General features: G+C 43.9%; 4 protein-coding genes and 1 pseudogene across 7 annotated transcripts; 1 reads left to right on the forward strand and 4 right to left on the reverse strand.

Moving 5' to 3' along the window:
• Window positions 1-26132: 26132 nt before the first annotated feature.
• Window positions 26133-87342, reverse strand: TMF1 (TATA element modulatory factor 1). Its single transcript, XM_073592209.1, has 17 exons — window positions 87072-87342; window positions 80320-81506; window positions 65512-65615; window positions 62641-62767; window positions 53675-53780; window positions 52681-52823; window positions 47310-47476; window positions 43585-43741; window positions 42115-42207; window positions 39222-39378; window positions 38702-38894; window positions 36539-36608; window positions 36362-36454; window positions 33814-33933; window positions 30353-30505; window positions 29112-29237; window positions 26133-27646 (listed from the first exon to the last, which is right to left on the reverse strand). The coding sequence occupies exons 1-17, from the start codon at window positions 87211-87213 to the stop codon at window positions 27503-27505; spliced, it is 3282 nt and encodes a 1093-aa protein (XP_073448310.1). The 5' UTR covers window positions 87214-87342; the 3' UTR covers window positions 26133-27502.
• Window positions 87343-90785: 3443 nt separating this feature from the next.
• On the reverse strand, window positions 90786-90904 carry LOC141104118 (5S ribosomal RNA; annotated as a pseudogene).
• A 15239-nt stretch (window positions 90905-106143) lies between these two features.
• On the reverse strand, window positions 106144-157372 carry UBA3 (ubiquitin like modifier activating enzyme 3). Of its 2 annotated transcripts, XM_073592210.1 has the most exons (18): window positions 157261-157372; window positions 157127-157165; window positions 146992-147112; window positions 131873-131953; window positions 127383-127465; window positions 126987-127067; window positions 125214-125257; window positions 125055-125119; window positions 123667-123822; window positions 121082-121184; window positions 120047-120160; window positions 119069-119122; window positions 118769-118805; window positions 118601-118682; window positions 115004-115104; window positions 114012-114075; window positions 111370-111424; window positions 106144-106872 (listed from the first exon to the last, which is right to left on the reverse strand). In XM_073592210.1, exons 1-18 carry the CDS (start codon window positions 157278-157280, stop codon window positions 106784-106786), a joined length of 1389 nt encoding a protein of 462 aa, XP_073448311.1. In that variant the 5' UTR covers window positions 157281-157372; the 3' UTR covers window positions 106144-106783. The 2 variants fall into 2 exon arrangements, with proteins under 2 accessions (XP_073448311.1, XP_073448312.1); XM_073592211.1 differs by lacking the exon at window positions 157127-157165.
• A 5393-nt stretch (window positions 157373-162765) lies between these two features.
• ARL6IP5 (ARF like GTPase 6 interacting protein 5) lies at window positions 162766-182544 on the forward strand. The gene is made up of 3 exons (XM_073592213.1): window positions 162766-163010; window positions 179973-180190; window positions 181842-182544. Exons 1-3 carry the CDS (start codon window positions 162796-162798, stop codon window positions 182012-182014), a joined length of 606 nt encoding a protein of 201 aa, XP_073448314.1. The 5' UTR covers window positions 162766-162795; the 3' UTR covers window positions 182015-182544.
• Window positions 182545-205705: 23161 nt separating this feature from the next.
• On the reverse strand, window positions 205706-269874 carry LMOD3 (leiomodin 3). 3 transcript variants are annotated; one of them, XM_073592216.1, is made up of 4 exons: window positions 269686-269874; window positions 229272-230714; window positions 223418-223512; window positions 205706-207623 (listed from the first exon to the last, which is right to left on the reverse strand). In XM_073592216.1, exons 1-3 carry the CDS (start codon window positions 269806-269808, stop codon window positions 223462-223464), a joined length of 1617 nt encoding a protein of 538 aa, XP_073448317.1. In that variant the 5' UTR covers window positions 269809-269874; the 3' UTR covers window positions 205706-207623; window positions 223418-223461. The 3 variants fall into 3 exon arrangements, with proteins under 3 accessions (XP_073448317.1, XP_073448315.1, XP_073448316.1); XM_073592214.1 differs by lacking the exon at window positions 269686-269874 and adding an exon at window positions 242076-242720; XM_073592215.1 differs by lacking the exons at window positions 223418-223512; window positions 269686-269874 and adding an exon at window positions 242076-242720.
• Between the last annotated feature and the right edge of the window lie 18484 nt (window positions 269875-288358).

The raw sequence follows: 288358 nt of genomic DNA on the forward strand, positions 1-288358 counted from the left end.
CACCACCCTCCACCTTTTGTTGCTAGGTGGATATATTTTGTTGCTGGGGGATCTATTGTTGCTGGGTGGATCTGTTATTGCTGGGGGGATCTAGTATGGCTGGGATGGGGTCTATTGTTGCTGGCTACAGGGGATCTATTTTACTGCTTTTTTTTAAACTGCATACAAATTACTTAACACCACAAAAAAATACTTGGTTCTATATTCCCTAAAAGGGGTGGTACTGGAAGGTGGCTAGAAGGGTGGAACCAAGAGATGGTACTCGGAGGTTGGTAGGGGGCAGAGACAAGAGGTGACTCAAAAGGGGGGGGGGGGGGTTCCCTGCACCTATTCTCTAAAAAAAAAAAAAAACCCCTGGTCAAAAGTGTCAGTTATGCCGCGTACACACGGTCGGACTTTCCGGCATACTTGGTCCGGCGGACCAGAGTGTGCCGGACAATCCGCCCGTGTGTGGGCGGCGGCGGACTTTTCCGGCGGACTTCTTCCCAAAAGCCCGCCGGACCTAGATTTTAAACATGTTTGAAATCTTTCCGTCGGACTCAGTTTCGGGCGGAAAGTCCGCTCGTGTGTGTGCTGGTCCGACGGAAAGCCCGCTCGTGTGTAGGCTGGTCCGACAGACCAAATACGACACGAGGGGATGGTATTGCATCTCGCGCTCGCTGCAATAGGAAAAACAAATCTTCCTATTGCGGCGAGCGCGGGGCATACCAGGCCCTTAGGTCTGGTATGGATTATAAAGGGGAACCCCGCTACGCCGAAAAAACGGCGTGGGGTCCCCCTAAAATCCATACCAGACCCCGATCCGAGCACGCAGCCTGGCCGGTCAGGAAAGGGGGTGGGGACGAGCGAGCGCCCCCCCCCCCTCCTGAACCGTACCAGGCCGCATGCCCTCAACATGGGGGGTGGGTGCTTTGGGGGAGGGGGGCGCCCTGCGCCCCCCCCCCCAAAGCACCTTGTCCCCATGTTGATGAGGACAAGGGCCTCTTCCCGACAACCCTGGCCGTTGGTTGTCGGGGTCTGCGGGCGGGGGCTTATCGGAATCTGGGAGCCCCCTTTAATAAGGGGGCCCCCAGATCCCGGCCCCCCACCCTATGTAAATGAGTATGGGGTACATGGTACCCCTACCCATTTACCTAGGAAAAAAGTGTAAGTAATAAAACACACTACACAGGTTTTTAAAATATTTTATTAAACAGCTCCGGGGGGGGGGATCTTCCTCCGGCTTCGGGGGTCTTCTTCCGGCTTCGGGGGTCCCTCCGCTTCATCTTCTCCCGGCGTCCGGTTGGTTCTTCTCCGCTCTCCGGCCTCTTCTCCCGGTGTCGCAGGTCTTCGGCCGGCCCCTCCGCTCTCTTCATGTAGCTCTATTGCGAGCGGAGGTCCGGACTTCTGGGCTTCTGGGCTTCTTGGCTTCTTGGCTTCTTGGCTTCTCTTCTCTTCCCCCAGATGTTGACACGACGCTCTCTCCGGCTGGACTGGTCTCTGAGGGCTGCGTTGTGACTTATATAGGCGGAGACCCCGCCCCCATATGATGTCACAGTCCCTGGGCATGCTGGGACTGTGACGTTTTAGGGGGCGTGGTCGACCACGCCCCCTAAAACGTCACAGTCCCAGCATGCCCAAGGACTGTGACATCATATGGGGGCGGGGTCTCCGCCTATATAAGTCACAACGCAGCCCTCAGAGACCAGTCCAGCCGGAGAGAGCGTCGTGTCAACATCTGGGGGAAGAGAAGAGAAGCCAAGAAGCCAAGAAGCCAAGAAGCCCAGAAGCCCAGAAGTCCGGACCTCCGCTCGCAATAGAGCTACATGAAGAGAGCGGAGGGGCCGGCCGAAGACCTGCGACACCGGGAGAAGAGGCCTGAGAGCGGAGAAGAACCAACCGGACGCCGGGAGAAGATGAAGCGGAGGGACCCCCGAAGCCGGAAGAAGACCCCCGAAGCCGGAGGAAGATCCCCCCCCCCGGAGCTGTTTAATAAAATATTTTAAAAACCTGTGTAGTGTGTTTTATTACTTACACTTTTTTCCTAGGTAAATGGGTAGGGGTACCATGTACCCCATACTCATTTACATAGGGTGGGGGGCCGGGATCTGGGGGCCCCCTTATTAAAGGGGGCTCCCAGATTCCGATAAGCCCCCGCCCGCAGACCCCGACAACCAACGGCCAGGGTTGTCGGGAAGAGGCCCTTGTCCTCATCAACATGGGGACAAGGTGCTTTGGGGGGGGGGGGGCCGCAGGGCGCCCCCCTCCCCCAAAGCACCCACCCCCCATGTTGAGGGCATGCGGCCTGGTACGGTTCAGGAGGGGGGGGGGCGCTCGCTCGTCCCCACCCCCTTTCCTGACCGGCCAGGCTGCGTGCTCGGATCGGGGTCTGGTATGGATTTTAGGGGGACCCCACGCCGTTTTTTCGGCGTAGCGGGGTTCCCCTTTATAATCCATACCAGACCTAAGGGCCTGGTATGCCCCGCGACGGGGCTAGCAAGGTGTCAATCTCGCCGATAAAAGCGGCAAGATTGACATCCTTTTCTAGTCCCGTCGCACCTGAGTCACGTTCAAAATGAACGGACTTGTCCGTGTGTGGGCAAGTCCGTTCATTCTGAAAGTCCGCCGGAACTCCGGCGAAAGTCCGTCGGAAAGACGGGCGGACTTAGCCCGCCGGAAAGTCCCGGCGTGTGTGGGCAAGTCCGTCCGTTTTAAAGTCCGGCGCACCTGGCGGACAAAGTCCGTCGGAAAGTGTGCCGGACCAAGTAGGATAGAAAGTCCGCTCGTGTGTACGCGGCATTAGTGTCAGAATGTCCGCTGCAATATCGCAGACCCAATATACAGTTGTGCTCATAAGTTTACATATCCTGGCAGAATTTATGATTTCTTGGCCATTTTTCAGAGAATATGAATGGTAACACAAAAACTTTTCTTTCACTCATGGTTAGTGTTTGGCTGAAGCCATTTATTATCAATCAACTGTGTTTACTCTTTTTAAATCATAATCACAAAAAAAACTAGCCAAATGACCCTGATCAAAAGTTTACATACCCTGGTGATTTTGGCCTGATAACATGCACACAAGTTGACACAAAGGGGTTTGAATGGCTTTTAAAGATAACCATCCTCACCTGTAATCTGTTTGCTTGTAATTAGTGTGTGTGTGTATAAAAGGTCAATGAGTTTCTGGACTCCTGACAGACCCTTGCATTGTTCATCCAGTACTGCACTGGCGTTTCTGGATTCTGAGTCCTGGGGAAAGAAAAATAATTGTCAAAGGATCTGTGGGAAAAGGCAGTTGAACTGTAAAAAACAGGAAAGGGATATAAAAAGATATCCAAGGAATTGAGAATGCCAATCAGCAGTGTTCAAACTCTAATCAAGAAGTGGAAAATGAGGGGTTCTGTTGAAACCAAACCACGTTCAGGTAGACCAACTAAAATTTCAGCCACAACTGCCAGGAAACATGTTTGGGATGCAAAGAAAAACCCACAAATAACTTCAGGTGAAATACAGGACTCTCTGAAAACATGTGGTGTGGCTGATTCAAGATGCACAATAAGGAGGCACTTGGAGAAAGACAAAGTATCCCGCTTACAATACGCCAAACAGCACGGAGACAAGCCTCAAACCTTCTGGTACAAAGTCATTTGGAGTAATGAGACCAAAATTGAGCTTTTTTGGCCACAACCATAACAGCGACATTTGGAGAGAAGTCAACAAGGCCTATAATGAAAAGTACACCATTCCTACTGTGAAATACGGAGGGGGAACGCTGATTTTTTGGGGATGTGTGAGCTACAAAGGCACAGGAAATTTGGTCAAAATTGATGGCAAGATGAATGCAGTATGTTATCAAAAAATACTGGAGGAACATTTGCATTCATCAGCCAGGAAGCTGCGCATGGGACATACTTGGACATTTCAACATGACAAGGATCCAAAACACAAGGCCAAGTCGACCTGTCATTGGCTACAGCAGAATAAAGTGAAGGTTCTGGAGTGGCCATCTCAGTCTCCTGACCTCAACATCATTGAGCCACTCTGGGGAGATTTCAAACGTGAAGTTTATGGAAGACAGCCCAAAAATTTACAAGAACTGGAGGCTTTTTGCCCAGAGGAATGGGCAGCTTTACCATCTGAGAAGATAAAGAGCCTCATCCACAAATACCACAAAAGACTTCAAGCTGTTATTAATGTTAAAGGGTATACACGGTATTAAAAACTGGGGTATGTAAACTTTAGATAAAGGTAATTTGGGTAGTTTCTGTAGTCATTACGATTTAAAAAGAGTAAACAAAGTTGATTGATAATAAATAGCTTCAGCCAAACACTAACCATGAGTGAAAAAAATGTTTGTTATCATTCATATTCTCTGAAAAATGGCCAAGAAATCATACATTCTGCCAGGGTATGTAAACTTATGAGCAAAACTGTAAGTTGCTGATCGCCGCCATTACTAGTAAAAAAAAATAAAAATAAAATAAATAAAAAGATCCCATAGTATATACGCTATACCTTTTGCGAAAACCGATTGATATACGCTTATTGGGATTTTTTACCAAAAATATGTAGCAGAATACATATTGACCTAAATTGATGAAGACATTTGTTTTTTTTTTTAAGTTTTTTTTATTGGATGTTTTATAGAAAAAAGTTAAAAAATGTCAGTTTAATAAAGTGACATTAATTAAACTGACAATCATTTTCACATATATTGTGATATAGTACCTGCTGCTGATCCAAACTAATTAGATAACATAGCCGTGGCAGGAATTTATTATACATTCAGAAAGTAAAAAATGTTTTTTTTTCAAAATTGTCTATAAAATATATAAATGATAAAAAATGAAGAAGTAATCAAATACCACCAAAATAAAGCTCTATTTGTGGAAAAAACAGACAAACATTTTATTTGTGTCGCACAACCGCGCAATTGTCAGTTAAAGTAACTCAGTGCCGTATCGCAAAAAAACGCCTGGTCAGGAAGGGGGGGTAAACCTTACAGTGGTTAAGTGGTTAAAAATATTTTTATTACTATTATTCAGGATTTATATAGAGGCAACAGTTTACACAGTGCTTTGCAAAATAAGGGCTAACAGTACAGTTACAATGCAATTGAATAAAGTAGGAATCAGGGGGCCCTGCTCATCGGAGCTTAAAATCTAAGAGAGAAATTTTAAACATCTACATGTTACTGCTAAATATTTCCCCCTGGTGCTGGCAGCTGTAGGTGGGTACTGGGGACTTCCCATGCCACACTAGGGGTGAGATGACATATCACATTCCAGTACTGCAGCAGATGTATGTACCATGGGGCTATCCAGCTGCTGGGGATTTGTAACGGAGCTAAACAACAGATGATGTGCCATCCGCCCCTACTGTTATGTATAAGCTGCTGTTTTAGGTTTAGATCCTGCTCTGTTTAGTGAGGCGCACTACTGACCGCGTATTTAGGGTGACCACATTTCCAAACTACCATTCAGGGACCACCCCCCCAACCCCCCCCCCCCCCCCCCCCCCCCCCCCCGCGCGCGCGCCCGCCCCAAAAAAATATTTTTTGGTTTTTGATACTTTTTTTTGCCAATTTTGGGGGAAAAAAATGCTATAAATCTATCCCCTATTTTGTATATGCTATAGCTTTTGTGCAAACCAATCAATATATGCTTATTGCGATTTTTTTTTCCAAAAATATGTGATTTTGTATAATCCTATCTGAAACTGTGCAAAAAAAAAAGTGCAGTTATTTTTTGATGTATTGTAGAGGATGTAACAGATGTAATTACAGAAGTGGAGCGTCTGCAGATTTTAATAATTTAATAGTGATTAAAGAATGAAGGGAAGTTGTAAGCAAGTTGCTGTATCACATTTTAGAGCTGGTCTGGTCATGATACTTGCTGCCACAACAGAACAAACACAAACCTGGAAGTTTTGCTGTCGGCTCGGAGTTGGGTCGCAGCGCAGGCGGTCCTCGTGGGCCGGAGGAGGTTTAGGAGGAGAACTGGAGAAGTTGGGCCACTCAGCTGGCTGCTGGCAATGTGCTGCTGCAGGCAGCGGCTGCGGGAGTAGTCGGCGGCGGCTCCGGGGGGTCGGTAATGGCACTGGGCACAGTGACAGGCTGGATCCTGTCAGGAGACTCAGGAGGAGATACAAAATGAAGACGCTCTAGTGTGGCAGCTCTCTTTCTCTCTCTCTCTCTCTGCTGCGGCCAGAGGCGGATTCGAAGAAGGAGAGGAGGTGGGTGGAGTGAGGTGCGCTGCTCAGCTGTAAGGTACCCACGTGTCAGCCGACGTCACTGGTTGCTAGACACGAGGCGGGGCGGCCCTAGCAACCAGAGTTCGGCAAATTATTTATCAGGGTGGCGGACTGGCGGTGTGTTCTTTTTTTCATTCCGGGACATTGTATAGTCCCGGAATGAAGGTGCCCGGGACACGGGACAAAAACACGCATTAAGGGACAATCCCGGGCAATCCGGGACACGTAGGCACCCTACGTGTATTAGCAAAATATGGAAATCACTGTGTCAAAAAAATAAAATAAAAAATAGACTATAGGGCACACACACACACATATATATATATATATATATATCAGAGAGTGTAACTTACACAAAACATTCACTGATGGTGAATCAATCACTTTCATTGGCCTCTTGCACATGGGCACCTGGGGTCATATGGTGTCAAACTTGGGTGCATCTCCTTGCCTGGACACCACAGCTGCCTATAGAAGTCAATTACAGGATGCAGCAGTACATGGCATACATCAGTAGTGTCAGCATCCAGGGTCGTACATCTATACACATTTACAAGTTTATGCAACTACCAGCTTATACAGTGCCTTGAAAATTCAAGTTAGACTTACCAGTAACTTGTTTTCCAGGAGTCTTTCAGGACAGCACCTGAGAGAGTGGTTCCACCCACTAGGAAACAGGAAACACCAACTCCACCAAATTTTAAAAAGGAGGCTCCTCCCCACAGCTCATGAGTTGTAGCTGAGTACCTCTGGCCCAAGCTGGAACACATAATCAGAATATGGTTAGTCACAGCAAATATATAAACAAGAAAAGGGCGGGTCGTTGCTGTCTTGAAAGACTCCTGGAAAACAAGTTACTGGTAAGTCTAACTTGAATTTTACCTAATTTTCATCTTTCAAGACAGCACCTGAGAGGATAATCAATACTTACCAACTAGGGAGGGACAATAGCCTGCAGGACCTTTCTGCCAAATGCCTGATCACCGGCTGACAGAAGATCCAGTCTCTAATGACGGACAAACGTTAGATAACTTGACCACGTAGCCACCTTACAAATTTGGTCTGGGGTGACACCAGCTTTTTCTGCCCATGTAGTGGCCAGAGCTCTCGTAGAGTGTGCTCGAATTCCCGGCGGGGGAGACAAACCCATCTGGGAATAAGCTTCTGAAATAGCTGATTGATGCTTGGTGGCCCTTTCTGTTTCCAGAAAAAAGAACAAATAAAGAGTCAGAAGACCTAAAGTCCCTTATTAGTTCCAAGTAATGTAATACAGTTCTTCTTACATCTAAGTTATGGAATAAATTCTCCTTTTTTCCAGAAGCATTTGAACAAAAAGTTGGCAGGATGATTTCCTGCGACCTATTATGAACTGACACTACTTTTGGCAAAAACCCTTGATCTGTTTTAAGTACAATCCTGTCTAGGTAAATTAACAAGAAAGGTTCCTTTACTAATAGAGCGTGCAGTTCACTGATTCTTCTTGCGGACGTAACTGCAATTAAGAATACCATTTTAAGAGTTAAATTCATTAACGAGATTGTCTTTAACCGTTCAAAAGGATCTTTCGTGAAGGCTTGCAAATCTACTGACAGGTCCCATTTAGGAAAATGTTTAGTAGGAGCTGGTCTGGACCTAGTAAGTGCCTTAAAGAATCTTGTAACCAAAGGAACTGAAGAAATTGGCCTTTCTAGGTATACTCCCAAGGCAGCCACTTGCACTTTAAGAGTGCTAATTGCAAGACCTTTGTCCAAGCCATTTTGTAGAAATTCCAAAACTGACACAATGTCTTCTATGGTTCGGTTTGATGAACGACACCAAAAGTTGTAGACTCTCCAAACTTTAGCGTAAATATCTCTAGTTACTTTCTTTCTACCGGCGAGTAAAGTGGATACTAGAGGCTCTGACAATCCTTTGTTCCTTAACAGCTGTTCCTCAGATACCAGGCGGTAAGGCTCAATCTGGCTATATCCGGGTGGTATACTGGGCCTTGAAGTAGTAAGTCCTGTCAGAGGAAGCTGCCAGAATGGTTTGACTGTCATTTGTAGAATGGAGGAAAATCAGGCTCTTTTTGGCCAGAACGGGGGATCAGAATTACTGACACTTTTTCCTTTTGTATTTTCCTTAATACCAGTGGAATTAGCTGAAAAGGGGGAAGGCATAGCCCAGATGAAAGTTCCAGGGATGTGCTAAGGCATCTATCCCTAGTGAGCCGCTGTCTCGGTGCAGAGAAAAGAACTGAGGGAGCTGAGCATTTTCTTTTGATGCAAACAAGTCCGCTTGTGGGCGCCCCCACATCCGGGTGATCAAATAAAATATTTCTGGATTCAAGCTCCATTCTGCTTGCTGAATTTTTCGTCGTCTCAAGAAGTCTGCTACTTCGTTGTTTAGCGTGCCTTTGAGATGCACTGCTGACAGGGAGAGTAAATAAATCTCTGCCCACTCCAGGATTTCCGTTGACAGCAATAGAAGAGCCTTGCTCCTTGTGCCCCCCCCCCCCCCCCCGTTTGTTCAGGTATGCCACGGTAGTGGCATTGTCTGATAGGATCTGCACATGGGACCCCTGTAGGTTTAGAGAGAAGGCAGCCAATGCTAGGACGACTGTTTTGAACTCTCTCCAATTCCCTGTGCCATATTTTGATCCCAGTGGGCCCCCCATCCCCCCATCCCCAACAACTGGAGCTATGTTGGAAAAGACCATAGTGAGCCCTTTGACAAAACCGACTGACTTCTCCACCACCAAAGGGTCCTCTTGACCCTGGTGGGGAGTTTTACTTTTGTGTCTAAGGTTTCTGGGATGTGATCCCAAACCTTTAAGAGAAAACTCTGGAGGAGCCTGAAATGGAGCCTCGCCCATTGAATGGCCGGCATTATTGAAGTTAAGGTTCCCAGGGCTGACATAATCTTTCTGATTGCTATCTCCTGGTTTGTTTGTAGCCTGGCTACTACACTCATGACTTTGTTTTTCTTTTCTTCTGGAAGAAAAAAACCTTTGTTCTACAGAATCTATTTGCTAACCTAGAAACTGAACTTTCTGAGCTGGATTGAAATTTGATTTCTGAAGGTTCACAATCCAGCCCAAGGCTTCCAAATGATTGCGGGCCTTGGCCAGGTCTACCTGCAATTTTTCTCTGGAAGGGGCAAAGAAGAGGAGGTAGTCCAGATAAGGGATTACTGCAATTCTTTGCAGATGGAGAGGAGCAAGAGTTTCCACCGTTATTTTGGTAAATATTCGTGGGTTGGATGAAAGACCAAAAGGGAGGGTATGGAATTGTAGATGCAGCACCCCCTTCCCCATATTTATTGCCAGCCTGAAGTACTTTTGAGACTGAGAGGCTATAGGCACATGCAGGTACGCATCTCTTAAGTCGATTGATGCCATTAGCATCCCTTGACTAAGACATTTCTGACTGAAAAAATGGAGTCCATGTGGAATCTCCTGTATCGAACTGACCTGTTTAAAAGTTTTAAGTTGAGAATGAGACGAAAGCTTCCCAACGGTTTCTTTATTAGGAAAATATGGGAATAGAAACCCTGATAACATTCTTCTGGAGATACCTGAATCACAACTCCCTGTTGCACCAGATCCCCTAACAGGTTCTTCATGGCTAGGGCCTTTGTTGTGTCCTTTGGCAGGTTTGTTACAAAGTATCTTTCTGGAGGAAGGTCCGAAAGCTATTTTGTATCCCTGGGCCAGCATGTCTATAATAAATGAGTTTTCTGTCATGTTTGCCCAGTGAAGAAGGAATTCCTGAAGCCTTCCTCCCACTGGCAATGACGAGTCATTGCGATTTATTGGTTGGCGCAGGAGGATGGAAAATGACATTCCCTGTGCCTTTGCCCCTTTGTGCCGACCAATTCCTTCTCTTCTCTTGGGGCCTCTTGCCCTATTCCTGAGTTTTTTTAGGTCAAAAAATCCGCTTAACTGGCTGCTTTTTCTTTTTAACAGGACATGATTTCTTTTTATCAGCTGTCCTATCAAAAACTGAATCTAGATCAGGACCGAATAAAAGATCTCCTATAATTGGGATTCCACACAATTTACTTTTAGACGCTGCGTCTCCTGGCCAGGTCTTCAGCCATAGGGCTCTCCTGGCTGAATTAGTTAAGGCCGCGGATCTAGCTGACATCCTTATTGATTCTGCATCAAAAATGTAAGCCACAGCTGCTGCTAGGGTTGAAATAGAATCCAGAATCTCCTGCTTGGGTGAATCTGCTGTAATGTGGGCTTTTAACTGATTTAGCACAAACTCCATGTTTCTAGAAACGCATGTAGTAGCCATAGCGGGTTTGAGGTTGCCCATGACGGATTGCCAAGCCTTTTTAAGCTGTTGATCCATCCTTTTGTCCATGGGATCTTTTAATATTCCCATGTCTTAGAATGCCAAGTCGGTCGATCTGGAAACTTGGGAAAATGCTTCGTCCAATTTAGGAACTTTGTTCCAAAGCGCCTCTGGGTCTTCATTGAATGGGAAGCGTCTTTTATGCGCTCTTGGGATAAAAAGTTTTTTTCTCTGGATCTGCCCATTCCTTTTTAAAGGCTTCAGAAATTACTGAATGCACAGGGAAAGTGCGACTTTTTGTTTCACTAAGCCCTGCGTACATTCGGTCATGCAGCGATAATTCTTTCTTTTCTTAATCCTATACACAATGTTGCATAGACTGCTTTCAACAGACTGTCTACTTGGTCTAAGGACAGTTTGTATCTTGAATGTGCATCTTCTGCCCCTTCCTCCTCCTCTTCCCTGGAGTGAGAGGGGGAATGCTCCCCTTGGGTAGGAGGACCAGCTTCAGCCGCCACTGCTGGGACTAATTGTGAGTCCTGAGAGGATCCTGAGGTGGTTGGCTGACTCAGGGATGGTGTTGTAAGAGAATAGCAAAAAGATTGGATAGTAGCATCTAGCTCTTTCTTAACTGATGCAATTAAATCACTGCATATAGAAGAAGTGTCTTCCTTAACTAAGAAGTCAATTCAAATTTGACACAAGGTCTTCTTTCAAACCTTTGGTAACTTCGTTTTACATGAGGGACATCTCTTTTTGATCGTTGGATCAGAGCTCTTAGCCTGCCAAAAAAAAGACAAAAAAGAACACCAGAGCACCCCAGTGAGTCAAACCTGCCTCCTAACAGGCTCACCACAGGTGCACGGGTAGTACAACAGCCAACTCCCTGTGCCCAGACAGGCCCCAGCCACCAAGGGGAAAAAAATGGAAAGAGAGAGGCACTACAGTATACAGGGTAGACCCCCCATACCCCCTTACCTGGGCCTTGCTGGTGCCTGTCCCAGTTGCTGCTGCCACATCGTGGTGCTGCTTGTTAGTAGCTTAGAACGCTGGTTCTGGAGTCCATCAGCCCCACTGCCCTGGACCAGAACCGGAATATAGGCACCAGGACCGCTCTTCCCCTCTCCCCCTGCGCAATTTCCTGCAGAAATGCTTCGCCTGTTCCTCGGTGCCGCCCCTTGCCAGATACCTAATTTCTGGCCGGCCGAGTCTCTACTCTGCCACCAAAAAGATGGCGGCGGCCTGTAACGCGGACATGCTGGGGAACCCCATGAACGGCCGCCTCCGCCTAGGAGCGGCCCCAGAAACATTCAAGCTCTCTCTGAGCTGAAGAGGAAGAAGAAACCCACTTACCAGCTACCCTTGGTGTGGCGTGGGAGGGGCGGACTCTCTCTGGAGGCAAAAAGGTATGGTGGGGTAGGCAGTCTGGCCTCTCAGGACAGCACCTAAGAGACCCTGACTCCCACTAGGTGTTCCCTTGCCAGAGGAAACGCAAAAATTGACGAGCTGTGGGGAGAAGCCTCCTTTTTAAAATTTGGTGTTTCCTAGTGGGTAGAGCCACTCTCTCAGGTGCTGTCCTGAAAGACGTTTAGGGAAAAAGTATTTATACCCTTTGAAACTTTCCACATTTTGGCACATTACAACCAAAAACGTAAATGTACAGTGGGGACGGAAAGTATTCAGACCCCCTTAAATTTTTCACTCTTTGTTATATTGCAGCCATTTGCTAAAATCAGTTTATTTGTTTTCTTCATTAATGTACACACAGCACCCCATATTGACAGAAAAACACAAAATTGTTGACATTTTTGCAGATTTATTAAAAAAGAAAAACTGAAATATCACTTGGTCCTAAGTATTCAGACCCTTAGCTGTGACACTCATATATTTAACTCAGGTGCTGTCCATTTCTTCTAATCATCCTTGAGATGGTTCTACACCTTCATTTGAGTCCAGCTGTGTTTGATTATACTGATTGGCCTTGCTTAGGAAAGCCACACACCTGTCTATATAAGACCTTACAGGTCACAGTGCATGTCAGAGCAAATGAGAATCATGAGGTCAAAGGAACTGCCTGAAGAGCTCAGAGACAGAATTGTGGCAAGGCACAAACTGAGCTATCGGGGGAAAAGAGCCTTGGTGAGAGAGGTAAAGAAGAACCCAAAGTTTACTGTGGCTGAGCTCCAGAGATGCAGTCGGGAAATGGAAGAAAGTTGTAGAAAGTCAACCATCACTGCAGCCCTCCACCAGTCGGGGCTTTATGGCAGAGTGGCCCGACGCATGTGCAAGACACATGAAAGCGCGCATGGAGTTTGCTAAAAAACACCTGAAGGACTCCAAGATGGTGAGAAATAAGATTCTCTGGTCTGATGAGACCAAGATAGAACTTTTTGGCCTTAATTCTAATGTGTGGAGAAAACCAGGCACTGCTCACCACCTGTCCAATACAGTCCCAACAGTGAAGCATGGTGGTGGCAGCATCATGCTGTGGGGGTGTTTTTCAGCTGCAGGGACAGGACGACTGGTTGCAATCGAGGGAAAGATGAATGCGGCCAAGTACAGGGATATCCTGGACGAAAACCTTCTCCAGAGTGCTCAGGACCTCAGACTGGGCCGAAGGTTTACCTTCCAACAAGACCAACAAGACAATGACCCTAAGCACACAGTTAAAAAAACGAAGGAGTGGCTTCACAACTCCGTGACTGTTCTTGAATGGCCCAGCCAGAGCCCTGACTTAAACCCAATTGAGCATCTCTGGAGAGACCTAAAAATGGATGTCCACCAACGTTTACCATCCAACCTGACAGAACTGGAGAGGATCTGCAAGGAGGAATGGCAGAGGATCCACAAATCCAGGTGTGAAAAACTTGTTGCATCTTTCCCAAAAAGACTCATGGCTGTATTCGATCAAAAGGGTGCTTCTACTAAATACTGAGCAAAGGGTCTGAATACTTAGGACCATGTGATATTTCAGTTTTTCTTTAATAAATCTGCAAAAATGTCAACAATTTTGTGTTTTTCTGTCAATATGGGGTGCTGTGTGTACATTAATGAGGAAAAAAATGAACTTAAATGATTTTAGCAAATGGCTGCAATATAACAAAGAGTGAAAAATTTAAGGGGGTCTGAATACTTTCCGTCCCCACTGTATTTTATTGGGATTTTATGTGATAGACCAACACAAAGTGGCACATAATTGTGAAGTGAAAAGGAAAATGATAAATGCTTTTCAATTTTTTTTACAACTAAATCTCTGAAAAGTGTGGCATGCATTTGTATTTAGCCCTCTTTACTCTAATTAGAAACCAATTGCCTTCAGAAGTCACCTCATTAGTAAATAGAGTCCACCTGTGTATAATTTAATCTCAGCATCAATACAGCTGTTGTGTGAAGCCCTCAGAGGTTTGTTAGAGAACCTTTGTAAACAAACAGCATCATGGAAGCCAAGGAACTCACCAGACAGGTCAGGGATAAAGTTGTGGAGAAGTTTAAAGCAGGGTTAGGTTATAAAAAAATAACCCATCATCTGAGAATGGAAAGAGTATGGCGAACCTACCAAGACATGGCCCTCCACCTAAACTGACAGGCCGGGCAAGGTGAGCATTAATCAGAGAAGCAGCCAAGAGGCCCATGGTAACTCTGGAGGAGCTGCAGAGATCCACAGCTCAGGTGGGAGAATCTGTCCACAGGAAAACTATTCGTCAGGCACTCCACAAATCTGGCCTTTATGGAAAATTGCCAAGAAGAAGGCCATAGTTGAAAGAAAGCCATAAGAAGTCCCGTTTGCAGTTTGCGAGAAGCCATGTGGGGGACACAGCAAACGTGGAAACATGTGCTCTGGTCAGATGAGACCAAAATTGAGCTGTCTGGCCTAAAAGCAAAACGCTATGTGTGGCGGAAAACTAACACTGCACATCACCCTAAACACACCATCATCAGGATCGTCTGGTGGGGATGCTTTTCTTCAACAGGGACAGGGAAGCTGGTCAGAGTTGATGGGAAGATGGATGGAGCCAAATACAGGGCAATCTTAGAAGAAAACCTGTTAGAGCCTGCAAAAGACTTGAGACTGGGGCAGAGGTTCACCTTCCAGCAGGACAACGACCCTAAACATACAGCCAGAGCTACAATGGATTGGTTTCGATCAAAGCATATTCATGTGTTAGAATGGCTCAGTCAAGGTCCAGACCTAAATCCAATTGAGAATTTGTGGCAAGACTTGAAAATTGCTGTTCACATGCATTGGGAAGATTTACCTAAAGGGAATGTTCTGTAAACAGTAGATTCACATCTAATCTATATATATTACTATACATGATCTATATAATGCTATCTATACAGTTTGTGCAGCACTTTACAACATGAGGGTAAACAGTACAGTTACAATACAATTCAATTCAATTCAATACAGGAGGAATCAGAGGGCCCTGCTTGTTAGCACTTACAATCTAAAAGGGAGGGTCAAGTGATACAAAGGATAATAACTGTGGGGAATGATCATGCAAATTATTTCTGAATTTTCACAAACCTGAATATTTAATTAGCAAGGACAACAACTCTGACATATACGTATTTAGAAAGAATACCTAGAAGTAAGTTTTTTAAAACAATAAGATCATGTATTGATAGGGTTTTTTATAATAAAGAGGTACTATAGCCTTTTTAATGTCTGGATAAAGATCAGTGAAATGGAAATAATCTTATGCCCCGTACACACAGTCAGATTTTCCGACGGAAAATGTGTGATAGGACCTTGTTGTCGGAAATTCCGACCGTGTGTAGGCTCCATCACACATTTTCCATCGGATTTTCCGACACACAAAGTTTGAGAGCAGGATATAAAATTTTCCGACAACAAAATCCGTTGTCGGAAATTCCGATCGTGTGTACACAAATCCGACGCACAAAGTGCCACACATGCTCAGAATAAATAAAGAGATGAAAGCTATTGGCCACTGCCCCGTTTATAGTCCCGACGTACGTGTTTTACATCACCGCATTCAGAACGATCGGATTTTCCGACAACTTTGTGTGACCGTGTGTATGCAAGACAAGTTTGAGCCAACATCTGTCGGAAAAAATCCTAGGATTTTGTTGTCCGAATGTCCGAACAAAGTCCGACCGTGTGTACGGGGCATAAGTGTGTGTGTACAGCTGTTTGCAGGCTTCCGATGATGAATGTATGATAATCTTCTAAATTATGTTTTACCCGAGGAATTATACTATAAACATGCACTGAAGCATTACAGCAGAGCTCAGAACAGGGAAGGGAGAAGCACAAAGAGTAAGCTAATAAGAGCAGAGAGCAGAGAGGTGAGCTCATCAGTGTGCTGCTTCTCCTTTCACTGTTCAATCACAGGCTGGGGGTGAGGAGGGGACCCATAAGTAAAAGTGAAATTGCAGCAGAGAAAGATTAGGTCCCTTCGCCTCCAAGGTATAGCTGTGCTGTGTGTCAGATTGTCGTAAATATCAGAACTGGATGTAGAGAAATATAATCCCAAATTTTAGGTCTTCACCAGAACAGGAATTAAGGGGAAATCTTCCAATGGCAACACTAGTTCTTGTGACCCTGGTGACAACTTTGGAGGGATTTCCTCTCACTTCCAGTTTGGCTATGGGACAGGAAGAGAAGGCAAATCTCCCCAATGAGACACAGATGGGAAAAGAAACTGATAGGGGAATAAACTGCCCTTGCTCTATCCAAAGCAATAATAAAAAAATAGTTTTGCCTTTAGTTCTACTTTAAAGTGGAACTAAAGTTTTGCTGTAAGAAAACAGCGAGCAGGCAGGCTTTTATTGCAGAAGAGAAATGCAATGAAATGCCCCACCTGCTTGCTCGTTGTCTTCTCCAGCACTGCAAATTGAGCTGTACGTGCGCAGCTCATCTTGCAGTACCATGCCGGTCTCCAAGTGCTGGGATGACTGGCTCCTGCACATGCGCAGGTGTGACTTCATCCCGCACTGATCAATGGAGAGTCCCAAAGACCGGCACTGGTGAGGGACCTTTGTATAGGTGAGTATTCAACTTTTAGTTACACTTTAAAGATTTGTTTTTTTCTTTTTTTAATCTGTTGAATGTGTGCATAGACCATCATTGGGGCAATCTTAACCACTTCAGCCCCGGAAGAATTTACCCCCTTCCTGAACAGAGCACTTTTTGCGAATCGGCACTGCGTTGCTTAAAATGACAATTGCGCGGTCATGCGACGTGGCTCCCAAACAAATTTGACGTCCTTTTTTTCCCACAAATAGAGCTTTCTTTTGGTGGTATTTGATCACTCCTGCGGTTTTTATTTTTTGCGCTATAAACAAAAAAAAAAGCAACAATTTATTAAAACGCATTATTGTTTACTTTTTGCTATAATAAATATCCCCCAAAAATATATAAAAGAAAAATTTTTTTCCTCAGTTTAGGCCGATATTTTTGGTAAAAAAAACCCGCAATAAGCGATTATTGATCGTTTTGCGCAAAAGTTATAGCATTTTCAAAATAGGGGATAGTTTTATGGCATTTTTATTAATAATTTTTTTTTTAAATGGCGGCGATCAGCAATTTTTATTGTGATAGCGAAATTATGGCGGACACATCGGACATTTTTGGGACCATTGTCATTTATACAGCAACCAATGCTATACAAATGCACTGATTCCTGTGTAAATGACACTGGCAGTTAAGGGGTTAACCAGTAGGTGGCAGTGTAGGGGTTAAGTGTGTCCTAGGGGCATGTTTCTAACTGTGGGGGGCGTGGCTGTGTGTGACACATCACTGATCTCTCCTCCGATGACAGGGAGCAGAGATCGGTGAAAGTGTCATTAGGCAGAACGAGGGAGATGCTTGTTTACATTAGCATCTCCCAGTTCTTCCTCCCCGTGGCGATCAAGTCCGCGGGACCAGCGACCCGACTCACGGAGCTTGCCGGCGGCGCGAGCGAGCCCGCCTCTTAAAGGGGAACGTACAGGTACGTGATTCTGCCTGTACGAGTCCTTCTGCCGCAGTATATCTGCGTGAGGCGGTTGGCAAGCGCATAATGGTCGTTTATTGGTGAGACTCTACAAATCTCTCCTGCTTAGCCTTTTCAAAACAGACTCTTTAGATGTGTGCTAATACTGCTCCAGATGGGTTTTCCTCCGACATCCTCAAATGTGTTAGAAGTTTGCTCCTGATGTCTATAATTGAACAAATGAGAAAATGTCTTCAATCCTGTATGCCCTATTCCTCAAACTGGAAATTATAACAGACCCTGTGTATCTAATAACATGGAATAACCACAATGCTCTTGGTAACTGCGAAACATGAGATCTTAGCCAAGATTCATAAGTAAAAGTTTAATTTATAGCAATAAAAATTGTCCCTTTTTAACTCAACATAATGGGATTTGGCTATGCTGATGTGTAATCCACTGTGCCTGCTATACAGTAGGGAAAATAACTATTTGATCCCCTGCAGCATTAATTCGACTCACTGTGTTTGGAGGAAGAAAAATGCTGACTACGACCCCAAGAACACCATCCCTACAGTCAAGCATGGAGGTGGAAACATTAGGCTTTGGGGCTATTTCTCTGCTAAAGGGATGGGCCATATATTGTAAAATTTTGAGAACCTTCTTCCCTCAGCCAGAACACTGAAGATGGGTCATGGATGGGTCTTCCAGCATGACAATGACTCAAAACATAGCGCCATTGGCCTAGCCAGTCTCCAGCCCTAAATCCTATAGAACATTTATGGAGGGAGCTGAAATTTTGAGTTGCCAAGCGACAGCCAAGAAACCTTAAATCAGAGTTCCACCCAAAAGTGGAACTTTCTCTTTAAGCACTCCTTGCCCCTTTAAATGTCACATTTGGCCATTTTTTGGGGGGGGGGGGAATGGGTGCCTAGTTTTGAGAGGGACTTCCTGTCCCACTTCCGACTTCAGGCTGCCTAGGCAACTCCTCCTCTCCCCTTAGGTGGCCCCTCCCTCTCGGCAATCTTCTGGGTCACGAGACAGGTCCCAGAAGATTGCCTGTCCACTCATAGAGCGCAGCGCGACTTGCGCAGTGCACGCCCGGCCGTGAAGCCACAAGCTGTCATAGCTGGGTGCCCACAGTTTCTAAGGCGGCACCGCAGAGAGGAGGGAGAGAGGAGCGAGGCTTCGGGTGGCTGCATCGCTGGATCGTAGGACAGGAGAGTGTCTGTTTATTAAAAGTCAGCAGCTATACTGTAGCTGCTGACTTTTAACAGACATCTCAAGTCTCCCGCGACTCATGGGATACTCCCGGATTTGACGGCAGGCTCACGGACACCCGTGTGTGTGGCACAATCTCCCAGCTGAGCCTGCACTGCCACTCAGCCTGGAGTAATCACAAACAGCGGGTGTCTTCCGCTGTGTCATGCAGTTGCAGTCATAACTGTTCAGCGGCCATCCACTGTAACAAAGCCCCGCCTCCTCATCCATGATAGACGAAACACTGATTAAATTTCCCTGCATTGTATCAGTGTTTAGTTGACAGTCTATCCTGGATGAGGAGGCCTGGCTTTGTGACAGTGGACGGCCACTGAACAGTTAAGACTGCAGCTGCATGACACAGCGGGAGACACCCGCTGTGTGTAATCAAGGTACTGGTGCGGCTGCAGATGGGCACTGATGAGGATACAGATGGGCACAGTGAGGCTGCATTGTTGGCACAGTGAGGCTGCAGATGGGCACTGATGAGGATACAGATGGGCACAGTGAGGCTGCATTGTTGACACTGAGGCTGCATTGATGGGCACTGACGAGGCTGCAGTGTTTGCACTGATGAGGCTGCAAATGGGCACAATGAGGCTGCATTGTTGGTACTGATGAAGCTGCAGATGAGCAAAGTGAGGCTGCATTGATGGGCACAGTGAGGCTGCAAATAGGCACAGTGAGGGTGCATTGTTGGTGAGTGTGACACAACAATATCTTTTAAAGTATTATTTTATTATGAATGGGGGGAGGGGGGGGGGTTGTCGGCACGGAGCGTGACCTCCCTGAAATGAGCTTGCCACCTCCCTGAAATGAGTTTTGGGATGTCTGTTTAAATAAACTGAAAAAAGCCTGGAACTCCACTTTAAGGATTTAGAGAAGATCTGTAGAGAGGAGTGGACTAAAATTCCTCCTGAGATGTGTGCAAACCTGGTCACCAACTACAAGCAATGTCTTACCTCTGTGCTTGCCATCAAGGGTTACTCCACCAAGTACTAAGTCATGTTTTGCTTGGAGATGAAATACTTATTTTACTCACTGAACTGCAACTCAATTTATAACATTTCTATGTTTTTTCTGGATTTTAGTTGATATTCGGTCTCTACCAATTTAGATACACCTATGATAAAAATTATAGACCCTTTATTTCTTTGTAAGTGGGCAAACATACTAAATCTGCAGAGGATCAAATAATTATTTTCTCCATTGTAGTGTACGGATTACACTGACTATGGGAAATGAAGAAGATGCTTATTACAAAAATAACAAATCCCTTTGGAAAACATTTGCATAAGAGGCCAAGATTCCCTGCTGATTAGAAGGTCCCCTTTTCACTATAAAGGGCATTTTTATGTGATCGCATGTTACCAGTCAGCCACCACCCAGTACTATCTGATACCTTCATATCTGTTATCTTCCATGCAAGGGGTGGTAAAATTAGATCATACGTTGATACATTGCCCCTAAGGGTGAAGAGAGCTCACTCTGGAAACTATCAAGTTTGTGACTAATACTCGGTATTTGCATTGCATCACTTTCAGAGCATCACCAACCAAAATGACTATAGAATTGCAAGGGATAAAAGGAATATTCTCAGATCTGCAAAGCTATCTTGGCTTCTATACTCACTTTCTCTATGTTCTACCAGGGGCTTGAGATGATTGTAGCTATAGTATTGCCCTTTCAACAGAAGCGGTTGGGTACTGTCTGTTGTGGCCTTTTTGTTTGCACTGATAACTGAGTTTAGGGGTCAGGCTTTTAGGGCGTGCCTCCTTGAAGTAGGGGATTCTCCCCAGGGGCTTGTCCTGGGGATTTGGATATTGGTGTGGATGGGGCTCAATTGTTTTTCTTTCTACCAAGTGGACATTCAACCTCATCTGAAGCCAGCTTCTGGCATAAGAATCCTTGGGCAGGCTCTTTGAGCTGTTGTAGCTGTATCAAGGTGCGGCTATCACAAAGTACGATCAATTTGACCAGCCTTCGGTTAAAAAGAGAAGAGAAAATCATACTTGCCTAGCAGCTGATCGCTCAGTTCCCCCCACCGGCTCTATCGCTCCAATGAGCTGTGGAGGAGGCAGGAGGGGCTGGCAAAGGCTCTCAGCGATATGCTGAGAGGCTGAGCCAGCTGCCGGTCTATGCATCTGGGTGGATCCTGATTGTAGAGTTGGGTTCTTTCCCGAGCCTGGACTGGCTGAGTGACAGGTCACAGGAATGCAGAACGAATGCACTCCTGTGATCCATAGGAGAGGTAAACCCAAAAAAGCTTTGGCTAGTACTCCCTCATAACATCCAGATCAAAGATAGCACACCTGCAATCAACAGTCATTAAGGTAGTATACCTAGTTCCTTAAAAAACCAACAAGGCTAGTACACTCACCTTGTAATTCCTAACATTTAGCCCCTGTTGCAGGACAGGTCACACCCCATTGTTGGCAATGTAACTGTCCAAACTGCCAGGACTCAGAAAAATGTTCATGCACTGCTTTTTGCAGATTTCATTGTGACTTGCATGCATAGACTTCTGTTAAATGAAGTCGCAATGAAATCGGAGGTGCAAATCACACTGGTCTACCGGTTTGAAATCACGCTGAAATAGCTTGATTTCAAAGCAGCACCTGTGTGAACCAGGGCTGGCTGCAGCCACCAGAAGTAATTGCTGCACACTTGATCAGCAGCATCTGAACATTGTGGACACCTTACACAGAGACATCTTTTATGGCTTCAATACTACTGATGGGCTCAGTTGTCATTACTACAGCAAACTTTAGCAGGAAGGCGGTACCTTAGTCACTTTTGTTTGTTCCTAGTGATGTACAGGAAAGGGCTGCTGTGTGGGCATTAAAGTGTTACTAAACCCACAACAGTAAAATCAGTTTGCAGTAAAGCATGCATGTTATACTCAGGGGTTAATCCTCCACATTGTGTAAAATGGATGTTTGAGCCTGTCTTACCTGATCTTTCCTTCCACAGTCCCCAATCCATCTGCTGAAAGTACAGAGCCTTGGGGGCACTCTGCAAATGTTCAGTTTGGTGAGTATTGCTAGAGTTTTTCTTTTTTCTTGGGAGAGTGTATGTGATCAGCACGGGGCCAATCAGCATGGTCCAGACAGAGGGTCAGGGGTCCTGTGGCCTCATAGGACAGTCAGAGGAGAATGAAAACTCCTCCTACAATCTTTAACCAGTTACTCATAGAAGTTATAAGACTGCTATATATATATACACTGCTGATGAGAAAAGGTATTTAGCAGTTTATATTTACTAAAATAATTGCATTTCCATTTTCTGTGTACTGTGGGAGACCAGATATAGTGAATGCAGCGTCCTGGGTTTAGGAACACTAACTCTTTATAGCTGTGCACTGGTCGTGTGGGCGGCAGTAGGGCTACTACCACATGTGTGCTGCCATAAATTGATGACAGGAAACGAAAATTACGATATTTGATAAAATTTTCAGTTTTTATGTACATAAATCACAAACTCCTTGTCTTGTAATCCTTTGACAAGAAATCTTTAACCTTTGAGTTATACTGCCACCTACAGTAGGACCAGACACTGGAAAACAAAAAAAACATAGGCCAACACAAAGCACAACCCCTCTGACTCTGTGCTCTATAAAAAAGCAGTACCAGTGGCATGTCAACCAGAGGGTGGGAGTACAAAAGTTCTTATTTCTGATCTATCAAGGGATACTGGAAGAATGTGCAAAAGCATTCCAACTGCAACAGCAAACAATTGACAATAGGCTCAATGCTGCAACAAGAATTGGGGAATGCTTGCAGCATTCACCTAAAGAACCTTACAACAGAAGCTGGCATCTGATGAGGTAGAATTGCCCACCATGTAGAACATGAAAAATGTGTGAATAGCCGAATGCAGAGAAGTCCAAGAGGTGCTCAAAGCCCTAATAAATAAAGTGAGCCTTAGCAGGAAAACCACAAGCCTGAACCATAAGCCACGGTCTGTCCACGTCAATTTTAAATGGTGGAGGAAGAAGCTTGGACACCCTTCCTGGACCCATCTGGAATAGCAAAAAGGTAATCAGTCTTTCCTCAGCCCAAAACACATCCAATGGATGAAAATATCCTTTTGATAACCCAGAGCCGGACAATGGCCTGGGTAAGGTAAAAGTCAAGAAAAGTTAGATATGAGGTGCTGAATTCCGATCTGTCATCCGTCAAAATAACTGTAATGGTGGCATTTGGTGAAATAACCCTGGCAACTCAACAAAGCAAGGGGTCCTCTAAAGCAAGGATATGCAATTAGCGGACCTCCAGCTGTTGCAGAACTACAAGTCCCATGAGGCATAGCAAGATTCTGACAGCCACAAGCATGACACCCAGAGGCAGAGGCATGATGGGACTTGTAGTTTTGCAACAGCTGGAGGTCCGCTAATTGCATATCCCTGCTCTAAAGGAACAGGGCCACCCGGATTGAGTAATCTACATGAAAACTAAGAACAGATCGCCAAAATGTTTATCTTAGGAGTCCATAACATTTTACACCAATAATAATTTGATGCAGGAAGACAAGCGTTAGTCAATGCGTTTCAGGGGCCAAAAAACCCTTTTCATCAGGGCTGAAACAAAGTTCAACAAAAACCATGAATTAAAACATATATGTATGATAACCCAATGATAGGCAGAATGATAGCTGAAGAATGATTGTGGTAATCTTTAAACCAGTGTGGTATAATATTTGCTAGAAAATTTCTCTAATAAATAATTAAAAATACAATATATACAACATATTTAATATTTATATTAATTTATAATTATTTATATTAAAATGTACTTATCATAAAAATTTTCTAGCAAATATTATACCAGAACTACCTTTACTTCAGCCCCTCTCCTTCCCCACAGCCTTCTGGGACACTTCACAGGTCCTAGAAGACTGTGGCCCATTCACAAAGCACAGCACACTTGGCAAAATGCGCAGTAGGAAACCAGCTGTGAAGCCACAAAGCTTCACTGCCGGTCTCTCTTAGTCAAGAGGGCGGTGCAAGCACATGATTGCCGATTGAAGAATCGGCTCGGGTGAGGACACCTCTGCCCTGACAGGTAAGTGCTCTAATATTAAAGAAGTCAACAGCTACAGTGTTTATAGCTGCTGACTTTGAATTTTTTTGGGGGGGAGCCTGGAGCTCCTCTTTAACCAGAACTACATCTAAAAATTGCCCCAGATGGAACCTTGTGCCTGAAGGTCCCTTTCAGGCCAACCCCACAATGTCAATTCCAGCAGGATCCAGATGCCATTCTGAGGATGACTGCGCCTGATAGAGGAATTAAAAAAAAAAAAAGAAGGTAAAAATAGCTGTAAAATTATAGATTAGGTTTTAAAACAGCAGAGCTGGAAAAAATAAAAAGGAGACGCATCATCCGAGGATGGTAGCAAAAAACTGAGGCATGCTGGTAGTAGGTTATATCCTGGGCTGGACTAATTTTTTTTTTTTTTTTGGCCTGTCTCCAATTCTCCTATAAATGGCAGTATAATCCAAAGCTTTAAGACTTCCTGTGTCCCTCAGTGGAGAAAACAGAAATAATTTTTTAACCACTTGCCAACCAGCCGCCGCAGTTGCACTGCGGCAGAATGGCACGGCTGGGCGAAACAACGTTATGCAACGTTGCTTCTCCCTGTGGCCACTAGGGGTGTGCGCACCGCTCCTTGACCCCGCAGTCGATGCGAGTGCCCGGCGGTCGCGATCACCGCCAGGCTCCCGCGATCGCGGCTGACACAAGGAGAACCGGGGATCTCTTTGTGTAAACACACAGTTTCCGGTTCTCTGAGGGGAGAAGAGACAGATAGTCTGTTAATACAGAGTATGAGCAGCGATCTGTCATCTCCCCTACACAATCCCCACGTCCTTCAGTTAGAATCTCCTCCCAGGGAACACAATTAACCCCTTGATCGCCCCCTAGTGTTAACCCCTTCCCTGCCAGTGACATTTTTACAGTAATCAATGCATTTTTATAGCACTGCTGTATAAAATGCCAACGGTCCCAAAAATGTGTCAAAATTGTCCGATGGGTCCGCCATAATGTCGCAGTCCCGATAAAAACCGCAGATCGCCGTTATTACTAGTAAAAAAAAAAAAAAAAAATAATAAAAATGCCATAAAACTCTCCCCTATTTTGTAGACACTATAACTTTTGCGCAAACCAATCAATATACGCTTATTGCGATTTTTTTTACCAAAAATATGTAGAAGAATACATATCGGCCTAAACTGAGGAAAAAAAATGGTCTTTTTTATATATTTTTGGGGAACATTGATTATAGTAAAAAATATTGCGTTTTTTTTTTTTCTAAAATTGTCGCTCTTTTTTTGTTTATTGCACAAAAAATAAAAAAACTGCAGAGGTGATCAAATACCACCAAAAGAAAGCTCTATTTCTGGGAAAAAAAGGACAACAATTTTGTTTGGGTGCAACGTCAGATGACCGCGCAATTGTCTGTTAAAGCGGCGCAGTGCCAAATCGCAAAAAGTGCTCTGGTCAGGGCTGGGGCTGAAGCGGTTAAATGTGGCATCTGTTTACCTCCTGTTTCTAGGGAAATCTGGTGAAACGATTTTTGCAAGCATTTTCCACTAGGAGAATTTCTGGCAAAGGAGCTGGCAATGGGCAATAATACAAGGAAATTTAAACTGGATGTTTTTCTTACTAGAAATGGTAGGTAGGAATTAATCTAGCTGCCATTGGTAGAGTTTAAATTCCCATTTAAATGGTTTAGGACCTTCAGAAGATCAGCAATAGTAGTCTCCATATTTCCGCAGTACAAGTGGAACCCCATCTATCTGAGTGGGGATGGTCTTGTTCACATGTTCGGCATTTAAAGTTGTCTGTATCACTGTTGAGGAAACTTCTTTCTTTTAACTCTGTGTCTCACTGTTGGTATCACTTCCTGCCCAGGTGACTACGCAGGAAATGAGAAGAAATCAAAACAGAGACACACACAGCATTCAACATATGTAACAGGAACAAAACTGTCCCTACTCTATCCAACACTAACAAAAAGGTTATACTGGAGTTTTAGGCTGGAAGTACACGGCTGGAATTTTGGTTGATTCAGGCACGGATAGCCCTGCTGTCACCACTTGGTTTGGAAAAAGTCAATTTCAAAATCAAAGGAAGCAGTTGGAAAACTGATGGCCAAACAGTGATTAAATCCTGTATCAAAATGCAGCTGCTGTTCTGATATTCTGGCTGTCGCAAGTGCTGCCGCCTCTTGAGTACAACAGCCAGCAGTGGAGATTCCTGTTTAGTATGGATGGGGGAAATCAATTGATTTCTCTTATTTAGCCCAGTGTGTAAGCATGCATGTCCAGCCTTATAGTATATCACATCTATATACAACGAAAAATAAACTACTGATTCAGTGTGATGCAAATAGAGTAAACAGTCACAATACGCAATGATTCTTATTTTCAAATCTTTTTTTTTATTTCTCTTGAGAGATATTTTACCATGTTTGTGGTTTCAGCTTTACACCAGTTTGTAAGTTTCAACAGAAAATAAATGCTCTTTTGCTTTGATTTCTCATAAATAAGTTACCAATTCAACACTAAGATGACTGTGGTCTTTGGAAATAAGGGCTCATGCACACTGGGCTTTGGCAGAGAAAAATCGCTCACATAGAGCATTTTTGTACATGCATTTAGGAGTGTTTAGCGTTTTTTCTGCCAGAAAACTCCTCTCAAAAACGCAAACCAATAGGAGTTTTTTTTCTGCCTCTAAATGCTGAGCTTAAAATATGACTGTAAATATCCTAATGTGCATGGACAAAGAGTAACACTAAGCTGCTTCTACAGGCAAAACACAAAAACCTCCTGTAGTAGCAGCATTTTTTTTTTAAGCCCAGTGTGCATGGACCCTCAGAGTGCAAGTGATGCGGATAGAAAATAAAAAATAAAATAAAAGTAATATTAAATCGGCCTGGTCTATACATTTACAAGGGAACTGTAGATACTTTCGCCAAGCAAAAACATTATTTATGGTCAATAAAATATAAGCAATTAGTTTAACCAATCTTTTTTATAAAAAAAATATCTTGCTGGACCCAAAGTAAATTTAAATATTACACAAATAATTTAACTGAAAGAGCAACCCCCTCCTCGATAAACCAAATTTCTCTATTTTGGGTGGTATGGAGCAAACTCTGGCCCCAACGGGTTTTTAGTTCTGGTCTAGGTCCCTGCCTCAGCATTTGGAAGGCCAAGTCCGCCCCCTAGTGGGTGCTCTATAGGAATATATGGCGACAGGCCAGTAACACAAATAGCTCGGCTACTAAGCTGTACTCGCATACTGTCAAGGCGATGCCAGGTGTGAGGGGAATTTCCCTGCTGACCAACAAAGAAGATCTGGGTGGAGATCACACCCCACCCCACTGCACCCAAAGCAGAGAAATCCGTTCTACAGGGAGCTGCTCTCTAAGCTAGTGTTTCTCAACTCCATTCCACAAGGCACCCCAACAGGTCATGTTTTCAGGCTTACCATTATTTTGCACAGGTGATTCGATCAGTTTGACTTCCTTAGTAATTACCATAGCCGTTTCATTTGAGGGAAATCCTGAAAACATGACCTGTTGGGGCACCTTGAGGACCGCATTTGAGAAAACACTGCTCTAAGCAATAGCTACAAGGCAGAAGGTCAATATAAACATGCGGAGAATAAAACTTTCCTAATGTACACTAATTATTTTTACAAGGTAATTACATATTAAACATATTCCCAGTTAGATTTGTCAGCCTACTAACGTGGATTTTTGTTAGTTTTAATTTCAGAAAAATCAATTCATCCTTTGCTGTAAAAGTTCATCGATTTGAGTCTTATACATATTTTTTACATCTTCTAAATCCAGACGCAGTTCTTCTGCCTCCTCGGCCTTCTCACCGTACATCTGCAGTATGGTGTTGTATCTCTGGTCCAAGTCCTGTAACAAGAGACATAAGATTACTGTGCTGGCACTTGAAGTATTATTCCAAGATATACCAGCTAATCCTATAACTGCTCCCACCCAACACCTATACTACCTAACCTGTGGAAGAAAGATCAGTATAGATCTGTAGGTTTCTGTAAAGATCCGTATACCGATTTTCAGGCCGCTCTGGTCCAGTCACGTGATCCGGCTCCCCTGTGTCAGCTTGTGGCAGCTTCAGGGGAGAGGAGATTGCCAACAAAGGATGGGCCATAGTAAGCTTATGGGTGACATCACCGCTCCTAAGCATTCCAGCCATTGTCGAAAGCTCTCTCTGGCAGCCTGTACACAGGGTATATCATGTGACCAGACCGGAGTGGCCTGAAAACATGAAAGTACACAGATGGTCAGTTAAAGTGGTTGTAAACCCTTTATATATATATATATAGGGCAGCGAGCTGAAATTGGTTTGAAGAGCTCTGAGGGCTGATTGGAGGGAAGGGACACACCCCCTTCACACAACACACATATACAGAGCTGAGGCTGTCAATCACAGGCTGTGCTCTTCCCGTCACCATTTTTTTCTTGGTGTCAGAAAAACTTGTCAGAAGTGACTCTATGCTGATATCAGGGGAATGAAGCAGCAGACAGAAACTACACTTAGGCCGGGCATACACGGAGCAAATTTCTTTCCTGTAACCACGGGTTGCAGGAAGTTACAAGAATATCTAGCATGAACAGTTATTTTCTGTACTTGCACAAAATGTAATGAAAACACAGCCACTGCATCTAAGGCTGCATTCACACTACAATGTTTTGAATCGCGGGCAGATTTGCCGCAAATCTGCCCGCGATGAGGTGTGAATGAAAACGAGATGCCATTCATTTGAATAACACCTCAAATTGCGGTGCGGGACTGGTGTGATAAAATCGCACTGCAATCGTGCCAACCCACATCGCTGGACGCAAATGAATGGCATCTCGAATCCCAGTCCTACGTTTTGTCATTCACACCTCAGCGCTGTCAAATCGTGGGCAGATTCGTGGCAAATCTGCCCATGATTCAAAACGCTGTAGTGTGAATGCAGCCTAAGGACTGGTGACCTGAAAAATCCTTTAACCCTCTCGCTTCATGTCACACGTTGGCAGCACTGTTTACACATCAGCTGAGGTGTGTTAATGCCACCAGGTGGCAATAAAGAGGGAGAAAGAGCCTAAAATAGAAGTAAACAAATGCATCCATTACATCTAGGGACTGGTAACCTGCTTGTGAAAAATACTTAGAATTCACACCAGACATACAGGGAGTGTGGTACTAAAATGTAAGGTAAGGGTTTATGCCCAAGCGAAAATGAAGACGTGGGATAAGAGATCCTTGCTACATAATACAGCAACAACTCAGCTGCAGGTCAGAATGGACTATCCCTCAGTCAGAAATCAGAGCACTTAATATGTTACTCACAAATCCATGTCTACCTACCTTCATCTGAGCCCGCAGTTTTGGAATCTCTTTCACCTTTTCTTCCAGCTCCTCATTTAAATTGTTCAACTTAACAACTTCTTCAGCAAGTATTGAGCGAGTTTTTTCTAAGTTTCCGATTTCAAGCTGGAAGTGAAAACATTACAGTAAGCCACTATTGTTGTTGAACTACAGTAAGTCACATGTACTGAAAAATATCTTGAAGGAGATTTATCAAGTAAATTAGCAGCAGAACTAGCTGCATATCAGAGCAGGGCTGCTTCTCATTCAGAAAAATATTTGATTCAGGAAATCACAGTGAGGCCAGGCAGATGTCTTAGCATCTCATTTAAGTTTTAGCTGTATGGAGACAATCTTGCAGTTCTATAAAAAAAATTGCAAATCAAAATCAAAAAACAGAAGTTTTACAAATAAAGCCAGGTACACAATACAGTTTTTTTCCATGCAATCCTATGGGTTGCACGAAAAAAAAAAAAAAAAAAAAAAAAAAAGGAAAGCTCCGGTCGGAGCCGCACTACTAACCATGCAAGGTTAGTTCAGCGATCTCTCCCCCCCACTGAGCTGTTGTGTTCTGCCAGGGGGATGGACACTCCGATCAGCGCACTCTGCCATTGGCTGAGACCGCTTATCAGGAGTCGGTCGGCTGCTAGTTTTCCAACACGCACATCTGACAGAAGACAGACCGACATACACACGGGCCATATGTCGGCAGTTTTTTTTTTTTTTAACCGGTCCTTGTCTCCCTACATTTGGCCCATGTATATGGGGCTTTAGGCCTGGTTCACACCTATGCAGGCTGCAGTTTGCATATTCCAGGTGCATGTTTCAATACACGTTTTTGATCCATTGAAGTCTATCGAACCAAAAAACATTAAAAAGTCCCTGGCCCTTTCCATAAAATGCACAGATGTGAATGTGACCCATAGGAAACCATGTTAAATGGACTGTAGTGTGTTTCTGCAAAACTGAAAAACGCACAAAAAAATGCATAGCTGTGAACCAGGACTTGAAGGGAAAGCCTAGCTATACCAAGGGATGACTAAATTCCATTCCACAAAATATTTTCACTAGTATCTGTGAGCGATAAAATACTAAGGGTAATTCAGACCTAGGCAGAGTTTTTAAGTCCAGCATGCTGACAACACTTGTTGGAAGCTCAGTGCAGCAGAGGCACTGTGTTTTCAGTCCAAACACAGATATATTTTCCTAAAGTCTGCTTATAGTCCTGGAAAATCTGTTACCTGAAGCTGGACAAGCTCCCCTTCCCGCAGTTTTAGTTGAGACTGTAAATTTTCAATGACGCTGGAGCCGGCGCCCATCCTCACAGCTTCATAGAGGTTTGTACCACTGATGGACATTGTCATTGATCCATAGAGGTGATCATGAGCCTCATCCTGGGTTTATGCAAAAAAGAAAACATGAACAGAGATTAAAGCATCAAGATAGCAAAAGCGATAAAGACAAGCAGAGATAAATATAGAGGATTGTCCTAAGTGTACATAAGGAAAAGCTCAAACTATGTATGAAGCCAAACACTATCAGTGAAATGACATCAGGCCTTAGACATGTGGATGAATACAGTGCCTTGAAAAAGTATTCATACCCCTTGAGATTTTCCACATTTTGTCATGTTACAACCAATAACAAATGTATTTTATTGTGATTTTATGTGACAGACCAACACACAGCGGCACATAATTGTGAAGTGGAAGGAAAATGATAAATGGTTTTCAAATTTTTTTACAAATAAATATGTGAAAAGTGTGGCGTGATTTTGTATTTAGCCCCCTTTACTCTGATATACCTAACTGAAATCAAGTGGAACAAACTTTCTTCAGAAGTCACCTAATTAGTAAATAGAGTCCACCTGTGTGTAATTTAATCTCAGTATAAATACAGCTGTTCTGTGAAGCCCTCAGAGGTTTGTTAGAGAACCGTAGTGAACAAACAGCATCATGAAGGCCAAGGAACACACCAGACAGGTCAGGGATAAAGTTGTGGAGAAGTTTAAAGCAGGGTTACATTATAAAAAAAATATCCCAAGCTTTGAATATCTCACGGAGCACTGTTCAATCCATCATCTGAAAATGGAAAGAGTATGGCACAACTGCAAACCTACCAAGACATGGCCGTCCACCTAAAAACTGACAGGCCAGGCAAGGAGGGCATTAATCATAGAAGCAGCCAAGAGGCCCATGGTAACTCTGGAGGAGCTGCAGAGATCCACAGCTCAGGTGGGAGAATCTGTTCACAGGACAACTATTAGTTGTGCACTCCACAAATCTGGTCTTTATAGAAGAGTGGCAAGAAGAAAGCCATTGCTAAAAGAAATAAATACAATCAAAGTAACCTCGCTCCTATAAATCGTACATTAAACATCACCACAGTGGTGTTTACAAATACAATATAAGTGTCTCCTATTATATTAAGTGAATTATTGTGAATTCCATAATATATCGCAAATCCCAAGTGCAAAGAATGTCCTTTGTGTGTATAGGAAAGTTTCCTATTCCACCAGCATGCAGACACACTACGCACTCAAGACTTATTTGATCCCTATTACAGGAAGTCAAAAGGCACATAGAAGGAAGAAAACCCAGGACATCACAGAAAAAGAATCCAAGTCGCCGCTGACATCCATTCAATATGCAGATAAATACTCTGTCCAAAACTCCAATGATGCCAGATAGAGATAGAGATCGAGAAGGAGAGGGAAGAACGCTCTCATAGTGTACTATTAAAAATCATTTATTTAAAAAAGGTTATATTGCACTTACATCTAGGAAGCAAAAGATCAGCATATATATAGCATAAAGAACGCCGGTTTGAGCTCCACCTGCGTTCCAGCTGACCGGAAATTACACATCTCAAAAACACCACTCAACGCCGCTTTGTCAGGCCACTGTCTGACGTCATCAGGGGATCCCTGATGACATCAGACGTGGGCTGACGAAACAGCGTTGGGTGGTGTTCTCGAGATATGCAATTTCCAGTCAGCTGGAAAGCAGGTGAAACATAAACCAAAAAAAGACTTGCAGCTGTAATTGCAGCGAAAGGTGATTCTAAAAAGTATTGACTCAGGGAAGCCGAATACAAATGCACGCTACACTTTTCACATATTTATTTGTAAAAATTAAACCATTTATCAATATATATTTGAAAACAATTTATCATTTTCCTTCAACTTCACAATTATGTGCCACTTTGTGTTGGTCTATCACATAAAATCCCAATAAATTACATTTACGTTTTTGGTTGTAACATGACAAATTGTGGAAAATTTCAAGGGGTATGATTACTTTTTTCAAGGCACTGTAGGTAATCCGTGCAGTCCAACAAGCATCAAAGTTAAAGTGGTTCGAAAGAATTATATGCATGAAGGTAAAAAACCTTCAGGTGTGCAGCTCCCCTCTCAGCCCCACCTTATACTTACCTGAGCCCGAGCTTGATCCAGCAATGTGCAAGACAGATGAAGCTCTCCCTAGTCTCTGCCTCCTCATTGCCCCCTGGTGCTGTCAATCACAGCCAGTGAGGAGGGAGCGGTGGGCGTACCAAACCATGAGTGTATTTTAAAAGCTATTAATAAATCTTTTGCTAGTTTTTTTGGTTGTTTTGTGGGATGATGGTTCCTTTCATGTTCCTTTGAGCACATGTACCTAACCTTTAAGGAATGGATTTATATACACCAGCTGACCTTCCGAGCCTCATCCTAGTGAAGTACTCAGTGGCGGAATTTCAGGATATAATTTGGTCCCAACTCAAAAAAGGGCGATGTGCATTAGACCTTTATTTATTAAATCCAATCTTTGAGGTGAGCTACAATCTTTATTGGTGAAGGATTCACGGGGTGTTTTAAACAGCATCCAGTCACTGCATGTGTTTTAAAGGAGAAGTGCACTCATCAAGCACACACTTTATATATGTGAACAGTTGCACAGATTTACAGGATATATGTATGGACATTTATTAAAATTTATTTTGAGTTTTGCTAACCACCAGAAAGGTGTCACTTATGTTATACAACTTTTGCAATAGCAACGTATGTGTAAGTATTTAGGAGGTTTTCCCTCATAATACTGTAATACTTGTATGCGTTTGGTTTGCATTCATTTCATTGCATTTTATGGTTAATTTCAATATTTTGCAGAGGGCAACACCATTATTGTTATTATTGCATTTTTTGTGCACACTGCTGTTTTTTTTTTTTTTGGAGTTTTTGCTTTACATTTAGGCTTTATATCTCTGTAGTATCCATAGGGATGACAAAATTATTGCACATATCACATACACTGGTTTACAGCATATTTAACCTGTGTGGGGGGGGGATTTATAATTTTTTAAATATTTGTGTGGTCTCACGGGACAGTTTTTGTGTTGTGTTTTTTTTTTTTTTTACACATTGTATTCACACGGATACTATTTTTGAGGTTTTTTGCCACCTTATGTAATCATTTTGTATAGGGTGTTTTGCACTAATACTTTATTGGTGCGGAGTAGCACCGTATTGCCTTTATTTTTGTTAAAATAAGGGTTTGTAAGAGAAAGGGTTTTAAAAGCATTTCCATGCAAAAAATCAGTCACAAACATTAACATGTGGGATGCGGGACTATAAAAAGAAAGGTCTTAGACTTTAATTCGGATATATACAGAACAGATTAGGCAGAACAAAAAAACAAAAAAAGCATGATGCAGCTCTGCTTACCTGTGCCAGAAGAGATGTCTGCAGACCAGTCAGATCCGCCCCACTAACAGAGCTGGATCTGGACAGTGTAGGAGTGGAAGTGCCCGGTTCTGCTGAAGACAATCCATAGGATTTACGTTCCTTTAAAAAAAAAAAAAAAAAAAAAAAACACAACATGTTGGTTAAATAAAAATTTATTTTTTATCAAACACATATAGTAGAAGATACTGGCCCTAATTCATCATGCACATTTAGGGTGTGCTGCTAAAGTGGCATCTTGAGCGCTATTATCACTGAAGATGTAATTATAGGGGAAGAACACTAGCCATTTGTCAGTCTTTGGCTTCAGTACTTTCTGAGTTGCAGTTTTGGAGCATGCCGACTAGAAAGTCACAGTAAAATTCAGAACTCCTGACTGGCATGCTTGCTCTGGGTCTGTGCCTGGAAGTACTGAGGCCATTGGATTAGCATTAGATCCACACAATTAGCATTAGTAGAAGGTAGGTTAGCAACAGACACCTCCATATTCTCCCAGTAAGGTGTCCCTTTGAGAAATAGGTTAGTCAGTCAGTGCATGTTGGGTAACACTTTTTTTCCAGTGCCAAAGCCCTGTGCTAAGAACTGCTGCATACTAGTGACCCACATTGGTATTTGGCATCGCAATGAGTTTAATATACCTTGTTCAATACTCGTGAAATGTGTTGCCACCCTGTTAGTGCTATTTGTCTAGCAAGGTTAGGTGGATCACAAGATTGTAATATGCATATGTTTTTAATATCTAAACAGTACCTGTTTATTTTATATGTACTTAGATGAAGGGCTAGAGCAGTGATGGTGAACCTTGGCACCCCAGATGTTTTGGAACTACATTTCCCATGATGCGCATGCACTCTGAGCATCATGGGAAAAGTAGTTCCAAAACATCTGGGGTGCCAAGGTTCGCCATCACTGGTCTAGAGTGTGTGTGATTATGTACCAACTGCTGTCGTTTTATACCTCAAAAGCATTATTGACCTGTACTTCTATATGGGTCCACTTACAAGGTGAGCAACCAAGGTAGCTGGTGGAGGAACGTTTTGATTTTTGCGGTGGAGCACAAAGTTTATGGAGGGTGAAGAGCCTTAGTAGAGCCCGTTAGCGAAATTTGGCTGCACACAGCCAAATCTCCTGTTTCTAATCATAATAACAATTTTGTCTAATGATACAAATGCCATCTCACCTTTTGATCATATGTCTCTCCTCTGGTGCTCATCCTCTGGTGTGTGTGTGTGCCTCATGCTCACAAATAGACAAAACACATCCTTCTTACATTCTCATCTCAGCAAGACTGGCCTTACAGCTCTGTCTGCCTCCTTCATTCAAAAGACCACAAAAACAATCACAAACAGGAAGCCCTGGCCCCAACAGCCAATCGCTCCCTTCGCAGGATATGACCTCAGCCTCACCGGATATGACCTCACAGGATGTGAGTGACCATATAAGGATTTAACAACAGAACACAAAACAACCAATGAACAATGACTACAGGACATGATACTATATACTAAATGACGATGACTAAAGTTCCTTGTGCATGGGAGATTATCTGCAGGTGTACGTCATGGCACCCCAAACATGTTGATCAGGCACACCAGGGGTGACAAGAGCAAAACACCTCTAAACCGATAATGTCTTTGCAGAGTGAACGCATCCCCACCAGACGATCGTTCTGTGCATTGCACAGGGGCCCTTTTGCTGGTGGACATGCCCTCTCTCCGCAAATACCTCTCTCCAAACACCAGGAAGTTTTCCACTACCTAACAGGTCTCAGCCAGCGTCGATCTGCCCCAGTCAGCTATTAGAGCGGGCTCTGATTGAACACACACTGGGAGACTTATGACAATATATTAATATAAAATTTTCCACAACAAGCCTTAATACAGACACCTACTGAATCACTTGGATTTGGACTTTTGGGGACTATTATTTTCTTTTGGTGGATTTGTTGTCCTTTTGGTACATTTATTATTGTTGTCTTGAGTTTAACACGTCTCTAATCATTAAATTCTCTATCGCTATATTTTATTAATATTTATATCTTTAGTACAATTGTTATTGCATGTAGGGTTTTTGTTAGAAGGATCACGGTTATGCATTTCCATGTTATGATTTTAAACACTGAATCTTGTTTGTATATTTATAGGAATTATTTTTTATGCTTATTTTTATTCTTAGCAGCGCAAACAAACTTTTTTTTGTTGACTGATCCGGTACAGTGATCAGTCATTGGCTGCGTCTGGTGGACACAGTCGGTGACTGATCGCGCCACGTGGGGGGGGTGAATCCCAGAACAACAGGGCTCCCGCTCAGCCGTCATTGTACTATACGCCGGGTGGGGAGGTGTTAAACAGTATACTAAATAAAAGCCTTATAAAATAAAATTTATTTAGGTGTGCAATTTAGTTATAGAGTTATTGTAAAATTACTGGACGCGACTCAATTTTGCCTGGGCATCTAAGCATCAATGACCTCTGGGGACAAAATTGTTATTGGACGTTTATTTTGTGACACACACACACGTGCACACTACCTTCTCTTTCACAGCTTCCTGGGCCAACAAGACCTTCTTCTTCTCCTGCTCCACCCTCATTTTCTCCATCTCCAACTGACTGGCCAGCAGATTCTGAAAGGCAACCTCCTCAGTATGAAATACATGACAGGAAAGAAGCAGAGGATGAAACAAGACCTAAATAAATTACAATCAAACCTTTTCTTTTCTGGCTTCTTCAACCATCTTCTTGTACTCCATCTTTAGATTTTCAAGCTCCACTTGGTTTCTGTAGATGAAATAACAGTTTATGGTAGGAGGTGATGTGCATTCTTGCAGTCCCTATAGAGGTTTCTGGTGTGCAAGTATTGACCAAAAGTAAGAATATAAGCATACAGTCCATGGGAGTAGCTGTGCTAAACGTGTTCTATGACTGCCATCTAGTGTTTGATACAAGGAAGTGTCTTGCAAGTGTCTTGATCTCTAAGCAAAAGCAATAGCGACATTAATGGAATTGTTTGTTTACTTTTACTCTAAGAGCCCCTGCACACAGGGGCCGCCGAGCATTGGCGGTAAAGCGCCGCTCGTTTTAGCGACGCTTTATCGCTGTTTAAGCTGCGCTATTTGGCTGCTAGCGGGGCACCTTTAACCCCCCCGCTAGCGGCCGAGGAAGGGATTAAAAACACCCAATTTGCGGCACTACCGAGCGCTTTGGAAGAGCTGCCCATTCATTTCAATGGGCAGGGCGTTTTGGGAGCGCTGTATACAGCGCTTCCAAACCACCCCAAAGATGCTGCTTGCAGGACTTTTCCTAACTTCCCTCAAGCACACCGCCCCAGTGTGAAAAGTTACACTGAAATGAATGGGAGGCGGCTTTCAGGCGCTAAAAACGCCTTAAAACTGACTCAGTGTGAAAGGGGTGTAAGGCCTCATGCACACTGGACGTTTTTGCAGCTGCTTCTAGGGGCCTCTGGCGTTTTTTTTTTTCTTGCTTCTAAACTCCCCTGCATGTTAGCCTATGTGTTCGTGCACACATAGGCTTTTAGTGATAGAGGAAGGAAAAAAAAAAAAAAAAAAGAAGAACACACTGCCAGTGCATCCAGGAGCAGCAGAGTTTTGGCAGAAAAAAAACAATTGATGCTGCTATACACCCATTAACGCTAGACGTGTTTAGCGCTTGAGCGTTAATTCATATTAATGGCCAAAATAGATTATGCAAAAGCAAAGAAATTTCCAAGCTCAACTTACCGACCAGCCTGCCACCAACTGAATTATCCTGTCTAACAATATGCGTTAAAAACGGGTTTAGTCTGCACACAATTGCAAATACATGCGTTAGCCCCGTCAAGGCACCCAGTTTTCTATAGTCCCAACTCTAAATTTTGAGAGCCTCCACAGTGGAAGCACAAGCATTATAATGGATAAGCAGAGGGCAGGTGAGCCTGAAGGGAGCCCACCCCTCCGTAACCACTTCAATACCAGGCACTTTCGGCCATTCCTGCCCAGGACAATTTTCAGCGCCGTCACATTTTGAATGACAATTGCGCGGTCATGCTACACCGTACCTAAACTAAATTTTTATCATTTTCTTCCCACAAATAGAGCTTTCTTTTGGTGATATTTGATCACCTCGGGGGTTTTTAATTCCTTTCTAAACAAACTAAAAAAGACTTTTTTTTTCAAAAATTGTAAAGGGTTTCTCTTAGTTTCTGTCATAAAATTTTGTTTTCCCCTTCACTGATGGGCACTGATGAGTTGACACTGATAGGCAATGGTATGTAGAATTGATGGGCACTGATAGGCGCCACTGATATGCAGCACTGATGGGCACCGATAGGTGGCACTGATGGACAGCACTGATGATGAGGTACTGATAGATTGTATGTGTGTATGTGTGCAAAAGTAACATCATTTGTGACCACTCAATGGCTGAAAGGAAGCAACAGGAACTTGGAGAAAGACCCGAAGAAGAGGGCGATGGACGAAGCAACGAGGGACAGTGAGGAACAGCTGTGACCTGTCATTTCTGGAAGAGGCAAACAAGCAGGTGAGTCTGTCAAAGAGTGCAACTATGCTATGAAAATGTGCCCATCATGGCAAAAGCAGCACACTTAAAGTTCACCTTTGAAAAAGACACAGTGGCCTGCTTTACAAGTAAAAGTGGTATATCCGCCCTCCTTCAACTTCCAGGTTCAGGTCAGTAACTTAAAAAGCTAAAAAGTCAAAGGATGGGAACAAGCAATTGCCACCTACATATTCCTCATAACAGTCACTTTCCGCTTTCGTTCATTAACCTGCACTATAGAAACGAAGCATGAAATCTTACTGGTTCCTTTTGGCAGCAGCTAACATCAAACTTTAGAAACAGGTCTCTGTACTTACCTACTGTGCTCTTCCTCCATCTTTGATAGCCTGGACTTCTCCACTTCTAGTTGAGCCTGCAAGCGGCCCTTTTCCTGTCGCAGAAGACTGTTCTGAGATTCCATAGCAGATATTTGTGTCTTTATGGACAGGAGCTCCTCAATAGACGCTCTTTCCTTCTCCACTGCTGATGCTAACCAAGTCTGGGATTCAGCTATGGCAAAGAGAGGTGTCTTAGAATTAAAAATGGTCTAAGGGGTTAAGGGATAAATAAGAGACGGGTATTGTTTTAATGTAATCCAGCATAAATCCTCCTTCAATTTTCCTATGTGCTGGAGCTTATTGTAATACAAACCGGTCATCACTGCCCTCTCTCTATAAACAGGGTGGCTGGTTTTGTAACCTGCCCCCTGTATTTTTAGTGAGCCAGCCTGTAGCGGGTGGACCTGCTGGGTCTCATCCACAGTTCTGCTCTCTTTACAGGTTATGTGAGCACTGTCACAATGTAATCACTCTTTTACAGGGTTATATCTGTTCTTACCAAGTCGATCAGAGAGATTCTTTTCCAGTTTCTCCCAGGATACTGTCTGAGCTGCCAAGGTCGCTTGCAGATTCTCGATTTGTCGCAGCAAAGGTCTGGTGGCTGAAGTGACACTCTGACTCAGTTCCTGGTTCCGAGCTTCACCTTCCTGGAGTCTCTGTCATATTGACAGCAACGATGTCATTTAATTTTTTTTAAATATACTTGCAGGAAAACTATCAAATTTCTTTGGGCAATCAGAAGTTTTTTGAAAGTTTAAGTCTGTAAATTTATGTTGTATAATTTCTTTAATTATATACATGAAATTTCAATTTGGTATAATTTGCATGTACAGCAGCTTGTTAGCCATCTCCTACTGATCTAATCCAAGAAGTTAGTACTGAAAAAAACATGTTGGCTGCCATTGCTGCCCTCCTAAAGATACTACTTTCCTTCTGTAGGCTTATGGGGAGTCAGAGACTCAGAAAAGAGTGAACCATTAAAACAGAATGATAATCAGGCAGCTAGTATTTGCAAAATAAGAAAAAAAGGCAGAAATGGCAACCATCACACAGTGGGGAAAATAATGATTTCCACACTGCAGATTTCGTAGGTTTGCTCACTTACAAAGAAAGGAAGGGTCTATCATTTTTTATCATAGGTGTATTTTAAATGATAGAGACAGAACGTCAACCAAAAATTCAGAAAAAACACATAATACAAAAGTTATAAAATCGAGTTGCAGTTCAGTGAGTAAAATAAGTATTTGATCCCCTACCAACCAACAATAATTCTGGCTCCCAAAGACTGGCTACAGTATGTGCTCATGTGGTCCTGTCAATTTAAGAAGGTGCTACTAATAAAACTCGTTATGTATATAAAAAAAAAAAAAAAGACACCTGTCTACAGAATCCCCTTTTTCCATCCATACCTCACCAACATGGGCAAGACCCAAAGAGCTGTCAAAGAATGTCAGGGACAGGATCGTGGACCTGCACAAGGCTGGAATGGGCTACAAGACCATCAGCAAGAAGCTTGGCGAGAAGGAGACAACTGTTGGAGCCTATTTTTCACAAATGGAAGAAATACAAAATAACCATCAATCGCCCTTGATCTGGAGCTCCATGCAAGGTTTTTGCCTCATGGGGTGAGGATGATCATGAGAAAAGTGAGGGATCAGCCCAGAACTACACGGGAGGAGCTTGTGAATGATCTAAAGGCAGTTGGGTCCACAGTCACAAAAAAACAAATTGGTAACAATACGCTGCCATGGACTGAAATCCTGCAGCACCTGCAAGGTCCTCCTCCTCAAGAAGGCACATGTATAGGCCCGTCTGAAGTTTGCCAATGAACATCTAAATGATTCAGAGAGAGATTGGATGAAAGTGCTGTGGTCAGACGAGACCAAAATTCAGCTCTTTGCCATTAACTTGATTCGCCATGTTTATAGGAAGAAAAATGCTATGACCCTAAGAACACCATCCCTATAGTCAAGCACGGAGGTGGATACATTATGCTTTGGGACTATTTCTCTGCTAAAGGTACAGACCGACTTTGCCGCATTGAGGGGCCAATGGACAGAGCCTCATATTCTAAAATCTTGGATGAGAACCTTCTTCCCTCAGCCAGAACACTGAAGATGGGTGGTGGATGGGTCCTTCCAGCATGGCAATGACTCAAAATATACCACCAAGGCAACAAAGGAGGGGCTCAAGAAGAAGCCCGTTAAGGTTATGGAGTGACCCAGCCAGTCTCCAGACCTTAATCCTATAGAAAATTTATGGAGGGAGCTGAAACAGAGTTGCCAAGCGACAGCCATGAAACCTTAAGGATTTAGAGAAGATCTGTAAAGAAGACTGGATCAAAGCGCCTCGAGAGATGTGTGCAAACCTGGTCACCAACTACAAGAAACGTTTTACCTCTAAGCTTGCCAACAAGGGTTTTTCCACCAAGTACTAAGTCATGTTTTGCTTGGGGGATCAAATACTTATTTTACTCACTGAACTGCAACTCAATTTATAACAATTGTATCGTGTTTTATCTAATTTTTGGTTGATATCCTGTTTCTATCATTTAAAATATACCTATAATAGAAATTATAGACCCTTCATTTTTTTGTAAGTGTGTAAACTTACAAAATCTGCAGGGGATCAAATAATTATTTGCCCTATTGTGTTATATTTATAAAGTACATATGTTGTGAAAACACTGGAAATCAGTTCATTGCAGGTAAAGGTAACTCTTATATAGTCTGTCTGCATACAAGAACATCTTCTGACTGGATGGAACCATTTTTTTTACTGGCTGCCAATAGAAAAAAAATTCCAGTCAATGGGGAAAGAAGGGAAGCTAAAGTAAGTCAAGTGGATTTTTATACAGAGTTTCATAGCTGCTATCTAGGGATTGCTAGAAAGCTGGGGAATGAGAGAGGTATCAAAGAGTATAAAACAGCCTCTATATACAGGTAGATGAGATAAGCAAGAGGGATGACATGCTCTACTTTAAAAGGGGTTCTCCACTTTTAAACTGACCTAGTTACTTATATAAAAAAACTTCTCCGGGGTCATCCCTCATATAAAAGAATAGTTGTATACTAACCAGTCTGATGCTCAACAAGTGAATTCTTAACCCTGGGTGCTGCTGCTATTAAACACTTCTGGGTGTGTTGAATAGTGTGCCCTCCACTGGGCACTGTGGTTCCTTTTGCTGACACCTAAGCCAATATAGAGCAAAACAACCCACATTGCCCAGCGGTGACATGCTTATCGACACGCCTGAAGGTATTTAATACCAGCAGTGCCCAGAGCAAAGAATTTACTAGTTAACCGCCAGTCTGGTTAGTATACAACTTATTCTTTTACAGAAAGCAGACGCTGGAGATTTTTGCATATTTTATAAGTATACTGCAGATCACCTGTTGCAGTTCTGCAATTTCTTGCCGCAGATAATCCTCCTTTCTCGCGGCCTGTTGCTCCGCTCTTTGAAGTGCAATTCTCAGATCAGTCACCTAACAACATATGACAAATACGATTTCAGGCTAAAAGATGAAGAAAAAGGAAAAAATACCAACTAGAACATGCATACACAATGGCTAAAAGTATTGACCAACGTTAGCTGATGGCTACTGTTTACTGTTTTTCCTCTGACATAAGCCAAGCTTGTTCTTTCCATCTGGGCAAAATCCAGAACACAAATGATCCAAGCATACATGTTTTTGAAAAGATGTTTCACAAGAAATATCTTTCAATTTCCAGATTGTGTCTGCAAATCCATCTGCCATCTGACGTTTATAAGTGGGTTAACTGACATCTCAGGGATATGCAATTAGCAGACCTCCAGCTGTTGCAAAACTACAAGTCCCATCATGCCCCTGCCTCTGGTGTCAAGCTTGTGGCTGTCAGAATCTTGCTATGCCTCATGGGACTTGTAGTTCTGCAACAGCTGGAAGTCCGCTAATCGCATATCCCTGCCCTACCCTAACATTCCATAGCACAATGCTCATGCTGAGGATAGCCTAATAAAATAGTGATCATGAACCAATCAGTATTGGTCACATTATGTGATCACAATGATATCCTAGGGCCATTTAACACTGGCAATCCCTCTACTGGTAATACTTGTCAGCAGCAGGATTACCTTGAAGAACCCAGCAAGTGAGCAAAAACACACACACCTGCTTGCATGTGTCGCTCCTTCACCAGCTGAAGAAGCAAGGCTGCACCCTCATCAGCTATGCAAGTTATGCAGTATTTTCGGCAACAAGGGAGTGACACCTCACTGAAGAAGCCAGAGAGGGAACAATACATACAAAGCGAGTATGTGTCCATCATGATATTTCTAGTGATCTTGTTGCTGGGGGTTTGTGACTAGTGACAGGATTGCTAATGTGACATGTGCCTTAGTGCTCACACTGCATGGTTAACAAACAAGTTGGCTTCACTCAGTTGAAATAACATAGTGCCTCATAAAGAGAGGGGCACGCTAACAGGAGCAATCAAAAAAATCTGGCTTTTAAAGTAAATAACAACCTGTTAAAGAAAAAAAAAAAAAAAAAAAAAAAGGAAGAAGAGGAGCAAAAGTTTGAATTGTAGTTGTAGTTTTGACTTTATTGGCTGCTAAACTTGGCCTGGGCATCTAGGCATGGATGACCCCCAGGCATGAAAGGATTAAATGTTAACCGTGCGTTTGCAGAAACTTTGGTTTTGCATATCAGAATTTAACCCCCCCCCCCCCCCCCTCATTGTCAGCAAAGAACAGGCAACATGGATATTGGCTCAAATTTTATTATTAAGTCAATCAATTATGGGAAAACCGAGCATAATGGAAAAGAAATGTGTCCAAAAAAAGATTAAAAAACAAATAATGTGACGATTAAATTACTCGCCTGCATGGACAATGCCTCCTGATGTTTCTGCGACTCCTCCTTGGCTCTCTCTAGTGCAAAACACATTTCTTCTTTTGCTTTAATCTCGCAGCTTAACGCCACTTCCTGAGCCGCGCTGGCTTTAGTAGCGTTGGCCTTGTGTAACTCAGCAAGCTCTCTGGAAGAGTAAAAAGAGGTACACTTTTGAGATCAATATAGTCAGCAGACAAGCACGACTATGAAGCACCCGTCTGTTTGAAGCTGAAAAGAAATCCATCCCCGACTCTCAGCTGTGCAAAGTCCATAAAGACCTGGATGAGCAAGTTTGGGGTGGAGGAACTTGACTGGCCTGCACAGAGTCCTGACCTCATCCTGATAGAACACCTTTGGGATGAATTAGGGCGGAGACTGAGTCAGGCCTTCTCATCCACATCAGTGCCTGACCTCACAAATGCACTTCGGGAAGAATGGTCAAACATTCCCATAGACACACTCCTAAACCTTGTGGACAACCTTCCCACAAAAGTTGAAGCCTTTATAGCTGCAAAGGGTGGGCCAACTCAGTATTGAACCCTACGCACCAAGAAGACTGGGATGCCATTAAAGTTCATGTGCGTGTAAAGGCAGGCGTCCCAATACGTCCCAATCAGATTTTGCACTCTCCAGTTTTAGTAAATCAACCCCTGTGTGTGGCTACTTGACTGAATGTCAGCAACTGTACAGCAAGGATACAGATTATACACCTTGATATAAAGAGAGCCAGAAGGAGAATCTACAAATCTGTTGTCCCAACTGGAAGAATTCTCCTCTGTTTTTGTTTTGTTGACCAAGCAAAATTTGGACTTCCCCCCAGCTTCTTCCTGTTAATAATGGTCACGAGGACAAATAAACCTCACGCACATGGCAGCTGAGACCATATGACGTAAAATTTGTATTTTCTCACCCAGAATCCACCACTGCATACAGCCACCAATAGAAATTAGAGGATGAGGCTTTGCACGGCTATAAGCTGGTAAATGCGTTATCAAGCCCACAGGTACACAGTTTTACACAAGTACTAGGGTATATACAGCTGTATGCAACAGTTGTGGATCTTGGACATGGAAGTATGCCACAATATAAGTCATATGCCCCCAGTCACCCTTTGTGTATGCAGCCGTAGAGTTTCCCACTCAATCCAAAAAACAACACAAACATTCTGGCTTTAAATAAACTTTAAAACATCCATGATTTTGTAGGACAGCATATCAAAATAAAATACAATAAAAACGCAGCAAATTAAAATAAATACTAATACAATACTAGTTTCCCTCTAATAGCAATATATAAAAAAAAAAAGACCCAATAGAGGATCTAGAATGGAGAACCCCCACCCCCAGGAGTGGGACTTTAAAGGCACTCAATAGTAGTACAATGGAGTATTTGATAAAACACAATTTATTGATAGAAAATTAAAAATCAAAACATGGAATAAACATGCCCTAGACAACTGGAAGTACATAGGAATAGAAATACAGATACAATGATATCTTTCATCCAACACGCTTCAGAGCGGATTGTCGTCCCTTTCATCAGGGGTTAAACAGGATATCAGTAATATCTATTCCAGTCATGTACATGTAATGATTCCATGTCATATTTGAAACAAAACACTGTCACATAGAGTGACTGGAAACCCTGCCCGCTTTGCGGCTGCTTCGAGATGGAGTATTGGGAGTGAAAAAAAATAAAACAAAATAGGGTGAAAGAGGGGGCCCTAGGATAAAGGTGCCCCTGCAGGGAAAGACCAAGAACACTGAGGCCAGACAGACAGAGTTATGTAAGGCAACACCAAGCCCATGGAGCTCCAACCTGGACTGGCCGGGCACCAAAGTGAACTAATTGAAGGCTTTTGTCCCAGATAAAAGTGACTACCTCATGGCCTCTGTGTGCCTCAGAGGCGATGAGATGGTCACTTCTATCTGGGACAGAAGCCTTCAATTAGTTCACTTTGGTGCCCGGCCAGTCCAGCTTGGAGCTCCATGGGCTTGGTGTTACCTTACATAACTCAGTCTGTCTGACCTATCGAGATATATAATCCGTATCCTTGCTGTACAGTTGCTGACATTCAGTGCTCTTGGTCTTTCCCTGCAGGGGCACCTTTATTCTAGGGCCCCCTCTTTCACCCTATTTTGGGTTTTTTCACTCCCAATACTCCATCTCGAAGAAGCCGCAAAGCGGGCAGGGTTTCTGGACCCTCTACGAGACAGTGTTTTATTTTAAATATAACATGGAATTTGTTACATGTACATGACTGGAATAGATGTTACTGATATCCTGTTTAACCTCTGATGAAAGATAATCAGCTCTGAAACGCGTCGGGTGAATACGATTGTATCTGTATTTCCAGTTGTCTAGGCCATGTTTATTGCATGTTTTGATTTTTGATTCTCTATCAATAAATTGTGTTTTATCAAATACTCCATTGTACTACTATTGAGTGCCTTTAAAGTCCCACTCCTAGGGGTTTCTCCATTCCAGCTCTTTACAGGGATGTAGCATGTTAGGGATTATTTATCACCAACCATTTTCTCAATAGAGGATCTAATGGCTAAAGCTGAACTCTGGGCAAAAAAACACTTTATTCCATTTAATAGGTGGTGGTTTCATACCTTCTTCAAATATGTTGTCCAAATGTTTCCCCTCTCTGTCTTCTCTGAGAAAACTGAGGAGCATTATGTGAATAACAGGCTACCTTGCCCATGATATCCCTTTTGTAAGACCGGTGGCTGCTATGCCCTGTATTCCTGTGGCCACCGGTCTTGTCTGAGCCCTGCTGTAGTTCCTTACAGCGAGTGGTGACGCAATTCGGTCCCTGCTGACTGTAGTGGGCAGACCCGGAAGTCTGAGACTCCCAGTTTGAACCATCTACAGATGTAACGTCATTAGCATGATAGCCAGTAGACTGGTCTGCCCTTCCTCCCATGACCTCATACTGACTGACAGGCTAGGAGTCTCCTCTTTTCTGTCAGCTCCCCATGCCTGCGATATGCAGCCTATATAAATGAGAACTATGCTGTGTAAGTGTCCCTCCTCACAGTCACATGCCATATTGGACTGTGAGGAGCAGTTACGGCCCTTTTAATATTAATTAATGAATGCCTGCACAGCCGAGGTTCACAGAAGCATTGCAGGTGCACAGGACACCCACATTGAACAGATTCCAATGATAAATTATAATTTATAGATTTATTTTATAACTTTCCAATCTTGCCATGTTGGGCTGAGCAGCATGGGTGGAGAAGTGTGGGCGGTATTTTAGAACATGTGGCCGAGTACACAAGCTCATTTAGTGCAATGATTATATGCTCAATGTACCCGCCCACATTCATGCCAATTCACTACAGTTCTCACTGTGATTTGAGCTGTAGTTTCTCATAGCTGTAGAGTGAGAAGGCAGGATGTGACACGTCCCTGGATTTACACCTTCTTCTAGGGTTCCGCAGAAGCTGGCATTTTTTTTAATTGCAGTGATGACATCACGATTATTTCATTCAATTTTTCTCCTAAATGGTGAGGTTTAATACATAAACTGCTAAAAGTATATAGGTATAAGTCAATGTACTTTTTATATGGTATCCCGGAGTTCTTCTTTAACTTTATTAAAAAAAAAAAAATTATAAAAAAAATGCAGGCTGTTCCATTTGTTAAATTTTGGTGTTGGTAACAGGAACCCAAAATAAATTATTTTTGTCTTGTTTCCTTACTTATAGGAACTGTCCAAAGCAGCTTGAAGGCTGCGGTTGTTCTCTTGAAATTCCTCCAGTTCAGTCTGCAGTCTTCCCACGTCCTTCTCCTGCCTTTCCACCACACTGTTCAGCTTCCGGATGTTCTCCCGATGCTGCTTCTCCAGCTCCTCCTTACCGTCTAATGTCTGCAATACAGATACTTCTTAATGCCAAACACCAACACCCCCACCACCACCACCAAGCTCCAAGCTAGAATTACCCATGGGAATATGGTCAACCTTTTGAACCTACCATTTATATAAAAGGTACATATTTAAAGTGGTTGTAAACCCTTTTTAAAAATTCCAAAAAAAAAAAAAACACCTGCAAGACAAAGGCACAATGAGCTAGCATGCATTACTCATCTGAGATCGAAGCCCCCGCAGCGGTCCTCGTTCACCACTCCGGCGGCCGACATCTCTCCGGGGGGTTACTTCCGGGTATCGCGGCTCCGTTGCTGTGACTGGCCGGAGCCGTGATGACGTCACTCCCACACATGCGCGCAGGAGCCGCCGGTAACGGCACAGTACATGCGTAAGTGCGCATGTGCTAATGACATCGGCACATACAAATACAGGGATATCTCCTCAACCGTGCAGGTTTAGGAGATATCCAGTGTAGCTATAGGCTTGCCTGTAGTAAAAAGTGGTTGTAAAGTGTTTACAACCACTTTAAGCTCATTGTAGGCCTAACAGCAAATGCTAACTAGCCATGGCTCTTTTTGCGTCAAGATGCAGGAGGGTAACAAAAGAACGTGTGAATGTCTTATATAAATGGTCTGCTTCCCGGTTTGTGTCTATGCCTGGTGTACCATCCATAATGAGCTGACAACTCGGTCTCTGCTGCACTCAGATCCAAAGCTGGGCAGGGCTGACAATATGGCTTCATGCACACTGGAGGTTATAAAAATGCCAGTAGCATTAGCTGTAGAAAACTGTAGCTGTAGAATGAGTTTTGCAGTGTTTTTGAAGTAGGGTTTTTTGGCAAATCTATACTCCCACAAAAGCTTATGGCTCAAAAACGCACATAAATGCAGAATAGCCGGATTTTTAAGTATTTTTTTGTCTTTTTTAGAGTTAGAGCGTTTTTATAGCTGAAAAACTCCTCTTCAAACCCACTAGTTCTGGTGGTTTTTTCCAGCCAGAAAACACCCCTGCCCAAAAACGCCAAAACCAGCCTATGTGCGTATGGACACATAGTATAACATGTTGGAGAGTTTACTGGCTGCAGAAAAAACGACAAAAAAAAAAAAAAGCAGCTGAAGAAGACAAGAAATGTCCAGTGTGCATGAGGCCTACTGTTTGTGGTTTCAGGGTAACATAGACAGCATTGTCAGCTCACTACAGGAAGTTAGGAGCTCTCTGGATTTTTGGCTGATCAAACAAGTTCAAGTTCAGTACTTGCAGCTTTTTAAAAAGGGACAAAACATGGTGAAATGCACATATACTGGATAGACTTTTGTTTTATTATATTACCTAGACAGACGTACACTTTAGCTTAACTGTTGTGGTGGGGTAGAACTACACTACCTAAAATGTATGTATTTAGCACTATAGAGGGTGCTCATGCATATGTGTAAAAAAAAATCAAATTATTCCCCCATAACAAAAGTGCCATGGGCAGAATTCTACAATGATAGTTCTGCAGCAGAATCTCCAGGAGGTAGAATTAAATGGTGAGCAAGTTCACCAAAACTGATACATTTTTTGGGGGGGGGGGGGGGTTGTTAATCATCTTCTCCCCTGCTCACGGTCACCATTTTAAAGGCTGCATCATTTATTCACAGAGTGTTGTGAATTAGAAACTACAAGCACCGACAGCCTTTGGAGCTGTCACTTTGTAGCTCTCAATAATAATAACCTTTATTTTATATAGCTCCTTTAACCACTCAAGGACCAGCCTCGTTTTGGATTTTAGGTGTTTACATGTTTAAAACAGGTTTTTCTGCTAGAAAATTACTTACAACCCCCAAACATTATATATGGTTTTTCTTCTAACACCCTAGAGAATACAATGGCGGTCATTGCAATACTTTTTTTGCACCGTATTTGCGCAGCGGTCTTATAAGCGCACTTTTTTTGGAAAAAATTCACTTTTTTGAATAAAAAAAATAAAACAGTAAAGTTATCCCAATTTTATATTTAATAATATATAAATTATATTGTGAAATATAATGTTACGCCAAGTAAATTGATACCCAACATGTCATGCTTGAAAATTGCGCCCGCTCGTGGAATGGCGTCAAACTTTTACCCTCAAAAATCTCCATAGGCGACGTTTAAAAAATTCTACAGGTTGCATATTTTGTGCTACAGAGGAGGTCTAGGGCTAGAATTATTGCTCTCGCTCTACCGGTCGCTGTGATACCTCACATGTGTGGTTTGACCACCGTTTTAATATGCGGGCACTACTCGCGTATGCGTTCTCTTCTGCGCGCGAGCTCGTCGGGACAGGGGGGGTTTTAAAAATTTTTTTTTTATTTTTATTATTTATTTTAAAATATTTTATTAATTTTTACACTGTTTAAAAAAAAAAAAAAATTGTGTCACTTTTATTCCTATTACAAGGAATGTAAACATCCCTTGTAATAGAAAAAAGCATGGCAGGACCTCTTAAATATGAGATCTGGGGTCAAAAAGACCTCAGATCTCATATTTACACTAAAATGCAATAAAAAAAAAAAGTCATTTAGAAAAATGACATTTGAAAAAATATGCCTTTAAGAGGCGTGGACGGAAGTGACGTTTTGACGTCGCTTCCGCCCAGCAGTGTCATGGAGACGAGTGAGCGCCATCTTGGCCTCACTCGTCTCCAGACACACCAGAGAACAGGACGCGATCGCCTCCGCCGCTACCGACGGCTCCGGTAAGCGGCGGAGGGCACCGGATCGCGCCGGGAGGGGGGGGGGCCCCCTCTCCCGCCACCGATAAAAGTGATCTCCGCAGGGACCACTTTTATCTGAAAGCCGGCCACCGCACGAAAACGGGGATACCGGGGTTATGGCAGCTAGCTGCTGCCATAACAACGATATCCCCGTTCAAACTTAGGACGTACATAGTCGTGCGGCGGTCGGGAAGTGGTTAAAGGTAGCTTCTCAAAGCCCTTTACAAGGAAAACACAAGAAATACACAGGATAACAATGGAAAAAAAAGGGACAATTAAATTAAAGCTTGTCTAAAGAAAAAAGTTTAGATTTGATTTGAATGAGTTTAGAGAAGATGACTCTCTGATGTTCTTTGGTAGTTAAATCCAGAGGTTTGGAGCATAGTCGGGATTCTGGCTGTAGAATTTTGAACATATTGAAGTCAATTAATAGTGGTTTTAGGTACACCAGCAAGTAGAGCATTGCAGTAGTCAAATCGGGAGAACAAAAATGTATGGATCAGCTTTTCAGCTACAGTGTATGCTAGCATAGGACGCAGCCGAGCAATGGTTCTCAAGTGGAGTGTTCTGACAACATTTTGCACACGTGGATCAAAAGGTTAAATTAGCATGAAATATCACCCCTAGATTTTTCAATGAACTACCAGGGCATTGTCTCTTCCTGGCTCTGTGTAACTGCCTGCTTGTACAAGGTACGAGCAGACAGATACACTGACAACTCTGCAGGAGTCCTGCATTGCACCTGCTGATAGCGGGTGCAATGCTTTCCAGGTTCCTAGTAAAAAAAAAATAATCATTTTTTTTACCTGAAAAAGATGTGCATTTATTATTTTTTTTTATAAAAGATGAACTTATCCTTTATGATGTGATATTTGTCATTTCGAAAGGAGACAAGAGCTACAAGGACAAAGCAAACTGTGCTGCTACCGGAGTCCTCCCCACCCCCCCCCCCCCCCCCCCCCTGCTGGGCTACAGAACAACTCCCTCTTATGTCTTAGGGATGAGGAGGGGGTGTGTACAGAGAAAAGTGTAGCAGCATACTCCTGCGCATGAGTGGACTAGCACTGTAGTGGCCATGTTGCCTTAGACAATGTGGATAATTCTCTAGATGCCTTGCTGCCCTCTAGGACTGGGGTTGTCCTGACCGTACTGAGAAAGAAAAGAGGGCGCACTGGCCTAGTGTATTATCCAACATTTTTTATAACAATAAAATGGTTAAAATGTCTACTCATAGACATGAATGTAAAGATCGCTTAACAGGTCACATGCATGGCTGGTCTTTCTCAGAACGCCTGGAACACAAAGCCAGGGTAGGCGGAACCAAATCCCCAAATCCAGGTCCCCGCTTGCTGGCGCGTTTCGAAGGACAAACCTTACCCTGAAGAATCCCCCGGCTTTATAAAAAAAAATTCACGTTGGATAATGCACTAGGCCAGTACACCCTCTTTTCTTTTATTTTCTACAAAGAAAACTGGGCAGGGCTGACAACACTGCTTAGGATTTCAGTGCAACAGAGGCACTGTGTTGTCAGCAAAGATGGTAAAAGATTTCAGCACAATCACTATGGAGTGAGTGTAGCGACACCAAAATTGCTAAAAAATGCATATATATGAACATGAAAGTGCAATTGCCCCAAGAACGATGATTATACACCTGGATCCTGCTGCATACACTATGTTTTCACACATAAGTCCTTTGATTATCAAGGTGTGTGTCCATTATTGATTTTCTTTCACTTGTGCCACGAATACTGTATTCTTTCTGCAACATTTCTGTGACTCATTCCAACTTGTATTGTGCAAAACCCATCACCAACATTCCAATACTCTCACCTTGTGGTTTGACCCAATAAAAATCAGGTCTCATCCGCTTTCTTTTTAAACAGGGTATGATGTGCCAGAAGTGTTGTTCCCCTCTGCTGCATACGGATGTCATTCAATCCACCTTTATCCACAGGAAGATGGAGTGCTTCACAAAAAAACAATGCAGAAAGAATACAGTATTTTTGGCACAAGTGAAAAAAAAAAAAATAATGAACACGCATCCATAACTGAAGGACTTTTATTTTTTTAATTATTGTGGACTTGCACAGATTTGTTTTTTTGGACATTTGATTTGTGGCATTATATAAAAGTTTATTTTTTTACCTAATATTGCGCAATACTATTCTATATATTAAGGCTGCTTTCACATTGAAAGTGCCGGACATTAGCGGTAAAGGGCCACTCGTTTTAGCGGTGCTTTACCGCTGTTTAAGTGCCACTTTACGACCGCTAGCGGGGCACTTTTAACCCCCAAAAAAGGGGTTAAAAACTCCCATGTTTCTGCGCTTCTGAGGCACTTTGGAAGCGCTGCCCATACATTGCAATGAGCAGGGGCGTTTTGGGAGTTCTGTATACAGTGCTCCCACACCATTTCACTTGCGAAGAAGATTGCACACATACAAAAGGTCGGACTAATATAGTACCTGCTTTAACAGTTGCAAGTCATCCTCCAGCTCCCGAATTTTCTTTGCCTGTTTTGTAACTGTGTGCTCATGTTCCTTTTCCTTCGATCGCAGCTTCTTGATAATATTGGAATTTTGCAGCTGTTGTTTAGAAAGCTTTTCCCCTGTCACAGCAGGAAATGTTCAGATGGTTAACAATGAAAGCACTCTATCAGTTCTCGCTGCTAACTGATGTATGACTGCTGACATTTAAAAATGTAAAAAAAATCTCTGCTGAAATCAAGTCTGTTTGTTTTAACAGTACCAGAACTAGAGAAGTGACATTGTATTGCAGACACCGAGGTGGAAACAAAAGTTGCGTGCTGAAAAAGGTGACTCAACGTGTACTTATCACACACACAATCAGACAATAAAAACAGCCTGGGAAAAAAAAAAAAAAAAGGGCCCCTTAAAAGAGACCCTGTTGCCAGACCACTTATTTCAACAGAAATATTTCTTTATGATTATTTGTGTATTTAACATATTTTATGCATGTTATTAGCCTGTAAAGTTCTCCCTTGTGTAGGCATTCAAAAGCCCCGAAGCTGCTGCTGGGTGTCGTTATCTTATATTTGATGTCAGAAGCCACAGCAGACTGAGTCAAGTGAGACTCTATAGTATTCCCATCCGCTCCCCCTCTGGTGGCTACATAAAAGGTTATGTAGAGTGGAGGAGCTGGGCCAGCACAGGGAGTAATTAGACACTCCCGGAGGAGAGGACTGTAATGTGCAAGGAGATAAGGGTCTATACTTCAGAATCGACCCTCCTGGAGCAATTACATTTTTCTAGCAAGTTTATAGGCACACAGCATGTGAATGAAAGTGATTAGTTAAAAAGAAACAATGTAAGTAAGCTTTTAATTATGCTTGATTTAAGAGACATAATAAAATCAATGGATGAGTACATCTGATAATGAAAAATAAAATGTATTCATGCAGATGTGTAAAACGCTAAGGCTCCACTTTAATGTACTAACCTTCTTCCATGAGCCCTTTAATTTGCTCATCCTTCTCTCTCATTATCTCTGCTGCTTCGCTAGAGTTCAGCCGTGTGGCTAGCTCCTCCTTCACAGTTTTTACTTCCTGAGAATGAAATTAAACAACAAACTTTAGAAAACTATTGCTAACCTACAATTTTAATGTGTTTCTGCTAGAGCTGCACAATTAATCGTTAAAAAATCGTGATCTCGATTCAACTTCCCTGACGATCTCTATTGAGAGCTTGCCGATTCTTTCATATAACAAGTGGAGAGACTTATCTGCTCACTCAGCTGTCAAAAGAAAACATCCCAACGTGTAAATACAGGCAGTTTAACCACTTAAAGTCTAAATCTTTTTCTGACACTTGTTTCTTAAGTTAAAATCAATATTTTTTTGCTATAAAATTACTTGTAACCCCCAAACATTATATATATATATATATATATATATATATATATATATATATATATATATATAATTTTAGCAGAGACCCTAGGGAAGAAAATGTCAATTGCTGCAATATTTTATGTCACACTGTATTTGCCCAGCGGTCTTTCAAAGGCAATTTTTGGGGAAAAAATACACTTCAATGAATAAAAAAAGAAAACGAAACAGTAAAGTAAGCCCGATTTTTTTTGTTTTAATGGGAAAGATGATGTTACGCCGCGAGAATCGTGAGATAATCATGATCTATCTCCTAAGCAAAAAAATTGTGATTATCATTTTAGCCAGAATCGTGCAGCTCGACTTTCTGCTGAGATGTAACCATTTGTTGGTTGTCCCCTCATTTTACATTCCATCAAAATCAATATGCTCCTATTGGTATTTCTGGCAACAAGCACTCAAAGTCGAGCTTAAGCTTTGAATCAGGGACGTTAATGCTCTAGAGCAGTGATGGCGAACCTTGGCACCCCAGATGTTTTGGAACTACATTTCCCATGATGCTCAACTACACTGCAGAGTGCATGAGCATCATGGGAAATGTAGTTCCAAAACATCTGGGGTTCCAAGGTTCGCCATCACTGCTCTAGAGGATCTGGTTCTCACGGCCCAAAACAAAAAAAGAGAACAATACAACAAAACATGGGCGTATTGGAACATGTTTGTGTACTTAGAGGAGGGTAAGGCACTTTTTGCTGCCTCTTTTGGAGACCGAGGTCCGTCTGCCCCTCTTGCATAGATGCACACCTTTCTCTGTGCTTTACTCCTAGGATGCCTAAAGGCATTCTTAATTTCCTTGTCTTTATATTTTCTCTTATGAATATCATATTATCCATATGGGCAAACCCTCTTACAATGTCCTGCTTTTAGTATGGGATTTTTATTTGGGAACCGCTAGAGACTAATTTAACGTGTTCCTGTATGTACCTCAATTTATGTCTTTACGTTGTTGTGGATTGTATTTACTTGATGAGGGACATGGATCCCACTCTCTACTGTTCTGCTCTGATGGAGGTTTCTCTTTTCTTCTATAAATAAAGAATTTGAAAAAAAGAAGAGCACTTGGAAGTGTAGTCACTGTAGATCTGAAATGAGGGGAAGCTCCGAAATGAGGGGAAGCGCTGCTGATTTCCATCATCCAATCATGTGCAAGCAAAAATGCTGTTTTTTATTTTCCTTGCATGTCCCCCTCAGATCAACAGTGACTGCACTTACAAGTGCACATGTAGTGCACAATGGATTTGCCTTTAGAAAAAAAATAGGATTTTTTAAAACAGCTTACCTGTAAAATCCTTTTCTTTCGAAGGACATCACGGGACACAGAGCCACAGTAATTACTGATGGGTTATATAGGTATCACTGGTGATTGGACACTGGCACACCCTATCAGGAAGTTCAACCCCCTATATAATCCCTCCCCCTTGCAGGGATACCTCAGTTTTGTAGCCAAGCAATATAGTGTATTAGAAGAGGGGCGGGACCTCTGTGTCCCGTGATGTCCTTCGAAAGAAAAGGATTTTACAGGTAAGCTGTTTTAAAAAATCCTATTTTCTTTCTCGAACATCACGGGACACAGAGCCACAGTAATTACTGATGGGATGTCCCAGAGCAATGCTACCTGAGGGGGGGGAACCACGACCAAGTAGGGTGCAATCAGACCTGAGGACCCTGTACCGCTGCCTGCAGCACACTACGCCCAAAGGCGATATCCTCATGCCTTCTCACATCCACCTGATAGAATCTGGTGAATGTATGAACTGAAGACCAGGTTGCGGCCTTGCAGATTTGAGCCATAGAGGCCCGGTGATGCACTGCCCAAGAAGCACCAATAGCCCTTGTGGAATGTGCCCTGATCTGAAACGGAGGAATCTTCTGTTTCAAACCGTAAGCTTGAATGATCAACTGTCGAATCCATTTAGAAATGGTAGCTTTTGACGCTGCCTGTCCTCTATTGGGGCCCTCTGGCAGCACAAACAAAACATCCGTCTTGCGGATCTGAGTAGATGCCCCTAGATAGGCCTTAACTGCTCTTACTACATCCAACGAATGTAGAGATCTCTCTTCCGGAGAACAGGGATCTGGAAAAAAGGAAGGTAGAACAATGTCTTGGTTTAAATGAAAATCAGAAACCACCTTCGGTAAAAAACTAGGATGAGGGCGTAGTACCACTCTATCCTTGTGTATAATCAAATAAGGCTCCTTACAGGAAAGAGCTGCTAATTCTGATACTCTTCTAGCAGAAGAGATGGCCACCAGAAAAATTAATTTCCTTGTCAACAAGACCAAAGGAATCTGACTTATTGGTTCAAAAGGCTGTTTCTGTAACACAGCCAGGACCAAATTCAAGTCCCAGGGGTTTAGGGGCGCTTTAACCGGAGGATTAAGACGCATCACCCCCTGCATAAAGTTTCGGTCCAAAGAATGCGAAGCAAGTGGCCGCTGAAATAATACTGATAAAGCAGAGACCTGGCCCTTGATGGTACTCAAGGCCAGCTTCATCTCTAATCCCATCTGTAGAAAATCAAGGATTCTACCTATGACATATTTCCTGGGATGCCAACCTCTGGATTCACACCAGGTTATATAAGCCTTCCAGACTCTATGATAAATCATCCTGGAAGCTGGCTTCCTTGCATTAATCAAGGTAGATATGACAGGACCTGAGAGCCCACGACTCTTCAGAACGTGGGTCTCAATAGCCAAACCGTCAAATTTAGCGTTTGTAAGGCAGGATGGAACACTGGACCCTGAGATAACAGGTCTGGGCGTACCGGTAGGGTCCACGGGGAACCCACCGTCATCCTTACTATTTCTGCATACCAAGTTCTTCTGGGCCAAGCGGGGGCCACCAGAAGTACCGACTTCCTTTCCTGCCTGATCCTGCGAAGGAGTCGTGGTAGTAGCAGAATAGGCGGGAATGCGTAAATCAGTGAGAACCGATGCCACGGAATCACCAACGCATCCGTCCCGCATGCAAGAGGATCTTTTGTCCTTGCCACAAATCTGTCTATCTTTTTGTTGAATCGGGATGCAAAGAGATCTACATCTGGAACCCCCCATCTTTGGCATACGGCCCAAAAGACGTCGGGATGCAGAGACCATTCCCCTGGAAGTAACTGCTGGCGACTTAGATAGTCCGCCTGCCAATTCTCTATTCCCGGGATGAAAACTGCCGATATGCATGGCACATGCATCTCTGCCCAGACTAAGATCTGGTTCACCTCTTTTTGAGCAGCTCGGCTCCGGGTGCCTCCCTGATGATTGACATAAGCCACTGCTGTGGCATTGTCGGACTGGATCCTGACCGGACAACCCTGTAGCCTGATAGTCCAGGCTTTTAGAGCTAGATGTATCGCCCGGATCTCCAGAATGTTGATGGGTAAGGTCCTCTCTGTCTTGGACCATACCCCTTGGACCGCAGCCTGTTCCAGAACTGCTCCCCAACCTGACAGACTGGCATCTGTTACCACCGTCCAGGTAACCGGTAGAAAGGATTTCCCCTTCTGCAGGTTTTCGGGTATGAGCCACCAATTGAGGCTCTGACGCACCGCATGCGACAGGTGCATCGGAAAGTCTAATGCCTGAACCTTCTTGTTCCAGGTCGACAGAATACTGTGTTGCAGCATTCTTGAGTGAAACTGAGCATAGGGAACTGCTTCGAATGAAGACACCATCTTCCCTAGTAGCCTCATACAAAGGCGGACTGAGGGACCCTTCTTGGTCCTTACTGTCAGAATCAGCTCTCTCAAAGCAGTGATCTTTGCCTGGGGTAGAAATATTTTCTCCTGGCTTGTATCTATAATCAGACCTAAATACTCCAGTCTTCTTATTGGTTTTAGGAAAGACTTTTCTAAGTTGAGGATCCAACCCAGGTGTTCTAGATACCTGACCGTGGTCCTCAAGTTTCCATTCAAAGAGGCTACCGACCGGTCTATCAAGAGCAGGTCGTCTAGGTATGCTATGACAGCTATACCCTAAGCCCTTAAATCTGGCCAGAGGAGGAGCCAAGATCTTTGTGAACACTCGAGGTGCAGTGGCTATCCCAAAAGGCAGAGCCACAAACTGGAAATGGCGCCCTCCTACCTCGAAGCGCAGAAACTTCTGATGAGCAGGAAAAATGGGCACATGCAGATATGCATCTCTGATGTCTATTGATGCCAGAAATTCTCCTCCCTGCAGGGTGGGAACTACTGTTCGAATTGATTCCATGCGGAAGGATTGAATCCTTAGGAATCGGTTCAGATCCCTTAAGTCCAAAATGGGTCTGACATCCCCATTTGGCTTTTGGACCGTAAAAAGGTTGGAATAGAAGCCCAATCATTGGTCCTTTGCGGGAACTATCATAATGACCTCCTGCGACAAAAGTCGCTCTAACGCTAGAAGGAGCGACTGCTTCTTCTCTGGGTCTCTGGGAACATTTGATCTGAGGAACCGAGGAGAAGGGAATTCCTGAAACTCCAGCTTGTACCCTAAGGTTACCGTGGAGACTACCCATCTGTCCTGGAAGTCCTCGTGCCAGAGCTCTGAGAACTGTCGCAGTCTTCCCCCCACTCGAGTGAGCGGGGGCGCCCCCTCATGCAGAGGTCTTAGTGTTTTGCCTAGTAGGCTTCTTTCCCCAGGACTTCTTTTGTCCCTGGGGTTGACTCTTGTCTCTGGACCCCGATGGAGGCGGCCGTCGAGACTGCCTGGAGGCTGAAGCCCCCGGCGCTGGGGAAAGAGTCCGTTTGAAAGAGGGACGCTTACTCTTCTTCTTGACAGGTAAGAGAGTGCTTTTCCCACAAGAGATTCTCTTGATATAGTTATCCAAGTCCTCTCCAAACAACCTTGCACCACGAAATGGAAACCCAGCCAGTAGCTTCTTACATGGTGCTTCGGCTGACCAATTTTTCAACCATAGGATTCTACGTATATGCACCAACCCCAGTGAAAGACAGGAGGTTTGCACGATAGAATCTCTAATGGCGTCAACCACAAAGCATAAGGCCGCTGGAAGGTTAGCAAACCCCTGGGCCTGCTGTTCAGGTAATACTTTGATGACCTGCTTAACATGGTCTCTTAAGTATTGACAGACTCCAATCGCTGCTACTGCAGGTTGGGCCACTGATCCTGCTAAGGAGAAAACATCCTTCAATAGGGATTCCATCCTTTTATCTACAGGATCCCTGAGCATCTGAGCATTGTCTACAGGACAAGTGAGGCTATTATTTACGGAGGAAATGGCGGCATCAATAGCCGGTATTCCCCACATTTTAATAAACTTTTCTTCCATCGGATAAAGTGTTGAAAACTTTCTCGGCGGAAAAAAACGTTTGTCTGGGTGATCCCACTCAGAATAAATAAGCTTTTCAAGTAAAGTATGAACAGGAAAAGCATGTGCTGCTTGGAAAGGTTTCAGTGACCCCAAAGCAGAAGAGGATTCTTTAGCAGTTTCAGGTATGGGCAACTTAAATGTGGAGCGGACCAATCCAGTGAGGATCTGCACTAAGACTTTCTCCTCTTGGGAAGTCGCAGAGGGTCCCTCTCCACCTGAATCCTCCGAAGAGGAATCATCCATCCCATCCCGATCCTCTGAAAGGGATTCATCTCCTTTATCCCAGAGCTCCTCTGTCTGAGGGTCTTGGGGAACAGAGGAAAGCCTAGTGCGTTTTCTTCCACTGAGTGAAGACGTAATCACGGCCATTAATCTTTCCTCTAGACCATTAATGGTTGAGGAAAAAACCTCTTGTGTAATATATACAGGGGCTGAAGTGCCAGAAGCAGGTGTAGCCCCTGACCCCGATGGCTCTCCCTGGCTAGCCGTCCCTGGCCCATCTTTAGGGGGGGAGGATGCTGCCGACAGGGGGCCCTCAGAACCTGAACGAGATCCCCTAGTGTCTCTGGTTCCTGGGGTGCTTGAACCTCTTCTACCCATAGTGCAAAGCAACAAGGTGTGAGGTATACAAATGAACACTGCACGCTGAGCGATGTAGTCTGGCTAAAAGCCTTGCTACCCAATGCTCAGTCTGGTGTTACTTCAGTAAATGCTGCCTAGGAGAATGCCTGTGTCCCACCTTACATGCGACCGTCAGCTCTGTGTCTCTCAGAAGGCTGAGTGCACCTGTACAGAGTGCCTTTAATAGCCTGCAGCTGGCCTGAGTGGGAGTCTAAACACTCTGTGCTGACATCCCGCCCCCTCCTCTACCGCCCCCCCCTCGAGTTTTGAAAAAACGAGCGCTTCCCGCACTGCCGACTCTCCTGTCATGCTTCTGGAGAAAAGGCTGGGGATGGGGGGGGGGGGGGGGGGGGGGGGAGACTGGTAACAAGATCTGCCTGAACGGCTATCTTCAGAGATGGTGCCCATTAGGCCGCAGAGCCCGGGTGGTATAACCACTTTCTGGACCCCTGTGGCCCCTCTCTAGCCTGGGGGGAACATTCAAACATGAGAAATCCCCCTTTCCACCTTACCTGCTTGCAGCCTGCTTTGAGATGCTGGGACATAATCAGCACTGAACACCTGAGACAGTCAGTCAGCATGTGTAGGTTTGTGCTCTTGGCAGCCCCCGGTGGTCACAATAGGCATAGCATGCATTTACCTTAAAGGAGAAAAGCCACTAGAACTCAAAAATTCTGTGGAATCTCCTCTTACCTTATCCAGCCGCAGGGTGCTGTTTACACAGACCCAATCTTCACCTCTCACGGTGGGCCCCGTTTGAAAAAACCGTCAGAGACTGGGGCCCCCATCAGTAGGGGGATCCAACAGTTCTGGGACCGTAAAGCACCTCGCCAGAAATTAGGAAGTTTAAAGCCATTTTCTGATCTGCGGGGTCCAGCTCTCTAAAAAGAGAAGCATTATGGGTAAAACCTCGTTTCTTCGGACACGAGGCCCGGGTACCATTCAATTCGGCCATGAAAAGACACTTTGAATGGATCCGGTTCGCCTGGCTTGCCCCAGTATAGGATCTTAGCATATTCCCTTTGGAGCTCAGCACAGGACATCTTTACACGTCCATCACCTAAGACACTGGCGTAAAAACTGAGGTATCCCTGCAAGGGGGAGGGATTATATAGGGGGTTGAACTTCCTGATAGGGTGTGCCAGTGTCCAATCACCAGTGATACCTATATAACCCATCAGTAATTACTGTGGCTCTGTGTCCCGTGATGTTCGAGAAAGAAAAAAAGGTCTCTCCCACACTTCCTGCAGCTAGAGTCAGGACGTAACTCAATGTAAAATAAAAACTGGGATGATCTGTTCTGAACGATTACATCAGTCTACCTGACTGACAGAGACACTTTGGGTACCAAGGTAAGGATTCGCCTACACTGATCCCATTCGATTTTTTTTTTTCAGCTGAGCATATATCGGATTGGAGGTAGGTGGAAGTAACCAGACAAAAATCCATTTACACCTGCCGGTCCATAGGGGTGAATGGAGGGGTGAATGGAGGGGTGGGGGGTTTGGGAGAGTTTCCAATAAGGAAGTGATTGCCCTGGACTTCAACAAAACGGTGGCCTCCAGCAAGTGGAAACAGCAGCAATGCTGAGGGCACTTTACAGCACACACTAATTTCAGTAAGAAAATTAGCCACTTGAATGCTGCCCCCCCCCCATCCTGCCCAGGCCAATTTTCAGCTTTCAGCGCTGTCACAATTGCACGGTCATGCAACACTGTACCCAAACAAAATTTTTATAATTTTTTTTCCCTCAAATAGAGTTCTCTTTTGTATTATTTTTTGCGCTCCAAATAAAGAAATGTCCGAAAATTTTGGGAAAAAAAAAAAAACAGTTTTTCTTCGTTTCTGTTACAAAAATTTGTAAATAAGTAAGTTTTCTCCTTCACCAGCGAACACCAATGAGGCTGCACTGATGGGCACTGATGGGGTAGTACTGATTGGCACTGATGGGCGGCACTGATAAGCAGCATTGATGGGCACCAATAGGTGGCAATGATGGCACTGATCGGTGGCACTGGTGGGCATTTATAGGCGGCACTGATGATCAGCACTAATTAGGAGGCACTGCCAGCCAATCACTGATCAATTAGCGTAGAACCCCCTGTCAGGAGAGCAGCTGATTGGCTCTCCTCTACTCGCGCCTGTCAGTGCAAGTGGAGGAAAAGCCGATATACGGCTCTTCCTGTTTATTCTGTGATCAGCGGTGATTGGACACAGCTGATCACATGGTAAAGAGCCTGTGTCAGAGGCTCTTCACCGAGATCGGAGATGCGGTGTGTCAGACTGACACACCACACCACCGAACACAGTGCTGCGCGCCCCCGTGCTACCAGCTTATCCTGCTGGACGTCATATGACGTCCAGTGAGGATAATGAAACCACTTTGCGCACATCATATTGCTATATGGCGAGCGGGAAGTGGTTAATAATGTAGAATGTATGTTCCTTTGTTAAAGAACATTAATTGTTATCAAACTGTTATGGGTAAAGTTAAACAACTGTTTGATTTGTCAAGCCATAGAGGAGTGTATATAGATAGGTTCCCAACACCCTAGACAGTACTACTCAAGGGGTTATTAACTCATATACCTTTTTCGCAGTATCTCGCTCTTTACATGCTAGCTGTGCCCTTCTCTCGGCTTCTGCAATTCGATGCGTGAACTCGTCTTTTAACAATGAAATGCTGCTACTTTCCTCCTTAACCCTGACCAGTTCACTGCAAAGCAAGACAAAAAAAGCAAAAGGATCAATAGCTGAATGGATAAACCCACAATACCTCCTAGAAGTTCAACATTAGGCAAACATATTCAATTATTCCTTCCCCTGTACATACCCTATGCAGTTTTTTTTTTTTTTAAACATGCCCCATCCAGAAATCAGAGAAACTAAGCCCCCAGTGTCCCTCAGGCCACAGAAACCAGAAGGAGGGATCTTAGAGTTGGTCCTGTGTCAGTTCCTACAGATGCAGGGCACCAGACTACAGTTCTCATGCGCTTCCTATCTAGAGACAGTCAATGGGCAGACTCTTTGAAATTGTAGCTGGCACTGGGGGCATCGAGGATAAGGCATAAACTGTTAAAACACTGAAGGCCTTCTTAACATGCGTGAAAAAGCAGTGCTGCGGTCCTTGTGGCTACAATGCTGAACAATCTGACAATGTTGCAGTGATTTTAGTTTTACGCTTACATTTAGCAGGGTTGTCCTGTTATAGGAACGTTTGTTCCTCGGCAGGATCACTCAGTATTTTTTAAAATGGTAGTAAACCACTGCAATACAAGCCTTCGGTTACGGCACGGTGCTCTGAAGGTCCTGTGCGTTATGCCGGACCTTCAGAGCGCATGCGCCGGTGATGTCACCGGCTGCATCCAGGGTGAAGGTCTCCTAAACCACAATTAATTTTACCCACAGGTAAGCCTTATTATAGGCTTACCAATAGGTAAAAAAAAAAAGTAAATAAAAAATCATAAAGCGGACTTTTACTACCGCTTTAATTTGGCATGATAAAAATAAAAAGATTTAAAGAAAATCAGCTAAATAAATTCCAGGAGCATTAAAACGAGGTGTTCAAAATCTTATTTGCTTTAGAAAGCGGCCACTGCCCAAGTAGAAAAGCCTGTCCCCTGCCAGTATGCTGCAGTAAATGACAAGACTCTCTGTGTAGAATCCATGGCCTCTATGCAAAGGTCAAATACACCCCAATATGAGTAAGCACTAGAGCTCTCCAATCAACGCAGAGCTGTAAGTCCAACTCAACATGGGGCATGCTTGGTCTTAAAGTGGTTGTAATGCCACTTTGTAAAGTACATGCAATGCCCCGTTAGATAACGTTCTATGCTCCAGTGTATGTTCTTTGTAAAAGATACGCCCATTTCTACCTTATTTCATAGCACCGCTCGACGCGCTCACGTGACTGCTCGCTGCTCCCTCTTCTGATCTGACAGCTACAGGGGGCTGAGAATCTCTCACTGACAATCGGGAGGAGAGCAGCAGTCATGTGAGCACCCAATGGCGCCATGAAAGAAGGTAGGAATGGGCATTTTTTTTTTTTACAAAGAACATACACTGGAGAATAGGATGTTTTCAAATAGAGGGGACTGTATGTACTTTACACAGTTATTTCATCAGCAGGAGAGGAGGGGCTGGTACTGTCACTAGCTGATATGCAAGAGGGAGAGAGAAGAGACAGTGGATGATAGAGGCACGTAAACTGACCACGTTGTCAGGGCTCAGCAGCCATGATAAACCATGGTCAATTTACAGAGGGGAGGGCAGAACCAGCCAGGAATTTCAGGAGATAGAAAGGGCCAAATTACACAGCACAAGCATTGTGCTGTATAACATGCTTTGGGTTAAGGGAACAGGATCCATTTTTTTTTTTAGGGTTACAAACACTTTAACCACTTGGCCTTCGGAAGATTTAGCCCCCTTCATGACAAGGCCATTTTTTTCGATATGGCACTCCGTTACTTTGACAATTGCACGGCCATGCAACACTGTACCCAAATAAAATGTATGTACATTTTGTTTCCACAAACAGAGCTTTCTTTTGGTGGTGCTAAATTGTTCACCTCTGCATTTTTTATTTTTTGCGTTATAAACAAAACAAGATCGACAATTTAAAAAAAAAAAAAATTTTTACTTTCTGCTTTAAAGTCTATCCAATAAAATTATTATTTTTTTAAATAGAATATCTTTATAAATTTAGGCCAAAATTTATTCTACTACATGTTTTCGGTAAGAAAACAAAATTCCAATAAGCGTATATAGATTGGTTTATGCAAACGGTATAGTGTCTACAAACTATGGTATATATAATGGAATTTTTATTATTATTTATTTTATACTAGTAATGGTAGCGATCAGTGACTTATAGCGGAACTGCGATATTGCAATGGACAATAGGACACTGACACATTGTGGGAACCAGTTATACTAATAGTGTTCAGTGCTAAAAATATGCACATCAGTGTACTAATGACCTTGGCTGGTAAGGGGTTAAACATCGGGGACGATCAAGGGGTTAACTGTCAGTGCCAGTGCTTTTGTCTACTGTATGCGCCGCTTTTACTAGGAGAAGTGATGAATTTTATTCCCTGCTTTTGCAGGGACACAAAATCCATCCTTTCCCCCATCAGACTGGAGAGCTGCCTTGTTTACATAGGCAGCGCTCCATTCTGAGTCTCAGCCCGACTATTGGCATGTGCTGGTGGACATTCAATCCCCGGCACCCGCAGATGGGCTTCTGGCGGAAGTGCAGAATCACGTATATTTTTGTGATTCTGCACTGGAGTGCCGCCATGCAGCAGTAAATCTGCTATTGGGGTGGTCCGGAAGTGGTTAAAGAACCATTTACCAGGATTCACTTTCCTTTTCATTTATATGAATTGTGCAGGTATGTTACAGATATAAAAACCAGCGGTATGCACACAGCACTGCAGAATACCCCTGACATTCACTCACTCTCTGAGATTGTCCACTGTTTCTTCCAGAAGTGCTTTTTCTTTGCTGACAGATAACAGTTGTACCTCCCTCTTTTCCAACCGCGTCGTAAGTTCATCTGTAATCTAAAAGACAAAAATTTTATGGGATTCAGTTAAAAAAATATTATTCAAAACAAGATAACAAAAATAGATTTTTGCACTCACTGTAAAACATTTTTCTCCAGGAGTTCATTAAAGGACACAGCGGTCTGCTGTTTACCAAGATTAGAACACTGGTGAGAAAAAGTTTCAGCTCTAAGGCCAAGATAACACTTGGAAAGAAGTGATTGTTGACTCGAACGTGAATCAATGCACCTATAGGCTTAACGCGCATTTTTGACACGTTTAAATTGCATTAAAATTAAAAAACACACACAAACACACTCCAGACACCCTCCAAATTATTTTTTTTATTAGAGGAAAGTGTTTTTTCCACCTTTGATAAACGCTTGTCAGATACGTTATAAATGCACCATAAACGAGCTATAAAACGCTACAGGCGCGTTACCATAGACTTCAATGAAAGAAGTTGACAAGCTTCAGCTCCTCTCAGACTCGACATGTAACTTCATTTTTGCCCCACAATGTTGCGAAGAGACACAAAAGTTACACGTTTTTCTACTGTGAACAACTCTGTCTGCTGTCCATATTATGCAATGCAGGCGGCTGCTTTGTTAGGCAACTCAAGAAGCGGCAAAAACGCACCTGAAACAACAGTACTAAACTCTGGCCAGATATGAAAGACACAAATAAATGGAGCTCAGTAATCATGAATACATCTTTCAGTTGTATTTTCAAATACAAGCAGTGAAGTACCAGAACTGGTACCAACACTTCACAGCCCCTATACAGCAGAGTAGGAGTATGAGAGGAACAAAAAAATATGACTAATAGGAGGAGAGCACAGAGTAACAGTGAGATGAACTCATTGCTTTGCTGCTTCTCCATTCACTGTCCAGTCACAGGCTGTGGGCGGTTTTAGAACAACCTGGGCTTAGGGGAAGCGAGTTGAATGATGTTCTCAGACTGAAGACATCCATCTAAAAAGGCAGGAAAACTACTGTGGAAAAAACTCTTGACTGAAGGTGAATATTGCAGCAAAACCTGGTTTTGTTATTTTATCTTTTATTGGGCTATTTGTTTTTTGTCTTGTTATTTTTGTCAGGGGTTTTGCTTTAAAGTGGTTGTAAAGGCTGAAGGGCGTTTACCTTCATGCATTCTATGCATTGGCTGAGACACAGCAGCGGAAGCCATTGGAACCCGTTGATGTCAATCACAGCAAGGAAGGAGGGAGCAAGGCGGGGAGGAGCTGTCTTATGGACAAACAGCGTTGTCTCGGAAGCAAGCAATAAAACATGTAATACTTACCTGCTCTGTTGCAGTGGATTTGCACAGGGCAGCCTGGATCCTCCTCGGCTCTCCTTGCCCCTCCCTCCTGTTAAGTGCCCACACAGCAAGCAGCTTGCTATGGGGGCACCCAAGCCAAGTCAGAGCTCCCTCTGTCCATTCAGACACTGAGCTGTGGCCCAGCCCTGCCCCTCTCTCTCTTGATTGACTGACTTTGACAGCCAGTGGCGCCGCTGCTGTGTCTCAACCAATCAGGAGGGAGAGTCTCGGCCGGCTGAGACACTCGTGGACATCACTGGAGAGAGATGGGGCTCAGGTAAGTATTAGAGGGTGCTGGGGCAGCTGCTGCACACATAAGGCTTTGTATCTTAATGCATTAAGATAAAAACCTTCTGACTTTACAACTGCTCTAATACAGGGGGGCACGCGTCATGGGTGAGGGGCCAGGAGCGCTGGCGGGGGATCCAAGAAGGAGGAGGATCGGGGCAGCTCTGTGCAAAACCACTGCACAAAGAGCAGGTAAGTAGAACACATTTACGTTTTATTTTTTAAAACAATAGCTCCAGCCTCTCCACCAAAAAAATACTGGAGTTGCTGAATTTTAATATTAGGACACTTACTTGTCCAGGGATCCCACAATGTGAGCACCCCAGCCGATTTTTCAATTGGTTCTCGGGTGCTGCCGCTGCCATCTCTTGTAAGGGTAATCGGCGGCTTCACAGCCGGTTCCCTACTGCGCATGCGCAAAGCACGCTGCACTTTGTGAATGGCCTGGCAGCGGAGGAGGAGGGAGGCCAAACTTCCAAGTGACTTTGCCGCAACAAAGTCACCCAGAAGTGGAAGCGGGTACCTGTCAAAAATAGGTATCCGATTCCACCCTCCCACCGAAAAGGTGCCAAATGTGGCAGTGGGGGGGGAGCAAACCAGCAGAGCTTCCCCTTTTGGGTGGAGCTCCGCTTTAAGCCTTTGTGCAAAGCTGATAGGGGCAAACTTTAAAGGGAATATGTTGCTTTGCCCTATCTTGACAAAGCATTGGTGCATTTTAAACCAAACTACATACTCACATATATTAAATTTACCAAAACTTCAAGATGCATATACATACACACACACACACACACACAGTTGTGCTCAAACCTTTACATACCCTGGCAGAATTTATGACTTCTTGACCGTTTTTCAGAGAATATAAATAAGAACACAAAAACATTTCTTTCACTCATGCTTAGCGTTTGGCTGAAGCAATTTATTATCAATCAACCGTATCTACTCTTTTTAAATCATAATGACAACAGAAACTACCCAAAAGTTTACATACCCTGGTGAATTTGGGCTTATAACATGAACACAAGTTGACACAAATATCTAAAATATATAGTCAATGAGTTTCTGAACTCCTGACAGACCCTTGCATCTTTCATCGAGTGCTGCACTGGCATTTCTGGATTCTGAGTCATGGGGAAAGCAAAAGAATTGTCAAAGGATCTGTGGGAAAAAGGTAGTTGAACTGTACAAAACAGGAAAGAGATATAAAAAGATATCCAAGGAATTGAGAATGCCAATAAGCAGTGTTTAAACTCGAATCAAGAAGTGGAAAATGATGGGTTCTGCTGAAACCAAACCACGGTCAGGTAGACCAACTAAAATTTCAGCCACAAGTGCCAGGAAAACTGTTCGGGATGCAAAGAAAAACCCACAAATAACTTCAGGTGAAATACAGGACTCTCTGAAAACATGGGGTGTGGTTTCAAGATGCACAATAAGGATGAACTTGAAGAAAGATGGGCTGCATGGTCGAGTCGCCAGAAGAAAGCCATTACTACACAAATGCCACAAAGTATCCCGCTTATAATATGCCAAACAGCACAGAGACCAGCCTCAAACCTTCTGGCACAAAGTCATTTGGAGTGATGAGACCAAAAAATTGAGCTTTTGGCCACAACCATAAACACTACGTTTTGTGAGGAGTCAACAAGGCCTATTATGAAAGATACACCATTCCTACTGTGAAACACGGAGGTGGATCAATGATGTTTTGGGGATGTGAGGGCTCCAAAAAAAAAAGGAAAAATTTGGTCAAAATTGTTGGCAAGATGAATGCAGTATGTTATCCAAAAATACTGGAGGAACATTTGCTTTCATCAGCCAGGAAGCTGCGCATTGGACGTACTTGGACATTCCAACATGACAATGATCCAAAACACAAGGCCAAGTCGACCTATCATTGGCTACAGCAGAATACATTGAAGGTTCTGGAGTGGCCATCTCAGTCTCCTGACCTCAATATCATTGAGCCACTCTGGGGAGATCTCAAACATGCAGTTCATGCAAGACAGCCCAAGAATTTACAGGAACTGGAGGCTTTTTGCCAAGAGGAATGGGCAGCTTTACCATCTGAGAAGATAAAGAGCCTCATCCACAAATACCACAAAAGACTTCAAGTTGTCATTGATGTTAAAGGGAGCAATACACAGTATTAAGAACTGGGGTATGTAAACTTTTGATCAGGGTAATTTGGCTAGTTTCTGTTGCCATTATGATTTAAAAAAAAGAGAAAACACAGTTGATTGATAATAAATGGCTTCAGCCAAACACTAACCATGAGTGAAAGAAAAGTTTTTGTGTTATCATTCATATTCTCTGAAAAATGGCCACGAAATCATAAATTCTGCCAGGGTATGTAAACTTATGAGCACAACTGTATTGTGTTATATATATTATACATACACATACAGAGAAGTTGTCCTCAATTTAAAACAAGAAAGAGGCTGGAATTTGAATTATCGCTAGTTTAAAAATGTATTTAGAAGCTTTTTCTAAATAAATGTTAAAACTAGCGATAATGCACTATCCAGCCTCTTTCTGGTTTTAAATTGAGGACAACTTCTCTGAATTTTCCTGTGGGTTCCTGCTGAGCCAGTTTCAATTAGAGCCCAGGAGTGGTTCAACTGCTTATGTGGACTAAACTTAAGTGTGCGGTCACACTGTTGGAGACGAGCGCATTCACACGGGGGGGGGGGGACCAAGTGTGTGAAGTCACCCTCTTCAGATCAGGATTGTCATGACTAGAGTCACCTTTTGGATATTAATACGTATAATACCCCAATTCGCACTTTTGTCTCTGTGGATTGACGTAAATTGGGAGAAAAAAAATCTCTCTTATTTTTTTTTTGGACACTTGATATTAAGGAATAATACTACATTTTTTTCACTGTGAGCTTGCTTGTTACACAAAAAAATATTTTTTTATATTCATAGTTACATTTTTTAGCAATATTGATTTTCATTGTTTATGGCACTATTTATGCATTTGTAAGGTTCAGTATCACACAGCGCTGTTTGGGGTCATTATGTGGGAATACTGCCCTGCGGCCCAGTCTCTGAAGGGAGGGGATCATGTTCTGCTTCAGTATGTCACAGTACATGTTGACATTCATGGTTCCCTCAATGAACTGTAGCTCCCCAGTGCCGGTGTCTTATCGAATTCAGTCCCCTATCATATAGTGTCCTCCCTGTACTGCGCAGGCGCAGTACGGAGGACAAAAGAGACGCCGAAAGTCTCCGAAGTTCAACAGCTGATCGTCAGCTGTACACGGCGCCTGCGCATTTATTCTTACCCTATGTCCAGGATCATTCCCTACTATCCAAGTGGACATAGAGTTAGAATAAATATTTGCCGAGCGCAGCGAGGCCGTGCCCGAAGCGTGGCGAGCGAAGCGAGCCCGCGAGGGGCCCTCTTACACTGCCATCGCTAACAGGTGCCCGAGCGCCGTGTACAGCTGATGGTCAGCTGATCAACTTCGGGCATTTTCGGCATCTCCTGCTCCTCCGTACTGCGCAGGCGCTGCGCCTGCGCAGTACGAGGCGGACACTATCTGATACGAGGACACTATATGGCAGAACACCGGCAGCATTCATGCAGCCCCAGACCATGACACTCCCACAAACATGCTTGACTGTAAGCAAAACACACTTGTCTTTGTACTCCTCACCTGGTTGCTGCCACACACGCTTGATACCATCTGAACCAAATAAGTTTATCTTGGTCTCATCAGACCACAGGACATGCTTCCAGTACTCCATGCCCTTAGTCTGCTTGTCTTCAGCAAACTGTTTGTGGGCTTTCTTGTGCATCATCTTTAGAAGAGGCTTCCTTCTGGGACAACAGCCATGCAGACCAATTGGATGCAGTGTGCGGTGTATGGTCTGAGCACTGACAGGCTGCCCCCCCCCCCCCCCCCACACACACACACACCTTCAACCTCTGCAGCAATGCTGACAGCACTCATACGTCTATTTCCCAAAGACAACCTCTGGACAGGAAGCTGAGCACATGCACTCAACTTCTTTGGTCGACCATGGTGAGGCCTTTTCTGAGTGGAACCCATCCTGTTAAACCGCTGTATGTTCTTGGCCACTGTGCTGCAGCTCAGTTTCAGGGTCTTGGCAAACTTCTTATAGCCTAGGCCATCTTTATGTAGAGCAACAATTCTAGATCATCAGAGAGTTCTTTGCCATGAGGTGCCATGTTTAACTTCCAGTGACCAGTATGAGAGAGTGAGAGTGATAACACCAAATTTAACACACCTGCTCCCCATTCACACCCGAGACCTTGTAACACTAATGAGTCACATGACACCGGGGAGGAAAAATGGCTAACTGGACCCAATTTGGACATTTTTACTTAGGGGTGTACTCACTTTTGTTGCCAGCAGTTTAGACAATGGCTGTGTTGAGTTATTTTGAGTGGACAGCAGTTGTCAAAGATATAATAAAATATTTACAAAAATGTAAGGGGTGTACTCACTTTTGTCACATAACAGTAGCACTAGTATGCAGCACTACTTGGCACTGGTGACGTGTGGACTGTGTCAGTAGTTTATTTTTTACAATTAATTTCAATTATTTTTTACAATTTATATTTTTTTGTTCGTTTTTTTTTTTTTTTTTTTTTTTTACAAAGTTTCTTTTTTTTTGGGGGGGGGGGTCAGTTTTATTTTATTTATTTTCAATTATAAATTTTAAATGTTTATATATTTATTTTAAATCAGCCCTGTTGGGGGGCTTTGGTGAGATATCAGGGGTCTAAACACAGACCCCCGATATCTCCCCTTTGAGACAGGGAAAGGGACTGAGGACACAGATTCCTTTTCTCTGCAGCCTCAGCTGCACTGAAGATGAATGGACAGGGACAGCGGCTCCTCTGCATTTATAAACTGAGACATTGTAAACACAGTTTATTATGTCTCAGTTATGAATGACTAGTCAGTGATCATTGACTCTGCTCATTCTGAAAAGGAAGGAGCTGGTAAATGACATATATACCGGCTCCTTCCTCCGCTCTCCATACTGACAGATCCAGGACAGATGGGGACCGGAGGAGCACGGAGGACACCGGGGACAGTCAGATGTGATCGGTGCGGTGGTGGGGGCAGTTACAAGCGCCGATCTTCCAGCATAGATTTCAATAAAGCAGCTGAAAGCCGCTGGGGAGGGAGAGGAGGAGAAGGGGCTGTCAGCTGCTTTACTGAAATCTATACAGGCAGATCAGTACTTTTACCTGCCCCAACCACCGCACCGATCATCCCTGACTGTCCAGGTATCGGATTAGGCATCGGAGCATTTGCAGGTGTACAAGTACTCCTGCAAATGTTTGGTATCGGTGCAACCCTAATTGGCACAACACTGAAAACTATTTCCAGACGATAATTTTCAGGAGGCTGAAATTTCAGTGCATCACTTGTTTGAGCTGGTGCCATGACGGCTGCCCCAGGTTTTCTCTCTCTCTTGCAGCATCCTATTGAGCCACCCTTGCATGCAGGGACTAGATTTGTGCCTCCCTACACCATGTGCATCAATAGGAACACACAGCCCCATAGCCTAGGATGGCAAGGCATTCCTCTGCTTCGCCTCCAAGCTAACAAAGTGACTGGAGACTGCACTGTCCACACTTTTTTTTTTTGAAGACCAGATATTCAGGGAAGCAGCACAGACAGCAAGAACCAGCAGCATTGAAAGTTGCAGACTGCAAGTGCTGGGGTAGGAATTTGAATAGTTTACTTTTCATGTATATTTAATTGCACTTTAAGCTAAAAACTTCTGATACTTTATTACTACTTTAAAGAAAATATCAGACTCTGCTGCAGTGCTGTCAGTCAAATACTAGAGATAAAAGCACTGACAGTGTGTTTCTGCTCTTTCACTGCCAAACCAGCAAGATGGGGATGGTTTCCTGACCAAACTGTGGTGCCAAACTGCACAGGAAGTCAGATCGCTGCTTATGCAGTGTGGCAGGGGTGGCAAAAATCAAGCACTAAACACATCTATAAATCCTTTGTCAGACGAACCTGCCTATGAATGGCTGAGCAGTGCCCAGCCTGACTGTTTTGTTATGTGAGATAGGAAGTTGTCTCACCACAGGAACACAAGGCTGTATACTGAATGTGGCCGAGTCTATATACAGATTAGAGCTTGGCAATTTTCTCCAAAAATTTTTTTTTAAAAATCTGTGATTAAAAAAAACAAACAAAAAAAACAAAAAAAAAACAACTTGATTCACGATTCAAATTTTTTTTCCTTTTTTTGATGGACACCGCGCCGGTCCTGAGAAGCTGTGGGCAGGAGTTTTTAGGCGAGGCCGCGGCTTCGGCCTAGTCCGCGGCGTCCGGCCTCGTGGACCAGGCCAAAGCTGCGGCCTCACCTAAAAACTGCTGCCCGCAGCTCCTCAGGACCGGCGCAGTGTCAGCGCCGGTCCTGGTGAGAAAAAAAAAAAAAAAATCGATTTGCTGAAAATTTGAATCGATTTGACCACTCAACTCGATTCAAATCAATTTTTTCCCCAGCCCTAATACAGTTTATACAGCATGACCAGTGGGCCCAAATGAACTAGTTAAAGTGACAGTAAACATGGAAATCAGCTTGAAGCGATTGAATCTGCACGACAACCTGAGAACTATCATTTTTTCAGATAGCAACTCTCCTATATTTCTGTCAACAATTTCCTTAAAAAATTTACCTTAACCATGGTGAATAAAAATCAACGATGGGGGGGGAAAAAAAAAAAAAAAAAAAAAAATCAGGATTTTTTTTGATTCATTTACACAATTTAACAGTAACCATGATATAGAACAAAGTTCAGGAATATTCCTTTATCCCATTGTTTTGCAAATCTATGTACTCTACAAACTGTATGATTAAATCAGTTCTGATATGGCTGTTTTACTAACCTGACAGCTTATTCTAAACAGGAAACCTTCATTTGGTTTGTAAATATTAAAGATTATAACTACTAGCAAGAAGTCCTTACATTTAAAGAGCACCTGTCATTTCAGATCCATCAAGGCAGCGCCTGTTAGCAGGCATCCACTCACCGCATTAAAGTGAATGGGACTGTCGATGAGTCAACAGCGGGTCAGAGGAAGAGCTGCTGTGGGACAGAGATGACAGTTGCTCTTGAAAAATTATGATTTAATGCAAGTTGATTTAAATAAAGCCTTTTTTTCTAGCGATTTAAAAATCGGCTTGATTTTAATCAAATCCACCCTGATGTAAACTAAAATGACATATACTTTGCTAACACAGTATTTTTTTTTTTTTTGACAGCCACTTGATGTCTACATGTACCCCAGCGATGGCCCCATCTCAGGGCGACTTTCCTGATGGTGACAGCAGTGGACCATGCATGTGTAATGTATGTTAAACAACCACTGTAGCAGGCTGTGTGACTGGGTAACAGTGTAGGAAGACAAAGGGGATAAAAGCGTTGTCACCCCAGAATAGAGAGTTCCTGAAGAAGGACCTTTATTAGAGATGTACCGAAACATATCAGCCGAAAATGGTGTTATCAGCATTTTGCCCATAGAGAAAAATGGGCCGAAAACAGTACAGAAAACGCACGTGATTTTGCCACGATTTTACTGTGCTTATGGTGTGTTTTTCATAGGTCAAGTGACTCAAAAACCACAATAAAAATGTAACACGGGTGCATTAAATGATGCGTTCCTGCTGCGTTTTCAATGCAATTCAACGGGGAGGTGCGTTTTTGGTGCAGTTTTTTTAATTGACAAAAATGCAGCAAGCAAGATTTTTAACACCAGAACGAACCAGTATGAAGACACACATAGGATTTAAGGGATGCATTTTTCTTGAGCTTTTCTTGCTCCAAATGTGCCAATAATGGCTGACTATATATTAAAATGCATTTCATGATTTAAATTAAAAAATTGAATATAATACAATTATATATAAAAATACACGATATAACCAAAAGTATTGGGATGCCTGCCTTTACACGCACATGCACTTTAATGCCATCCCAGTCTTAGTCCGTATGGTTGAATATTGAGTTGGCCCACCCTTTGCAGCTATAACAGCTTCAACTCTTCTGGGAAGGCTGTCCACAAGGTTTAGGAGTGTCTATGGGAATGTTTGACCATTCTTCCAGAAGCACATTTGTGAGGTCAGGCATTGATGTTGGATGAGAAAGCCTGGCTCGCAGTCTTCCTCTCTAATTCATCACAAAGGTGTTGTATCAGGTTGAGGCCAGGACTCTGTGCAGGCCAGTCAAGTTCTTCCACCTAAACCTTGTGGACAGCCTTCCCAGAAGAGTTGAAGCAGTTATAGCTGCAAAGGGTGGGCCAACTAAGACTGGGATGCCATTAAAGTTAATGTGCTTGGTGTCTCAATAGTTTTGGCAATATAGTGTATATATAATTTTTTAACAACTGTCATTTTCGGTTTTGGCATCAAAATTTCCATTCGGTGCACCTCCAACCTTCATGGCAGTTTTCATCTACTTTAATAAATTCACCGCCATGCAGAAAATGCTGCAGCAAACTGTGCAATCAACATTTGTATGCGACTTCAATGTGGGAAACCAGATATACCACATTCCAGGGCAGGGGTCAGACAGCTTCAAAATAACAATTGAGGCACACAGCAATGCCAGCAAGACATGAATTAATTTGGCATTCAGCATTTGTTCCTTTGCGGGTACATATCAATTATTTCCTTTCAGACTTGTCATACACAGTGTACCAATTTGTTTAAAAATTGACCGAAGTTCTTGTTTATCCAGGTCAGCATGTAACACAGCATATAACACAGCAATAACCTAAAAGAAGTAAACAAATAATCTGGTAGGGTTTTTTTTAACCTTTTCCTACTGAGAAATAAAAAAGGTGCCTTCACTTGTCCTGGAGACACAACCGGAAGTGAAAGCAAATTTTACCAAGCCAGGGGAATTGTCAACATAAAGAGCCGACACGGAACCAGGTATCCCCTTTCTGCTTCTTCTTCAAGTTTTTGTCATTTGTAACCCCATGAAATAGATATCAGTTCACTTCCTGTCTCTGTGACAGAAGAAGCGGTGCAGAAATAAAATTGTGGGTTTAACAAATCATTGTCTGCCTACATATTTTGTGCTAAAATGGGGTCCTTTGTTCACATGCCATAAGGTTTGGAGGTCTGCAAGAAATAAGCAGTTGCCTCAGACACAGCAAGACACAGGTTGTGCTAATAACCTAACAGGTTCTAATCCTTTTACTGAAAATAAGTTTTTGTTGCAATTTGTGTAACTACTGAAGAGGGAGAAATCTACTGGAAGGGGATTGTAAATAAAACCAGACAGAGATTTGAGCCCCTTGATGTCCAACACATGGCCTGTGAACAACATGCTGCCCACCAGCACTCTATGCTGCCTGCCACATCCTGAGCAGGGGTCTGGGGTCTCCCATCTGTTAATATTGTAGTCAATGACACCAATCTTGGGCATACTATTCCAGCCATGGACACCAACGTTAGGGTTTATTATTGCGGCCACTGATAACAATGTTGAGGGTTATTGCGCCCGCTGACACCATGCAGGGTTAGTACTGCGGCTGCTGACACCATGCAGGGTTAGTACTGCGGCTGCTGACACCATGCAGGGTTAGTACTGCGGCTGCTGACACCATGCAGGGTTAGTACTGCGGCTGCTGACACCATGCAGGGTTAGTACTGCGGCTGCTGACACCATGCAGGGTTATTATTGCGGCTGTTGACACCATGCAGGGTTATTATTGCGGCTGCTGACACCATGATGCAGGGTTATTATTGCGGCTGCTGACACAAATACAGGGTTAATTATTGTGGCTGCTGATACCAATGCTGGCAGTTATTGCAGCTGCTGACACCAATGCTGGGGGTTATTATTGCGGCCGCTGACACCAATGCTGGGGGTTATTATTGCGGCCTCTGACACCAATGCTGGGGGTTATTATTGCGGCCGCTGACACCAATGCTGGGGGTTATTATTGCGGCCACTGACACCAATGCTGGGGGTTATTATTGCGGCCGCTGACACCAATGCTGGGGGTTATTATTGCGGCCGCTGACACCAATGCTGGGGGTTATTATTGCGGCCGCTGACACCAATGCTGGGGGTTATTATTGCGGCCGCTGACACCAATGCTGGGGGTTATTATTGCGGCCGCTGACACCAATGCTGGGGGTTATTATTGCAGCCGCTGACACCAATGCTGGGGGTTATTATTGCGGCCGCTGACACCAATGCTGGGGGTTATTATTGCAGCCGCTGACACCAATGCTGGGGGTTATTATTGCAGCCGCTGACACCAATGCTGGGGGTTATTATTGCAGCCGCTGACACCAATGCTGCCGGTTATTTTTGTAGTCACCGACTTCAATGATGGGAGTTATGGGCACCAACAATGGGGCTTATATTTCTCTCGCTTTCTCTTCCGTCTGTGGGTAAAAAAAATACAGCAGGACCTTCAGGTGTTGAGATGCGTTACAGCTCATTCATTTTGAACGCAATGTAATTCAACACACCAAAATAAGCTTCTGCCATGCAGCCCTCTGAAAGCATCAGGGACCACACTTGAGGCCCTCTATTATTTTCAAGTTGACCACAATGTTCTACCCCGTCCTCATTCAGTCCATAACGAAGTAAAAAATTTGTCTGGAGTTAGGCTTTCATTCACTTCACATCATTCGTTGTAAAAGTCACTTTTAAGAGCCCCTGCCACTGAGAAAATAAAAAATGCTCCTGAAAAAGAAGATGCTTCATACTTACCTATCCCCTTGCTTGCTCTTAAACAAGCAGTACACTAGTAGAATTTTGTTCAAAAATAGTAACTTTCAGAACATTCTTTCGGTTTTCTAATGGTTAGTGGGGTCAAACTGACATTTGTTTTCTGAACAATTTCCAACAGTATATGTGGTTTTCATTTGTGAAATGCATAAAAGCAAACAAAAAATTTGAAGTACTTTTAAATGACATTTGGCAAGTCTCTATTGGCATTATCAAATGTATTGACAAGAAGTGTTGTGCAAACTTTTGTCTGAAAACCTACCAGTGTGCCACCAGAGTTAGAATTTTTTTCTCAATTCCTGTGCAAAGCTGCCCTAAGGATCTTCACATTTGACACCTCACCTGCACCTCTCACAGCATTCTGTGACACCTCACTATGGCTCCTATGACCTGTAGCTATGTAGGCCTGGCAGAATACAGTTGTGCTCATAAGGTTACATACTCTGGCAGAATTTATGATTTCTTGGCCATTTTTCAGAGAATATGAAAGAAAACACAAAAACGTTTCTTTCACTCATGGTTAGTGTTTGGCTGAAACCATTTATCAATCAACTGTGTTTAATCTTTTTAAAATCACAACAGAAACTACCCAAATGACCCTGATCAAAAGTTTACATACCCTAATGATTTTGGCCTGATAACATGCACACAAGTTGACACAAAGGGGTTTGAATGGCTATTAAAAAGGTAACCATCCTCACCTGTGATCCGTTTGCTTGTAGTGTGTGTGTGTGTGTGTATAAAAGGTCAATGAGTTTCTGGACTCCTGACAGACCCTTGCATCTTTCATCCAGTGCTGCACTGACGTTTCTGGATTCTGAGTCATGGGGAAAGCAAAAGAACTGTCAAAGGATCTGCAGGAAAAGGTAGTTGAACTGTATAAAACAGGAAAGGGATATAAAAGGATATCCAAGGAAATGAGACTGACAATCAGCAGTGTTCAAACTCTAATCAAGAAGTGGAAAATGAGGGGTTCTGATGATAAGGAGGCACTTGAAGAATGATGGGCTGCATGGTCGAGTCGCCAGAAGAAAGTAATTACTACGCAAATGCCACAAAGTATCCCGCTTACAATATGCCAAACAGCACAGAGACCAACCTCAAACCTTCTGACACAAAGTCATTTGGAGTGATGAGACCAAAATTGAGCTTTTTGGCCACAACTGTAAACGCTACATTTTGAGAGGAGTCAACAAGGCCTACGATGAAAGGTACACCATTCCTACTGTGAAACACGGAGGTGGATCGCTGATGTTTTGGGGATGTGTGAGCTACAAAAAGGCACAGGAAATTTGGTCAAAATTATTGGCAAGATGAATGCAGTATGTTATCCAAAAATACTGGAGGAACATTTGAATTCATCAGCCAGGAAGCTGCGCATGGGACATATCTGGACATTCCAACATGACAAGGATCCAAAACACAAGGTCAAGTCGACCAGTCATTGGCTACAGCAGAATAAAGTGAAGGTTCTCGAGTGGCCATCTCAGTCTCCTGACCTCAATATCATTGAGCCACTCTGGGGAGATCTCAAAACGTGCAGTTCATGCAAGACAGCCCAAGAATTTACAGGAACTGGAGGCTTTTGCCAAGAGGAATGGGCAGCTTTACCATCTGAGAAGATAAAGAGCCTCAACCACAAATATCACAAAAGACTTCAAGCTGTCATTGATCTTAAAGTGGACACAGTATTAAGAATTGGGGTATGTAAACTTTTAATCAGGGTAATTTGAGTCTTTTCTGTTGCCATTATGATTTAAAAAACAGTAAACACAGTTGATTGATAATAAATATCTTCAGCCAAACACTAACCATGAGTGAAAGAAATGTTTTTGTGTTATCATTCATATTCTCTGAAAAATGGCCAAGAAATCATAAATTCTGCCAGAGTATGTAAACTTAAGACCACAACTGAACCTACAGGACGCAGTGGGGGACAGGGGCATTTGAAACACCCGAAGTGTGTTATATGTAAAGATACTGCCTGACTAAGTTTAATCTTTTATGTTCCTCAATTCCACCTGCCAGCCTGTTGTCAACACAGGCAAATTGGGAGGAACCACAGAACACAGCAGAAGACACAAGCATCCAATGCATGGATGTGTCATATGTGACAATCCTTTGGGTGACTTTACACAGAAACCCACAAAAGATTCTACAAATAGATGCTGGAACAGGCAAGTATGAAGTGTAATCTTTTACAGGAGCAGCTTTTTTTTTTGTTCCATTTTTTTTTTCCCATTCTTTTGCAACAGGGTCACTTTAAAAAAAATGCAATGCTTATTAGCTGACATTCAAGGATTAATCTCAGCAAACAGTACAGTTCACTGATAACCAATTCTTTATTACCTTTTGCAGATCTTCCAGTGTGTAATCAACCTTTGGCTGGCTGCTATCCTCTTGCAGCTCAGCTAACACTTCATCCTTAATCTCATGTGTCTGGAGTGCAGTAACCAGGAGATCCGGCTGTTCTGAGTTCACAGGAGTTGCACTTCTTCCACTCTCTTCCATCTCTATATCGTCACTAGAGTGCATAAGTAGTGTTTCATTACCTTCCTCATCGGTTTTGCTTTCTGTGGAGTCAGTAACATCCAAGCTTGGTGTGGAAGAGCTAACTGCCATGGCGACCAGTGTACATCCTCTGCCTGGCAGCTCGTCATCGGAGTTGATTTCGCTTATGCTGCGACTGTCCAGCGATTGCACGCTGAAAGAGTCTATCCTTTCAAAGGCATCGGAGGAAGAGCAACTTTCTGTGAGTTTCTGAAACTCATCCAAACGACCGTATTCCACGGAGGGAGATAAGAGCTGGAAAGAATTCTGCATTAAGTTGAGGTTGCCCTTGGCATCACCGACCTCCTGCCTGGAGCTGACAGAGCTCTCGCTGATCACACTTTCATGGTCTAATACCTCTATATCACTAGTTGTTGAGGTGCCAGAGGAGAAGTTGCTAACGGGAGGAGATGGGGTGTTGCTTTGCCTATCCTCAATTTTTTGGTCTTTTAGATCCAGTGCATTGTCCTTAGTTTCTGGTGGAGCCACTGAACCATTAGGTTCATCTTCTGGTTCAGGGTCCGAATGGCCTTTAAGACTTTCAGAATTCCCATCAGAGTCCTGGTTGGTTTTTGTAGGATCACATTTCTCCTCTAATAAATCCTCCGGCTCCACCAGTATCAAGTCCTCTCCAGACAAGTCAACTTCTGTCAGACTTTGGGCTGGGCTTGTCGGTTGCGATGTCTTTTCATCATCTTCAGCATTTTCCTGTCTGACTTGGAGTACAGGCTTGGGTGATGTCTCTTTTACTTCTTCTTTCGGTCTTTGAGACTTGGTGGGGGGCTTGGATACCACAGAACTAACTGTACCAGGGCTAACCTCTGATGAGGAAAGAAAGGCACCGAAAAAATTCTCAGATTCGTCCACTACAGTTCGTCTGACTGGTTTGGTTATGGCCGTTGGCGTTAAAACTACTTGCGTTTGGGTCTCTTCTAAATTTGCTCCCCAGTTAGAATTCTCCCAGCTCCCCTTAAGCGAACTGGTGCCTGAGAATAAAAAAATAAGTGTTAATACCTCCTAAACAGAGCGTGACTGTTTTGTGTTCTGCTCCTCCATGCTCATTGGAGCGCTGAGCTATAGAGGGGCAGGGAGCGGCCGTCTCAGCGGCTCGCTAAGGCGTTGAGACTGCCATCAGTCAAGGCACCTGGCAGATCCAGACTTCTGAAGTCGGGATGACGCGCTGCCTCGACTGACGGCAGTGACGTCAGCGGAGAGCGGTCTTCAGACCACTCTCCGCTGAAAACGGGTCACAGGAGTACAAAAGGAGTTGTACTCCTGTGACCCAGAAGAGAAGCTAAGTCTAAAAAGCTCAGGCTGGACTTCTTTAAGGCAACCATGCCTCCTAGCTATAGAATGCAAAGCCTCTAAAAAAAATTACAATTGTTTGCATTAACACCTCTTGAATGACAATTGTAGTAAAACAGCTTGTCAGGGAGCCTAATACTCTACAGGATGTTTAAATTAAAATCCTCCATGTCTACAGAGGGGATGCACACCAGGAGTGCTTACTGTGTCTGTGAATGCATTGTGCAGCGCAGATCACAAAAAAAAAAAAAAAAAAAAGGCACAGAGCCTATCAGAGTGACTCTGTTCCTTTTGATAGCTGCAAACCAATCACATGGATCATAAGTGTAAACAATCCAGCCCCCCTGTTCCTCTCACAATGGTAGAGGCAAGGGAAGGGAAAGGCAGCAGCACCCCAGACTTGTATTCATTTAGTTTTTAAAGGGCCAATGACCACCAATGATTGTGAGATCGGCTGTTATTACAAGCAGCGGGAGGGGACATTTCCCCCCACACCCCCAGCCGCTCCCGTCCCACTAGGACGCCCGAGCAACCAGCCAGCACGTACGCCAGCTAGCCGAAGACCAGAACAAAGCCGATGCTTTGTTCAGGTCTCGGATCTAGTAACCCGGAAGCCTCATCACTTCCCAGATTACTGGCATCTTAAAGGCGCCAGTTTTTAAAAATATAAAGTATTCAAAAACGCTGATCTTAAAGTTTTGAATACTTTCAATTGAAGTGGAGAGGTTTGTGGTCACTGCCTATTACTGTCACAAGGGATGTTTACATTCCTTGTGACAGAAATAACAGGGATAAAAAATAAAAAACAAAAAGAAGTGTAAAATTTCTTAAATGTACAGAATATCGGCAGACAATATTGGCTATCGCCCTGACTGGTGGCCACAATATATCAGTATCGTATTGGCACCGAAAATACGATATCGGTCGATCCCTAGTTTAAAGTGCCAATGACAACCAATGATGGGGAGGGGAGGTTTTGCAGAAACACACTACAGTCCATTGAACATGTTTGCTTATGGGTCACGTTCACATCTGTGCATTTTATGGAAAGGGCCAGGGACCAGCAGGTTGTGTTTTTGGATCCATAGACTTCAATGGATCAAAAACGTGTATTGAAAATAGCAAAATGCACCTGGAATATGCACCAACTGCAACCTGCATAGGTGTGAACCAGGCCTAATACAGTGCCATACTAATTTGGGTACACTACTGCATGACTAAGTAATAGTCAGTCAAACTATCACAGCACTGAAAACCAGAACGGTAATGAAGGGGGTGTGCCTGCCAGTGCAGCCTGTGTCCCCAGTGCAGCGAAAGAGAGAGGAGAGCCGCCGCCCGGTTGATCAGAGTACCGGGAAAATAACAGCTTTCATCTCAATAGCCCCTCCCCCTTGTCCAGGGAACTTTGATAGACAGATCACTAGTTCAATCTCTGTCTATCAGAGTGCCCGGAAAAGAGGGGCTGAATTTGACAGTGCGCGGTGGGGAACACACAGCTATTGAAATGAAAGCTGTTGTTATGTTCCCAGCACTCTGACCAATACAGGCGGCAGCTCTCCTCTCTCTTCCCCTAAAATCACTGGGAGAATGGCTCCCATACAGGCCCCCTGCCTGCGGTGCTCGCCCCCCGCTCCCGGGCAGCCATAGCTCGCCAGCCCTTAAAATCCACTCGTAAAAAGGCGAGCAGGCGAGTGGAATTTTTGAGGGCTGAGCTAAAGCATGATAAAACATGATCAATTACTTATTATTCCTGCAGAAAACTATGTTCCTAGTTCCCTCATGATAAAATACAAGGGAGCTAAAAACACATTTTATCAAATACATAATCTAAAAAAAAAAATCCCATAGCATTTGGCCATGTGGTTCCTGTCAAAGGGGAGCCAGTCACCAACTGGCCAGCTGTTTTTGAAAGGCAACTTATATAACGGAAATCAGTGAAGTTCCTGATGAGTACTTTGGTTCCAATTTATTTTTTGCCATTCACGTGCACAAGGCAGTTGAAATTGAGTGTATTTCCCTACAAGATCTCTTTCTTTGTGAAAATGGATCTTGGAGACAGTTGTGCCAGGTCAAACAGTTGACTGGGCAACAACTGTCACACTTTATGTGACATTTGACCATTAAACTGAAGTGCAGGTTCACATAAAATGAAGCTAAATAAAGAAGGCTATTTAAAGAGGAGCTCCAGTCTGTACAAAAAAATATATATATTATAACAAAGCAGCAGCTTCCAATACTGTAGCTGCTGACTTTTAATGTAAGGACACTTACCTGTCCAGGGATCCCGCGATGTCAGCACCCCGAGCCGATTCGTCAATCGGATTCAGGTGCAGGCGCCGGCATTGTAAGGAAAGGAATAGATGATGTCATAGATCGCTGATCTTACCCGGAAGTGGGAGCGGGTACCTGTCAAATCAAGGTACCCGCTCCAGCCTTCCCCACAAAAAGTGCCAAATGTGGCAGCGGGAGGGGGACAAGTAAAAGGTTCCCCCTTTGGGTGGAGCTCCACTTTAAAGCAGGACTAAATCAAACAGTTACATTCAAGTAAGGATGAGCTAAGGTGTGTTCGCAACTCCACGTGCCCGCTCCCGCCAGGAAACCGACACTCCACAGGGCTAATCACAGGCAGTGAGACATTTCCCGATCTGCAGCTACACAGATCAGGAAATGTCTCACTGCCTGTGATTAGCGCTGTGGAGTGTCAGCTTCCTGGTGGGCGCGAGCATGTGGAGTTACGAACACGCCTGAGCTCATCCTTAGCCCTCATGCACACAGGCTGTTAAAAAAATGTTATGAAAACGCCAGTATCTTTGCAGTGATTTTTTAAAACTTTTTTCAGCGTTTTTGCAATAGCGTTTTTTAGCGTTTGAGCGTTTTTGAACGTTTTTTTTTTTTTTTTTCAAATTTTTTTTTTTTTTTTTTTTTTCAATGGATCAAAAACGCTGAAAAACGTTGGTGAATGACGTTTTTGAGCGTTTTTCAGCGTTAGAGCGTTTTTACAGCTGAAAAACGTCTTTCAGAACCCACTGGTCCTGGGTTTTTTTTACAGCTTAAAAACGCCTATGCCACTTGCAGCTCAAAAACGCCTAGGTGGGCATGAAGCCATAGACTAACATAGACAGGCCTTTTTAAGCTGCAAAAAAAGCTCAAAAAAGCAGCTGTAAAAACGTCTGTGTGCATGAGGACTTACATTCAAGGCATGGTTGTGATAATTCTCTGTCATGTGCCAGTGAGCCCATCCCCCTACAGTTAGAACATGCTGAGGGAACACAGTTAACCCCTTGATTGCCCCCTAGTGTTTAACCCCTTCCCTGCCAGTGACATTTACACAGTAAGCATTTTTATAGCACCGATTGATGTATAAATGTCAATGGTCCCAAAATAGTGTCAACAGTGTCCGATCTGTGCGCCGCAATGTCGCAGTCACGATATATAAAAAAAAGAAAGCGCAGATCGCAGCCATTACTAATAAACAAAAAAAATTTAATAATAAAAATGCCATAAATCTATCCCCTATTTGTAGACTTCATAACTTTTGTGCAAACCAATCAATATACGCTAATTGCGATTTTTTTTTTACCAAAAAATATGTAGATCATATTGGCCTAACCTGAGGAAATTCATTTTTTTATATTTTTTTGGGGATAATTATTATAGCAAAAAGTAAAGAATATTGTTTTTTTTCCAAAATTGTCACTCTTTTTTTGTTTATAGCGCAAAAAATGAAAACTGCAGAGGTGATAAAATACCACCAAAAGAAAGCTCTATTTGTGAGGAAAATAGGATGTCAATTTTGAGTACGTCGGACGACCGCGCAATTGTCAGTTAAAGCGACGCAGTGCCATATCGCAAAAAAGGGCATGTTTTCACTGCTTTCTGTGGCCCCGTTAGAGAGATTCACTCTATTTGTCATTTTCAAGAGAAAAGCCCAAATTTTGGGTTGTCACTAGAAGAATAGAGGGGAAAGCTTCCAATGGGGACACTAGTTCTGGCGTCACCACAGGATTTCCTCACTTTGGAGGCATACCCTCTCACTTCCTGCTTTGGCTATGGGAGAGGAAGTGAAGGGAAATCTCCCCAATTGGGGCACATATGGATATAAAAAAAATATATATATATGAAGAAGGTTATTACTCACCCTATCCAAACTTCAGAACAGTTGCTTGAGACTAACAGTGACTAGTTTACTTAAATAACCAGTCTCATGGCGGGACGTGGTTCTGAAATTTTCACAAGGGGTGGACGGGGGTAGGGAACACCAGTCGAACGCCCGACCAATTAACACCTGGAGAATATGATTAAAGCAAGAGTTTTCTGGAAGCGAAGACTTCGGGTCCGGTTAAAGCGGAGATCCACCCAAAAGTGGAACTTCCGCTTTAAGCACTCCTCCCCCCCTTACATGCCACATTTGGAACGTAATTTTTTTATTGGGGGGGGGGGTGGGGGGTGGAGTGGGTGACTACTTTAGACAGCGACTTCCTGTCCCACTTCCTCCTTCCACCTATGCGACTCCTCCTCTCTGCAATCTTCTGGGACACGTGACAGGTCCCAGAAGACTGCCTGTCCACTGGGAGAGCGCACGCGCAGTGCGCGCCCGGCCGTGCACACAGTTCCAATGGATGCGGCGAGGAGCGGAGCTCCGTGCGGCTGCATCGCTGGACTGTGGAACAGGTAAGTGTGTGTTTACTAAAAGTCAGCAGCTAAACTTTTTGTAGCTGCTGACTTTTAATTAAAATAAAAAAAAAAAAAGCCTGGAACTCCGCTATAATGATGGGCTCAGGCGTGTTCGGACTGTGCCTGCCAGGAAGCCGTCATTGCACACCGCCAATCATAAACAGTGAGGTATTTCCCGGCCTGTAGTTGCACATACACACGCTACCTTTGATTGGCAATGTGCAGTGACTGCATCCTAGGCAGGTACAATCCGAACACGCCTGAGCCCGTCATTAGTCCTGGCAGAGCCAGCATGCACCCATGATTTCCTACATAAGCACAAATACAAGCAAGCTTTCAGACTCCCTTTGTTGCAGTCTTTGCACATGCCTGGGAAACCATGCACAGATGTGTTGCAAGACAGAGGTGGGAAGCAATTCTCTCCTACATAAGAATTTTAGCAGGAAGAGGCAGGGAAGTCCAACATTCAGGGTGAAGATCTGCTAAGGAGATTATTATGGAGCCCACATTGGTGGAGAAGTGACAGCTGTGGGTGTCATGGTAACAGTGTGTGAAGTGGGGGATTCCCTTACCGTCCTGGAAGGGGGTGATAATGGAGTCAGCCCAGGCAGTCTCGTCCTCCTTGATGTCCAACACCCGGTCTATGGACTTCTGCGCCTGGGACAACGCCTGCTTGGCGAAGCTGGAGAGCTGAGAGGCGTTGAACCAGCTCATGGTGCCGGTGTGGCCTCCACCGCCCCCTCCTCTCCCCGGGAGCCCAGCCGCCTCCACTTCCCGAACACGTAGCAGTAAACAAATCCCGACCTTGACGTCATCACACGGCGACACTGGCAGCCTTCCCGACGGCGGCTCACGTGATTGCAGGAGGCGGGGACAACATGTGATCTGTCAGTGTCAGGGGCGGGGACAACATGTGACCTGTCAGTGTCAGGGAGGATTCCACGGCCAGCAATAGAATCTTTACCTCCAACCGACACTTGTAGAGCTTTCCATTCAGAGAACATCAGATATATAGTGGAAATTGCCCTCATACCAGTATAACAGAACCAGAACATTACTCTTGTAGATTTGGGATTTTAACAAACAGTTGTTGACTGTGTTACATAATAAACATCCACTCACACCACAGCGAAAAATAGGCATAGTTAAGTGTTACTGAACCCACAACAGTGAAATCAGTCTGTATATGCAGCATAGCATGCTTGTTATACCCACTGTGGAACTTAAGGGGTTAATCTTCTGCATTGTGTAAAAAGGCTGTTTTATCCCATATGCACCGATCCTCCCCCTCCTGCAGGGTCTTTCTGGGGAAGGCTGGTGTTATGTCACATATGGCGACCCATCAGATTTGGCTACCCACTGGACTGCGCAAGCCCGACGCCGCCATATGCGTTCCAACACTGGCGATCTGCGCTTGCGCAGAATTTTGTGGTCACACCCCTCAGTTCAGGTTCAGGCCCCACCATCCAAGTGGACATAGAGTCAGATTACAATTATGCCAAAGGAAGCGAGGCCCTGCCCGAAGCGTGGCGAGCGGCCCTGTGGCAAAGCGGTGTCATACAACAGTGTTGGAACGCATATGGCGGCGGTGCGCATGCGCACTCTAGCGGGTAGCAAAATGTGATGGGTAGCCGAATGTGACGAAACACCGGCTAACATAGGCAGAGTAGCTGACCTGCACATGCTCAGTTGTGTCTTTTATGCTGAAGGGAATAATTACTTGTTCTCAGGCCTAGCCAGGTCACATGATATTGACATCAAACATGGGCGTGTATACAGGCTGAAATGGAAATCTCCTCCTACCTGAATTCTCAGCACTGGAGAAACTGTGCAGTTTATCACTGACCGTGGTATACAGATCATCCAAAAGGTATATGGTGGCAATATTTTAATGTAAAAAGAATCTTTTTACATTACTGGGTTTAGTAACACTTTAAGTTACGCTGAATATTATGCATAGCTTAAAAGGGTGTGGTTAAATAGAGCCTGAGATGACTTACATAGTGGAGAACGTTGTAATAATAGGATTTTTATAATAGCTTACCTGTAAAATCCTTTGCTTTTGAAGTACATCACAGGACACAGAGCCATAGTAATTATTAAGGGGGTTATAGTCCACCTTCAGGTGCTGGACACTGGCACACCCTAAACAGGAAGTTGTCTCCCTATATAACCCCTCCCATACTGGGAGTATCTCAGTTTTGTAGCAAAGCAATACACGTTTATACTAGATAGAGGGGAGGGACCTTTGTGTCCCACATGTGTTGTATTTCAAAAGAAAAGGATTTTACAGGTAAGCTGTTATAAAAATCCTATTTTCTTTCATCGTACATCACAGGACACAGAGCCATAGTAATTACTATGTGGGATGTCCCAGAGCAATGCCAACTGAGGGGCGGGAGACACAACCAAAGTAGGGCACCATGAGAACAGAGGATTTATACTGCTGCCTGCAGTACACTGCGCCCAAAGGCGACATCCTCATGTCTTTTTACATCCACCAGATAGAATCTTTTAAATGTATGGATTGAAGACCAAGTTGCGGCCTTGCAGAATTGAGCCATGAAGGCTTGGTGATGCACTGACCACGAAGCACTAACAGCCCTAGAGGAGTGCGTTTTGATTTGAGAGGGTGGAATAAACCTCTTTAAAACATAAGCTTGGATGGTTGCTTGTCAAATCTATTTAGAATAGTAGATTTCGATGCTGCCTGTCCTCTTTTAGGACCTTCAGGCAACACGAACAAAATATCTGTTTTCCGAATCTGAGAAATCGCTTTTAAGTAGACTTTGACTGCTCTCACTACATCAAGAGAATGTAGTGATTTTTCTTCCAAAGAACTGGGTTCTGGAAAAATTAAGGTAGAACAATATCCTGGTTTAGATAAAAACCTGATGATAAAACCTTTAGTAAAAAGTTAGGATGAGGACGCAATACTACCTTATCCTTGTGCATAATAAAAATATGGCTCTTTACAAAAAAAGAGCAGCCAATTCGGATACCCTTCTTGCAGCAGATATGGTTACCAGAAAAAAATAGTTTCCTTGTCAAAAAAGGACCAAGGGAATATGTCGTATCGGGCCAAAAAAAGGCTGTTTTGTAATGCCGACAAAACTAATTTCAAGTCCCAAGGGTTCAGGGGTTACCTAACCAGAGATTAAGCCATGTTACCCCCTGAATAAAGTTACGAACCAAAGAATGCGAAGCAAGAGGTCGTTGAAATAAAACCGATAAGGCCAAGACCTGTCCTTAGAAAGCACTCAAGGCCAGCTTTATTTCTCACCCCATCTGCAGAAAGTCAAGGACTCTACCTTTGACCTATTTCCTCGGGTGCAGCTCCTGGTTTCACACCAGGAGACATATGTTTCCCAGACTCCATAATATATAATTATGGAGGCCGGCTCCCTTGCATTAACCAAGGTAGAAAACTACTGAACCTGACAGCCTTGTAAAGTAGGATGGAACTCCAGACCTTGCGAGAGAAGGTCTGGCCTCTGGCCGTAATGGTAGGGTCCATGGGTCCCCTACTGCCATCTTTACGATCTCTGCATACCAAGATTTCCTGGGCCTCGCTGGGGGTCACAAGAATCAATGGCTTCCCTTCCTGCTTGATCCTGCGAAGAAGTTGTGGACGCAGGCAGAATAGGAGGGAATGCATAAATCAGTGAGAACCGATTCCATGGGAATAGTAAGGCATCTGTCTCGCATGCTAGTGGATCCTTTGATCTTTACACAAAGTGGTTGATTTCTTTGTTGAACCTGGACGCAAACAGATCTATATCTGGGATCCCCCATCTTTGACATATTGACAGGAAGATATCGGGGTGAAGGAACCATTCTCCCGGGAACAACTACTCAAGTAGTCCGCCTGCCAATTCTCTATTCCTAGAATGAAGACTGCCGATAGGCAAAGTGCATTGTTTTCTGCCCAAGATAGGATATGATTCATCTTTCTCTGGGCCGCACAACTTTTTGTGCCCCCTTGGTGATTAATATAGGCCATTGCTGTGGCATTGACGAATTGAATCCTGGCAGGACAATACTGTAAACTGAACATTCAGGTACTCAGGACCAAGTGCTCTGCCCGAATTTCTAAAATGTTAAAGGGCAAGGCCATTTCTGATCTGGGCCACTTCTCTTGGACAGTTGCCTCTTTCAGGACTGTTACCCAACCTAAACAAAAAAGGTTGGCATATGTTGTTACTATTTCCCAGGTAATTGAAGGAAGGATTTTCCCCTTTGCAGATTTTTGGATATTAACCATAAACTGAGGCTCTGGCGCACCCATCCTACAGCAACTGGTATTTCCAGGTGGTTTTTCATCCGGGTACTAACCAGGCCCGACCCTGCTTAGCCTCCAAGATCAGACGAGATCGGGCTCTATCAGGGTGATGTGGCCGTAGGCTTTGGAGTCAGACACATTGGGAATGTAGAGCTTGAACCCTTTGTTTCAAGCCAATAGGATACTGTTTTGCAGCAGTCTTGATGAAACTGAGCATAAGGAACGGCCTCAAATGAAGCCACCATCTTTCCTAACAACCTCATGCAAAGTTAAATAGGAGAAATTTATCTTGCTTCGATCACCTAAATCAGTTCCTTTATGGCGCTGATCTTTGCCTGGGGTACGAATACCCTTTTCTGGGTGTACCTATGATCAGACCCAGGTATTTTAGCCTTCTTCATGGTTTTAAAGAAGATTTCTCCTAGGTTGAGAATCCGACCTAGATATTCCAGGTAGTCGATGGTGCTGACCATACTTTGGTCTAAGCGGGCTACTGACTGGTCTATCAAGAACAGATCGACTAGGTAAACAATAATCGTTATACCTTGGGCCCTCAATCTGGCTAGAAGAGGAGCCAGAACCTTTGTACTTGAGGTAGGGCAGCTAGATTGGAAAGCAGAGCTACACTCTGAAAATGAAGATTTCCGACTTTGAAAAGTAGATATTACTAGTGAACGAGGAAATAGGCATATGGAGATATGCATCTTTGATGTCGATTGACGCCAGAAGTTCTCCTCCTTGTAGGATGGAGATAACTGATTGGATTGACTTCATGCAAAAAAAAGAGTGGTTATATTCAGGAATTGAATTTAGATCTTTGAGATCCAGAATGTCCATTTGGATTTAACCAAACCCCAACCTCTGCTCTTACATGGGGGCCACCATGAACACTTTTTGCCAAAAGATGGTCCAGTGCTTGAGAGAAAGACTTCTCTTTTTCTGGATCCTTAGGAACGTTTGATCTGAGAAAACGAGGAGACGGAAACTTTTGGAATGCCAGTTTGTACCTTGGAGCTATTGAGGAAGTCCCCCATTCTTCTTGACACTCCTTCTGCCAGATCCCTGAGAACTGCAGAAGAATTCCCCTATTGAGCAAGCGGGGGCACCTCCTCATATGGAGGCTTCAGTATCTTGTAGGCTTCCTCCCCCAAGACCTCTTTTGACCCTGGGGTTAACCCTGAGGATTACCTTTTGAATCTGACGGCAGAAGCCGTCATGACTGCCTGGAGGCTGATGCTCCTGGCACAGAAGAAGGAGCTTTGAAACGAAAATACATTTACTCCTTCACTTAAATGGCAAAAGGGGCACTTTTTCACTAGAATTCTTTGGATATAGTATGCAAAATATCCCCAGATAGCTGTTTCACCACAAAAAGGAAGATTAGCCAGGAGTTTCTTGCATGACGTTTAGCGAAGGGCGCAAGGCCTAAAGGATAGAATCTGTCATAGCAACTATTGCAAACATAAAGCTGCCTCTGGGGCCTTCTGAGCAGGATAATATTGAACACCTGTTTAAACTGGTCCTTCAACGATTAACCAATTACTGTCAGCGCAGGCTGAGACACTCAATCTGCCAGAAAAAAAGTGTTTTTTTTTAAAATAGGAATTCCAACCTTTTATCCGTTGGATCCCTAAGTATTTGAGTATTGTCTGCCGGACAAGTCAAACTTATTCACAAAGGATTTAGTAGCGTCAATTGCCGGTATACCCTACTTAGTGAATTTTCTCTACCATAGGATGAAGTGTGAAAACTTTTTAGAAAGGAAAATAATGCTTATCTGGGTGATCCTCCAGAACAAAGAAACTTTTTCAACAAAGAATGGACTAGAAAAAGCATGCACAGCTTGAGGAGGCTTTAGCGAACCAAAACACTCTGTTAAGGGTACATAAATGTGGAGCGGATCATTCAGCAAGAAATTGTACCATCAATCTTACAGATTGTGAAAGCTGACTCTCCCGCATTTGACACCTCAGAAGAGGAGTCATCAGCCTCACCACGGTCCCCTGAGGGAATTCGTCTTCTCCTGCCCCTAGTTCCTCAGTTTGAGGGTCCTAGGAAAATGGAAGAGAACCTGTCGCATCTTGACCACACTGAGATGCGATTAAAGCCGCTAAACTTTGTTTTGTTTTTTTTTAAACCTACCATGGCTGAGGAAAAAAAGATCTTTAGTAAAATGAACAGGGGCTGCAGTGTTGAAAACAGTTGCAAACATTTCATGGCCCCAATGCTCACTCTGACCAGCCACCCCCTCTCTGGGGAGAATTTGTAGAGTAGGCTTTCCAGAGCTTGAGGGAAACCCTTTTAGCTCTTTTTTTGGGGGTGTTTCAACCCCCCCTTCTGACCATAGCGATGCACAAAGCAGAGGTACCACCAGAAGAAATCGCATCCACTGCTTGAGCAATAGTCCAGCCCTGCCGCTGCTATTAATGCTCAGCCTGATGCAATAGTAAATGTGTCAAAAGGAATGCTTGTGTCACCAAACCTCTTTCATGCCCCTCTACGCTGTTGTGTCCCTCCCTCAGCCTGCAGCAGTAATAATGGTGTTTTAAAAAACACATTCCCGCACTGGACGTTGGAGAAAGCCAACGCTGCTCCAAGCTCCGCCCCCCTCCATCACCTTCGGCCCCCCTCCTTTTTTTTTTTTTTTTTTTAAAAAGAGCTTTACCGCGCGAGCACAGGCCTCTGATCCTACAGGATCGTCATGTGAGGGGAAAAAAATGGCTGGAGAGAAAAAGAAGTCTGCTGCTCCGGACACAGCGTGATCTCTTGAGGAAGCATGGCATGAGAAGGTATGTGCTCCATACAGCCCCCAGTGGTGACACTTAGGCATGACAACATTTACTAAGTAAAGGAGACATTTCATAAGAAAATTCAAAAAATTCTTAGAAAACTCCACTTACCTTTCCCGCCGCAGGGTTTTCTGTGGTAAAAACCAACAGACCCAATCTTCACCCTTCATGGTGGGTTCCATTAACAAACCTTCAGGAGCCGGGGACCCCACAATCCTGGACCTGTAATAGCACCTCCGCCAGTAAAACTTTATGGCCTTAATACCAAAAGTACTGGATCCCGGGGTCCAGCTCTCTAAAAAGAGGAGCGTTTACAGGAAAAACCTTGTTTCTTTGGACACAAGGCCCAGGTACCATTCAATTCGGCCTAAAAGACACTTTGAATGGATCCGGCTGCATAGCTAGCCCCAGCAAGGATTGCTCCAGTGGAGCTCAGCACAGCACATCTTCACTCGTGACCAGCACCTTAGACACTGGCAAAAAAACTGAGATACTCCCGGTATGGGAGGGGTTATATAGGGAGGCAACTTCCTGTTTAGGGTGTGCCAGTGTCCAGCACCTGAAGGTGGACTATAACCCACATAGTAATTACTATGGCTCTGTGTCCCGTGATGTACGATTAAAGAAATATAGGGAAAAATAAAGAGGCAGACAGAAAGTAAAAAAAAAAAAAAAAAGGAAGAAAGAGGGATGGAAGGAGAGAGAGCGAAGGAGGGAGCGAGAGAAAGAAAAAGAGAAGGAAGGAAAAAAAGAAAGGGATGGAGAGAGATAGGGGGGAGAGGGGAGAGAGAGAGAGAGAGAGAGGGGGGGAGAGAGAGAGAGAGAGAGAGAGAGAGAGAGAGAGAGAGAGGGAGGGAGGGGAGAGAGGGAGAGAGGGGAGAGAGAGAGGGGGGAGAGAGAGGGGGGAGAGAGAGGGGGGAGAGGAGAGAGAGAGAGAGGGGGGAGGGGAGAGAGAGAGAAAGGGAGGGGGGAGAGAGAGAAAGGGAGGGGGAGAAAAAAAGAAAAAGAGAAGGAAAGAAAAAGAGAAGGAAGGAATGAAAGAACAAAAGAGGGATGGAGGGAGAAAGAAGGAAGGAATGAAAGAACAAAAGAGGGGATGGAAAGAAAGAAAGAAGGAAGGAATGAAAGAACAAAAGAGGGGATGGAAAGAAAGAAAGAAGGAAGGAATGAAAGAACAAAAGAGGGGATGGAAAGAAAGAAAGAAGGAAGGAATGAAAGAACAAAAGAGGGGATGGAAAGAAAGAAAGAATGAAAGAACAAAAGAGGGGATGGAAAGAAAGAAGGAATGAAAGAACAAAAGAGGGGATGGAAAGAAAGAAAGAACAAAAGAGGGGATGGAAAGAAAGAAAGAACAAAAGAGGGGATGGAAAGAAAGAAAGAACAAAAGAGGGGATGGAAAGAAAGAAAGAACGAAAGAAAGAACGAAAGAAAGAACGAAAGAACGAAAGAAAGAAAGAAAGAAAGAAAGATGGAGGGAGGGAGAGAGAAAGAAAGAGAAGGAAGGAAATAAAAGGGGGATGGAGGGAGAAAGAGAGAAAGAGGGATGGAGGGAGAAAGAGGGATGGAGGGAGAGAGAGAGAGAAAAGAAGGAAAGAAAGAAGGAAAGAAAGAAAGAAAGAAAGAAAGAAAGATATGGAGGGAGAGAGAAAGAAAGAAAAAGAGGATGAAAGAAAGAAAGAAAGAAAGAAAGAAAGAAAGAAAGAAAGAAAGATGGATGGACTGGACAGTGCACCCATTGGCTGGGATGCAGTACAGCCTGCCTCCTGCTACCTCCTTAGCCAAAAGCTGCAGTTTGCTGTTACATCCCTCCCTCTTTACATCATCCATAATCTCCCGACTCCCAGCCCACCCAGCTTACTATGTGGGCAGGTCGGGATGACACCCAGGTGATGGAGTGGTGCGTCTTTTTTATGGGGGATCGGACCAGTCTGCCCATTCTCCTCTAACATCAACAAGGCATTTTCGTCCACACAACCACTCCTCACTGGATGTTTTCCCAGTAGATCAGCAGTTTTTGGAATACTCGTCTGGCACCAACAACCATGGCACGTTCAGTCACTTAAATCCTCTTTCTTCCCCATTCGCATGCTCAGTTTGAACTTCAGCAAGTCATCTTCACCACGTCTAGATGTCTAAATGCATTGAGTTGCTGCCATATGATTGGCTTATTAACAATTTGTGTTACCAAGCAATTGAACAGGTGTACCTGTCGGTGAGTGTATAGTGGGGTACTACAGAAAATGCCCTCATCCCAGTATAACAAAACCAAAACATGACCCTTCTAGATTTGGGGCATTAAGAAAGAGTTGTTGACTGTGTTACATAATAAACATGTTACTTTATTGGTACAAAATAAAGAATAGAATGTTAAAGTGGATGTAAACCCAATGTCATCCTTTCTAAACTACTGCCATAGGGGTTATCTATAAGGATATACATGTCTGTTATGAGAGCTGAAAAACTGCATATTCTGTGGGTGGGTCTGTTGTCTGGAGCTCGGAGGGTGGAGTCGTGATGTCAGTAGACTCCCCGCCCACCTCTACACTCCCCTTGTCAATATGCATTTTCTCCTGTGTATTTCTTACACTGAACTTCTGCTATGATCTCTAACATCCAGTGAAAAGACAAGAAAGTAACCACATGACTTCAGCATGCCAAATCATGCTGAGGTGTGGAACAGCCAATCCTGGCAGAACTGCTGAAGAAAGGAGTGGGGGAGGGAATTAAAAAATAATGCCCGTGTCTTAGGCTGTCATTCACAGCAAGGGGGCGTATTTGACAAAGTTTTTGTCAGTTTGTCAAGATTTCTCTCACTGAACAATAAAAGGGGATTGCTCAGAGCTGGATTAACTCAGTGTGGCAAGACTGGGCTCAAATGATAGGAAATCTTATACTCTACAGTATGATAAAAAAAAAAAAAATTCAGGTTTACATCCACTTTAAAAAAAATGTTTACAAACAATTGTAGCTGTTATTAGACCCCTTTCACACTGGAGGCATTTTTCAGGCGCTTTAGCGCTAAAAATATCGCCTCATGAGCAGTCCCAGTGTGAAAGCCCAAGTGTTTTCACACTAGGGAGCTGCGTTGGCAGGACGTTAAAAAAGTCTCTTTGGGGCACCTTAGGAGCCACCACTCCCAAAGCGCCTCTGCTCATTGAAATCAATGGGCAGCAGCACTTTGTGGGCGATTTTAACCCTTTATTCGGCCGCTTGTGGGGGTTAAAAGCGCCCCACTAGCGGGCGAAAAACGTGCCTCTAAAACGACGGTAAAGCGCCACTAAAACTAGCGGCGCTTTACCACTAACGCGGCCGTGCTGTCAGTGTGAAAGGACTCTTACATATACACAGGGTACAGCACATGTGGATCAATTACACATTACTGCATGCTCCATCAACAAGGTTGAACGGTATCTTATGACAGAAATACCCAACATGTTTCAACGTAAGATCTTTCTCTTCCTCAGGGGTATATCAATGCAGAGTAACAGCGCCCTATAATGAAGACAGACTAATAAATATACTACTCAAGAAATTCCTCCATAGTACATACAGATCTTAAATATGTAATTAATGCTAACCCACAGTACAATATGTAGGAGTACAAAACACAGCCATTTCTTTAAAATTCTTAAAAACTAAGTTCGTTGCCATTTGCATCATACCAAAGAGGTAATCAAGGCAGGGCTGCAGTGCCCATGAGTCACTGAGGCCACCTGGACTCATGAACCTTTTAGCAAAATTTACTGTTGCTTCCCAAAAACAGGAAGTGAAGGGAAATCTCCCCATCAGGACAAATACAGCAAAAAAAAAAAAAAAAACTGGATAGGTGTTTGAGTTTTCACTATTTTTTCCGATGCAAAAAAGGAGTTTTGGCTTTACATACATTATTATATTATGACCAGAGATGCATGCTTTACTCATTAGTGTCTCTTCATTAGTTGCTCCTTACAACAGTTAATAACTGGATAAGCGATACACCCCCACCACCCCTGTTCTTCCCCCACAGTCCTTTTAATACATTGACTATAATAAAACAGCTGGATTCATGACTTCTAGCTCCTCTGTTAATGATTGCCATCCGTTATTTATGTCAGAGTCGCTGTCTGAGAGCACTTAATGCTTTGTTTTATCTTATGATTGATTGATTGTCATTGTTGGCTTTCCGAAGGGCCTATATCTCTATTATGATGACTACCTGAACAATTTTTATTGTGCTATTGTTCTATTGATGTATTGATGTATAAAAGAATAATTCATACATTCCACATCAATAATTACGCTTCCACAATTGGTGTGTGCTGTAAATTGCCTCCAGCATTGCTCTTGTTCCTTCTTGCTGGAGGCTGCCATTTTGCTGACGTCCAGAGCCCCTGAACAGCAGTAAATTATTAAGTGGAACTAAACCTATGGATCTAACGGTTTCAAAAAACAGTTACATTCCTGGAATGCCAGGATTTCTGTCACATTTGCTGGTGTCATAACTGTTCACATGTGCAGCACCTTGGCAATTGCAGATCAAACAGAAGCTGCTTCCTTGGATGTAAAGGATTTTTAGGTTTTAATGCCGCTTTAAGGCTGTCAGCAGATCGGCCTCTACATACTCGGCAATGCCTAAAAATGGAAAGCAACTGAGCATGTGCAGATCAGGGTAAGACAGTGTATTCCTGGAATTTAAACAGTATAGTCACTTCTTTCTACCGTTTTACATAGTTATACCTGCAAAAGGGGTCAGCCTGAAGTGATCTAGCAAGACTTAATGTTTTGACTAAATGGAGAAGGAAAGGGGGGCAAGTCTTCGTTGGGAACTTTTTCAAAGCAGACACAAAGCACAACACAGGAATATCCTTCATTAAATGTAAATTAGCTCACTAAAGCTGTAGATTTGTTTTGGATTCCCATAGTTTTGAAAGGTGAAATAACCAGTTCTGATGGGAACAAAGCCTGTGAATGCAAGCACTAAAAGTTCACTAATCCATTAAAGTTAACCCGGCACAAATTTGGGCAATTCAAACAGAACATATACTGAAAAGGCAACCTGTAACTGCAAGTAAAAATGATCATAAGATCTAGAGATATTAACACTATGGGCAAATCTTCCTAACTTGAGCCTGGCCCCAGGCCACCCCTACTGGTCCTTTAATGCCAGTTCTGATGGCCCTTTACCTGTGATTTTACAGCGGGTGGAGGGGGAGCAGACTTCCCAAGTATGTGATCATTATGATTGGTCACGTGATTGGGAGCCTGTCCCACTAGCTCCCAATCATAAACAGAAATCAGGAGCTGTCCGTGACAGCTCTGTGCTGTAAGCATGCTGTCAGCACAGAGACCTTGACTGCATTTGTATGACATGTGGGCATTTAAATGATACTAAACACACACTGTTTTATTCACATTGCCTCTTCTCTTTCTACACGGGGATGATGGCACTGTAATTATTTGAATAAAAAAAAAAAAAAAATCTAAGTACCTTTTTCCTAATCGATATACAGCTGTCACATGACCCAGCTCTTTCCCAGCCTGTCTGCAGGGAAACGTAAGCAGGAGGAACTTCTAATCCTGCTGGTCACATGTTAAAAAAAAACAGCCTTTGAGATAATACAGAGTAAAAAAATAATATCAATAAACTATTTTAAATTGTCACAAAAATATATATTTGAAATAAAATCTTTATTATTTTTTAATAACATGGTGTGGTATTTCTGCCAGTCACAGGCTGTGTCACGCCCCTCCAGCCTGTGTCTTAGAACAACAGGGAGGTGAAGTCTCCATTAATCTACATGTAATATCCTGCCCTTTTGTGTTTAGCTGGTTAGTGGACATGAAGGAGGAGGGAGGGAGTGGGCTGTCATTTACCACTGTGTATACGCCCACATGGGTTACTCTATAGCATGGGTGCTCAACCTGTGGCCCTCCAGCTGTTGCGGAACTACAAGTCCCATTATGCCTCTGCCTTTGGGAGTCATGCTTGTAACAGTCAGTAGCTTGCAATGCCTCATGGGACTTGTAGTTCCGCAACAGCTGGAGGGCCACAGGTTAAGCACCCATGCTCTATAGCAGTGATGGCAAACCTTGGCATCCCAGATGTTTTGGAACTACATTTCCCATGATGCTCATGCACTCTGCATTGAAGTTGAGCATCTTGGGAAATGTAGTTCCAAAACATCTGGGGTGCCAAGGTTTGCCATCACTGCTATAGTCTCATGGGCTGCTCAGATGTGATAAGGAGGAAATGCTCAGCATAGAAACTCACTGACAACTGAGCATGTGCAGAGCTGCCAACACTGCTCTGCAAAATCCACAACTGCATTGGGGGAGATAGAGAGAAGCAGGATCAATCAGGATTTTTGAAGACTACAGAAAACAAATCTCATAGTGACTGAGTATGAACAGCATGTAATACAGCATGTATTGATAGTTTTTTATGATGTGGGTTTAGTGACACTTTAAGGCCCACCCTCCTTTGCCGCTGCACATATGAGTTACATGGCCGGCAAGTGGTTATTAATATGATTTACATCTTTCAACCCAGCACAAATGTAAAGCAGCAGCATTAGGGAATCGTTCTTCAACCTAGATACGCTCTTATAAATACATCCTCGTCCAAGAATGAATGATTTTTAGAAATAAAATGTATACTGTTGCTGCATATTATGTTTTGGGAATCTATCCATGCAGACCTGCAAAAGCAAACTACTTGCATCCAAAGATGATCATCTCTCCCTAATCACTGGTAATCGCTTCATGTGTGATTACATGTGAAAGTTGGCAGATAGCTGCGTCTGCTGTCAACCTGTCATTGTTTTGCATCACAGAGAATTTATTAGGATTATCAAGATGTTACAAAAAACTGTAAACAGCCATAATACAAGCCAAAGAAACAATTACAGGAATAAAGAAAGGCATGGGAAATATTGATCACAATATAATACTACACAGTCTTAGAAAATCTGGCTAAAAGGAAAATTATGGGCTTGTCACATGCAGTGGATCATCCAAAAAAGGAGGATTCTCTTTTGCTAGCTATCAAAAAAAAGCCTTGTAGGATGGCGAAAAGAAAGCAGGTCTACCAGCCCTGGTTTCTGCCAAAGCCAGAGAGGTGGGTTGGGAATGGGATAGCGAGAGGTAGGTGTACCCACCTTGTATGAAGGTCTGACCTGTCATTGCTTTGTACAGGCCTCCTGGCCATGGCTATCTGCACACACCTAGGATCCCTGTTACCCTTTTACCACAAGATACTTGAGGCAACACAGCCAATTTTGCCCTTTTGACTGAGGCCTTAGGATGCCGATGAGAGGAACCATACACTGTGGTCCTTCTCTCTTGCTGCTGCTGCTCCCAATAGGAAACGGTTCCCATGGGGACACCCCTGTGGGCTCTCTTCCGAGCTCCGCTGCTGCTTCTATTGACAAAAACATCGGGACTTGCCCCGCTCCCTCACCACTGGAGTTGATTGACATGAGTGGGAGCCAACGGCTCCTGTTGCTATCGATCTGCCCAGGGAGGAGGGACGAAGCCAGGATAGCTGCAGCTCTACTGCACAGTGCTGGATCACGATAGGGATCAGGTAAGTATAAGGAGGGTGAGGGGGGTGAGTCTATGACACAGAAGTTTTTGTTACCTTAAAGGCATTAAAGGTAAAAAATCTTGAGGCTTTAGAACCACTTTAAATAGCTTCTTTGCTGGCCACATTTTACCACTTTTATTTAGCAACTGAGGCACTTTTGGATAAGTGTTTTTATTGCGCTCCATTTTGGGGTATTTATAGACTTTCTTATTTTCAGACTCTAAAGTAGTTGCGAAGTTCAGTCATCACGCACATCTATTTTAATATATAAATATATGCATTTCATAAATCCATGTTTATGGCTCCCCTGGGCGAAATCCCGTATAGGTACGTTCTTACCTTTAGTAGCCACCAGAGGGCGAGGGCACGCACCCGCTGCGCGGCTGGGAATGCGATGCATGTGGCCGGCGGGCACGACCGCTGACGGCCACGCGCGCTTCATGTGCACGAGCGTCAGCATGGGGATTTCTGTGTGTAAGCACACAAATCCCTGTTCTGGGAGGTCAGAGGAGACATATAGTGTGTTCCTACTAAGTAGGAACAACGATCTGTCTCATCCCCTAGTCAGTCCTATCCCCATACAGTTAGAACACACTGAGGGAACACACATTTAACTCCTTGATCAGCCCCTAGTGTTAACCTCTTCCCTGCCAGTGACATTTACACAGTAACCAGTGTATATTTATAGCACTGATTGCTGTATAAAATGTCAATGGTCCCAAAAATGTGTCAAAAGTGTCCGATCTGTCCTTCAAAATACCGCTAAAAATCACAGATCACCGACATTACTAGTAAAAAATAAATAAATAAAAATGCTATAAATATTTCCCATAGTTTGTTCAAAATATTGTTTTTTTTTTTTCATAAATTGTAGCGCATTTTTTTTTATTTATAGTAGAAAATAAAAACCTCAGAGGTGATCAAATACCACCAAAAGAAAGCTCTATTTGTGGGGAAAAAAAGGACGCAAATTTTGTTTGGCTACAGCATTACATGACCGCGCAATTGTCAGTTAAAGCGACGCAGTGCCAAATTGTAAAAAGTGCTCTGGTCAGGAAGGGGGTAAAATCTTCAGGGGCTGAAGTGGTTAAGGGAACGGGATCTGTTTTTTTTTTTTTTGGGTTAACAAAACGTGAAGACATAAAAATATTTTTTTCATTTCTAAGGCTACAAACACTTAAAAAAAATTGATTCTTTTCTGTAACTATTAGTGTCGGTTCACACTGAGGCAGCACGACTTGCAGCACGACTGCCTCAGGCGACCTGGACACGACAGGAGCAGCGACTTGCAAAACGACTGCTGTATAGAAGTCAATGCAAGTCGCCTCAAGGCGCCCCCAAAGTCATAAAGGAACCTTTTTCTAAGTCGGAGCGACTTGCGTCGCTCCGATTAGAACGGTTCCATTGTACAGAACGGGGCGCTAATTGTCAGGCGGCTAAGTCGCCTGACAAGTCGTTCCAGTGTGAACCGGCACTTAGTCAAATCTTTGTTTTTATATTTTTACTTTCTACAAAACATTTGTACAACTTTGTTGTCTTTTTTTTTACCAAGCACCGGTGCATTTACTTAAAGTGACACTAAACACACACTGTTTAGTTTACATTATCCCTTTTATTTCTGTGTGTGGATGATGGCACTGTAATTATTTTAATAAAAAAAAAAAAAAAAAAAACCATTGAAGTACCTTTTTCCTAATCAATATACAGATGTCACACTATGCAGCTCTTTCTTAGCCTGTCTGCAGGGATACATAAGCAGGAGGAGCTTTTAGTCTCCTGCTACTGGTCATGTTTAAAAATTTAAAAAAAAAAAAAAAAAAACAGGCTTTGGAATACAGAGTAAAAATAAATAATTAGAAGCAATAAAACGGTTTTAAACTGTCATACAAATATATATTTGAAATCAAATCTTTATTATTTTTCGGCAATGACATGGTGTGGGTGGATTTCTGACAGTCACAGGCTGTGTCACGCCCCTCCAGCCTGGTCTTAGAATAAAAGGGAGGTGAAGCCTCCATTAATCCACACGTAATATCCTACCCCCATTGCGTTTAGCTGGTAAGTAGGCATGGAGGAGGAGGTAGGCAGTGGGCTGCCACCTACCGCTGTGTATACGCCCAACATAGAAACTCACTGAAAACTGAGCATGTGCAGAGTTAGCACCACAGCTGGAAAATCCCTAGATGAATTGGACATGAACAGAAAGTGGAGATAGAGAACAACAGGATGAACCAGCTTTTTGAAGAGTACAGAAAACAAATACCATAGTGAGTATGAACAGCATGTAATACACCATTTCTTAATAGATTTTTATGATGTGGGTTTAGTGACACTTTAAAACAGAACTCCAGGATCCCCCCCCCCCCCCCATCAACCCCTGAAACTCCCTCCCTGCTTTTTTGCTACTCCTATACACACTTTTTTTATTTATTTTTTTTAGGTCTTCTTGCCAGTCCTATGACGTCATCTCTGAGTCTGTTAACCAAGCCTTCATGATGACACATCTCAAGGAGGTACGTAAATGACAGGCTGGGCTCACATGAGATGGGCAAAATGACATTCTGCCCTAGGGAATACCAGAGGAAGTCAGGGACAGCGCTAAAGTGTACAGAGGGTTAACTGAAGCTTGGTGCAAAAATAAATAAAAATTCCTTGGAAACATGGAAGTCCTGGTTACACTTTGAAGTTCAATGGAACCGCCAGATTAAGTCAGCTAAATGGATTCCCGGTGCATCATAAATACAAGGTGTGCAAAGACTTTCAGACCCTTGCTCTCTGTGTGGAAGCAGTGGTCTCTCTTCAGAGTCAAACACTGCAGTCAAACCTATCAGTCTGCAAAGTTCACATTCATTGCTGATTGGAGAGCTCTGACTCAGGACATACTTGTCCTAGGTCAGTGGCTCAAACATTTAAAGCTGGGAACAGCATTCACAGAAGGCATTCAGCAATTGTACACCTCAGTAATTCTCTCAGTACAAGTGTCCATTAAAGTAGAACTCCAAGCAAATATAAAAAGACAAAGTGCCTCTTGCACTCCTCTATACCACAAGAACACAGACCGGGGGAATTAAGTAGCAGCATAAATAGTCAGTTTTGCAGTGCGAGAAGCATGCCAACAGAAAATGAGAGTAACGTGAAAGAGAGATGATCGCATCAATCTTCTGCTTCTCCTTTCACTGTCCAGCCACAGGCTGGGGGAGGGGCAAGACCTGTAAGTGTTATTGAACTGCAGCAGAGAAGAATCAGGTCTTCTGCTCTGCCAGACAGGACTGTGCTGTGTGGCAAAGCTGTGCAGATCTCATGAACTGGTAGACAAATACAACTGTCCAGTAAAAGAGCTCTTTCCTTTTTTTTAATTTTTACATCTATCTATATTAGGGTGTTTCATTTTTCCAAAGATGTGATTTTCATATGACTTTGCTTACGCCCTGAATCTCCTGTGATGTAAAAGATATATATGCCAAATTTCAAGAAGAGTGGATATATTTAGGGGTTGCACACATTGATCACTTTTATCAAAGCAAAGTCTGTGGGGTTCACTTTATAAGAAGTCATATACAGCAATGCTGGATGAAGAAAGTCCTGTTCAAGGCTTTCTAGAAGAACAACGAGTGAAAATGGTTAACTACATCCAAAATGTCCTGAAAGACGGAAGTCATCCAAGAGAAGACTACATAGAGTTAATACAACTCTCACTCCTGTACCTAGGAGGTTGGTCTAAAAACGACTTCAGTTTCAGGATCCCAGGGGCACTGCATCAAGCAAGGAGGATGGCAAAGGCAATATATGCACTTAAAATTGTCCTCTTCACTAAACAGTTGAATATTCCTCAATGACAATTGGAAGGAATGAAAGGGGTTGCACATTTTGTCAGCCTCATATATGTTCGCTTTTGGCATGAGGAAATTGTAAGTCGATGGGCTCCAAAGAATGATTTGGATATGCTACAGCTTTTGAGCACTTACCCAGATGCAGATGTCAAAAAATGTGCTCTCAGTTGCTAAGAGACACCTTTGGTATCTGTCAGAAACAAACGTAGGATTGGCTTTTTTGGACGAACGTATTACTCAGGCTGTTAAGGAAAATAGGACTAAAAGTTTAGAAACCAAACCTGCAAAGAAAAAGGAAGTGAAACGATTAGAGGGTAAAAACATGGTTTTTGAAGGAAAAGACCTGAGCTATTTCCTTACGAATAAAACAAAGACGTTCTTTGAACTGTTTGTGATCCACGACGTGACAGAATACTGCAGTGATTCTCTAAGAAGCCATGTGAATGCTCTTAAGGTTGTCAATGATACTGCAGAAAGAGGATTTGCTCTGATAAAAAAAGTATAACGAATCAGTCAGGGATGAACAACAAAAACAATTCTTGTTGAAGGTAGTCGAGCATCACAGAAAAGTCACCAAGCGAACAAAACAAGGGATTGCATCGTTCAAAGTTGATTAATATAACACAGGTTATGCCTATCATATTACCTATTAATCTTAGTGTATAGCTTTAATAGTATTTTAAGTTTGTGATTTCTAGTTTTCCCAATAAAAAGTAATTAACATTGAAAAATCGTATTTTTTGCCTACTTTTACAAAACAGATCAAAGTGTGCAACCTTTAAATATTATCCAATCTTCTTGAAATTTATCATATATATCTTTTACATCACTCAGACTCGTTGCGTAAGTAACGTCTGCAAAAATTTTACAGTTTTTTTTTTTCCATTAGAAAATGAAACACCCTAATCTATATACATATCTAGATATATTATTGGAGGCATTCTGTACACCAGCTGTGTATGGAATGCCTCCAGGAGTCATATTGCATTGACTGTCTAGAAAATTACAGTGGCTGCAGATTGAAATAGAAAGGTAATTTTTAATAACTATAAATTACAGTATGGCTTGTGCACCAATTGTATATACCATTTTAATTTTTACAACTTTACTCATAAAATTTTTTCCCCATGAAAGTGAAATTACCTTTTAAAGTAATAACATCAAGCATATAAATAGTACTTAAGGTACAGATGTTTTTATTATGGCTAATTACAATATTGTTTACACCAGACAAAAAAAAAAAGACAGCCTTTTAAACTTCTGTCATAAGAAAGACATAACGTAAAAGATACAAGGCTTTATACAGATCAGAGCAGCTAAAGTGCACCTGACGTGCATGCGTGACAGCAGCCATTTTGTGGGTCAGATACAAGTGCTGGAGACTGCAGCCTATTATTTTGCCAGGCTCGTGACATCATGAATCCACAAACTTTTTATAGCTGCCATAAAGTCACTAGCTTCTAGTGGACCACAAGCCAAAGTATATCTACAAACAAAATGGCTTAGCCACTGACAGGTACTCTTTATAAGATCAAAATACTGTACATTGAAGATGTTTCTAAAAGTATATTTAAAATGCTCTTGGGGGGCATTTAAAACATTTTCCCTTTCATAAATAATTGCTCGGAGAGGGCTATGTTACATGAGCATTTTTCATTAGCCATATAAACTTGGTAAGAAACCAATGCCTGACTTGGTGTCAGATGGCTGTGGATTTCTTTTTCCATTTTTGTCATACTGCACATCCATATCAGTATTTGCTACTCAGTTCTGCAAGTAATTCTAACTAAAAGTGTCTTCATGGAATCTCCTGTGTCAGCTAGGTGGTGAAATGAAGTTTAAATATGATGGTTTGAGGGGTCGTGACATCGGCAACTGCAAGTTCCTGTCCGTCGACAAGGCCAAGCTCTACAAGGAGAAAGAAGAAATAAAATTTCAAGATAAGGCCACATTTTTATTGGGTTATAGGCATAAATTATCAGACAGCGTCTTGAAAACGTATTCATACCTTTCATAGCTTTTTTCCACATTTTGTCAGGTTACAACCAAAAACGTAAATGTATTTTATTGGGATGTTATGTGATAGACCAACACAAAGTGGCACATACTTGTGAAGTGGCAGGAAAATTATAAATGGTTTTAAATAGATATCTGAAAAGTTTGGCGTGCATTTGTATTCAGCCCCCTTTACTCTGATACCCCCAACTAAAATCTAGTGGAACCAACTGCCGTCAGAAGTCACCTACTTAGTAAATATAGTCCACCTGTGTGTAATTTAATCTGATTATAAATATAGCTGTTCCATGAAGCCCTCAGAGGTTTGTTAGAGAACCTTAGTGAACAAACAGCATGAAGGCCAAGCCACACACCAGACAAGCCAGGGATAAAGTTGTGGAGAAGTTTAAAGCAGGGTTAGGTTATAAAAAAAAAATATCCCAAGCTTTGCTTTGAACATCTCACAGAGCACTGTTCAATCCGAAAATTGAAAGAGTATGGCACAACTGCAAACCTACCAAGACATGGCCGTCCACCTAAACTGACAGGCCAGGCAAGGAGGGCATTAATCAGAGAAGCAGCCAAGGGGCCCATGGTAACTCTGGAGGAGCTGCAGAGATCCACAGCTCAGGTGGGAGAATCTGTCTACAGAACAACTATTAGTCGTGCACTCCACAAATCTGACCTTTATGGAAGAGTGGCAAGAAGATAGCCATAAGACGTCCCATTTGCAGTTTGCAAGAAGCCATGTGGGGGACACAGCAAACATGTGGAAGAAGGTGCTCTGGTCAGATGAGACCACAATTTAACTTTTTGGCCTAAAAGCAAAATGCAATGTGTGGTGGAAAACTAACACTGCACATCACCCTGAATACACCATCCACAACGTGAAACATGGTGGTGGCAGCATCATGTTGTGGGGATGCTTTTCTTCAGCAGGGACAGGGAAGCTGGTCAGAGTTGATGGGAAGATGGATGGAGCCAAATACAGTGCAATCTTAGAAAAAAAACTGTTAGAGTCTGCAAAAGACTTGAGACTGGGGTGAAGGTTCACCATACAGCCAGAGCTAAAATGGAATGGTTTAGATTAACGCATATTCATGTGTTAGAATGGCTCAAAGTCCAGACCTGAATCCATTTGGGAATCTGTGTCAAGACTTGAAAATCCATCCAATCTGACAGAGCTTGAGCTATTTTGCTAAGAAGAATGGGGAAACATGTCACTCTTTAGATGTGCAAAGCTGGTAGAGACATTCCCAAAAAGCCTTGCAGCTGTAATAGCAGCAAACGGTGGTACTACAAGGTATTGACTCAGGGGGGCTGAATACAAATGCACGCCACGTTTTTCAGATATTTGTAAAAAATTTTAAAAACCATTTATCATTTTCCTTCCACATCACAGTTATGTGCCACTTTGTGTTGGTCTATCACATAAAATAAAATACATTTACGTTTTTGGTTGTAACATGACAAAGTGTGGAAAATATCAAGGGGTATGAATACTTTTTCAAGGCACTGTATGTCCCAAAATGCTACATTCTAAACAACTCATGTCATGCAGAAACACAAAGGGGCATATTTATCAAGCAAATAAGCAGACATTCAGCAAACATCCTCTACAGGTAAATATTCCAGGTTCATCTAAAAGCAGAAGTGACCTGCTATTTCAGGGCTATACCCATTCTAGTTTAGAGTCACTCTAAAGAAGAGGAATGGTCCTGAAACATGTCAGATTATTGGAGGTTATATTAACAAAAATGTACAATCCCTGCCCCCCCCTTCTTCACCAGCTTGATGCAGCTTATGTCATTTTCTTCCGTTTGGTTTTCCCAGTGTGAACCTCAGGAGTAACCATCATGTCTTGGATCATCTCCTACATCTTAAAACATAGCAAGAGTGCTTCAACATTTGTTGGCATGACCGGTCGTTCCTTTGGGTTTTTCTGGTTGGCATGCCCTGATCAAGACACTTCATTTCAAGTGCAATTTTTTTTTTTTTTAAGGGTTTTACCTGCACTAACCAGTGCGCACGGTTTCTTCCTTTGGCACATACAGCTTGCTTGCAAGGATATTCCGAGCTGCCCTGGTACCAGTGAAGCTCAGTACATTTGAAGATTTGATTCAGGGCCCATGTGTTTTAAAATGGCAGCGATTGATCCTCCACCAGAAAAAGGTTCGGTGAAAGTCACATTCACTGCTTTATAAACAGACCACCAGCTTCTTGTTCAATTAACGACTTGCTTTCTGGGCACTTTAAACCCTTTTCCTGCCCAAGCCAATTTTCAGTGCTCGCACTCTTTGAATGACAATTGCGCGGTCATGCTACACTGTACCCAAATGAAATTTTTATATTTTTTTTCTCACAAATAAAGCTTTCTTTTGGTGGTATTTAATAACTACTGGGTTTTTTATTTTTTGCTAAGCAAAAAAAGACCGAAAATTTTGAAAAAAAAAAAAGAAAAAAAGTTTTATAAAATTTTGTACACTGGTAATTTCTCTCCTTCATTGATGTGTGCGGATGAGGCTACACTGATAGGTGGAACGGATAGGTGGCATGAAGGGCACTATTTGGCAGCAGTGTGGTGTGCAGGACCGATGTCCTGTTTACACAAGCCGGTAATCAGTTATTTATTCTCCTCACGCTATCAGCGTGAGGAAAAAAAAGAACCAATTACCGGCTTCTGTTTACATCATGTGATCGTCTGTCATTGGCGGACAGCTGATCATGTGCTAAGGGCCCAGGATCGGCCCTTACTCCGGATCTGTGATCTGCCGAGTCTCATGGAGTCGGTGATCAAAGAGCACACTGCCTGTGCACTGCAGGGGGCGCGCAGGCAGCGCATGCTTGGGAGGACGTACATGGATGCCCCATGTCTTTCGACTATAGCGTGAGCGTGAAGAGGTTAAGCTTTGACAATAAATCCTAAAAGCCGATTGGTTTCTAAGCACAACTGCACCAGATTTTGTACTCTCCCATTTTAGTAAATTAACCCCACAGTTTTCAAAAGTCTACATCTGAAAGGGTTAGTTTATCTTGTTCTTTGCTCAGTAGCAAAAAAACAACACCCAGTACAGAGAGGCAGGCAGATGAACTTGATTTGAGAAAGTGTTTGATGCCCTGAAACATCAACTTGTACTGGGTGTCCTTGTGCTACTAGTATTTGTATGTGTTGGTATTTGCTCTATGCTCTATTTGCTCCCAGCTACCATGTACTACATTTTATCGATTAGTTGTCTTACATTTAGTATAGTCAGGTGTCCTGGGAAGCCTCGTGGTAAAATGTACTTATGTGCATTGCTAAAAGTTACCCGATGCTTTGCAAATTAAATTACTGAAATGTTATGCTGGCGTTGTAGCTTTACTAATAAAATAATATAATATAATATAATATAATATAATATAGATGACTAAACCCACTGGTTTTGATTGGAGTGGATAAAAGCTGACCATACCCCTCAACATTTTGTGACCTATTTGCGTCAACATTCAGCAATGATTTCTACCATTACAAAAAGTCCAGTTACAGGAGTAGCTTGGTATGATCACCCCCCCACATCCCATCCCATCCCTGATATTAATATCAATGTCATTAAAGTGGACCCAAGCTCATAATGTAGGCAAGCCTTACAAAATTAAAAATGCTGTAGGAGTATTAGAATCAGCATAAATTCACAGACTGCCCGAAAATGGCGATCCCATGACAGTCCGGTTCCAGATCATGTAATCCAATGCCATTGCAGCCATTCACTGGGTTGCTGATACTTTGAGTTAAGACTCTACTGGCATTCATGCCTGTAAGGTATGCCTTTGGTCAAATGATCTGTAACATTGGTACAAATTTTCCTGCTCCTACTCACCGACCCTATTGAACCTAAATGGAGTCTGGTTCTGCTTTAATGTACTAAGCTGCTGTTACAGATTTGGGTTCCTGATGTCTTTTCTCATGAACAGCATGACTATACCAGAAAATAGAAAGGGAAACAAAAGGGTACTGTATCTATTCAGAAGACAGCTGAGTAAAACATGACAGGTCAATCAATTCTAACACAGTCAAATTAATGTAAGTATACTGGGCAGACAGCTATGACAGTGTGCAAAGTTAACAGAGCCGGACCAGCGAATCACATTCCATCCAACATGAGGCAGTTTGAATAATGAAAAACAATGGCCGATTGGTTGCCGCTGATGCTGCACACTGCTTTTTGCTTTATTAGTTAAACCAGATTGTGCTTCGGTGGATGTAAAATAAGCACAACAAAACTGTGAGGTTTCCCCTATGCTTTGCTTTACAACTGAACTACAATGTTATAGGTAAACTGCTAGGATACAATTATGAAGTGCTCAGGTCTGAACCAAACAACAATTAACACGCCCAAAACCTAGCTGAACATTAATTGCTAACAAGATTACCGTGTAAAGTTTTGCAAAGATTGGGCCTCGTCCTTTCTTCTATAGATGCAACAGTCTGGAGAGAAAGAGAAAATAAACTTAAAAGGATAATGTCACCTTCCCTAAAAAGGAAACTATACAGTTGCTACACAAGTCATTTTGTATTTATGCCTTTCTAAACCATGGTTCCTCTAGAGATTGCTTAGGGGTTCCATAAGTAATGAGCAGTTTCGTCCTCTCCAATAAGTAACCACTGACACCAACGAACATTTTAGCTATCTGTGGGGGGGCATTATTACCAATGACCAACAATCTAAGAAGGTCCATTTCCATAGATTACACCTGCAAAAGAAGGCCTTACTCCAACCACAAATGTAAGGGAACATTTTTAACTGACCACCGATCAAAGAATTCCCTCCTCCTCTGACCACCAGTGTGGGAGGGCCCGTCACCGATTACCATGTAGAGAGGTGCTTTTTCACTGACCGACAATGTAAGGGCATTTCCTCACTAATCACAATATGAGGAAATTCTAGACTGCTCATTGTCTGCATTTTTACTCTGAGTATTATTTTTATTTCACGATTATCAAAAATAATTTTGTGGTATAGAGCAGACCTGGGTGTATGCTGAGTGCATCACATTCCGTTTTATTCTTATATCTCCAACTTACTGTTTAAACGAATGTACTCTGTATTATACCCAGACAGCAAGCAACTGTGCTGCAAGTTTGAAAATGACTTGCTAAGCTACTGCTAGACTTGCCAGGCTTCACAAGTTTGTTGCACAATTGCAGCAAGTCCGCTTTGCATGACTCCAGATAAACTTTCTTTGCAAACATTCTGCAAGTCTGCTGCAAGTTCTGGTTCGGTTATGTTGTGCAATAGTCATCCTACCACAGGGGTCACTGTGGCTGAATTTTCATGCTGTAGGACTCACCACTGCAACTTTGCTCTTGCTAGAGACTTGCCATGCAAATTTTTTTCAAATTGGAAAAGTGTCAACTATAATGCCGCGTACACACGGTCGGACTTTTCGTCTACAAAAGTCCAACGGACGCTGACGGACTAAAGCTGGCTGGTAATCCGATCGTGTGTGGGCTTCTCCGGACTTTCAACTGACTTTTTCAGCCTCAAATCCGACGGACTTTAGATTTGAAACATGCTTCAAATCTTTCCGACGGACTCGAGTCCGGTCGAAAAATCCGCTCGTCTGTATGCTAGTCTGACGGACAAAAACCCACGCTAGGGCAGCTATTGGCTACTGGCTATCAACTTCCTTATTTTAGTCCGGTGTACGTCATCACGTAAGAATTCGACGGACTTTTGTGTGATCGTGTGTAGGCAAGTCTGTTCGTTAGAAAGTCCGCCGCAAGTCCGTCGAAAGTCCGTCAAAAGTCTGTCGGACTTTTGTAGCTGAAAAGTCCGACCGTGTGTACGCCCCATAACTTGTGCTTTAAGTGCTCTGTAAGTGTATAACTTGCCAGTGAAAATGTGCAGCAAGTTACCAGACTTAACAATTCAACACTGCCATAAATTTGTGGCAAGTTATCCTTGCTATCTGGTAGACTTAAGGGGACACCCAGGGCGCCTAATGCGTGAATGCTATCCTATCACGTTTCAACTTTATTAGTCTTCTTTAGGGGTTGATCTAATAGATTATTGTTTAGGGATGTGGCACTTGAAAAATTAAGTTGCACGGATTGACTAATTTTTGTTATCCATAAAAGTGCTAATTCTCATTTTCTAGTAGAAGTAGATTTGAGCAGAATTAAAATAGTTTAGTTTAATTTGCACAAGATGATTACATTTCATTTTTGTAATGAGTGGTTATTACTTTTTTGCATGAAAATGAATGTTTTTTTATTAAGATTGTTTACTTTATTTAAAGGGTTGTAAACCCTCGTGTTTTTTCACTTTAATGCATCCTATGCATTAAGGTGAAAAAACTAACACTGACTGGCACGCGCTGTACCTCTCTGCCCGGGGTTCTCGGCTCTTGATTGGATAGATTGATAGCAGCGCAGCCATTGGCTCCCGCTGCTGTCAATCAAATCCAATGACGCGGGCGCCGGGACCGAGTCCGGCATTCTATGTCTATGGATGCAAATGCTGGACTCGGGAGCGCGCCCGCAAGGTAACCCACCCCCAGGGAGAGTCCTTCTTCTATGTGGTTTATCTATGCAAGGAGGAGCCACAATTGCCGTTGGGGGACCCCAGAAGACGATGATCAGGGCCACACTGTGCAAAACGAACTGCACAGTGGAGGCAAGTATGATGTTTGTTATTAAAAAAAAAAGCCACGAGGGTTTACAACCCCTTTAAACTTTGTGTATGTCATATATGCATGAGGAAATCGAATTTCAATAAAATAAAGTACAAATATTCATTGCATGCAAAGTTGCTTTAATGTGATTTCTGGAGAGGAGTTTCATATCTTTCATCAGATTCTTAAATGGATCCATGACTCAAAAAGTTTAAGAACCACTAATCTAGAGGATATTGGTTTTCCCAAGAAATCTCATCTAGTATACAGTAATCAATGCATAATTTCATAAATTATAAAGTTAAAAAAGCACTGCCTAGGGCTATAGAGAATCTACATGGATCCAGATGAATGCTGCCAAAAAACAGGTAGCAAAAGATCTGCTACAATCTTCTTACCTGTAAATAAAGGGTCTTGTTCTTCCCATCCAGTGTTGCTGTGATAGCAGGAGATTTCATTTGTCTGCACAAAAACATTAAAGAGTTTTTAGAGCTCAGTCACTTAAATAAGTGGCAGATGCTTATAGCAAAATACAACTTGGCATATGTGCAGGGGTGTCAGAGAAGAGGGGGTGGAAGAAAGGGAAGTAGGGTCAAGGGGGTGGTGGTTTTAGCTTTATGGTCTTGATCACATTACCGGCACAACATGGAGCCTGGAGTTTTGTTTAGGCTGCTTTCACAATGCTCTGTTGCAAAAACACAGTAAAAATGCATATGCATGTGACTCAAAAATCGCAATTAAAGACGCAATCGTGGGTGCGTTTTTTTAACCGCTTTCTAGTAGTTTCAATGGGGAGGTGCATTTTTTGTTGCGTTTTTTTCACCACAGCACACATGCACCAAAAATGCAGCATGCAGGACTTTTAAAAAGGCAACTGACCGGTGTGAAGAGTGATAGGATTTAATGGTCATGCATTTTTCTTCAGACTGGTGATCAGTGTGAAAGGGCCCTAAAGCTGAACTCCAGCATAAGCAAATATGATCTAAATACAAGAGGCAAGTGTATTCTTATCAATTTTGTTGGGCTTTTCTTCCAGATCAATGCATTAACCCAGTGTGAAACTTTTCCTATGTGGAGGAGCTTCCTGCAATAAAGACCAGTCACTGCTGCTATCTTGTTGTGCAGGCTGACTAGTCTTGTGTACGCCCCCTCCTATAGTTTTTTGCAGGTAGTAGGGGTGGGGCCTGCTGGATTCCTCCCACAATCCTGCTCTCTGCACAGGCTAGAGCTGGGTACACATGGATCAGATTTCGGCCAGCTCAGCAGGAACCAGATGAATTGCGATCTGTGTGTAGCCCTTTCTGTTCAACAGAAGCCAATCGTTAGACAAGCTTCTATCAAAGACCACTTTAATGATTCAGCCTGATGTTCCATTGAATGAGCCACTTACAATGAGGTATCATTAGTTAAATAATCCAAAACTTCTTGCAGTTTAGCAGAGGATGGAAACTCAATGTTCTGAGGGTGCAGACTACAAGCCGGGCAATTATCCTGTTCCAAAACACAGAAAACAAGTTTAAACAATACCAAAATGTGTGGGCTAAGGGTAAAATCATTTTTACAAAAAAATTACATTGTATACTTTTTTTGGGGGGGGACAGGGACTCAATAAAACTTTGCAAAGCATTAAAGTGGATGTAAACCTTATTCATGAAATTTGACCTATGCACATATATCTGCAGTGTTTACTTATCTCTCTCCAAAGCCCCAAGTCTAGTGTCTTTCTGCTGCCCAGTTCTTCTGTTATCAGCATGAGAACTTCTGACAAGTTCTCCGACAACCGAGATAAAACAAGCCTGAAATTTGTGTCCGGTTGGGTGCTATATATGTATAGATATATATTCTATTCACAGTACAGCTCTGCATATTCCTCCCTTCGCCTATGTGGTGAGGGAGTGTGTGCCTTTCTTCCAATCAGCTGTCACACAGTGTATGCCAAGACTTTACTCCCAGTTGTGAACAGGAAGAAATAAAATATTTAACGTGATGTGCACTTTCTAAAGAATATAGCAAGTTAAAGACAGCAGATATACATGTAAAACTTATTAAGGAGGGTTGGTTTCATCTCTGTGAATCATCTGAGGCTGTTCACTTCAATGGTTATATGTGAGGGTTTACATCCACTTTAATGCAGTCTTATGCTGGTAACTCAAAGATTTTCAGCTCTACAAATAAAAAAGTTAGAGGAAGTTATGAATTACTTACCCCGACATCGGCCCTCATTCATCTCCTCTGACGCAACCATCTATCCCAGAGTGACTTCCGGGTATTGCGGCTCCGGCACTGTGACTGGCCGGAGCCGCAATGACGTCACTCCCGCGCATGCTCGCTGGTGCCGCCACTAACGGCATGATCGCCGTTAGAAACGGCACGCTCAGTGCGCCTGCTCCGTAAACATCGGTGCCGCTATTCCTGCAAATATCTCCTAAACCTTTTAGGTTTGGGAGATATTTCTTGCACCTACAGGTAAGCCTTCATCTAGGCTTACCTGTAGGTTAAAGTGGTTGTAATGGGTTTACAACCACTTTAATGTTTATTTATATCCAGCAAATACACCAGCACTTAAGCCTTACAGTACTGTGGTCCCATGTTAATTTTATGGTGGTGCTACACTGGTTTCTTGAAACCAAGCATAGGGTGTGTTGGGAAACACAGGCATCAAACATAACTGGAATTGTTGGATGCTCAGGATTATGATGGGAGACCATTACTCTGTAAAAGAATGAAGGTCTGAGGCACAAGTTAAAAGATAAGTTGACCTTTAAAAAAACAACAAAAAAACGCACATTTTTTTGCACGTAAAAAAAATGTGCATTTACTATTTTTTATTTATTTATTTTTTTTAGGAGCCAGGAAAGTATTGCACCAGCAATCAGCAGATCACTGGTGCCATGCAGGTCTCCTGCAGACTGTCAATGTGAACTTTGGGGCAGGCAGTTTCACACTGACAGGAAGAATCAATGGCGATTGTGAACAAAGTCTCCTGGCAAGTGTCCAATATTGGTGAGCAGATAATTATTGGGAACCCATCACCCAAGTGCACCTCCACTCTAGATCACATAAAACTCTTCCTTACCAGAAATCTAGACTCCAAATTATAAAAGAGTCTAGATACATGTGGGTAGTATACACAGAAGATTTGATCGATTCCCTCTATTTAGGCTGAAGGACACGGTGTCATGGCTGACGGTAAGGATCGCTCCATATCACAACCCATAGGGAAGAAAAGAATTGCCCACATAGTGTAAAACTGTATAATGACTTATTGAAGGAGTAATGCCAAGAACTCACAGAAACCCAGATAAAATCCAGCATATAAAATCCAATTGTTCCCAGGAACTTATCCCCATGTAAGCAGGTTCAGCTTGCATGGTGAAATCACGGACATGGACTCTGCCCTGCACGTTTCATCAGAGTTAACGTCATCGTGGGCATGGAGTCCACGTCCGTCACCACACAAATATATATTGTCCGGAACAGAAAGGGCACAGCCATCCCCGCTAGTCTAATCAGACTACCCGCAAATATGGCCGCCATTATTTTAGAACGGATGGCCAAGCCATTTTTCAAACTGAGGCTTGGTCATCCGATCCAATACAATGGCGGCCATACTTGCGGATAGTCTGATTAGACTACTACCAGTTCCGGGAACAATTAAATTTGATTTGCTGGTTTTTATCTGGATTTTGCCGAGTTCATAGCATTACTTTTCTTTAATAAATCATTATACAATTTTACACTATGTGGGCAGTTCTTTTCTTCCCTATGGGTTGTAATATGGAGCGATCCTTACCGTCAGCCATGACACCATCCCCTTCAGCCTAAACAGAGGGAATCGATCAAATCTTCTGTGTATACTACCCATGTGTATTTAGAACTCTTGTCATTTAGAGTCTAGATTTCTGGTAAGCATTTTATGTGATCTACAGTGGAGGTGCACTTGGGCGATAGGTTCCCACTAATTACCTGCTCACCTATATTGGACACTTACCAGGAGACTGTTCACAATCACAGTTTCCTCTTTGGGGAACAACATGAGCTGTTTTTATATATGGACACTTTCCTTATAAATCCTTACAACTTGCACCACTTTAATTGTTTAGCGCAGCAACTTATGTTATTTATTTGGTTTTATCACAAGTTGTCCTGTTGTGTTGACAGCAGCTTATATTCACTTTTTCATTTTGTTTACTTCTACCTGCGCAACAATTTTTTTCCATTTAGAAAGAATAAACGATTTAACACCACGCTCAACACTGCCATGGTAGTTGTTTGAGAACTACAAGCTGACAGCCGCAAAGTATTTTGGTACTTGTAGTTCATTCACAGAACTCTGTGAATGAAGGATGTGGCTGTGTGGGCAGAGCCCCGCACGACCACTCTTTTTTCAAAATGTGACAGAAGGTATGGGGAGCTTCTCTTCGTACCGCTGTCAGACACAGGGCTCGGATCACCGAGCAACTGCAGAAGTGGGAACATGTTACATGTTCCACCCTAAAAAAGGGTGGAACATGTTACCAAAGCTGAAGCTATCCTTTAGGTATTAATGTCCTTCTTTTGCAGTTCTTTTTTATGTAATCGGTAACAGGACCGCTTTTTAAATGCTGACTAACTTGGTCTGGCAATCTATTTATTTTTCCTATAAAAAATGCAAGTGGGAAGATTACCTAACAGGCTGTCATAAAATCGACAATGCGACAAGATTAGTCATGCAGGCAATCACAGACAACTACTAAATAGAGTTTTTTTCAAAATTAAAATTGACTTTTTTTTTTTTTAAACAAATCCATCAGCAAAGGTCATATTATTAAAAAACAGATAAACTAATTGAATAGATGCTTTCCTATATGCATCTGTTGCTACTCACTGGCAGCTCATGGTAGGGGTTTTAGATCAGAGTAATTCCAAGTTTTATAAAAATCAATGCAAGGTCATGAAATCCTGTTAAAAATGTCTGGGAAAACATCACACCTATGTCTGTACAAACCTTTCTTTCAGCTTCAAACGTATACGTGTACAATCCATCCACATCATTAAATACCAGATAGTTGTTTAAGGGCATATAAGCGCTGCAAGAAATCATAATGAAAAGAGTCAACAAATGACATGCCATGGAACTACTTAGATTAAAAGAGTGACTTATAAACTTGATTACCTTGATGCTATTTTAAATACTTCAGTGGAGCAGGCCGCTAAAAAGTACAAAGAGATCATTGTCAAATTAAAGTCACTTATATACATTAAAGAAAGCAAGTTAACTGAGAACAGTCGCTACCACAGTAATAGAAACATGAACAAGGTGCTCACAGATGCTTAAGATTTCAAATCCCTACAATTAGCAAACACACAAGGCCATTATGTCTTAAAAACAATTACCCCACCAGTATACGTTTGGGTTGTGGAAGGAAACCAGAAAATCCAAACAAACAATCTCACAAAAAGTTCAGTGTTTTACCTGCAATTACTGCATTTGTAGACGCTACCGCTGGAATAATTCTTTTCACAACACCTACGAATCAGAAAAAAATAATGTCATACATGCATAAGCTCCATTTGATCTCATATGAGCTTTATAAAGTATATATTATATTAAAGCAGAGTTCCACCCAAAAGTGGAACTTCCGCTCATCTGTCTCTCCTCCTACCCCCCCCCTCGGGTGCCATATTTGGCATCTTTTGGGGGAGTGGGCACCTGTTTTTGACAGGTACCCTGTCCCCACTTCCGCCGGACCTTGCCATGGCGAGGTACTTCAGAAGGCTCCCTCCTTTCCCCCCGCCGCTGAGCCAGTAAGAGAGCACAGTAGGGAGCCGACTGTGAAGCCGCAATGCTTCACTGCCGGGTTCCCTTACCGGCATTGGCGGCGGCACCAGACATTTGTAGGAAACATCAGCTGCAGTGCCAACATCGCTGGGCTTCAGGACAGGTAAGAGTCTGATTATTGAAGCCAGCAGCTACAGTATGTGTACCTGCAGGCTTTTAAATTGTGGGGGGGGGGTTTAGACCTCCACTGTAAAGTTCAACCTACCACAAGTTTAAACTATACATCTTACTGCAGATCATAAGACTCCAGACATCACATTTTCAAATATTTGAAGTTTAAATGCCAGCCTAAACCTTTATAATAATTTTGGATAGGTTTCCTCTCATTTCCAGTTCTAGTGACAAACAGCAATAAACATCGTGTGAGGAAGATTAGAACCCATCAAATTTTTAATGTTGAAGATCTCCCTATGCTTCCTTTCCCAGTGGTAATATTGAGGAAAGAAAGTTAGGGGAAAGCTCCCCAATTGGGACTCAGCAATGAAAACCTGGCACTGAGGCAAAACCTTGCCTACGCAATTAAAAAAAAAAAAAAAGTTGACTGGAGTTATAACTGAAATATGAAAAAAGTTCCATGCACAATCTTTCCAGCTACAGGATGCTTCGGTTTACCTTGAGTGAGTCTGTATGTCACTCCTCGGATGTGGAACTGAGAAGCACGCTCAAGAGATTTCTTAAATATCCACTGGATATGCTCAGGGTCATCTCCATCCAGCTGAACGCCCTCTAGAGAAAACAAACAGTTTTATACAAAAGCATACAGCCTTGTGCACAGCACAGAAGCCATTTTTCTTCAGATTAGATCTGATATCCATGATAAACAAATGTTGTCTGAATACAACACTCTTACTTGAATCCTGGCCTCCTTTGTGATGCAACCCTTGCACTCACCCCTATTCAGGAGTCTCATGTACCAAAACCTGTCACTGCTGTCCTCTTTCTTTGCAAACAATACCCCCAACCCCATACACTGTAACATTGCTCCCCCATAACTGGCAAGAATACCCAGCACTTACAGGTATGGGGTAAGTATGTGACCTGCTCCCCTGTGATATTGTCTGGGTGTAGTAGCCAATCACTAGGCCTGAGCACTGTCACAGGATTAGGGGAGTGACGCCAATGCTCCCCCAGTTCGCCGACACAACTGATTTCAGCACTGGCTGTAGAGGAGCAAGGAGCTGCGAGAGCATAAGAAAGGTGTGTACATGGAGGATGTGACAATATCTTTTTAAAGCTATGGTAATTTTTTTGGTCATCTATGTCTCATTGAAGAATATTTTCCTTCAGTTCCTGTCCTGCAGAGACACAAGAGGAAATCTACTTTTTAAACAGCTGCCACTGCAACAAGTGTCCCCACTGGAAGATTCCCCTCCATTGGCTTTCCAGTGACAACTTACAATTTTGGATTTTCCCCACTCTCAGCTCTGTGATAATCGTTGTCAGGACAGATCGAGGGGGTGATTCTCTCCAGCGGGGACAGAGACAGCAATAAGAACCTAACAGGTCACTAACCCTTCCAAATACATCTAAAATTAAAAAATATTAAGCCATATATATATACACATAAGTTTTGCAAACCTGAAAAGGAATCGCTTTGCAGATCAGAAATGAGTTGCTAACTACATATCAAAGAGATTTCGGTTATACCTCCAAACGGTTGCTCTTTTGGCCATTGTAAAACCCGGACATACTCTATACAGTGCTCTGGTAACCTGGGCATAGATGCAATCGTACACATGGGGAAGTTAATCTGAGAGAGAGAACAATACAAATACGTTACAGTAACAGTGCAGGAAAACACAGGCGAATTTAATGGAATGACGCTCAAATGTAACTTAGCCTTATAAAAAAATTAAAAAAAGCACAGGTGCATTACATTTTTACACAAAATATATACACGTCAAGCTGAATTCTGGGAAAGTGGCTAATTACATATATAGAAATTATTTTAGCAGCTAAAGGGAGTACATCACTTGGCTTTCTCCTCCTATGAGTATGTTCCATCAGCACATGGGAAGTGCAGCAGAGCCAGACTGACTGTTAATGCTTGGCCTCCCACTCCCGAACTCAGTACAAGAGAATACAAGACCAATATATGTAGGTAATCTCTGGTACTTGAACCAGCTGGGTGTACTGATTAAGGGCACTTGCACACAGTACTGTTTGATGAACATCATAGATTCCTGGCAGAAAAACCAAAAGATGAGCTGTAAGGCACATGGCTATACATGTCTAAAAATTCTTCTAGCTTTTTTTTTTAAACATTTATTCAAGAAAGTGTGGCATGCAAGCCCCAAATACTGACCAGCAACACAGATTTTTCATTTTCTTTTGCTGATCTCTATACAACACACGCTTATGCACTTGTGTGTATGGGCCCTTTAAAAACAATCTTGCGAGACGTTGACCAACACTGTGCTGGAGAGTCATCTTGCAATATTTAGGGTTCATTTACAGCAGATGCAGTGGGACTGTGTTGGGTGGTCATTCCAGCAAAATCCCACCACATGACAAGGTAACAAGGAAACATGCCTTGTCTCCTTATGTGGGTGGTTCACACCACTGCGATCTGGTGGTGTGCGCTGAAAAGAAGTACTGCATCCAGTACTTTTTTTTTCAGCACAGTACAGTGTGAGGCAACCCACTGGTGCAAATTAAACTTTGTTAAATATTTGTGTGACATTTTAATAGTTTGTTAAAAAAAAGTGTGATGTGCCAGGATCCGTGATCCGGCCAGACCGCACACCAGCCGGTGGGAATTAGTTTTTAGGAATCTTGCAAGAAAGACAGCGATTTCATCTCCTGTAGGGCAAAAGCCAGGTGTAAAATAAAAGTGTATAGTCTAACTTTTTTCCCCTTTTTTGTACATCTATCGGATGGGACCCTGAGATAATGAGAAAACAATTCCAGGCAACAAGTGAGAGCATTCACTGAGCTACTAATGGTGTCAAGTACAGAAAAAAAACAGATTGCAAATCACAACAGTTGTGTGCAGTAACTCTAATATCTAGTAACTTTAATATGAAATGTAAAAAGAAAGCATTACACTCACAAAATAAACCTTTTACTTATAACATACATGGGGTGTATTCTGGCTCCTGCTCTCAGCCTAAGGAAGCTGACGGCATATCTAGCAGTGAATGGAGCGCTCCTAAAAGTCATCATGTGGGTGGCAAGAGGAGGAACAGGATAGGGGTGTGGACTGAATGTTGGAGCCAACAACTCGACCTTGCCAGATCCCAGTGGCAACACGTGGCTAAGAGCCGGAGCCAGTCTATACCCCTGGCATGCTTTAAGTAAAGAGTTTCCATTATAAATGTGATACTTTGTTTTTACTTTTTCATATTAAAAGGAGTTTCTACACTTTGCTGTTGCGCTCTGCAGTCTTTGTTTATGTTTTCTAGTTCTATTACAGATGTTTTAGGATTCTGTTAGCAAGTGGAAGTTTTTAGTAAGAAGTATTGCAGTTTGTTACCACTCAATTATTAACATTCTTTTTCTGTGTTCAGTGCATGTTAGACCCAGGTGATCTTTTTCTGATGTAATACGATACTGGTCAGTAAACACTGCAACTGTGCTAAAGTCATATAGTCTTACAATTTATTATAATAGAAGTTCTGTATATTCTCTAAAAAAAAAAAAACATCACCAATCAAAGACAAGCCTGAATCTGATGGGTGCTTGTAGAAAAATGTTCACAGCATTGGCTCATTACTGGCATTTACATCCAGCAGGGAAGACGTATGAGGTACACATTATATATAGTGGTTTTCCATAACAAATTGTCTGGCTTTACAGGAAACGAATCTGCACTTCACACCGTGTACTTCTGAAGATGCAAAGTGACATCAGGCAGGAGACAGTCAACCTCTGAAAATGTCCATGCTCATCTATCTAGAGCAACTACAGCAAGACTGCTAAATAGACAGGTAAGGGACCGTTAGATGAACTCTTTTACCATCTAAATTAGTAAATACAACATAACATAAGCTCTAAACGAGCAGAGCCCTCTGATTCCTCCTGAATTGAATGGTACTGTAACTGTACTGTCTGCCCTCATGTTGTAAACTGTTGGCGCTGTATAATAACAACAATTATCACACTGGTCAAGGCTAAGAATTGTGAAGACCTCTGTGCAACTGCCCACTTCCCACCTGTTCTGTGGACAACTGGTGTACCTTTTGACACATGCAGGTGACCTTAATCGTACCAAAAACATTTTACACACTAACCTGTGGTGGGTACAATTCAAGAGTACACTCTATGCATGCTGTCATTCCCGGTAAAATGACACGAGCATTTCCTTTAAAGCCTTCTGTACCTCCATCAATAAAAGGAACAACCGTGCTTTGCTGTACCTCTCCATCTTCATAATTTAAGAGGGACATCTAGGAATAAAGAAAAAATGTATAGTGTATAATAACTGCACTTTATAGGACACAATCAGCCACGCCACTACCCAGGTGGCTGGATTGGTCTTCTTTTTTAAAGCGTTTTAAACCCAAAATGCAATATATTTATTTAAGGGATGACTGCAAAGACCCTGATATAGTGAAGGCCTTAACACTGGTTCAGAGCTTTTTTGGCTGGTCTGACCAATTTGATGCAGTGTGCGGTGTATGTTCTGAGCACTGACAGGCTGAACCCCTCACCCCCATACGTCTATTTCCCAAAGACAACCTCTAGATATGACGCTGAGCACGTGCACTCAACTTCTTTGGTCGACCATGGCGAGGCCTGTTCTGAGTGGTACCTGTCCTGTTAAACCGCTGTATGGACTTGGCCACCGTGCTGCAGCTCAGTTTCAGGGTCTTGCCAATCTTCTTATAGCCTAGACCATCTTTATGTAGAGCAACAATTTTTTTTTTTCCAGATCCTCAGAGAGTTCTTTGCCATGAGGTTCCATGATGAACTTCCAGTGACAAGTATGAGAGAGTGAGAGCGATAACACCAAATTTAACACACCTGCTCCCCAGTCACACCTGAGACCTTGTAACACTAATTAGTCACATGACACCAGGGAGGGAAAATGCTAATTGGGCCCAATTTGGACATTTTGACTTCGGGGGGTACTCACTTTTGTTGCCATCAGTTTAGACATTAATGGCTGTGTGTTGAGTTATTTTGAGGGGACAGAAAATTTACACTGTTATACAAGCTGTACACTCACTACTTTACATTGTAGCAAAGTGTAATTTCTTCAGTGTTGTCACATGAAAAGATATAATAAAATATTTACAAAAATGTGAGAGGTGTACTCACTTTTGTGAATATATATATATATATATATATATATATATATATATATATACACATATACACACACACACACACACACACACATCTACACATACATACAAATACATACACCCCCCGGGTATAAATATAAATGTGGAATTTTTATGTTTATATATTATATATTAATTTAGGTCAATTATTTTGATATAAACTTGCAGCACATTTATACACATTAATTCATACACACACAGATTCGTGAAGATTTGGGTTTGTATACAATTTTACATGTATGAATTGGTGCACAAGGTTTATGTACGTAAGAGGCATTTACTATGTAAACAGGTTTGCTTTAAAACGCAATAAGAAGGAAGTGTAACATTACCAGCATTCCATTCAGCCACCTTCTGGCAATAATTGAATCCAAACCACATACTACGAGATGGAACTCTGGAGTGGTTGAAAAAAAAAAAAAAAAAAATTACGTTCCTGAATAACAAGGGATCATTAATGCTAATATCTGAAATCAAGAGACATGCATTACCTCGATAAAACGATTCATCCATATCTTGAATTTTTTTATAATGACTTTATTTTGTTAGAATCCAAGGTTAAGGACAAAGTAAATTCAGGTTTGCTGCTGCTCATTGCCTCCTTCAATATGCTCACATGCGTTAGGCAGAGGAGCATTTTCTGCCTACACTATGGGAGAAGGGAACTCCCTCCATGTACTCAAGCAGAGACAGACTCACTCTCACATTTGCAGCAGGGTTTATCTTGCTGTCACCCATTGCATTATTTACAGTACAAAAATCAATGAATAATCTAAGAAAGAAATTGACAACATTGCAAACGTCAGCAGGTGTCAGATCTTAGTAGTCAAGACCACATCTGTGTAGTCAAGAAAAAGTACAAATGAATGTTGTTGGTATGATGTATAGTTCATTGCGGGCTTAGGAGGAATAATATTTGATGTCTTCGCAGTGGTCTCGGCCAAAGCCATCAGCATTTCTGTTAGAAATAACCTGGGGCATGCACAAAATGTCTGTGGCAGCCACAAAATAAACATTTTAAACTTTTTTTTAACCCTTTCGCCCCTACGGGTAAAACAAATCTTAATGCCCAAGCACAATTTTGCAACTTTGACATGTGTTAGTAAAACTGTACATATCATCACAACTACTATGTGCATCCAGGTGGATTAGATCTTGTTTTTTTCAAAACAAATTGGACTTTTAAGATGGTAAATGGCAATGGATATTTCCTGATTTTTTTTTTTTTATTATCAAAGGAAAACTGGGCCAAAATAGTAAAAAAAAAAAAACACCTTTTTATTTAGCTGTATATTTCTTTCTGCTACCATAACCTTCCACCAAAGGACAACCCAAAATAAATTCTCCTGCTATAGATGCTTGAAGTGATACCACGTATGTGTATATTTTTTGTGATTTGTACCCGTAGTACAGGCCAGAAACAATAGTGTGCATTTTGCCTTTTGCTTTTTATCCTACCTAAAACACACTGATACAAATTACAAAAAAAAAAAACCTGTCCAAAAACAGTGACCCTAACCTCCGACCCCTCTGACCCTGACCCAAACACTATCCCTGGCACAGACCTAGTTCAAACCTTGATCTGGGTATTTTTTTTTTATGTGATTGTAAACGATCACCTTGTAAAACAATCTATTCTGTTTAAAGGCAAAACATGTTTGTATAAAAATAAAAAAAAATTATAAATACCGGTTTTACTTTGTTTAGAAGTGATCACATTCCCTTTGTTCTCAGCTGCATAAGAACTGGGGGAGGAAAAGCAGCAGCACACTGAGCTACTCAGTGAATGGCTGTGCAGTGGGGGAGACGTCAGGAAAAGTCTGATCATTGGAGAGTACACTGCGTTCCCAGCACAGCAAGAGAACTGACCAAAAACAAACACTTTAAACACATTTTTTTTTCTCTCTCTGCAAGGACAGAGAGAAAAAAAAAAAAACGAGGGCGGGCTTCTGATAGCCAATCAGAGGCTACCACAGCGATCAGGTGACCCAGATTCGAGCATTCCAGATGCTGATCATTAGTACAGGGCCTGGGGCTCTTGGCCCCAGGCCCTGTACTAATGATCAGGACCCGGTCTCTGTGCTGGGACCACACCGTGTGGGGCTCTCGCAGCACAAAGGGAGCTACGAATATACATGGCCCCACGTTGAAAAAGCCCAGTGCAGTGGGGGCCGCATATTTTCGTACACTCGGTGCCAAGGGGTTAAACTTTAACAATGCCAAGTCTGAAATGTTTACGATTCATACACTTCCAGGAAGGATACGGAGTGACACAACAGTCAGGTATTCTGCTGTTTATAAATTCAGCTGCCACCTCTGCTTTTGGTCTTCCTACATCCTTTGGCCTGCAAAAGCATATCAGAAAACAATTTATTCAAGCATAACTGTAATTAAATAGCAAGCAAATTATGTGAAGACAGAGGAAAGGTAGACACTGTAAATGGTTCTCCCAAAGAGGAAGGCTTTAGTGCACAGTGGATCCAACATGTTTAACGCAGGATACAAGGTGAATAGTGAAAAATTTATTAAATATGTTTAAGAAAAAAAGCAAGTGGTTAACATCAGCCTTCAAATATACCCTAAAACTATTGCAAAATTTAAAAAAAAAAAAATTATGTTCTCTTCAACTTTCTTACTCTAGTAATGAAGTCAATACCTACCGGAAAAGAAATTGCCTGTTTAAATTAGAGACATCTATGGTGTCCATATCTACAACATGGATCTGTCGGAATCCTGAGAGCGCCTGTTGACAAGAGATAAAATGCTATTAAAAAAAAAAAAAAAATTATATATATTTCTTTGCTTATTATATTTTAAATGCTCTCTAGCTCTACATCAGCTTTCAGACAAGCAAAAGGAAATGAAAGTAGATATTGATCCCGTGGTACACTTATGGATTACGATCAATAGTGCACATTTAGTACAATTTCCCTGGGGCCCTAAAGCAGATTTAAGGTTCATTTCCACATGATAATCAGCATTTTTCCATTCCAGATTTAGAATTGATAACAGTAGGATGATCTAAAAGAGAAACCGTCTTTTGGAAATCAATCTACACCTAGCTCAGTGTGGATTAAAGAAATCCTATAGGTAGAGATCTAAATCACATGAAGGCTTTAAATTCTGTCATCCCTATACGTCATATATACATCTCATAAATCATATAAAACTGGGACTTTAAGTTCGAGCATGTACAGCCCTTACATACAGTATGTAAGAAATTATATATTTCTGCTTTCCAGTTTTCCACTCCTGGGACATGGACTGCAGAGATCACTGGACAGTGGGTTTCAATCCATGAGATTATGTGATTTGCTTCCTTCAGGGCCGCATGCCTCCTGGTGCCCCCTTGATGGTCAATGTAGGCCAGGACCTGCACCCCGATTGGGTGTCCTCGCAGAAGGTGGGGCCAATCTTGCAGAGCCAACCAACTGCTCTGAGCTCCAAGATGTTGATGGGGAACTGGAACACTTCTCTCCAGCCTGAAAGGCTGGCATCTATTGTGATTTTTCCAGTGACAGGGAAAGAAAGACCTCCCTATTGTGAGGGCTGGGCTTAAAAACTACCAAAAACAGGGAGTCCCCTGCTTGGCTTGACAGGAGCATGGGTAGATCAGCATAAGGAACGTGCCTGTTCCAGGTTAACAGGATGTTGTGTTGGAGAGCTCTTGAATGAAATTGGGCAAATGGTACAGCCTCAAAATGAGGCTACAATGAGGCCTAGAACTCTATCTTTGTGAGATTTCACAGTGTGGGCTTTGATAGAAAGAATTTTTTTTTCTGGAAGGAAAATTTTTGCTTGGGATATGTCTGGGTCCAGACCCAAGTATTCCAGGCAAAGGAGGCAGATTTTTTTTTAAAATAGCTCACCCAACTGAAAGCCTGAATCATCTGAATTGTCTTGTGGATGTTTGTAAACAGCTGGATGTGGGAGGAATCCTTAAGAAGGTCATCTAGGTTCCCTGTGACCTGGATGCCCTGAGTTCTGAGAAGGGCAAGAAGAGGTACTTGGACCGTTGTGAATACTCTGGGAGCAGAGTATAGGTCAAAGGGCAATGCAACAAACTAGAAGTGATTATCTGCCATTGCAAAGTGCAGAAAGCACTAATGAACTGGATAAATGGGAATGTGTAGGTAGGTATCTTGGATGTCTATGGATACCATGTATTCCCCTTGTCTCAGAGTGTGTATTCCATGCAAAAAATTTTTTAATTTTTATACGTATTTTTAGGTTCAGAAAAGGACGAATACCCCTGCTGGGCTTAAGTAAACAGGTTTGAATAGAATTCTTTGAACCTATCTTCTGTAGTTACTGGTACAACTACTCCCCAACAAGAGATGGTTTAAGGCATTCTGCGAATCTGACTGTCCTTGGGCAGTTTTTTGGTTGATTTGAGATGAAAGTAGTGAGTTTTGAACTCTATTTTGTATTCTTTGAAACCACCAAATTAACCCAAAGGTCAGGGATGTCTGCGACCCAGAGGAGGGACAAATTGTAACAGATATCGCCCCACACTTAGGAGTGAGAGCGCCCCTTCACTGGGAAAGTGGCTTTGAGGAAGAAATACTGGGTTTGGTGGCCCAAGCCTTGTGCCAAAGGGAAGGGCTGACCCTAGGTTTTGAAGTTAAAGCCTGGGTGGAGCAGTTAGGTGATTTGTGCTTTGAGGAAGTAGAAGCTCCTGAGGAGCGGAGGTATGCAAAACCTGCCCTCCTGTGGCATGCATTATGAATCGGTCAAGTGCCTGTACAAAATAGACGTCTTCCTTGAAAAGGAATATGTGCGCAACGCTTTTTACAGGCAGTTGTGGCCGTGCATGTTAATGGAGATTAGAGTCATTCTGGACCTGCCTCGTGTTCTAGGGCACCCATACAAAAGGGTAAAGGGGAAAGCCATTTCTATAATTGATCTGTTAAAGCATGATCCTAGAAAACAGGGTAATTTTGGTTGTTCATTGCCCTAGTCCAATTAGCTGCAACTTGACATATACTGAAATTAAAGGGAGATGTGGTTGAAGGGCTGGGCCTGCAAGAGTAAAGAGAACCTACTAAGAGCATCTCAAGCTGCAGTATCTTTGAAAGAAGGAACACCTTCAGTAGGTACAGTGAGATATTTACGACTAAGACAGAATAAACTACAGGGACAGCCACTTCTTTGTGAACCCTTTCTCCATTGGATAATGTTTGGCAAAGATTTTGGAGTAAAAATCAGTTCATGAACATGGAATGTTTTTAAAGTTTTTGCAGGGGCATTTCAAGACAGAAAAGAATCAAACTGTACAATGGCGAGGCTTTTTCGGATGGTAGCAGTGAGTTTTTCCACATTAACAATCAGTTGCGTGAAGCTCCCGCTTCAATATAGCGACAACCAGAGGGAGAAAAATCTTCTGCAGTTTCCTCTAACACTGCCTCAATGTCCTCTTCCTCTCCTCTTGGGTCTGCCTCATCTAAGGCAGGAATATCTGGATTTGTCTCTGGTAGAGAAACAAGAGTAGGAGAAGAGGCACAGCATTTCCAAGCCTTAGGCAAAGATGGCTGTAATAAAGCCATTATTTAACTGAAAAATTGTGACAGAGATCCAAACAAATTATGCTTCTATCAAATAGGCAGTTTGTTGTATTCCTGAAAACATACCTAGAATCAGATACAGAGAGCAGTGTTAGCGCCAGCTTCTGCTCTGGTGCAAGGGGTGCATAGCCACTGTGCGATTGAGTATTGTGCAGGCTTGCACCAGAGTGAATGTTCGCTTGCAGTTGTGCAGCAATTTCCTTTAACCTGCTCTTGGGTATTCCCCTGTGGAGTACTCACGGAGCAGGATGCTAAATACAGGGTAAGTGTGTCCAGAAGGGGATTAAAGTTACCCAGGTGTAGACCATCAATGGTCAGAAGCATAATGGATGACCTGGTCGTATCTGTCCACGACACTGAACTGTATATAAAGTCCAGGATTCAACCATCATGGTAGGTATACCCCCCGAAAAGGTCTTCAGGGGCTGGGTTCCACTAGCTGAGTACACTCTTTGCTTTAAGTGCCAAGGTAAGAGGCCATGCAAGATCCAGCGGCTTAAGCAAAATCACAGGCCGCCCTTACAGCGTGGGGGTCCAGGTACGGCTCTCAAGGCTTATTGCGGTTGCGCTAATCTGGATGCACTGCTTTTATTTGTGGCATTAGAAGCAGTGAGGAGTTGAATTAAAGTTTGAGTTTAAAATTAAAATAAATAATAATAAAAAAAAGTGGTTAAGGTAGGCGCGCTTTCTCCACAAAGGAAAAAAGTCCCCTAGGACACTAGAAAAAAACGGAGGACTTACAGACGCGGCAGGTTTATAGGGGAAGCACCCAGGGGGCATGTCCTTGAAAGATTTGCCAGTGTCCAAACACCTGAAGGTATGTGCCTATAACCCAGGGTCTATGAATACTTTGCCTGTGTCTTGTACTGTAAGATTAGGATAATACAATTTTCTTTTAAATGCACTTTAAAGAATGGGGATTTCCTAAAACTTTTTTCTTTGAGTATAATGAGCTATCCACTTCTTGGATTTCTGTTTTTGCAGTCAAATTAGGATAAGACCTAGTTTATATTTGTTCCCATTATTATAGCATAACTTCCAACTTTTTACTTGCCTAAAAATTCTACTAAGCCCCCCCCCCCTTCGATATAATGTTAAGAAGGGATCTGGGGAATTATGTTAAAATTAACCCTGTCTGTACTAACTAATCTCATTATCAGTTGTAAACTAGATTTGACCATCGTCTGTCCTAAAGCCCCGTACATACAAGCCGAATGTCGGCCGGTATCTTTTGAACCGGCCGACATTCAGCCCTGTGTGTATGGCAGGGGCTTGATCAAAAAAGGTCTGCAGATCGGCACTTGATCAGCGCTCTCAGCCACTGTCAGAACACTATAGTTCACCGGTACTTCTAGGTATGTTGTGTGAATAAGAACACAACACATAGTGGGGGGTTCTCAACCTTGACTGTAAAAGGTGAAAATACACTTTAAAATAAATACCTGAACTGCTCTAAGCCTTCCCTGCTAATCCAAACAAAATTAACAGTTTGGGCTCAGGTTTAGCTTTATAATTATGAACAATTTACTTGCTGAGTAAGCAATGACAAAACAAATTTTCAATATATAAATAAAATGTAAAATTACCAGATTCTTGAGGAGTTCACACCCCAAACCCCCAGCTCCAACAACCAATATTTTACAGGTTTCTAACAGAAACTGGAGAGACTGTAAAAAGAAAAAAAAATTAATATGTTTCCATTGCATAATCAATATCACCAACCTGCAACCACGATCTTGTTACAACGTGTGCATGCTTTTGTATGCTAAAAAGTTTGTTTAAACTGTTTATCCAACCCTTACATAGCTCACAAAAATCATAACAATGCAGTTTTATGTGCACATCACACGTACAGCCTTATTCAATAAAGCAAAGATCAGCATGTAAAGAGCCATAATCACAGTAGCCAATCAAAGTTTTTCTTTTATGGCTCTGCATACAGTTCAGCAGCAACTGGCCGAGATTCAAACCGTGTATGAGTTGGCAGAGTGTACCAAGTTCATCGATTAATCAACTTGGGTACAACCAGCCTGCCGGATTTTACTCTACAATAATCACTGTCTCCTCGCTGGGAGAACATAATATCTTGGAAGAAGGGATTCCCCTGTCAGCACTGTCTGCGTTGATGGGGGAATCGTGCAAATTTCTTTCCTGCAACCTACAAAACACTTTATTAATCCCAAAGAGAAATTGGGAAATTGTTACTACACAGACACACTTAAAGGGGTTGTAAAATTTTTTTTTTTTTTTTAAATAACAAACATTTCATACATACCTCCTCTGTGCAAGGGTTTTGCATAGAGGGGCCCCATCCTCCTCTTCTGAGGTCCAAAAGCAGCACTCCTGGCTCCTCCTCTTTTTGAGTGCTCCCACGGAGACCAACATTCCCTGGGGGCACTTGTGCAGGCATGCTCCCGAGTCCTGCTGCTGCTGCGTCCATTGACACAGAGGGTAAAACTCGGCTCCGCCCTTCTCCCGTGTCACTGGCTTTGACGGCAGGCGGTGCAACTCTCGCTATGGGTGGACGTCATATGACGGCGCCCAGAGCAGCGATCGTGGCCTCGCGTGTTGCTAGGACATGGCTCGACCCTGATCTCTGTAAAGAGCTGTGGTTCTTTAACCATGTGATCGGCTGTGTCGAATAACAGCCAGTCACATGTAAACATGGAGATGCCGGTAATGTGTGTGGAGAAGAGAGCCGATCAGGGGCATCTCCTCACAGAGGACATCTAGGCATGTAATCAGGGCACTGATTACAATAAAGTGTCCACAGTGCAGGCAGTGAGTGCCCACCAGTGCCAGCAATCAGTACCCATTAGTGATGCCAGTCAGTGCTGGCCATCACTGCTGCTCATCAATACCCATCACTGCTGCCCATCAATGCCACCCATCAGTGCTGTCTATTCGTGCCGCCTATCTGTGCCCACCAGTGCCAACCACCAGTGCCACATATTCGTGCCACCCAATCAGTGCAGCCCCCCATCAGTGCAGCCTGTCAGTGCCCATCAATACCGCCTCATCAGCACCCATCAATGATGGAGAAAAATTACTTATTAAAAAAAACATTACTGGACAGATACTATGAAAAAAATGTCTTTTTTTTCCAAAATTTTCAGTTTTCTTTTTTTTTTTTTTTTTTTTTTTTAGGAAAAGATAAAAAACCCAGTGATTAAATACCACCAAAAGAAAGCTCTATTTGTGTGAGGAAAATGATACATTTCACATGGTTACAGTGTAGCATGACTGCGCAATTGTCATTCAAAGTGTGACAGCGCTGAAAGCTGAAAAATGGCCTGGGCAGGATGGGGGTGTAAGTGCCCTGTATTGAAGTAGTTAAAGGGTTCACTTTAAAAAAAACAAAAATACACATTTTTTTGCAGGTTAAAAAAAAAAAAAGTGCATTTATAATTTTTTGTTGCAGGAGCCTTTAAAGCATTGCACCAGCGATCAGCAGATAACTGGTTCCATGCAGGTCTCCTGCAGATCTGTCAGTGTATCTGTGTGTCCATACAAGCTGTATGGGCAAGCATATACACTGACAGGAAGAATCAATGAACTACCACAACGCTCTACAGTGCCATGGTAGTTTATGGAGAACTACAAGCTGACAGCCACAAAGGACGTTAGGGCAATGGGGGGGGGGGGGGGGGAGTAATAGACAGGGAAGTATAAGCTGCTGGCATGGGATGGGGTGGTGAGAATGAAAGGCAATCTATTGCTTTGACCTACGTGGGTCACAGATTTGATTTACTGCACAACTGCCGCATGTATAAGCATGTATAAGCTTACAATCCCTAAACAGTGCAGGACAGTGGCATGAACTACATCCATTGTCTTCTAATCATTTTACCTGTGTCCTGAGGCTTACCTGCAGTAACTGGTCATGTGTTACACCACAGGAAAGCTGTACCTAGGTGAAGAGGCCCTTAGAAAACATCAATCTCACATTGCGCATGTTTCAATATGATGGATACAACTCATAGCTCTGGCTACAAGCAAAACTTGGGCCGATAAAGTCATTCAATTCCATTGGAAGATTTTAGATTAGTTCTATTACACAGCACAGCATACTAATCACCAAAACACAAATTATTGGATTACTGTTGTTACTGTAATGTCACACAGGAGGCAGAAAAGCCAGTAACACATAAAAACAGCACAATAATGCAAACTAAAGAAAGTTACACACTTGCCTTTTTTTTTTTTTACAGAAAAAAACTTTAGTATTAGAGAGGTCCAGCAGCGATCACTGCAGGTAAACGCTGGCTGTGCAGACAGTCATGGACAGATGCAGCTACAACTGACCTGGCACTAGCTCAACGGCCACAACTAGCCAAACGTAGGTGGCTAAATCAGCAGATTCCTGGAGCTGTCATTCGCACTGACCCTAGTTGTCCATGTAAATGTAGCCCAAGATGGTTTTGGTTGAACAAAACAAAACAAAAAAAAAAAAAAAAAAAAAAGGGGAGGTGGTTTACTTACCCAATTCTCCACTCCTCCCTGCAACTAGACTGGTCCCCACCGCTTTTTCACCCCTGTGCGCAAGCAGTCTTGACTTCATCAAGGCCTAAGTAGAGTCCATACCCCTGAAATGGACATGATAATACAAAGGGACAGTCCACTGCTAAGGCACGGGGGAGCACCATCTGCTGGAGGAGCAGAGAATCAGGTAAGTAAAACGGTTTCACTTCTTCCCTAGACAAAACGAGCTATATACCTTTGTAGTGGGGGCCAGAGTTGGGCTTTAGAACTTTTTGTTTTCCCCACTGTCAATCTTTTTTCCTTGTTGGGGCATGATCGGTGTCTGGCATCATTTGTGGGTGTGGTTTAGTTGTCCCATTTCTTTTGTGGGCCTTAGCTGGGACTCCCACCAAGGCCAATAAAATGAACCTACTCACACACCCCAGAGCCTGCCTACTGTTTAGGAGGGCTCTTGCCACCCACCAAACAGGTACAAGCAAAGGGCGACAAGAGGACAGTAGAGATCCATTGAATAGATCACTGAGTCTACAAACAGGTATATTTACAACATTTTTAATTAAGAAATTTTAATTGGGGAGGGGAGTTCAAGGGAAGGTATTTTAAGCAAACACTACGCTTCATCTTTAAGTCGAGATGACAATGGTAACTAGACAACTAGACAAAAAAAGAGGGTGAAGCTCCCTCTGACAAAGGTTGCATATCTTCTCTGAAAAGTTTTGGCTTTAAATACACTTTATCTACCTGGCGTTCAGCTTCATAGGACTGAGATGCATAGACAAACATGAAGATTTACAATTCTAAATAATCTGTTAAAATATTGTATTTGGAACAGCTGGTGGAACACATATACACATCTTTGTTTAAAAAAGAGCCCGCCATTAGGAAAACCAGCATAAAAGAACAAAGTTCCAGCAAATACCCATCTCTTGCCTCTTCCTGCATTGAACTGCCACATGGAGATCCCTCCTACCATGCATTACTTTATGCCTCTTTTCCTAATGACAAATCCACTTTAGAACATGCCGCACCTGTATAAATTAAGCTTGGTTTTAAGTGCTACTGGCTTTTAAACGCATGCTAGGATCTAGCACTATAGAAAGTGTTCAGAATGAGGGTGAGACTTCATAAAGATGATACATGTTATATAACTTAGGTCACTGATTACATAATTGGTAAGGTAGAATAAAATACACCAGTCTATCCAGTTCAATGTGTGTACATACCGTAATTTTGAATAACTACATTTTTTTTTACATCACTGCGCACTGTGCTCGCTAAGAAACACATCTATTTTTTTAAAATTTGCCTACAACTCCTGCTGAAACCACCAACTGCGGAAGACCGTTTCACATCCTTACCACTCTAATGCCCTGTACACATGGTCGGATTTCATTCAGTTTTCATGCATGTATGGTGTGAACGAGCCCTACCTGAGATCAATACAAAGCATATCACTGAAAACTCACAAACATACCCGTATAAGTGCTTCCATAAATGCTTATTGGTGTGAATGAAGGCTAAAGTCTTATGCCCTGTACACACGGTCGGATTTTCCGATGGAAAAAGTGCGATCAGATTGTGTTGTCGGAAATTCCGATCGTGGGTGGGCTCCATCTGACTTTTTCCGTCGGAATTTCCGACACACAAAGTTTGAGAGCAGGATATAAAATTTTCCGACAACAAAATCCGATCCTTTAAATTCCGATCGTGTGTAGACAAATCCGAGGCACAAAGTGCCACGCATGCTCAGAATAAATTAAGAGACGAAAGCTATTGGCTTTTGCCCCGTTTACAGATCCGACGTACGTGTTTTACGTCACCGCGTTCAGAACGATCGTGTGTATGCAAGACAAGTTTAAGCCAACATCCATCGGAAAAATTAGATGGATTTTGTTGTCGGAATGTCCGTTCAATGTCCGATCGTGTGTACAGGGCATAACAGTATAGAACCTCTTGCGCAGTGTAAGACTGAACCGATTCTCGTGCAACATTATTGTGTGACCGCGTGTCTTCTTTAGATTTGTAGTCAGAGTCTTCAAGTGAGAAAGTGATACTCCTAAGCACCAAGACCTGAGGTGTGCCTTGGCCTGGCTGGTCAGTATGCCAGTATACCCTGAATGTAAGAAGAAAAAGTATTATGAGTATGTATGAAGACTGGGGAAAACGGGTGGGTGGGCACCCAGAAATGCAGACGAGCCCTGGCCTGACAGAGGAGGAGGCCTAAATAGCCCTCTCAGCCTCCTCCCAGAAATACAAGCTAGCCTTTACACTTGTAGTCAGAGTCTTCGAGTGAGAAAGTGATACTCCTAAGCACCAAGACCTGAGGTGTGGCTGGTCAGTATGCCTGAAAGAGGGCAAAAAGACACAAATTTAGGTGAAGAAGGGAAGGTAACAATCCATCAAGTGGAGTAGCGTGCGCCTGGATGGCAACAGTATATAACCGAAAAGTATCCGCTATGACAGGAGAAATCCCCCCCCGACTCCTGACTTGGAGATGAGACGGAACCTCCTATAGAACCTGCAAAGCTACCCAGAACCCAACTACACGTCCCGTGAAAGATTGGATAGAGCCTGAAGCCCGAGACAACCCAGACATGAGAATGAACTGCTTGTGAATAAGAGGATACGTGGGGGAAGGGGAGCAATAGCTGGCCCGAGGAGCCCCTGCAAAATGATGGCCGAGAAGATCGAAACTTCAAACGGATACCAGTGAAGTGCTCAGTTAAAGCACCCCAACCCCTGGCCTACCCATGTTTGGTATGGGGAAGTACGAGGCTGAGTGCAAAAGGACAACTGGCAGGAGTTCAAAATGCTGAATACCTGAAGGATGTAATGGAGTAGGTGGATGAGGCCCATGCACCATGGCAATAAGCATTGTCAACATGGAGAAACCATGCCAGACACAGAACACTGGTCCCACCTGATTCGATCGTGTCGTGCTTCAGCCTGCGACCCGACAGAATCCTGAACCGAGGCAGGAGGGCCAGACTCCACCCCGGGGAAATAAGTCCCATGGCATGATACAGACATACCCAAAGTAACTGAAGCCCCCCTACCTGAAACAGGCTGGGGATCAGAGAAGATGACTGGACTGACGTCCGTGAGCAGTTCACCAGGCAACATTCTAGACAAAAGATCAGAGCAAGAGTGGAATCCAGAAACATGACGACGTTTGGCCAACCTACCACTTAAGGACCATCAAGGGGATGTGGCTCAGCACACACCCTGAGAGAGACTATGAAACCCTGGCGGTGACCAGGGCCTCTAAGCAACAGGATGTCAAATGAAAGCAGATTGACGACTGCTTCCGACCCAAGGGTGAGCCCAGTGGCGAAATGAACACTGCACCAATAAATAAGCCCCAACAATGGGCAGGACTGATGAAAGTGAGTTCAAGCATGGTTGATAACAGTATGGATACCAAAACAACCCAACCTGAGAACACAAACTAGAGAAATGACAGACAACCAGACATGAGAACAACAACGCCCCTCTGTGCCTACCTAAGTATGGGAACATGAGCAGAATTGACAAGACCACTGTGCGTAAATGAACCTGATGACGGACCCCCCCCACCACCACCCTCGTGTAAGTAGTAAGTGAGCCAGAGTAACCTGCCGCGCAGAGACAGGTAATTAACTGAAAACTCAGGGCTGGTGTACCCACAGACCGTGGTGGGTAGTCGTACAGGTGTGGTGAATGAACGTGCATCGTATGACGTATAGTATACGGGCGAGAAGATTGTGGTCAACAATCATTAACAACCTCAGCCCGTATGGATCTGTAGACGTGACAGATCCTGACATGTGAGCCCTAGCTAACTGACCCAGGTACAAACATGAACAAACACGATGAGACATGACAAACAATGAAGATGAAACCAGCAACTGGATTATATGCCGTGTCTGAACAACAATGCCCCTCTGAGAAATGCTGAGGCTGAAACGCTATGGCAGAAATGCCGAGACTGAACGCTGAGGCTCAAACGCTATGACAGAAAATGCTGAGACTGAACGCTGAGGCAGAAACATTATGACAGAAATCTTGAGGCAGAAATGCAAGGACAGCAACGCTATGACAGCAGAAAATGCTATGACAGAAATGCTGAAACTGAATGCTGGGGCAGAAACGTAATGATAAACGCTGGGACTGAAACGTTGAGGCAGAAATGCCATGACAGAAAACCCTGGGGCAGAAATGCCATGACAGAAAACCCTGGGGCAGAAATGCCATGACAGAAAACCCTGGGGCAGAAATGCCATGACAGAAATCCTGGGGCAGAAACGCTGAGGCAGAAATGCCATGACAGAAACGCAATGACAGAAACGCTGAGACTGAAATACTGATGGCAGAAATGCAAAGACAGAATCCTGGGGCAGAAACGCTATGACAGAAATTCTGAGACTGAACGCCGATCCAGAAATGCTGGAGCAGAACACTATGATAGAAAACGCCATGACCGAAAAAAGAAAAAACGCCATGACAGAAATCCTGGGGCAGAGACGCTATGACAGAAATCCTGGGGCAGAAACGCTATGACAGAAACCCTGGGGCAGAAACGCTATGACAGAAACCCTGGGGCAGAAACGCTATGACAGGAATGCCGAGACTGTACACCGGGACAGAACGCTATGACAGAAATGCCGGGGCAGAACGCTATGACAGAAATGCTGGGCAGAACGCTATGACAGAAATGCCGAACGCTATGACAGAAATACTGAGGCAGAACGCTATGACAGAGATGCCGAGGCAGAACGCTATGACAGAAATGCCGAGGCAGAACGCTATGACAGAAATGCCGAGGCAGAACGCTATGACAGAAATGCCGAGGCAGAACGCTATGACAGAAATGCCGAGGCAGAACGCAATGACAGAAATGCCGAGGCAGAACGCTATGACAGAAATGCCGAGGCAGAACGCTATGACAGAAATGCCGAGGCAGAACGCTATGACAGAAATGCCGAGGCAGAACGCTATGACAGAAATGCCGAGGCAGAACGCTATGACAGAAATGCCGAGGCAGAACGCTATGACAGAAATGCCGAGGCAGAACGCTATGACAGAAATGCCGAGGCAGAAGGCTATGACAGAAATGCCGAGGCAGAAGGCTATGACAGAGATGCCGAGGCAGAAGGCTATGACAGAAATGCCGAGGCAGAAGGCTACGACAGAAATGCAGAGGCAGAACGCTACGACAGAAATGCAGAGGCAGAACGCTACGACAGAAATGCAGAGGCAGAACGCTACGACAGAAATGCAGAGGCAGAACGCTACGATAGAAATGCAGAGGCAGAACGCTACGACAGAAATGCAGAACGCTACGACAGAAATGCAGAACGCTACGACAGAAATGCAGAACGCTACGACAGAAATGCAGAACACTACGACAGAAATGCAGAACACTACGACAGAAATGCAGAACGCTACGACAGAAATACTGGGCAGAACGCTACAACAGAAATGCTGAGGCAGAAACGCTGAGACTAAACGCCTAAACAGAAGAAACGCTATGAAAAACAAACGCTGAGACTAAACGCCTAAACAGACACGCTATGACAGAAAACCTGTGCCGAAACGCTATAACAGAAATCCAGGGGCCGAAATGCCACAATATAAACACTTGTGACTGAAGCGGTGGATGCCCAGGATGTGTGTGGGGATCCTCCCCCCCACATGATGCCCCATGTGAATACTGAGAGGTGAGCAGTCAGGTGAAGCGCCCCCCCCCACGAGAACTGGGAGGCGTGTGGGTGTCCCCTCCATGATGCACGGCGGGGTACCAGGGAGGTGAACTGGCGGGTAAGTGGCAAGTGGGTGGGTGGAGGATGGATGTATGGACAGACGCCCCCCCGCATGAGAGCCGGGAGAAGCGGGCGGGCAGCACCCTGGTCAGATGGAGCCATGGGGAAAGTGGGTGGTTGGAGGATGGATGAACGGACAGACGGGAGAAGCAGGCGGCAGCCCCCCCGACCATACAGGATTGCGCCCAGCTACGGTGATGGATGGATGGATGGATGGGCGGACGCCCAGCCCGCCCGGCATGAGAGTCGGGAGAAGCACCCTGACCAGATGGCGCCATGGGGAAAGAGGGTGGGTAGATGATGGACGGACGGCTCCCCCCCTGGCATAAGCACCGGGAGAATCGGGCGGCCCCCACAGCGCTGGCAGGCACACGAGGATGAAAGGGAGAAGCGGGCGGCGGCTAAGGTAATGGACAGATGGATTTACGGATGCCCCCCCCGCATGAGCGCCGGGAGAAGCGGGCGGGCAGCACCCTGACTAGATGAACCCGAGGGGAAGGAGGGTGGGTGGAGGATGGATGGACGGCCCTCCCCCCCCCCCCCCCGGCATGAGCGCCGGGAGAAGCAAGGAACCGACACCATTGCTGCGACCGACCGCCTCTTGTAAGGAGGCCGGAAGTGACATGCGTCAACCCAGAAATGCCTACGAGCCCTGGCCTGACTGAGGAGGAGGCTTAAATAGCCCTCTCAGACTCCTCCCACAAATACATGCTAGCCTCCAGATAGCCTTTACACTTGTATATGACAATCAAATCCACTCTTAAAGGAGAAGTTCTCTTTAAAAAATAAATAAATAAATAATTAAATAATAATAATAATAATAATAATAATAATAATAATAATAACAATAACAACAACAACACTTTTTTGCAGGTAACAAAATGCGCATTTATTATATATTTTTTTTGAGCCTGTTAAAGCATTGTTAAAGCATTGCACCAGATCGCTGGAGCAGACCCGTCAGTTTATCTGTATGCCCATACATACGGGCAAGCAGATGCACTGACAGAAAGAATCAATGAACTACCACGATGCTCCACAGCGCTGTGCTAGTTTATTGACAACTACAAGCCGACAGCCACAAAAGATGTTGGGGGCTTGTAGTTCATTCACACACAGAGCTGTGTGAATAAATGATGCGGCCGCTCCATTTTTAAAAAGTGACAGCTAGTACAGGGAACTTCTCCCCCTACTGATGTCACAGGAGAGGAGAGAATGGTGAGTGGTTACAGAAGTGGGAACATGTTACATGTTCCCCCCTAAAAATGGGTGGAACATGTAACATGTTCCCAAAAGGTGATCTTATCCTTTAAAGTAGAACTATAGGCAAAACTAAGGGAGGGTTATAACCACTGTCACATTTTTTTCACCATCTGTGTCCCATGGGGTGATTTACCTTCACTTCCTGTCCCATAGCCAAGCTGGAAGTGAGGGGAAATCCCTGCAAATTAGGGGAATTCCCAGGTCACCAGAACTAGTGTCCCCATTGGAAGATTTCCCTTCTGTTACTTTTCTGGGGTCAACCAAAAATGTGGGATTTTCTTTACTTTCACTTTCAATGAGACTAGTAAACGGGACAAATAAAGAGGGTGATTCTCCTTAACGGGGGTACAGACAGCAATAAACATCTGTCTGGTGTTCTAATCCCTCTGGACTCAATCCGAAAATAAAAAGTTTAGCCTTTAGTTATACTAGAAGTGTCTCTTCTAGAATAATCTTAGAATAATCTGGCCATACACCAATAGATTATCTGCAGATTTTCTATGGTCAGATGAATGCTGAACTGTGTGGATGGAAGAATCTCCTACTGGCCCAAGCTTCCATATCTTGCTAGTCGGCCCCGAGAAATCTGTTGCACTTTTTCCATCTAACCATAGAAAATCTGCAGATAATCTATAGGTGTATGACCCTAAAGTGGAACTTCCGCTCATCGGATTCCTCCCCCCCTCCGGTGTCACAATTGGCACCTTTCAGCGGGGAGGGGGGTGCAGATACCTGTATAATAGAGGTATCTGCACCCACTTCCGGGTATAGCTAGCCACAGCTAGCCGCAGACTCCCCGCCCACCCCCGTTGTGTTGTGGGAAATACACAGTTCCCACAACACAACGGGGACCAGTGTAGACGCGCAGAGCGACTCGCGCATGCGCAGTAGGGAACTGGGCAGTGAAGCCGCAACGCTTCACTTCCCGATTCCCTCAGTGAGAATGGTGGCGGCAGCACCCGAGGATCGAAGGACGGTTCGGTTTCGGTCTCGGGTGCCGACATTGCTGGACCCCGGGACAGGTAAGTGTCCTTATTTTAAAAGTCAGCAGCTGCAGTATTTGCAGCTGCTGACATCTAAATTTTTTTTTTTTTTTTTGCGAAAATCCGCTTTAAGTTTCCTCATGACTGAGGTCCTGCAGCCCTCTTATTAGCTTTGTTGCCCTTCTGTGCACTCTCTCCAGCTCAAGCACATTCTTCCTGTGGATCGGTGACCAGAACTGGATGGTATAATCATGATGGGGTCGAACCAGAGTTTTGTAAAGTGGTAAAATAATAGTTAACTAATGAAGGGTACCAATGGGCCAAATCCTTGTTAGGGCAAAAACAGCAGAAACTGGTCCTGGCATCATCTTGTAGGTCAGGGAGAAACACTGTAGAGGAGGAATGCTGTGGGTTATCAGCGGTATAGGATTTTCCTGAAGAAAGCAGTGGGAGTTTACATGGGGTACAACTCCAAAAAGGCAGAACCCCAATTGGACAGGTACAAGGGGTCCCAGGATCCAGGGAACCCAGGAAAGCCTTGCGTCAACTAAAGGAGGTGCGATATACAAGAGGATAGCCCATTTGCCTAAAATGGTTGTGCTGAGCACTCAAAAGCTGTAGGAGGTAAAACTACCAAAGACCTGTCCAGAGACACAGCCCCAACTTGTAGAAGTAGGGGTACACCTTCATGCAGAATGTGTATCAAAGGGGTTAGCTGACCTCTGGCTTTAAGCTCTATGGCGAAGTGGGAGTTAGGCTCTAATGCCTGCAAGTACCTACTGCTGAACTAGATGTAGGGTGGGATTCCTTGCACCTCTCCATAGACCTCCTGTTTTAAGGCAGGAGCACACTCCACCCACCTATGACATTGCTAATCATGGTGTCAAGAGCGGGTCCAAAGAGACAATGTCTCATGAAGATTAATTAGTCAGTTAATCCTTGGACACAGCATCAGCATCCCGACTACACAGCCAAAGTGCTCTACGTATGGACATTAGCCCATGGAGACACAAAGTTTGGATGGTTGTAACAAGTCATCACAGCTAAAGCACAAGTCTCCAGATATTTGCTCCAAGCTCCCTATCAAAACGGGGATATTCGCGAGTGGTAAAGGGATCCCTATTAAGGAAATTCACCCATTCTATAAAAGTTTGACAGAATAAAATTACCGCCAACATGGAACAGAGGGCAAAGGTGGAATCCAAAAAAGCAAACATAGCCTCAACCAGTTTAGCGTTATTCCTGTTAAAGTGGATCACTAATGTATCCATGGAGGGAACAGACCATTGATTTACAAATTCCTTTTCAAAAAGAAAAGTTTGGGAACAGCAGGCTGATCCTTCAGATGTAAGGTAGTACACACACTGCATCAGTAAGGTTTGAAACAACCCGAGTCAACGACAGGAAACCATTGTGCCTCATAAACACCAGTCTGATAGTGTGGAGCTTCCTGTCAATTGGACACCGCAGAGAAGCCTCTGACTCAACTCTACACCCCTACGTCACCGGAGCATGCAGAGCAGCATCAGCATACCTCAGGACACCTCTATCCCTGACGGGTATCTCAACCCTGTGAACCTGTAAGTGTACATTTTACACTAACATTTTATTAACAGTAGGACTATCTTAGTTGGCGCCACCCCCCCTCCCTTTTATACTTCTTTCTTGCTGACAGAGCCGGTAATGGACACCCTCTGAGGATGGCTGCCTCCTTTATTTCAAAATATACTGACTAAGATGTGCTATTAAAGCCACCATTACACCATTTATAAAGGCATCACATCATTTGGAGTGCCGGAATCCCCTCCTTTTTATGAAAATATTTTTGGTAATATACTCTCAAAGGGAATTACATTTAAAAAGATTCAGACCAGTAACCTTCCTGATTAGGACCCGGCAGGTGAAGCAGCTGACTGATAAATATGAAATCACTCTATTCACATTTATTTTGCACATGGACACAACCAACAGCTATCTCTTCAGAATAACAAAAAGGTAGGAATCTGCAGCAAAGTTTGTTAAAATCCCTGCAATGCATCCAGAGGGAACATTTTTTTTTTTGATGACTTATTTAAAAATGTTTTTTTTTTAAACTGCTTACAACATACATAGAAAAAATACATAGGTCATCAATTTTTCTCAGAAAAAATAGCAGTGTTACTTTACGGAGAAACTGGAATGAGGGAAATAATGGGACTGACATTGCTGACCTTCTCATGAAAATTCCAGATGCCTGGCTGTCTCTGACCTCAACCGTTTCCAAATCAGTTATATAGAACAAGCACAAGGCAAGTGAAGCCACAGTAAATGCATAGCTCCAGATCTGCATATATGTTTTGTATCTGGCAGACAAACTAGCATTTTAAAAGGAGGAGATCAGCAATGATAGCAGCATACTTCTCTTATCACCAATTTGCTCTTAAAGCTGAACGCCAGGCAGATATATAACAAATGAATGTAATTCTGTAATCAAATCACCATTAAATGTATTTTTAAAGTTTAAGCAGAGTAAGTATCTCAGTATGACTTGGTATTAACTTCTTGCAAGCCTTGAACAGCACCGATCAGAATGGGAAAGGAAGAAGCAGCACATAAATCCAATCAGTGCTTCAGTGCTCATATGCTGAACTCAAATCTGATGTTTCTCCTTTCACTGTCGAATCACAGGCTGGGGGAAGGACAAGATCTAAGGGGGGCATTCAAACTGTTCCAGACTGAAGCATTCAGTTAACAGGTGTTATGCGCGTGTTAATGTGCCGAGCGTTAAGGGAGCCCATTCATTTGAATGGGCTGAAAAAGTGCCAGACCACACTAAAAGTTTGGACACGTACATTTTTTTTTTTTCCAATACTGAGCAACACAACACATGGTAGTGTGTCACCTCAAGTGCATTGCATTGGCAAGGTGTGTTAAAAGAACCAGTATTAATGGCACTGCATCAAACCAAAGTTTGTACCACAATGTAACAATGTGAATGGGTCCCAAGGCTACATTTGCAGGGGTCTTTTACCACAATGCAAATGCCAGCAACAGGAACCTATTGACTCCTGATGCTCTATTTGACAAGTGTAAACAACTAGCTGCAGCCGCAGAACCTGTACATTTCAATGACAGGTTGTTGGTGGCAGCAGCTACTTGTGGCTGTTCATATAGCCAGCAAATTCCTGCAGTGATCACTGCTAGACATAGTGCGAACAGACAATAAGCTGCAGCTGCCGACAATCTGTCACTGAACCAGTGTCAGCCACTTACTCCTGTTAGGCTCCGTTCACACATGCTGGGGGCGCGACACACAACATGGAGTCCAGTGCGTCCCTGTTTCAGGTCCAAATTTGCACCTGGAAACGGACCAGAAGACGCACAGGACCCTTTCCAAATACAGACCGCGGCCATTCCAGAGCTGTGTAAACCGGCTTCATTGAGATCAGGTCACACTCTCTCCTGTCATGGAAACCCACATCCAATTTGCATATATGTGATCCCGGCCTCAAACACAGCAGCAGGAATATGTAGATTCCTGCCGCTGACATTTGCCCCATGGAAAAATGCTTGTGTTAGCCTAAGAAGCCTACAAATATAGTCTAAAAGTGGCTGAGGCTGGGTTCACACTGGAGAAGAACGCAGCAGCTCACAGCAGGAGTCCAGTGCGTCTCCATTTACCGTTTCAGGCCAGATTTCAGCCCAAATTTTTTGGCTGAATTCGGACCTGAAACCGACCAAAAGAAACACAGGACTCCTGTACAATTTGCACCGGAGCCGCCGTGGAAATATGTGAACCGGCTCCATAGAGAGCCAGTCAAAATCTCCTGCTATGCGAATGGGTTGCGGGGAAACCCGCAATTCCAACTCGCAATAGTGTGAACCCAGCCTTAAATGCAAAGAAGAAAATAAATCAGTTCTCCTGCTCTGATAACATGGCCATGCTATGTGGATGAACTAAGAAAATCTCAGGGCTGAACTGACAGACACACAAATCCTTTAGCAGGTTAGATTGCTCCTATATGTATATTTTATTTGTGCGTTTAGCCATGTGCCTGGAGTTCAGCTTTATTCTTAATTTCAATAGATCATACTATCGCACTTGATATAAAGACATAAATAAGAAGTCTCACTCTCATTCCACCTAGCTACAGTGCAAAGCTATAGACAAAAGAATGTAAACATGTGGTTTCTCACTTCATTGCTTGGTTCGAACGCGGGGTGTATGAAAGGTCCTGATCGCTCGAGGAACTTCTTAACATGGTTCCAGCGACCTTCCCAGTCTCCAGTCTCCCCACACCCAACATCCACAGCCATTCTGCATAGAACACAATACAGTTCACTGACATTATTCTACAACAAAGCAGTATTTACAGATAATGATCTCTGGAAATGACAGGTGATTAAATCATAGGCATTAGATGGCAATTAGAAAATCCAAACACAAAAGCAGGTTTTCTGAAGATTGTGACATGAAGAAGTGTGCTTGTTTAATGAGAACATACATATTTATAAACTGAACAGAAACCTATAGTGCTAGACTCACCTCAGAGGAGTCAACAAGGACTTATCTGGAAATCAGCTGGGATGATCTATTCCCCCCCCCCCCCCCTCGCCCCAGGAATGGTCAGCCAGAGGGTGACTGCAGAGATTGTACACTGCCCACAGAAATAGGATATGTTCCTAATTGGCCTATACTTGCCCGAGCTAGGACATCTTAAAGTAGACCTATAGTACAAAAAAAAAAAAAAAAAAAACACAACATCTTTCCCATCCTGCCCCAAGTTCCTATAATGGATAGCCAGGTGACCATATTGTCTAGGCATTTGGTTCCAAACTCTTAGCAAAAAAGGAAGATCAGAAATCGGGCAAAGCCATTGGGGTTGATTTTGCTAAAACTGGAGAGTGCAAAATCTGGTGCAACTCTGCATAGAAACCAATCAGCTTCCAGTTCTTTTTGTTAAAGCTTAACTGAAAAAGCTGAAGTTAGAAGCCGATTGGCTACCATGCACAGCTGCACCAGATATTGCACTCTTCAGTTTTAGTGAATCAATCCCGTTGACTGTCTGGCTCACCTAGCCCCCAAGCTGCTTCAGCTGAGGCCAGATGATAAAATGCTGAGGCAAATGGTCAAGTGATTACCAGCATGAAATATTTTCTGCAGCATACATGTTACAAAGATCCTCCTTCCCCTCCTATGTCATTTATTATATTTAAATCGGACTGGTCAGGATAGGGGTGGAGGTTGTATGTCAACTATAGGTCCACTTTAAGCCCTTGACACAATGCCCACAGAATGCATAATCTTATATAATGGCTTATTAGTAAGCATAAGTTACCCATCAATGGAATTCACATTCACAAAAAATAAAATCCTGCTTATCATTACAGAACATTTAGCAAGACACATGTGGTAATCATCGAGACAGCAATTCAAAGTGATCGAGTTCATATTACTTCTATAATAAAGAACTGAGAGAAAGATTTAGATTTACAGCAGAGGAGAATATAGCCATAAGGAATGAAATGTACAAACTATTAGAAATGTGAAATATCTAGAGCTGTGTTAGTAAAGGACATATATAAGCTATCCAGAAAACAAATCAAAAACTTATCCTAAAGTCTCCCTGCAAGGCAGCAAGGCTATAAAACTCTAATGTTGGTCATACACAAATTTCTAGGAACATCAACCAGATTTTGATTGCATAAGGAGATTAAAGAGACCCTGTCGTCAGACCTTTTTAATGAAAACCTTTTTATAAGGTTTAATATGCCTTTAGACCCCTTTCACACTAGGGCAGTGGGACTGCTAGATGAAAAGCGCTGCTAGTTTTAGTGACGATTTACTGTCATTTTAGGGGCGCTTTTCGGCCGCTAGCGGGGCACTTGTAACCCCAGCTAGCTGCCGAAGAAAGGGTTAAAAGCGCCCATGTCACGGTGCTTCTGTAGCGATTTACAAGCGCTTCGGAATCGCTGCCTTTTCATTCAAATGGGCAGGGGTGGTGTAGGAGCGCTGTATACACCACTCCTGCACCGCCCCAAAGATGCTGCTTGCAGGACTTTTCTCTAGTCCCGCAAACGCGCCGTCCCAGTGTGAAAGCACTTGGGCTGCTGGTCTTTGCCACCTTCATGGATGTGATGTCAGCAGCCCCAACAGGCTCAGAGCTGGGACTCTCCCGCAGGTGTAAGCAACCTCAGCATTTAAGCTGTAGTAAAATTACAAGTCCCATGAGACAATGCAACACTGACAGGCACAGGCATGGCTCAGAGGCATAATGGGATTTGTAGTTTCATCACAGCTGGAGTGACAAGGTTGCCTACTACTGCTCTATTGCTCCTACACATACCCCCCCCCCCCCCCAGCTAAAATGCAGAAAGGTGAAGCAGGGGTGGAGGAGCTGAGCCAATACAAACCAGTACTGTACTGGCCAAGGAGCTTATTTATGTTACAAGGTGCTTTAGCAAATTAAATGCCATTTGGTTGGGGTTTACATGTACTTTAATCAATCAAGCCAACCAACATCCCTGCCATATAAAAATATAACTATTTATGGTAGGTTGGCTTGATCTGTTTGCATGCAAAAGACATGAGGATGCATCTACAGAACTGCTCTATATATGTCTAGCATAAGGGCTATGGAAGCTTGGTATTTCATTTTAACCACATGGCAATCCATGTTGGCTCTTCTACTAATGGGGAAGTGCTGTAAAAGTCAAAACCTTGCTGTTTTCTCTGTTTTAGTCCAGATTAAGAACTTCACTCTAAATGTTCACATCCTGAACTCCAGTCAGCTTACAAAAAATAATGTCTGGATGCCCCTCATATTATGGGATGTGTAAATGACCCTCAAATATAAGGGGGCACTCTTCTTCTCTGGTTTAAGCCACAGCCTCACCAACGTCATCAAGTATAATGCAGAACCAGATGTCCTGCAATGCACGTTAGGACGTCAATGGGCCAACCCATATTAGAAGACAGGAATACAAGTAGAGAAGAACACCAGCTGTCAGAGAGAGGAATAAAGCATGCGAGTTATAAGTTATATATACAGTATATAAAGTATATGTAAAAAGCGGAGTTCCATCCTTATTTATTTTTTTAAAGACATCCTTGATGTTATGGTTAATAACTTTCCAAAAAGCTAATTATATGCAAAGTCGCTGTCTTATTTCAGTATTTTTCATTCAAACTAACCTTTAGTTTGGCTCGTCAGCGTGCTCCCATCTTAATTGTGGGCATGTGAAGCCCACTAGTTTCTTCTTCCGGGATAAGGTGCTTCTGGTGACCCAGCATGCACCTCCCGATCTCGCACATGCGCGTAAAACACATAGCGTGGGGCACGGGTTGTCTCAGGTTGCCATCACAACGGCGGCGGAGGAAGTTCCCGCCCCGTTGCGATGGCAACCTAATCAATCTAGCTCACTGACTCCTGGGAATGATGACACACATCTCCCAGGAGCTGCAGGATATGATGTACATCGCCGCTGCCCCGAGGGAGGAAGAAAACATCATACACCCTAGCAACAAGGTACAGAGAGCTAGGGGAGAAAAAAAAAAAGCCCAATGATGTTTTAGTTTGCTGTTCAGAAACGGATCCTGTAAATATGTATATGTGGGTGGAACTCCGCTTTAAGTTATAACTTATAAAGTTTTAAGTACATAACATAAGTTATATTCCCTTATATAGTGATAGAAGAATAGATCCCTACTATATGGGTGGCACTTAAAAGTTGTATTTATAAGCTGACTCAAGTTCAGCAGGTATATGGTCAATACCTCTCTAGTAAGCCAATCTCAAGCTCCCTGATGATTGGAGAGCTCTTGCGTTGATTCAGCAGAAGGTAAGTCAGGACTACTGAAGAGAACAGTGGTCAGTATCCAATCCTTGTCTGCAATGAATGCCGAAACTAATGTTTTCTCTTGCCATCGGGAGAGGATTAAAATGATTTTACAAGTAAGGTGTTTACCATATACCTTTTCAACGTACCCTTAATGTAGCCAGACTAGGTTTTTAGTCAAGTAAAATTGGGCTTGAAGTTAAAATTGCAGGTGTATTTTTTTTCAGGCCAGTGGCTGTCAAAGCATTAAAGAAGGCCCTAAATCAGCCAGGCAACCAGTATTTTCAAAAGTAAGGGTCCGTTCACACCAGGTGCATTGAGCAGCATTGCTCAGCACAGATCAATGCAGACTTCACACAAAGACATATAGAAAATTATTTTCTACATGTCCTTTTCACACAATAAATGTGTGCTGGTGTGCTTTGGGAAAAATTCAGCATGTCTGCTTGTCACTCAGAACACCACAGTATTGGTGCATAAATTTGAATGAAATGTTGCTTGACAACATTTAAAGTAAACAGTGCAATATGTTCTAACACCACATTGCACTGTCCCGACATAACGCTCACCAGCGGACACACGTTATATTGAGCAAAAAGGTCTCTTTTTTTCTGATATACTTGTATTATAGTATTATACTTATACTTGTTAAAACAAATCTCTAACTGAATAATTCTAAAACATAGGAACATAGGGGTGTCAAGAGAAGAAACAAGACATACTTTTTAGTAATACGGAGCAATAAAAGCTAATTATTGTTTTTTTTTTTTTATTACCAATAAAAAAATAAAGTAATTTTAAAAAGCCAAGATAGTTCAAAATATTAAACAGCTTCAAAACAAGGGGAAAACAGAAAAAAAAAACAACAAAACTACATAAAGGAAAATAACAGAGCATTGATATTGTATCAGTATAACAAAATGAGGATATCCACCTAAACAAAAATGCTGGAGGTACTTTGTGATTCAAGTACACAATAGTGGTCTCTATTTCTGTGCTGATTTATAAAAACTGCCCATACTAACCAATAAAAATGTTACTTTTTACACTCTCGCCAGTCTTTGAGCTACAGCTGCTGGATGATTACCGTAGTTTCTAAAAGCAACAAATGTACAATTATTTGCTTCAAGTTTTATAAATGGGACCATTTTCTAGCTTAATAACAGTTCTGCAAAGAAAAATGTATAGTATTTGTAAGGAAGCGGAGAATATATGTGTATGCGGAAAATTTATAAGCCTGCCATCCAACATTTGTCCGCGGAAAATCCGACAATTGTCCGATGGAGCGTACAAACGGTGGGATTTTAGGCCAACAGTCTGTCATCACACAATTCCCAGTGGAAAAATCTGATCCTGTGTACGAGGCTTTAGGGACTGATATGACTGTACAATATACTAGTTTTCATTCCTGACCACTTCCTGGAACAGGCAGCCATTAACTGTAGCAGTAGCTGCTCCCTCATCTCCCCATCCCAAATAGAACTGTCCTATGCAGTGCAATGTTGATTTCCTGGTGCCTCCAAGTCAGCATCCATTTGGTTGAAGCTCCGCCACCCTAAGGACTTCAAACAGGAGAGCATGAACCCACCTAGAGGAGTCCACAATGGCTGAAGCAAGAGGTCAGTAGATTGGATCCTGCAAGTCTTGAGGACAGAAAGAGAAGGGCGAGCCTGGGCTATGGCCTAAAGCAGGGGTAAGCAACCTCGGCCCTAAAGCTGTGGTGAAACTACAAATCTACAAAACTACATCATTCCTCTGCTTCTGGGAGCCATGCCTGTGATTGCTGGGGTCTTGCAATGTCTTATGGGACTTGTAGTTTCAAAACAGCTGGAGGGCCGAGGTAGCCTACCCCTGGCCTAAAGTATAACTAAAGGCAAAACTTTTATTTTAGTTTTAGAGAGTTTTTATTGCTGTCTGTGTCCCTGTTATGGAGAAATATCCTCTCTGTCCTGTTTACCATTATCATGGAAAGTCAAATAAAATCCTAAACTTTGGGTTGCACCCAGAAAAGTAAGAGGAGACATCTTCCAGTGGGGACACCAGTTCGGGTGACCTGGGGGTCCCCAAGGCATTTCCTCTCACTTCATGTTTTAGCTATGGAGGAAGAAGGGGAGAGAACTCTCCTCAATGGAACAAAGATGGCAAAAATAAACCTTACATTGGATATAACCCTCCCTTACTCTATCAAAATGAAAAGAAGTTTTGCTTATAGTTCTACTGTAAACTTTTATAGAGTTATGGTAGGTCCTGTGGGTTGAAGGTGGGGGAGATTCAACCATACGTATGCTGTCATTTATCGGCACCAGGAAAGGAAAATTACAGAAATGTAAGCATTGGTATTTCTGTTTTCAGAGCTCAGAATGCCATCTTAGACCTAGCTTGTTTACATTGGTGTCTGTTTAATCATGCTAGTCCCCAATGATAGAATCTCCTATCCTTCTTGTAACTTAGCAGCGCTCAACATCAAAGGAGGACAAGAAAAAGAACTACATTCTGCCTGAACCTCTGAAGAATGAAGAGCTTTACTGATAATCCCATTTCCAGCCCACCAACAGATATACCTTCCCACACACTATAGGGAATCTTCTATGCTGATATCTAATCGTTTTAAATAATAAGCAATCAGGACTTTTACCATGCACCCACACCATCAGGTATAAAATACTTTGCTCCTGACCTTCTTGTTATATTTTTTTTATTTAAAGAATTTGTACTACAATCATTTTTTATAATCCTGAATGTCTGTAGATAGGTGGTGTTTGGTGGGATAAAGTTATTTCTTTTGGATAGTCTGACCCTTTTAACTACAATAATAATGACTAGAAGCGCTGCATCATACTCGAAATCTTGATGCTGGTTAAAAGTCTCCAGCAACAGATTGCTAAAGAACACCCACCTAATCCTAGTCTTGCTTCACAGGCTGAAATGGTACAGAATTCAAAAATTTCTAATAAATACGGATTGAAAACAAAATGGTGCAAAATTTTGCTCACCAGTCAGCAGAGATGAAGCAACACCTTGCTGTTTCAGCCAAGAACAACGTCATAGGAACGGATGAGCTTTCTCTCTCACTCTTTTTCTGGCACGCTGTCTCCAGCACCAGGATTGCTAGTGTGGCATGGGTCAAGTAGATTATAAACAGCAGGTAAAAGACCAGCAAAGCATCGCAACCCACACATGCTCACCGCAATCTCCAGTTAATCCTATGGAAATGAACACTCTATTTGCCCCATTGAAGTACCAACTCAATTTCTGCATCAAATGCTTGGAGGAGGAAGAACTGCCAGGGACGAATTTGAAGGGGCTGTGTGACACCAAGCAGCATGCACAGTGCAGATCTCAGTGTAGCCGGGAAAGGATATATAAGACTTGGAGGAGGCAGACATGAAAAGCCAATGAGTGTAAGGGCTCTACAAATACAGTTCTCCTTTAAGGAAACATTCCCACCTCCACAAACATTAAAGGTGAACCGCGGAGAAATGTATAAAGTACCCTTGCAGTGCACGGGGAGCCCCCAAATGCTTGTTTTTTTTCTCTAAGTAAACGATATGGTATAGAGATATTTTATACGCAATTACGTTGATCCAGCTTGTACCAATCTAACCATGTATATACCACACCTGGCTGATCCCCCTGGAAGCTGGAAATCACGTGAGTAGACATCGCTGCTCCAAAAATCTCCACTTGCTTCCATGTCCTGTGCCAAGCAGCTATCCCGATACATCCTGGACACAGGTGAGCCGCCTGGCATCAGCGTCATTGAGAGATTGCTTTGAATTCTCTGAATGAATGCAAAGCGTTCTTTGATTGGATGAGGTGAAAAGGCCGGGCGGCCTTGACAAATAAGAATCCATTTTGCTTTAATTCAAAAATGCAGCAGGGAAGCTGCTCTGCGCAAGACCCAAAAGCCAGTGGAGGTCACTGGAGTAGTGGTGTCTACTTCAGTGATTCCAGCTTCCAGGGGCATCGGCTAGGTATAGTGTACACATAGTTAGTTACATTGGTCTAGCCTGGTCCAATATAACGATGTAAACAAAAAAAAAAAACTGTTTCTGGAATTCTTTAATGGTGTAAACCAGGGGTCTCCAAACTTTCTAAACAAAGGGCCAGTTTATTACCCTTCAAACTTTAGGGGGCCGGACTATGGCCAGGGGGAGAGGAAATGTCCTGGTGTCAGCTGCAGTAAACAATGCCCCATCTTTAGTATTAGGGGCAGAAATAGTGGGGTTGATTTGCTAATGGGAAAAAGACTGTGCACGTTGCAAAGTACAGTTGCCCCAGAGCTTAGTAAACAAGCAGAAATTTTGCTGACTTCCATCATCCAATCACGTGCAAGCAAAAAACGCAGTTTTTTTTTTTTTTTTTTTTTTTTATTTCCTTGCACGTGATTGGGTGCTCTTTGCAAAGTGAAGCCTTACCTTGTTTACTAAGCTCTAGAGCAATTGTATCTGTGGGAGGAATAGTGCCCCGTTATTGGTGTCTGTGGGAGGATCAGTGCCCCATTATTAGTATAAGTGGGAGGAATAGTGCCCCATTGTTGGGGTCAGTGGGAAGAATAGTGCCCCATTGTAAATGTCCGTGGCAGGAACTATACTCCACTGTTTTTGACAGCGGGAGGAATAATGCTCCAAGGGCTGGATAAAAGCAAGCAAAGGGCCGCAGCTTGGAGACCACTGGTGTAAACCAGTGTTTCTCAACTCCAGTCCTCAAGGAGCCCCAACAGGTCAGTTTTCAGGCTCTCCATTATTTTGCACAGGCGATTTGATCAGTTTCACTGCCTTAGTAATTACCACAGCTGTTTCATCTGAGGGAAATCCTGAAAACATGACCTGTTGGTGCGCCTCAAGGACTGGAGTTGAGAAACACTGGTGTAAACTATGTGGAAATGTGCACATATGGCAGAGATACATCGCTTACCTATACAAGCTATAAAAGGCAGTCTATGCTTGCCCTAACAATAAAGCTCCGTTCTCACCATCGTGTGCATTAATGTTTTGTGGTGCAAAAAAATATAAAAGTTAAAGTGTTACTAAACCCACAACAGTAAAATCAGTCTGTATATGCAGTAAAGCATACTTGTTATACTCACTGTGGCACCTAAGGGGTTAATCCTCTACATTGTGTAAACTATAAAGTCTCTCTGATTCTCCTTCTTCCACTGTCCCCAATCCATCTGCTGATAATACAGAGTCTTGGAGTCACTCTGCACATGCTCAGTTTGGTGTGTATTGCTAGAGTTTTTTTTTTTTTTTGGGAGGGTGCATGTGATTAGCACAGGACCAATTAGCACTGTCCAGACAGAGAAGGTCAGGGGTCCTGCAGCCTCATAGGACAGTCAGAGGATAATAAACTCCTCCTACAAACTTTAACCAGTGCTCTGCTGGACACTAATAGAAGTCACAAGACTGCTATATACTGCTGATGAGAAAAGGTATTTAGCAGTTTATATTTACTAAAATAATTGCATTTCCATGTTCTGTGTACTGTGGGAGACCAGATATAGTGAATGCAGGGTCCTGGGTTTAGTAACACTTTAACACCAGACACACTCCCCCCCCGGTCTCTGCTGTATTACGTCTGGCAATCCTGAGCTGTCAGCACCCTGCAGCTGGTCCAGTGATTGAGGAATTAAAATCTCCACTCTTTTCTGTCAGCGCTTCCAGAATGGATCAGATCAATTATGATTGGTCTGCACCATCACAGGGGTAGTGCTGATCAATCAGAATCGATCTGGTCCATTCTGCAAGAGCTGACAGAGAAGAGGAAGGATGAGCTCAGGCGTGTTCGCAGCTCCATGTTCCCGCGCCCGCCAGGAAGCTGACACTACGCAGCGCTAATCACAGGCAGTGAGACATTTCCCAATCTGTGCAGCCCGGATCAGGAAATGTCTCACTGCCTGTGATTAGTGCTGCGCAGTGTAAGCTTCCTGGCGGGCGCGGGAACATGGAGCTGCGAACACGCCTGAGCCCATCCTTAGAGAAGAGCGGGGATTTCAAACTCCACCGGCTGCGGGGATGCTGACGGTTCGGGATCATTAGAGGTAAGTACAGCAGGAGGAGGGAATTGCAATGCACGATAACGTTGTACCATATAATGTAGTGTGCTACGCTACAAAAATAATAGTTCATATACGGAATGCGGTGCATCAGGCTTCACGGGGATAGGCTGCCTTAACACAACATGTGCCATTACCACGGGCGCACTGAGGCGGTGTGAATAAACCAAAAAAAAAAGAGAAGAAACACAAAGTAACCCTCCTGGTACACACTTTAGTTTAGGTGGACATGTCCTTAAAATGAACCAATCATTGCAAGCTCTATGTTCCAGTGAAGCCCCATTGGTCAGTATTATGTGCTCCTCAGTGTGGTGATGGTGTACAGGTCACGTGACTGACAGCTGGCCCCGCCTCTCTCTCCCCTATGGGTATCCTGGGCATTGTCTGAGGTGCTTTCCTCTTTTCATGTTCTAACACCTCCCCTGTGCCAGTACTAACTTGTCAGAGAGCTCTTCTATCCGCCTTCTTTTCTTCTCCCTAAAAAGAGAGAGAGAGAATAAAAGAAGGGTCTCACCCCCTCCCGGCCTGGGACACAGAGGGGACCCTAGCTGGACATACACACGGATACTCACGGCTCTTCACCATCCGCCATATTCGCCTGAGCCTGTCACTTCCCACAGTGCATCGGGAGGGGGCGGGGCCAGCGCTGACAGGCCACAAGCGGCTCCAAGCCGTCTTTTTTTTATTTGTTTAAACTAACTTTATTAAGAACAGACAATCTCAGCGACACTGTATGTCAGGAAAATGCAGTGCGGCTCCTGTGTTGTTTCCTCTTTTGGTCCGTTTTGATGTGTTCATGTATAGAAATAAATGTAGGTAGGTAAAAATGACTTATGGTCCATTAAAATGAATGTCCATTAAAATGGAACTAAATTTGAGTGTACAAAACATTTCTAGCAGGTTATAATGTGTGTGGGAGAGTGCCACCAATGAGGTAAACTGAGGTGACGTCTCCTCAGGGGAAGATGAGTCCACTCCATCCTCACTGCAACTTACTAACCTTACCCTGCTGCAGCATCACTGAGCTGGTTGCTAGGGTGCTAGAGCCACCTGCAACATAACAACCAATGATGCTGCACGGTCTAGCTGCCTGCATCCTAGCAACCAATGACACACAGCTCCATTGGTTGCTAGAATGCTGTCGGCCAGGCCACAGCATCAGTGGTTGCAAACACAGGACAGTGTCACTGAGCTGGTTGCAAGGATGCTGCCACCACCTGCTTCATAACAACCGATGATGCTGTGCGGCCTAGCCGCCTGTATCCTATCAACCAATGACACTATGCAGTACAGCCCAGTCACCTGCATCCTAGAAACCAATAATGCAGTACAGTGCAGTCACCAGCACCCTAGCAACCAATAATGCAGTACAGCCCAGTCACCTGGATCCTAGCAACCAATATTGCAGTACAGCCCAGCCACCTGCATCCTAGCAACCAATAACGCTGTGTTGCCCAGTCGCCTGCATCCTAGCAGCCAGGAATGCTGTGCAGCCCAGTCAACTACATCCTAGCAACCAATAATGTTGTGCAGACCAGTCACCTGCATCCTAGCAACCAGGAACGCTGTGCAGCCCAGTCATCTGCATCCTAGCAACCAGTAATGCTGTGCAGCCCAGTCACCTGCATCCTAGCAACCAGTAACACTGTGCAGCCCAGTCACCTGCATCCTAGCAAGCAATAACACTGTGCAGCCCAGTCACCTGCATCCTAGCAACCAATAATGCTGTGCAGCCCAATCACCTGCACCCTAGCAACTAATAATGCAGTACAGCCCAGTCACCTGCATCCTAGCAACCAATATTGCAGTACAGCTCAGCCACCTGCATCCTAGTAACCAATAACGCTGTGTAGCCCAGTCGCCTGCATCCTAGAAACCAGGAACGCTTGCAGCCCAGTCAACTACATCCTAGCAACCAATAATGTTGTGCAGCCCAGTCACCTGCATCCTAGCAACCAGGAACGCTGTGCAGCCCAGTCATCTGCATCCTAGCAACCAGTAATGCTGTGCAGCCCAGTCACCTGCATCCTAGCAACCAGTAACACTGTGCAGCCCAGTCACCTGCATCCTAGCATGCAATAACACTGTGCAGCTCCGTCACCTGCATCCTAGCAACCAATAATGCTGTGCAGCCCAGTCACCTACATTCTAGCAAACAATAACGCTGTGCAGCCCAGTCATCTGCATTCTAGCAACCAGTAATGCTGTGCAGCCCAGTCACCTGCATCCTAGCAACCAGTAACACTGTGCAGCCCAGTCACCTGCATCCTAGCAACCAATAATGCTGTGCAGCCCAATCACCTGCACCCTAGCAACTAATAATGCAGTACAGCCCAGTCACCTGCATCCTAGCAACCAATATTGCAGTACAGCTCAGCCACCTGCATCCTAGTAACCAATAACGCTGTGTAGCCCAGTCGCCTGCATCCTAGAAACCAGGAACGCTTGCAGCCCAGTCAACTACATCCTAGCAACCAATAATGTTGTGCAGCCCAGTCACCTGCATCCTAGCAACCAGGAACGCTGTGCAGCCCAGTCATCTGCATCCTAGCAACCAGTAATGCTGTGCAGCCCAGTCACCTGCATCCTAGCAACCAGTAACACTGTGCAGCCCAGTCACCTGCATCCTAGCATGCAATAACACTGTGCAGCTCCGTCACCTGCATCCTAGCAACCAATAATGCTGTGCAGCCCAGTCACCTACATTCTAGCAAACAATAACGTTGTGCAGCCAAGACACCTGCATCCTAGCAACCAGGAAGACTGTGCAGCCCAGTCATCTGCATCCTAGCAACAAGGAATGCTGTGCAGCCCAGTCTTCTGCATCATAGCAACCAGTAATGCTGTGCAGCCCAGCCACCTGCATCCTAGCAACCAAGCTTTGTAGCCCAGTTGCCTGCATCCTAGCAACCAGGAATGCTGTGCAGCCCAGTCAGCTACATCCTAGCAACCAATAATGCTGTGCAGCCCAGTTGCCTGCATCCTAGCAACCAGGAACGCTGTGCAGCCGAGTTGCCTGCATCCTAGCAACCAGTAATAACGTGAAGCCCAGTCACCTGCATCCTAGCAACCAATAACACTGTGAAGCCCAGTCACCTGCATCCTAGCAACAAATAACACTGTACAGCCCAGTCCCCTACATCTTAGCAACCAATAATGTTGTGCAGCCCAGTCAGCTACATCCTAGCAAACAATAATGCTGTGCAGGCCAGTCACCTTCATCCTAGCAACCAATAACACTGTGCAGCCCAGTTACCCGAATCCTAGCAAGCAATAACACTGTGCAGCCCAGTCACCTGCATCCTAGCAACCAGGAACGCTGTGCAGCCCAGTCATCTGCATCCTAGCAACCAGTAATGCTGTGCAGCCCAGTCACCTGCATCCTAGCAACCAGTAACACTGTGCAGCTCCGTCACCTGCATCCTAGCAACCAATAATGCTGTGCAGCCCAGTCACCTACATTCTAGCAAACAATAACGTTGTGCAGCCAAGACACCTGCATCCTAGCAACCAGGAAGACTGTGCAGCCCAGTCATCTGCATCCTAGCAACCAATAATGCTGTGTAGCCCAGTCACCTGCATCCTAGCAACCAATAATGCTGTGCAGCCCAGTCATCTGCATTCTAGCAACCAATAATGCTGTGCAGGCCAGTCACCTTCATCCTAGCAACCAATAATGCTGTGCAGCCCAGTCATCTGCATCCTAGCAACCAATAATGCTGTGCAGCCCAGTCATCTGCATCCTAGCAACCAATAATGCCGTACAGCCCAGTCACCTGCATCCTAGTAACCAATAATACTATGCAGCCCAGTCACCTTCATCCTAGCAACCAATAATGCTGTGCAGCCCAGTCACCTGCATTCTAGCAACCAATAATGCTGTGCAGCCCAGTCATCTGCATCCTAGCAACCAATAACACTGTGCAGCCCAGTCACCTGCATTCTAGCAACCAATAATGCTGTGCAGCCTAGTCAACTGAATCCTAGCAACTAATGACACACACATAAGTGTGCACAGCCTATTGCATTAGGGTGTGGTCCTCAAAGCTCAAACACATGCATGTGTATAAATACTGACCGGGACAGTAGAGCAGTGGACATTGTCAGTAGGGCAATGGACGGTGTCAGTAGTTTTTACTTTTATTATGTTATTTTTTATAGTTGTATTCTTTTTATTATTTTTTTATACATTTTTTAGGAGCCCCATTAGGGGGCTTTGCTGAAATATCAGGGGTTTACACAGGAGGAATCTGCGCCACATAGGGTGATTATGGTGTGCCCAGGCACACCTGGCACACCCTGTGGACACATTGGTTGCTAAAATGCTGTTGGCTAGGCCACAGTGTCATTCTTTGTTGTGTCACTAATCCTAGCAACCAAAGGCGGGAGGCAAACATGGTCGCATTCAGTTGCCAATGTAATATGGACGCCCACCCGCCAGGGATCATACAAGCTTTTGAATGTTTCCAGGGGTTGGGGGATGGCAATAATAGTTGCCTTAGGCAGCAGTTGACCTGGGCACAGTCCTATCTGTATGTCTCTTCTTTCCTGACTGCTAGCAATGTTTTTTTAAAGCAGAACTAGTACCGCTGTCAAAAACCGTGCGCAGGCAGACTTTTTGTTGCAGGAGAGACATGCACAGTTGCTGTGTGCCAGGATTACTGACTGCTGAACATGCACAAGAGTGACATCATCCTGCACTGGCCAATGAAGATGGCCAAACACCAGCACCCAGCAGAAAATGCAAGCAAGGGTCCAATGAAGAAAATGTATGTTTAGCTCCACTTTAATGTACACTAAGCCACGCATGCGTAGCTCATGTACAATCCCAACTGGGTGCCGGGATGAACTCACTCCCTTGTGCATGCTCTACAGTTACGTCACAGTGGGCTGGCCAATCAAGATGGCCAAAGATGCCGAACATAGAAGAAGACTGGGAAAAGATGTCAGCGGCAGGAACATCAAGGGACATCATTGCATAAGTTGGTCTTAATGAGCAAATTTGCTCTGCATACTGGGACATTATGGCAATAAACCTGAGCGCCGGCAGTGGAGTCTAATTCTGCTTTAGGCTGGGTTCACACTGCTGCGGTACAGACACCACATGTAATTCACACAGGAATTGCGGTACATTCCTGTGCGAATTACATGCGGTGTTTCTAGGGTGCGATTTGAGCCATGGATTTGTATGGCTCAAATTGCACCGCATTCGCACCAAACTGGTACAAGAACCTTTCTTTCTGTCCGCACCAGAATTAGATTGCATGGGTGTTCACACCCAATGCAATCCGATTCTGCAAAACGTACTGCGTTTTGCAAACCGCTTGCAGGGAGTCGTTGCAATTTAGATGCAGTGCAGAATCCGCCACAAATTCGCTGTTAATTCGCACCACCAGTGTGAACCTGGGCCTGCATTGTATGAATTTTCTGCACAGTTACACTAGCTCAGCCTTCACCAATGTAAGTAGGCACATGCCATAGACGTGGGTTTGCTGTGGAATAGGAGAATCACTGTTGTATTCACCACTACTCTGGTGATCACCGCACTGTCCTCCAGGTCTTGTGCCATTCACAGAACACTTTGTATTTTTCTCATCAAATAAAAGACGTTCTCTGAATAGATGAGGTGGAGAGGCAGGGTCACCTCTTACTGATCGATCCAATACAAATACTAACATACTCCCGGATCAATATGATTTCTTCCAGTATGAAAAGGTAACATAAATTCAAGGTAATCCTTTAAGAATCGACCAATCGCTCTGTAAAACATGCAAACAGTGTGAAAACTATTAGAATTCTGCTAATCCCACTTTCATGTTAAGTTCAATCTTGCAAATCCAAATGGTAGTGAATACTTGTGGATAATGACTTAATCTAACCTAAATGTATTTACTTGATGAATAATTTGGATTGATACCAGTATGACCAGCTTTAGGAATAATGTGAGTCCTCAGACAGGTTCTCTTTAATCTGCCAGCCACAACATGGAGACTTTTAGTAGCACACCGCGCCCTCTAGTGCTCACTGGTAGTACAAGCCCTGGCTGAGCGCTCATGCGCAGTAGATAGTTGAATGAAGTCATTGGGCTGCGGATGGGCTGAGTGCGCATGCGCTGTATATGTAGCTTTAGACAGAGCTGCAGAAACATGGACGTCCAGATGGCTCCTCTCCGGGCCTGGGATGATTTCTTCCCGGGCTCTGACCGCTTTTCCCGGCCGGACTTCAAGGACATCTCCAAATGGAACAACAGGGTGGTGAGCAACCTGCTCTACTACCAGACCAACTACATGGCCCTGGCGGCTGCTGTCGTCTGCCTGGTGGGGTGAGTCCGAGCATGATGCAGCATACAGGGAGACACTGACAGCTCAACATGGACTGTACAGGATCAGGTACACAGACAGCTGGGGGACTACAAGGCTCAGCATGGACTGTACAGGATCAGATACAGACAGCTGGGGGGACTACAAGGCTCAGCATGGACTGTACAGGACCAAGTACAGACAGCTGGGGGACTACAAGGCTCAGCATGGACTGTACAGGACCAGGTACACAGACAGCTGGGGGGGACTACAAGGCTCAGCATGGACTGTACAGGATCAGGTACAGACAGCTGGAGGGACTACAAGGCTCACCATCCTGTACAGGACCAAGTACAGACAGCTGGGGGGACTACAAGGCTCAGAATCCTGTACAGGACCAAGTACAGACAGCTGGGGGGACTACAAGGCTCAGCATGGACTGTACAGGATCAGATAGACAGCTGGGGGGACTACAAGGCTCAGCATGGACTGTACAGGATCAGGTACAGACAGCTGGGGGGGACTACAAGGCTCAGCGTGGACTGCTAAGGATCAGGTACAGACAGCTGGGGGGACTACAAGGCTCACCATCCTGTACAGGACCAAGTACAGACAGCTGGGGGGACTACAAGGCTCAGCATGGACTGCACATGATCAGGTACAGACAGCTGGGGTGACTACGAGGCTCAGCATGGACTGTACAGGATCAGGTACAGACAGCTGGAGGGACTACAAGGCTCACCATCCTGTACAGGACCAAGTACAGACAGCTGGGGGGACTACAAGGCTCAGCATGGACTGTACAGGATCAGATAGACAGCTGGGGGGACTGCAAGGCTCAGCATGGACTGTACAGGATCAGGTACAGACAGCTGGGGGGACTACAAGGCTCACCATCCTGTACAGGACCAAGTACAGACAGCTGGGGGGGACTACAAGGCTCAGCATGGACTGTACAGGATCAGGTACAGACAGCTGGAGGGACTACAAGGCTCAGCATGGACTGCACATGATCAGGTACAGACAGCTGGGGGGGTGACTACAAGGCTCAGCATGGACGATACAGGATCAGATAAGGCAGCGGGGGGACTACAAGGCTCGGCATGGACTGTGCAGGATGTGACATAGGTTAGTCGTAGGACGCTGGATATGGAGCATTTCTCATGACATCTGCTGAGCATGTACCCAGAAATAGTTTCCCTGATCAACGGCTCCAACTTTAATAGATCCTTCTGTGCTGCAGCCGGTGGTGCCAGTTGTCACCGATGTTTTTCATTGGAGAGTTTTGTTTAATTGTATAAAAAAATAATATAAATAGCGCTGTGTGATAGCATGTGGAATGTTGTGCTCTGAATGATTTGTTGGGTATTTATATTTTTATTTTTTCCTCTACGTCTGTATGTAGACATATTATTATTATTATTATTATTATTATTATTATTATTATTATTATTATTATACAGGATTTATATAGCAGTTTACACAGTGCTTTACAATATAAAAAGGAGACACTACAGATACAATAAAATACAAGAGGATTGGGGGCCCTGCTCAAAAGAGCTTACAATCTAATAATTATACGTCTGTGGAATATTTATCATTGCTGTGCACATTTAGCAATATTATATCCAATCACAGTATTATGTGATAGGAGATGACAATAAATGTGTGGTGTTGGGTTTTTTTATTTTATTTTCAATGACGATCAATGACGAATCCATCAATATTGTAGTTATTCATACAACCAGCTTTTGATTTCATTTTAGAGTGATTTTAAAGTGGTTCTAAAACCTAAACGTTTTTTACCTTAATGTATTCCTTGCATTAAGGTAAAAAATATTTAGGCATCAATTTTGACCCCTCACTCCCCCTTATACTGACCTGAGCCCTCATTTGATCCAGTGCTGTGCACAAATGCAGCTCTTTTCTCCCCTCCCTTTCGGGTCTCGCTGGCTTTGCTAGGGCACCAGGAGCCATTGGCTGCCAGTGCTGTCAATCAAAGCCAGTGGTGGGGGGTGGGCCGAGTCACACTGTCTGTGTCAATGCAGGGCTTGACAAATTTGCTTAGAATCTAGGAGCCAGCTGAAAAAGTTAGGAGCCAGTTTTTTAAATCCTCTGCCCAGCGCCCAGAACTGCATGTCTGGGGCATCGGGCAATAAGAATTGCTCATGCCTGATGCCAAGCGAAAAAAAAAATTTATAAATAAAAAAATCAACTTTTGTTTTGTTTGTTATACGGTTTTGCAAATAAGTTTTTTTTCCTCCTTCACTGATGTGCTCTGATAGGCTGCACTGATTAGCACTGATGGGCTGCACTGATGAGGCGGCATTGAGGTTGGAACTGATGGGCACCAATAGGCAGCACTGGGGTGCCACTGATGGGAACTGACAGGTGGTACTGATAGGCAGCACTGAGGTGGCACTGACATGTGGCACTGATGGGCAGCACTGAGGTGACACTGATGGGCAGCACCAATGAGCACTGATGGGCAGCACTGAGGTGGCACCGATAGGCAGATCTGAGATGGCACTGACCTGAGGTGGCACTGATGGGAACTGATAGGCAGCACTGACAGGTGACACTGACAGTCAGAACTGAGTAGAGGTCCACCGATATATCAGCCCATTGTGCTGATAAAAAAAGCCGATTATAACTTCAGCGGGACTTGCAAATGACTTCTGTAATAGAAGTCAATGCAAGTTTCCTGAGGTTATCTGTGGAGAGGATTCTCTCCTCCCTGGGCAGCCTGCCAAGTCTGATAAGAAGATACATTGTATCTCTTCAGGTTCTTTTATCAATAGACTAAACTCAGTGTGTAGAAGCTCTCAGTTTAACCATTTAAAGACTAAATCTTTTCTGACACTTGTTGCTTGCAAGTAAAAATCCTGTATTTTCTCCTAGAAAATCACTTAGAACCCCCAAACATATTATATATATATATATATTTTTAGCAGAGACCCTAGGGAATAAAAAAGCGGTTGTTGCAATATTTTATGTCACATGGTATTTGCGCAGCGGTCTTTCAAACGCAATTTTTTTATTAAAAATACACTAATGAAATAGAAAAAAATAAGCAGTAAAGTTAGCCCATTTTTTTCGTCCAAAAGTTTTGAATAACTGTTTTTGTGTATTTATTATTTAAGATATAGTTATTTTTTTTTAATCTAAATTATACATACAAGTGAACTGATTGGAGGTTTGTTTTGTTTAATAAATGTTTAAATGTAAAAAATTTTCTGTATCACTTATTACTTAAGGCTGCTTTCACACTGGAGTGGGCATGTGTTGACGTTAAAACGCTGTTAGTTTTAGCGGCGCTTTACCGTCATTTTACCATCTATTCTGCTGCTAGCGGGGCGCTTATAACCCAGCTAGAGGCCGAGGAAGGGGTTAAATGCACCCCTGAAGCGCTGCTGCCGAAACGTTTTGCAGGCGCTTCAGCAGCGGTGCGCATTCATTTCAATGGGCAGGAGTGGTGGAGGAGCGGTATACACCGCTCCAAAGATGCCGCTTGCATGACTTTTTTTTTAACATCCTGCCAGCGCATCGCCTCAGTGTGAAAGCACTCGGGATACCACACTGGGACTGCAGGGGAGCCGTTTTACAGGCGCTATTTTTAGCCCAAAAACACCTGAAAAACGCCCCAGTGTAAAAGGGGTCTAACTGTTAGATTTTATGAGATGAAGGGAAAAAAAAATAAAAAAATAAAAAATCGGCCTAATATATCGGCCCAAAAAAATCGGCATCATATATCGGCCATCGGCCACCGCGATTTCTAAATATCGGCATCGGCCAGAGAAAAACCCATATCGGTCGACCTCTAGAACTGAGATAGAACTGAGGTGGCACTCCCCTTCCACAACGGCGGTAAGGAACGGGTAACTGATCATGCCCGCAACCTCAACCCCAGCTGTCAAACTGGGAAGATGATGTCGGAGGTGGGCGGGCAGTGAGCACGCCATGCTTATCACAGCACTGCCCACCAGAGGAGGGCGCTGGTTCGCAGAAAGGACCGTGTATCCCGTTCCAGCAGGCCGCAAAGCTGCGGCCTCAATTTTGGCCAGCCCGACCTAAGACCGCGCACCTGCCGGGGGGGGAGGCACTTTGCAGGAATCCAGACCGCTGCTGCTGTGTAGCCCAGGCACCAGGATGCAATTTCCAGTTGCCATTGCGACTTGGCGCCTGGGTTTTGTCAAGCCCTGTGTCAATGGACACAGCAGCGGGGCTCAGGAGCGAGCACACACTAGTGCCCCCATGGGAAGCAGCTTGCCGTGGGGGAACTGGACAGAGAGGGGGAGGCAGGAGCACTGGCGAGGGACCCGAGAAGAGGATGTTCAGGGCCGCTCTGTGCAATTCTATTGCACAGAGCAGGTAAGTATAAACTTTTTTTGTTTTTGATTCCTTTACAATGGCTTTAAACAATCATATTTTGTTTTTTTTAAGCATGTTTTTGGCAGCTGATTTAATCACTTACCAAATATGCAGCTTCTTTATCTTTTAATCCTTGTCTATGTTCCAGTTTAAGCTGGTGCCAGGACCCCTGCCCCAGGCGTCCTGTTTCAGGGTGGGTTCTTTCTCTTACGGCATCCTATGGAGCCACTTTTCCCTTCCTACACTGTGTACATCAATAGAAACACACAGCCCCATAGACTAGGATGAATCACCGTAGCAGTTGTGTGGGTTCGTGCAATAGATACAGTGGGCACACGCACAACACCAGAGCCGATGCGCATGACCGGCGGCTGCTATGGCCACCCGCGATTGCTCCACAGAGAGCCAGAATGCGGATGTAAACAAACAGATCCCTTTTCTGACAGGGCAGTAGAGAGAGATCGTCTGCTCCTAGTGATCAGGAACAGCGATCTCTCCTCCTCCTCCAGTCAGTCCCATCCCCCAAAGTTAGAAACGCCTCCCCGGGGGAACACATTTAACCCCTTGATCACCACTAGTGTTAACCCCTTCCCTGCCAGTGTCATTTATACAGTAATCGGTGCATTTTTATGGCACTGATCGCTGTTTAAATGTCACTGGTCCCAAAAAAGGTTTGAAAGTGTGAGATAGATAGAGATATATATATATATATATATATATATATATATATATATATATATATATATATATATATATATATATATATATATATATATATATATATATATATATAGCAAAAAGTAAAACATATCTTTTTTTTTTTTTTTTTAATTGTTTATTTGTTTAAAAAAAAATAAAAACCACAGAGGTGATCAAATACCACCAAAAGAAAGCTCTATTTGTGTGAAAAAAGGGCATACTTTTTTTTTTTTTTTTTTTCGGATACAGCGTTGCACGACTGCGCAATTGTCGGTGAAAGCGACGCAGTGCCGTATCGCAAAAAATGGCCTGGTCATTAGGGAGGTAAATCCTTCCAGTAGTGATTGTAAAGGCTCATTTAAAAAATCAAAACAAAAACAAACCTATTATACTTCCTCGCTCTGTGCAGTTGGATTTGCACTGAGCAGCCCGGATCAGCCTCTTCTCAGGTCCCTCTTTTGCTCCTGTGGCGGCTCCCTCTGGTGAGTGCCCCTCAGCCAGCAGCTTGCTACAGGGGGCACCTGAGCTGAGTCAGAGCTCCTTGTATCCATACAGACATGGGGCCACGCCCCCTCTCCCCTGATTGGCTGACTGATTTTGATTGATGGCCACAGGAGCCTATGGCGCTGCTGGTGTGTCTCAGCCAATCAGGAGGAGTGTCTGGGACAGCAAAGACACTCATTAACATTGCTGCAGAGAGAAGGGGCTCAGGTAAGTGTTAGGGGGGCTGCTAGTGCTGCACACAGAAGGTTTTTCATCTTGATGCATAGAATGCATTAAGATAAAAAAAAAAAAAAAAACCTTCTGCCTTTACAACTCCTTTTAAGTGGTTAATAGGAATGATCATTCTAATGACCATCATTAGATTTCTTTGAAGTATTGATCATTTTGTCAGGCTGAACAAAAGTAAATTCAAAGCAAAATGTCTATGAAAGTCTGACTTTGTCTATATAGCTATGACAAAGATATGTACAGGAAGTGGGTCAATAATAGATATACGGTACCTGCAGGATCAACAGGGTCCAAAACCATTTTTTACAAGGAGACTCAGAAATGCAAAAACTGCTCTTAACCACTTCAAGACCAAGCCTATTTCTGACACTTGTTGTGTACATGTTAAAAATCTGTATTTTTTGCTAGAAAATTACTTAGAACCCCCAAACATGATATAATTTTTTTTAGCAAAGACCCTAGAGAATAACATGGCGGTCATTGCAATATTTTATGTCACACAGTATTTGTGTAGCAGTCTCTCAAACGCAATTTTTTTGGGGTAAAAATACACTTTTTTTAATTAGAAAATAGTAAGTTAGCCCCATTTTTATTTATTTATTTTTTTTGCATATTGTAAAAGATGATGTTATGCCAAGTAAATGGATACCTAACATGTTCTGCTTTAAAATTGCACGCACTAAAAAACCCCATTGGAGAAGTGATGCCAGATACCCCAACACACCTTTCAGAGATGTAGTGAAGTCCATGCCTCGACTGGTCAGGGCTGTTTTGGTGACAATATTGAGTGAGTGGTCATAACATTATGGCTGATCGGTGTATATATCATTTTTGATTCTAGTTCCACTTTAGAAAGGAATCAATGTTCAATCTGCATACTGGGAAATGTATTTTCAGTTCCTTACAAGCCTGATAAGCCCTGCGGAGGACAGTGTGTCTTTTATGCTGCTCTCGTACCAATACAGAGCGGTTCATATGACCAGGCTTGTTAATGCTTTGACTGCTCCCCCCCCCCCCCCCTTGTGTCACTTTGTCCCTTGTTATCACATCCGTCTTTATTTGAGATTAATTAACTATTTATAGGAAAACGTAAAAACTGGGGAAAAAACTGCTAAAGCTATTTTGAGCAGATTTTTATTTTTTTTTATTTCATTTTTTTTTTTGTAGTTAAAGTGAGACTCCAAACAAAGTGACAAATACAGAGTAATGTAAACTGCCACAGAGCACAGCCAATAAGGTGACACTGCTCTGTCTGATTTCAGCAGTGTAGCTACCAGTGTTACTGCTCCTCCCCCAGCCCACTCATTGGACAATGGGTCACCATCGACACACTATGGATTCGCTGTCCAGTGAGTAGGAAAATTACATGACAAGCTGACATAAAAGCTCATATCACCTGCCTGGCTATGCAGTGTGAAGAGTATATAAAAAAAATATGAGCGCCACTAATCGAAGAAAAGATCAGTAAAAGTTTATTGACTGCAATGAGAGGTCAAAGTTTAGCCAATGGATTTTAGGGACTAAAATTCCCTTTCATCATGGCTAAGAGCAAAAAATAGCATATTTGGCTCCTGCCCTGATGAAGGTTTTTGTGAGCCTCTGAAACGTGTTGGATAAACATATTTTGACCTCTTGTTGTGACCAATAAACTTTTACTGCATTTGTGGCGTTCACAACTTTTTTTAATACGTATGTACTCATTAGCCTGCTATGATGATCCCCAGGCAAACTCTCCTTGACAGAGGGCAGCCATCATAAATTTGGATTTGGAACCCATCTTCATGTACATCCAGGTGCAGTGGCTTACCAACATGTTTTTTAACCTGGCTGGTGTGAATTACAAATTATATGGATGATAAAAAATTGTCTACCTACATTAAGGCTCCATTCACATTTGGTGTTTTGGGGATCTTAATCAGAATTGCTGCAATTTTGCCCATGTTCTCAAATCACGCTGCAGTCGCAAAACGCATGTTCAGATGCCATTTACTTTTAATGGCCCTTAAAACTTGGTGCAGTTTTGCCACAAGTACCACAGCAAACCGCAACGCATGAAGCTTGTCTCCCAAAAAAAGAGCAGGAGCTTCTTCAGAGTGACGAGCTTTGCGAATTGCCATGCGATAATCACAGCAAAACCGTACCACATTTAGGTGCCATTGACAATGAATGTCACCTTAACATGCAATTTGACATCGCGGGCAGAATCACAGCTTCTGCTTGAGATCCCAAAGCGCCAAATGTGAATGGAGCCGAAGTCCATTTAGTCCTCCATATCCACATCATCTTTTGCATTACTAGTTAAAAATTTCAGACTTGCACTGGCTGTTAAAATGAAGGAGAAAGGTTCAGTTCCGCTTTAACAGAACCCATCAGTCTAATGATTTAAAAAAAAAAAAAGACCTTCCTGTAATGCCAGGAATGCTAACTGTCACATTTGTTGTGTACTTGAGTACCAAACTGTCAAACCATCAAATGGCTGGAATCATAGCTGATCACATGTGCAGTACCATGGAAATTAAAGATCAAACAGAGGCTGAAAAGGATAGGAGGGTTTAGTTCCGCTTTAAAGCTCTATCTATAGCTCTAACAGTGTAATACTTCTTACCCCGGATTGGGTGGGAGTAAAGGATGGGGGGGTAGACAGAATACAAACCTGTATCTAGGAGGTGTGATTGAGGTTTCACAGAGAAAAATTAAATTCAGGTGTAGAAAATACAGCTACATAGCAAGGAAGGCAAGCTCTTTGAATAAGAGCTTGGAGTTAAGCTTTGCAATGTTTTCTTGTAATGTAATTGGCCTACTTATCCTGGATTACAATGCTTTGTTCACCTAGGGAATTTGAATTAAGCGGAAACAGATTTCCTTATTCTGAGTGGAGTGGGACAGGGTTCTGTTCCTCATCAGTTGTTAGAGAACCCTGGTGAGGACATCTCCCCCCATTTTTGGCATGTTTTTAACAGAATAATATCTGGAAGCCCCACACGTGGCCCAGGGCCTGCTATTGTGTGGCCTTCAGGTTCCAGCCACCATTAGTCATCTGTCCCCTGTAGCATGTCCTCAATCTCCAACATGTTCTGTAGCCTCTTGTATTTAACCTTCTACTGGATGTGTCCACTGTCTGACAGTTCTCTCTAGCAGTGGTCTCCAAACTGCGGCCGGATGCAGCCTTTTGCTTGCCTTTATCTAGCCCTTGAGGCATTATTATTGCCACTGACAACAATGAATACCAAAGATTGGGCATTGTTTACTCCCCCCCCCCCCCCAAAGTCTGAAGGACCGTAAACTGGCCTTTTCTTTAGAAAGTCTGGAGACTCCTGCTCTATAGTGTTACATACTATGAATATTATGTGTGGCCCTTTTAGTGATTGCATGGGCCACACTTGAGGCCCCGTATATTGAATAAGTTGACTGCCAGTGGGCTAGGAGCTCTGCTGAAGGCCAAGGTGCATATCCATGTTTTCCACTAGAGGGTGCTATTTCCAAGAACACAGTCTAGGGTCCTGGACAGAAAATCAGAAAATTCTTATTACTTGACTGTCATTACCCCATCTTCATGCCATCTCCAGCCTATCTGTCATAGCTAAAAGGAAATTTTAGACCTGTGCTCTGTAGGTTTTATGGGCATGTTCTCTCTAAACTTTTCTTAGTTCAACTCTCCTAGTAGAATGAGATTTACCCTAGTTAATAGTTGTCTTGGTTTCAAAATACAAAGTTTGGTTGGTGAGATTATAAAACAGAAGCACTCTTTATGACTCAGGTTTTCTGTAAGGTCACCACTTGACTCATCCACCCCGCATTCCTCAGAAGGAACTGTATGCCAATATTCAAGCCAAATTCCAGCCTTATCTTCAGTCTTGCACGGACGTACAGACACCTCTCCTGTAATTGCTTACTCTGATTTCACTGCACACTGTGAGCTTCTCACACCGAGAAGACATAGGGGTTCTGGCAGCATTCACAGCTCCTGTATATACAAGTCAAAGTTCACATATGGAAGCTGGGTGTGCAGGCAGGGGAGTGAGTGGGCATTCAAGAGGAACTGCAGTCTGCTCACATATATTGTAATAAAAACATCTTTGCCATTTTGAAGCTTCCCTCCAACCACTTTGCATATTATTTTATATATACTGTAATTCTGTACTTGCCAAATATGCTGCAGAAATCTCCCTCCATTAAGTCTGGCTGTATCCATTTTAACTGTGGGCAGCTGAAGCTGCTGCCTGTTCACTTCCTGGATTTACACAGAAACACACCTCCAGCTCTGCAGCTCTCATTGGCCCTCTTATGACTGATTTCCCCCCCCCCCTCCCTTCCTGGCAAACTCTCATGAGAGTGAGAGAGAGCGCTGTGAATGATGTCATAAGCCTAGGCTTTTTACCAGAGAAGAAACAGGAAGTGGGCTGTATAACGTATTTACTGGCAGGAAAAAGTTCATTGCTTGGCCACGTCAAGAAAAACATAATGGTAGTACAGATTGTGTGGGGTTTTTTTTTTCTTTTCTTGAGTTTAGATTTAAAATTTATTAAGAGCTATTGCTACAAATCCACAAAAAAAAAAATCTTTGAGGGTTATTTACTAAAGACAAATTCACTTTGCACTACAAGTGCACTTGAAAGTGCAGTCACTGTAGATCTGAGGGGGGCATGCAAGGAAAATAAACAGCATTTTAGCTTGCACATGATTGAATGATAAAATCAGCAGAGCTTCCCCTCAGATCTACAGCGACTGCACTTCCAAGTGCACTTGTAGTGCAAACTGGATTTGCCTTTAGTAAATCAACCCCTGTGTGTGTGTGTGTGTGTAGCCAATTTATTAGTAATGCTGCAGCAGTGCTTCACATTTTATGTCCATTCACCTTTCATCTGTTATGACCGTTCATTACACTTTCACCTCTTGTGCCTAATCATTGCCCATCTTACGCCCAGATCAGGAACCTCCTGTAATGTTGGTTTATACGTTGTCAGGACATCCTGAGTCACACAACTTATTAACCTGAGTGTTGTTTAGGCAGCTTGGAAAAGGATGCGATCAATATTTACTGGCAGAGCAAGGGAATCCTTTAATGCCATTTGTGATCTCTGGCAGTGTTCTTTATCCGGATGGTAATACTTCTAGAAGGCCTTTCCTTGTACACAGAAATAGAACACTTTCCCTGTAATCCAATATAACCTGATGGCTTCTGGTTCTGCGCTGTCAACATCCCTTGTGACAGTAATAGGCAGTGACAGGTACTCTTTATGGAGGGATCGGGGGTCTATAAGACCCCAAACCCCTCTTCTGCACTTGAAAGTATTCAAAACGTGAACATCTGTGTTTGTTTTTTTTTTTATATTTTTTAAAACCGGCACCTTTTAAGATGCCAGTAATCCAGGAAGTGATGTCATGACTTCGCTTTCAGGTTACTAGATCCGAGACCCGGACGAAGCATCAGCTTTGTTTGGGTCTTCGGCCAGCCGGCAAACGTACCAGCTGGTTGTCCGATCTGTTGCATTCAAAATAAATGGGCTGCTTTACTGCACCAAACCTTAAGGCTCAGTTCACATATATGCAAATTGTATGCGTTTTGAACCACATCCAATTTGCTTTCTATAGAGCCGGTTCACATATGTCTAGGCCGGTTGCAGCCAGTCAAAGAGAGTCCTGTACGTTTTTTGTCTGGTTCAAGCGTAACTTCAAGTGTCATACACTGAAAAAATTCACACCTTAATTGCACCTGAACCGGTGAACGAAACTGCACCAGACTTAAATCTCAAGGAAACCGTGCCCGGACATATGTGAACCGAGCCTTACCCATAACTCAACATGTTAATACAACAAACAAGAATGGCAAAGGGCAATTGAGTTCTAAAGATAGCCACCTACTTAGGGGTATAGTTATACAGTCCCCTTTCGATCCTTAAGTAGTGCAAGGTCCTGCTTGATTGGACATAGATTGAATTCATATGCAGGATTCATATAGTGCCAACAATTTGTGCAATGCCTTACAATCTTAAACGGAGACAGAACAGTTACAATACAATTCAGAACAAGAATATTAAGGGGGCCTTGCTTGTGAGAGCTTACAATCTAAAAGGGACACAGTCAGACAAGTGAGAGGTAAAACCTGGATTGGGATGAGTTGATGGAAAATGGAAAATTAGGTGGGATAGGCTTAAGAGATGAGTTTTCAGGGATCACCTAAAGGCGCACAGAGTATGAGATAACTAGACAGATTGGGGTAGGGAGTTCCAGAGGAATGGCATGGAAGGAGGTGGCGAGGGAGCTAGAGAGCAGGAGATCTTGGAAGGAGTTAAGAAGATGGCTTGGGCGATATTTTGAGACATGGTTGTTGATGTAGCTCAGTTGCTGTTGGCTTTGTATGCCAGTTGGGACCTTGGCAGAGAGCAGGGCAGCCATCAGAAATTTTACCTTGCCCTTACACAGCTTTAGGCCTGGCCCCCCCCACCCCCCGAGCCTGACCACTAACATTCCCCAGGGCATGCCCACGGGCCATCCCACCAAATCCAAACACCGGCCACCTCACCTTTTACCCCATAATCCTGTATATATGTCAGCGCCCCCCCCCCCACACACACACACACCTATATATATATGTCATCTCCCCCCACACACACACCTGTATATATGTCAGCCCACCACACACATACCTGCATATATGTCAGCCCACCACACACACACCTGCATATATGTCAGCCCACCACACACACACCTGCATATATGTCAGCCCACCACACACACACACACACACACTGGTATATATGTCACCTCTACCACACACACACACCGGTATATATGTCAGCCAGCCCCACCACACACACACACCGGTATATATGTCAGCCCCACCACACACACACCGGTATATGTCAGCCCCACCACACACACACCAGTATATATGTCAGCCCCACCACACACACACCAGTATATATGTCAGCCCCACCACACACACACCAGTATATATGTCAGCCCCACCACACACACACCAGTATATATGTCAGCCCCACCACACACACACCAGTATATATGTCAGCCCCACCACACACACACCGGTATATATGTCAGCCCACCCCACCCCACCCCACACACACACACCGGTATATATGTCAGCCCACCCCACACACACACCGGTATATATGTCAGCCCACCCCACACACACACCGGTATATATGTCAGCCCACCCCACACACACACACACCGGTATATATGTCAGCCCACCCCACACACACACACACCGGTATATATGTCAGCTCACCCCACACACACACACACACACACACACACCGGTATATATGTCAGCCCACCCCACCCCACCCCACCCCACACACACACACCGGTATATATGTCAGCCCACCCCACACACACACACACCGGTATATATGTCAGCCCACCCCACACACACACACACACCGGTATATATGTCAGCTCACCCCACACACACACACACACTGGTATATATGTCAGCCCACCACACACACACACACACCGGTATATATGTCAGCCCCCCCCCACACACCTGTATATATGCCAGCCCCTCACATACACAAATCTGTTAATACACAAGGCTCTGGACCCGCCCTGTAAACAAACGCCCCCCCCCCCCCCCTTTTCCCTCACAGCCCTTGTAAAGAAGGTCTTCCTACCTAGTCCCCCGCTCCTTTTCACAAAGCTGACATGTTGCTGAGAAGCACAATACAGATCACACGAGGGGTGCACATGCACGTAGTAGCCAGAGATGGCAGTAAAGAGCTCGATGTCTGAGCTCAATGAGACAAGATCAGCAGAAGCTGTGAAATCGTTTCTTTAATGCACGGCATGGCTCCCCTCCACCCGTCCTGCCTTCTTCTGGCCCAGGCGGGGCCCCTTACAGTTGTGACGGCTGTACCCCCCTGATGGTGGCCCTGGCAGAGAGGCTGGTGGAAACCAAGTGGTTGGTAATGTGGATGACTCTGGCAGCAGAATATTTGTGATAGCCTACCTCTACACATGCTATCCCCTTTCAGTCTAACAAGGAGCTAGTTGCAATAGTCAAGGTAAGCAATAAACAGGGAGCAAATTAATAGCTTTTTGGTGTTCTATGTTAAGAGGGGGCAAATATTGGAAATGTTATGGGAGTGAAGCTGGCAAGATTTGAACAAAAACTGGGTGTGGGGCCAGGATTATAGCTATCACCCTGGCATCGGTGGAGGGACTACCGGTATTATTAAATAGGTAGGTCCTCACTGTGCATAGTTTTGGTAAATCTAAAGTACATTGTACAGTTTCAGGGGAAAAAATAGTAGCCATTATGTAAGATAAAAGACAAATAATAAATGGATCATACTGCAGAGATCTATATATACTTTTTATTTTTTTACTACAAAGGAGGCATTGGTCTGTAGAATAAAGCATTGAAAATACGAAGCAGATTAGTAAGACTGATTTTCTTGCTGTGAATACTGGGTGTTGGTTCTCGTCTCTACACATCTGTTAACATTCTGTGGCTTTGAACGTATTCACTTTTTCCATACCAAGAAACGTAGCTATTTATGAGCTAAATATAACCCGGCACTTATTAACTCCCACCTCGGCTGTGCTGGACATAACGGATAGAGGCAGCCAGGTTCTCGTCATGTTGCAAGAGAGGAAAGACAGACTGAGCACAGCAGGTGGAGGGCTAAATTGGAAATTAAAATCACCATACGTGTATCGCTCTGCTGGATTCGGGCCAATTGAGTCACTAGTTTTCAACACCAAATCGTCAATGACAGAAGATTCTCGGAATGACAGAAGAGGAATTCAGCTTTGTTTCAGATTTGTGTGTGTGTATTGCTGGTATTTTGTTAAAGGAGGATTCTAAGGTTCCATGTTTGGTTTTTGGTGTGTTAATAAAGGAGAATTCTAGTATTCTATGTTGGATTCCTGGGGCATTGATAAAGGAAAAATCTAGGATTCCATGTTGGATTCTTTGGTATTTGATAATACCCAACATGGAACCCTAAAATTGTCCTAAAAGTGTAAAAGTGCTGAAGTTACCACTTTGTGACCAGTACGTTTCGGAAAAGGACACTTGTACAAGGTACATATAGGTTGCCTTGGTTGAATTTTAAAAATGCTAGTTGTGTGACTTCTATGGTGATCCAAAGGCTTCAATACTTTGCATCACTAACCCAAAACAAGTAACCCAATTCATCGGATTCCTCTAGATGCGTTATTTATAGTATGTCCAAAGCCAAAAGCATTCTTTTTGGGTTTGGAATGAGTAGAGAGTGGTTGGTTAAAACCCCTGTCAGTTTGATTTTGTGTGTTGTGTGTTTTTTTTTTTTTTTTTTTTTGTTTTTTTGTTTTTTGTTTTTTTTTGTTCAGGTACTTATATAGCGCCGTCAATTTACGCAGTGCTTTACATATACATTGTACATTCACATCAGTCCCTACCCTCAAGGAGCTTAACTCCCTAACTCACATTCATACATAATAGGGACAATTTAGACAGGATTCAATTAACCTACCAGCATGTCTTTGGAGTGTGGGAGGAAACCGGAGTACCCAGAGGAAACCCACGCAGGCACAGGGAGAACATGCAAACTCCAGGCAGATGGTGTCGTGGTTGGGATTCGAACCAGCAACCCTTCCTACTGCTAGGTGAAAGTGCTATCCACTACACCACTGTGCTGCTTTTTTTTTTGTTTGTTTTTTGTCCATATCCTGTTGGGGTTGTCCCAATAGATGCAACACGAGCTGGGAAGAGATCTCTCCAACTTAAGCGGAAATCCCAAAGGGAAGAAAAGGCCTAAAGTTTCACATCATTTTGGATCGGTTCCCCTTCATTTTCAGCAATAATCATGGGCTAAGGAAGGCTAGAGCCTGTCATCTTTTTATTGATCCATGTGTAACAGAGTCGTCTTAAGCAGCAAACGCATTTTGGGAGCTCAGAGGTCACCATCTTTCATCACTATCCATTAGGGCCTCTGGCAGGACATTGTGGGAAAAAAAACGAGGATTTGGGACTTTCCCATACCAATAAGGTGTAGGTGTAAACAATCCTCTTTTCTTCTTTTTTTTTTTTTTTCCCACATTGTGGGTTCTGCCTAATAGCAAAGGGATTCGATACCAGATTGACACAGTAACACACTGCATAAATAGATTCAATTAGTGGAAGTCCATGCTAAAACTCAAATTAAAATTCCTGCATCTATAGACACCAATGATCTAACGCTAACCTATCTAGCCCTGTAAAGAAAAAAATCAGTATACATACCTTTTTTTTGGAAGGCGATCCGACCCGATCTCCAGCGGCATAAGCTCTGCAGAGGACACGGCCGACAACGACTGTGAAATGAATGGGAAGTGACGTCACCCATAGACTTACTATGGGACTTCCGTTGTCCGTGTCCTCTGCACCCGCCTACACAGCGAAGCCGCGGCTGACAGCTCAGCGTGGGATCGTGTCGGAGCGGCTTCCAAAAAGGTATGTATACTGTTTTTTTTTTTTTTTTTGTTTTTGTTTTTTGTTTTGTTTTTTTTTGTTTTTTCTCTTTACAGGGCTAGACAGGTTAGTGTTAGATTGTTGGTGTCTATAGATGCGGGGATTTTAGTTGTAGCATGGACTTCCACTTTAAGGCCTCATTCACATGCAGCCTGATGATGCTTACACTGGTGCGAGGGCGATCTTTGCCCACATGGGATGCACAGGTGTTCCGTTCATCCATGTGCAGACAGTTCTATACATGTCAGTTGGAACACAGCGGGTGCATGTTCCTGAGCTCACACTGTCTGCATTTGGGGACACACACCTATACACATATAATAGTAAAATTTATTTTTCTTTTCATATTTTATAAAATTATATTTTAAGTTTTATTAACTGTTTTCTTATATCTCAGTTGTTTATATGTAATCATTATTTTACAGATAAATATCTATTGTATACCTGTCATACAAGAAATATCAGTTCATTGCATAATAGTTGCCTGGCTGTGTCTGGCTTCAATACTTTCTGGGTCACTAACTCTAAACAATCATTCGAAAACTGAATGTTGTAAAATTTTTAATTCCTGATCAGCATATTTCTCTTTGGGTCACTGGCCAAGAAGGTTTTGAAGGACATCTGCATGGCAGCCAGAGAGTGTTGGATAAAAATGTGGATCAAACAAATATCCTCTGCAAAAAATAAATTATTTTGGCTTTTCTGCCTCTCATTGTTTTTTCAGGTTTTTAAGTCCTTTCAACATGATCCTGGGAGCCACAGTGGTGATTTTGGTCTTCTTGGCCTTTGTGTGGACCTCGCACAACAGGGATGTCGTCAGGAAATTTAAGAAGAAATACCCGACCATATTTGTCATGTCTATCATGCTGTGCAGCTACTTCGTCATATCTATGTGTGGGGGCGTCATGGTTTTTGTATTCGGAATTTCTTTGCCGCTTTTGTGTAAGTTTCCTAAACTTAGCAATTTTTCTACTATTTTGTTTCAATGTGTTTATTAAATTTTCAAAGCTAAGTAACTAAAAGAAAAAAAAATTTGAGCAGATATCTGTCAGTACCCCCCAAAAAAAATTAAAAACTAGCAGCTACACATACTGCAGCTGCTGGCTTTTAATAATAGGACACTTACCTGTCCTGGAGTCCAGCGATGTCGGCACCGCAGCTGATGTTTTCATCAGCTGTCTGGTGCTGCCGCCGCCATAGCGGGTAAAGGTACCCAGCAGTGTAGCCTTTCGGCTTCACGCTGGGAACCCTACTGTGCATGCGCGAGGCCAGCTCCTCTCTCCTAATGGCCTGGTGACAGAGGAGGGAGGAGGAGGGAGCCCCAGCCGTAACGTCAATAGCCGCGGATGAGGCTCCCAGAAGTGGGAAAGGATACCTGTCAAACACAGGTATCCTGTCCACCCTCTCCCCCGAAAAGTGCCAATTGTGGCACTGGAGGGGGGGAGGAATCAGATGAGCGGAAGTTCCACTTTTGGGTGGAACTCCGCTTTAAGTACAAGAAATGGTGTTGTGTCATTATTTAAAGGTTTTCTGACATAAAAGCATGCGTGGAGAATTAACTACCTTGTGCTCAACAGCGAAGACCATACAGAAACTAAAGGCACATATATGGCCTTTAGGTGGTACCAAAGAAGGGCATACAAAGAAATTTAAAGTGATATTAAAGTTTCTAAAAAAAAAAAAACAAAAACAAACATGTTATACTTGCCTGCTCTGTGCAGTGGATTTGCACAGAGCAGCCCCCGATCCTCCTCTTCTCTTGTCCCTCACCGGCACTCCTAGCCCCTCCCTCCTGCCGAGTGCCCCCAGAGCAAGCAGCTTGCAGTGGCACCCAAGCAGGCGCACTCCCCAGTTGCGGCTCTGCATGTCCATTTACACACAGAGCTGTGGCTTGGCCCAGCCCCCTCTCTCCCCTGATTGGCTTAGTGGCTGCTTCTTTAAGTTTCTTTGAGCTGCAGTGTGCATGGGACCTAAATATTCAGAATGAGTGGAAAGAATACAAGTTCTTTTGCATTTAAAGCTGCTCCCTTATATGTATTTCAGTGTTCATTTCTAGAAAACCCACTGGAGCTCCTCTTTAAATTTAAAATGACCTCCAGGCAAACCGCTAAATAAAGTCAGCAGCTATAAAAACTGTAGCTGCTGACTTCTAATAAAAATACACTTACCTGTCTCAAGATCCAGCGCTGTGCTCACCCGAGGGGACGCTGGGGACCATCTTCAGTCCTCTGCGCCTCAATCTTAACTGTGGACACCCTGCTGTGACTGCTTGTGGCTTCACAGCCGGATGCCCACTGCGCATACACAAGCCACGCTGCACATTGTGAATGGTCCCGTGGTCTTCTGGGACCTGTGATGTGTCCAAGAAACAAAACCAGGCACCCGCCCCACCCCCCCAAAAGAAATGGCAAATGTCAGAGCAGCGAGGTAGGAGGTCTTTAAAGCATTCTGCTTTAAGTTGCGATTGAAGTGTATCCTTTTAAACCCACCAGCAGCTGTCATTTAACATCTAACCAAGAAAGCTGCTTTGGTCAGATGGTCTCTATCTTCATATAGAATTGTCATTATATTTCTTTATCATTTTCCTCAACAGTAATGTTCATCCATGCCTCCCTGAGGCTTCGTAACATAAAGAACAAGCTGGAGAATAAGATAGAGAGCGCCGGACTTAAGAAGACTCCAATGGGGATAGTGCTTGACGCTCTCGAGCAGCAGGAGGAAAACTTTGCGAAAATAGCCGACACCTTAATTAAATTAAAGGAATAAGATAAACGGTCTTGGAACCCCAAGGTCATTAAACGTTCCACTCACCTGCTGAAGTTTTTTCTGTTTTGGTTCAGTTGTGTATACCGGCAGTAGCACCTCACTGCCATGTATGTTATTCCCCAGAATACTGTCAGACAATCTAATGCTGTTTGTATTTAATGATATGAAGCAATCAGCCTGCTGTGTTACCAATAAGGTTGTTTGCCTCGTTGTCTCAGAGCCGAAACTGATGATAGACTCCAACAGTTTCCCCCTTGCCACCACTCACTCCAGTTCACGGACTCCATTATTTTGTGTGGTTTTAGGAATCTGGGGGATCCACTGCCCCACTCTTAGAGGTGTTACCCCCAGTGTTGCAGTATAATTAGACATGAAAAGTGTTAAGTTTCCTTTACACAGTGCTTGCTTTGGTCGCTGTAAAATGACCACCATGCCTCTTTTCCCTGCTAGATGATGTGACCCTGCATATTGGGGTTTATTTTGTCCCTCTTTTTCTATGTTATTAAATTGATGATTTCTTCATTTTGTAACGGTCGCTAAATATTATTTGCTTTATAACTTATATATCATAGGATTGTTACTCCTTTTCTTAGACTAAGGATAGAATGTCTTTGGCACTTGTTACAAGGGATCATTGATTCTTTTTAAAGAGGTATGAATAAATGCATAAAGAATTTAGGAGCAATACCGGTTTATTAGCCAAGCTTAAAACTGAACTCTGGGTTGGAAAAGAAAAATCCCCTACGTACTGTAAGGATTAAATGCTTGTTGATTTTAGAATGTACAAGAATAAGGTGAAATATTTCCTGTACCTTATTCCTGGCTCCAGCAGGCTTCCTCCTTCCATATGACTGGTGGATCCCAAAGGTGCCCAGTACGGAAAGTAATACAGCCTTCTTTGATACCCATAGAAATTGGCATGTTACCCTTGCAGTGCAGGGGGACCCAACTGAAAAGGCTGTTTTTTTTTTTTATAACTATAAACAGATATTTAGTTATAGTTTAGCTATAACGCTGTCCTTGCATCTAAATATGAAGTTTGCTTATGGCCCTGTACACACTATCTGAAAATCAGATGAAAAATACCGCTTTCGAAGTGATCATACGATAATCTGATCATTAGTACAGAGCTTTCGAGAGCCGATCACGACAGTTCATCCGATTTTTATTATCTGATTGGACAAACGCAACATTTTTGCTCGTACGATACCAGATCCGTCTGATTTTTGTTTATTCAGTACAGTTGTCATCCAAAAATACAATAGAAATGCACTACAACACATGACATCACTTCCGATTTATTTATTTTTATTCTGTCGTATGAGAATTTTCATTCTATTTAGTAACCTCTCCATTTTGACATGCGACTAGCATGCAAAATTAAAAAACAAAAAAACACTGACGATCTGTCTGAAATTTCGGATCGTGTGTACGGGCCTTTAGTCTTCAGATTTCCCCTCACCAATGTGAAACACAGCACTAAACATTCCAAAGAAAAAATAAAAACATCTAAATAGCCTTATATCCCAGCCTCTGCCTGCAGCGCCGTGTAATGTGGCCTTCTAACAAGATCCTTGGGAAAAGAGGACCCCAAATCTCAGCACAGCGCAGGAAAATCTTCTAGTGAGATTTGGGATACCGAGCTTTCCCAGGATCTCACCAGAAAGCTGGGGTTGGAAGGGTTTCTATTTTTTCTTTTCTTTTCATTTTTTTTTTAATGTTTATTGCCTAATTTTTACATGGGGGCTAAAAATTAAACAGAGCTTTCATTTTGATGCAAGGTCTGTTTTAATGGACAGGGAACACAAGCTTCTCAGCTGCCAACAATCGATTAGGCTAAAAAAAAAGTATCACCTGCTGTCATATTTTAGGCATATTAGCAGTCTGGCTCCCTGGTTTTGCTTCAGAGAGAAGGCCAGCAGTTTACCAAAGCTTTCCTTGCTGTTGTAGAAAAGACCTTTTTGACTTAAGACAATGCTGAAACTGCATGCATAGCTCTTGGGCAGCTGCTGTAAGCAGTTGACTTCATGGTCAGAGGTGTCCTAGGAACTGTGGGGGTTGATTTACTAAAATTTGGAGAGTGCAAAATGTTGTGCAGCTGTGCATGGTAGCCAATTGGCTTCTTACTTCAGCTTGTTCATTTAAGCTTTCACAAATAAAAACTGGAAGCTGACTGGTTTCTATGCAGAACTGCACCAGGTTTAGTAAATCAACCCCAGTCTGTGTTATCCATGGCAACCAACCAGTTGCACCATTGTTAAAAAAAAAAAGTTGACTGGTTGCTGTAGGCAGCACAGAGAGTACTTTTTTCACCTTTTGGCACTCTTTTTGCATGTTTTTTGGTTAACATTACATTGGCATGTTGAATGGTTCTGCATGTGTATGAACCCTAACAGCTCAAGATCACAAGTGTCTGTCTCACCATTTGTCATGTAACGCCTCCATTTGTTGACACTGTTGGGCTCAGTATGTGTCTATTTCTGAGATATTGGTCATCCAAAGAAATGGACAGATTAGGGCCTACAACACACACACACACACACACACACACACACACACACACACACACACACACACACACACACACACCTCTAGGGCTGTGATTGCACGCTTACCTCCTCACATACAGCGCAGGATAAATAGCCCTACGTTGTATGGGATAACCCAGAGCATCAAGGAGGAGCTGAATGTGTCGGATCAAGAAGTACAGCCTCAATCTCCTAAAGTTAGTGATTTGATATGGGATTTGTACTGCACCGAATGTGCTCCGTTAGGAGCGCGTCTAGGTGCACAGAGACCCTAAAGTCAAGTTGAGATTTCCAATAGAACATTAAAAAGGAGCCTAGGGTGCCCAATACGAAGAGGTAAAGTAAAACAGAGAAAAAATACAGGGGGGAGGGGGTAATCCTCCAGATGGGAGAGGAAAAAGAGCATTAAAAAAATCCATGTTTTTTTACACGATTCCTATTCTTCATCAGATTATTCGTAGGCCTGGATAAAGAGGAAGGTTTTTAAACCCTTCCTGAAACTTAGGAGGGAGGGTAAGGACCTTAGAGACACTGGAAGGGAGTTCCACAGCTCATTGCCCTTTGTAACCAGGCATCTGTTACCAGTAAATTTTAGTCTGCTGATTATCAGTTCTGTGAGAAGTAAGTTGGCCGATCGGAGTGGTCTTGACGGTACGTGGCGAGAGGCCCATAGTGAACATTTAACCCTTGTATTGCAGAGGGCACCCCCTGCAGGGGAATTATTTTCCCCATATTTTTATTTTTATTTTTTTATATAAAATGAACCTTTGTTCAGCTGTAATGAGTTCATGTAACTCGCACTTTTCCAGCTGAACATACAGAACACGAGCCCCCTGTCCACCACAGAACCATTATCTCTACATCTGACACCACTACACATTGAGCCCAACAGCTTGTGAATGTGAGCTTTAACAATTCAGGCCAGCAACTTCATTTTTTGAGTATGGTGATTACGGCAGCCATGAGTAGCTACAGCCATGTTCTGGTCATTTGACTTCAGCCGGAACGTGGCCATAGGCTTTATATGCTTAGTAGTTTTCTTACTTTATTAGCAAAAGCTGAATTGGCAATAAGCTGATGAGCAGCGGGCATTTTAGTGATTGCGCTTCTGTTGGGTATATCTATTATACATCTGTTTGTGCTGGCCATTTACTGCTTTACATCCTGTTTTTTTTTTTTTGTTTTTTTTTTTTTTTCTCTAATATGTTATAACTCAATAGTTTCCTTGATAAGTGCACCTTTTTAGAGCAGACTTTGAAATATAGATCTGATTTGCGGCAGGTTCATTTCCTGCGCCCCCATCTACCTGCTACTTTTCTCTGAGATGAAGACGGTGCAAAGTCATGTGCCAGAGGGGATTTGTTCATTGTAGTCGTTGGTCCCTGCAGTCCTTTCCTTTGTGTAACCTGAAATTAGAAATTCTATCCAACAACATGTGCGGTCTCTTTAAATTCTCTATTTGTGTCAGTTAATAAGCAAAAATCATAATGCGTTTTTTGAAAAGAGAGTGCATATTAAGTAGTAAAAATTCCAACAGAAGTGAAGTCCGTAAGATCCCAAGACAGACTGGTGCTGTAAAATCTTTAGATTCTGCAGTGTATCTCCACGTGATTCACCACCTCCCACCTTGCTTATCAGAAGTTACATAGTTACATAGTACATAGTAAGTGAGGTTGAAAAAAGACACAAGTCCATCAAGTCCAACCTATGTGTGTGATTAAGTTGCAAATCTCAAAACTATACAAGGTCAATGCAGCTTGAAAAATGCCATGATCTCAGCAGCTAAAGCCTATCACACCCACTAGGTGGCACTCTGAAGAACCTCCAGGCTCCAATATAATTCCATCAGATCAACATGTGTCACAACTTGCAACATGCAGACCATGTCTGGACACCGTTGGATCTCTCTCTGCCTGACTTTGAATGTGATGCACAATAATGATGCTGTCCAGGTCCTCAGTCTCAATCACATCCTTGCAGGGTGGCTCCTCTCTGGGCTCACGCATTTCGTGCTGCATTGACCTCCTTTTAATTTTGAGGTTTGCAACTTTTGGTAAAATCACAAGGAGATGATGCACTGCGGTATCTAAAGATTTTACAGCACCCGTCTGTTTTGGAATCTTGTAGACTGAACTTCTGTTGGACTTTCAATTTATTGTGCACATGAGCACTTTCCTTTGCAAAAATGCATTATGATTACTGCTCATTAACTGGCAAATATATTTTGTGTAATTTCAATAAAACAAAGTCTACAATTAACAGTTTAATAAAAAAAAATGACCTAGGCCTGTTTAAGAAATAAAATGTCTGCCTGTGTATTCTCATTTGAACTTACCATGGAAAGGAAATGTGCAACTTTCTACCGCTGATTGGGTGACTACTCACCCTCTGTAGTGGACTACCCAGCCAGCGGAAAGTAAAGGAATAGATCTCTCTCTTCTGCTGAGCATATGTGACTTTCTGCTGGCTCAGGGGCCCGCTACAGAGCGGCGCGTGGTAGTCCAGATAATATATATCCAGCAAAAGAAGCTACCAACACCCCCTCCATCTCAGACTAGTTGAGCTGTCATCAGAAGATGCATTTGAGCAGAAAGGTAACCAACCAATTTAATAGAGGTTTGTGGAAAATGAGTTCACTAATTTCAAAGCTGTTTTTTTTTTTTTTTTTTTTTTTTTTTTAAGGTATACTTTATGCTAATCTTGTGTTTGCTGCTGTTTGCACAGTTATTATAGAAATGACATGTGACAGAGAAATTAGAGAAAAACTATGCAAACCCCTTTGTGTCTTGTGTAATCTTGCAGTTGTGCTTTGCATTTTTCCAGTTTTCTTTTTGCACTAAACAGAGATAAAAATCTGCCCTCTGTTACACTCCATCCTGTCTATTGGAAGACTAGCTATTGTGTGACTTGACTCAGTTCTGAGAACCCACCACTGTCATTACCATTGCTTGGCCGATGGAAGTGAAGCCATCCAGACCATTGTCATAGAGAACTGTTGTATGTGCATGGTCACTCTGCAGTTCCAGATGTTACCAGTGGGTGAAATCTGTATTTGATTCTCTTGTCCCTGGTGATATCTGGAGCTACAACTATGCAGGTATAGGCCCTTCTGTGCAATCAAAATCCCACAAGCAAATTGCAGATTTCCATTTTAACTGTCTGCTGCTCATATGACCAGGCAGAGCACAAGTAAGCAACCAATTAGATTTCAGTTGACGGAAGTCCAAGAAACCTTCCTGACTGGTTGCTTTTGGATACTGTCAAATATGCAGCTTGCACCTCCAATGATTGGGTCTTATACCTGGTTGCTCTGGTTACTACACCCTGCATCTCATCCTTGTTCCATGCACTACTTTTCCAGTTATGTTTACTATCAGTTTAAATTGCAAGAATGTGCAGCAGCCAATCAGATTTTAGCAACACCACAGTGAAGGGTAACTGCAGGCAACAATTATTGATTGATCAGTGCAGCTGTGATAAAATCTCATTGTCTACTCTATCGTATATCTGTGTAGGCCTTTGCTGCTTTGCAAGATCCCCTAATGTATGTTGGGGTGGGACTGCAGCTTCTGGTCATATGATGCTATAAGGAGAGAAATATGGGAGCTGCCATTGCAGGCTCTCATTCACATGATTTACCAATTAAAGTTACTAAACAGGTTTGCAGCACAGAAGTTCAGACTTCACTGGCTGCCTCCATATTTCTGTTTTGGCAGGTTCTCTTTATAGGTGGTGGTGCAGTGAATAACAGCTATACCTGGAAACCCTGAGCAGGTAGGATGTCAGATGGGTGACTTTGCCACTAACAACGCATTGCCAGCAGAGCAGTCTGTGGAATCATTTCATCATTTGCCTCAAATACTGCTAAATCTCACTCGCTAGGGATGGGACAACAAGGGAGTGATATCTCACTGGTCCTTCTGGCAAGGCAGCCATTCCATAGAGCCGGGATCTGTACTTCAGATTCTGACCAGATTGTATTTTGACAGAAGTCTCATTTCTGAATTTCTGATTGGTTCCTACAGATTACTGCGTACTCTGTTAGTCTGCATGTACTCATCCATAGCGGAAGTTTGAGCAGGCTTTTGTCTTTCCGCTGTTTTAATGTTGTTTATAATTTTTTTTTTTTTTTTTTTACTTTTGGGGGTCAGACATACTGTATGATTGCACTTGTTTGTATGGTTTGTTTACAGGCAGATGATGGAGAAACAAGTTTACATGCTTGGTATTGTTTAGTAAAGTCCTCTCATTACCTTTTAATGCAAACACCTTTATAGTGGCTGTGTGATGTTCTAAAGAACTGTTTAATAAATATCCTTCCTGTGTAAGTACACATTGCTTGCAAGCTGCTTCATTTTTTTGATGCGCATCTGAATGCAATAAAAGTTTTTCTTGTTATGTTCGCTTCATCCATATTGTGGTCCATCCCAACATGCTTGATAGGCTATGAGATAGGAAAATCAGAGATTGTACATGAATATAAACCACTTTTGCGTGTGCAAAATGCGTTTTTTTTTTTTTTTTTTTGTTTTTTTGTCTTTTTTAAGCAGATTTTCTCCTGGAAGGAGAGAAGACATTTAGGGGAGCTGAGCAAACACTCACTGTGCATGAGGCCTTAGAGCATAACTGCTTTGTCATTTTAAATGTTGGCCTCCCCAGTTGCATATACTCACCTTTCCTTCCATTTCTTTTCGACTGCTGAGAAGGAAGAGAAATACACTGTACTGCCTAGTATAGACAATCATGTGACTTTCCACTTCCTTCCATGTCATAGTGCTGGTGCTTAGTGATTGGATGCTAACACACCCAGTGCTGTCACATGGGAGTGAGGAGAAAATCCAAAGGCCCATGAAAACAATGAAAGTGCCCTGCAAGGACGAAGCACAGGTTAGGACAAAGCACAGGTTTTCTTTAACCAGTTCCCGCCCTGCCATGTAAATGTCTACTGTCACAGGAAAGCCGATTTCCTTTCCTCACATAGTGACAGCGCTGAGAAAAGGAAATGCCAGTAACAGGCATTTGTTTACATGGGATCAGCTGTAATTGGACACAGCTGATCACTTGGTAAAGAGCCAATGTCATTGGCTCTGTACCCTGATCTGTGATGCGCTGTGTCCAAGGTACACGGCTCACCACGTGCACGAGCGGTGTGACCAAGAGGACGTCATATGACGTCTGCAACTCCCAGAGCATGCAAAAAGCCAAAATTTTGTTCCTCAATAAGCCGAACTATAGAGGACAGCACCAGAAAGGTTATGATCGGGAGCTGGTGGGATAAGCTCTCAAACACCTGATCATTGTGACAGCCATTCTCAGGAGTTATGTGCTTGAGAAGAGCACCCGCAATCCCCCCCTTCTCCCCTCCAAACCTCAAGACCTAGTTAAAGGGCCACAGTGAATGGGAAGGGGTCAAATTTTACAATACAGTACATAATCGGTTTATTTCATGTACCATAACATGACTTGACAATACTACGCCTATCGGTGATGAATCCCCTTTTGAACACTGCTAGTTTTATGTGTAAATACTAGAGTTTAGGGGAATATTTTTTCCATGGTTACCAGAGTTCTCTTTCTTAAGATAAAAAAGCTCATCTTTGTTGCAATTAGCAGCACAGATGTTGCCTTCCTTCAATCTTTTCTAATTCTCTGATTTTATTTACACCCCCTTGCAAAAAAACTTATTTTTTTTATTATTAAATACCTTTTTACAACTATGGATGAGCTTCCTCCACTTCCATATTCTTGCTTCGGTCAGGATTACATCGCTGGTACCTAGCAACCCACAGGCTTTTAGGACTTGAACGTCATATATCCCAGAAGTCTTCGGGCAAACCAAAGAGTGCCTGGTGCACATGCACCGATCTGTCAGCAGTTGCCTGCTCTGGCAGGGAAAATCATTGTCTACATGATATCACCGTCAAGCCTGCACTTTCGCACTCAGCACTCTACCCAAGAAATCATACTAAAAATTGTGTGGACCATATGATTCTCAAGCTAGAGCACTGAGTGCCAAGGCACATGATCTTCTTGCATGTCATTGTGGGGGCAACAAAGAATGCCATGAAGTAAGGTGAAAAATAATCCCCCACCCTCACAGAAAATGACAGCCAAGATAGAATCGGGGAAAAAAAGAAAGTTTAAAGTAGCCACAAAAATAATAGTCTGCAAGTAACAGTAAATATCTGATTTACATTGGATTTTACCAAACTTTTATTGATGCCTTTATTTCAATTTTCCCAATCCAGGCGAAGTCCCTCTTTGCCATGATAGACTGGCATCACTTCCTTATCTATATACAGGCTGACACAGCCCTATTTTCTAGGCGTTTTAGCCAAAACAAATACTGGGGTAAAGCTTTCATAATGACTGTAGTATCGACTAAGGGAACCTTTGGAATATTCTGATTATAATGCATGGGTTAGAGAGTCGTATTCATGCAGTATTTCACAAATGTGTATGGATTCTTTAGAATTGAGAAGCTAATTACCAATAAACTGATGAAACTGAACAGTCCAGACATTTTATTTCATATATGTGTTCTTGGTGAAAATAAGCTGCTCTCTCCTCTACACTGAAGCCGGTGCTGGGACATGATGATTTGACTGGACAAGAGCAATTTCAGAATAGGTAAGCATAGTTATTCTTCCTTTTGCAGGGTAGATAGAATAAGGTTAAAATGGAGGTGGGAGTAGATTTAAGCTTAGGTAGGTTTTGTCTGGAGTAAAGTAAATTCAGTACCTGACATATACTGTATTACTAAATTATTGTAGTTGTTTAGTATTAATGGGGTTGACTTACTAAGGTAACCGAGACTGTTCAATTAGCAAAGTGCATGTTCACGTTCCAGTGGTTTACTTGGCTTCGTAAATAAGGTAAAACCATGTGTAGCACCCTGATGTTTAGGCAGGGTTGCTAGTAAAACTATTTGCCAAGTGATAGTTGCCTTGGCCAATTGATAGGAGGTCAATTGATTTTGCCCTAATTCTGGAATTGCTGCACTTCTCTCTTCTGCCACTAGATGACCAGGTATCTGGTGGCATTAGATAAGACAAGGGCATTGCAAGGACAGATTAGGAATGAATGGGGTGTCTCAGCCAGTGGGTAGGGATTTTCTTAGGTCCCTTGGCCTGCAGGGAGAGCCTATTTATTTGGGTGAGGTCGATCGAGGTTCTGTGCCACCTAGACGGCTGTCTGGGTGGACGTGTGTTGTGCTGCCCCAGGCTGCTAGGCCCGAGCCTGAGGCCTATCCCAGGGACATCTGGCTGCTAGGCTGTCTTAGGGCCTATCCAGAAGCAAGAGAGCTGCGTAGGGTTGGGATTGCGGCTTGCAGTTCAACCAGAAGTGAGGGTTCTGCCCGCCCGGAGAACCTGTTATAGTCGGAGGTAGAGGGGAAGCTGTCGCCACTGAAGGACCATCCACCTTACTACTGGAGACCACTGTGAGTAGCTGAAGAAAGTACCAGAGCAGTATTCTCATCAATAGGGGACAGTGACGAATTGGGTGACCTCAGCAAGAGTCAAGCCAGGGACCCAGCCAGTGGAGGTGATGCTTGCAGAGCAGTATTGTGTGTCAAGCCAGGGGCCAAGCAGACCAGTAGGGTGACAATTGAGGAGTATCTGTGAGTGCCAAACTATATGGACCCAGCAGGGACGTGGGGTGACGCTTGAGGAAGATACTGAGTGAGAAGATTGAAAGAGCTCAAGGGATCCAGTGGCAGTCTAGTGAAAGACTGGGAGCTCAGTTGAGTGAAGATCTACAATAGGAGATTGTAGAAGAAGTTCATTACAACCTTTATTAGAAACTATTTCAAGATTGTTGCCATAGGAGATAGCGGTCCTACTCATGCAGATGTGGTGTCTTTCTGGATGCCTTTCCCTGCATGGCTGTCTGCCTATAGAAGTCTTGGATTCTGTTAAATTAACATTGCACCTACTAAAGGGTGTCCTGGCCCTAAACCTCTCTCCCACAGTTCTGTTTAAGAGACAATAAATTTCTTTGCATTCAAGAAGTGTCTGGCGCCCATTAATCTACCTTGCATCGCACCTACCATGCCTCGTAACCCACTCTATACAGAAGGATGTCAGCTGTCCCTAACTCTGGAGGTCACCATTAGGCCTGGAGAGACCCGGGACTTGGCTACACATATTTAAGTTTCCAATTATGTGCAAAAAAAGGACCAACTTTATTTCCCTGGTGCAAAATTGGGTATGCAAAGTGAAGACATCTTCACCCCATATACCAAAATGACAATACATTTGTGTATACAGAAAGTGGTTCTAAAAACAAGTGTTTTTTTTTTACCTCAATGCATACATTGCTTGCATTAAGGCAAAAAAAAAAAACACCCAACTACCTGTTCCAGTCCCCCTCGATCCCTAAACACTTTCTTGACCCCTCTCACCAATGTCCAGCCTGCAGCACTGCCCCTCTCTCTTCCTGGATTCACAAGGGAACCTGAGGGCAGTGGGAGCAATAGATTCATGCTACTGTCAGTCAAACTCCTGTGGGGGTGGGGGGGGGGGCATGGCTTACCAGCGCTGTGTGTGTATAGGTGCACACAGCCAGCTCGGGGGCACACGAGTGCCCCTATAGCACATGGCTTGCTTAGAGGGCACTTAAAGGAAGAAGGAGCGAAAAGCACTAGATGGAAAATGCCTAAGAGGAGGTAAGGGACCACTCTGTGCAATATTGTTGCACAGAGTAGTTGAGTATAACCTCTTTTTTTATTTTAGCAAAAAAAAAGTCTTTAGTATTTAATAAATCATAAAGTTTTCATACTGGATTTATGTTACATAGCCTTTGCAATTCCCTAGTAATTTCTAGGTATGAGCTTGGCATCAGTGTAAACTCATGTTTGCCCAAACCTGAAAAGAAGTCAGTGCTGGCCCAATCAGGTGCACATACACAAAAAGGGGTGGGAATGCCCTGGCCGCAGCCAATTTCTTCCTTCCCTCGTCCCTAGTAATAACCTGTTGATCCTACCAGTTCACTCTAAGCAGCAAAATTTGGAATTGGGCCGACGCCACTTTCTTGCTTTCGTGCAATTAAATAGTGCCTTATGCTGGCCATACACTATACAGAAAATCGGCCGAACCCATTTTCGAAAAACGAACGTTCGACCATGACCGCAAACGATCGTGCCATCATGTAATGACCGATAAATTGTTCAGTGGACATGAATAAATAATTTTTTGTTCATTTTTTTACATATACCTAGTGCAGACAGTTCGGACGGGAAACACATTAACCTTGCAATTTATCGTACGTTCGGCAGAAATTTTCCAAACTTCCCGTTTGTTTTTTTCCCACAAAAACATCACAAACGATTATCGATTTGTGCCCATTAACTTGCCAAAAAACGAACAAAGTGTCTATACGAATGATTTTTCGGCCGATTTTTCGTATAGTGTATGGCCAGCATTAGAATTATCAGCACCTGTTAGCTCCTCCAGTTCAAAAGAAGAAATGGCTGCACTCTGTACTCGATCAAAATTCCTTTATTCAGATCATCCCAAAGTGTTGACAGAAAGCTGGTAGATGCATTTCACACAGTCCAAGTGCGCTTAATCAGGTAATGATGTTCTGAATAAAGGAATTTTGATCGAGTACAGAGTGCGGCCATTTCTTCTTTTGATTATATGTGGAGGCGAGCACCTGTCCAGATCATCAGGCTTTTAAAACCTCACCTGGAGCACCGAGTCTTCTTGTTTGGATATCGAACTCCTCCAGTTCTATGACCAGGACTGTGCATGTTGGATATTTCCTCTGCTAGCACATGTGTAATAATTCTCCAACAGTGCACTCTAGATTAGCGATGCCTAACCACTGGCCCGCAGCGCCCTCTGATGTGGCCCGCCACCTCCTGCTTTGGCATGGCAGGTTGGCAATCTCAGATCGCGGGTTCCCGAATCGCCATCCCAGAGCATCAGTGTGAAGAATGGAGCCGGCAGTACAGGAAGCATGGGACTGCAGTAGAGAGCAGAGCCAATGCTTTTGGTATAGCGCCGGTTCCTGTCACAGGCAGAGTGATACCAAATGCACTCAGCCCCCTGGGACAGCAGCCATGAGCAGAAGTGTAGCTTGAAGTGACCTGCCCCCCCCCCCACTACCACAAACCACTTCCACCACGTGTGCGGATACACCCACCGCATGCCAAGATACTCAAAGTGGCTTAAAAGTTTTGAGTTCCCAGAGTTCCTCCTTACATTAGAGACTACACACAGTCTATCAGGCTTCACAGGGTGTATCTGGCTTTTATGTTGCCGTTCTGACCTGTGAAATGCCCTGGTCGGAATGGCAGTGTAGTTGTAGTAGGCAGATACACCCTGTGAAGATCGTGGCTGAAAGGCTGTGTTGTAAAGGAATGTGATTTCAGACCTGCAGCGGAGGAGCAGTATAGAGTGCTGTACTGGGAAAGAAGCTCAGTAGCGGGACATAGCATCCAGGATGGAGGGGGTGGTCAGGGGGCTTTGGGGGGGTGCAACTTAGATCTGGGGAGGGCAAAGCAAATTCTAGAGCCTACAGTCCCTCAGGGGCCCCTCGGGAGGTGTTAAGGGATTTGTTTTAGCAATTTCTCAAGGTTTCTTTGTCAGTGTTGGGGGAAGGTCACCTCCCGGAGGTGCATGTCTTTTCCCCAGTTGTCAGGGAAGTGGGGTGAGCAGACATCCCCAGGGTGGGGGGGGATGACTAGCTAGTGACTAGAAGACACTGAGCGGTGTCTTACCTCATCAGTGACATAGGTCCCATCGTGGCTACAGGACGGCACTCTGCTCCTCTTAACTCACTGAGCTTGGTTACCATTCCATGTTGCCAGCACACAGCACAGACACTTCCCCATCCTGGGCTGTTCTCACCTCATGCTCCTCTCCATTCAGGAAATGGCTCACAGCTTCTCCCCAGCCAATGAGAACAGAAGGGTGTGGACTGTGGAAGGCAAAGTGGAAGCCCAGTACTGGAGCATGGCTGTGGGGCCCTACGGCATATCAGAGCTGGACTCTGTGGAGGATATGATAATATGACAGGAAGGCTGCAGGGGCCCCTTGGAGCTAGGGGCGGGGTTGCGATTGTGACCCCTGCAACCCCTTATGCTATGCCCATGGCCATAAGCGATACTCGCCCTGGGGGACAGCCAGCCATACCTGTCCTGGGGAACAGCCAGCAGTAGCTGTCAGCCATACCGACTCTGGCGGACAGCCAGTCATAGCCACCCTGGGGAACAACCGCAGCAGCCGCCAGCCATACCTGCCCTGTGGGACAACAGCAGCAGCCGCCAGCCATACCTACCTGAGGGACAGCCAGCAGTACCTGCCAGGCATACGTGCCCTGGGGGACCACCAGCAGTACCTGCCAGCCACAACCGCCCTGGGGGACAGCCAGCAGGGGCCACCAGACACACTCGCCCTGGGGGACAGCCAGCAGCAGCCGTCAGCCATATCCGCCCTGGGGTACAGCCAGCAGTAGCCGCCAGCCACATCTGCCCTGGAGGACAGCCAGCTGCAGCCGCCAGCCTTATCTGCCCCGGGGGACAGCCAGCAGCAGCCGCCAGCCACATCTGCCCCGGGGGAAAGCCAGCAGCAGCCACCAGCCACACCTGCTTGAGGGACAATAACAGCAGCCGCCAGCCATACCCGCCCCGGGGGACTACAACAGCCAGCGATACCTGCAGAAATCCTAGAGAAGAAGTGAAGATTGAGGTAAGTTTTTTATTAAAATCAAACAGCAATGGGCATATCTGTTCTTTACATTGGTACACTAGCTACACTGGGCTGCTTTGAAACTGATCTGCAGGTGCAGGGCTGTGCACTTGCGAGTTACCAACACTGAGTTATAGACTTCTGTTATCTACGGGTTTGGTGCGCTTTCAAAAAGTGCCCAACACCTGCAAGATGTGATAGAATTCTATGGCAAAGTGCAGCTAACCTGCAGGAAAGCCACAGGTACATTGCGTTGCACCCGTGGCGTGGGTAAACTGCAGCGCATCTGGGTGAAAGAAGCCTTAGGCCCGCATTACATGATGAATCCAATCAGGTCCGCCTGTCTGTTTTTCAGGCAGACCCAATCGGACCTCTGTTCACCTCTATGAAGCAACAGATGTAAATGGATTTGTGTCTGTTTACACTCGCCTACCTCCAATCTAATCTGCTAAAAAAAACAGAAGTGGATCCATTCCCTTCTGTCTGGATGCATAGGATTGAAGAGTCCATAGAGTAGGGCCTGCTGTGTCTGCTCTGCATATGCGGAGTGGACACGAACCTGTCATCCACCCACTCATTGTGGCCTGCGACCAGTTACCTAGTCGCTTAAGTGGCCCTCACTCTTCAAAAGGTTGGCCACCCCCTGCTCTAGACCGCCCTCTGTAGTTTATCTTATCCTCCTGCCTTACTGTAGCTATTTAGCATCACTTCCGGGAATTACATTGGACTTGCTTATAGTCTGAGCACCTGCTGCCCACAGTGAGATGAATTGCACTCACAGAATGTACTCTCCTTCTTGGTGGAGATTTCAATTTTACTCTTGACCGCCTTTTGGACATCTACTGAGGATCCTTCCTTTATCCTTTTCCTATTGCAGTCACCCTGTCCTAAACAAAGGTGACTATTTAAATTTAGCCTTGCTGGGTGGTAGGCAAACCAAGCTTATTTTTTACTTTGTTAGGTTATGAGTTATGAATATTTATGTTTCATCTAGCTAACCAGCAGGAGGTTTGTTGCCATCGGTGCGTACTGGGGGGAAAGTATAAATATTTGAGCTGGACCTCTCTCTTGCCCCCCGGCTGTGGCCTGGGGAGGAGCTAATGAAGGATCTAATTTGTGAGGCCCATAGCCTGTGTGGGGCCCATGCTCCCTGCTGGCAGTTAGGCCAGAAATGTTCCTCGAAATCTGTCTTACCTGGTGATGGAGGGGAGGCTAAAACAAGATTGAGGCCCAGGAGGAAGACCTTGCTGAAGGAAAGATCCTGGAAGGGGCTAATTTTCACACAGGGGCTTGGCGACTCTCTTGGGCAGATGCATGGAGGTCTGCTAACCAGCCAGAGGTGCTATCTACAGGGTTGCCTGTGTGTCAGCTTAAAGGCCTTTTACACTGTACAAGCTAGGTGTGTATCTGAAAGTCTGTAAGTGTTGCTTGGGGTATCTGCAGCCCTGTCACTCTCTACTGTGACAGGAAATAAATCTCTTCAAAGACAATAAAGTGACTGGCAACCAACATTTTCTCTGGCCCCCATTTTAGCCATGGAAAAATGCTAGCCCACCCAGTCTCTGGGGGTAATCAACCTGCCTCCAGGGGTCTGGGGGGGGGGGGGGGGGGGCGGTGTATTACTATCTTAAAAAAAAAAAAATCCAAAGAACAAGCATGTGCTATTAATTCTTCAAGGGTCAAGTTGCCCAGAGTGCAAGAGTATTGGGGGAATTCATAAAGGGTCTTGAATTCCGCTGGGGCGCAGGTCATATACCTGTCACAGACCGATACGTGAATTTATCCATGGTTACACTAAGGATGAAAACACTCCTTTTCCAGTGCACTCCTACCCTCCTCAGCCACTGAATTCCCCTTGTGCAGGATGCCAGGGATTGGTTATGGATATTAGGTAGGTCTCTACATTTTTTGGGTTGTGGTCCCTTTAAGGAGGACCTGAAAGGGTTAACTCGCCTACAACAGATGTCTGAAAGGGGTATAAATTAGGCAGCAGGTGTCCATGAGGTGTGCAGGGATTAGAACACAAGGTGAGGGAGCTGTGGACTGCTTGAATGCTAAGACGTTGCTGAGCTATGTGGTGCCTTTTCCTCTGGAGCAGGCAGGGATTTTAAACCGTTTTGTGGGACAGGTTTATGCTGGCGGTAAGACGAAGCTTTGCTGTATATCAGACCTTAGGACTGTTTTTTGTTTCTTTATTCTGAAAATGAACTGTTTTGTTTGCCTTTTTTTGAAGAAAAAAAAAACTGCTTTACAAAGACCTGGCTGGCTAGTGACTTAACCCCCCAGAATATCACACCCCTTATGTCTCCTCTGCATCCTGCCTGCCACCCTTTTTTTTTTTTCTCTTAAAGTTTAACTTTAAAATGAATACAACGTGGACGTCCGTTTTTGCAATAGCTTGAAAACCTTTTCAGCACTGAATAGACATTTGGTTAATTTTCCAGATTTTCCTGATTTAAATTCTTTTAGCTGTCAAGTTGTGATTTACCCACCTGTGCTGATGCAATGTTAGTGGTGCTTGGTACCGGGCTTATCTGTTCTATTTCCTACATTATGCAAGATAAATACACCTGATTTCTTCCATTGGAGAAATTGTATCATTTTGAATTGATTTGTCAGTTATTCGTTACAGTTGCACACCAGTGGTGGCCCGTCAATTTGGTTCCTTTAAGAGTGTGCGTGGCGCCAGACACTAAATGGTGCATCATTGGGGCATTGACTCAGTCCGGATCTAGACCACGGTCTACCATCTAATGATGCCAGGTGTATAGGGGTCTGTGTTTCATTCTTTCTTGGATTACTGCAGAGACCTGGCAGATGATGGCTGTGAAGAACACAACCAAAACATGACATATATACAAGTGTAGGCAATGAGAAAATCATAAAAGAATTCTGACTATCTATCTCATAAGACAACAGGATAATAGGCTCAATTCACAGCATTAAAGCAGAACTAAACTCCAATGATTTAACTGCTTCCCAAAAAAGTTACACTCAAGGCATGCCATGAATGATAACTGTCACAAGTGCTTGTGCTCTCTACTGAACTGTCAAGCCATCAATAGCTGGTGTCCTAACTGATCACATATGCACTACCATGCCAACTACAGATCAAACCGAGGCTAAGATTGGAGCTTCCTAAAAATAGGAGTTTACCCCCAGAAAGTAAAGGGGCTTTGGAGGCAGCAGATATCAATGGAGATGTTGTATGGTATAAAAAGTAGCTTTATTAATGCATGAAACATCAGAGTAAAAACATGAACTGTGTACATCGAGCTATAAAGGGGCACAAAAGTATATATACATGAGTAATGTGTTAAAAAAAGCACTTGGATATATTACTGACGCGTTTCGACCCCATCGGGTCTTCAGAGGAAATGCATGCGCTGTAGGAGAATTTTGTATACATGAAACAATAGTACCAATAAGGTTGTCTATACTTGTAAATAATGAGCACAGTTATATATGATAAAACTTTTTGAGCATAATTACCCAAGGGTATGCGTATATCTGTATCTTCTGAGCTTGCGATTTTAGAAGTCGCCTCTACCATCAGATTTAGACACCTCTTTGGTGCAACGTCCCAGATTGTTTTTTGCACATGGAGCACTGCCGTTTGTCTGGCACTTAGAAGTAAATCTCAGATTTGCATTCTAAACACTTTCACAATTTGTCACTCATTATACAATTACCCTCACACACTGCTATAGTTTTTCTCCATCACCTACTTATCTCCTAATTGCACTACATTCCTTTTTTTCATTTCTCACTTATTTGCACGATATTCTCATTTGTTTCCTTTTTAGCAGTCTCCCTCTAATATATCACAATTTCTTTCAGCCATCGCACTTGTTCAGCACTTTTTTCTTCAGCACCTCCCCCATCCATTTAACCCTTCCCTCTCCCCCTGTTCACCTCTGACCATCCTTTTCATTCTTTTCTTTTTCTATCCTTTCTTCCTTTCCTTCTTTTTTCCCCCTCCACATCTAGGCCTAGGATACTTTCTCCCCTTTCCTTTTCCTTTCCCTGTTTTTTTTTTTTTTTTTTTTTTTCTTTCCCTTCTGTTCTTTCCCCTCCCTTTTTCCTCTCTTTCCCCCTGGTCCCCCTTTTGCTTTTTCTTTCCTTGCCCCTCTTTCCATGTCCCTTCCTCCCCCACTTTCATTCCCTTCCCCTTTTTTCCTCCCCCCCTTCCCCCCCCCCCCGCTCTCTCCCCCCCCCCCCCTCTCCTCCTTTTTTCTTCCTTGTTCCTTCTTGCTCCTTTCCATTTCCCCAAATGGTCTGCATATACATTCTTTATTTTATTTTATTTTTCCTTTTTACGCAATGCTCATACACCTGCTCTAAAAACCTTGACTAAAATATATAAAGATCTTTACTCTGATATAATTTAGGCCCACCAGCCTGTAGAGAAATTTTATAAATATCTTGATACTTTTATCATTGATCCATACAAATTTTCTAAAAAACCCCTACATGCTTCTACTTATGTCGCTGCTTGGTGTTTAGATCGCGGGTGCTGCTGATCCACATGCCCCTTACCAGGTGTGGGGGTTCTTCCTAAGTGTAAGCCCTCGTAAGTCGCTAGCTGCTGCTCAAGCTCCCCCCCCCTTGGGGCGGTGGCTGACCGTGGGGCCTGGTGTCTAAATCTGATGGTAGAGGCGACTTCTAAAATCGCAAGCTCAGAAGATACAGCTATGCGCATACCCTTGGGTAATTATGCTCAAAAAGTTTTATCATATATAACTGTGCTCATTATTTACAAGTATAGACAACCTTATTGGTACTATTGTTTCATGTATACAAAATTCTCCTACAGCGCATGCATTTCCTCTGAAGAAGACCCGATAGGGTCGAAACGCGTCAGTAATATCAAAGCGCTTTATAGCTCGATGTACACAGTTCATGTTTTTACTCCGATGTTTCATGCATTAATAAAGCTACTTTTTATACCATACAACATCTCCATTGTTATCTGCTGCCTCCAAAGCCCCTTTACTTTCTGGGGGTAAACTCCTATTTTTATGATTTTGGGGTGGGCAGCCTCTCCTTTTCCCAGGTGTCTCCCCTCTTTTTGTAGATTGGAGCTTCCTTGGCTGTAAAAGAGAGGAGGGTTTAGTTCCTCTTTAACACAATAGGATATGTATCCTTATGCCGCATACACACGAGCGGACTTTACGGCAGACTTTGCCCGGCGGACTTTTCGACGGACTTTATGACGGACTTTCTGAATGAACGGACTTGCCTACACACAATCAACCAAAGTCCGTTGAATTTGTACGTGATGACGTACGACCGGACTAAAATAAGGAAGTTCATAGCCAGTAGCCAATAGTGGCCCTAGCGTGGCTTTTTGTCCGTCGAACTAGCATACAGACGAGCGGACTTTTCGACCGGACTCGAGTCCGTCGGATAGATTTGAAACATGTTTTAACAACTTTTGAGAAAACAAAGTCCGCTGGAGCCCACACACGATCGAATTGTCCGACGAAATCCTGTCCGCCGGGCAAAGTCTGCCGTAAAGTCTGCTAGTGTGTACGCAGCATTAGGCTGGCCAATCTTGTACAATTTTCCTTTAGATTTACCCCTATGTAGTGCAAGGGCATACCTAATTGGATACAATTGAAAGTTGTTTAGTTTGTTTGACCTCATATATGGTTTTTGGTAAATGTATGGCCAACCTAAGTTTCAAAAAAGTGACAGTTATTTTCATTCAAGCCCAAGGACATTTTAAAAATTACAGTTACATGTCTGAAAATCATGCCCTATAACAATATATTCCAGAGCAAGCTGACATCCTAAATTAGCTAACATTTTGGCAATACATATGGTACATTGGTGTTAAAGGGTAGTAATTCTGTATACTGATGAAACAATATAGAAAATAGACAGAAAAGGGAAAAACAAAAGCAGAGGAAGACAATAGCCCCCAGCCCACCTCATCTCTGGCCTCTCAATGTCTCCTGTGGTCATGAAGCCAGAAGAGTGGACTATTCTGAAAATGCCACGGTTCCCATACAGTGTTATGTTTCTCCAGGGTATTGTTAAGCCTAGCCGTGATTATTTCCATTAATTCTACATCTTTAATTCTCGCATATAATGCTGTCTGGCAGGTGGGATCTTTCAGTTTCCAATGGAGTGTCAATGGAATTAAACACCTCGTCCCTGTGAGGATATGCCTCAAGAGTTTTGTGTTCGCTTTGGAAAGGTTCAATGGTGGTAAACCTAACAAAAACAGTTTAGGAGTAAACGGGATTGTGGAGTCAAATAAACATTGTAGCAAGTCATGCACGTTCTTCCAATAATGTTCAATTTGTGGGCAGCTACATAAAATATGAATAAGGAAGCCGAGAAGATAAGAGCACTAGCTGTCGGGGGGAGCAAGGGATAAGGTAAGTATAACAGTTTTTTCCATTCCCCCTAGACAACAAAAGCATTCAATTTGTATCTTTCCTGGTTTTCATCTCTCACCCTTAACCTGAGCCCTAAAACTTTATTAAATTAAATGACCCAGTGAAGCCAAACTACAGTTCTTTTCCTCACCTTCCAGGCTCTTACCCACCTTGAAGCACTGATGTGCCTCCTCCCCTCATGAGCTTTATACATACAATTTTTCAAGTGTCTTTTGGCTGGTTGCATGTCTTCAATGGTGCATGTCATCAGAATTATCCTGCGAGTCCAAAGCGGCTTGATGACATGCCTCAGGAGGTGGGTCCTTGACACCTTGGGCTCACAGGAAGTGGGTGTCATGATGCTGGGTGTCATTCAACACAGACATTGACTGACACTGGGTGGAAGAGTAGAGAAATTAGTTTTGCGGTCAGAGCTGCTTTATTTTGGGTGGCTAGGGAACTTTTGCTTTTCTTTTCATAATGACCCTGGGCTTTACTTCTTAAGCTGACCCCAGGGCTGAATATACTATTAGATATAATTTTTTTTTAGTTTACAGCCACACGAGGCACATTGTGGCTAGTGATGGAGAGGAAAAAATGGACCATTTGTCCACTTTGCATAAGTACTTTTAGAAAGGAACATACAATGAGGACCCAGACAGGTGCCATCATTAGTAAGTGAGATGGTATGAAACCATGTATGTTACACAGAAATATGTTACCATCAGCTACATGACATGCCTCCCGCCCAAAGTGGATATGATGACTATGCAGACATCCGGCCCTGGAACCAGCAATGATGTCCCAACTTCTTGACTTATGGTATATTTGTCATCCAATCACATATAGGGTTTTCAGGTCCTGCATGTGTGATTGATGATAGTAGTGTAATACCATGTTTCCCTGAAAATAAGACCGGGTCTAATGCCGCGTACACACGTTCGGACTTTTCGTCTACAAAAGTCCGACGGACGCAGACGGACCAAATCCGGCGGACAATCCGATCGTGTGTGGGCTTTTCCAGCCGCAAATCTGACGGACTTTAGATTTGAAACATGCTTCAAATCTTTACGTCGTAACTCCGCCGGACCCAGAAATCCGCTTGTCTGTATGCTAGTCCGACGGACAAAAACCCACGCTAGGGCAGCTATTGGCTACTGGCTATCAACTTCCTTATTTTAGTCCGGTGTACGTCATCACGTACGAATCCGTCTGACTTTTGTGTGATCGTATGTAGGCAAGTCCGTTCGTTAGAAAGTCCGTCGAAAGTCCATCGAAAGTCTGTCGGACGGGCTGTCAGACTTTTGTAGCCAAAAAGTCCGACCGTGTGTACGCGGCATTATATTAATTTTGGTAACAAAAGACACAGTAGGGCTTAGTTTCAGGGTAGGTCTTATCCTGTAATGTGCTGCCTCCTCTCCCTCCCTGCCTGTCAGGAATCCCCAGTGTGAACATAGTTAAAGTGGTTGTAAAATCCTATAATCCACACTATTACAGTATTATATAATGTACAATGTGTGCCTTTCTGTAATATAAAAGTGTGGCAAATACCTTTGTTACAGCGCCACTCGGCGCTTCCGTTTCCCGCTGGAGCTCTCTTTCCTGCTCCGAGCACTGTAGAGGGAGGGGCCGAGATCCCCCCGCTGACAGCTGGAAGAAGAGGAGGGGAGATCAGCTGAGCGCCGAGCGGCGCTGTAATGGCACTATTTCGCACAATTATATTACAGAAACACACACATGTACATTATATAATACTGTAATAGAGTGGATTATAGGATTTTACAACCACTTTAAACTAGGGCTTATTTTCGGGGTAGGGCTTATATGGAAGCCCTCCTGGAAATTCATAGTAGGTCTTATTTTCAGGGAAACACAGTAGCTCTGCACATTTTTTTTTTTTTTTTTAACTTTTTGCAAGTATAATCCCATAGGAAAGGAACACCATTTGTACAAAATATATCATTCTTGTGTATAAAATAATACATCAATATGCTATGTATGTGTCATGCCTGTGTTTTTTTTGTTTTGTTTTTGTTTTTTACAGCCCTGATGTCACCACCACAAATTAAGGTCTTGCCATTGTGGTTGTAGTTAAAGGATTTTTACAGAATTTAAAGATAAATGTTATGCCTATAGCTATCAATCACAATCCTTTTACAGGGAGCAATAGCAGTAGTGCCATCTGCAGGTTAAAATCACAAATCACATCACATGAAACCATTTTAAATCAGAAGAGAATATACATATATAGTATAATTTAAAAAAAATCCAGTTTATTGATTTTAGTCATTTATATAGCACTGACACTTTTTCCACAGCACTTTACAGACAACCATTCACCTAAGTCCCTGCCACAAAGGAGCTTACAATCTAGCATCCTCAAAATGTCATATGCACAGTATGGCCAATCACAACAAAAAACACTTACTATTTGGATTGTGGAAGAGACCCACACAAACATTGTCCTCAGCTAGAAATAAATCTAAAGACTAAGGTGCTGAAAGGTACCAGTAGTGTTAACCACTGAGCCATCATGCTGCTTCATATCTGTTAATCAATTATTAATTGGATTTAATTTAAATATGATATGTTTCACCTTTGTTGTATCTCAGTGCTGCTGATCATCCTGTCTACAATATGCACTCCAATGAAGGCTGCATGGCATTTCTCAGGAAAGGTTTCTTAAGAGACAGGGACAGAGCATTGTCACCATTTGGCAGAAAGTGCCTTAACCAGCCCCTTTATGGCAGGATCACCAAATATTATTCTAATAGAAACTGCTCAGATTTAATGGATTGGGTTTACACATACCTCTAAGATTTCTTCTGATGATAGTACACAAATAGAATAAACTCTTTGCCCTAGTAAAGCATACTGTGGTTCCAGTTCATCCTGGGGTCTCACATGGGTCTTACATGCGTTGGGTCAATGCACGACCAGAGGATTACCATTTTTTTTTCTATGATACCCATTCACACTTGTGCGTATTTCTTCTGTATATCTTGGAAAGTAGTACTGGTGCTTTTTTGTTTGTGACAATGTTTGTTCTTTGTCCATATACTTCAACGGAAGTGTATGAAAAATGCATAAAAAAAAAAAAAACATGAATATGGAGACACAGGAGTGTGAACCTAGGCAATTTTCAAAGAGTGTTATGTTTTTCTGCCACTAGAGGGGGGAAGATCCTTTTCTATTGAGCAGGCAGCAAAATTGACTAGATACCTCCTATTACCCTTCACAATCAAGTTACTGTAGTTTGATTTAATTTGCAGCACTCAGTTTCCCTTTCAGCATAGTCACATATCATAAACCTATCTAAAATGCAGACATGGCTCCGTTCAAATATGAGCTTTTGAAGTCATTCTCCAAACTTTCCATTATTTCTTCTAAAACTTTGCTCACATCAAACCGATCACCAACTTTTGAAGATTTGTAACTTTCTTTAGTTTCTCAGAACACCTGTCATATGGTGTCATTGCCCAGGGTTTAACTTCCAGGGACAGTCACACACTAATAGAAGGCCTCTTGCATATAATACTCCTCTTTGAGCATCTGCTTTTTCGCATATATATGTTCACGCATTCCCACAAGCACTTGTACGCAAATTTATTCTCGTGTTCTCCTTCCGCACAATATGCAAATGGACATTTGCGCATTTTTATGCACACTCGGGGTGTAAATTACTGATCAAAAATGCAGATTTTTCTACTTTTTTTTTTTTTTCTTACTGAAGTATGCACATCGCTTGTTTACGGCACCTGTGTGCATAGGCACATTACAATTAATGGGCTGTATTTTAGCTCAGCAAAAAAAAAAAAGCTGTTCTGAGCTTTTTCAAGCTGCAGTGTGCAAGAGGCCTTAAGTTGATTCAACATTTGCTATACTGTCATGGCCAGCCACAGAGAACTCTACTCCAAATTACAAAACAGCACAGTGCAGTTTAAAGCCATAAAAACATTTTTGGCTGGAGTAATGCCGCGTACACACGAGCGGACTTTACGGCGGACTTTGCCCGGCGGACTGGATTTCGTCGGACAATTCGATGTGTGTGGGCTCCAGCGGACTTTGTTTTCTCAAAAGTTGGACGGACTTAGATTTTAAACTTGTTTAAAATTTATCCGTTGAAATCGAGTCCGGTCGAAAAGTCCGCTCGTCTGTATGCTAGTTCGACGGACAAAAAGGCACGCTAGGGCAGCTATTGGCTACTGGCTATGAACTTCCTTGTTTTAGTCCGGTCGTACGTCATCACGTACGAATTCGACGGACTTTGGTGGATTGTGTGTAGGCAAGTCCGTTCATTCACAAAGTCCGTCGGAAAGTGCGTCGAAAAATCCGCCGGGCAAAGTCCGCCGTAAAGTCCGACCGTGTGTACGCGGCATTAGACTTTAACATTCACAGACATCCTTGATAGATAGATATATATATATATATATATATATATATATATATATATATATATATATTTATTTATTTATTGTGATGGCCTGATAATAAAAAGTAAGCTAGCGACAACCAATTACAAAGAACTCTATAAGCGGAAGTTTTTTTTTTTTTTTTTTTTTGTGTTCCATTTGGGGATTCAGATATGACAATATTTCCATTTTATCTGTAAATGATGTATGATATGCATTGATGTACAATCTTGGTATTTTCTCTTGAAACACGTCAGTAAAGTGATGCACAAACATCTATTCCGGAATTGCAGTACTTGTGTGTTCACTCCTAATGATGCCACTATATGCCGTATCCAGCAACTTTCCGCGTGTGTCACTTGCTGTGGGCCGTGCCTGAATAGATTGTTGACAGATAGGTGTTATCAATTCACACCATTCAATCTACTATTCATCCCATGTGCTGCGTTGATCCCATATAACTAGCTAAAAAGACTTTCCATTGTTTCCGTAAGTTCTTTGTAAGCAATATTTGTACAGCCTATGTATAAAAATCTTCACAACAATTCATCCAGGGGGGTTTCTAGCTCTTTGGGTAGGGGTACCTGGAAATACAAATAAACACACAAATTAAAATTAGGAAACATATACTTATCTGATGTGTTATATGATGTTATCATTTTAAAATATATTAGCTGAAGACAGTTGAGTAGGACAGTGGGTATTAGTTGCTAGGACTTGTGCCTATGGTGTTATAGGGCAATGGGGGCATCATTTCACCCTTTCTTTGGACACAAAGGGGGCATTAAGTGACATAACAAAAGGGGGGAGTTACAAGTCTAATGTTCTAGGAATTGCTGTATTTTCTAATCCTACAGATTTTACTTAGTCCATGTGTGCCTCTCACATAAATCATACAATACATTTTTTCGCCCAGTAAAGTCTCTGGGTAATCTTTTGCAATACTAATGTAGCGGTCATAATATATGTATAACTTAATGTTATGTTATATCTTATCATCTAGCGGCCGAAATATAAGAGGATTGCATCTTTATTTCTTTTATTATTCAAGTTGACATGAAAGTATTTTGTTTGTTTACATTTGGACATTAACTTGACCTACCCATAATGGCCATCAACACCCATGAATCTAAGGAGAACAGAACTGCATTGTGGGAAGATTATAAAAGGGCTGGGAGCGGCCATCTTAGCTCTCTTGGACACGCATGGCCAGCCTGGGAGGATCTGTGTGAGGTCTCCAGCACAGCGCGGCCTACCTCCACGGAACAGCGATCCGAGCAGCAGTACTGTGACACACCAGAGAGCTGGACTGACGGCAGGGCAAGACTGGGAAGGAGCCTGTTGGAGTTATCTGGGGGTTCCGGAGCGTCTCATTGTGTGGAGCGGAGCATTGCAGCAGTGCCGGCCGGCCGGAGACAGATTCCTGTACATCAGAACGGAGTCTTCTGACAACACTGTCCTGGTTGGGTGAGAGGGCTGTTGCCCAAAAGTTTCTTGATACACTTTCATACATCCGTCTACACAAGACAGAGTTGCTGGGACCCATAGTCCCACACACACAGTCAAGAGGATTTAGTACTGAGTCCCTGGCATCAAAGTTAGTTATAGTGCCGCTGCACCAGAACCTTGCTTTCATATTTTCAGTCTACTTTGATCAGGAGTCATTAACCCTTGGATTACAAATTTACCTTGTATTTGCTGGCAGAAAAAAGAAGAAAAGAAGGACTGTTTAGTAAAATACAAGGCCTTGTGTTCCTTCACTATATTGGGGTAATGTGATACTAAATAAGGGAGCTCTCTAATTAGAGTCCTTTCACACTGGGGCGGGGGCGTTGTCGGCGGTAAAGCGCCGCTATTGTAAGCGGCGCTTTACTGTCGGTATACGGCCGCTAGCGGGGCGGTTTTACCCCCCCTGCTAGCGGCCGAGAAATGGTTAAAACCACCGCAAAGCACCTCTGCAGAGGCGCTTTGCCGGCGGTATAGCCGCGCCGTCCCATTGATTTCAATGGGCAGGAGCGGTATACACTCCGCTCCTTCACCGCTCCGAAGATGCTGCTGGCAGGACTTTTTTTACCGTCCTGCCAGCGCATCGCTCCAGTGTGAAAGCCCTCGGGGCTTTCACACTGGAATGAAAGCCGCTGCACTTTTGGGTCGGTTTGCAGGCACTATTATTAGCGCAATAGCGCCTGCAAACCGCCCCAGTGTGAAAGGACCCTTACTGTACTATACTTTATCAAGTTAACCCTTTGATTTAGTATAGTAATAAGCGCGCAGAAAATAAGGTAGTGCTCATAGTGAGATAAATTCACTCTGACGGTTATCCTATTTATTACACCACTCATAAATTATTTCAGACACCTTATATCTGTGTTATATCTTTGTAATATAAAGTTCAGTTGACTGTCAGACTATGTTGGTGTGACAGTACAACCATTGTAGTGTTTACCTTTTAAAACAATTACAGTAAATAAGGTTATTCTTCATGTACAACTGTGTAAGTGTTGTTTTCCTCTTCATCACCAGCCAAGAGGAGAGTATTTTGAACTTGCCTTTATGATTTTGTTTTTTGCTGTGTCAGGGGGACTGAGATATACAAAGGGGAAACAAAGCAGAGTACAGGCCCAAATAAATCAGCAGCTCCTTCGGGGGTCAGTGCTACACGAATAACAAAATAGTTGATGAAACTCCCTTATTTGCAAGATTCTATCTATGTCTATCACTCTCTCAATCTCTCTATCTCTCGCTATCCATACCTCTATCTCTTTCTTGTTGGCAAGCATGTCCTTATGTGCAAGATATCTATCTATCCATCTGTCTCTTTCTTGTCCACAGGCATGTCTTTATGTGCAAGTACTATTTACCCATCACTCTCTAGACCTCTATCTATCTATCTATCTAAATCTCTCCATCTCTTTCTTTAGCTCCATCTACAACCCCAATTCCAAAAAAGTTGGGATGCTGTGTAAAATCGACATACAAACAAAATGCAATGATTTGCAAATCTCATAAACCCATATTTTATAGAGAAAAGAAAACATTTCTAATGTTTAAACTGAGAAGATGTACTCTTTAAAGAAAAAAAAGAAGGTAATCTTGAAATTGATGGCAGCAACACATATCAAGAAAGTTGGAACAGGGCCATGTTTACCACGGTGCAGCATCTCCTCTTCTTTTAACAACACTCTTCTTTTAAACACACTTCTTTTAAACATCTGGAAACTGAGGAGACCAGTTGCTGGAGTTTTGGGAGAGGAATGTTGTCCCATTCTTTGTAATATTTTTGGTTTCAAGATGCTCCAAATATTTTAAATTTGTGAAAGGTCTGGACTGCAGGCAGGCCAGTTAAGCACATTTGCACTACAAAGTCATGCTGTTCTCATAAATGCCTTATGCAATTTAGCATTGTCCATGAAAAATCATTCCTATACAGTCAGGTTTAGAGCAGCATATGATATAAAGATATATCTTTATATATCTATATACAGTCAGGTCCATAAATATTGGGTCATCGACACAATTCTAATCTTTTTGGCTCTATACACCACCACAATGGATTTGAAATGAAACGAACAGGATGTGCTTTAACTGCAGACTTTCAGCTTTAATTTGAGGGTATTTACATCCAAATCAGGTGAACGGTGTAGGAATTACAACAGTTTGTATATGTGCCTCCCACTTTTTAAGGGACCAAAAGTAATGGGACAATTGGCTGCTCAGCTGTTCCATGGCCACATGTGTGTTATTCCCTCATAATCCCATGTACAAGGAGCAGATAAAAGGTCCAGAGTTAATTTTAAGTGTGCTATTTGCATTTGGAATCTGTTGCTGTCAACTCTCAATATGAGATCCAAAGAGCTGTCACTATCAGTGAAGCATGGTGGTGGTAGTGTCATGGCGTGGGAATGTATGGCTGCCAATGGAACTGGTTCTCTTGTATTTATTGATGATGTGACTGCTGACGAAAGCAGCAGGATGAATTCTGAAGTGTTTCGGGCAATATTATCTGCTCATATTCAGCAAAACGCTTCAGAACTCATTGGACGGCGCTTCACAGTGCAGATGGACAATGACCCGAAGCATACTGCAAAAGCAACCAAAGAGTTTTTTAAGGGAAAGAAGTGGAATGTTATGCAATGGCCAAGTCAATCATCTGACCTGAATCCGATTGAGCATGCATTTCACTTGCTGAAGACAAAACTGAAGGGAAAATGCCCCAAGAACAAGCAGGAACTGAAGACAGTTGCAGTAGAGGCCTGGCAGAGCAACACCAGGGATGAAACCCAGCGTGTGGTGATGTCTATGCGTTTCAGACTTCAGGCTGTAATTGACTGCAAAGGATTTGCTACCAAGTATTAAAAAGTGAAAGTTTGATGGATGATTGTTAATCTGTCCCATTACTTTTGGTCCCTTAAAAAGTGTGAGGCACATATACAAACTGTTGTAATTCCTACACCGTTCACCTGATTTGGATGTAAATACCCTCAAATTAAAGCTGAAAGTCTGCAGTTAAAGCAAATCTTGTTCGTTTCATTTCAAATCCATTGCGGTGGTGTATAGAGCCAAAAAGATTAGAATTGTGTCGATATCCCAATATTTATGGACCTGACTGTATATAGAGATATATCTTTATATCATATGCTGCTCTAAAACCTGGAAATATCTTTCAGCATTGATGGATTGATGACACCTTTCCAGATTTTCAAGCTGCCCATTCTATACAGACTAATGCACCCTCATTCCATCAGAGATGCAGGCTTTTGAACAGAGCACTGATAACAGGATGGAAGGTTCCCCTCCTCTTTAATCTGGAGGATACGGCACCCATGGTTGCCAAAAAGAATGTCAAATTTTAATTTGTCTGACCAAAGAAGAGTTTTTCACTTTGCAACAGACCATTTTTAAATGAGCTTTGAGCTTTGAAAAGCTTAGAGAAGATGGCGGCTTTTCTGGATCATGTTCAGATATGGCTCCTTGTCTGCCTGATTTTTGTTTCCCTGTCCCAACTTTTTTGAGATGTGTTGCTGCCTTCAATTTCAAAATTACCTTATTTTTTTTTAATTAAAATGGTTCATGTCTTTCAGTTTGAACATTTGATATGTTTTCTATTGTGAATAAAATATAGGCTTACGAGAACTGTAAAGCATTGCATTCTGTTTTCGATTTTACACAGCCTCCCAACTTTTTTGGAATTGGGTTCCTCTATCTGGTCTAATCTATCCCACTAACTATCTTTCTCTGTCTATCACTCTCTAATTCTATCTCTTTCTTTCTATATCTTTATCTTTCTTGTCTCCTGGAAATTCCTTTTTTGCAAGATTTATTAGCAATTATTTTGCAAGATTTATTATTTATCCCCAGCTGTGAAGTGTCAACAGTGGCGTCGCTATGGGGGGGCACACCCACACTGGGTGACACCCACCAGAGGGATGACACAGGGGCCGCCGCTACACAGTACACTATATTGCGTGCACTTGCAGAGCTGCAGCGGAGCTGTGCGAGCAGGACACGTAGCCGTGCGAGGGAGGCTGCCTATAATACTCCCCAGTCAGTGAAGCTAACCCTTGGGGATCTTCAATATCTCCTTCAGCCGGGGTTGGTGGGCAGAGCTGGGGGTGTGGCTGCCTCCTCCACTCCTCCCATAGACTTCTTTACTCTAGCTGATCCCGCAGCTGAAGGAGGAGAATGAGGCGAGGACACAGCAGCCTCGAGTGTCTTCATCTGCAGCTATGTTATAAGGTACTGCAAACTGTCATTGCATAGATCCCTAACCTGCCTTATACCACCCCAACCTGCCCTATACCACCCTATCCTGTCCTATATCAACCCAAACTGCCCTATACCACCCCAACCTGCCCTATACCACCCCAACCTGCCCTATATCACCCCAACCTGCCCTATACCACCCCAAACTGCCCTATATCACCCTATACTACCCTAACCTCCCACTACACTACCCTAGCCTGCCACTTTACCACCTTATACTACCCTAACCTGCCACTATACCACCATATACTATCATTTACAGGGACCGGTTTGGGGTGCACCTCATGACCGTGCAGGGCGCTGGGCAGGATACGGGGGGGGGGGGTGACACCATGTTTTACCGCACCAGGTGACATCAACCCTAGTGATGCCACTGAGTGTCAAAGGCATTACCTATGCATACTATCTGGTTAAAGGTGTGGCCTAAATTAAGAATGTGTTGCCACCTCTAAAGCTGGCCATACATTATACAATTTTCTTATTCAATTTCCTTTAGATTTACCTTCAACTATGTAGTACAAGGGCCTGCCTGATTGTATAAAAATTGAAAGTGTTTAGGTTTGACTTCATATTATATGGTTTTGGTAAATCTAAAGGAAAATTGTAAAAGAAAATTGTACAATGTATGCCCAGCCTTAAGCTGGTTATATATTTTTTTTCACTCAGCTATTGGGCTGAACAAATAAACAAACAAACAAAAAAACATTAACGGATTCTTCCATTCACACAAATACGATGAATAAAGTAATTCATCCCCACCGCCTGTTGGGACATTGTATTCTGACAGCGGCAACTGCCACTAGTAGCTTCTTATAGAAAATTAAAGTATAAACTATAGAGTGTGCCAGTAGCTCCTGACTATATTATGAAAAATGTTTCAAAGTGATAGCAACAAAAAGACAAGAACAAAAAGTCATATATTATACCTTACCAGTCCTTATATGTGTGTTGGCTGTACTCCTTTTTTATTTTTCATGCTTTCCTTTTTTCACCTGGTGAATCTGCCAGTAACACACTTCCTGTCCTAGGATGACAATGCTCACACACTGTGTATATCTATAGAAAAGGAACATTGTCACCCTAGGCTTCTCGCTCATCACTTGGACTACAAAACTGACTAAGCCTAAATCAGTTGCCAAGACAAGAGCAACACAGATTTACAAAAACAAAATGATGGAGCACATGCGCGGCTTCTGAACATGGCGGACGTGTGATCCTTCGGCTTCGGTCCCCGTCGTTTCTCCGGGACTCCCGCTGCACAATCCACAGCTCCACGAGCCTCGGGAGTCACCTCACAGAATTCCCACTACCACAACGCATCCCATGGTGAAAGTTGGGGATCAAAAGCTCATCTACTCTTCATTCCCTGAGCTGCGGCCTACACTCACTATGGACCGCTTCCTGCTTAGGCCTGCATCCCCGGCCTCAAGTGCACAGGACGACCCGCCGGACACCATAGACCCGCTCATGACTGGTAGAGGTAACCCTTTACACGCATCATATTTCCAACCACCAGGGTCACTCACCCCACTAACTGCAAAAGTCTTGTATGCCAAACTGAACTCCCTGCTGGAAAATATCACCCACAATATCTCACTAGAGGTGGGGAAGATTGCCCAAGAATTGAGAGGGGAAATTGACCATCTAGGTGAATGTACTGACTCCCTAGAAACCAAATTTGACGAGTTGGTACAATATGTTCACGTTCTGGAGGACAATGCTTATTTAACCGGTTCAATACAGGGCATTTTCTCCCCCTTCCTTCCCAGACCAATTTTTAGTTTTCAGCACTGTCGCACTTTAAACGACAATTGCGCGGTCGTGCGATGTTGTACCCAAACAAAATTGACGTCCTTTTTTCCCCACAAATAGAGCTTTCTTCTGGTGGTATTTGATCACCTCTGCAGTTTTTATTTTTTGCGCTATAAACAAAAGAAGAGCGACAATTTTGAAAAAAACACAACTTACACATACTTTTTGCTATAATAAATATCCCAATTTTTTTTTTAAAAAACAATTTTTTTCCTCAGTTTCGGCTGATACGTATTCTTCTACGTATTTTTGGTAAAAAAAAAAAAATCGCAATAAGCGTATATTGATTGGTTTGCGCAAAAGTTATAGTGTCTACAAAATACATGATAGATTTATGGCATTTTTTAAAAAAATATATTAATTTGACACATTTTTGGGACCATTCACATTTATACAGCGATCAATGCTATAAAATTGCATTGATTACTGTATAAATGTGACAGGCAGTGAAGGGGTTAACCACTAGGGGGACATGAGGGGTTAAATATGTTTCCTAAGGGAGTGATTCTAACTGTAGGGGGCGGGGAGGCACAAGGGGAGGAGACCGATCAGTGTTTCTCTGTACTGGGAACACAGATCGGTCTCCTCTCAACTCACAGGACGTGGATCTGTGTGTTTACACACACAAATCCATGGTCTGGCCCGGTTAACGGGCAATCGCGGGTGCCCGGCGGACGTCGCAGCCGCCGGGCACACGCACCGGGTCCCAAGCAACACGGCAGGCGCGCGCGCGCGCCCCCTAGACGGCCGGGAAGCCCAGGCCATCATATGACATCCACCCAGGATGGGAGATCCCATCTGTGGACGTCATTTGTCTATGGCCGGGTACTGAAGAGGTTAAAACACACTGTCATCCAGATGCAGCAAGAAGACCCGGAGAACAGGGAACATAGACAAAATCTACGATTTGGAGGGGTACCTGAAACAGTGGGTGACCAGGACCTGCGCCCTTACCTCCTAAGCTTGTTTAACACTGTGGCCCCTCACATCCCGGATATTGACTGGCACCTGGATAGGGCACATAGATCTTTAGCTCCCTAACCCCCAGCAGGGGCGAATACCAGGGACATCATCGTCCGCTTTCATTACTATGACAGTACAGAAGCCCTTACCATAGCTACCCGCAACAAAACCAGGCTGGATTTCAAGGGGGCCAAGATACAGATCTTTAATGACCTGTCATCCATTACCCTCGCCAAACGTCAGAGCTTTTGACCTATAACCAGCCACCTGCAAAACCATAAAATTATGTACCGCTGGGGCTTCCCATTCCGCCTTTCTGCCTTCCAGGAGGGAGTACAGCACTCCATGCGTGATCTCCAGATCTCCAGGAGAGTGAAGCCTTTCAACCTGGGCATACCACCCCTTCCTGAAAAGGCTCCCCTTCCCTTGCCTCAAACACCAAAAGCACCAGTTGCTCCAAGCGGGATCTGGACCCCGATTCGACAACGACATCCCAAGTCCATCTCCACCCCTCAGAGGCGCCCTCCTTCCAGACTCCCTACATGACAGACCTCTCCACATCCGCTGGTCCTATTTTTATTTTTTTTTTTTGTTTCATTTTTTCATTTTCTCTTGGTCTCTGTACGTGCGCTCCTCGCCTTTAGCCAGAGTCCATGAGTTGGGAACACTTTTCCCTGTATTCATGGGATGACTCTTTTGATTCTGTTGAATCCTTATTTTTCTTTCTGTGACTTCTTATACCAGAGGATGGCGGGAGCCGCTGATGTGATCATGATCCAGGAGACCCACTTCCGCCCAGGAGGGTCCTTTAAATTTGCCAGTAAACTATTCCAAACTGCTTATATCGCCTCTGATCCTTCGGGAAAAGCAGGTGTAACAATCCTAATCTGCTGTTCATGCCCCCTACGAATTAAATCTTCGTATTTAGACCCTCATGGGAGATTTGTTTTCCTGGATTGTGATTATTTCACGCATTCCCTTACATTGGTCAATGTGTATGCTCCCAACACTGGCCAAATTCAATTTCTCACTGACATATTTGAGCGACTGCAGAAGTTTTCTGTCACCTGGGAAAGATAGACAGACGAGTACTATTCCCAACTACTACAGCTGTCAAAATGAGTCACCTATCCACCTCCTTTCGCAGACTTGTTCGAACACATAACCTCCTTGATATTTGGAGAATTAAACACCCTACACATAGGCAATACACATTTTACTCCCCCCCCCCCCCACAAATTGTACTCCAGACTGGACCATTTCTTTATAACCTCCCCTTTGCTCTCAGCCACTGTAGCTGCAGAAATCAACCCCATGACATGGTCAGATCACTCATCTGTACATTTAGACATTGCCCTCCATATCGCCTCTCCTAGAACATGTCATTGGCGCCTTGATGAAACATTTCTCCATGTCCCAGAAATCAGGGATTAATTGTCCAAGGACATGACTGAGTTCTTTTAGCTTAAGGAGGGTACGGTTTCGGAAGCTTCCACCTTGTGGGAAACACACAAAGCGTACTTTTGAGGCCAATGTATCTCAACTGGAGCACGTCTGAAAAGAGAAACTGCTCTTCAATGGTCCTCAATTTTGTCCACGGTGGTCTGCCTCCACGCTGTTACCATCCTCCGCAATCAACTCAAGTCTTTGGACATGAAAAAAATTGCTAAATCCCTTTTGTGGTCCAAGGAGAAATTCTCTGAATATTCCAACAAACCTCACATGATGCTTGTGAACAGCTTGAAACCCCGCCCTCTTCACTCCTTCCCAGATTTTCTTATACAGGCTAATGGATCCCATACCTACTGCCCCCATGCCATGTCCAAAGCTTTTGGGAAATGTTAACATAGATTATATAACTGTTTAAATTCTGAACCGAATTACCGGTTTTCTCAACCCAAATTTGACTCCTTCTTTGAATCAATACACTTGCCTAAATTGTCCCCCTCCCACCTTTTTTCCCAAAATACTGAAATCACCCCTGAAGAACTAGCAGAGGTTGTTAAAAATCTCCCTACTCACAAGTCTCCAGCCCCAGATGGGCTGCCATACTCCTACTATAAAACCTTCCTCCCAATTTTAAGCCCGCACTTATTATCCCTTTTTACCTCATTACTGCAGGGAAATGTCCCTCACCCTCAGTTCCTTCACGCCCATATCACGGTGATCCTGAAACCAGGGAAGGATCCTTCTAACCCTGATAATTACCGACCTATCACACTACTCAAGTCCGATTTACAAAATTTTCACTAAAATTCTAGCCAATAGACTTTCCCAAATCCTCCCTAGACTTATTCATAAAGACCAAGTCGGATTCGTACCAACAAGATACGCAGGTGGCAACACACGACACAACATCAACCTCATAGACTTGCTTAGCAGACCTACCCACTCGGCCCTCGTTCTAAGCCTAGACGCCCAAAAAGCTTTTGATAGGCTTAACTGGCCCTTCATGCTTGCTGCCCTTTCTAGATATGGCTTTTCTGGTCCGTTTCCATTTATATATGCGCTCGAAGCCCTGTACTCGCAACCGACATCCCAAGTACAGCTGTCTTCCTATCTGTCGCCATGATTCCCCCTGAGCAATGGCAGGAGAGAGGGGTGTCCCCTGTCTCCTCTACTCTTTTTTTAATGCTTAGAACCCCTGGCTGCAGTCATTCGCTCCCACCCTGATATTCGTGGGGTTTTGTTGGGACAGAGGGAATACAAGCTGTCTCTGTTCGCTGACGATATTCTCCTGACATTAATCTCCACACCTCTCTCCCGAATCTTCATGATCTATTGACAACTTTTGGCTCAAATTCTGGCTACAAGATCAACCCTAGCAAAACAGAGGCTTTACCAATACATATCCCCCCTCCTGCCCTCGCAACACTACAACAAAATTTCTTTCAATAGGTTTATTGATGTTTAACAGAGAAAGGAGAACATACAATAACATTCTGGTCTTTGGCCTACAAGGCCTGCTTTCACAGTTACAGGACAAATGAGAACATTAATAACTAGGTGTAACATTAGATTGCCTTAAAGATCGTAGGTTGTATCTGAGACCAACAGAATCAGGTTAGGTGACTCCCTGGGACCATGAATACAGAGCATTAGGATCTGAGTATGTGTCTCCTCCTCACCAGGGGCTTGTCCCATGGGTTCACCTCGTGAGCTTCCGGTGTCCAATGCTGAGAGATTCCCTTGGGACCAGTAGGGGGATCCGCCCACCAAGCCCGGAAAGGCCTACCGCCCTATTGGGATCACACTGTGGCAGAACCTAACCCCTCCACGGCTCCGTGGCCCCCCTTCCCTGGATTGTGACCGGCTGGCTGAGGAGCCAGCCTTGACCACCGCAGAGTCAGGCATCATGGAGAAGAGATCAAAGGAGAAGAATCTCAATTGCTGTTTTAAGCTTGGTGCTTTAGTCTGCGTACAACCTTATCCGCTACATAGAGGAGGGGAGCGATTTCCCCTTCTCATACATGGAGTAGGGTGGGAGCAGAGTGTCCCAGACAGAGAGAGTAGAAGGAGAGGGAGGACGAAGGAGGGGTAAAGATCCAGGATCAACCATTCAACCGTTCGTGATGCCCGGACAGAGGAAAATATTGCAATGTGCTGCCCAGGGTTCCCATATAGCTTCAAAATTTTCCCACCTTGTCCAGCAGTTTTGCCACTATGTGTTCTTGCGCCATTATCCAGGATATTTTTCGCTTCGCCATTCTGAAGGAGACAGTGGGAGTCTTCCATGCCCTCGCGAGCGTTATTTTCGCTCCCAGGAGGATGTAAAACGTAAGTGTTTGCAGGTGTTTAGGAATTAAAGGGATTTTGCGGTTCAAAAGGGCAATGGAGGGATCTGGAGAGGTTGTGGTTCCTGTTATCTTCCTCAGAGTGTGAAATACCTTTTTCCAGTAGGACGTAACTCGGGGACATGTCCACCAAATGTGGAACATTGTGCCTTCCAGATCGCACCCCCTGAAACATAGGGAAGACGCCTCCGGGTAGATCACTGCCAGTCTAGAAGGGACGTAGTACCACCTGGTTAGAATTTTGAGGTTTGCTTCTATCAGGGAGATGTTAGGAATACCCCTATAGGAGCGTCGGAAAGCCTGTGACCACTCCACTGGTTCCCAAGATATTCCCATGTCCGTCTCCCAAGACCGGGCGTATGGTGGGTTGCCCTCTCTAGCAGCCAGGGAGGAGTAGATCAGTGAAATACCTCCCCTCTGATCCATAATGTTAGAGCACCATCGTTCGTAAGGGGTAATCCTATTCCGCGTACACAGGGTCGGACTTTTCGACCGGACTTGTCCGACGGACGCCGACGGACTAAATCCGGCGGACAATCCGATCGTGTGTGAGCTTCACTGGACCTTCAGCTGACTTTTCCAGTCGCAAATCTGACGGGCTTTAGATTTGGAACTTGCTTCAAATCTTTACGTCGTAACTCCGCCGGACCCAGAAATCCGCTCATCTGTATGCTAGTCTGACGGACAAAAACCCACGCTAGGGCAGCTATTGGCTACTGGCTATCAACTTCCTTATTTTAGTCCGGTGTACGTCATCACATACGAATCCGTCGGACTTTGGTGTGATTGTGTGTAGGCAAGTCCAGTCGTTAGAAAGTCTGTTGAAAGTCTGTCGGACTTTTGTAGCTGAAAAGTCTGACTGTGTGTACGCGGCATTAGGTGGATCCTTTTTATTAGTCCAATTGGAATTAAGGAAGTGGACAATTTGGGAGAACCTAAACATTTCTGAGTTGGGCATTTCTAGCTCTGTTTTACAGTGCTGCAGGCTTAAGGGGCCTGACAGGGAAAGAAAGTGGCCTATGCGAAACAAGTCCTTGTTGGTCTACCAGCGAAATGCTTGGATGTTCCTGCCCGGGGAAACATTGGGTTGTGGAAAATATGGGCCAGCGGGCTCAAGGGAGAAGTCAGTAAGTGTTGTCTGTGGAGAGTGGTGCACAGAGCCACCGAGTGGGAGAGAGTAGGAGACATAATAGACGGTCTGGATTTGGTGTCACTCCAAAGGAGGTAGTCTATGGTATTCAGTGGGACCGCAGTTCTTTCCATTGAGAGCCAGTCTGGTTTAGGACCCCTAGAATATGCTATGGAAATTTGGGCGAGTTGAGCGGCTTGATAGTACCACCACAAGTTTGGAAGTCCTACCCCCCCTGTGATTTTAGCCTGTATAGGACCTCCTTTTTACACCTGTAACCCTTATTTCCCCATATAAAGCGTACTATTTGTGATTGTAATTTTAGAAGGAATTGCTTTTTAATAGAGATTGGGAGAGATCTGAATAGGTAAAGCATGCGCGGGAGAAGAGTCATTTTGACTGCGTTGATTCTGCCCAGCCAGGATAGACCACATTTTGACCATCTCTCCAGGTCTGCACTACATCTACGTGCCATGGGGGGATAGTTGGCCTGAAAAAGTTTGCTTATGTTGCTCGTGAGTCTGATCCCCAAATATGGAATATCCTCTGATGCCCAAGTGAATGTAAAATTGTTTTTCAACTGGGAGATCATAGCCGGTGGAACTGTTACATTCAGGGCTATGGACTTAGATAAGTTAACCTTTAGACCCAAAATCCTTCCGAAATTCCTGAGTACCTTGTAAATAGTAGGGGTGGACGTAAGGGGGAGGTGATGAAAAGGAGAAGGTCGTCCGCAAATAATGCACACTTGTGTTCCTGTCCTCCGCAGGTAACCCCCTTGATGTCAGGATTGGTCCTAATCACGATAGTCAGAGTTTCTATTGCCATCGCAAAGAGGAGGGGGGGGAAGCGGGCAACCTTGTCTGGTTCCCCTGCCAATGGCGAAGGATTTTGAATATCTTCCCAGTAACCGCACTTGTGCATTAGGGGAGGAGTAAAGCGAGTGGATAATGCCTAGAAACTTTGGTCCGAATCCCCATCTCTCCAGCAACACATAAATGTATGGCCAGGCTACCGAGTCGAATGCCTTATGAAGGTCAATCGAGAGGATGAAGCCCTTCTGGGGAGGGCCCCCATCCCATTGAGAGTTAAGCAAGGATATAATGTCAACCGATCACCTGATCTGGTCTGGTCCCTGTCTCCCAGGGATGAAGCCCACCTGATCTTTGTGTATGTATGTCGCTATGAAGCTTGCTAGTCTGTTAGCCAGTATTTTGGTCATTATTTTTATGTCATTATTGATGAGCGAGATCGGGCGGTAGTTCCCGGTCTCGCTTGTGTCCTTCCCCGGTTTGGGGATGACCGAGATATATGCAGCATTAAGATCCCTGTCTAGGGGGGCTCCATCCCTGAGAGAGTTGAAGAATCGCGTCAGGTAGGGTGACAGGCTGGAGCCAAACTTTTTATAATATCCTGTTGAGAAGCCATCCAGCCCAGGAGATGAGCCCAGCTTGAGGGATTTAATAGTGTCCAACACCTCCTCAGAGGTAAAGGGGTCTTCTAGAAGATCCCTGTGGCCACGGGCTAAGGAGGGGATGGGGAGGGTGTCTAGGAAGGATTTCTTGAGAGCTGGAGAGGACGGAGGGTCGGACTTGTATAGCTCAGAATAGAACTTCAAAAAGGAGTCCATTATTTTGGTTGGGTTTTGGGTCAGGTCTCCAGTAGGGGATCTAAGTTTTGGAAAGGCTAGCATGCGGGTTTTGGGGGTCAGTTTAGTTGCCAGTTTGGAGCCTCTTCTGTCCTTTTGGGAGTAAAACTTGGCCCCGGTCCATCTGAGGTGTTTCTCGGCCGCCGTTGTGAGGGATAGATTAAAGTGGGCTCGAGCTGTATCAAGCTGTGCCAAGGTTGTGGGAGTAGGGTTCCGTTTATGGGACTTAGCTAGGGTTTGGTACTCCTCCGTGTGTTTCAGCAGGTTTGCCCTGTGCTCCTTCTTAATCTTAGAGGAAAGCTGAATGAGCCTGCCTCTGAGTACAGTTTTGTGGGCAGCCCACAGCGTCGCTGGGGACACCTCAGCATTGTAATTTTCAAGAAAGTATTCTTTCATGGATTGTTCTATCAACGTGCATTGTATCGGGTCACTCAGAAGGGCCTCGTTGAGACACCACCTGGAAGGGCCTAGGGCGCCCACAGTTCTGCGTGTGGCTAGAGTTACAATGGAGTGGTCTGATAGGGGGGAGTCTTTGATTTTAGACATCAGGGTCAGTGGGATCGTTTTAGATTGTGTGAAAATGTGGTCTATCCTGGCATATGAGTTGTGGGGCGCTGAGAAGTGAATATAATCTTTCGCTCTGGGGTTGAGCTCCCTCCATATGTCTACAAGCCCTGTCTCGTGGAGCGGGAGAGCTATTTTCGTGTTCTGTCTCGAGGGGCGCTTAGGTCTGGTTGTCCCTCCGGCCGTTTTATCGGAGGAAGAATCAAATGCAACGTTGGAATCCCCTCCCATGAATACCATACCCTTGAAGTGTTTTTGCAGGGTGTGTAGAAGCGAGTCAAAAAATTTTTCTTGGCCCTTGTTGGGGGCATAATACGATATGAATGTGTATGTTTCCCCATCTATGGTGCCTGAGATTAAGAGGTATCGACCTTGGGGATCAGAGACTATCTCCGACTGGGAAAAATTGATGTGTTTCGAGAAGCAGATGGCCACTCCCTTTGTTTTGTTATCTGCCGATGCGAGAAAAAATTGTGGGTAACGCTGGTGTAGAAAAGAGGGTCTGTAGGAGACAGGGAAGTGTGTTTCTTGTAAGAAAAGGATGCCCGCATTCATGTTGTGATATAGTTGGAACAATTTCCGGCGTTTGACTGGGGAATTGAGGCCCTGTGTGTTGTGCGAGATCACTTTAAATGTGGGTGTTGGGGTTCTTATATCAGTCGTGGATCAGAGGGGAGAATATCTCGTGTCTGACGTATCTCCTACCTTCCCTCAGCGAAGATTCCGAAGGGGATGGGCAATCCGGGTGGTTAACCAGCTCCCGTGTCCTGTATTGGAGTATCTGGGAATTCCTGGAGATCCTGGATGGGAGGAGAAGGGTAGTAGAGAGGAAGGATGAGAGGGAAGTAAAGAAGAGAGAATATTAAGCCTATGCCTTCAAACATGTTATGACGGCAAAAGGAGCATTGAAATGGGGGGCCCCCTGGCCCCCCCACCCCCGGGTTAGGCGTGGACCTGCCAGCGCCCATCCCACAACCTGAGATGACTGGAGCGCCCTGAATTAGGGTCTCCAAATCGTCACTGAGAGGCAATTATATGCCCTCGGAGACCAGTGGAGGTGCAATGGGCCCAGCACGACCCGTACGCTTGTGATAAATATTGATTACATTCAATGAACAGAGCGCCCTCGGAAACTATAAAAGGAGGAGCAGAGTGTCACCGGGTCCTCCCCCCCCGGGCCCGCCTCCCACCCAGAAGACCCCCTCAGGGATCGGGGGGCCCCGGGTGAAGCCAGTCCCAAATAGGGGTTTTTGATTACCCCAGAACCCATCCTCGGTTCCGCCCCGCTCGACCATGAGATCGAGAAGGAGGGCGTCCGAGTTGCTAGAGAAACTAAAATAAACTATGAGCCTAGGGATATACCATGTCTTAAAGGCAACACAGTTAAATACGGAACACATATGTGGAAAATAAAAAACATTTTGTTGGAGAAACAGGTAAATTAACATGGTAGCCATGATAGAAATGCAAAAATTCAAGTAGCATCAGCCTTCAGGGTCTCAAACATGGGCTTTTAAACTGGACCCCGCTACCCTGGCCATCACCCTAAAGACAAGGTCACAACTAAGCCTGCCTAGCGATAACTATAAGAAAGGGAACTCTAAACAATGTCAAGGCTAGGCCCCTGGGGAAGGTGTACCAGGGGGATAGCAGCCAACATAGAGGTAGGGGGTAAAGCCCAGAACAAGTTAAAAAGGACGTCCCAAACCAGGGCCCTGGTTCAGGAATGAGGATAGACCGGTCAAGTAGGCAGTGTCTCTTTCGACCACTTAGAATTTTGTGTCAGCCAGTTGGGTTACAGGGGGCATGCCGGAGGTGGTCTCTTTGACGATGAAGAGGGTTCCTTGGTAGGCGGTGGGGGAGGAAGCTCCTGAGAGAGAAGGCCAAGGTGGAGCAGTAAACGTTCACCTTCCACAAAGGGCAAAAAGCCATATCCCTTATTTCTGTAGGAAAAGTTCAGGTGGAGAGGGAAAGACCACCGATTTGCGATTTCCTTCTGCTGTAGGATTTGGAGCAGTGGTTTAAGTGACCTTCTTATTTGCACTGTGTAGGGTGAAAGGTCAGCAAATATTTGGACCGTGTGTCCCTGAATAGTGAGGGCTGCTGCCCCTCTCGATTTCCTCATAACCTCCTCCTTCACCAAATAGAAGTGGGGTTTGACTATAATGTCTCTGGGAAGGCCATCAGCGCGGGGGGGCTGCAAAGATCTGTGGGCTCTGTCGAGTTCCAGGCGTTAGTCAGCAAAACCTGGAATAAGCCCCGTGATAAGGGCTTTGACCGCTTGCTGGACATCCTTCACCGATTCGGGGAGCCCCCTAATCCTGAATTTGTACCGTCTTGACCTGTTCTCAAGGTCATCGATCTTGGAAAGGGCGGTTTCCAGTTGATCCTGTACAGCTTGGATCCTGGTCAAATTTTGATTGATCCTGGCAACAGACTGGTCAGCCTTCTTTTCAATGATCTCTATCCTCATCCCCAGGTGCTGCAGATCTGCATGAATAGAGGAAGTAATTTGGGCTGCATTCTGTGCAAGGCCTCTGGAGAGCATCTGTGAAAAAGCAGCCATCATAGATGGAATGTCTGTGGGAGCTGGGGCCATGTCACAGCCTTCCTCATTACAGTCTAATAGGCCTGTATTAGAGTCCTGAATGGGGGTTGTAGGGATCCCTGGCAGTGAGCTCCTCAGCAGGGGTTCGATGCAAGTAGGAGAGGGTGCCTCATACAGTGTGGAGATGGCTGTACCTGGGGAGAGCGGTAGAGCAGCATCCTGATCTGCTATGGACTCTGCAGCGTCTGTGTTTCTCCCTCGTGGAGCGGCCACCATTCTGGCATAGCTGAGCGGGCCGGCGGAGTTCATTTGGCTGGCGAGGCTTCTCCTGGCAGATGCTGAGGACATCCGCCCTTTCCCTGAGTGTTCTGCCACTCGTCGTCCCGGGGAGCGGTCGGGCGGGCACTCTGAGGGCTACGGCGGGCTTTCACTGGGCCGTGGTGGAGCGGAGCTCTAGAGGGTCGCGGCCATCTTAAGAGCCTCCGCGCATGCCTCACAACAAAATTTCTCATACCATTGGTGCTCCCATTCTCTCAAATACCTAGGTATCCATTTGACTTCCACATACCACACCCTTTATCAGGCTGACTATCCCCCCCTTTTTAGGGATATTGACCGTCTCTTGCACCAGTGGGATCCATATCCTCTCTCCCTCCTGGGGCAGATTAATGTACTCAAGATGTCTATTTTACCGAGACTTCTTTACCTATTCGAAACATTGCCAATCCCTATCCCAATGAAACAATTTAAGGACACGCATCGGCTATTTCTCAGTTTTATCTGGCATAACAAGGCCTACCATATTGCTAGCTCAGTGGTGTTTGCTCCCCGTTCTAGAGGAGGCCTGGGTGCCCCAGACCTCCTTAAATACTATTATGCAACTCACCTCAAGGCGACCATGTCTTAGTCACACAGGTTGGCAGCTAGCAGATGGTCGGAAATTAAGATGAACATCACCTGCCAGGTACACCCATGTGCCATGTTATGGTCAGCTCTAGATACGTCTATCACCCAACTAAGAAGCTTATGTTTACATCCTATGCTGTTCACCCTTAGTATATGGAAAAAATGCTCCCAACGGTTCTTCCTCACTTCTCCGTGCCCACCTCTGTGAAATATACTATTTAACCCAGACATTCCCGATAGCCTATCCTATAGTCGAATGTCCCCTTGGTCACAAGCTGGCATTTTTCAACTTCGTAATATGGTAGAGCCACTTACCCGTAGACTTCTCTCTTTTGCGGAGATTCAACATAAATTCCAGAACTCCAAACAATTCTTTTACTCCTACTTACAGTTTAAACATTATTTCTCTTCTAAGTCGTCAACCCTAACATTAGACAAACCTACCCCATTTGAACTTCTCTGTGCCCAAGGCCCTTACCAACCTCATCTTATATCATCTATTTATAGATTTCTCCACGATGCTTCTCCACTAACTGACTCACACCATCTCTATATGCAAAAATGGTCCCAACTCATCCAACAACAGATTACTCTCCCACAATGGCAGAAAATATGGGACTCGGTATCTAATGTTTCGAGATATGTTGAGCAGAAAGAGTCTGCCTATAAAATAATGCTTTTCTGGTATAGAACCAGGATTTTTGTACAAAGAGCGTTGGCCATAAGTTTGTATTGCATACAGACGGCAGGACTTTTCCAGCCAACTTTCACCAAATCACGTGGTTTTTCAGCTCTTTACCACCACCCTTTGGTCAATTTCTCCTTGTGAGCCGGGTTCACACTGGTGCGGGGATCCGACTTGAATCCCCGCCAATGCCAGGCAGTGTTTGGTATGAATCTTGAGGGGGAACTCCACGCCAAATTTAAAAAAAAACGGCATGTGTTCCCCTCCAGGGGCATACCAGGCCCTTAGGTCTGGTATAGATCTTAAGGGGAACCCCTACGCCGAAAAAACGGCGTGGGGGTCCCCCCGGAATCCATACCAGACCCTTATCCAAGCACGCAGCCTGGTCGGTCAGGAAAGGGGGTGGGGACGAGCGAGCGCCCCCCCCCCCTCCTGAGCCGTACCATGCCCTCAACATGGGGGGGTGGGTGCTTTGGGGGAGGGGGGCGCCCTGCGGCCCCCCACCCCAAAGCACCTTGTCCCCATGTTGATGAGAGAAGACGCCGGAGAGACCCCCGAAGTCGGAAGAAGACCCCCGGAGCTGCCTAATAAATTACTTTAAAAACCTGTGTAGTGTGTTTTTTTTATTGACACTTTTTTCCCTAGGTGAATGAGTAGGGGTACGATGTACCCCATACTCATTCACATAGGGTGTGGGGCTGGGATCTGGGGGCCCCCTTATTAAAGGGGGTTCCCGGATTCCGATAAGCCCCCGCCCGCAGACCCCGACAACCAACGGCCAGGGTAGTCGGGAAGAGGCCCTTGTCCTCATCAACATGGGGACAAGGTGCTTTGGGCTGGGGGGCCGCAGGGCGCCCCCCTCCCCCAAAGCACCCACCCCCCATGTTGAGGGCATGCTGCCTGGTACGGCTCAGGAGGGGCGCTCGCTCGTCCCCACCCCCTTTCCTGATTGGCCGGGCTGCGTGCTCGGATAAGGGTCTGGTATGGATTTTGGGGGGGGGGGGACTCCCATGCAGTTTTTTTCGGCGTAGGGGGTTCCCCTTAAAATCCATACCAGACCTAAGGGCCTGGTATGCTCCCAGAGGGGAATTCCCTCTCGCGCTCGGCGCAGTACGAAAATGTGTTTTTCCTATTGCAGCCAGCGCGAGATGTACAGTACCCTGTCGCCGAGAACCAGCGCGATCCGGTCGCGCTGTAAACATTCTCGCAGACAGGTACTGTAGTTTGTAAAAAAGTCTGATGGCTTTGTGTACACATGATCGGACTTTGCTCCATCTGACTTTTGTTGCCGGAAAGTTTGTCCGTTCGCACAGCCAACAAAAGTCTGATGAAAACAGAAAAAGTTTGTCTGATGGAGCGTACACACGGTCAGATGTTGCTCCAAAACAGCTAATTTGCATGTTTGTTGTCAAAAAGTCCGATCGGATGTACGGGCCTTAAGACCCCTCGGGTTTGCTGGAGATGCCATGATGCCGTAGGCTCCACTACCACATCTTCTGGGAATGCCCCATTATCCAACCATTTTGGTCCTCGGTCCAAACCTTCCTACAAAATCTCTTTGATATAACTGTTCCCATGGACCCAATTCACTACCTCCTAGGCCTGCCTATCCCTGGCGTCTCCAAGCCTACCCGAAAACTGCTTGCATTTGTTCTTTGTCCGCAAAGCGGGTAATCCCCTTGGGATGGTTGTCCACTTCCCCACCCACATTAAGCCAACTATTACAGGCCCTAGCTCACATACGACTCTCTACCTCAATTTTCAAAAATTTGGGAGCTGTGGGATAATTTTGTACTTAACCCTGATTCAATACCCCTAATGTCTGAAAAATATTGCCCCCCCCCCCCCCCCCCCATCTCTTTACATGTCTTACTAAAATGTTTCTGGTTCTTCCATTCTCATCCCCCATGGTGTGCCTCTCTTCTACTTTTTATTTCAGGTTACATGCCCCCTCCCCGGTAATTCCCCTTTGTTTCAAACCTTCCCACTGGGAAACTATACTAGCTGTCAATTTATGGAGCTACCATTATCATTCTGTGTTGGTAATTTCCTGTTTTTCTTTTCAAGCTTGCCGGTTTTATGCTATTCATGACTTTGTTTTTTCTGCAACGCATATGTGATTTATGTTTTGAATGTTACATCATACTCTTTTTTTCATATCTTTTCCATGTATTTATGTATTTCTATGGAAATTTTTCAATAAAAAACACAATAAAAAAAAAATTAAAAAAAGGTAAATATGAAAACAGATTTAAATTATAATAATAATAATCAGTATTAAACAATAGGAAAAAAAGTTTTGGCTAAGGTTATGCTATCCTGTAGAAGGGTGCATCCTTATCTTTTAAGAATGCAGGGTATATGAGAAGACTGGCTAAACTTGGTTAAGTAGAAAACCCTTTTAAATTGGAATGACTCACCGCTTTAAGATAAGCCACGTTACTCTGGCGAATATCTTTCAAAAGTTCATCCCTTGGCGTCAGTTCGACAAGAGGTGGTGGCCGGTTTCTTGGCACTGGCTTGAGAGTTTTTATTACATCCCTGAGATTGGTTTTCTCTGACAGCTCTGAATTTTGAGACGTGCTTGACTTGGGTGCTGCTCTCTTTAGTTGTATCATGTCTCGCAGGCTGGTTTTATCTGCCTCTTCTCTCAACTTTTGGGCAACAGACTTTGGCTGGAATTTTTTTAGTTTCACATCCTTGAAAGGTAGGGGTTCAGCATTGACCTTGTTTTCTGAGCTAATCTGTGGTTTGTTTTGTTTAATTTTTCGGAGCGGTGGGATTGGAATCTTAGGCTCTTCAGAAATTGTTGGCATCCTTGAGTTAGGAGCTGGTGAAGCTTGATTAATCATTGCCCAAAGTTGTGGAGGAATACCCAACTCCAGACCATTCTCTAGCATAGACATGATCTCCTCCTCATCTTGTACTTGTTGCTGTTTCTGGTCTTCTTTCCTTTTCTGCCTTTGCTTGTCTTGGTTTCTGGTCAGCAGATTGGTAACCACCATTCGGGGACCAGGCAGCTCAAAATGGTACCCCATCTTCAGTAAAGTGTTATTAGCCTTTAGAAGCCTTCCGATTTCCATTTCAGCATGGTGGCCCAACATATGTCTTTGATTGTGGAACCTCAGTTCAGTCAAGTATTCGTTAAACTGAAGGCACCTCATGATAGCCACAATACCTTTACCTGTGATAAAATTAGACTCAATGTTCAAGGTGATGATGCTTCTATTTTCACGTAACATGTTGGCCAAAGCAAATGCAATGTTCTCATCAGCTCCCACATTGGTCATACTGAAGGTTTTTACATGTTTGTTCTTTTTCAGAGCATTTACAAAGTCAACAAGCATTTCTTTTGGAATATTCTCAATGTTGTTCAAGTTGACCTCTTTGATGTTTGGATCATTTTTCCTGATGCTCTGTAATGTTCTGTCCAAGTCAGTTTGGTTACCAGAAGGCCTGGCACTCATCTTGATGAAGCTGGAGTCTATAGCTAGTTTTTTGGGGATGTTCAATTTGGAAATCCCTGCTGGCTTTATGTTTTCTGTGTTGTCCACCAGATCATTGATAGCAGTCAGTGTGCTACCATTTGCCTTCTCAACCACAGACTCAGTTCCTTCCTCCTTCTGTTGGGTTGGTTGTTCGCCCTCACAATCCAGTGCAGTTTTCGCACATTCCTTTTTTGGCTCTGCTTCCGGGATTTGCTTTGTTTGTACCTTCTCTTGCACATCTTTTGTGCCATCAACATGGTTGTCCTTGTTGCAGACCTTCTCCAATACTTCATTTTTACTCTCTTCTGTTTGTTGTTGTTTCTTCTCTCTGTCCAGACGTTCTGGTCTTTCTTTTTCTGCTGCAGCAATTTTTCTCTATCAGTAATAAATAGCTTAAGGTTAATTTTGAGAAAAAGTTAAATGATCATATTCCATATCTGCTTTAAATAGATGTAAACCCTCACTGGATGACATTTAGTTAGCAAAACAGTTGTACCATAAACAATCAGCATTTTTTGTTTTAAAAAAATACTATAATCTCTTTTTTCCATTCATTTTATTTTAGCGCTTCTGATTTCCATCAGGGTCTTTTAACCACTTCCTGTCTAAATGCACTATATCTATATATATATATATATATATATATATATATATATATATATATATATATATATATATATATATATATATATATATATCTCACAAAAGTGAGTACACCCCTCACATTTTTTTAAATATTTTATTATATCTTTTCATGTGACAACACTGAAGAAATTACACTTTGCTACAATGTAAAGTAGTGAGTATACAGCTTGTATAACAGTGTAAATTTGCTGTCCCCTCCAAAATAACTCAACACGTAGCCATTAATGTCTAAACTGTAGGCAACAAAAGTGAGTACACCTCTACGTGAAAATGTCCAAATTGGGTCCAAAGTGTCAATATTTTGTGTGGCCACCATTATTTTCCAGCATTGCCTTAACCCACTTGGGCATGGAGTCCACCAGAGCTTCACAAGTAGCCACTGGAGTCCTCTTCAACTCCTCCATGACAACATCATGGAGCTGGTGCATGTTAAAGACCTTGCGCTCCTCCACTTTCCATTTGAGGATGCCCCACAGATGCTCAATAGGGTTTAGGTCTGGAGACATGCTTGGCCAGTCCATCACCTTTACCCTCCGCTTCTTTAGCAAGGCAGTAGTCATCTTGAAGGTGTGTTTGGGGTCGTTATCATGTTGGAATACTGCCCTGCGGCCCAGTCTTCGAAGGGAGGGGATCATGCTCTGCTTCAGTATGTCACAGTACATGTTGGCATTCATGGTTCCCTCAATGAACTGTAGCTCCCCAGTGCCGACAGCACTCATGCAGCCCCAGACCATGACACTCCAACCACCATGCTTGACTGTAGGCAAGACACACTTGTCTTTGTACTCCTCACCTGGTTGCCGCCACGCATGCTTGATACCATCTGAACTAAATACGTTTATCTTGGTCTCATCAGACCACAGGACATGGTTCCAGTAATCCATGTCCTTAGTCTGTTTGTCTTCAGCAAACTGTTTGCAGGTTTTCTTGTGTATCATCTTTAGAAGAGGCTTCCTTCTGGGATGACAGCCATGCAGACCAATTTGATGTAGTGTGCGGCGTATGGTCTGAGCACTGACAGGCTGACCCCCCACCCCTTCAACCTCTGCAGCAATGTTGGCAGCACTCATACGTCTATTTCCCAAAGACAACCTCTGGATATGACGCTGAGCACATGCACTCAACTTCTTTGGTTGACCACGGCGAGGCCTGTTCTGAGTGGAACCTGTCCTGTTAAACCACTGTATGGCCTTGGCCACTGTGCTGCAGCTCAGTTTCAAGGTCTTGGCAATCTTCTTATGGCCTAGGCCATCTTCATGTAGAGCAACAATTATTTTTTTCAGATCCTCAGAGAGTTCTTTGCCATGAGGTGCCATGTTGAACTTCCAGTGACCAGTGAGAATGATAACACCAAGAGTGAGAACGATAACACCAAATTTAACACACCTGCTCCCTTGTAACACTAACGAGTGACATGACATCGGGGAGGGAAAATGGCTAATTGGGCCCAATTTGGACATTTTCACTTAGGGGTGTACTCACTTTTGTTGCCAGTGGTTTAGACATTAAAGAGGAAGTAAACCCCGATGGATTTTACTTCCTCCCTTTTCCCCTGCAAAGTAGAAGCATAATGGGCTAGTATGCATCGCATACTAGCCCATTATGTGCCACTTACCTGCAAACGAAGCCCGCGATGTCCCCGCTGGTGGCCGCATCCATCTTAGCCCCTCTTCCTTCCGGGGCCATGGACTCCAGCTCTGTGGCTGGCAGGAGTCGCGTGACATCACTCCCGTGCATGCGAGCGGGAGCCGTCAGTCACGGCACTTGCTAGTGAAGGCGCATGTTTAGGAGATATTTACAGTACCTATAGGTAAGCCTTATTATAGGCTTACCTATAGGTACAACTTCCACATTGGGGTATACAACCACTTTAATGACTGTGTGTTGAGTTATTTTGAGGGGACAGCAAATTTATACTGTTATACAAGCTGTACACTCACTACTTTACATTGTAGCAAAGTGTAATTTCTTCAGTGTTGTCACATGAAAAGATATAATACAATTTTTACAAAAATGTGAGGGGTGTACTCACTTTTGTGAGATATAAATATATATATATGCTTGTGGCTGGCATCAATGCCATTTGTATGTTGAGTGGCTCTCTAATGACCAATCACAGCTGAAACAGCTGGCAATGTCCTGTGACTCCATCTGTTCTGATGTTGCAGGGATTAATCCCTGCACACATGCCATCTCCCTTGTGTCATGTACTCCTATAGACAGGGCCTCATGTATAAAAGTGTCTGTAACTAAGAACCGTCTCTGTTGGCCAAAGGAACATGTCAAATCATTCTTTCCATCCTCTATTCTACACTGGAAAGATGAAGGTGATAATCTGTTTTCTGTCGCCCACACAGAGTTCTGTTGTGGTCAAAATTTCAGTCATAAAAGTGAAACCGCCTCTATAAATTGCAATATTTTTTTTTATACTGCCAGCTTAGGTGTGATTCTGGTCAGTGACACAAAACATAGTTTTAAACTTGAAATAGATAAATAAGAAAAATGCATAGAGAACACTCTATATTGCTTTTAGAGCTGAACTTCTGGGAAACTTAAAAACTATTCTTGTAAGTAGGGCTCCCACTGCAATGCACGTATTAGATGTTTGTTTTTGGCTAGGCTACTAGTAAAAAGAGGTTTTACTTACCCTATACCTTGCTCATATGGGTTCCCCCTCTTTGTGTGACTGACCCCTTAACCACTAAAAGACCAGCCTCGTTTTGGATTTTAGGTGTTTACATGTTTAAAACAGGTTTTTTTGCTAGAAAATTACTTAGAAAAAAAACAATAAATAATGTTTGGGGTATCTAACACCCTAGAGAATAAAATGGCGGTCATTGCAATACTTTTTTTTGCACCGTATTTGCGCAGCGGTCTTATAAGCGCATTTTTTTTGGAAAAAATTCACTTTTTTGAATAAAAAAATAAGACGAGTAAAGTTAGCCCAATTTTTTTTTATATTGTGAAATATAATGTTACGCCAAGTAAATTGACACCCAACATGTCACGCTTCAAAATTGCGCCCGCTCGTGGAATGTCGTCAAACTTTTACCCTTAAAAATCTCCATAGGTGACGTTTAAAAAATTCTACAGGTTGCATGTTTTGCGTTACAGAGGAGGTCTAGGGCTAGAATTATTGCTCTCGCTCTACCAGTCACGGCGACACCTAACATGTGTGGTTTGACCACTGTTTTCATATGCGGGCGCTACTCAGGTATGCGTTCGCTTCTGCGCGCGAGCTCGTCGGGACAGGGCGCTTTAAAAAAAAATTTTTTTTTCTTATTTATTTTACTTTATTTTATTTATTTTTTCACTGTTTTAAAAAAAAAAAAACACGTTTTGGATCACTTTTATTCCTATTACAAGGAATGTAAACATCCCTTGTAATAGAAAAAAGCATGACAGGTCCTCTTAAATATGAGATCTGGGGTCAAAAAGTCCTCAGATCTCATATTTAGACTTTAATGCAAAAAAAAAAAAAGTTGTTTAAAAAAATTACACAAAAAAACAAGACAAGTGGGCGGAGCTGACGTAATGACATCGCTTCAGCCGTCCTATGGTATGGAGACGGGTGGGGGCCATCTTAGCCTCACTCATCTCCATACTGAGGAAGTGACAGGTCCCGATCGCCTCCGTCGCTACCGACGGCTCTGGTAAGTGGCGGAGAGCGCGGGAGAGCGGCGGGAGGGGGGTGGCACCTCTCCCGCCGCCGATAACGGTGATCTCGCGGCGAACCCGCCGCAGAGACCACCATTATCGTGTACAGAACCGCTGGCCCTAAAGATGGATACCTCGGTTGTGGCAGCAGCTGCTGCCGTTACCGAGATATCCATCTTCAAACTAATGACGTATATATACAGTGGCCGGTCGGTAAATTAAAGCCATTTCTACTCGTTGCTCCATCAGTTGGTTGCCCTCTGATGTCATCACAAATCATGCAGGACCAGCAGTCCTAAATTGTGAGGACATCAAGGACCTTCCCACAACTCAGAGCGTTGATGAGAAGAGGAGAATGGCAGCTTCTGGGGCAGCAAGAGATAAGGTAAGTAAAATTTATTTTATTGGTACCCTAGACAAAGACAAGCAAAGTAGAATTCCATTGTCACTTTACATAGTTCATTTGGCCCAAGTATTTCCATTACTAAACGAAGCTGGGACTCCTCCACTGTCAGAATACACTGATCAGCACTGCCGCCCACTAGCTGCAGACGCTGATCGAATGAAAATTTTCCAACATCCCATTCAACAAAAGTCAAATGTTGGACCGATTTCTGTTCTGAATGGCCACAGATAGGTCGAAATTTGGCCTGTTCCTGCAAAACCAGCCAAATTTTGATCCATCTATGGCCAGCTTAAGTGCTTTTTCCACCGTTCAGGAAAAGCCTTGCATTTTTATCAATAAATACAATGCTTCCTTTGCTTGGTCAAGGTGGGGAGGCAGGCAGATGAAGTCACAATTTTCACCAAATTAATACAGCCTTGTATTCGTTGATAAAAATACAAGACTACTTAACTGAATGGCAGAGAAGCACTAAACCCAAATCTCCCCCCAAAAATATTAAAAGTGACAAAAAACCTGGAATTTGACCATTAACCATTGCAGGGTGAGGGGGGGGGGCACTACAATGGTAGCTGCAAATTTTCTGTACTTCGGCTTTTTTTTTTTTTTTTTTTATAAATTCTTTTTATTTATTTCAGAAAAAAAAAAAGTTACATAACAGAGCCTCTGGGCATAACCAGCTCAAGGTGTATAAAACATTAGGCAAGGCATATCATACCTTAACTACTAGTCTAACCTAGTGAACAGACAACAAAACAACCTGTACTTTAGCTTTAAAGTGGTTGTAAAGGCTGTGTGCAGCTCCCCCTAGACCCCCCCCCCCCCCAATACTTACCTGAGCCACATCTTGATCCAGTGATGTGCACAAGAGCAGCAGCTCTCTTGGGTCTCTCCCTCTTTATTGGCTGAGACATAGCAGCTGGAGCCATTGGCTCTTGCTGCAGTCAAACACGGCCAGTGAGGAGGGAGCGGGGGCGAATCCAAACCATGCTCTGTGTGTCTTATGGACACACAGAGGCGGCCCAGGAGCGAGCATGCACGAGTGCCCCCATAGAAAGTAGCTTGCTATAAGAGCCCCCGGAAAGGGGGAGGGGCCAGGAGCACCAGCAGGGGACCCAAGAAGTGGAGTATTGGGACTGCTCTGTGCAAAAACATTGCACAGAGCAGGTATGACATGTTTGTTATTAAAAAAAAAAACAAAAAAAAAACAACATTAGCCTTTAATATCACTGTAAAATTGACATCAAGCATAATATAAATCAGCAAAGTCGAAAATCACTGAACATTTCCCCTTTTTTGTGTATCTATAGCCAACTTTTAATTTTGGATAGAATGGGTAAGAGTTAAACTGGTAGTAAAGTGCCACCCACCCAGTTGGAGGAATTTCCTTTCTGTTCTTGTCCCAGAGATGAAACGGGAAGTGACAGGGAATCTCTCCAAAGTGGGAGTAATTACCCCATTAGACAGCTGTCATCATCAGAACAGGTGTCTCTGTTGGAGGGCTTCCCTTCTATTTCTGTTCGGAAGACAGCTGGAGAATTTTGGATTTCCCATTACTTTCTGTTCCAATGATGATGGTCAAAAGGCCAAACAGAGAAGGTGTATTTCACACAGACAGCAATATATACCTGAAGGTAGAAAGAAGATGTGGGGTGCTCCAGTTGAGTATCTCACATCGATCTAACATAATGCTTTCAATTGTATATTGCCAGACCCAAAGGAAGCAAATAAATAAGTTCATAGGGTTTACATAAACTTAAAAAGAAAGTCAAAGCATCTCAAAAGCAACCGAAAGTCTGAGTCTACATAAAGCCTTAAATGATTGCGATTTCCAAAACGATGAATCAGTAAGGCCTTGTTTACACTAGAGGTACTCTCTTAGGCAGGCCATAGATGGTGCAATTTTCAGAAAGAAATTTGCACAAATCCTCCATCAACACAGGCAGTGCTGACAGGGAAATCCCTCTTGCCGAAACATTGTGTTCTTCCAGCAGGGGATGGAGGGTTCTGAGAATGGGGAGTGGCGAGGGGAGCTGTCCCCACCAGGAGAAGACCGTGATTATTGCTAGCAACTGCTAGTGATAATCGCAATTAAATCTGGGCCGGTTGTACCAAAGTCGATCAATTCATCAACTTGGCACATTCAGCCTGCCCACATATTAGATCAGCTTTGTTGGTCGACTGGTGCTTTGCCATTCCAACCCAAGTATAAAAATCTACTGAATGAAGGACAGTAAAAAATATTCATGTTATTTTTTTAATGTATGTTATATTCTAAACCTTGTGTTATGCTACAACAAAAACTAACCTATTATATCCATACAAGATCCAGTAACTTTAATTTAAAGTAGAAGTCTGGCCAAACAAAGTTTAGTTTTGGACACAGGAAGTGAGAAGAATCTCTCCAATGGAGACTCAGCAAAAAAAAAAAAAACACGTACTATTCTTAGGCTGTGTCCCCTATCTCAACAACACCGGTACTGAGGCCAAGCTTTAACCACCTCGGACACAGACAGCCATACAAGCCAGGCAGATTCTAAGCCTTCTGACTTCTGAAGCTACTCCTTGTTCATTGAAAGTCCCTTATTACAAGAATGGTTTAATCATGTAAATACAACCATCAAATGAGAATTAAGTCTTAATAAACAATAATAATGGACTTATTTTTAATAAAACACCTGTGCGTATGTATGTTTACAAACTAGTCTTATGTGTCAAGCAGAAATATGTCTAGTTGCATACCCAAAAAGTGTTATTAACAGGAAACACTAACAGTAATTTTAATAAAGTTTGGTACAGTTTAACAGTAAGGGACCCCCCCCATGTGGCTTGTATGTATGTGAGAGATACTGTGGACTAAAGTAGATGTGGAATGGTGAAGCGGAGGATTCCCCTACTGGCGTGTGATACCAGAACCAAAGCGCACTTAAATCCTTTTTATTTACAAAGGTCATTTATTTCCAGTGATGATGGTGTGACATGGGGAAGAGCACTGAGAACACATTATATGTGATTGGAGCTCAAAACTGACACCATAGAGGAATTTTTGGAAGAAGTTAGAAAGATACATGCATACACTTTATTTAGAGCACTTTAATCTACAAACTTTGCACTGGATAAAATGAATTAAAGGCACTGGAGACATTTATCAATTTTTTTTTTCTTGGTTTGTGGGCACTGAACTAATTATTAATTTATTATCAAACTAAAAAAAATGATCTACATTCACAGGGGAACCCCCACAACAGTTTGATGAACTGTGGGCTGGCAGGTTGGCGTAGAAAAAAAAAAAAAAGGACAACTATTTCCTATTTTCTCCAAAACTGAAAAAAGAGAAATACGTTTAGGTTACATTTTAAGGTGTATGTAAACCCTAAAAATGACCTTCTCTTATATGGTCCCTCTTGGTCCATTATATATACACACACCATTGCAAGAGATTTGCTATATATCCTGTGCATTCTTCAGTCTTTTCTCAATGTTCTCAGGAAGTGTGTTAGGAATACAGAACCCCCCCAATCCTCACATGTAATGGTGATGAGTAGAAAGGGAGATCATCTGTAGTTTTAAAGTGATATTATACTCTTGTTTTTTGTTTTTTTTAAATAACAAACATTTTAAACCTACCTGCTCTGTGTAGTGGTTTTGCACAGAGCAGCCTGGATCCTCCTCTTCTCAGGGTCCCTCACCTGTGCTCCTGGGCCCTCCATCCTGCCGAGTGCCCCCTCAGCATGCATCTTTCTATAGGGGCACCCGAGCCAAGCCGCTGCTCTTTGTGTCAATTCTGTGGCTGTGGCTCAGCCCCCCCCCTTATTGGCTCCCTGACTTTGATTGATAGCAGCGGGAGCCAATGGTGCGCCACTGCTGTGTCTCAGCCAATCAGGAGGAAGAGTCCCTGACAGCCAAGGCTTTCTTTCAACATTGCTGGATCAAGATGGGGCTTAGGTAAGTATAAGGGGGCTGAGGGGGGCTACTGCACACTGAAGGTTTTTTTTATCTGACTACATAGAATGCAGTTAGATAAAAAAAACTTTCTGCCTTTAGAACCACTTTAGCATACTGTCCCAGGATAACAATGCTGCTCCATTATGAATACACTACACTAGGTCAACGTTGTCGCTTTACACAGGAAATGTGTTACGCACAAGATCATCAGGTGACCATAAAGAAAACAACCCTGAAAAAAATAATTAATGCAGCCACCACATTTAAGGTGTAATGAACACTGGGTGTTTAGCCCATGTAAATCCCGGTGTTTTCAGGTGCACGGGAGTCACAGGTGCAGCGTCAAGCTCTGCTGCCTACAGCCTGTCAAAGTCTATAACAAACTAAAATATAGGGTGGCTGGACACTGTACCAAGTGGTACTCGCATTTAGGGCTGTATGCATTCAGGAACACATGAAGCCCAAGGAATGATAAGCTGCAATATATTACAATCTTGTTATTAGGTTAAGATTCACATTAAGCCCACATTCACATTGGAGTGACTTGTCATGACAGGTCAAATCGCGTGACAAATTGCATCATATTGCCGGCAATGGCACTGCTCAAATCGGTGCGATGCCAAATTTGCGGTGCTGCACTGATTTAAAAAAGTAGTACATGCATTACTTTTGTGGATTTTGGGTGGACTGGAATAGACATCTGTGCATGAAGCTGCATAGATGTTTTCAAAGTCGCACTGAAATGTGGCCTGGAAATCATGCGATTTCAGATGAAGTTGCTCGATTTCAAAGCCGCAGTCAATGTGAACGGGGGGGCTAAGGGTCACTTAAGAGGAACATTATATGCCTCCTCATTCATTACACAGCCCAACAAAATAAATCTTTTTTCTTGGTGACTTGCATTTTAGACCTGTTCTTGGGGTTATTTGGGGCACTGATTCAGAAAATTGCATTGGCATTGGCTAGACTGCATCAGCTCTAGTTTCTTAGATATGGTCGAATTTATATAATTTGTCAGTCAGTTCTTTTGAAAACATCTTCCTGATAAACTTATTCTTCTGTTACCTAGTCTGTGTTTTTGCATACAAGTTAGCAGATATAGTGAGAGTGTTTACATACTTTCAACTGTAATTTTACATTGGAAACATTGGATTCTAAAGTGCAAGTTATTAACGGTATTACAGTTTATGATCATATATAGGAGGTGTGTGTGTGTGTATATATCACAACTCATCATTTCATTTTTACAGATCTAGCACTGTAGAGGTTATGGCTACATTTTGTATTTATTTCATGCTACAAGGAAATTAAATAAGACTAGGTTTACACTGCCGCGACCTGAAAGTAGCGTGACTTACAGTGCGACTTTGCCAGGCGACTTTGGCATGACTTTGAAGCAACTTCAGGGATTGCCTGTAAAATCTTCATGTAATGTTGGATCCAAATCACATCAATTAAGATGAGGATCTGACTTGGAGGCAACTTCCTTTAAAGTCTATGGGTACAAGTCGTATAGAAGTTGCCTTGAAGTAGTACAGAAACCTTTTCAGAGTTAACCAAACCTAAAACACTACATTAAAATATCCTGATTTTTGAAGTGCAGCCAGAGTGAAGAGTGGTATATGACATCTATATGGTATCTCAAAAACTAGAGCAGAAAGGAAAAAAATGAAGCAATTTTTGGATTTAGACAGTAGAATATACCCAGGAACAGATCTAACATTAGAGGCACCAAAATGTGTGTTGGCCTGTGATTTATCTTAAGTGGTAAAGTAGCATTTTATTTCCCTACTTGAATTAAACCCACCCAAAACTTCTGTTCTATTATCTTCACTTCCTGTCCTGTTGAGAATAGATTCACCTAACGCCGTGTACACATGATCGGAAATTCGGCCAGCAAAAGATCGATGAGAGCTTTTGGTCGGAAAATGCGACCATGTGTATGCTCCATCGGGCTTTTGCTGGGCGAATTCCAGCCAGCAAAAGATTGAGAGCATGTTCTCAATTTTTCGGTCAGAAAAAGTTCCTATCCGAAAATGCGATCGTCTGTAGCAATTCCAGCGCACAAAATTCCTACGCATGCTTGGAAACAATTCAACGCATGCTCGGAAGCATTGAACTTAATTTTCTCGGCTCGTCATAGTGTTGTAAGTCACCGCGTTCTTGACGGTCGAAAGTTCAGCTTGAGCGGAATCCCATCGGAAAAGCCATCATATCTTTTCCCGACCAAAATCCCGATCGTGTGTACGCGGCATAATAAGAAGTGAGGGAAAATCTCCAGTAGAGACAGAGAAGGGAGTAAAAATGGAGATACACAAAAGCAGGACCCCTCTATACAATTTTCTGCACCTTAAATGTAAGTGGAATGAAAGAGTTCTTTATTATGAATGACAAACACTATACATGTTTTATATATATATATATATAAAACATGTACAGGTAGTGCATCTCAAATCAGTCTATACAGTATCAAGAGGTCAAATCAAGTAGTGGAGCCCAAAACCTCTATGTGTATTGCGGCATAGGCGACTTTGAGTGGGATCCCCCCTCTGCAGACTACATGATGGTGGTTTGTTCTTTCAGAAATAGAAATCTGACATTTTGATCTACCCCTGCTTTACTAAAAAATTATTTCTATTTGTCTGTGTTGCTGTTGGAGATTTGACCTCACTTCCTTTCTGGTGAAACAGTTGTCACCTTGACAGTAATGAGGTGAAATCACTCGGAAGCCTGGATAGCAGTAAAAACCCAACAGGATTTTATTCTCTTCCCCACTTTATCCAAAACTAAGAAAATGTTTAGCTGGATATACACTTTCATTGATAAGATCTCTGCTTGAGTTGATCTGCCCACCTCTTATGGATAGTGCAAGAGGATTCTATTCCCCTGCTGGATTTTTTATTAATTTCATAGTAAAGAGAATGGAGCTGGAGGAGTGACACTGACAGGAACACACTCGAGTCGATAGGCGATTCACATCACTAATTATTTAGGAATAGCTATGGATCAGGAACGTTTGCTCCCGTTTTGATGTAGCACCCAGAGACACATTTTAAGTCATTTCCTTCTATTATGTTATGATTTACCTCAGAGGGAAGCAGTGTAACGGGAACTCTCTCCTCCTCTAACATTCGCGTTGACTCCTTCTCCCAGTGCAGGTAATCAATGAGGGATCTGTGGTCGAATTGTCCTGTAGGTGCTTTCTCAGTCTGGTCCTTCTGTATCATACCCACTGGTAAATTTGGATCTGGAGCCAACACTTCCATCTCTTTCTGGAGCTCCTTCAGCTCCTCCGGAGAGAGATTGGCCAAAATTTCATCTTCGTCGATGTCTCCAAAAGATTCCTGGGATTGGAGGTCAGACTGGCCCGATGAAGCATTATCTGTTTGGTTCTTTGGTGTCATTCCCCCTGGTAAATCTGTATCAGTCGCCAGAACCTCCATCTCATTCTGAAGCTCCTTCAGTTCTTCTGGGGAAAGATTAGCCAAAATTTCATCTTCATCGATGTCCTCAAAGAACTCGTCCAAGTCTGAATTGTGGCTGGACTTTGTCATGTTATCAGTGCTGTCTGAACAATGAACGTGAAGGAAATAAGATGCTACGGTACCTTTACAGAGCTCCTCACCATCAGACAAGAGTCACTCCAGCTGAGGCCAGAGCTATATTAAGCTGCCACAAGGCTTCATAGAGAATTTATGACAGTGCTGCCATGTTCTGTTTTCAGCAACTGGTGTCAGCTGTGCAAACGCTTCTGACATTTGAGTACAGCTAGTTCCCCCCCTCCTCACATGTAGCAGTCACTTTCTAGAGGATTCCACCCTCAGACAGGCAAAATATGTCACTCTTTGTAGGGTCACCGCAAACCTGTAGCTTTAAATAAAGATTTCATGCTTTGGAACCTGATTAGCTTTACACCTGCAGCGGTGTTTTCATCATTCAGTGCAGGTACTGCTTAAAGTGAACCTGTATTTTGACAATACTTCTAATACTCAATAACCTCAAAACTTTTAGATACTGACTTGGAACAAGCATGAAAATCAGTCCTGACTTTACATGCTTGTGGTGGGTCAGCAACTCAAAGTATTAAAAATAGTGTAGCGGGCACCTACTTTTAGGTAGGTGACCTTTTTGGTAGTTTAGTTTGGTAGTCAGCTAAATTTAGACAGGCTTGTGCTATTACAGCAGGCCTGTTTTTGTTCATTTCTCATTTGAGTGGCAGGTAGTTTGTATGCTAGTCTCGGCCAATCATTAATTTGCTTGGTAATGCCCGGGACTCTCATATAAAAGCCGGGTCACATGGTTGAGAGAAGTTTTCCGGGCTTCCTGTTGGAGCGTGGAGAAGCCAGCCTGGTTCCCGGAGGGGAGAGGTTTCCCCCTCCGGGGAGCCAACGGAGCTCCCCCCTTGCGAGAAGGGTGGGGAACCGGTCTCCATGGAGGAAGAGACGACATCTTACAGCATGTAGTCGCTGGTGTCGTTGGCCGCCCCTGTGGGGAGTTGAGCGGGCCATAAAGGAGAGAAAAAGAATCATTGCGGGAGAAGTAGCAACAAAGCGGAAGGAAACTGGGCGATCGATCGTTTATGAGTGGCACATGGACTATTGATCACGTGAGTGAAAGTCCAAGGGAAGGGTACTGCCAGAGGCTGAGGGATGTTGGTATGCAAGTCAGTGAGATGGGCAGTGATGGCCTGTGACTTTGCGTTCAGCAATGCCCCGGGTCTCCAATCAGTCGGGCAGGAGAAGTTATTCAGAGTGACTCTTTCTCGGCTCAACTTGGAAGTACCATGCAGATGGGAAGTAGTGGTAAAAAGGTAGCGGTGAAGCTGCACACACACACATATAGAGATACAGACTGTTCTTGAAAAGTCATGCAGATGAAGAAGTTATTCAGAGTGACTCTTTATCAATTATTCTCTATCAAATCTACTTCCATCTTCCCTGATTGAAGAAATCACACAAAGTGATTTCCTAATTATCCGCAAATGATTCTAGTTTTCCCGTAAGAGACCGTGAAAAGATGATAATGTAACAAAAGAGCATCTCAAAAGAAGTCCTTCTCCCATCCCAGTTCATGTTAATTAATAAAGCAAGAGAAAAAGCATTATGGACTGTGTTTGGAGTTTATGGGCTGCGATGGGTTAGGTAGTAAACGTGAATTACGGATATAACATAGTGTTGGGCAGATAACTAAAATTTCAGGGGTTTGTTGGTAATGCAGCTACCATGTTCATTCTTTTCAACTTTTTGAAATAACAGAGATACCTTTTAAGTACAAAAAATGTAGATACAGGATATAAACTTGTCATGCCCTCAGTTAGGCAAACCACAAAGAATTAATATGCAAAACTGGTTAAACCCACAAAGCTTTTTTCACCACTACATTCCTCTATACTTTCTTTTCAAAATGACAAACACAATCATTTGAGCAATCATTTTATTCAGAATTATGCAGATCTAAACTGATTGCTGAAATGGTGAACCAACCAACCAGGGTTCTGTGGATCGATCCCTAAGGTTCCCCAGAGGTTCCTCAGGGTTCCTTGAGCTGTGGCTAATTGGCTTCTCACCTGTTGGTACCTACATAGTTCTGGGTCCAATGCACTTGGCAGAACCAGCAATGTGACACCAAACATCTGTTCAGCTGTGTGTAAATGTTGCATTTTTCCCACTGACCACCAATGAAATGACAATCTTCCCACTGACTCCTAAAAATTGATTTTAGTTGGGGTACCTCAAGACCCAAAAATTATTTTAAGGGTTCCTCTGTGGTAAGAAGGTTGAAAAAAGCCAATTTAGAGACTGGATGACCACCAGACCAAACAGAGGTACAAATGAGGAGGAACCGAGGACAGAGGATTTGGTTCCAAAAGAGAGACAGTTCCTCCATATGAGGAACTGGAATTCTTTATATAGCCCTACAGAACAGACAGACAGTGCACAGTCCACATGGGCTTTGCTGCTGCTTAAAAAGGAGCTTCAGGCTCCCCCAAAAAATTAAACATCAGCAGCTACAAATACTGTAGCTGCTAACTTTTAATATAAGGACACTTACCTGTCCAGGGATCCACCTTTGTCCTCACCTGAACTGATTTTTCAATCGGCTTCGGATGCAGGCGCCAGCATCTCTAGTAAGGGAAAAAGGAAGTGAAGCCTTGCAAATGGTCCCATGCAGGGCAGAACTTGGGGTGGTAGGGGCCCCTGGGCTTGAGTCACTTTCGGGCCCTACCTTCTATACATTACTTTAAATAGAACAAAATGTTGACTGGTACCGTAGACAATGTTACATGTTAAAAAAACGTAATAATCTATATGACCACTGATTGAAGCTTGAAAAACGTGACACTGATGACAGATGACACTAATATGTGGCACTGATGACAGATGGCACCAATACGTGGCACTGATGACAGATCGCATTAATATGTGGCACTGATGACAGATGGCACTAATATGTGGCACTGATGACACATGGCACTGATGACAGATGGCACTAATACGTGGCACTGATGACACGTGACGCTGATAAAAGATGGCATGTGACACTGACAGGTGGCACTAATGACAGATGGCACTGATAAGTGGCACTGATGACACGTGGCACTGGAGGCAGGTGGCACTGGGGACATTTGGCACTAATAGGTGGCACTGGGGACAGATGGCGATGGGGACATTTCTCACTGATAGGTGGCACTGGGGACAGATGGCACTATGTTGTGTAGTGTAACTGTAACTAGTGTGAGTGTTCACTCACTGCTGCAGCACGGAAGCTCTCCCTCCTCACACGCTGTCTCTGTGTGAGGAGGGAGAGCAGGCGATGATATCACCTCTCATTGGACACTCCGATCGAGTGCTAAATGGCCGCTGTGATTGGCCATTTAGCACGAGGGACAAGGGACACGGGCAACACAGAACTTCCCTGATGCGCACCCGCGGCAGCGTGCAGAGGGGATGTAAACAGGAGGACGTTCAGGGACGCCCTCCTGGCAATTGGTGTCCGCGCTGTAGCTGTCTTTCAGCTATAGCACGGGCGCCTTGGGGCCCCCTATTGGGCTGGGCCCATGGGCTTGAGCCCAGTCAAGCCCAATAGTAAGTCCGGCCCTGGTCCCGTGGTCTTTAGAGACTTCCGATGTCCCAGAAAACACCGGGGGAGAGTGGGGGCGCAAACTTCTGGCTCAGGACGCAGCGTTGATCTGAGCCGAAAGTGGGAGTAGATACCTGGTTTTGACCCCTCCCGCCCCTAAAAAATGCCAAATGTGGCAGTCTAGGTGGGGAGCATGCAAACAAGCGGAGCTTCACCTTTCGGGTGGAGCTTTGCTTTAACTGCAGGCATACTATCCATGGCAGCATACACATGATTGCTTCATCCACATCCAACCTACAGGACTCTATAAAATAAAGCAATACCCCCTGCCTTATTCCAGTAACTAGACTCAAATCAGCCACAAGGTCAGGAACAGGGGATGGAAGTATGCTACCATGGATAGGCACCAGGAAAGGAAAATTATGGAAAAGCAAGTATTCAATTTTCATATTTCCTGGTGCCTTTATGACAGCATACACATGGTAAATGGTAAAACTCACTACTAGGGAGGGAAATGCTCCTGAAATAAAAAGTTTAGACTTTATGAAACAGAAAGTTGCAAGGTCTTCCTCCCAAAATCTCGAGAGGTGAGATTGGCTGGATCCAAGCTATAGTGGAACATAAACATGGAGAAAGAAGACCAGTCTGCTGCCCTGCAGGTTATCTCTGGAGAGACTTTTGTCAGAGCCGCCCATGATGATGAAATTCCTCTTGTCGTGCGCATTCCCTTCCTGAGCGGCAGGAAGAGCACTAGCCCGGTAAGCCTTATGTACAATATGCATAATCCACCTGCCTATTGTGCGCTTTAATGTTGCTTGCTCTCTTCTTGCCACGCTAGGCACCACAAATAATCTGTTATCTTTCTGGAGTTGTTAAGTAGCGGAGATGTAGAACTTTATGCTTTGCTTCAAGGCCACCACAGGAATTATATCCTGTCACTTTCCGTGAGCGTAGTGCCTGCTGAACGTGACCCTTTCAAGTGATTGGGGCCACTGAGCAATATATGGGGTTGCAGTGCGCTAGTGCAGGATTCAGGGCATTGAGCAGGCTAATGCTCTCTGAAGTGCAATCAAAACGTGAATCGTTTTTCAGAGACAAATGCTAGTATGAACGAACCCAAAGTCCATGGTATCCTTTTTCTTTTTCTCATATAGACAGGGGTGGAGGCATATGATTTTACTAGGTCATTGCTTCATTTAAAGTCCCAAAATCCTCCTTTTTTTAGTGCCAAATTAGGGTTGGAAGTACGCGGTTATGTTTAGTTACATCTGACATAAGGAGCATGCATATCATGTTTACAGTTGGCCCAATATTGCTTCCCTCTGTTTTTCCCCCTTCCCTCTTTGCAAGGGTTATGACATAAACCAGGGTGTGTGAAGTAAATTTTATTTACTGAATAGATATGTAGCAACTCTCTCATGCTGCGTTTGTGGGGTGTCATGTGGTCTGGTTTTGTGAGTTGGTTGGGTTCTCTTCTGTTCCTGGAGCTGCGATGTGCACCACAGGCTTTCACTCCTCCTCTGCCTTCATCTGATGCAGGGTGAGCGGGTGCCCAGGCGTTGCGCATCGACGCCACGCCCTATGCGCCGGACGTGCAGCATCACCCTCCATGGCGCCATAAGGCCTGCGCTTTTTACATCTGCGGGCAACAGGAGAAGAAGGTTTTAGCACCAATTGCCGGGCGGCATAGCCGCTCAGGTGATGGTACCTCCCTCTCATTCTGCACACTTGCGTGACATTGGGAGTGTGCTGTGGCTGCGCCCTTATAGGCATCCTTCCCAGGTGGCCCAGCTACCTTGCCTGTTTTCTCTTTTCCTTTAGACACTATGCACCACTTCAGATCACGGTTTTTATATCTCAATATCAGGTATCACTTATTTATGTATTTTACTATCAGGTTTTCTTGGGCTTCATTTTAATTGGTCTATTTCTTTTTGGTGGCCTATTTTTTCACTCTTTACCTCACTTTCCTTCACACTTCACATCCCTCTATTTGGGTTTCACTAATGCCACTACCTGTATACCTGCACTTATCCTACTTTAACAAGGAGTATTGGGTTATATTGCACACTATGGACTAAAACATATATAAATACTTTTTACAGAAGCCCACTGGAGACATTTTTTGGCAATAGCCCTGGTCACATAGGGGGATCAGTATTTCATGGATATATGTCCACTTTGGATGTTGCTTCATGTTGGGTTGTTGTGGCGAATCACACTGCCACAGTTCCCATTAATGATGCCCACAAGGGGATCCCAGCGCTCAGTGCCATACCTTCAATACACAGCTGCTTTTTAAGTTAAATAGGGGGGGTTTCCTCATCCTATCTTTTTTTGTTTTTCCCTTTGACAATGCCAGACTATATAGGAATTTATGCATTTTATTACAGATATACATCAAGTGTCTGCTCCTGAAGAGTGGATTAAATCCCCAAATGCGTCAAGCTATTTAGATGCCGTGTTCAAATCAAATATGTGTTTGCAAGACTTCATATGCAATTTCTTATATATGAATCGTGTTTACAGGATCCTATATGAACTTTCACAACTATACAATTTTTACTTAAATTATTATTGATATGGATTAGAGAGTGTATAGGTTGCAAATTTACAACTCTTTTGTGCCATCATGTAATATATGTGTATATATATATATATATATATATATATATATATATATTTATGATCTACCATCTGATAGGTAAATTTAGTGAATTGCTCGTTATAGGAAGTTAGATTTGCCTCTCTTCCAGCTTGGCTGACGTTGCGTGTGGTTCCACATTGTGCCGGTGGGTGTCGTTGTCACCATTGGCGGGTGTTGGAAAAGCAACGTGTTAAAGCGGATGAGTTCTCCTCTGTCCCGGGGACAACTCGGTGGAGGTGGTCCTCCGAGTTGCACTCTGGGAGAGGGTATTTATGGGACAGACGCCATGTTTAAGGGTGCGTTTTCAGCCACCTGCTGGCCCTCCTGGCCGACAGGTATGTGTTAGAGTATCACTTCATGGTCCTCCGGTCCGGAGGACCGCATCGCTGCGGCGCGTGGGTGGGCCCAGAAGTCTGTCTGGGGCCTACCACAGCAGCCGAGGAATGGTCCTGAGCTGTCTATCCAGAGTGAAGAAGCTGGACAACCGAGAAGATCCCAAGGGAGGACCCTTCATGGAAGGATCATGCAGAGTGCTGGTCTGGAGAGGGGCCTGGTGACTCGGTTGGAGGACATATCCTGAAGTAGTCTTATTGCATGGTACTGCCGGGTTGGCTTAAAGGTCCAAGTACTGTGTCTGACATTCATCACGAACCAATACATCCTGTGGCAGAGGATCATACGGGTTTGTTTCAAGCAAGTCTGTGGCAGAGACTTTTGTTCGTGCTACGTACTGGCTGCTAGGCAAGTGAGAGAGGCCTATCCAGGCGAGCAAAGATCGTGTCCCAAAAAAGGGGATTGCATTCAATTACAGTATTCAACTTTAAAGGATGTTCTAAAGAAACCTAAAGAAAGGTATTTGAGCTTCTTTGCAGTTTTCCTCCTGCCTCTTTCCTGCTAATTCCTTCGTTACTTGGTTCAATAAAGCATTGAAAACGCACTAAAGTGTTGGTGCTTATGTCATCCAGAGGTAAACTCAATGGAACCCTAGACCCGGTGCCGGTGAAACAGAGGTATCGAGAGTGAAGGTAACAGCCCGCTTAAACCAGCAGCTTCACCGAGAGTTAGTGCTACATGTGGGGGCTCGTCCGGGATTTGTTGACCATCAATTCTTGCAACCCAGAGAGGTGTTTCACCGGGAGTTTACGGTGAGAGCTGGACTTTGTCAATTTTTCAGGAGTAGAGGAGGTTGAAAGTTGCAGGACTTTATTTCTGAATGCGTAGGCGGCGGGCGCTAGTAAAAGCCCGGGAGCTACGTGATCAGAAGAACAAGTGGGAGGAGTCTACCCTACTTGATACCGCGTGGGATGCGTGTGTGTGTTTGGCACCAGAGAAGAGAGGCCTCGTGATCGTGCTGAGAAGATCAGAGTGTGGCCATGTCTTTTTCAGTGATGAAGCCAATTATGGGACCAAGAATGTTCCCTGCAAGCACTGTGTTGAGTATTGTACTGACTGGAACCCTGCTTACGGACACTGGTGTTCATCTGAAGCCTCAGGGGAGGTCTCAGGAGATATTGAAGGACTGGGCATGATTTGCCACCGATGTGAAGGACTGGCCGTACATCTCCGTCCATTTGGCCGATGTCCGCAATGTGGACAGTATTTGTTTGTGGTGGAGCAACCTACCATGTCGCCCCGTGCTTATCGAATGGATTGGGCAACAGGTATCGCCACAGTAGAAGCTGCTACTATTACAGAAAGAGAACGGCAGGCTACCACTTCGCCTGTTGTTGCAGAGGATGTTCTGGAGAGAGACACTGCTGTTGTCGTCTCATCAGCGGACATTGCTTTGAATTCTGTGTCTACCGCGCCTGTCTCTGTTGTACCTGTTCAGAGGAAGGTGGGATATGTGAAGGCTTCCCGCGGCCGTGGCCGAGGCCTACCCCAGAGACTACCCGAACCGGATCCAACAAAGTCCATGACGGGAACGGGTAAGCAGCTGATGGGGAATGTATCTGGGACTGTAAATAAATATCTGCCAGCAGAAGAACTGGGAGATTCGGAAATAGAATCCTTGCCGGATCTTTCCGGTGATGATGACCTATTTGAGACTATGTCACAAGAGATGTTATGGGCACAAGGCGAGGATGTTGCCTCTGCTATGACTTTCCCTGAATGGACAGCCCTGAGTTCTGGGAAGACGTCACCCTGTGTGGAGCCACACAGCACTGTAAATGAGACATTGTCAAAAGTTGTTAGTTCACTTCAGACACTGGCTGGGTCTATGGTGAGCAAATCATTGGATTCATGTGTGCCTCCTGGCATGGGGAAAAAACAGATCCTTGCCCAAACTTGCACGTTTGCAGAGAATGTTGAACAAGCGTGTAGCTACGGAATATGGCTTGAAGTTCCCTTATGGTCCTCAGGACATAATGTAAGTGATTGAAGTTAACCGGGAACTTTGGTACAGTGAAGCTGTTTGGGACTATTTGTCTGTGCCTAAGCCTTTCCGAAAGAATGGATGAACATTTTAGTGGATGTTTTATGCACTGGAACTTCGGTCGGCACATCTATGCTGACAAAGTAGTTATCTGCAGGCCTGGAAAAGAGGACGTTGTATATTTCATTACTAAAGTGGATAAACTGGGAAAGACACTGACATTGTCAGATCCCCGGTTTTATTGGTGATTATGGACAAAAGAACTTTGGAGTTAGTTAGTTAGTGTCAGTATAAAGAGATTTTCTTGTTCAAGATCTGGATATTCATCTCAGTGTTTCAAATCCAAGGACTTCTTTTTGCTAGCTGGATTTCTTTCATTTGAAGGGAGAACATTTTTTTATACAGGGATGGACTTTTGATATAGATTATGGGAAGAGAGTCTAATTTTTAAATGAGGCTTTGCTCCTGAAGTTGTACAGGATATATGTGTGTTAATATGCTTTCCTTTTCAGGAACTATTTGATCTTCTATCAAGCTGTTAGGATTTTCAGCTAGATAGACAGTGAGGTTATGCCTTTCCACTGTCTTTCCTTCTTCTTTATCTAATTCAAGTTTTAAGCTCAAATACCTGATCCCAGGCTTGGGAGTTATTATCATTATTTTTGGACAGACGTTGGGGACAACGTCTATTGTAGTGGGGGAAGTATATAGCGCTGGTAGATTTATGATCTACCATCTGATAGGTAACTTTAGTGAATTGCTCGTTATAGGAAGTTAGATTTGGCTTTGTTCCAGCTTGGCTGATGTTGCGTGTGGTTCCACATTGTGCCGGTGGGTGTCGTTGTCACCATCGGCGGGTGTTGGAAAAGCAACGTGTTAAAGCGGATGAGTGCTCCTCTGTCCCGGGGACAACTCGGTGGAGGTGGTCCTCCGAGTTGCATTCTGGGAGAGGGTATTTATGGGACAGACGCCATGTTTTTAGGGGTTCGTTTTCAGCCACCTGCTGGCCCTCCTGGCCGACAGGTATGCGTTAGAGTATCACCTCGTGGTCCTCCGTTCCGGAGGCCCGCGTCGCTGCGGCGCGTGGGTGGGCCCAGAAGTCTGTCTGGGGCCTACCACAGCAGCCGAGGAATGGTCCTGAGCTGTCTATCCAAAGTGAAGAAGCTGGACAACCGAGAAGATCCCAAGGGAGGACCCTTCATGGAAGGATCATGCAGAGTGCTGGTCTGGAGAGGGGCCTGGTGACTCGGTTGGAGGACATATCCTGAAGTAGTCTTATTGCATGGTACTGCCGGGTTGGCTTAAAGGTCCAAGTACTGTGTCTGACATTCATCACGAACCAATACATCCTGTGGCAGAGGATCGTACGAGTTTGTTTCAAGCAAGTCTGTGGCAGAGACTTTTGTTCGTGCTACGTACTGGCTGCTAGGCAAGTGAGAGAGGCCTATCCAGGTGAGCAAAGATCGTATCCCAAAAAAGGGGATTGCATTCAATTACAGTATTCAACTTTAAAGGATGTTCTAAAGAAACCTAAAGAAAGGTATTTGAGCTTCCCTGCCGTTTTCTTTCCTGCTACTTCCTTCGTTACTTGGTTCAATAAAGCATTGAAAATGCACTAAAGTGTTGGTGCTTATGTCATCCAGAGGTAAACTCAACGGAACCCTAGACCCAGTGCCGGTGAAACAGAGGTATCGAGAGTGAAGGTAACAGCCCGCTTAAACCAGCAGCTTCACCGAGAGTTAGTGCTATATATCACGGGGATCACCTTTTCTCAGAAGGAAGGTCAGCGTACAGGCAGTTTCTTTAAAATCTGGAGGGTTGCCAGATTTATTTACAGGTGGTTTGCAAAGTCATATAAATAAACAAAACAGTAAAACAATTCCTTGCCGTCCGGCGCTAAACTAAACAGTACACTGCTCTCTATCCCACAAAACATGAGGTAAAGCAAACCTTTGTTTTCAGTCCAAACAAACAGGGCTCCTCTCTCTCAGATTCCCTTGTGAGACTCAGGCCAGAGCTCTGCTGTGCTCTCTTCCTGGTCATTTAAAGTCCACCTGAGCATGGTCTCAAGTGGACCACTATACCCGGACCAGAACCAAGCCTGCCACAGAGGCTGGAAAAATCCAGGCCGGATTCTGGTTTAGTCTCTGATAATAGAACAAATGCGAGGTGAAATATATCTATTATCGATGACCTCACCTCGCATACCATCACATATCCCCTCCCTCTGCTCAAGCCCCTGCGGCTGAGTAATTGTTCCAAACATACAGTGCATGCGGGAGGGGGCAACTGCATTGTTTTGGAGCCTGCCCGGCCTATGCTCTACTGTAATTTTAAAGTGCTGTAAAGCCAGGAACCACCTTGTCACGCGGCCATTTTTCTCTCGTCACACATCCACTTCAGGGGAGCATGGTCGGTGACCAGCCTAAATGACCTCCCCAACAAGTAATATTTCAGGGAGTCTAAGGCCCATTTAATAGCGAGACACTCCTTTTCGACAATGGCATAGTTTTTTTTCATGCTTGTTCAGTTTCTGGCTCAGGTATACAACCGGCTGTCCTCACCATCTCTGTTCTGGGATAGTACAGCCCCTAGTCCCACCTCAGAGGCGTACGTCTGTACCATAAACTCCTTTGTGAAGTTTGGGGTCACTAGCACTAATACACAAAGGGCCTGCTTTAATTTCTGGAACGCCGCCTCGGCTTCAGGATTCCATTTAACCATAACCGACCCTCTACCCTTTCGTTAGATCTAGGGTTGTTATGTAGCGAGCCTGTCCCAACCTGTCCACGAGTTCATTGACCCGAGGCACCGGGTATGCATCGAACTTGGACGCACTGTTGAGTTTCCCAAAGTCGTTACAAAACCTGATAGTGCCATCAGGTTTTGGGACCAGCACTATGGGGCTCGACCATTCACTGTGGGACTGTATCACGTCCAACTCTAACATATTTTTGATTTCCTTCGCAACTGCCTCTCGCCTGGCCTCTGGGATTCTATATGTCTTTACATTTACGCGAACCCCGGGTTCCGTCACTATGTAATGATGGATCAGTCCAGGTAAGGGGGAGAAAAAGTCTCTATTTTTGCACACAAACGCCCCAACATCACTTTGTTGTGCCACGGATAGGTAATCTGTTATGGGGACGCCAGGTGTCACTGGTACCCAGTCTGAGGGAGGCAGGGATGCGGCCAGTAAAGTCTGTTCTTTCAGGGCTTTAAGAGATTCACATGATAAATTTGGTGTGGTTTCCTTTTCCCTGGCTGGTAGACTTTGTAGTTTACCTCCCTCACCCTTTCGACAACCTCAAAGGGGACTCTGCCACTTGGCTAGGAACTTGCTTTCCACCGTGGGCACCAGTACCAACACTCTGTCCCCGGGGCTGAAAGTAGGAACCTTGGCACCCCGATCATAGACCCTCCTCTGAGCCTCCTGGGCTCGCTCCATATGTTCTCTTACCAGGGGCAGGACAGCTGCGATTCAATCCTGCATCAAGGAGACATGCTCTATGATGCTTCTATATGGGGTGGCCTCTCCCTCCCATGTTTCTTTGGTAACATCTAGTAGCCCCCCCCCGGGATGTCTACCATACAAGAGCTCAAAGTGGGAATAGCCTATGGATGCCTGCGAAACCTCACAAATGGCAAACATGAGATAAGGTAGCAAAAAATCCCAGTTTCTCCCATCTTTGTCAACCATCTTTTTCAGCATACTTTTCCAAGTTTTATTAAATATTTCCACAAGACCATCTATTTGGGGGTGGTAGACAGAGGTACGGAGATGGGAGATTTTGTATAGCTTACACAGTTCCTTGGTAAAGAAACAAACAAAAGCGCCAAAGAAATCTAAATATTGATATGAGTAGGTGATAACATGAAAATTAACAATTGACAGCTGCAGTTAATAAAACTTTGCAAGTGCAAAGTGCAAGTACGAATCCGTGCTTGATGGGTGCTTGACATGTGCTCACAAGACGGTGCCCCCACATAGATGTGAACTCACCCCTCCAAATGGACCAACCATTTCTAGTTTGTTCAAACACGCATGTGGGGCAGTCCCCGTGGATTTTCTTTGGGCTGATATGGTTTAAAATAGTTGTTTCCTCATATGAATGGATGTATTAGAGTGCCTCATTCCTCTATGTACTAGCGTTGTTTGGGGCAGATGTTCCTCATAAAAATGACAGAAAAAGCCTAATTGCACAGCAACGTTTAAAACATTTATTCCAGATAAAAAAAAACATGGTATTAAACTCACAAGTAAGGGTGTCTGAAAGCCTGGCACCCGGTGTGAACAGCAGGTAGGTTCCCAGGATATCTGCCCATAAGCAGTGGTAAGCCGTTGCCGGGGTATACGGGTTGATTTCTGGGATCGGAAGTGTGTCGTGATGATGCGATAAGGCGGGCCAACTTCTACGTGCTTCAGCCAAACGGGCCATCTTCAGGAAGTTGTGGTTCTGCCATTTTAGTTGAGGGTATAAATATCCTCACTTCAGGTCACACGTGTGATTATATCCAATCAGGATTTATTGGGATTTTTTACTTGCTATTTACTCTAGGGTGCTCACAATCGCATTTGGTGTACCAAATCCTTAAAACATCACACCTGAACATTTCAGTATGATGTAGCTCGTACGATCAGTGGGTTAAAAATGATAATATAACTTCCAAACACCGGAGTAAACCGTAAATGAAAGAAACTTTATTTCTCTATCAGAAACTCATTTGTACCTACAAATACACATTAGTGCCATCTTGTGGTTAAAAATAGGTAATTGTCTCTCTGCCTTTATAATACTAATCTGAGGCCATCTAGTGGCTCAAGTTAGTAATTATCCAAAACGCTTGTAGATGGAAGAAAGGGATAAAATGTATGAAAAATAAAATCTGAGGACCCGACAAGGTCTCCGGCTGCAACCACTTCCTGGTTTTGACCAGGTCAAACATTTGAGACAGGGGTGGCTGGTTGCTGGAGAAGGTCCACTGATGCATGCGCTGGGCCCCGGACTGCCATAGTGACACCCAAGCATGCGAGTATCTCTGTCTTCAGAGTCTCAAAGTCCTGGGCCTTATCTGGTTCCAGATCAAAATAGGCCTTTTGAGGTTCTCCTGTCAGAAATGGGGCCAACAGACCCACCCACTGTTCTTTTGGCCATCCTTCGTGAACAGCAACTCTCTCAAAAGTCGCAAGATATGCCTGAACATCATCGGCCGGTGTCATTTTCTGTAGGTGGTAGGAGGCACGTACCATCTTTGGTTTCACTGACACAGGAAGTGCGGACCCCTTTCTCAGTTCCATTAGAGCATCTGTGATTTGGCGGTGCATCTCTTGCTGGGCCAGCTGTTGTGCTGCAGCGGCCTCTTCGACTTGGCGGTTGGTTTCCCGCTGAGCTGCATTGGCCTGTAGCAGGGCCTTTATCATTTCCTCCATCTTCAGAAATTGCCCGCTGAATCCACTACGTGTGGGGAGATTAGCTCGTGGGGATCACCTCTTCTCAGAATGAAGGTCAGCGTACAGGCAGTTTCTTTAAAATCTGACGGGTTGCCAGCTTTATTTACAGGTGGTTTGCCAAGTCATAAAAAGTAACAAAACAGTAAAACAAATCCTTGCTGTCCGGCACTAAACTAAACAGTACACTGCTCTCTATACAGTGTGGGGCTGGTCCCCGACACCCACAAAACATGAGGTAAAGCAAACCTTCATTTTCAGTCCAAACAAACAGGGCTCCTCTCTCTCAGATTCCCTTCTGAATCTCAGGCCAGAGCACTGCTGTGCTCTCTTCCTGCTCATTTATAAGTCCACCTGAGCATGAACTCAAGTGGACCACAAGACACGGACCGGAACCAAGCCTGCCACGCAGGCTGGAAAAATCCGGGCCGGATTCTGGTTCAGTCTTTCACAATAGAACAAATGCGAGGTGAAATATATCGATTATCAATGACCTCACCTCAAATACCGTCACTATATATATATATATATATATATATATATATATATATATATATATATATATATGAATTTTATTGGGATACCTATCATTATTACAGTATGTGTTACTATTTTGTTCTTTGACACATACAGATATATATGAATCAATAAATATGACAATATATTGACCATTTCATCTACTTGTAACCATGTGCTTCATCTAAAGTCCCACTCCTTTGTCTTTTTCTCATATGGACAGGGATGGAGGCATATGACTACTAGGTCATTGCTTCATTTAAAGTCCCAAAATCCTCCTTTTTTTGGTATCCGGTACTGCCTTCCTTGTGCTTCCTAACCACCATCTTGATGCTTCTGGTTGGTGAGATGGTCGTTTCCTCCTGAACATGCATACTGCAAGATCCTGTGTGTGCACAGACGTGAAGTACATCTCTGCCAGATATTTGGGACCTGCGGTGAGAGGAGGAATTCTACATCATCCTCCTTGCCTAGGCGAGACAGGGGAGGAAGCAAAGCAGAAGTGATTCAATCAATGGGTGAAGGTCCATATCATGCGTGCTAAGCCTAGGACAACTCTCCAGTATGATAAAAATTGGAAGTAGGGGGCTTGGCCTGGACATGGCTGACTGAGGATGTGCACCTACAGAGCTCCCGGTCCTCTCCCGATATACCCCGGCCCGATACATTACTTCTGCTACGGCATGCCTTCAACTAAGAAAAGGACAGTGAAGGGCAACACTCAAGCAGCCAAATCAACTAAATCTGGGGGGGGAATAGCCCGTTACTTCGCACAATCCCAGGCGACTTCCTCAACGCTCAAGATGGTGGAGCCATGCCTCCTGACATGGAAGGCCCAGCACTCTATTGACCATCCTGCCTCCCCTGCCACCTCTGTGGAATCGGGCTTGTTCTCCGACACTCCAGCGGCCCTGCACTCGGGAGCAGTTCCCTCTCCCCACCCTCCTACCTTGAGTGTGGATGCAGAGCTGTGGGTGCTCCTCCATGCCCTCCCGACCAAGACAGATATAGAGTCTCTTATTGGTCGTTTGAAAACACAGCACCGTAGAGACTTTCTGGCGGTCAAGAAGGAAGTGCAGTCCCTCTATTCCCGGCTCACTTCTGGGCAATCATCACTGGAGTCGGGTGACCACCCTGGAATCCCTCCAGGATACCCATGTCAGTGCGGCAGTGACCCTGCAGCTTCACATGGAGGACATGGAAGACAGGAGCCGGCGTAATAACCTTCAGATGTGGGGTCTAACGAGGCGATGGGACCTGAAGACCTGGCGGTGATGGCGGTGGCCATCTTCCGCAGATTAGCTGATGATACCCTCCCCGTGGATGTGGAGCTTGACCGGATCCACAGAGCCCTGGGCCCCAAACCTGCCCATCCTGACTGACTGCGGGATGTGATCTGCAGAATCCACCACTACAGGCATAAAGAGACCATCCTCTGCAAAGCGTGGGAGGCCGGAGACATCGAGTTTGATGGGGCGGTTGTGAAAATCCTGCCTGATCTTTCAAAAGCTACCCTGCACAGACACGCCTTGCTCTGCCCAGTCCTGGAGCTGTCCCCCAGGCTTGGTGCTACATACAGGTGGAGATACCCCCTCTCTGTACATTTTCAGGAAGGACCAATGATCTTTCACCCTCCACACCCCTGGAGACCTCCTGGCTTTCTTTCTGTTTTTACAGGCGGATCCTATTACAGTTCTAAATTGGCTGATGTTTCTCCCGCAGACATCGGGCCGCTCGGGCTCGGTGGCACCTTGGAGAAATCCTCATTCTCGGCCACAGCGATCCGGTCGGTGATCGAGGCTGCACTCCCCAGAGGAGCCATGTGAAGCGGCTATTGCTGCTCTCTGTGCACCTTACACTTGCTACCTAATGTAACTGCCATCACAATACCTGGAGACGCATACTTCTTTGTGGAGTGTCACGGAGCCCTGCTATCAGACGTCACTGGTGGCGGGTAAGTGCCGGTGCACCAGAAGTAATGTGATGGCTGCTGTAGCAATGTTTTTTGTGGGCTGGTTTCCCAAATGTTTTTGCCTTCCTCCGGAAGGTGTATTTCATTCACATCTCTTTACCAGTGAGGAACTTACTTGCCAGGACTCTTTGCAGTGCAGTCGCTGCCTGGAAGTCGCTGACATGTTGCTCGCTCCCCTATACCCTTAGGCTCAGTGGGGGTCTTAGTGCCTCAATATTTTGACTGTCGCTTTATCTCACTACAGCTGTATTGCAGGATATGATGACGTTAACACTCTCACCCCGTTACTGATTCCTTGATAATGTTGAATACATGTACTGCAGGGATTAATTTTCAGAATAGGCATACAGAGATTTTAGCCACTGGGGATGCGGAACGGACTCCAGTTGTTCCTCTTTCTCCCCCCTAGTTGCCTCTCTTGAGTGCATCTCTTGAGTTGGTGTGGAGGGAGACCCCGCCCCCTATATAGCTGCCACCGGGGGGGGGGGTGGACGGGCCTTCCTTATCCCTGATACGCTGCGCTATGCACCAGATCCTATGCCTGGAACCCCCGCCCTCCTTCCCATAGTGATGTTCCATGCCGAGGCTACGAACGGGCCCATCAGAGGGATATTACTGTATCTTCTTTCACATATACATAGCCTTCAGGTGACACCATTCTGGGATGCCTCTTAAGATGATATGCCTTACTATGTCCTCACTAGCTGTTGAGACAATGATAGCTCACAGAGAGTTTCGTCTTTTGCATTTTGCAAGGCTAGATGCCAGCTGGGAGTTGTGTGGTGTCTGTGCCTCGCCCCCAGGGGACCGTAATCCCCCCTCTCTCCTCCAGGGGGTGGTTTGTTGGGGGGGAGGCACGGACGATGTTGAACCCTGCTCTGTTGGGTTCCTTGCTATTACTTCCTTAAATACTGTTTTACTGTTGATGCCGTATCTTGGCCGGGGTGGTCTAGGGATGCTCTCCCGAAGCCTGATCTGACTGCTCCCCCACATAGGCCATAGCGCACTTACCAGACGATAGTGTGTTTGTTTGCTTTTTGTTTTGCAATTGGCGGTTGCCAATGTTAGTATAATGGGATAGTGAGTGACGGACTTTACCTCCGTCCTTCACTCCCCACCCTTTTTCTTAAACTTTCTTCCTTCTTCTGTCTATACCCCTCCCCCATTGGCGATGGATCAACTAAAGATAATCTCCCTAAATGCAAAGGGTCTCAATATACCCGAAAAGAGAAGAATGCTGTTGCATGATCTGAAAAGCTCTCATGCTGATATAGCATTTAAACAAGAGACCCACTTGAGGGATGACAAACCACCAATACTGAAAAAGAGACACTACCCCCTGACATATCACTCTACTAAAAAATCTACTAAATCTAAGGGGGTTTCTATCCTATCTAGTACACTCCCATGGACCTGCCGTGAGACTATTCTGGATACAGAGGGACGTTTTGCTTTTGTCAAGGGTCTCATGGGGGAGGGGGGTGCAACTGACACTGGCAACGATCTGTGCGCCTAATGATCATCAGGATACAGGATATCTTTGTCCAAAATGTCTTAACCAAATTGTTAGTTTTAAGAGGGGCAGTTGATCCTCGGCGGAGACTTTAACGTCCCACTGACCCTTGCAGTTGACACCTCTTCAAGCTCCTCCTCTATTCCCACTGGCTCCCACAGACGAATCACTCAAGCCCTACATAAAGCCCAACTGATTGACGTTTGGGAGTTACAACACTCGGGGGAAAGAGACTACACATTCTACTCATCCCCTCATAAAGTCTACACAATAATAGATTTTTTCCTGATCCCACACAATCGACTACATGCTGTACGAGAAACCTCTATTGGGTCAATAAAGTGGTCGGACCATGCTCCCATCTCATTGACCTATGCCCTGTCAAAGGTCGCTTCCCGAGTGACAAGACTCTGGAGACTCAATGAAAGCCTCCTACAGGTGCCACTGGCGGAGATCACTAGAGAATTGACATTATACTTTCAGACGAATGTTACACCAGACAGTGACTCGGGGATAGTGTGGGAGGCTCACAAAGCTGTTATCAGGGGTATATTCATTAAGCACAGTGCCCGAAACAGTTGACTGTGCTACTTACCAAACTTCATGTTCTGGAATCCCAACACAAACTTGCCCCCTCTGAGACCATAGACCTCGAATTTAACTCTCAAAGAGGTCAGATTAATGACTTATTATGTTATAAAGCCAAGGTGGCATTGCAGACATGTCACAAGATAAGCTATGAATACGGTGACAAATGCAAGAAAACCTTAGCTAGGTTGATTAGGGAACATAAACTGCGTACATATATAACCCATATTATATCCTCGAGGGCTCAAAAAACCACCTTGCCCATGCAGATTTCACAGGTTTTTAGAGACTTTTACGCCTCCCTTTACAACTTACCTACTACATTGGGTTCCCAAACTCAGATAGACAAATACATTCAATCATCTCAGATCCCTAGACTCTCGCTCGAGCTCCGCGAAGAGCTTGATGCACCAATGAAGCTAGAGGCTTAGGCATCAGTTGACATTTGCTCTTTGTAGTGACAGGTTCACTGTAGAAAGCTCCATTTGTTTACTTGGATTTCCAGGAATTGCTATTGAGCGCTGATTTCTATACATTAATCAACAAAGATTGTCAACAAGTGACAGTTATTTTACTATTGTTCTATTTAGAATGATTTTCATTTACTGTCATTTACCACTATTTAGAAAAATAATGCTGCAGCATAAAATCTTGCTGCTGCTGGTGACATTCCTCCTGTGTGTAGGAATGGTACATAAGAAGGTTGAAATTGCTGACTTTCTGCAGAAGGTGAAGTTGAAAAAGGCGGAATTCATGGAGATGGTGAAGCTGGAAACAGCAATGTTTATGCAGAAGGCGGAGCAGGAAGTCTTGGCCATGTTTATCAAAGCTGGTCATTGTTATGAATGGATGGTCACTAGGCTCAAGTCAGACTGCTTCAGGAGGTGGGTGACCTTAAAGAACAGAGTCTCTGCCATGTTTATCAGTGCTGGTCATTGGTATGAATGGATAGTCCCTGGGCTCCAGTCAGACTGCTTCAGGAGGTGGGTGACCTTGAAGAACAGAGTCTCAGACATGCTTATCAGTGTTGGTCATTGGTATAAATGGATGGTCGCTGAGTTCATGTCAGACCTGTTAGAATGGTTCAAGAAGTTGGAGATTGAGGTTCTCTCTGAGCTCCTGATTTCCTCTGGTGGTGCGTGGGCTTAGAGAGACCCCCACCGGAATTTGGAATTGATTGGGATGAATTGGATGATTACTGGGCTACAGACAGATTACCGCTAACGGCTAATTATAATACTGCTGTTGCTCCTTATCAAGCATGTTGCCCTGTTCCATCTATTGTGTTGACCATCGAGAACCACCCAGCCGCCGAATTCCCAGAAGACGGCAGAAGAGCAAGGGGGGAACCAGAGAAGCACTGGGGGACAGAGGAGCAGGGGGTTACCAGAGGAGCACTGAGGGACAGAGGAGCGGGGGGGAGAGGAGAGGGGAGCCAGAGGAGAATGAGGGGGATCAGAGGAGCACATGGGGAACAGAGGAGCAGGGGGGAACCAGAGGAGTACTGGAGGACAGAGGAGCAGGAGGGAGAAACAGAGGAGCACGGGGGGGGGGGGGGGGACCACAGAAGCACGGGGATACCAGAGGAGAATGGGGGGAACAGACAGCTGACTCAACGCTGAACTGATTCTTTGCCCCCGGGTGAAAGAATGTCCAGCTTCGCCACTGGCTGATCCACAGACCTATATTTCATACGAAGAGTTTTCCTCCTATTTACAGACAGGACACTCAATGTAGGACATAAGATGGGATAGGAGGTTACGCCCGTTGGTGGAACTTAGGGAAGTATATGGTGGGTTCCCACTGGATGCCTGGAGATATCAGCAATGACCTTATTTTTGGATCCCCCATCTGAGTGGTATTGGAGCGGAGGTTTCAGGCTAAGTGGGCAACCAGGACTCATTATATACATAGCACAGGGAATTCGGGTGAAATAACTATGCATGCCGTGGTAGGTGGGAACTCTCAGGCCATTAGGACTTTTACTGTTTTTGTTTGGAATTTTTAGCTCCATTTTGTTGCTAATTTGGGGGCCACTGTGCCCCTCTCTTTTCTTATTTTAATTTGGGTGTATTTTGGGGTTTTTTTTCGATTTTTTTTATTTGGTCTAAAATAAAAGACAAAACCCTCAGGGCCAATGTAAGAAAGAGTAATACAAGAACATAATGTATGAATATGAACGGTATAACATGTCACAACAGTATGCATATCTCCATGGGAGGGGGGATTTAAATAACACCGAGTAGGTGTATCTCCTGAGTAGAGATGAGCCGAACACCCCCCCGGTTCGGTTCGCACCAGAACCTGCGAACGGACCGAAAATTCGCATGAACGTTAGAACCCCATTGACGTCTATGGGACTCGAACGTTCGAAATCAAAAGTGCTCATTTTAAAGGCTAATTTGCATGGTATTGTCCTAAAAAGGGTTTGTGGACCCGGGTCCTACCCCAGGGGACATGTATCAATGCAAAAAAAACGTTTAAAAACGGACGTTTTTTTGGGAGCAGTGATTTTAATGATGCTTAAAGTAAAATAAGTAAAGTAAAAAAAGTGAAATATTCCTTTAAATATCGTACCTGGGGTGTGTCTATAGTATGCCTGTAAAGTGGTGCGTGTTTCCCGTGTTTGGAACAGTCCCTGCACAAAATGTCATTTTTAAAGGAAAAAATCTAATTTAAAACAGGGGCTGAAAAATTGGGCCTTAGGCACTGGTGGTGGCGCCCAGAACCAAAAATGTTCTTACAAGCTATCAGCGTGATGATTGAGGAGGAAGAGGATAATTACTCAGGGATAGTCACTCAGCATCAGCATAGGCAGTCTTTGAAGGGATCTGAGATTTCAAAAAAAATTATTCGGTTACATCAGCATCAGGTGCTTGGTAGCTGGTGGTGATCCAAGACTGATTCATTTTTATGAAGGTCAGTCGATCGACCGAGTCGGTGGACAGACGCACCCTGTGATCGGTTACAAAGCCTCCAGCAGCACTGAATGTGCGTTCCGAAAGAACGCTGGATGCAGGACAGGCCAGTAGCTCAATTGCATACTGTGCAAACTCTGGCCAGTGATCCATCCTCAAGACCCAGTAACCCAGAGGATTTTCGGTGGGAAAGGTGTCCAAGTCAGATCTTGCCCCTAGGTATTCCTGCACCATGTAAAACAGACGCTGGCGATGGTTGCTGGAACCGATCATACCTTGGGGCTGCAGACCAAAAAATTGTCTGAACGCATCGGTCAGACGGCCACCTTCTCCACCGCTCCTTCTTTGACTGACCGAAGCCTCAGCAACACGTTGTCCAGAAACAGGAGTTTGTAACCTCCCAGTCTCTGGGAACGTGTTGCACAGACCTTTCTGCAAGGCCTCCCGAAGATGTTTCATCCTCTGCTCCCTCTGCGATGGCAAGATAAGGTCCGCACCCTTACCCTTGTAACGTGGATCAAGGAGGGTTGCCAGCCAGTATTGGTCCTTCTCCTTGATACCACGAATACGAGGATCCTTACGCAGGCTTTGCAGGATCAGGAAGGCCATGCAGCGTAGGTTTGCTGAGGCATTCGGACCGGAGTCCTCTGGGTCACTAAGGACGACATGGTCCGCAGCCACCTCCTCCCAGCCACGTACAAGTCCATGTGTTTCTTGGGACTGATCCCTTAAAGACTGCTGCTGATGCTGAGTGCCAGGCTTCACCTCCATACTGACACAATCTTCCTCCTCCTCCTCCTCCTCTTCCTGTGTGATCGGCGGGCACGCAGGAACACTGTCTGGATAAAGGGGGCCTTGAGAGCTAAGGAAGTCCTCCTCTTCCTGCCTCTGTTCTGCCTCAAGTGCCCTGTCCATTATTCCATGCAGCGTGTGCTCCAACAGGTGGACAAGGGGGACAGTGTCACTGATGCATGCACTGTCACTGCTCACCATCCTCGTGGCCTCCTCAAATGGTGACAGGACAGTGCATGCATCCCTGATCATGGCCCACTGGCGTGGGGAAAAAAAAACCAAGCTCCCCTGACCCTGTCCTGGTGCCATAGTCGCACAGATACTCATTGATGGCCCTCTGCTGCGTGTGCAGCCGCTGCAGCATGGCCAACGTTGAGTTCCACCTGGTGGGCATGTCACAGATTAGGCAGTTCTTGGGCAGGTTAAACTCCTTTTGGAGGTCCGTCAGCCGAGCACTGGCATTATATGACCGGCGGAAATGCACACAGACTTTCCTGGCCTGCCTCAGGACATCCTGTAAGCCCGGGTACCTGCCCAAGAACCGCTGCACCACCAAGTTAAGGATGTGAGCCAAACAGGGCACATGGGTCATTTGTCCCTGTCGGAGGGCAAAGAGGAGGTTGGTGCCATTGTCGCAAACCACCATTCCTGCCTTAAGTTGGCGTGGCGTCAACCACCTCTGAACCTGCCCCTGCAGAGTTGACAGAACCTCTGCCTCAGTGTGGCTCCTGTCCCCCAAGCACACCAGCTCAAGCACCGCATGGCATCTTTTGGCCTGCGTACTTGCGTAGCCCCTGGAACGGCTACGGAGCACCGCTGGTTCCGAGGACAAAGCACAGGAAGAGGCCATGGAGGAAGAAGAAGAGGGGGTGGAGGAGAGAGGTGTGTCAAAATCATTAGCATTTTGGAGGCGTGGTGGCGGAACAACCTCCAACACTACTGCACCTTGTCCTGCATCCTTCCCAGCTGCCAGCAGAGTCACCCAATGCGCCGTGAAACTTAGGTAACGTCCCTGTCCATGCCTGCTGGACCATGAGTCAGCGGTATATGCACCTTACCGCTGACCGCCCTGCCCAGCAAGGCATGGACATTGCCTTCCACATGCCGGTAGAGAGCTGGAATCGCCTTCCGTGAGAAAAAGTGGCGTTTGGGTACCTGCCACTGAGGAACCGCACATTCCACAAACTCACGGAAGGGGGCAGAGTCTACCAACTGAAAAGGCAGCAGTTGAAGTGCTAGCAATTTTGCCAAGCTAGCATTCAACCGGGAGCAAACTTCTTTCGGCGGTGCAGCAGCTGGGGCAGGGAAATTTGCCTGGTACAATCTGATGTTGGTGTACCAAAAGCAGATTGCCCACAAGTACTTGGCTGTGACACACCTAATTCTACACCTTCATTCCTCTCAGTGCAGGTCTCAGAGAGGACTGAAGGTATAGTGGGGTTGGAGATCTCAGCTGATGAGGAGCAAGGAGAGGTCCTTTTTGTTCTTTGGTGTGGGTCTTTTAGATACGCTTGCCAACGAACTGCATGGCAGGTCAACATATGTCTGGTCAAGCATGTGGTACCCAAGCGGGAGATGTTTTGGCCACGCGAGATACGCTTGAGACATATGTTGCAAATAGCAACGGTGCAATCTGATGCACTCGTCTCAAAAAAGGCCCACACCAAAGAACTTTTTGAATAACGAGCAGAGACTGCAGCGCCCTGCACATGTGGAGCTTTGGGGTGTGATGCAGTCAAGGTGCTGCCCTTAGGCTGGCCCCTGGAGGGCATCCTGCCTCGTTGGTGATGTGCCGCCTCCTCCTCCTCCTCTCTCCTATCAGGCACCCACGTTGAGCCAGTGATCTCATCATCCCCTCCCTCCTCATCACTGGAGCAAACCTGGCAGTATGCTGCAGCAGGGGGAGCATGACTGCCAGATTGCTGTCCTTCTTGGGCAACCCTCTGTCCGTGCTCACGTTACTGCCTTCATCGAGCTCAGTATCATCATCAGAGCCTTCCAAACGCTGGGCATCCTCCTGGAGCATGTACCCAACACTGTGGTCAAACAGTTCGAGGGACTCCTCAGGAGGACATGGTGGGGCTAGGGAAGGAGTCACTGATGATGACATTGAGCCAAGGGAAGAGGCCGCTGCTTTGCCAGACAAAGTACCCTGGGCATGGGTGAGAGAGGATGAGGAGGATGAGGACGGCTTGGTCATCCACTTGACCAAGTCTTCCGCATGTTGCGGCTCAACACGGCCAGCTGCTGAAAAAAAAAGGCCAAGCGTGTCCCACGGCCACGTGCAGATGAGGATGCACCGTCTCCACGACCAGCACTAGACACAGAGCCTGCTTGCCCTCTCTTATTGGCTTGTGACTGTCTGCCTCTCCTTCTTGGCCTTCCAGACATACTAATGGCCTGTAGCTGCACTAAGCTGGGATAGATAGATATATATACACACTGATACTGCAGCTAGCAAAATCAACTGCCTGCCTGTAGTATGAGAACACCACCAACCTTCTACAGGTAGCTTTAGCTGAACACTGTGCAGAGCTCGCAAAAAAATAACTTGTAGGTTTAGCTGAACACTGTGAGGTGGACGCACCGCACTAACTTGTAGTTTTAGCTGAACACTGTGAGGTGGACGCACCACACTAACTTGTAGTTTTAGCTGAACACTGTGAGCAGGACGCACAGCACTAACTTGTAGTTTTAGCTGAACACTGTGAGCAGGACGCACCGCACTAACTTGTAGGTTTAGCTGAACACTGTGAGGTGGACGCACCCCACTAACTTGTAGTTTTAGCTGAACACTGTGAGCAGGACGCACTGCACTAACTGTAAATAGTCTAGCTGCCTGACTGTGGTACTAATAGGATCAAATGAACACCAGCAATTTTCTTCAGGTAGCTGTAAATACTGTAACAAGACAAGCCTGCCTGTCAATAAGAAGATAACAGGAACGGATCTAGCTGAAAACTGTGAGCAGGACGCACCGCACTAACTTGTAGGTTTAGCTGAACACTGTGAGCAGGACGCACAGCACTAACTTGTAGTTTTAGCTGAACACTGTGAGCAGGACGCACCGCACTAACTTGTAGTTTTAGCTGAACACTGTGAGCAGGATGCACCGCACTAACTTCTAGGTTTAGCTGAACACTGTGAGCAGGACGCACTGCACTAACTTGTAGTTTTAGCTGAACACTGTGAGCAGGACGCACCGCACTAACTTGTAGTTTTAGCTGAACACTGTGAGCAGGACGCACCGCACTAACTTGTAGGTTTAGCTGAACACTGTGAGGTGGACGCACCACACTAACTTGTAGTTTTAGCTGAACACTGTGAGCAGGATGCACTGCACTAACTTGTAGCTTTAGATGAACATTGTGCAGAGGTCTCACTACACTAACTTGTAGGTTTAGCTGAACACTGTGAGCAGGACGCACCGCACTAACTTGTAGGTTTAGCTGAACACTGTGAGGTGGACGCACCACACTTAGAAAAAAGGAAGGGGGGGGGTAAAAATACCCAGAACGAAACAGATGGACTTTGTAGGCACCAATCATAAAAATCAATGTAAACTTTTATTTATACGCAAATTTAAAAAGAATCACATAAACGTAAACATTTTATAAAAAAACGCAGTACATTGCGAAAATTGGTATTATATGTCACTACATAAATGTATGAGAACGGATCGGGGAATAGCCCCTATACCAGTGGGAGGGATAAACCCCTTCCGTTCCCATTAAATAGCCTCAAACTGATATAGCTCGGTATGGCTCTACATGTTTCACAAATTTGAATGCTTCTTCAGGAGCTTGTTTGGGTTACCTGTAATGGGAAATAATAGAGAAGGACATACACCAAAAAACAAGAAAACAAACATACAGTAGCATATTAATATTATTTTTGCATAAAGACTTTTCAATAGTGCGTCTCAATCAGAACCACTGAGTACCGTGAGGAAGCGATCCCAAAGGCCCAAGATTCAACACGCATATGGTGACCTGTGATAACATGCGGGGACGTGTCTGGTAAAGAGATTTATATCACCAGTAGACTCAAGGGGGGTAGTGAGCTAGAGAATCCCAACTGTCCAAAAAAGGGGGGGTAATAATAACCAATGTACATCTGTGGTAAAACCAGAACATTCATATGTAGAAGAGAGCATAAGGCACAACTAGATGGGGGGTGGGGGTCAGGGAGGGAAAGAAAGAGAGAGAGGCAAGGAGAGGGGGGGAAAGGGGGGAAGGGGGAGAGAAGGGAGAAACCAAAAAGGGGGAATAGACAGAGGAACTGGGATATAGCAAGTAATGTACCAGCCAGAGTAAATGGATCCGTCTTCAGATCAGGTAGAGGTTATGGATAATTGAAAAGCCATGCCTTCAGAGACAAAGCCTCCAATGACCAAGGTGCATAAGGGAATCCAGAGACTGTAATCTGAAGATGTAGATAATATCTAATTAGCCAATATTGAGACCAGCTCCTTATAGTGTGCCGTTATACCAATAAATCAAATGGCATAAACAGATCCTCATATACATGCTAAGTACAGGTATGCCTATAGGGTTAAATAATTGCACATGAAGGACTGCTCCTACCTTGTAGGGTAATACAGGTGAGCAGGTCTTGTAAACAGCATAAATCAGCTACTTGCTTGTAAACCTGGCACAAAATAGATCTTGATTAACATGGCTGCAATAGAGCTCTGATCCTATCCCAGCAAGGAGCTATCTAATAAGCTCCCAGGACCGCCATCTATATTAGGGAGTGAGAGAAACATCAGGTTTCATCTAGTTGCACAGAGTACAGCTACAGAGCATTTAGTTTAGATTTGTATAAATCCAGCATACTCTTACCAGACAGCTTGTGTTGTTCAACCGGTGACACCCAGGCATCAGAGCGCCATGGAGGGTAGTGGCGTGGTATAAGGCTGTTGCTGACAGCCTTAAGTACACGTCCCAATCAGGTGTGTAAGACATGCGTCACCTGATTCGGCCGAACGGAGCTGTGCACGCACTCACATCCCATCGCACATGCTCAGTGGTCAGACAGGCCTCTGTCATGGAAAACGATGTGAGGAGGGAGAGCAGTCCTATAGGTAATAGATCTATGAGCTCCCCCTAGTGGTTCCTCCTAGATACAGCGTGTAAAGCGCTGTAAAGGCTGGGACCAACAGATGGAGAGTCTGGAGATATCAACGCACACCTCATGGAGTGTGCATTGTAAATCCAGGGGGAGAGGGGTAGATCTACACCAAACGCCGCAGACACCATCCCCCAAAGAGCAAGGGGAGGGCAGAATGCGGCTTACCGGCCGCACATGTGATCTAGACACCAGCAAGTTGATAGGGACCGGGGTCATCTTACCTCAGTACTTGTAACTGGCCTGAGACGCAAGGCCAGTATACATGATTAAAATGTTCGTTACCATGAAGGGAATGACTCCATTCATGGTGATACAACTTACAAATGCATACTAATAGTTAATGCTGATAGAAGAAATACAATACGCATATACATTTTGCAAATAACAGTGTGATTACAAGTTTGCGATTTCCTGCGATTAAACAATACTTAAACTCGGTAAAACCACTAATATCCATACACAACACTAGCAAGGGGTATAATAGACTGTGTTTAGCTGCAGAAGTGTCCGTGATGGGCGGAGCAGTGGACAGGGGGATCTTGTAGGTTTAGCTGGACACTGTGAGGAGGACGCACCACACCAACTTGTAGTTTTAGCTGAACACTGTGAGCAGGACGCACCGCACTAACTTGTAGATTTAGCTGAACACTGTGAGGTGGATGCACCGCACTAACTTGTAGTTTTAGCTGAACACTGTGAGGTGGACGCACCCCACTAACTTGTAGGTTTAGCTGAACACTGTGAGCAGGACGCACCCCACTAACTTGTAGGTTTAGCTGAACACTGTGAGCAGGATGCACCCCACTAACTTGTAGTTTTAGCTGAACACTGTGAGCAGGACGCACTGCACTAACTGTAAATAGTCTAGCTGCCTGACTGTGGTACTAATAGGATCAAAAGAACACCAGCAATTTTCTTCAGGTAGCTGTAAATACTGTAACAACACAAGCCTGCCTTTCAGTAAGAAGATAACAAGAATGGATCTAGCTAAACTGAATACAGTGTATATATATATATATATATATATATATATATATATATGCAACACCTGGGATGCATATATATACACAATACACTGTAAGTGCAGCTAACTGACTGACTGTTCTGCCTAATCTATCTAACTCAAATCAAATGACACTGTCTGTCTCTCTCTCTCTCTGTCTATGAACACCGGAACACACACTACACAGGGCCGCCGTGCAGGCGGCCTTATATAGTGTGGGGCGTGTACTAAATCCCCTGAGCCATAATTGGCCAAAGCCTCCTTGGCTTTGGCCAATTACGGCTCTCTGTTCAGACGGCGCTGTGATTGGCCAAGCATGCGGGTCATAGTGCATGCTTGGCCAATCATCAGCCAGCAATGCACTGCGATGCCACAGTGAATTATGGGCCGTGACGCGCCACACGAATTTGGCGCGAACGGCCCATATCGTTCGCAATTCGGCGAACGGGCGAACAGACGATGTTCGAGTCGAACATGGGTTCGACTCGAACACGAAGCTCATCCCTACTCCTGAGATCATAGCTCCTCGTACTGTCCTGGCTTCTAAGTTAACCAGACCCTGTACGTCATACTTTCCACTTCCCCATCAGAACAATTCTGACTACATAAACATAGAACAGTAAGTTTTCCCATGGGTCCTGACTCCTACGATTTTCCTTATTTACAGTGATAAGAATAGGGAGAGAGAGAAAAAGGAAGAAGAAGAGAAAAAAGGTATAGGTTAGAGGAATTAGAGAGGATAAGAGTCAGGGGTAGAGAGGGGGCGTAGAGAGGGGGGGGACCATGTACATGGGCCCACAGAGTGTCCAGGGTATAGCTTGGTATAACCTGGTTCAGTTCTGTCATCTTTGCAGAGATACAAAGGGAGATATGCCTTGAAATTCAGGCTTCTGTATAATTTCCCAGGAGGGACCCTCGTCTGACCCTCGTCTGAGAATACGAACAGGTTTCACAGGGTCCAGGTTTTGCAGTATTGGTCTCTCTGATGTCTGGCAGTGAGGATAAGGTCCTCCATTTTGATTATGTCTATGACTTTTCTAAGCCATAGGTCAATGGTCAGTGGATGAGGTGATTTCCAAAGGAGGGGGATGCATGCCTTGGCAGCGTCAAGGGGGTGGCGGATCATGGATTTCTTATACACTTTCGCCAGGGTCTCTGAAGCATGTAGGAGGAAGAAGGCCGGGTCATCCAGGATAGGGCGTTCTGTAAACTTTTGCATGATTTGACGTACTTTCCTCCAGAAGTCTGCCAGTTTAGGGCATGACCAGAAGATGTGTAAGAGAGTCCCTCACTCACTCTGGCATCGCCAGCAGAGGTCGGAAGTCGAGGGGAAGTATTTATGTAGCTGTGCCAGGGTTCTATACCATCGCAACAAAATTTTAAAGTTAGTCTACTGTGCTTTTGTGCAGATGGAAGGTTTGTGTACGAAGCGAAGGGTGTGGAGACACTGATTTGGGTTAAAGTGACGATCTAACTCCTGTACCCACCCGATCAGGCCTGGGGGTTGGAAATCATCTGGGGGTGTGATCAACAGCTTGTAGGCGAGTGAGAGTGTATGTGATAGAGCTCCAGTATCTGAGCAGCAGTCCTCAAAGGTTGTGAGAGGTTGGTTAGGGTCTCTAGGGTGTGGTAAGGATTTTATGAAATTACCTAGCTGTAGCGCCCTCAGAAATTCCAAACAGAATGGCCCCTCATGGTCTGTGAGCTCCGTTATGGCCACCCATCTTCCTATGGTCCAGGAAGTGTGAGGCTTGATAATGGCCTGATCTGATCAGATTCTGAAAAATCGCGTCGCAAAGTCTGGGCATGAATTTTGGGTTACCAAAAATCAGGGCGAGTTCATGGACGAGATATCGGCCCGGGAGAGTAGGTTAGCGCAAATGCGTGAAGTGGGACCAACGAGGGGGTGTCGTTTAAGACAGGTAGGAAGCGATGTGTAACACCATGGTGCCCTATTGAGAGGTACCGTACTTTGTGCCTATTCCAAGCGAGGCCACAACTTAGCATTGTGGTGTTGGCACCAGTCTATGAGCCTACTGAGATGTGCGTATGTCTGGCATTGCCAAGCCCCCGTGTTGTTTGGGTAGTTGGTAGTGTTCTGCTTAGTTGTGGTCATTTGCAGGCCCAGATGTACTCTATAGATAGTGAGTGTGTCAATTTAAAGTAGCTTGCAGGGATTTGGATAGGCAAGGCCTGGAGAAGATATAGAAATTTAGGGAGGATGCTCATTTTCAGTATATTACAGCAGCCGAACCACGAATGGAGGCCCGTGTGGCAGTTATTGAGAAGAATCTGGACCTATTTGAGAAGGGGCGGAAATTTAGGATGGATATTTTGGAGAGCTTTGATGGGATGAAAGTGTCTAAGTATTTCAAAGCGGTCTCCGTCTAGTTCAGTTTAAAGGTTGCTCGGAGTTGAAGAAGTTGTGGTTGCGATATACCAACCCCCATCGCTTCTGATTTAGTAAAATTTATTTTTAGGTTGGACGTCGCTCTGTATGTTTCAAATTCGCGTAACAGGTTTGGGAGAGAAATAACTGGTTTTGTAAGTGTAAACATCATATCCTCCGCATGTGCTGATACTTTTTAATGCGGATTTCCCACACTAACGCCTGTGACATCTGGGTTTAGCCGCACATGACACAGGAAAGGCTCCAAGGACAGACAAACAGGAGGGGTGACAGGGGGCATCCCTGTCTAGTCCTGTTGGCGATCTTGAAGGGTTCTGATAAAACCCTGTTAGCCCTGACCCTGGCTGACGGGCCGGAGTAAATAAACCTAATCCAATTCAACATCTTGCTTCCCAGTCCTACATGCCACAGGACCGAGAACATGAAAGGCCAGTGAACATGGTCGAAGGCCTTTTCAGCATCCGTTCCTAGGAAAACAGATGGGGTTTTAGTGGTGTTGGCTACATGTAGGTTGAGAACTTTAGTTGTGTTGTCCCTAGATTCTCTGAATGGGATGAAGCCAACCTGGTCTAACTGAATCAGGGCGGGGAGGTGTTGCTGTACTCTAGTTGCAATGATTTTAGTAAATAATTTAAGGTCAGTATTCAGTAGGGAAATGGGCCTGTAACTCCCGCAAAGGGAGGGGTCTTTGCCTTCTTTTGGGAGTACTGATATGTGGGCCTGGAGGGTAGTCTCATGGAATGGTGTCCCCGTGCCCAGGGTGTTAAAAAGTTTAACCATGTGATTACCAAGGGAGGGGAGTAGGGTTTTGTAGTATTGAAGCGTGAAGCCGTCAGGTCCCGGTGCTTTTCTTGGTTTAGTGTTTCCTATGGCTAGTTGGAGTTGGGATAATGTAATGGATTCTTCCAGAAGTTCACCCACATCTTCCGGCAGCGAGGGCATCTGGGATGTGGATGTGTATTCTAATATTTGCTCATGGGAGGGAGTTGTTGTGCGTAGATTATATAGTGACTCGTAGAATAGTTGGAACTCCTGCGTGATATGTCGAGATAGGGTGGTTTTATGGCCAGCGGGGGTCGTAATGTGAGGTATGTAGGATGCTAATTTCTGTGCGCGAAGGGACTGGGCCAACAATCTACCGCACTTGTTGTCCGACTCATATAATCGTTTGCGGCAGACCTGGATCACCGCCTTGGCTCTATAGTGTAGGAGATCGGTAATTTGTTTACATAGAGCGTTAAGTTCACTTTCTGAAGATTGTGATGGGGCATGTTTGTGCCCAGCTTCCACGGCCTGCAGGTCATTTAAAAGGGTGGTTATTTGGATGGTACGCTGACGTTTAATCCTAGCTCCGTGTCTAATAAGTACCCCTCTGATTACAGCCTTGTGCGCCTTCCATACAGTGCCCGTGTCGCTGTCAGTGGTGTAGTTGGTTTGGAAGTAGTACCCTATTTCTTTAGCGACTTCTGCTAACATGTCTTGTTCCTGTTTGAGACTCTCATTCAGTCTCCATGTCTTACTCCGAGGTGTGGGGTTGTCAGAGAGGGCATAGGAAAGAATTACTGGGGCATGGTCTGACCATGTAATGGAGCCTATGGAGGTGTCTCGTACCGCGTGTGGGATCAGAAAATAATCAATATGGGAATATACTTCATGTGGTGTGGAGAAAAAAAGTATAGTCTCGTTCACCGGGGTGAAATAGGCGCCAGACATCTACCAGTTGTGCGTTATGCAGGGATTTTGCAATACGTTTTCGGGTGCCAGGCAGTGTTGAGGAAGACCCCGATGAGGTATCCTCTGTTGGGATCAATGGAATGTTGAAATCCCCCCCAAGAATTAAGTGGCCCTCTGTGAACTCAAGGAGCGATCTAAGTTGTCAACTAATGAAAAGGTCTTGTTGACTATTAGGGACATAAAGATTCGCCAGTGTCACCTTGATGCCACCAACCATGCCTTTCTGGAATTGGAAGCATCCCTCAGGGTCTGTCTTTGTGTCTAGGTGTATCCATGGTACTCGCACGGATAGTAGGATGGATACACCCCCAGCCTTCGCTGTCAGGAATATAGAGTGGTATGTCATAGGGAAGAACTTGTTCTTTAGTATTGATAGTTTGTCATCTCTGAAATGCGTTTCCTGCACAAAGATGATGTCTGCATGGAGACGGTGCATGTCCTGTAGGAGTATTCGTCTTTTTTCAGGGACATTAAGCCCCTTCGCATTAAGTGATACTACTCTGATTACGTCCATGTTCATGGGTTGGAATACCAAGGGAGGGTGGGGGGGACTAGAAATAGAAAGTGGTAGCGAAGATCAGATAGACCAGAAAGGTAAGAGGTCACAGTAAGAGGTAGTGACCTCAGTCTAAGCAAAAGCAAGTAGCAAGATTTTACTAAAACGCTCGCCAGTAAACAACTAGGAATTGAGCGTGTGTTTCTATATAGAGGAGTGGTTAGACAGAGCCGGGAAGAAAACTCCCGACCCATCCAACCTCCCCGGCAGTATTATTAAGATAACATATCAGCATACAATCAACAGTTGTAATCAATATATGTGGTATATAGGAGTTACATACGGTATATTGTAGCTTAGGTTAAGTTTGTATATCTTGTGGAGGTGTGCGAGAGAATAGGATGGATAATGTCAACTGACCCCTCCATGAAAAAATGTAGAGCTGAAGGCAACATTGCTAAGCTCTATTGGACATCCTACACCTCCTATGCGTTTTGAGTGGATGTAACTGACTTACCCCATTCAGCGTGGCCCGGTCTTAGAGATCAGAGCCCAGATATGGGCTGCACAGAGGCTTAGTGGTTAGCCTTGCAGAACTGGGTTCCTCGGTGCAAATCCTGACCAGGACACTATCTGCATGGAGATTGCATGTTCTCCCTGTGCTTGCATGGGTTTTCTCAGAGTACTCCGATTTCCACCCACACTTCAGAGACATGCTACCTTGCGTTGGTGGTGCAGTGGCAAGCAGCTGACCCAGGTTTGATTCCCGGCCAACGCCATCTCCAAGTACTTTGAGCCCTCAGGGAGAAAAGCGCTATAAAAGCTCAATGTTGAGTATAAACCTATAGCGGTAGAATAAACTTTAGAATAAAACTAAAAACGAAGCGAATGTGTCGTATGTTTGAGGAAGAAATTAAAATGTTCCACCAGAATCTTCAGAAGGTGAACACTAACTGGTAGAAAACGCTTAGTCCTCGCGGTGTCCATTGTACGGCAAGAATTTCTTGCACAGACGTTACCCTAGCAGGAATATTACACCGATAATTGACAGACATCTCTGCTGATCTATGGGACATCACTGAATGCTCTGCGGGGGTGGGCCTCTTTTTAATATATATATATATATATATATATATATATATATATATATATATATATATATATATATATATATATTTTTTTTTTTTTATATAGGAGAATAGAAACACAATGGATTAAATTGTAATTTGATAGGTCTAAGTCGTTGGCTATAATGGAGGCTCTGCCATCTGGAAAAACTAAATAAAAAATGTTTGTAATATGATCAAGTTGTGGGGGCAGAAAAAAATTATCACCGTATACTTGTTAATGCATTTATTTATAGAGAGACATTCAATATGACCCTCTTCCCAATGTGAGAATCCTCTTGAGCTTCTCTCTACCTTCCTGATTAAAGTCACCGGACATTTAAAAAAAAATGCAGCTTTGGAATGAGAAAAAAAAAATGGTGTCCTTAATTCCCACTTGATCGCAGGCTGACAGCCCCACAAATCATCATTAGTGTACAGCACAGGAGGACAGAAGATACAATTTTTTTTTTCAATGGACTTAGACAATATTTCTGTCATCCCTTTAGATGTGCAATTTTCTGGCTTATTAGAAGCTAGCATGCACATTCTAAGGGATGCAGGAGAATTCTCTGTTGATAGAACTCTGTATGCAGAGCCAGATTTCTGTAACAAGTTTATTAACCATAGCTGAAAATTTGTAAAAATATGAATGCAATCTACTCACTAGGGTGAGAACCTCTGGGGGAATCTAGTATGAAATAGGACCTAGGGGTCCTAGTAGATGATAGGCTCAGCAATAGCATGCAATGCCAAGCTGCTGCTAACAAAGCAATCAGAATATTGGCTTGCATTAAAAAGGGTATTAACTCCAGGGATAAAGCCATAATTCTCCCACTCTACAAGACTATGGTCCGGCCTCACCTGAAGTATGCTGTCCTTTTCTGGGCACCAGTCCTCAGGAAGGAACAACAAATCTAATAAAGGGTCTGGAGGATCTTAGTTATGAGTAAAGGTTGCGAGCACTGAACTTATTCTCTCTGGAGAAGAGACGCTTGAGCTTGAGAGGGGATATGGTTTCAATTTAGAAATACCATACTGGTGACTCCACAATAGGGATAAAACTTTTTCGCGGAAGGGAGCTTAATAAGACACGTGGCCACTCACTAAAATTGGAAGAAAAGAGGTTTAACCTTAAACTGCGTAGAGGGTTCTTTACTGTAAGACGGGCAAGGATGTGGATTTCCCTTCCACATGCGGTGGTTGCAGCGGGGGGGGGGGCATTGATAGTTTTAAAAAACTATTAGATAAGCACCTGAACAACCACAACATACAGGGATATGCAAGGTAATTCTGACTTATAATCACACACATAGTAGGTGAGGTTAAAAAAGACACAAACTAGGTAACTATGTAACAAGTACTTAGGCCTTGTTCACATGCATGTACTTCCTGTCCTGCGCCTCCATAGATACAACATTGGGCGTTGTCATCCTAGGACAGGAATCTAAAAGAGAAAACTAATGCTGCCACCACATATAAGAGGCCTAGAGACATGTTCAGAGTACACAGAGAAAACATGGGTTAGATTAGAAGGGATGGAGGCCCAAAAACATGTCCAAGGGTACAGAGAGAATACATGGGATAGATTAGAAGGGATGAAGGCCCAGAGACATGTCCAGAGTACACAGAGGAAACATGGGATAGATTAGAAGGGAATTTAGGCCCAAGGACATGTCCAGGGAACACAGAAGATAAATTGGTTAGATTAGAAGGGATGGAGGCCTCCTCTGTGCACCCTGGACATGTCTCTGAGCCTCCATCCCTTCTAATCTATCCTATGTATTCTCTGTGTACTCTGGACATGTCTCTGGGCCTCCATCCCTTCTAATCTAACCCATGTTTCCTCTGTGTACTCTGGACATGTCTCTGGGCCTCCATCCCTTTTAATCTAACCCATGTATCCATGTAGGGGGAGCACACAGTGGGGTGAAGTTCTGATAAGAGCTGTCACAGGAGGGCCCTCACACATGACACGTGGCTGGCAGGGCGGTGAGGTTGGCACACTCAGGGTGATCAGGCAGGGCGGTAAGGCTGGCAGACTCAGGGTGATTCCTGTTTTTAGGGGAGGTGGGGTCCTGGTACCCAGGGAAGATGGGGTCCCTAGGTAAGATGTAGTCCCTGTTGTCAGGGGAGATAGGGTCCTTGTCCCTGGGGGAGATAGGGTGTCCCTGTCCCCAGGTGAGATGGTTGTCCCTGTCAGCATGAGAAAAGGGGTGCCGATAACCGGCTTCTATTTACATCCATGATTAGATGTGATTGGACACAGCTGATCACGTGGTAAAGAGCCGCTGATTGGCTCTTTAACCCGATCTGTGATCAGCAGTGTCCTCCGGACACGGTGATCCCAGAGCACGCCACCCGCATCCAGCAGCCGGTGTGATCACGGGAGGCTGTCATATAATGGCCTCCCAGAACTCGCTCTGTAGCCGTCATTTGGCTATAGCGCAGTCGGCAAGTGGTTAAAGGGCACTGAATCCCCTGCCTGTCAACATTTTCTTTGAATTATCAAGTTCTCCCACAGGCTGTTAGGAATACACATCACACATCTCAGGAGGCTACAGGACCAGTAGGGAGCAGGTCATCAGAAAGTGACACCTCCTGCTAAATCCAAGATGGCGGCATGGAATATCAAAAGTTCTGCAAAGGATTGGATGCACTGAAGACAGTGCTGAATTTCATGGGCTAGTAAATACAGTATGTGCTTTTTAAAAGTCAACAGCTATAGTACTTGTAACTGCTGACTTTTAGCTTTCCCGTAGCTGGGTAAAGTTCCTCTTTAACCAGGTGAGATATCAGAGGTCATCATTAGTGATGCCTCATTAACCCCCCTGGTGGTTTTCCCGAGTGTGGCTCGGGGTTAAAATTCAGTCCCATTAGCGGTAACCCCGAGCCACACTCCGGATCGCATTGCAGGATCCTGGTGCGGCGTTACTTACCTTGTCCCCGGGATCCTGCGATGTCCCCCGCTGTGTCTGCGGGCTCCGTCCTCCTCCGAAGCCTCTCCGTGCCAGGCTCCGTTCCCTGCGAGCGTCGCGACGCACGGGGGCTGAGCCTGGCGGCAAATTCAAAAAACTGTAAATATCATAACACATACAGTACTGTAATCTTACAGATTACAGTACTGTTTGAAATTATTTCACATCCCTTTTGTCCCCAGTGCTTTGTCCTATATTATATATACTGTTCTTTCTGGCTGGAAACTGGAGATTGTCCATAGCAACCAAAAAGTGTCCCTTTACGTCAAAAATGGTTTTAGACCAGCTAGAAAACTGCGATAGTAAATTAGAACACTTGCAGAATTGAGCAATAGTGAATCGTGGGGAAATTTATTTTATTATTATTTTATTTTTATTTTTTTAATTATTTATTTTTATTTATTATATTATAATTTATGTTTTTGTGTTTCAAACGTTATCATACCCGGGATATCTACTAGACTCTTGTTTGGACAGATTTAAGTGTGTTATTGTTAAGAATTACAGACCTACAATATAAAACGCCAAATTTCCATGCAAAATAATTGTACCGCTTTCAGCACCTAAAATCCGAAAGAATCATACCGCCAGGGAGGTTAAAGAGAACCTGTCACCAAAAAAATACATCACATAGGGTTTTTTGTGTCCCCTATGTGAGGAAAAAAAAACAAAGTTTGGTTTAACAAAAAAATGTTAAAAAATTTAATTTACACCCAAGCATTTAAAACACCCCCCCCCCGAAAAAATGTTTGAGACCCCCATATAGACGCATGTACATATGTAAATGCACGCATCGGGGCACCTATGCGCGAAAATGTCGATTGCCCTACAAGTTACATATCACCGCAGACAATGTAGAGCAATAATTCTAGGGCCCATTATCCACAGTTAACTGTAAACTAATGATCTATAGGGGCTTTTAAAACCTTGCATATGAAAAATATAGGGCACTGAAGTTTGTTCCCATTCCATGGGCGCATGCGATTTTAATTCTTGACATATTGGGCATCTGCTTACTCAGAGCAACCTCATCTTTTTTGGTTAATATATTGCGGTGGTCTGCCCTAAAATTACCTTTATTTTACTGAAATTTTGCATTTCATAAACTGTTGCCCTAATATCGTGTGACATAAAAAATTGGAACTACCATTATTTTATTCTCCAGGGTATCTGCCTTCAGAAAACATGTAATGTTTTGGGGGTTTTAGGTAATTTTCAGCCCTAAAATTATTTTTTAAAGTGAGCTTTAGATTGTAAGCTCCTTGAGGGCAGGGACTGATGTGAATGTACAATATACGGTATATGTAAAGCGAAGTGAAAATTGACAGCGCTAGATAGGCACTTGCAATAATAATAATAAACGTTTGCAAAAAATGCAAAAGTGGCTCTGGCAGAGAAAGGGTCAAAGGGTTTTGTTAGTACTAAAAAACAAGTATATAGAATGTTATATACACTAAAGTAATTACCATGTGGACTGCGATATAGTGTTCAAAGATGATCACTTTCCCTTTTTGTGTGTATCAAAATGTCTTTAAATAAAGCATTTAAAAAACAAACAAACAAAAAAACAGAAGTAAATGCAGCATGGTTATATTAAAGGGGAAGATGGCTGCCCACATGCACATAAATGATAAAACAGGTATAAACAGAAAGTTTTAAATTTGCCCTATACAAGGGTTCTTCAAAAAGTTTCCGCACTTTTTTTTAATGCTATTAAATTTTTTTGGAAACTTTTTGAAGACCCCTTGTTTATCTGCATTATGTTTATTACACTGACACACAAAGCTTATAGGAGGCTTCCAGGTCTGACAGGCCAACTATAAATAATTGTGGCGGGCACCTGTTAGGATGGCATATGATGCCAGGGCCCCCAGGGATTTACCCTGATATCGGAAACTGGCACGGTTAAAGGCACAGACCTTCTGGGGGATTTGGAGGGGATTAGAATTATCATGCAGTTTATGATAATATAGAAGCGTGAACTTTGAGACCTTGGCTGACGCCAGCAATTGAGGTTTGTCTAGAGTTCTGGGAAAGACATTTGGGCACAGCTCGTAGATTACCTGCTACCATGTAGATCTGGGTCATTTCTATTAACCACATGAGTACCAGCCTGTAATACCCCCTCATTGCCAGGTTGTTATTCAAGGTTGTGATAGTTTGACTGACAAAAACTAGCTAATGTGGAAGTCTATTGAACAATTAAAGTGTTACTAAACCCAGGACCCTGCATTCACTATATCTGGTCTCCCACAGTACACAGAACATGGAAATGCAATTATTTTAGTAAATATAAACTGCTAAATATCTTTTCTCATCAGCAGTACATAGCAGTCTTTTGACTTCTATCAGTGTCTAGCCGAGCACTGGTTAAAGCTTTTTGGAGGAGTTTTCATTCTCCTCTGACTGTCTTATGAGGCTGCATGATCCCTGACACTCTGTCTAGACAGCACTCATTGGCCCTGTGCCGATCACATGCACACTCCCCCCCCCTCCCCCCCCAAAAAAACCCTCTAGCAATACACAATTTTTTACACAATGCAAAGGATTAACCTCTTAGTTTTCACAGTGATTATAACAAGCATGCTTTACCCCATATACAGGCTGATTTTACTGTTGTGGGTTTAGTAACACTTTAAGGGTTTGCTCACACTAGACCCCCCATCACCAGGATCAGTGTACACAGGGGGTGTGAGGATCGAGGCCACCATAAGAGGGCGCAGCAACAGTTACAAGTGTGACTGCTGAAGAGGAAGACTCCATAATAGCAATCTACAGAGGCGGATAGTGTTCTATCAAAATAGCCAACTCGTCAGAAACTTCAACTACTTAACTTCTGGTTTCTTTAAACCATCAGTAATTGCAGATTTTGACGAATTACTGTTTGGACACAACACCGGCAACCGAGTACAGTCCAGTGTACGATATTATGAGCGCTCTGATACTAGCCAACAAAATGGCCGACTCTGAGGCAGCGACAACTTTGTCCTCCTTAGCCACTGCCGCTGTGCTGTCAAAACAGCTAAATCTTCCTGTACAAGATTCGGGATTCAATGCATGCGCAGTATAGACCTGAAAAAATAAGTCGAATTCCAAAATAATCTGCCACTTGTATGTCTGTTGGTTGTTATGAATGCTGTCTCTCAGTGAGCACAGTGCAGACACTCTAGCTGTCACTTTAGTGCCTTTATATTTTGCTAGCAGGGGGAGAGCAGGAGAGGATTGGCCAATGCTGGCTGAGAAAGTGGAGGATTGGAGCGCCCTCTTGTGGTGGCTCCGATCCTCACAGCCCCTGTGTACACTGATCCTGGACTCAGATCCAGGTGATGGAGGGGGTGGGGGTGTATTCCTGTGTAGAGTGTTATATAGTTGGAGTTGTAGGGAGATTTATTAACATTACAGTTACAGGGAGGATTAGTGTTATGGTTACAGAGATGGTTATAGTGTTATGGCTATTGGAAGGTTATGGCTTACATGGAGGGTACAGAGTTAGTGTTAGAGTGGGAGACATAGGTGTGCGCAGGGGGTGAGGAAATACAGTGCCTTGAAAAAGTATTCCTACCCCTTGTAAATATATTTTATTGGGATTTTATGTGGTAGACCAACACAAAGTGGCACATAATTGTGAAGTGGAAGAAAAATGATAAATGGTTTTCCAAATTTTTTACAAATTAATATGTGAAAAAGTGTACATACATTTGTATTTAGCCCCCCTGAGTCAATACTTTGTAGAACCACCTTTCGCTGAAATTACAGCTGCAAGTCTTTTTGGGAATGTCTCTACCAGCTTTGCACATCTAGAGAGTGAGAAAATTGAGTACTGTCCGTGATACTTTTTTTATTTGCACTAACATACAATTTTTCAGGACAAGCTTTCGGGGTGTTTCCCCTTCTTCAAGGTCCAAGCAGTTCTGATTCACAAATTTTTAAGCAGAATGTTAAAAAAACAAACAAAAAAAAAAAACACATCTCTGAGGGACAGGAGAGAGAGAAAAAAAAAGAAAGACAAACAAACACATACAAATCAATGGTAATAAAGATAGCAGCAGAGTTAGTGAGATAAGACAGAGGGAGAGTTATAGAATGGAGGGGGGTGATAGTCACAGAGGGGTCGTAAAACTTTAGTATAATGGGTAAGGAAACCAATATCTAAATTCAGGCCGTTATTTTTGGTGTCAAAAAGAAATATCATTCTTAGTTCAAACGTTTTCCTTTCCGGATAGTTCTGAAATTCCCTTTTAAGAACTAACACATTGAGGTCTTCTATAGTGTGGTCCGGTTGTGAGAAATGATGTCCCACAGGTGTGCAGAAACTGTCTTCTTTATGTTCTTTGATGGTATGTCTGTGCAAATTCATCCTCGCTTGCAACTTCTGTCCTGTTTTACAACTGGACCACACTATAAAAGACCTCAATGTTTTAGTTCTTAAAGGGAATTTCAGAACTATCCAGGAAAGGAAAACATCTGAACTAAGAATGATAATTCTTTTTGACACCAAAAATAATGGCCTGAATTTAGATATTGCTAATTGGTGTGTATGAATGCGCTACTCCCGTACTTAATCACCACCTACCATACTTATTTTCTATTAATCATGAATTGTTCATGTGCATAAACTTAAACTTTGTGCATAAACTTACAGCTCTACATCAATTCATCATATACCCATATATTAATCAATACATAAAATAAACATCCTTCAAACGTGTTACAAAATCTTTAATGTGACTGGCGTGCTCCTATGCTCCTTCAGTGTTCATATGTGACTGAGTGAGACACCTCCACCATTCAGATTGGCCACTCACCAGATGCTTAACTAAAGATACGCCTTTGGTTCATTCAGGGATAACCACTCCACTTAGGCAACCCTTCTCACCGGCTAAAACTTGGACTTTAATATTCCTCATAGGAAAACCTATTTTCCATTTTTTTCCATTTTTTTCATTTTTTCATAAATAATTATTATTTTTCACTGTACTTTTATTCTTTACTTTATTTTTTTATTTTTTTATTTTTTTTATTTTATTTCTATTTTTTATATTTTATTTTTTATATATAATAGAACCAATATAAACGTAATGCAATAAAGGAATACAGGGGTTACATATATAAATGTATCTATAACTTTTAGAAATATTTTTTTGGAATCATTATTGGATTCTTTTGTGAATGTTCCAAGAAATAATGGGTTGTTGCTGCCCCATATTTATATGGATCAGCGGCCAGGGCGGAATGGGTAAAACGTTTAAAAAATTGTTTGAAAATGTGTAATATGTTTAAAACGTTGTAAAAGCCTCTCCAGCAGATATAGATGGGTCAGAACATATGTTCGACATTCAGATATATTTACAAACTAAGTAAACAAAAAGGAGAAACAGCTACACTAATGCAGGTTATACAAAGGGAAAAGCCCTTAGTCAAAATGGCGATAATAGAAAGGAAGTCTCAGATGGGAACATTACCTTAGTCAAAATGGCGGAACATGCACTTCCGGCCAAATGTAATATAAATAGAGTGGGCACCAATCAAACGGCAGCTTCCTGATGACGCATTTGATGATGCGAAACGCGTAGAGGCTGCTGGGAGAATTTTGCATCAGGTGACCGGACGTGAGCGGGAACGAGGCTTGGAGCGCAAGCCGAGCGTGGAGGCCGCACATCATTACCAGGCGGACCATGCTAACAACCACTTATCCGTCCGTAACTGCTGGATAAGCTTCGTGCCAGCTTGGAGGGCACTTTTAAATGTGAGTGATCATTTTAACTTTGAAATTTTAAAATAAATGGTTCAAACATATTGCGCTATGATCGCTTTTTGTCCCCATGTTTTCCTATGAGGAATATTAAAGTCCAAGTTTTAGCCGGTGAGAAGGGGTGCCTAAGTGGAGTGGTTATCCCTGAATGAACCAAAGGCGTATCTTTAGTTAAGCATCTGGTGAGTGGCCAATCTGAATGGTGGAGGTGTCTCACTCAGTCACATATGAACACTGAGGCTCGGTTCACACATGGGCGGCACGACTTGCAGGTCGCCTCAGCGAGGCGACCTGCAAACGACTGCGGGGCGACTTGCGAGACAACTTCTGCATAGAAGTCTATGCAAGTCGCCCCAAGTCGCCCCCAAAGTAATACAGGAACCTTTTTCTAAGTCGGAGCGACTTGCGTCGCTCCAATTAGAACGGTTCCATAGCACAGAACGGGAGGCGACTTGTCAGGCGACTAGGTCGCCTGACAAGTCGCCCCAGTGTGAACCGAGCCTTAAGGAGCATAGGAGCACGCCAGTCACATTAAAGATTTTGTAACACGTTTGAAGGATGTTTATTTTATGTATTGATTAATATATGGGTATATGATGAATTGATGTAGAGCTGTAAGTTTATGCACAAAGTTTAAGTTTATGCACATGAACAATTCATGATTAATAGAAAATAAGTATTGTAGGTGGTGATTAAGTACGGGAGTAGCGCATTCATACACACCAATTAGCATTCCTTACCCATCTTAATGAAGGGTTTTTTTGAATGCAGCAACCCTGACACGTATGGTTGAGATATTTTTGAGTTATTAGGGGTTGTTTTGCGCCGGTGACACATATACAGTGAATTTAGATATTGCTTTCCTTACCCATTATACTAAAGTTTTATGACCCCTCTGTGACTATCACCCCCCTCCATTCTATAACTCTCCCTCTGTCTTATCTCACTAACTCTGCTGCTATCTTTATTACCATTGATTTGTATGTGTTTGTTTGTTTTTCTTTTTTTTTCTCTGTCTCTCCTGTCCCTCAGAGATGTGTTTTTTTTTTTTTTTTTTTTTTAACATTCTGCTTAAAAACTTGTGAATCAGTACTGCATGGACCTTGAAGAAGTGGACACACCCCAAAAACTTGTCCTGAAAAATTGTATGTTAGGCTCCATTCACACTAGCGCGTTTTTTGATGCATTTTGCATTTTGCTTAAATGCATGGGAATTTTTTAACATGGGTTCCTATGGAACATGTTCACATCAATGCCTTTTTGCACCTCTGCATTTTTGGAAAGGGTCAGGGACTTTTTTTCATGCAAAATGCAGCGTTTTGCATGTAATACAATTCAATGGACCAGCATCAAAAACGCAAGTGCACCGTTTTTGCAGCGTTTTTGCAGCGTTTTTTAAAATTTTTTTTTTTAAAACTGTAAAAAAAAAAAAAAAAAAAAAAACGCAAAACGCGGCAAAAACGCAGCAAAAACGCTGTAAAAACGCTACAAAAACGCTGCTCAAAAACGTGGCAAGCATGACAAAAAAAACTCCAAAAATGCTCAAAAGCAACATGCATAGGTGTGAATCGAGCCTTAGGCCCCTTTCACACTGGGGCGGTGGGGGTGTCGGCGGTACAACAGCGCTATTTTTAGCGCTGCTGTACCGTCGTTCTTGCAGCGGTATTCGGCCGCTAGCAGTGCGGTTTTAACCCCCCCCCCGCTGGCGGCCGAAAAAGGGTTAAAAACCTTGTACAGCGCGGGTATTACCGCGGTATAGCCGCGCTGTCCCATTGATTTCAATGGGCAGGAGCGGTGAAGGAGCGGTGAATACACCGCTCCTTCCCCGCTCCAAAGAAGCGGTTTGCAGGACTTTTTTCACCGTCCTGCCACCGCACCGCTTCAGTGTGAAAGCCCTCGGGCTTTCACACTGAACAAACAGTGGCGGCTGTTTAGGGGCGGTTTTCAGGCGGTATTTTTAGCGCAATACCGCCTGAAAACCGCCCCAGTGTGAAAGGGGTCTTAGTGCAAATAAAAAAAGTATCACAGACAGTACTCAATTTTCTCTGTCACAATTGCACTAATACGGCTACAATCACATCAAGTATGATGGAAGATACTGCACATCTAGAGAGTGAAAGCTCAAGCTCTGTCAGTGTCAGATTGGATGGAGTATTCATACCGCCTTCTGAATCCGCCCACAGTCCCATAGTAAGGTTTGCATAACATGGTGCAAAACTAGCACCCATGGCCGTACCCCTGGTTTAGAGAGAAAATTTATCCTGAAAAAGGAAGTAGTTATATTCCAAGCAAAACTTGGTGCCATCCACTAGAAACTTGGCCTGTCGCAAATTGATCTGGAAATCGGCACATAAAAAATGGTTGAGTGCCCTCAAGCCCACCTCATGTGGAGTGGGGGTGTAAAGAGAACACACGTCCAATGAAGCCCACATACAGTGCCTTGAAAAAGTATTCATACCCCTTGAAATTTTTCACGTTTTGTCATGTTACAGCCAAAAACGTAAATGTATTTGATTGGGATTTTATGTGATAGACCAACACAAAGTGGTACATGATTGTGAAACGGAAAAAAAATAATAAATAGTTTTCAACAATTTTTTGCAGATAAATATCTGAAAAGTGTGGCGTGCATTTGTATTCAGCCCCCTTTACTCTGATACCCCTAACTTAAATCTAATGGAACCAATTGCCTTCAAAAGTCACTTAATTAGTTCACCTGTGTGTAAATTAATCTCACCAATGCAGTCATATAATGAGATTTTACCAGTTGTTCATCATTCATTTTTTCATTCATTATTCTTGGTTCTTATTCATTGTCATTTGTTGTTATTTATTTTTATTAGTATTCTTTTTCTTTATCATGGATATTTGGATATCATCCCCCTTACAAAAGTTTTTTGTTTTG

This window comes from Aquarana catesbeiana, linkage group LG07 (assembly GCF_042186555.1).
Source record: "Aquarana catesbeiana isolate 2022-GZ linkage group LG07, ASM4218655v1, whole genome shotgun sequence".
NCBI classification, from domain to species: Eukaryota; Metazoa; Chordata; class Amphibia; order Anura; family Ranidae; genus Aquarana; species Aquarana catesbeiana.

What these genes read in the sequence shown, in the direction of transcription:
- ARL6IP5 (XM_073592213.1), top strand. Translation starts at nt 162,796, where the DNA reads ATGCGCTGTATATGTAGCTTTAGACAGAGCTGCAGAAACATGGACGTC. An exon ending in GCTGTCGTCTGCCTGGTGGG is followed by an intron (nt 163,011 to 179,972) that starts GTGAGTCCGAGC and finishes TTGTTTTTTCAG; the next exon opens with GTTTTTAAGTCCTTTCAACA. An exon ending in AATTTCTTTGCCGCTTTTGT is followed by an intron (nt 180,191 to 181,841) that starts GTAAGTTTCCTA and finishes TTTCCTCAACAG; the next exon opens with TAATGTTCATCCATGCCTCC.
- LMOD3 (XM_073592214.1), bottom strand. Translation starts at nt 242,543, where the DNA reads ATGACAAAGTCCAGCCACAATTCAGACTTGGACGAGTTCTTTGAGGAC. An exon ending in TTACACTGCTTCCCTCTGAG is followed by an intron (nt 230,715 to 242,075) that starts GTAAATCATAAC and finishes TATTACTGATAG; the next exon opens with AGAAAAATTGCTGCAGCAGA. An exon ending in ACGTGGCTTATCTTAAAGCG is followed by an intron (nt 223,513 to 229,271) that starts GTGAGTCATTCC and finishes CCTCCCATCCAG; the next exon opens with GATCTCCAGGAATTCCCAGA.
- TMF1 (XM_073592209.1), bottom strand. Translation starts at nt 87,213, where the DNA reads ATGAGCTGGTTCAACGCCTCTCAGCTCTCCAGCTTCGCCAAGCAGGCG. An exon ending in GCTTTGGACAGTTCCTATAA is followed by an intron (nt 43,742 to 47,309) that starts GTAAGGAAACAA and finishes TTACTCTTCCAG; the next exon opens with AGAGCTTGCTGAGTTACACA. An exon ending in AACTGCGGGCTCAGATGAAG is followed by an intron (nt 27,647 to 29,111) that starts GTAGGTAGACAT and finishes CTCTTGTTACAG; the next exon opens with GACTTGGACCAGAGATACAA.
- UBA3 (XM_073592210.1), bottom strand. Translation starts at nt 157,280, where the DNA reads ATGGCGGATGGTGAAGAGCC. An exon ending in GGATGAATCGTTTTATCGAG is followed by an intron (nt 125,120 to 125,213) that starts GTAATGCATGTC and finishes CAACCACTCCAG; the next exon opens with AGTTCCATCTCGTAGTATGT. An exon ending in TTAACTAATGATACCTCATT is followed by an intron (nt 114,076 to 115,003) that starts GTAAGTGGCTCA and finishes GTTTTTGTGCAG; the next exon opens with ACAAATGAAATCTCCTGCTA.